The following is a 288,358-nucleotide window of genomic DNA, read 5'->3' on the forward strand; positions in this document are numbered from 1 at the left end:
ATTCTATGCAAAATTCTTATAATAGTGTTTTGTCCAGAATAGGTACTTTCTACGAGTAAGTCTCTCAAGCAGCATTATTTCTTAAGTACCCTAAGTCTACAGATACTGTATCTGGCTGGTCAGAGATTACAAAGGGAAACTGGGTAGACTAACCATAGCCAATTACACATCTTTGTAGTTAACGGTTGCTGGCTAGGGTGGTCAGAAAGGGAGAGGCCAGTGAAATCCCTGAAGGAGGACATTGTGTCAAGGAAGTGCTGTCAAAAGGCTAGGAGCTGAGGGAAAGGGAAGGATTCCGGTGAAGATAATGGGGTCTGTTCAGGATGCATATCCTGAATTCTGGCAGAGGCAGGAGGGAGAATAAAACACTACCATCCTGTGAGCTAGACTGGAGACGGATGGTATTGGAGAAGTCGCTAGAACATGTGGTTGGGGACTGTGGTCAGGGTGGTCAGGTGATACACGGAGAAGAGGCTTCCAGCAGGATCTCAGGAATAATCTGTGTCTTAAGTGGAATAGGAAGACGGGCTTTCTGCCAAGGCTGTGATGCACAGGAGACTGACAAACCTGTCCTTGGGAGAAAGGTGGATGAGTCGGAGGAGGAGCAGAGCAAGGACTTCTGGAAGCCTCTGCAGTAGGATAAGAGCAGTCGTGGGCAGACACTATGTCCCTGGCTGCAGCAAAGCCCACCACGCATTGCGACAAGGTGACATCACAGGAGGAGTCGTGTGTGTGTGTGTGTGTGTGCATGTGTGTGTGTGTGAGAGAGAGAGATGGATGTTCCTCTTAGACGTTCTGGGGGCAAAGCGGACATTGGGTTTTTCCACTGAAGGCCCAGTGCCCAGCCAGTAGGTTTGGACACAGCAGCCAAGATGGAGAAACATATAGATAAGGGAGAAAAGGCAATACAAAGCCAGATCGAATGTGGTCGGTGGTGCAAGGAGGGTGAGGCCAAACGGAGCAAGTCGGGACAAGGGGCAAGGGGAGGTGAGTGTGCGACCTGGATTTTGAAGGAAGGGGCAGGAAATGGGCAAAGAAAAGAACATCACTTTGCTTAATGTTCCAATTCTCTAAGCCAGAGGGTCTCAAATTTGAACATGCATTAGAATCACCAGGAGGACTCGTTAACCGCAGGTTTCTGAACTCCAGCCCCAGAATGTCTGATTCAGGAGATCTGAGGTGGGGCCCGAGAGTTTGCCCTTCTGGCACGTTCCTGGTGGCAAGGTCATGGCTGGGCTGGGACTACACTCTGAGGACCACTGATGTAAAACAATGGTGAGGAAATTTGAAATTTTATTTTGCAAACTTGGCACATTAGTTCCCAACAAAAAGACCAGAATTAGGCTTGGTCAGGGACGGGGAAAAATAAAAGGTCACAAACCAATACAATGTTGGGGGAGGAAGGAGCCAAGGAACCCAAACCCCAAACGAACTGGAGAAGCAGAGGGAGGAGGACCAGAAAGGTCTGCGTCTTGGTCAGCCCGGAAGACCAGGCAGATGCGGAGGGTCTCCCTGCACGTTGGGGATTGAAGGACACTCGAGGAAGGGCCCCGAAGCCAGGCAGCTCTTCCTTTGCCCTGTCAGGGGGGTCGGGGCTCCATCTGAAGCAACAACAGATCCTTGGGTGCTTCCTTCTGAACATGTAATGGATTCAACCAGAGCAGATCCGTCAGAGGCCCGCTCGTGTCCAACCGCAACTCGGCCGCGCACCTGCACGTTCCGATCCCCTCCGGCCCACACCCTCGCTGTCTGGGTCAGAGCTCCCCACTTCCGTGACAGCCCTGGGTGGGGGCTGACAGGGTTTCTACGTCTCGCCCTGCTCTCTGCACAACCCACTCATCCCCCTTCAATGACAGCATTTACACATAATAGATTCTTTTAAATAGTTAAAGGTCGTTAAACATTAATAGTTGTCGGATTAAGCATAGATACAGGGCACGCTTTCTTGTGAGACAACCCGGTTTTAAATTATTGATTTTATGGGCACATCCATGCTGTCCAGTTTCGTGTGTAGCAGCCTGGCCTTGGAAGTCACAGCTTGGCTTCCGGGCTCAGCTGTGACACTGGGAAGCTGGGGAGCCCTCACCTGTCTCAGGTTACAGGATCCCTGGCCGGTGAACCAGGGACGCCTGCTTGGCTTATCTCGTAGGATCACGTGAGTGGGTGAAAAGCGCTTTTAAAGTCTAGGGAATGCTGTGGATACAATGGGCTTCTTGAGGCGGGGCCTCTCTCCATTGTTCGCTGGGTGTGAATTCTTGGCTGGTTAGCTTCTTCCACCCAGCCCTGGAGGACAAACAGAAGATGGAGATACTCCCGCCCTGTCGTCCAGAAAGGGAATCAGCTCACCGTAAAGCCCTTCAGGAAGGCAGTTAGCCTATGTGTGAGCTGGGATCAGGCTGTAGATCACTGATATCGGATGATAAAATGAATGGACTCGTAGCACTTGCTACGAGGATCCTTTCAGAACGAGGCAAATTATTACCCCTCAAGAGGTTTAAATGCCATTCCGGGTAAACCGTGTCTCTCTTGCATTAGAAGTGTGCAGCTGATTTTTCAGACTAAAGGACAGGACCTTATATTCATCACTATTTAGTTTTATTAAGTCCTGTCCTTTGGGAAATCTACACAATGCAAGGACAACTAAATTTAATGGTGACAGTGTGGGGACAGGACAGGCTGAAGCAGGAGCTCTGAGGATGTCTCCAGAGCTCTGTCTTCAGGTGGTGACAGTACTGATGTTTTTGAATGGACGCTATTAGGGGTCCATAGTGTCCAACACCTTGTAGACACCCAGATGCACCACTTGGTAAGTAATCCTGTTTTCCAGTCCAGAGTCCCTCCTAAGGAAGGGAACGAGATCAGAGTTTCCGTGCAGATTCCATGACTGCCTCTTCCTTCCACTCGATGCCCACAGACCATGACTTCTACCATCTGAACTGACATCAAATCTGCCACCATCAAGTCTCCTGGCACGAGAGTCTCTCCTCTGAGGTCCTCAGAAGTCACGACATGGGCTGATGAGTGTTACCTGTGGGCCCTTTCACGCCACCCCCCACCCCCCCCCCTCCAGCAGGGAGGCTCAAGGCACTCGGGCCAGCTCGTCTTCCTTCAGACAGCTCTTCAGTCAGCTCTGACCACCCAGCGCACCATGTTCGGGCCGCCCGTTGCAGTCCAAGACCTTTTCTCTCCAGTGGGGAAAATTGCAGTGCATGAGAAAGAGGTTGGGAGTCCATCTGCTCAATGTCATTTCCAACGCATCATTTTTAGTTTCAGACATTCTTTGGAAATGATTCTGCACTGCCCCTCCCTGATACCTGTTTTATGCAAAAAATACAGAAATCATTCCGACTCTCAGGAACTGTGAGCCGGAGGAAGGCTGTCTTCAGCCCTCCTTCCATCACCTCCATCAGCTCCCACTCTGCCCCACTGGTACCACTCCTTCTGGTGTCACGTCTCTGCAGGTTTTTTCTCCCACGTTTGGGGATCCTGCCCGACACACTGCCCGATCCTGCCTGAAGCTGAGAGGCACGGTAGGAAGCAGCCATTCTCTTTGGCATTATAATGTCCAGGAGGTAAGCTGGCAGGAAGGTAACATCCACCAGGTGAAAGATGTGATCCTGTACCCACACCTCTCCAGACGTTAGGACCTGCTGAGGGTCTGGCACCTTCCCTCCCCTCCTCACCTCTCGCACTGTCGGGTCGCCCCTAGCAGTGAGGCTGGGTAAAGGGAATGAGGGACAGCTGATGCTGGCAGCCTCCTCCTAGAAGACACGGGGTCCCGGGAGCACCGGGATGGATGGAGGCTGTGGGAGGAACACAGGAATTAAAAATAACTCAGAGGCTATAGGAAAGGAGCTAAGAGAGAAAGAGGACTCCAGAACCAGACGTTTCTTCCACCCCCCGGCCATCAGGAGCACCTGAGAGTCTGGAGAAAAGACACTGAATTGATCAACAGTCTGGGCGGTCGGGTTGAACAGATTGGATAGTTCCCTCCACAGATTCCACGGTTCTGGGAGAGTGCGTGTTGTAACCGGAGCTGCAATGAGGAGTGGGTGTGCCTGACCGGTTCAGACTAGGGCTCCTTGGTGGTGGGAGCACCATCTCGATTCCAATCACCCACCCCACTCCTACGGTGAGGAGAATATTAGCCGGCAGCACACGGGGCCGCATTGTCTCTCCAACAGGTTGTCAGTTCATGATGGGGCCAGCTGATTAGTACGGCGCCGTCTCTGACACCTGACTGCGTTCCATTATATGAGTTTATAGATACGCGTGCACTTTCCGCAGTACGCATGGCGCTGTGATTGCTGCCAGGGCTATGGCACTGAACACGACGGTACCTGCCCTTGTAGGTCTCACACTTTAGTCGGGGAGTCAGACATTGAGCAATTGATCCCAGAAGTTATAAGAATCCTATGGACCATAAAAGAGGGGCCCTGGCACTTAATCTACACGTGGGAACTTACCCAAGCCTGGCAGGGCCAGGAAGATTTTCCTTTAGGAAGTGACCTCTCTTAAAAAAAAAAAAAATTTATTAATTTATTCTAGAAAGTAGGGGGAGGCGCAGAAGAAGATGGAGGGAGAGAATCCCAAGCAGACTTCCTACTGAGCTCAGAGCCTGACGCAGTCCTTGGTCCTAGGACCCTGAGATGGTGACCTGAGCTGAAATGGAGTCAGATGCTGAACTAACTGAGCCACGCAGACACCCCCGGGAAGTGATCTTTCATCTAAGCTCTGAAAATTACTGGGACTGAGTAAGCGCAAAGAGGAGAGAACATAGAGTATTCTAGAAAAATGAGCATGTAGATGCTGCCCTGAAGTAGAAACAGAAAACGTCGTTTCTGTGCTGGGAGTGTAGTGACTCAGTGGGGAGGCTGGAGAGTTGGGCAGGGGCCAGGTCATACAGGGCCTTGCAGACATTTCAATGCTTGTGAATTTTATTCTAAGAGAATAAATGTGAAGCCAATTAAAGACTTTAAATGGGGGAGAGAAATAATTGAATTTTCATTTTATTTTTATTATTAAAGATTTTATTCATTCATGAGAGAGACGGTAAGGGAGGGGCAGAGGGCGGGGGATAAGCAGATGCCCCACTGAGCGGGGGGCCTCATGCAGATCCTCCATCCTGCCACCCTAAGATCATGACCTGAGCCAAGAGTAGGATGCTCAGCCAACTAAGCAACCCAGGCGTTCCTAGATTTGCATTTTAAAAATGCAAGTGAAGAGTGTGGCAAATAGCCTGAAGGGGGTCAAGAGAGCATGAGGAGAGACCATCTGGTTCTGTTGTCACAGGAATGGGGGTCGCCGCAGTGTTGATACAGAGAAGAGGGTAGATTCAAAAGGCAGGTAGGAGTTAAGTATCCAGACACAGGGATTAACTGGAGTGGGTGTAAGATGTCCAGAATGGCATGAGGAGAGGCCCTCGCAAATGCTTCTGAACAAGAAGTCGGGGGAGGGGGGGTGTTTTGGAAATACTGCATTTGGGAGATTGCAAAAACCACATACTTCCTGTGACAATCTGAAGCTACTGTCAGGACCCAAGGTGAATGCCACCCAGAAATAGGCCCCTGCTTAGAGACCAGCCTATATGGTGATCCTGGAAGACCTGGGGTTCCTGAGATGTGTGTCTAAGAGCAAAAGAGGGATTTCTGGAAGGGTTGGGAAATGAGCAAAGCCCTGGCATGCTGCTTAAAACTCCATTTTGTAATGAGTCTTTGTTTTTGAGATAAAAATCATGATTTCAGAGTTTACAATATAGTGTTTTCCAGTATAGACACAAGACTGTGCCATCACCACTAATTCCAGAACATTCCATCATCCCTAAAAGAAACCCTGTACCCATTAAGCAGTCACTCCTTATTTCCTTTTCTCCCGTGTTTGTTTGCTTGCTTCAGAATTTTTGTTGAAAACTAGACGTTTTGAATGTTATAATGTCCTGGAAATCAGATTCCCTTCCCTCCTTGGGGTTTGTTTTTGATACTTGTGGTTGCTGTTTTTTTAGCCACTTTTCTGAACTGTGCTTAAAAATAGATATTCTCAGGGATCCCTGGGTGGCTCAGTGGTTTAGTACCTGCCTTTAGCCCGGGCGTGATCCTGGAGTCCTGGGATCGAGTCCCGCATCGGTCTCCATGCATGGAGCCTGCTTCTCCCTCTGCCTGTGTCTCTGCCTCTCTCTCTCTCTCTCTGTCTCTGATGAATAAATAAATAAAGTCTTTAAAAAAATAGATATTCTCTGTCGTGTGTGGCCACCGAAGGCTCTGTTTGACTAACAGGCCAGCTAGTAATTTGATCCAGATTTCCTGAAGTGCCTGGAACCAAATACAGAACACCGCCCATGTCGTTACTGACGAGGGTGTGTGTTGGCGCGTGCCTTCAGCACTCCGTCGAGCAGTCTGCAGCTCTGCCTTAGCCTTTACTTCCTGCTCACGCAGAGTCTGAAGGTCAGCCAGAGGTGAGAGCTCAGGTCTTCTCAGGTCTTCTCTGAGCATACACCATACATGGGCATGTGCATGGTCTTCTAGATTCCTGCGAATATGTGGGCGCTCTTCAAAGTCCTTGTTCCTAAGGTATCTCACTCCTATCCCTTCCTCTCAAGCTTTTCAGTATGTCTGTTGTGTGCCTCAAGTGTTTCTGACAAATGCCCCTCAGGTCGCCGCTGTTCCACTCTGGTTGAGGCAACACAAAAGAAGCCCCTTGTGCAGGTTCTTCAGGAAGGCACCAGACAAGTTGAATCGATCAGCCACAATTCTTTGAGAACAGGATCTGCTCTGTTTCCTCTGGCCCCAGGAACCCACATGGACCATGACGTGGGCTCCATCTTCAAGACTGTTGCTGGTCCAGGGAGGCGGGGATGGGGCCAGGAGAAGCTAAATGCCACAAAGCTTTCCTCCTGAGAATCGGTCTCCTTTTTCTTGATTAAACATTCATCTGGTTGCTGTGAATCTTGGACTAGCTTCCAGCGTTCCAATAAAATTGATTTTGACAGCTTTTGCCAGTTTTCTCACTGTTTTTGTAGAGGCATGGTCTCATGGAGTTCCTCCCCACCCCACCCCCACTTCACAAGCATCTTAACACTGTCTTTGCCTGAAAGGATCACAGGCTCTGCGTGTCTGCAGTTTGTGGGGGTTGATGAGAAACAGAGATTCAGGCTTGGGGTGTGACCAGGGCACCATGGTGGCAGAGCTCCTGGGTGAGGTGGTACATCTTCCTGGGTGAAGGAGGTGAAGATAGAGGTGACTTTGTGTACCTCCCTCTCTCCTCTCTCACGTTGTCTACCTTAGTAAATAATGACTGTGAAATACTATGTGGCTGCCTCTGGGCTAGGCACTATTCAGGGGACAAAAGAAAGAGCAACGTACATCTGCGCCCATGACAAATGTTTAATTCTGCTGATCAGGTGGCATTTAGTATCCTTAAGCAGTTCTGGAATTAACCCAGGGAAGTGGGGATAGGTTGCTGGAACCTATGATTAACATCAGGACTTGTAGGGATTTCTTCAGGATGTGCAAGGACTAGACTTGCACTGTGTATTATGGGAGATTCTAGCCACGTGTGGCTTTTAAAATTTAAACTTTGAATAGTGAAAATGAAATAAAATCTAAAACTTAGTTTTCCAGTCATTCTAGCCACATTTCAAGTGCTCAGTTACTACCTTCAATGCGCGGCTGCTGTATGGACAGCAGAGGGTCCCCTGGGCAGTGCCAGGCTGGGGTGTGCAAGACCGACCTACAATGCTCTTCACTGCTTTTGAGAGACTTAAAACTTCTCCAACCAAATCATAAACTGAAGAAGAAAGGGCTACTGGCATCAAATGCATGCTCACTGGGATCGAGGTTATGTCTTCACCCCTTAGTGACTTGGCCCCCACCAAGGTCTTCCTCAAGTTTTCACTGAGAGATGGAAGTGCCGCCTGGGAAAGGGTGCAGGTCAGGTGTGGAAGGGGAGGGATGACTCTGGGTCTTCCAGGAGGCCGTCCTCACATTTGTCCCCCTGCGTCTCATAAATTCACGGTCAAGCTGTGGAGAGAGGCTCATACATGGGGGTAAAATGAAGACAAGCCTTTTCACTCGCATCGTGGCAATACCCTGGGATACGAAACAGTGAGAACCTGCATCTTAGCAACCTCGAGTCTTCCAGTCAATTAAGATGGTGTGTCTCTCCGCTTATTTGGCAATATTCTGTAATTTTAGTGTAAAGGCACAGAAATCATTTGTTAGGCTTATTCCTGTTCTCTGTTTCTATGATATTGTACCTGGTAGGACTTAGCCATTTTTTCCTCCAGCTCTTTGTGGCTGCTGTCTGGAAATATAACTGAGTTTTCCTATGAATCTTGTCTTCTGCAAGCTTCAGAACTAACTCCTCCTGTTTCTCGCAGGTTTTACAGATGCTTTTGGATCCTCCATCTACACAATCGTACGTGTTGATCAAAAAATGCCTTTTGCTTCTGGTCGTGTCTCTGATACTAAAACAGGGAGTTACTGTTTCTATAAGATTATTCTTGGAAACGGAGAAGCTCTACCCTATTCTGCACCTCATTCTTTTTTTATTATTATTATTTAATAAACACATCTTGAAAATATTTCCATGATAGTCTATAGAACTTCCTCTATTTCCTTTTTAAAGTTTTGTGCTCTCCATTGGAAAGACGTATCACAGCTGATTTAGCTAATGCCTCCTGAGAGGTCGTGTTGTTTCCGACCTTTCACTACCACACGCTTGGCTGCAGCGAGCACCTCTGAGAACCACAGTCTCTCGTGCGCAGAAGATGGAGGTAAGTTCCTAGAAGTGGAATTACTGGGGCAAAGCGTATAGGCAGGTGTGATCTTGGCGGATATTGCCTTGTCTTCTTCCGCAGCTGGTACCACTTTGCTTCCTTGCAGCCCTGCCAGGGGGGCCCGTCAGACGCTTGGGCGATGTGAGAGGCGGTACCTCGGCATCGGCTGCTCCTAGTCCACAGCCCCGGGGCCAGGCTGGCCTCTTGGGGGCTCGGCTCCCGTCTGCCCACTGCCGCAGGGATGCCCTGCCTCCCACCGCTGGACTGCCTGAGGGGGTTCGCCGCCGCCTTGAGCTCTGGGACCTGCCGGGTCCTGGTTTACTTACCTCCCACTTCCCCAAACTTTTCGATCGGTTGCCAAGAAAGAGGTGGGGTGGGGTGGAGGAGAAAGATGCCTGCATTCATGAAGGGCTAAATAGAACCCACTTGAAATCTCCTCTGGGCCAGAAGAACAATGAACAGCCCTGTTATTGCCCAAAGGAGATCAGATGTAAGCGGTAAACTGAGGACCAAGGACCTGTCCCAAACAGAGGCCTATTACACTATCTCTGAGGGGCACCTGGGTGGCTCAGTGGCTGAGTGTCTGCCTTCAGCTCAGGGTGTGACTCCCGGGGTCCCAGGATCGAGTCCCGCATCGGTCTCCCTGCATGGAGCCTGCTTCACCCTCTGCCTGTGTCTCTGCCTCTCTCTGTGTATTTCTCAGGAATAAATAAATAAAATCTTAAAAAAGGAAAAAAAAACTCTCAGAAAAAAAAAAGAATTAGTGGCACCCCAATCAACCTCTCCCCCGGGGCATCGCGCATTTCCCCAACACTGGGAGCTCCCCAGCAGGACTTCCAGGGAAAGCCCTCAATTCCTGTCAACCTGCAGTTGTTTTCCACTCTGCTGCGTTTGCAGGAACAAAGTCCCTGAGAGAATTTCCTCACATCTCTGATTTCCCTGCTGCCTACTCACCCCCCTCCTGGAAAGCACCCATCTGGTGCCTGTGAGCCCCTTCCCACCCCCAGTTTCCCGCCCACTGTAGTTCCAGTGGCATTTACCATCCCTGCTGCTCCGACACAGCTGGGGCTCCCGGGGCTGACTCAGTGGGGGCTCTGGTGGGGTCTAGGGGTGTGATGAGGCCCAGAGGTGGGTCTGGTGGGGTTTGCAGGGCCCAGAGATAAGTCTGGTGGGGTCTGCAGGGCCCAGATATGGGTCTGGTGGGGTCTGCCGGGCCCAGAGGCGGGTCTGGTGGGGTCTGCAGGCCTAGAGGCAAGTCTGGTTGGGGTCTGCAGGCCCAATGTGGGCCCAGAGGTGGGTCTGGTGGGGTCCCTGGGACCCTGAGGCAGGTGTGGTGCTGCCCCACGCCCCACTCATGGGAATGCACAGCACTGGCCTCGGCTGCATTTAAGGCCCCTTTCATGGAGTGCTGGAGACCGGAGTTACCCCCGAACCTTGATCCCCACCGTGGCCCTCACGGAGCCTTCACCAGAGAAGGGCTGACACTCTGCTGCCAGTACAAGCACTGCTCCTTCCTACCTCCTTGCCTTTACTCCTGCTGCTCCTCCCACCCTCATCACCCCACCCCCCAACACACACAAGCCCCAACCTGGAGCATTCCTCTTCAGACGGGTCAATTCTGTGCTTCCTTGAAGCTCAAGATCTGCTTTACATCCTGAACGAAAGCCTCCCCTGAGCTCTAGTCCCAAGTCGTCATCCCCTCTTTCACCTTCCAATCGTTTTGGGGCCTCACTGGTCACCTGCCTCCTACTCCCTTGGGACCTCCTCATTCTGCAGCGAACAGTGTAGCTTCTCCCTTCTGGGAGTGAAAGCCATGAAAGGAACAGCACTGTATTGTTTTTACTCTTGTGGCCACACTATGCTCTGGGCCCGGGAAGGTCCCGTGAACATCATGTGAGCCCCGGAGCAACTAATTCCTGCTCCTCTTAAGACCTGATGGCTATCAGGGCCTGGGGGGCTCCTGAGCGGCTGCCTTCTGCTCAGGTCCCGGCCCTGGGGTCCTGGGACGAGGCCCCATGTCAGACTTCCTGCTCAGGGAGAGCCTGCTACTCCCACTCCCTCTGCAGCTCCCCTGCTTGTGCTATCTCTGCCAAATAAATAAATATAAAAATCTTAAAAAAAAAAACAAAAAAACTTGATGACTACTGCAGGGAACACATGTTAATTTTGACTCCGAGTGAGGCTTGTTCGGCGCCGTTCGCTCCCCGGTGGGCCCGGGCCTTCCCTGGCTCACTCAGGTCCAGCCAGCACTTGGCACCTGCCTCTGCTCTTTCATTAAATGCCCCCAGGCCGCGGCCGCTGCCCCCAGCAGCTGCACTGAGCTCCGTGGTCCAGGCCGGCTCGCTGCTTGTCCTCCGGGAGCTGCTGGGACCGGGCTGCCGTGGGGCGGGCTCCTCTCCAGCACTTGCCCGTCTGGGGCGACAGCTGCGGCTGTCACCACCCTTGAGCTCATGGTATCGCTATGACAGCATAGGATCTGAGCAGTGATTTCAACAAATATTTTGAGGGCCTTCCGCTTAACTGTGGCCAGAGATAGTCCCTCTGAGGGTTTCCACTTGCCACCTCCCTTTCCTTTGTACGAGACAACCACCTAGTCTTTCTTCAGGCCTACAGCAGGGATTTTGGGGGACCAAATAAGAGATTTCCATTCTAAGTGGTAATCTTGGGGCGCGCTGTTTGCTGAAATAAATTGGAAGCAGTTACTCAGGTTTTAGGCTCAGCTCTTTGCCTGAGGATTTTCTCAGTGGCTTGGCGTCAAGAAGAGTGAAATAGGACACAACATCCATTTTAGACTTTGCCTCCGGTATAGTGGTAATAATTAACAGTGACTTACATTTATATGGCTTCTCATTGTTTATGAAGTGTTTGCATATTAATACCTTCATTCGACCCTCATAACCACCCCGTGGGAAGGTCTGCCCTAGGAGGAAGCAAGGACTTCCATCCAGGCTTGGGCGCCAGGCTCCTTCCCCAAACCGTGTTCCCCGCGTGCCCCTCTAGGAGATTCAGATTTAAATATAGGATGGCTGACAGCCTAATAAGTGCGTTCCTTGTTTGTTCTTAACGAGAGCCAGACATTGCTCTAAAATGAAATCTCTCCAGAGAAAAAGAACTTTGGTCACTGGCCTTGAGTCTTGAGGGCATCATAAGGCCCCAGTAACCCAACCTGAGGCATTAGAGCCTGACCTGAGGGGGCAGCGGGGAGGTGGGCGGACAGGGGCCACACGCACCTCGCCAGGTGTGACGGAGGGCTGCCCCCTAGTTCTGTGCGCACAGTGGGAGACTAGGCTCCTCCATGGCCGGCTGTCATGATCCCTCCAGATGGGCACCAGGAAGAGCCACCTGGGTACCCCTTGCGGGAGGGGCTTGCCTCTCCTCCAGTCGATCTGATATCATATAATGTGCTCTGGGGACATGGGGATTGTCCATCTGCTGTGTATTGTTTTCTGTCCTCATAAAGGTTCTGACTTGCGTCTTGCCCTGAGGGGTATTTGCTGTCTCCTACCCGTGTCTCGTGGCCGCAGGGGCTCTGGGACGTGTTGGGAGGCCTTGGCCCTTCGCACTGGGCTACATTACTCAGATGCCTCTTCCTATCTTTGCAGATATGGGACCTGCGGCCCTAGAAGGGATAAAACAAAACAAAGGAGGATAACATACTTGTAAGTGAACATCAGGTTTGCTGGTGATGTTCCTGGCAGCCTGGTCAACGAAGATACCATGACGTGTTGTACAAACTGTGTTCTTGGAAATCAAAACACCTACGTGTTCATCTTCAGGAATGTCTCCTACTAGGGCCAGGCCCATAGTCACTACTCTATTTCTTTTTCTTCATAGCAAATTTCGCAGTTTTTTAAAAATAAAGTTTTCTGATTATAAAAATAATAAAAGTTTTGAAACATGGGGAAAATAGAAATTTAAGAAGTTTTCCCATAACTGGATATTTTAAAAAAGATTTTATTTATCTGGTTGAGAGAGAGAGTGAGAGACAGAGGAAGCACGCAAGCACGAGCAGGGAGAGGGGCAGAGGGAGGGCAAGAGGTAGGTCTCCGCAGAGCAGAGAGCCTGATGCAGGACTCAATCCCAGGGGTCACGACCTGAGCCGGAGGCAGACACTCAACCACTGAGCCACTCGGGTGTCCCTAACATTAAATATTTTCATGTATTCCTTTCCTGCCTTTTTCTTTGCATATAAATAACGTATATAACGAATTTATAGCCATATTTTCTATAGCTTGGGTTTTTAACCAATCCATTATGAATATTCCTCCATCCTATTAAAAAAATTCCTTCGAGACCTCCTATATATTGGCTGGAGGAATATTCCATCATGGAGACAGATCATAATTTATTTAACAGCTTCCTTATTGTTTGGTGTGTGCATTGTTGCCAACATTTCTCTACCACAGATGAAGCTACGGTTATTGCCCTTGGGCCTAAATCTTGGTCAAGAGTCTCTGGTCATTTCCTTTGGATAGATCTCAACAAGTGAAGAATGTAGGTCAAAGCTCAGCAACATTTGAAGGCTCTTGATACATGCAGAGGGAAAGTTCTTGAAAGTGTTGTCTGTATTCAATGCCCCATGTCCTCAGCCCACTGACAGCTGGCTTTGGCCCCATCAGTGAGCCTGGAATGGCCCTCACTGAGATCACCAATGGCCTCTTACTGAACAATTCCATTCATGTTTTCAGTGTCATCTTTTCTGACTCCTCTGCAGTATTTGCACTGTCAGCCACTCCCACCTCCTCAAAATTCTATTTCCTTGACTTCTGAATCTCTGTCTTTGGTTCTCCTGTTGCTTTGTTATCACCATCTTCCTGGGCTTGAGAATGATTGTGGCTCCAAGTAACAGAAAACCCTTTACTGACAGTGACTGATACAAATGATTTATTTTTCCTGCATGCTAGAAGATTCTGTATAGCTGCTAAAATTGGCTTATTAGCTCACTGATCTAGGGCCAGCATCCCCAAGATTCTCTCAGCCTTCTTCTCATGCTTGTTGCTTCAATATCACACTGGGATTGCTGTAGCACCAGCCATCACCTCTACATTCAAGGCAGGAAGAACAAGGCAACAACCTCCGTGTCCTTGCGATCTTTTATTGTTTCATTTTTTATTTTATTTTATTTTTTCCTTGCCATCTTTTTTTTTTTTTTTTAAATTTATTTATGATAGTCACAGAGAGAGAGAGAGAGAGGCAGAGACACAGGCAGGGGGAGAAGCAGGCTCCATGCACCGGGAGCCCGACGTGGGATTCGATCCCGGGTCTCCAGGATCGCGCCCTGGGCCAAAGGCAGGCGCCAAACCGCTGCGCCACCCAGGGATCCCGTCCTTGCCATCTTTTAATTCAGGAAGGGATCTCTCTTTTGCAGACTTCCTAACATGCTTCATTAGCCAGAACTGGGTTACATGTTGGTGTCTAAGTCAACCATGATACATCATCTGGAGGCCTGAGAAGGTGTTCACCTCCTGAGATCAAGGAATCTCAACCTGCGATTGGAACACATCAGTGTTGGTTTAGTAGGACAAAGGGGAAGGGCAAGATGTGGAGAAAGGCTTGGCAGGAGCGAGCAAGCAAGAGAGAGAGAGAGAGAGAGAGAGAGTTGCTGGAGTTGGTGGTTTCAGGTTGTGTCCTCAACCCTGTGCCCCCTGGACTTGCTTCCCTGGGAACCTTGAGCGCAGGCTCTCCTCCTAATCCCAATGTAGTGATGCCTTCACATCTTGGGTCTCCAGCCACAGCCAGCCTCCCCCGGACTTTCTCCTTAGACTCCTCAGGCAGCAGCTCCCCCACACACGCACTCAGAGCCCTCCCCCTGAAATCCACCTTCCCGTCCGTGATGGCCTCTCCCAAACTTGTCCCAATATTAAACAGGCCAAGGGCTTTCAATCATGTTTTCATATCAGAACTCTTCTGTCTTGAATGAACTTTACATAGAAAGATGTCCCATAAAACCACTTGCTTGCCTTGTGGTCCTGCTCTTCCTTCACTGAGGAGGTGGGTGTCAGGCCCGGCCCCTGAGGGAATGTTCAGGACCCTGAGAAGCAGAGCGTGTCTTGGTGCCACCCTGGGATTCCCAGAGCAGATCCCAAGATAAAAGCCCCCGTGTTACTATTTGTGAAGAAGTCCAGCACCCTCCACCCCCCAGAAGGGACTGCAGTCCTGCCAGGAAGCAGGTGCAAGAAGCAAAGAGGGAGAAAATAAGCACTTTCGAGATCTGGTGCGACTGATGGCCTGGTCTTGCTGGATCCTCTTGAGTGGCCACGTGAGCTTCTGCATTCTGGAGGAGGTGAACAACCCCACCCCACGTATTACTACGTCACCGGGGCCTTAACTCCCCTGTTCATTTAGGGCCCTCCTGGGTCTTGCAGCATCTCAGAGCTCAGAGGCAACGGGGAACGCCCACGGCAGGAAGCGAGAGGTGCAAAGCATGACCAGGTGAGGCACTACCCTAGGCCCTGCCTGCAGAGTCCCTGGGTAGAGCCAGACACCGGGAGGATTGAGGGGATCGAGCTCAGCTCACGGCTCCTCTATCTTACGGGACATCATCCCTCGGGCCTCTTGGCTGCTCCTCCCTCTTGACAACTTAAGAAAGCATAATCAGAACTCTGACCCTTCTCAACTGAATTTCCTGAGTGGCTTCAGCGCCAACTTCATCCATCATAGACTCTGTGCACATCTTAATCAGAATATTATTACGATGATTTTTTGTCAGCCAGGTTCCTTCATAGCTGGGGGCCGGGGCAGCCCTGTGAAAGCTACGTGGAAGTCTATTATTACCCACTGCATCTGCCAATAATAGGCAGGGGCTGTCCACAGGTTGGGCCAGAATTGGATCACGGCCATCCTGATTGAATAAAATACCAGTAATAACTGTAAACCAAGACAGATGCACCAGAACTTAGAAGAGCGCTTTATAGTTTCACATGGTTTTTAATATTCCAAAGCTCCTCACATCCCTTTCTGTTATCGACAGGGTATAAATCGGGAATAACTATAGTAATCATAAATAGATTTTCTTCTGGAAAACAAAACCCATAGTGGGAAACAGATAGGTGCAATTCATAAATCCACTATGGGTTTTTTTCCAAACCCACCAAGCAAGTCAATTCTCAGTGGACTCTGACTGGTTTCTCTACAATTTAATAACTCAGTTCCAACACTATCTAGAGATAGTATCAGGAGCCACAGGGTAAAGCCTTAGTCACACAACACTGTACCCCCATGCTCACTTCAGATTTCCACGCCACCCCCCCCCCCCCCCCCGCCCCGCCCCAGGTTCAATTAATTTGCTAGACTGGCTCACAGAATTCCAAGAAACATTTATTTATGTTTAGCAGTTTATTGCAAAAGATATAGCGCTGATTTGGGCCCAGGTCCTGATCTCAGGGTGGTGAGATCCAGCCCTGTGCCAGGCTCTGTGGGGAGTCCGCTTCTCTCCCTCTGCTCCTACCCCCTCCCAACTTACATGCACTCACGCTTTCTCTAAAATAAATAAATCAATCTTTAAAAAATATTAAAAATACTAGAAAGGTCACAGATGAACAGATGAAGCAATCCATAGAGCTAGGTCCAGAAGGTCCCAACGCAGGTGCTTCTGTCCCCCCAGGGAACTGGTGTTCTTCATCCCCCTGACAAATGGATGTGTTCTCTAACCTGGCACCTGATCTAATCCTGCTGTTCCAGCATATTTATAGAGTTTAATCTTTCCAGAGGTTGGCACATGGGGCTGAAAGTTCCAAACCTCTAACCTACTAGGGTTTTTCTAGTGGATGACCAGCTCCCATCCTGAGCTACAGGTGGGGCCCACCCTAAGTCATCTTATTAGGGCTTCCTTATGAATGACAAAAGACACTCCAATCACTCAGGAAATTGCAAGGGGTTGAGGAGTTCTGTGCCGGGAACTGAGGGGCAAAAAGCAGATGTATTTCTTATTATATCACAATATATAAGTCCTATTTGTAGTTCTTTTTTTTTTTTTTTAAGATTTTATTTATTTATTCCTGAGAGATGCAGAGAGAGAGGCAGAGACACAGGCAGAGGGAGAAGCAGGCTCGATTTGGAGACCCTGGGGCCATAACCTGAGCCAAAGGCAGATGCTCAACCGTCGAGCCACCCTGGTGCCCCCCCCCCCCATTTGTAGTCCTAGGGAGAAAGATGGTCATTTGTTACCTCATTTTAGATCCCATGGGATCCCTGGGTGGCGCAGCGGTTTGGCGCCTGCCTTTGGCCCAGGGCGTGATCCTGGTAGACCCGGGATCGAATCCCACGTCGGGCTCCCGGTGCATGGAGCCTGCTTCTCCCTCTGCCTATGTCTCTGCGCCTCTCTCTCTCTGTGACTATCATAAATAAATAAAAAAAAATTAAAAAAAAATTAGATCCCAGCCTTTCCTGAGAAGGTTACTCTGCTGTCTTAGTCAATTCCAGCTGCTTTAACAGAATAGCAGAGACTGAGTGGCTTATAAACCAGGAAACTTCTCTCAGTCCTGGAGCCTAGGAAGTCCAAGATCAAGGTGGTGGCAGATCTGTATCTGGTGAGGGCCTACCCGTACCTCCTGGTTCAAAGATGCCTGTCTTCCCACTGTGTCCTCATGTGGCAGAAGGGGTGAAGGGAGTTCTGTGCCATCTCTTTTATCAAGACAGTAAGTAATCCCATTCCTGAGGGCTCCACTGTCCTGATTTCCTTACCTCCCCAAGGCCCCATCTCCAAACACTAACACTTTGTAGGGATTAAGTTTCAACGACCAGTGGGGGGAATATACAATCTTCCATCTACGGAAACACTATTTCAAAAACATCATATCTAAACGCCCTAAGGCAGGTGGCAGGGCATTTCCTGCTCCATGCAGCCGCTCCCCACTCCTGTGTCCTCCAGGATCACTGTGCACAGCATCAGAACCTGTGACTTGGGCAGCCCCGGTGGCGCAGCAGTTTGGCGCCGCCTACAGCCTGGGGTGTGATCCTGGAGACCCGGATCGGGTCCCACATCGACCTCCCTGCGTGGAGCCTGCTTCTCCCTCTCCCTCTGCCTGTGTCTCTGCCTCTCTCTCTGTGTCAATAAATAAATGAAATCTTAAAAAAGGAAAAAAAAAAAAGAACCTGTGACTCAGTCACTGAGGTATAGTTTACAGGTATGTAGTCATGGTACATTTCCCTCTGGAAAACAGAAGTTGTAAAACAACCTGGAAACCTTGCCACCCTGTGGGTTCTGTGTGGTTATTTTCTACTTACCCCATCTAGGCCAGCTGTTTCTTTGGCAGTCTTCTGGTTGGGGTAAAAATAAGGAAAAAAACATTTCCTAACAACAGCATCCATAGGAGAAGAACCCATGTGATGCTGATGAGACGGAAGGGGCCAGGATAAAACATCCCAGTTCCTATTCATTCTACTGGCATTGTGTGGTAATGGACTCTGATATTAAAATGCATATTTCACACCCTCATCCCACAATTTGGAGGACAGCCATTCACTATGCATGAGCCATTCACTCATGCTCATCACACGGAGAAAATTACATTTTCCCAGTTGCCAAATGGAAGAGATAAATTATCTCACGTGGACATGCACATTGCTCCCAAGAGCAGTTTCACAGACCCAAGACACTGATCTAAAACACCCAGGAGGGAGACTGGGAGCTTTGGTGGTGCTGTTCTGAGTCAGTCTCTATTCAGACCTACCGGACTCTCAGCTCAGTGGGCGTGCTGTGGCAGGACATTTTTGTTTCTGGCTTTTTTTTTTTTTTGACAAAACGAGAATCCTTGGGGCCTCTTGTTCCCTCTTTCTAGAAAAGATGTTATAAAAATGAATAAATTAACAGAGTATTTCATATTTATGCATACCCACTGAATTGATAATACTTATTTGTAATGAAAATTAAAGAAGCAAATGTTAAAATGTTCTCTTTGGGAAACATACACAGGAAAGTCTTACCACAGATGCACACACATTTGCCTGTCACACGCTTTCTCCTTACCCTTACCTGTTCTTATAGGTTAATGAAGGTTCAGATAACCGCTGTCTTTAAGTCAGTATGTAACCTTAACCTATTACCTGCACACATACAGTAAGTAGCATTTCTATCTACATACTACTTAGAGCTGGCACTGTCACCCTTCACAGGCCATTATTGTTCCCCCCACCTGATGCATTTCCCTACATGATCCCACAATTTAAAATCTTTATGTTTTGCGCACGTTACAATCAGCACAGTTGCATGAATCACACATCAGTGTTTTGAACAGTTATTACACACCTGGAACGGCCCCACGCCCTGGAGGCAGAAATGGGGTGTGAAGCAGAAGCCACCGTAGGCTACAGCGGACTCTGTGAAGCCTGGAGGTAAGATTCTCGCTCAGAAGGCTTTGGGAGTTGGGAGGAGGGAGGGCCACAGGCAGCTAAAGCCGCTAGTGACCTCATTACACACTATCTGGATATTTTTCTCTGCCTGGGAAAGCGGCTCCTCAGCCATTCCACTGGGGCGAACCCATGAAGTGACGCACCTAATCCGCGGGACCACTTTGGGTTTGCTGGAAGGTGCCATCTGTGTAAACTCCAGTTACCGCCGGTGTTGCTGCGGGGCCGGCGGCTTCCAGCGGCAGGTGCCCCCTGCTACTCCCCCCTCCCCCTCCCCCCTCCCGCCCAGCGAGCGAGCCCGCACAGCCCAGGTGGCCGGCGCTGCACCCGAGCCCGCCCCTCCCCCCGCGCCCCTTCCGAGGCCCCGGGTCCCGCTCCCGCGGCCGGGCTGCGGCCCCAACCCCCCCGCCCCCCTCCCTGCGCCCTCACCGGCCAGGGGCTGACCCCGCTGGGAGGCCGGGCTTCAGCCGGGGTTAGGGAGACCCTGCTTCCCGCAGCCCCCTCCCTCCTGGCCGGAGCCCGACGGCTCCCCTCTCCCGGGCAAAGTGGGGGCCGCCTTCCAAGGTGACGGGGCCCCGACGACGCGCGCCCGGCCCGGGCAGGGAGGCCGCCCCCCGCCCCCCGCCCCCCACGGCGGCTCCCCTGCTTGCGGGCGCCGGGCCCTCGGGTGAGGCCGTCTCTGTAGGGGTCGCGGGCGGCGGGGAGGCGGGGGCGGGGTGCGCGGGGAGGCGGCAGGCCCCCCACGCTGGGCTCCCCACGCGCGGCTCCCCACGCTCGGCTCCCCGGCGGCCGCAGCAGGTGGGGGCCCGGGGGCGGGGCCGGCGCGGGGCGGAGCCGGCGGCGGCGGCGGCGGCGGCGGCTGCGGCGAGCGCGGGGCGGGGGCGGGGGCGGGAGCGGAGCCGGAGCCGGAGCCGGAGCCGGGGCGCGGGGCGGGGGGCGGGAGCCGCGAGCCGCGCAGTCCGGACGCCCGCGGGAGCTCGCCGCGCGCCGGGGCCGGGACCTGCCTGGCCGAGCGCGCCGGCGCCGCGACCTCAGACAAAGGCGCCGCCTGCGCCGGGGCCGCCGCGCTCTCGGGCTCCGCTCTGGGTAAGTGGCTCCCCCTCCGCTTCCTTTCTTCTCCCGGTGCCTGCGCCTCTCGGAGTTCGGGGGCCCCGGAGAAGCCGAGCGAAAAGCAGAAACGCTCCTTCCCCGCTGTCCCCGCGCCCCCGCCTCACCTGGGGGAAAACCCCGACCCGGGAAGCAAGCGGATTCCGAACCGCGAGTTTGCGCGCCGGTGCCTCCCGCGGGGCCGGCGTGGCCGCCTCCGGGACCCGGTCCCCCGCCCCCGCGCCCGGGCCGCCCCTGGATCTGCGGTCCCGACGGGAAGGTTGCGGTTGGGCATCCCCGAGGGGTGCAGAGGGCGGAGGATTTAGGGACCGGGCGCCGTTGAGGGGACCCCACCCCCGCGGGCGGTGTGGCGCGTTTGGGGGCGCCCAGGGGTGGTTCGCAGGCGAGTTCAAATTCGGAGCTCGGCGGTGGGGTCCGCCCCAGTCCGCAGCATCTTCCCCTCCGGCCTCCTTCGCGCTGCCTTCGAGGGTTAGTATGTCGCCCCCCCGCCCGCCCTCCCGCCCCACCGATCCAGGTGCCCATCTCCGTCCCTGCGACCCCAGGGCGGGGGCTCGGGGCGCCCGAGAGGGCGGGGAGGGAGGGAAGGAGCGAGCCCCGGCGCTGTCCCCGGCGCTGTCCCCGGCGCTGCAACCTGCAGCCTGCATCTGCCGGGAGGGCGGGCGGCCGCGGGCCGCGGATCGGGTCTAACCCCGCACCCCGGCCCGGGCCGGCCCCCCCAGCCTCCTCCCGGGCTGCGCGCGCCTTCGGAGAAGCAATCGGGTTCGCTTTTGTTCTGCCCACAACTCTCCAGAACCGGAGGAGCCAGCGTGGGCGGGCGCCCCGGCGGGGGGCGGGCATCGCGGGAGCTCCAGGTGCAGCCCCGAGGTGATATGGGGGGCGGCGCCCGGGGGGCAGCGGGTCGCGGTCGCTCGCCCACGCCCGGGGCGGACGGGGAGTCCGCGGCCCCCGGGGAAGCGCGCGGTGCGCGGCTGTCACGCGCCTCCCGGGCACCCTCGGAAGCGCTGCCTCGAGACGCGCATCTCGGTTCATGGATCTCTGCCTGGGATTTGACTAACGTCAGCCCTGCCCCGCTTCCTCGAGCGAGCGGTTCCTGCTGTTCCATTTAAGAGCCACTTACAGGGGACCTACTGTGTGCGCGGCAAAAATCAGGATCCTCTTAATCTAAACGGTACTTATTGAGCATCTACTAGGTACAAGGTAGACGTGTTACAGACTTTCCAACTTAGCAGGTATTAATGGAGGGCTTCCTGTGTTCTGGTTAGTTGTGCTCTGACCTTATTTTGACAAGTATTTACCGAGCACCTGCTATGTACAAAGGTTTTTTCGTTATTGCATATGTGTGTTCTGCAGGATGGTCCAGCCTACTTTTGGGGGCCACGTGGAAACGAGGAAGAGAGAATGTGTCTTTGGACCCTTGAGTCTTCACTTCCTTTAGTAACTTGCTTTTTAACCTTTCTGGACTGCTTGTCCATGTGGAGCTGGGCTTCTACAGCACAGCTTGGGGGGGGGGTTAGAGGGGAGCCGGGCAGAAGAATGAAAAAGCCTGTTCTGGGACCCCTTCCCAATTTACTTTCCTTACACTGAAAAAAAAAAAAATAGTAAGAAGGAGGCAGTTCCTTTGTGCAAAGTGCCACGCTAGTTACTGCAGTGAATGGAAGGTTAATAGGGCAAAGCCCTGACACTCAGAAAGATCGGAGAATCTGTGGTGTGGACAGAAAGACAGACAAAAGGACAATTGACTAAACCATGAAGGGGGTGTGGGGGGAGGCAGAAAGATAGGGCCAGCTTGGACCTTCCAGCCCCTGATTTCAAACTGGTGACGGCAGGTGGGGTGAGCATGTCTTTAAATCCCATCGTTTGGGTGACTTGGGGACTAAGTGGAAGAATGAAGTAGTCCTTTCTGCTAAGGGATTTGATGCCTCTTATTACTGTGATCATTTTAGGAGCCTGAGACATACTGGAATATCCAGATTGCCAAGCAAACTGTGGTTCATCAGTCTGTTGGCAAATATTTGAGTACTTACATTTAATATAGGCTGTTACCGGGGAGATATAATCTAAGATGTATTCTGTCCTAAAGGACCTAACAGTTCTTCAGATAAACACATAAAATGACAGTTTGTGCAGCAAACTTGAAAAGCCAGGAGCCAATTCCTCCTAGAATTTAATGTCAAAGAAAATTGTGAGGGAATTGTGGCCTTCCTCTTCTTAGTGAGAACCTACCATATGTCTAGTGTGTTCATCTTTTTACCGTGGCCTCCAGTGATTCATGGTAACTGCTTCATTCCAGCTTCATGGTACAGTGATCTTTTTCTTCCCAAATTATGTCCAGTTTCCCACTTAAGTTCTTTTTAAGCTACATTGTCTGATTTCTTTGGATATGAACTTGAAAGCCCCTCTCAAATCCTTTCTGGAATTAGGCCCATTATAAAAGATACAAAGGAAATATGGTAAGCTTTAGGTGCGTGGCTTGAAGGCTCTGTCCTTAAGGGAAGAGCAGAGGAAAACCTCACAGAGGCTGAAATCAGGAATGTACAGAATACCATAGACTGGCCTTGTGAGATGGAATAGGATCCTCAGGGGCAGAGAAAACTTCGACCAAAGCTTCCTCCCAAATTGAGAAAAATGGTGGTAAGCAAAGGTGTGAAGGAAAACAAACCAGGGATTTAATAGTTCTTCATCTAGCATAGTTCCCGTTCATTCAAAGTCCTGCTGCCTGAGCATTTTACTCTGCGTCCATGACCTGGTTTGGTGTCTGGGGTGGGGGCTTCACCCGGTGGGCCCCGTTTGGGGTTCACTGTGATCCCGGGGCTGGTGAGGACCTTTGTCTGCTGTCTGCTGCAGGGATAGCACTGCATCTCTGCCATTCTTTCCAGCATTCCTGGAGTTTTTTCACCTGAGCTGAACTTGATTGTAATCTTCTTCAAGGCCAAGAATGTGCCTTCTTTTTTCCCTCTCTGCATCCCTGCCTCCCTGCAGGCTCAGGCACCGTCTGTAGGTGACGTTTATGTCTGAACGCCGGATTGCCCATTTCTTCACCCTTTTCCCTCCCATCAGGGCCTGTTCTCTCTTTCTCAGCGTGAGCCACTTGGAACTGCTCAGAGCCTTTCACTGTATGAAAACTCAGGGGAAAAACAATCTGTCATCAGTCACTTTCTCTTGAGTCTGAATGTAGGTCACTGTTCCCTCTTCCAGGGGGTCTTTGCACTTTAAGCCTCATCATGGAATGAAAGGTTTTGTCCATCATGAGAGGAATTCAAGCACAGACAAGGGCGTGTTGGAGGTAATAGGGGAGGCAAAGTGCCCTTTCTGGTGCTCCTGAAACTATGCCACTACCTCTTCATGTAGCCACTCTTGGCAAGGGTCTTGTGATCCGTCAAAGTCTAGAGCCTTCCATGCTTTGACCTTCGTGTGGCAGCTAAAGTCAGGTAGCAGCTGTGCCTGAGCTGCCTGTCGACCTGGTCTTCACCTGCTCTCGTGTTTAAAGGTTAATCGTTTTCCAAACAGAACCCTTGCTTCCTTACCTGTCTGTACCTGCCCATCATCATAAGGCAGGGATTCTCAGCCTGAGCGCTATTGTTGTTGTGGCCTGAACAATATTTTGTTATGGGGAACCGTCCTGTGCATTGTAGAGCGTTTATCAGTCTGCCGGTTTCTGTCCCGTCAGTGCCGGTAACGTACTCCCGGCTCCCAAGTCCTGACAATCCGAAATGTCTCCGGTTGTAGCAAAACCACCCCTGCCTGAGAATCACGCTCTCTTAAGGGCTATTGGTGAATGTGTGCCATTCTGTATAACTTCCCACTTTTCTGGGGGAGGCCTTATTTAACGTAACTTGGTTCTTTTCAATAATGGCGACTTAGTAAATGTGAAATTAACTTTGTGGAACTTTCCATATGGATAATTTCATAAATCAGCAAGTGTCCTTTGTCATCCCACATAGCCTAATCTGCTCATGATGTTAAGTCAATCTTTTGAGTCCCCTCCTACCCCCCCAAAAAATTAAATCTCAAATTCTTCCCCTAGCGTGTGGCTGACTAATACACCGAAAGTGTGGGCCGCAGAACCACCGCTGCCCACAGGGTCATCCTGGCTGCTGCTTGGGCCATGGCGGGGGGACAGGAGTGTGGAGGGAAGTGGGGGAGAGGATCTAGTGCTGGTGGGACAAGATGCTTGTGTAAGAGGGATCCTCTTTCAGACAAGGACAGAATGACCAGATGAAGAAGTTGTAGGGCATTGGAAGGGTCCTGCAAGAGGGGTTTCAGTTTCCTTAGCTGCAAGTAAAGCCTCCTCCGGGAATGAACTGCGGAGTGACAGGAAACTGTGGCTGTAGGAATTGGAAAGTAGAGATTTACCTCTACCCATGACAGGCAGGGTTAAGAGAAGCTCCTCAAAGACCTGACTGACATAGAGAGCATGGACCGAAATAGAATATGGTTAAGTGCAGGGTGGCCTGTACTCCTCTTGCCATCTGTCCTCAGAAATAAACTGCCATAGCTTCAGCAAGTCCAGGTCTGCATCAGCACCAGCAGCATCTTGTAGGATGCAACTGGGGGCAAGGTTAGTTCAAGTTTAGCAGGAGGCTTCGTGAGTTCTCCCAGGCGATAGCAGTGAGGTTGGCCTGGTGCCCAAGTTATTGATTCAGAAAGTGAAGGAAGCTCTTTTTTGGCATATCGTAATGGTGTGTAGAAAGTTTACAGTAAGATTTCATTGATTCCAGCTTCCATTTTGGAATACCCAAGACTGGGACGAGACTTTTCCTTGCATTGCAACAGGCTGGGTAGGAAATACCTTTTGGGGATGGGGGTAGGCAAATAGTCGAAGCATTTGAAAACTGAAGATAATAAAACAAACCAAAAAAAAAAATCTCTGTATTTTAGACTTTTCATTCGTGCACGTATTTTTCCTTAATCTAAATCAATCTACCTTCAGTGAGGAAGAGAAAGTACTATGATTATTGCTTTGGTGTTTAAATGTGCCTGACTGTATGTGACACTGAACTGTCAATATGTCAATGTCTAGATTTAACAAAAATAAAGACTGTCTACTAAAAGATGTATTGTAGGAGGGATTTAAAAAAATACCTAGTTTTCCATTTGTGTGTTTTTTTTTTTTTTAATTTTTTTAAATTTTTATTTATTTATGATAGTCACCAAGAGAGAGGGAGAGAGGCAGAGACACAGGCAGAGGGAGAAGCAGGCTCCATGCACCGGGAGCCCGACGTGGGATTCGATCCCGGGTCTCCAGGATCGCGCCCTGGGCCAAAGGCAGGCGCCAAACCGCTGCGCCACCCAGGGATCCCCTCCATTTGTGTTTAAACAGATTTGAAAAAAAAAAAAAAAAAAACAGATTTGATTTTTATAGAGTTTTTCAAAAGTCAAGATCTGTTTGGAGATTTTAGATCAAATTTATATGCCAGCACAGAGATTAAACCTGCAAGGGATTTTTGGGATCATGAGCCCAGCTCTCCTTGGCCCATTGTATTAATGGAGAAACTGAGACTGAAAGAAGTTAGGTGGCTTGCGGAGATTACACAGAGGTTAGTGCCAGTGCTGGGCTCGGGGTCAGGAGTTTGTCCCATACCCTTTGACATTCACGGTCACTGGAACACTGTTCTGACTTCCTGGTTCCTAAGAGCATGTTGGGGGGTGGGGGTGGGGAATCCAGGCAAGAGAAGAGTTTCCAGGTCTTCTAATCCGGGTAGAAGTAATCATTAATTCACACTGATCACACCTGTGCCAAAGATGTATGCATATGAGTAGTACCAAACGGAACCAGGAAAAAATGGAAACAATTGGATTAGTGGAATAAGATTATTTCACAAAACTTCCTATGTGAGGAGTGGTGACTGCAGTAATAATACTGTACTGTATACTTGAAAGTCGTTGAGAGAGTAGGTCTTAAAAGTCTCATCACAAGAAAAAAATTCTAACTATGTGTGGTGATGGATGTTAACTAGACTTACTGTGGTGATCATTTCACAGTACATACAAATATTAAGCCATTACATTGTACCCCTGAACCTAATATAATGTTATATGTCAATTATATCTCCATAAAATTTTTTATTTTTAATTTTAAATTTTAAAGATTTTATTTATTTATTCATGAGAGACACACAGAGAGAGGCAGAGACATAGACAGAGGGAGAAGCAGGCTCCCTGTGGGGAGCCCATTGCCAGACTCAATCCCAGGACCCCAGGATCACGCCCTGAGCCCAAGGCAGACACTCAACTGCTGGGCCACCTGGATGCTCCAATTTCTATGTTTTTCCACGCTCTTGGTAAACATGACTTTTAGTGGCTACACAATTCACTCAATACTTTGGAAGCCTGTTAATTTATTGCAATATTTTATTATTAGCAAACATTGTTTGCTCCCAGTTTCTCACTGCTGTATGACTGCAGTGAGCAACTTTGTGTTCATACTTTTCCTATAATTTGTTGTTTTCTTGGCATATATTTCCAGTAGTGAAATTATTCAACCAGGAGTGGAAATGTACCATGCTAACTAGTTGCATTCTATAAATGGAAATGATTTTTTCATATCATTGATAGTACAGGGTATTTTAATTTATTTTTAAAGATTTATTTATTTTAGAGAGAGAGTGAGCATGCAAGAACAGAGAGGAGGGGCAGAGAGATTCCCAAGCCGAACCTGTGTTCAGCGTGGAACCCCACTCGGGGCTTGATCCCAAGACCATGATCCCCCTGAAACCAAGAATCAGATGCTTAACTGACTGTGCTACCCAGGTGCCCCTTGGGTAGCTTATTCCTAAAAAATTATTAATTTGATAAATGGGAAATATGCCACTATTGCTTTCATTTCCATTTTGGTTACCAGTACGGCTAAACATTTCTCTATAGGACTGTTACCCTGTTTGTATCTTTTGTTAATCATCTAGTTTTCTTTTTTTTTTTTTAATTTTTATTTATTTATGATAGTCACACAGAGAGAGAGAGAGAGGCAGAGACACAGGCAGAGGGAGAAGCAGGCTCCATGCACCGGGAGCCCGACGTGGGATTCGATCCCGGGTCTCCAGGATCACGCCCTGGGCCAAAGGCAGGCGCTAAACCGCTGCGCCACCCAGGGATCCCTCATCTAGTTTTCTATTTGTGGTTAGGGGTCTAAAAAATTGATCTAAGTGTATAAAACCAGTTTTTAAAGGAAAGGCAATGAACTTCCGATCGCCTGGATATTCTACGAAGAATCTCGTGCGATCCTACCATTCCACAGTTCTGACACATCAGGTGCCATGTTCAGAGTGTGGAGCTGCGCGTTCAGTTCCTGTAGCAAGGCTAGGTGGGTGGGAGCCCCAGCGCGTCGTATCGAGCAGCATGCGGGGAGCCCTTGCTTCGACTTCTCAAGTGTTACTCCTCAAGTCTTCCAACAGCTTGTGAGCTATTTTGTGGTGTCCACTCACCTACGAGGAGAGTGATACACAGAAAGGTAAAATCACCATATTCGCCTCTTCTTTCTTTTCTTTTTCTTTTTTTTTTTTTTTGGTATGTTAATATTCATTATGTATTTGTGCTTGAAAGTTTTTTTTAATGAATTTATTTTTTATTGGTGTTCAATTTACCAACATACAGAATAACACCCAGTGCTCATCCCGTCAAGTGCCCCCCCAGTGCCCGTCACCCAGTCACCCCCACCCCCCACCCTCCTCCCCTTCCACCACCCCTAGTTCGTTTCCCTGAGTTAGGAGTCTTCATGTTCTGTCTCTTCTTTCAGAAGAGTTCCGTCATCAGTTCCGGGCACAGGGCTGCTCTCTCCACACATTCAAGCAGTTCTTGGACACCAGCTGGCTGTCCTGCAGTTCAACTCGATTCTGCCTCCATGTCCTGGGACAGAGCATCAGATTCCACAGGTTAAGGGCTCAGTCTCACAAGACTCCCTCCCCCACACCCCCCCTAGCCAGTTGCAAGCCCCACTGGTTCTCTTTGCTTCTGACTGACTGGTTGTAAATCAGAGGTTCCCATTCCCCACTCCTTGGGTTCAGTAAATTTGCTGAAGTGGCTCAGAGCTCAGGAAACCTGTTGACTCATTAGATTACTGGTTTATTACAAAGGTGTATTAAAGAGTATGAATCAACAGCCAGATGAAGAGATACATAGGGTGAGGTTCCAAACAAACAAAGGAGTTTCTGTCCACATGGAGTTTGGGGCCAGGCGCCTGTGGTATGCGGAAGCATTCAGGTTTCCCAAACAGAGGCTCTCGGAACCCTTTTCCTTTTGGATTTTTATGGAGAGTGCATTACATAGGCATAAGTGATTAAATCATTGCCATGGGTGGCTGATGCAGCCTCTGGCCCCCTCTCCTACTCTTTAAGTCAGGGGATGGAACTGAAAGTTCCATCACTCTGTTCATGGTTAGTTCCCCTGGCAACCAACCCCATCCTTCGGTGCTTTCCAAGAGTCACCTGATTAACATAAACACAGTCACTGTAAGGAGTGGGGCTTTTTATGAATGGCAAGATACCCATCTTACCTTTTGGCTCTGAAGTGATTTCAGGAACAAAGGACAGAGACTACATATCATGCCAAAAGATGTTCCCATTGTTCTTCTTGCTCAGGAAATTTCCTAAGGTTTGGGGAGTTGTGAGCCAGGAACTAGGGACAGGGACAAAGACCAAATATACGTGAGAAATGGCTTTTGGTCATCTGATTGGCCAAATACTTATTTCTTATAAAATGCAACATTGCAACTTGTAACCAGGGTTATACCATCTCCGGGTCTTCACTAGGGTGACCTACTACTGTGGTGCAGTTGGTCGTTGAAAAAGCTGAGGGTTATTAGGGTTATTAGTGATGTCCTCTGAATTCTCTTGCCTATTTCTGGGAGAACTTTGGGTTGTAAGGTTGTTTTACTCTCTTAATTTTCCTTACTGTATCTTCTTTATCTCTTTCGCTCTTTTCTGTATTTTCGATCTTTTTTATATCTCCTGGCTACATTCCAATAGTTCTTCTGATCTGTCTTCTAAATCACACGGTGTCTCTTCAGCTGTATCTAATCTGAGATACATCCATCTGTTACATTCTTAATTTTAGTTACTGAATTTCAATTCTAAAGTTTCTTAGTTCTTTTTCAAATCTTTAATGTTACACTTATATAGTCCTGTTTCCTTGTTTTGAAATGTTTAAGCCAACTTTGTATCTCCATGAGCATAGTAAGTATAGTTGTTTCACATTCTGTGTTTCTTCTGTTTTTCTCATTATCATGCTGATTCCTATTTATATCTCCTTATGTGCCTGATTATCTTTGAATGTGTGCTAGATATTGTTTTGAAAAAATATTTGCATAAATGTCATCTCATCAATTTTAAGATGTACTCCCCCCCCCCCACACTTTAATGTCAAATTCAGATGTGGTTTATAGTTGATGGAGACTTAAATTTATAGTTCTACCTAAAATAGTAGGTACCTGACTTTTTTTTTTTTCTTCTTCACTGGTACCTAAAATAGTAGTGCAATCATATAATTAGTGATATTTAAGATTGATGAAATGCAGTAATCTGAGGCTTTGAGTGGTGCTGATAAAAATGATGGGAAAAAAATGACAGGAATTTCAGAGAAGATTTTAAATAGCTTCTTCGGGCTTCTTGGGGGACTAGCAATCCTGGGACAGTCTGGGGACTTGAAATTTTTTAGGCTACCCACATGATGTGGAGTCAGACCAGTTTATTTTTTGTTTTCTCTTACTCCTAGGGTCCCAAATGTAAACATGAAGTGGTTTACTGGGCTTTAGTCTAGGGATGTGCTGGCCCCCAGGCTCTAGAGGCTGCCGAAAGTGCTGCTCAGCCTCCTAACTTCCTCATTTGGATTCACAGTCCATCTGACTGGGTAAAAGTGGCCCCCGCTGCTTAGGTCCACGTCTCTGGACCTCTGTCTTCCAGATCTTAAGTCTGAAGTCCCTCCCAATCTTGTTAGTTCTTCTGTGCTTTTAGGACGAATTTCAACAAATATTTCATCTAGGTTTCTTTGTTGTGTTCTTTGGGAAGTTTGGTTCGTATTACCCAGTTCACCACTCTAGCGGAGACAAGTGAGTGTGGTCTACCCTAGAGACAGACAGGAGAGGAGCACAGAACACCTGCTGCCCTTTGCCTGCCCGTGCCCAGAGAACTTTCTCCACTACTCCCGATATATCATCCTGGTGACAGCTGGAAAGCCAAGGCTGGGACGAATACGTCCCTTCAAACTGGATCCAGCTAAATGTAGATATATTTCCCTACATAGAAAAGACTAATCCCTTAGGCTTTTCCTAATAAGGCAGGTGAGCTGGCTGGGTAAGCAGTTGCAGGAGTGGCACCTGGAGCCCTGTCAGTCATAAGTCTCCATCTGGTTTCTTCCTTCTTATCCATACTGGCCTGGCAGAGAGATGCAAATTTAGGACCAAGGGACGTGATAAGATGCTTTCTATGCCAGAAACTGTTAAGAAGGAAAACGAGTAGCCTGGATTTTAGCTGGGTAAGATTTCTTCCCTTTAACCTGGTCCCAGCATTTTTCCATGGAAAGCAGAATTTTTCACCCATGGCCAAGTCTAGTCCTTGTGGAGACTGAACTATTTGTGTCCAGGCTGAGGAGTCAGGGTGGCCTTTCCAGGGGACTCTTGTTGAATCTAATGTTTCCAAAGAAGCTTATGTAATCCTGTCTGGCTTTTAGAAGTCACATGCTTATCCGTGTGTTCTCAGGATCACTAGCCAAATGTATTTTCCCCCTACCTTGCTCCAGCTCTGTGCATAGAGGTTTTCCCCAATCTTCCTGAAGCCAGAGAATTTTACAATGAAAAAAATGCATTTGCTGAGTTTGAAAAGCTTGGGCTTAGAGGCACCAAATGGCGGGAAGCCCCTCTCCACCAGCTTCCTCCACTTACCTTATCAGAGCATCCATTGCCTTTTTTTTTTTTTTTTTTTTTTGAGGGAGGCTCTTATTTTTATTTTGGGGTACTTTGTCCCCAGGAACCTCAAGAGCTGTCCTCTCAGGAAGTGGCTATCAGCCCGGGAAAACACAATCTGCTCTCACTCTTCAGATGTGGAGCTGTTGGGTAAAACAAAGGCAGGTGTGGCCAGCAGGGATCTGCCCCTCTGGAAAGGACTTGATTTCTGGGAGACTATTCCCACCAACTTTTTGGAGACCATTTTATACCAGGGAGCTATTTTTGTATTCCATTATGACTTATCCAGCTTATTTTTATTTTTATCTTAAAATATTTCACACATAGGAAAGATTATATATAACATAGTCTACCCTTAGCTAGAAATAGAAATCCTTCAATTAGGCTTTAATAACTGTCCTTAAAGGAACAAAACTGTCACTCCACTCCCAGGTAGTTCTAGATTGTGACTGATGTCTTTGGAAGAAAGGATAAATGACTTAATTGTGAAGAAGCAAATTTTCTATTCTCCCAGAAAATGACCCTTCCATGATTATTTTTAGAGGCAGAATTACTAGAAAGCCCTACCAGTTATAAGAATTTATGAACCATGATGTCTGAAAACTCTTCAGCCTGAAATGAAGTAAATTAATTCCTGCAGCATGATTCACTTTAGGGACAAGTTCACATTTCTTTTATTTATCAGTAAGTAGGGCTCTTAAAGTCTTTTCTAAAGAGGTACAGTTATTTTGAGATCCATCAAGGCCATTTCTATATTTCTATTGTCAATTTATTATTTATTTGAATTTGAGTTTTTTCCAGTCATTTTGAGACCATTTTGTCTGTTAATAAGATATAATATGCTACGATTTCAGTAACATACGTGAGAACCACAGGGAGTTCAGACAAAGTTAGATGAGCAAATCTTTGTACTTGTCACAGAGACTAGGACTTTGCCTTCTCGTATGGTGGCAATGGCACTTTTTACCAGATACTCAGAACTTTTGAAGAGGACTCAGGACAGTAAAGTGTTTATGCCACTTTCAACAGGAAAAAAGGGACAAAGAGATTCAGAAATCTGAAATGATTATATTTGTAAGAGGAGAATCAGGAAGAGGATTGCAGTAACCACTTGAGGAGAGGAGGTGAGATATATATAATACGGTAACTACACTGGATTGCTTTGAGCTTTCCAGATTGGAGGAGAGAAAAGGAGCAATGTCTTGACCAATTATTATAGAGTTTTAATGCCTATTAAAGGGCACCAAAGAGGGCTTGAGCAACCCACCCATCTGCTGTGTAATAAAGCCAGTGACCTATGTCCCATCAAAATGACAGAACCTCGGGATGTGCAGAGTAAGGAGAGAGACCATTGGTTAACAGCATGGGTGAGAGTATGTCTGGTGAATAGTCCTGGGCATGTCACGGCCTAAATAACTATTCATTCTTTCTCTACTTTACCATATTCTTGAGCTGAATTGAGATTAAAGACAAATAAAAAGACTTGGTCCTTATTAATTTCGTTGGATGAAGGATGACAGGGAGTATGCGGTCCGATGTGAAAATGCTTTTGGTTTATTAAACTACTTTAGCTAAAAGCTTAAAGTCTTGTTTTTAAATTTTTGTGTATGCCTTCATTCTTCAAAAGTTATTCAGTGAATTTGTTAATCCACCCCCTTTTTTTTCGGTGAGCCGTCTTTGAAAGTGAACCTGAAATACATTTATGGAACAAGAGGAGGTAAAAAACCCCTTGACTTCTCTATTCAGCTTATTCAAAAGTAGATCCACAGAACCAAAGGTTTATTTATCTGTCCTTTCACAGCTGACTTTTCTCTTATTTAACCAACAAACAATACAGTGTTTTGCTCGACACTCCTGAATTCAGGAATTGGCTTTCATAGCGTATTAAATAACCTTCTTGTTCTGTTCTTCCCCCTTTCCTATTGCTAAGAAATAACGATAGCACCATTATTTAATTATCACCACTAAAAGCAATGTCAGATTTCAGTAATCTAAAACTGTATTGCCTTAAACTGAGATTATGTGAAATAAGATCTTTCCTCTCCAGTAATAGATACCTGGAAAAGAAGGTGTCTCGCTCTAGAGAGAGGGGGCAGGTATAGGAACATGTTCATGTACAGTTATGATTATGAGCTACTCGCAAGTTTTTTTCTGGAAGGACACAGAAGTCATTGTTACTAGTGGTAAGAAGCAAGAAGCAACTGGGGGTTGAGGGGGTGAGGGCAAGGACTTTTTATTTTTGTTTTATACCCTCTTGTACTATTTAATTTTAAAAATAAGCACAGATTTGGGTTTATTAAGTAAATAAGGGGAAAATGAAGAAGATGAGAGAAAGGAAAGAAGCCATCATAGGAGAGCCCATCAGCTCTGAGTATTATCTCGAGGTGCTTTCTCAGTGGGCCAGGTCAAGAGCAATAGGGACACACACTCCTCAGCTTTGCATAGCTTCTATGAGGCCGTATTAAATCAAGCCATCTCTGTAACCGGGGTGCCTTCCTTGAGCTCCAGTGGTCCGTCTGGTACATTGGGTCTCTATTATATGATTCCCACTTGACAGATGGGAAGCCTTGAGCTTGGGGAAGACGAGTGGCTCGTCTTAGGCAACACGGTCACTACCTGGGAAGTCCAAAAACTAGAAGTCACATTCCTTGTTCCTTTAACCCTAAGTTCCCTAGAAACTGTAGTAGAAAGAACTTTACTGTTGCTTCTGGACATTCTTTCCTAAATGCCCCAAGCTGCCTCCTTGTATGTTCCTGCCACAACATCTGTTTCCTTCTCTGAAATCATGGTTAGATGTGTGATTGTTTTCCTCATTAATATTATCAGCATACGCTGTCTCTCTGTTTTCTGTAGGCTTGTGACATCTGGGATGTTATGGTGTATTTATTAGTTACTTAATCTTTGTTTTATGGGATTGGTTACTCAAGGTACTTTCTCTCAAATAATTATCCATTTTTAGGGAAACAAAGTAATAAGCTTATTAGCCTTTTCCACCAGGCTAATGTCATTGTCCACAAGCAAATGAGAACCACATGATGTTTGAACTGGAAGAAAACCATCCCTGTGAGGATTTATTCTCTTGTTTTATACATGAAGAACTTGAAGATCAAATAACTTGTTCTGGGTCACACAGGGGCTTAGTGGTGATGTGGGACCCAGAGCCCACTTCTCTTAACTTGCAGCCCAGCTCTGTTCCTGATGCAACAGAAATTACAGAGAATATTTCTCTTGGTCATTAGGCATGTAGATGAATGGTCAGTGCTGGCAAAAAAGTAGGTCACGCTAAATTAAAATGGCAACTGTGCAGAGGTAATCTGGAAAAGAAGAGGAGGTGTTGAGCTTATTTTTCCAAGTTTTAATGAGTGATTTTGCAGGCTTAACATCTTTTAAAGTGCTCACTTGTCATATAAACATCAGCATTTCCACAAGAGGATTTGTATTAGGAATCCTTTAGATGATAGGTATCCCAACCACATTCTTTTTCCCACTTGTTGGATAAATCAAGGCACACAGCATCAAAATTGTGAAATAAGGGTTTTTAAAAAATACTTTTATTTATTAGTGTGAGCACAAGCCAGGGGAAGGGGCAGAGATAGAGGGAGAAACAGGGTCCCCACTGAGCAGGGAACTAACATAGGACTCCATCCCAGGACCCTGAGATTGCCACCTGAGCTGAAGGCAGACACTTAATCACCTGAGCCACCCAGGCGCTCCTGTAAAATGAGGAATCAAGAGTATTTTCTCTCTTACCTTTTGGCCATTTCTGGCCTGGTGAATGGGCCACCTATCTTCTTCCTCAGTAGGGAGCAGAGAGCCCTCCAATTCTTAAATTTAACCTGGGACACTGAGTGACCAAAAGCCATTCCCAATTTTCAAACATGGTGAGAAGGGAGCTGGAAAGATTTTTCTTTTGTCTGAAGGCACCCAAAGGAAAAACAGCTAGAGAAATTCCGGAGAGGGAGACAGTACCCAGAGTGTGAGGACTGTGGGAGCCCTGAGGGCAGGATTCACTGGTGAGAATGCCATTTTCATGAATCATGTGCCATTTGTGCCTCCCCTGTCAGGTTCATACAGCCCTGGAGGGCACTAACCGTATAGGCAGGGCTGTAAAGACTGTTGTGGGAATGGATGCCTCTGAACATTCCATTTTCATGTGTGTGTTATACATACATGCCCAGGCTCCAGCCTTCAGACCTGATTTCTGTGGTTTGGGTAGGACCCAGATGTCAACATTCAAAACTGTGGTTCCCCAGATTGGCTGCCCATTGGAATCACTCCTGGGGAGTTTTTAAAATGCTGATGCCGGGATCCCTGGATAGCTCAGCGGTTTAGCGCCTGCCTTCAGCCCAGGGCGCAATCCTGGAGTTCCAGGATCAAGTCCCACATCGGGCTCCCGGTATGGAGCCTGCTTCTCCCTCTGCCTGTGTCTCTGCGCCTCTCTCTCTCTCTCTCTCTCTCTCTCTCTTCTATGTCTATCATAAATAAATAAAATCTTTAAAAATAAATAAAAAAATAAAAAAATAAAAAATAAAATGCTGATGCCTGGGTCTGATTCCAGGGATTCTGGTTGAATTGGTCAGGGCTCTGGATTGGACATCAGAACTTTCTCACAGCTCCTTGTATGATTCTTACATGAGGCCAAGGTTGTAATCCACGGGTGAAGGAGACCTGGCTAACCCTGTGCATAGCAGGTGTCCAATAAAAGTAAAGTGTGAGATGAAGGCTAGATTGAAGGGTCTACAAGGGAAGTCAGTATCTGGGTCTTTGGGCCTTTCTGTAGGCTTGAATGTGTTCGTGATGATTGGAGGGGGAGTGGGCTGTAAAACCTCATGCGTTCAGCTCACAACCATAGCCTTTGTTGTGATGACCCATGGAACTTGTGGCTGAAACCAACCACCAGGGTCTTCTCATTGCTCTGTTGCGTTGTATCTGCGTGTTGCAGGAGTGGCAGGTCCTCCTGTCACCCTCCCACGGTGTCTAACCGCTGTCCTTTGGAGAAAAACAAGCAGAAACTGGCTTCTCTGAGAGCAAGGTGCTCCAGCCATGGAGTTAGCCTGAGATGAACTCTGGCCAGCGCAGCAGGCTTGTGCTCAGGGTTAGTGAGAGCTCCCTGAAGCCCAGAGCCAGTTGCCTGGTTTCCTTTGTTCCCTAGGTGATTCTTGTTTAGTCCGAGGGGGACAGGGCGGGGAGGTATTTCCGCATCTGGCCCCAGTAGTGCAGCTGCTTTTGGTGTGGAGAGGCTCCCATCCCAGAGGAGGGGAGCTGGCCGGGCAGAGGGCTCAGCGCAGCTGCTTGTTGGGCGGGATCTGAGCTGCTCCTACAGGGTCTCCGAAGGCTCTTGGGGTACTGGCTTTCCACTGTGCAGGCTCGTCGGAGTCCCTAGAGAAGTGTCAACCTGCAGACTCTCTGATTCACCAGGACTCGGGTGGGGCCTGAGAATTTGCATGTCTAACACTTTCTGAGGCAGCTCTGGGGACCGCCCTTTGATGGAAGGACCTGGAAGGGACCCATGCTGTTTAGGGAAAGGACATTACTGGGTTGCTGCACATCTACCTGATGGTCACAAGATCAGGAGTTACAGTGATGCCAGCCCGGGGCTCCCATGGCTTGCACATGGGCAGGGGGTGGCAGGGCTCCGAGGTGGCTCCAGGAGCAGGTGGTGATGGGGTGGAACCTTGAGGATGAGTCAGGGTGCGCCAGGTGAGGAGCATGGGGCCATGTTCCAGGAGCAGAGCAGGCAGCTGAGGGAGTGTGAGTGAGGCTGGGTGGGGGCACACATGGTGTGGGGGGACTGCTGGGGAGGGAGCTCTGCGTGAACAGGCAGGCGAGGGCCAGGATCTTGGTGCAGGTCCTCCACGGGGCGGAGTCGGGGCCTCCCTGGGGGGTTCCAGGTGGTGGGCCATGTGGTCAGATGTCCTACAAGCTGCTGTGCGGCCTGGAAGAGCATGTGGCTGCAGATGACACGGAGGCCGATGTGGGCGACCCCTGGGAGGTGACGCGGCCCCAGAGGCACAACCCGTATATCATCTTGTCCTTGCTTCGCGCTCTGCCTCTGCTGGCTATTCCGGGCTTCCGGACCATGGCTGCTAGGTGCCTTACCTGGCTTCTCCTGCGTGTGCTTTTATGTGGAACCAGGCCATTGTTCTCTGCTCCTCCTGCACAACTTGTTTCTCCAGGAAAAGGAAGTTAAAATAAATGTGGGGGCGGCCTTGGCGCAGGGGAGCCGCGCGGCCGCCCCTGCTGCGCCTGGTAGGGCCCTGCGCGGGCAGCATGTCTTCTGGGGAGCCCTGGGGTCTGCGTGGGAGCCGCGTTTCCCTTCCCTGTGCGGCCCCATGAGGACAGATTACAGACCCGCTCACGGGGGGGGGGGGGGGGGGGGGGGCTCTCCGCCCTCAGGGGCCACTTCCCCGGGGCGGTGTCCCATCTCTGCCCCAGGCCAGAGCCCTCTGCCCACGGTGGCCGAGTGGTGGCCGCAGCAGAGAAGAATCCATGCTGATGGATTCCACTCGTGCTCCTTGTCCCTTCGTGGTAATGAAAATTTGATTCATGGTTTCCTCTCTGGGGCTCTCATCACCCGTAGCTGATAGATCCCCAACACTTGGCTCGTGGGAAAGCGATACTGCCCATCTCACCACGACCCAGACACGCGCCTGGACATTTCTGCGGGCGGTCTCCTAGTTGTCTACTTTTTCTCAGCGGTGGGGTTTCATCATTGGCGGAATTCCAGGCCCCCCCAGAAGCCTTGAGAGGGCTGCTGTGGGGAAGGCAGGGGTCTGCCCACATGACCAGTATCAGCAAGCAGTCTGTGCTCTGACGTAATGTCTCAAGGTTTGTAGGTCACCCACGTCAAGGTGGCTCTTGCTGCTCAGACGGACGTGGTAGATAGGAGAACAGAGTGCAGGGTGGGGAGCCTGCCTCAGCTTGGGGGGCCGTAAGAGCAGAGAGTAGCAGGCCTGACCCGCTGTCCGTGTTTGCTGTCATGGCTGGTCAGGGCAAGAGAAATGCCAGACACATGGCCTAAATGCCTTGCTGATTGCTGCCCTAAACATTTTGCTAAGTGACATGCCCAAATGGGACTCTTTTGCTACAGACTCGCTGAAGATGTTTGGTCAAATGTCCAAGGGGACTTTCCTTGATCATTAGTTCGCTAACGCAAAGCTGCTTTTCTCCTGATCCCATCTGCTGTTTGTCCCTGAAGGAAGTTTGCCGTGCGTTAGGTACCATCTTGGAAGTCTGTTTTCAGGTCATTTGATGGGGGCTGTGCCTTTTCTTTCTCTTTTTGGTGACGTTTACTGTAAAAATTTCAATCTGAAGAAGTAGCTACGAAATGTCAGCTGGTAGGAAAACAGCACCATATTTTTAAAGCTCATTTAACATACACCACCTCGTTTGGTTACTACAAGTCTGTAGAGTAAATAGGCGAGGTGCTATTATTTTCTAAAAAGATTTGTTTGTTTATTTTAGCCAGAGATCGACAGAGAGAGAGAGAGAGAAAGAGAGAGAACATACAGGGGGGTGGGTCGAGGGAGAAAGAGAGAGAAAATCAAGCAGACCCCACGCTGAGCACAGAGCCTTACTTGGGGTTCGATCTCAGGACCGTGAGATCACAACCTGAGCTGAACCCGAGAGTCAGGTGCTTCACCAACTGTGCCACCCAGCACTCCAGGAGAGGTATTATCATCTCCCTGTCATAGGTGGGAAACAGGCAGCAGAGAATGAATACCTTGCCCAAAATTTGGATTAATTCAAAAGGTCACAGTGAGTGCTGGACCTCAGGCTTCTCAGGTCTCTATCATGAGCACCTTCCAGCTCCCATTAGGTGTAGCCCCTGCATGAGGCGTGACAGAGGACTTCCAGAGAGTGTTTATCAAGCCAAGTGGGAAGTTGGAGCACTTGAAAGGCCATGTAACTTCTCAAGACTGCTGCTGAAGAAAAGATTTTAGCTATTTGCTACATAGAAGGGTTTGGCATTCTCTGTCTAGAGAGCTGATGATGTCATTTATGTCAGTATTTCTGGGTGCTCTGTGTGGTAGAATGAAGAGACACTGCGATTTCATTTATTTACTGCTGTGTAACAAACCACCTGAAAACTTGACGTCTTAACTCGACAATGACTTACTATTTCTCATAATTGTGTAACTTGAGCAGTGCTTGGCTGGATGATTTTCCTGCTCCTTGTGGCATCAAATGGGACTGCTCATTTGGGTGCTCTCAGCTGCTGGCTATGTGGGGCTGGGCCAGGAGGCCCAAGAAGGCCTCCCTCACATGTCTCATGGCTCCATACTCCTCCATGAAATCTCTTTCTGTGTCTGGCATGGGCTTGCTCATAGCATGGTGGTTTCAGGGTAGCCAGACTTCCTCATAGGAGTAAACAGAAGTTGCCAGTTCTCTTATGACCCAGACTCAAAAGTCCTGGAATAAACACTATTTCTACCACTGTCTCTTGGTCAGGGAAGTCAAAAGGTCAGCCTAGACTCACAGGGAGGAGAATTAGAGACAACCTCTTGCTGGGTGAATGGCAAGCACATGCAGTGTTGGGAGAGGTTGTTGGTGGCCTAATTCAGGAGTCTCTCAACCACAGTGACATTCATATGTCCACTTGCTAAGAGAAACAAACATTTTTGCTACTATGTACTGTCGCTAAATACAACGAAGACTATCTGTTAAGGACACCACGCCTGCATGAAGTGTTCAGGAATACCAAGTTCAGCCCAACATGAAAATATGGTTAGTTCAGCCCGACATGAAAATATGGTTAAGGAGCAGCCCTAGAACATGAGTCCTCTGGCTGGTTGCCCATCCAGGCCCTCCACAGGGCTCCTCTCTGGGCCTGCCCATAGTTTCAGGAATCATGGCCTTGGTCCTAAAAATTACTTGATGCACCTAACCCAAACTCAATTCAGACAGACATTTATGGATAGAGTAAAAGTTTGGAGAAATGACCAAAAAGCTGGTAGAGAAATAAGAACCCTAAATGTCATAATAGTGGTGCATCCAGAGCCTTTTGGACCCAAGTGACCATTCAAATCATAATAACATGGTCAGTGCACTTCTCCAACTGCTCGTAGCTGGAAAATGGTCCTCTCTTTTTGTTCCAATCCATCCATCTGACCCCATTCTTACTTCCTGAGCAAGCTTTTCTTGGCTCCTAATTGCATTGAGAATATTGGGTGTAAGACCTCAAATTGCAGCTAACAGAGGATTCACAACTGGTGCTTCTATTGTTCTGTGTGGTTGTCCTCTCACCCGCAAATTTGCATTGCCAATATATTTGGAGAACTTTTTGTTATTTTTCAAGGAGTTTTCATATGGATTATTACATTTCATTTTCGTGGCAACTCTGTAAGATAACACTGAGTAAGGTTACTCTCTTGTAGAAGATAGGAAATTTGAAATCCCAGAACAGTGAGTTCAGGGCTCCATCAGCAGTCCTATGGGCCCTGCCTAGAACGCATCACACGAGGTAATGAAGAAACTTGCTCAATAGCAACTAATAGGCTTCACCACTATGCTAAAATTAGAGCTGAAAGGTAAACAGAAATAGTGTTGGAATGGAATAATAATGTCATACCATATGGGAAAATTCTAGTGTGGATTAGTTATTCTCTTGTCCTTGGAGTTCTTCACAGCTGTGCTATGAGCTATGTGGGGATGAGTGACAGTGCGGCTGGTGCACTTTGTTGTCCTTGCATAATTAATGTGTCTCCTTTACTCCCATAAGTGTTCAGGTTTGGGTGGTACGTTTGGTCCCCCAAAGCATGGAGCTCCACATATCATGGGCACTCAGGAAGGATCAGTTCCCTCCCATGACAAGCCAGTAACATCTGCACAGGAGTAACCATACAAGCAGTGTGTATTTTGTGCTTTTAATGAAGCTATTCTTCTTGACACTAGAGGTCAAAATCAGGGCTATTTCCTTGATTAAGTTTTTCCTTTTAAAAAGTGATAATGCAGGGATGCCTGGGCAGCTTAGTGGTTGAGCATCTGCCTTTGGCCCAGGGCATGATCCCAGGATCCTGGGATCAAGTCCTGCATCGGGCTCCCTGCAGGGAGCCTGCTTCTCCCTCTGCCTGTGTCTCTGCCTCTCTTTGTCTCTCTCATGAATAAATAAAATCTTTAAAAAAAAAAAGTGATAATGCTGAAACAGGTGAAGGAGATGAAGAATAAGTATACTTCTCATGATGAGCACTGAATGAGGTATAGAATTGTTGAATCACAGTATTGTATACCTGATACTGATAGAACACTGTATGTTAACTGTACTGTACTGGAATTAAAAAATAAATAAAACGGATAATGCTTATTCAAACTCTTACTGGTACCCTAAATGGCCTGACTTCTGCTGGCTTTGGATTGGTTGAACCACAGGGAAATGAATCTCTGGTTATTTGTGAATGAATCAGTAAAACCATCCTGATAATATTTTCCCCACTGTATTTCTAACTTAGTAAATTATTTGTCATGTAGGATTTGATCTTATAGAAAGCCTCTTCAGTGGGAGAGTCTGGAGAACTAGAGATACAGAGAAGATCCCACAACTAATGAATAATACTGCAAAAACTGGAACCTTTTGATTCTGTGTCCTTCCTTTAATCCTACCTGTTGTGGATGTTCCTGTATCTGGCCACAGTCATGTTGACTTAAGATATCTATCTATCTATCTATCTATCTATCTATCTATCTATCTATCTATCAGAGAGAGCTCATGCATCAGAGAGTACTAGCTGGGGGCAGAGGGTGAGGGAGAAGCAGAGTCCCTGCTGAGCAGGGAGCCCAACTCAGGACTGGATCCCAGGACCCTGAGATCATCCTGAGCCGAAGGCAGATGCTCAACCATGGAGCCACCCAGGCACCCCAAACACCTAATAAAATAGGATTTAGTGAAATTGTAGATGTATCACACTGACCTAGGTGATCATGCGGAATTTGATGACTCCAGAATATGCACTGCTGCTGGTTTATTCATCCAGTGTGGCCAAGGGCAGCCTCATTAAATGAGCCTTGTATTTGTTTAGGGCATTCATGGTTACAAAACATTTTATCTACAGTATCTCTTTGATGCATCATAAGAGGAAGCATAAGGCACAGATAAATGTTAAAGGTCTTGCTCTCACTTTTTCCCTAACCAAGGAGGAAAGAGGCTCAGAGAGATTGAGTTGCTCTAGAGGACATGTCTGGTAAATGGCAGCACATAGTTTGGATATTTCAGAAATATCAAATATTTCTGATACCTGGTTCTCCACTGGCCCCTGATTCCTCATTTCCAGGAGCTTCTCCGGTAGGTCATCAAACTTGGGAGAGATGGTTTGATTCTAAGGCCATAGGGCTCATAATGAGTACCTCATAAAACGCCAAGATTGATTATCCTCTGTGAAGAGGGACAAACATGGTCACTGTCTGCCAGAGTCATGAGAAATGCAACAGCCTCTTCCAGAGCAGGGACAGTTTTAATCTGACAAAATGGCCTGGGAAGCTAATTAAGCTGCTCGTTTTTAACTGGAGCCTGTGGACAGGGAGCAATGAGAGACAGGAAGGGGCTCAGGAATGAGAGTGTTTTCCAAGCTTGCCGCCACTGGCTTGTCAGGAGTGAGAAATCGGGCTGGGAAAATGCTAGAGGTCCACAAGAGTTGAAGATGAAGAAAGGCCCAGGAAAGAGTTCTAGGACATGCCAGATGACCCAACTGCTTGGCTCCTTATTTGGAGCAGGGAGTACTCGAGAGGCAACACGTTTTTGGCATATAAATCTCTGAAGACTGGGGCTGGAGATGAACAGTCCCCCATGTGGAGCTGAGGATAGTCAGACACCCACTCTCTGAGTCAGAAGACTGCCGTCGGCCTCACCATGGGCTTTGAGAGATCTCTACAGGTGAACCAAAGACGCAGGCCCTCAGAAATGCGGAAGCTACCAACTCACATTGTGAGCAAATTGATCCTCACTCCTCCTCTTCCATTCTGTTTTGTTTTCTATCATGTGCGTGTGTGACGTGACGGAGGGCACGGCATGATCTAGAATTCCTTCCAGAGGCTTTTGTTTCCAGGTAAGTCGGCTCTTCCTGATTGAATGAAGAGAGAATGTATTGATTGACAGAGGCAAGAGGAGAGCCATGCCTGTTGTTGTCTTCATGACTTTTGAAGGAATTGACTTAGAGTCATTGGATCTTCAAACTGGAAAAAAAAAAAAAAAAAGGGAATCCCAGAGACTGTGTAGTCCAACTTTTCATGTAATGCAGGTACCTTTTCTATAGCTACCAGAATAGATGGCAGTTCAGGTATTTTTGGAACACTTTGAGAAAGTTAGAATATACTGGCTGTTGAGATTGTTCCATCCATTCTCCATTTTTTTACCCACTAACCCTTACATAGTACCCACTCTGTACACCATGCTGGTGTGAGCCCTTTATGATTATTAGGCCATTGATCCAAGACAATTTTTATCCTTATGTTACAGATGAAGAAACTCAGACACAGGGAGGTTAAGTGACATGCCCAAGGCCACACAGCTAGTAAGTGACAGAGATGGGACTGGAACCCAGGCAGCCTGTCTCCTCAGTCTGTGCACTTAACCACCAGCTTTGCTGCCTCTTTAAGACATTTCTGGTCATTAAGTTTTTCTGAACCAAAGTTGGTCCCTTGGAGTTTCTACCCCAGGGTCTTTCAACATGATGATTCATCGAATTATTTTCAGACAAGCTGTCATTCCTTCTCATTATCTTTTCTTCTCCAGTTCTTCCAGCAGTTTCTCATGTGGCATGATTTCTGTGCTCCAGGTGCTTCCTCTGGTTGCATGCCAAATTTGGACAGCTTGGTAAAGAGCACCTGAGATTTAAGGTTGGACCTACCTGCACTGGGATCTCCGCCTCCCTGCTTACCAGCTATATATGCTTGAGCAGATACTTTATCGATCTTTCTGAGCAGAGGGTCCTCCGTTTGTGAAATGGGACTAATTCTAAACTCCCTGACTCACTGTTGTAACTATACAGCTGCAGTGACGACTATATTCATCCCCCCACACACACACAAATTAATCTGTAGGTTCATACAATCCCAATCAAAACTTTTGCAGGCTAATTTGAAGAAATTGATAAGCTAATTCAAAGTGTATATGAAAATGCAAAAGATCTAAAATGGTAAAACAATATTTAAAAAGGAGAACAAAGAGGATTCAACCTGATTACAAGACTTCCTGTAAAGCTAGAGTAGCATAGTAAGATACCAGTGTAGAGAAAGACAAATAGATCAATGAAATAGAATAGAGTCTACAAATAGACCCACACATCTATAATTAATTGATTTTTTGACAATGATAAGAAGTCAGTTCAATAAGAAGGACTGTTTAACAGATGGTGCTGGAAAAAACATCTACCTGTTAATAAGGTCATCTACCTGACTCCATTGGACATATCAGAACTAATGAGTTAGATGGTAGAATTAATGTGGAAGCTAAACAGAAAACTTGAAGAAGAAAATATGGGAGGAGCACCTGGGTGGCTCAGTTTTTGAGCATCCGATTCTTGATTTTGGCTTAGGTCATGATCTCAGGGTTGTGAGATTGAGCCCTGCGTCAGGCTCAGCACTGAGTATGGAGCCTGCTTGGAATTCTGTCTCTTTCTCTCCCTACCACCCACCTTAAAAAAATAAAGAAAGAAAAGATAGGAAAATATCTTTGTAATTGTGGATTAGTTGGAGATTAGAACCCCAAAACACTAATCATTTTTTTAAAAGATTTTTTATTTATTTATTCATAGAGACACAGAGAGAATGAGAGGCAGAGACACAGGCAGAGGTAGAGGCAGGCTCCATGCAGAGAGCCCGATGTGGGACTCGATCCAGGGTCTCCAGGATCACGCCCTGGGCTGCAGGCGGTGCTAAACCACTGAGCCACCGGGGCTGCCCCCAAAACATTAATCATAAGACAAAAACTATATTGGACTTTATCAAAGTGAGATATTTCTTTTCATGAAGAGATGTTACTAAGAATATGAATAGGGAATGTATAGATTGGAAGGTAGTTTTGCAACACATAGAAATAAGTAAGACTTAATATGTAATAGTTACTGAACTCCTATAAGTCAATAATAAAAGACCAATCACCCAATGGAAAACATGGGCAAAAGACTTGAACAGATATTTGACAAAAGAAGATATACACATGGCCAGTAAGGAGGTTACATCATTTGTTGTAAGGGAAATGGAAATTAAAACCACAATGAGATGGGACGCCTGGGTGGCTCAGGGGTTGAGTGTCTACCTTCGGCTCAGGACGTGACCCTGGGATCCTGGGATCGAGGCCCGCTTTGGGTTCCCCACAGGGAGCCTGTTTCTCTCTCTGCCTGTGTCTGCCCCTCTCTCTGTGTGTCTCATGGATAAATAAATAAAATCTTTAAAATAACAACAACATCAGAAAGAAAAGCCACAATGTGGTACTGTTCATAACTGCTAGAATGGCTAAATCAGAAAGACTGGCAATATCCAATGTTGGCAAGAATATGGAACAACTAGGATGTTTGAACAATGCTGGTGGGAGTGTAAGATGATAGAGCTATCTTGGAGAACTGGTTTGGCAGTTCCCATAAAGTTAGACCTGCATCTGCTGCATGGTCCACCTATTTTGCTCTTAGATCCTTATGTGAGAGAAATGGAAACAGGTGTCTGTAGAAACACCCATTAGAATGTTCCCAGCAGCTTTGTTCATGATAGTCTCAATCTGGAATCAACCCAAGAGCCATCAGCGGGGGATGGGCAATATGAACAATATACAGATACATGAGACAGAATCTCGAAAACATAATAGTGGGGGAAAAGCCAGCAAATAAGGCACTTCATAAATGATTCTATTTAAATGAAGTTCAAGAGCAGACAAAACTAAGGGTGAGAGAAATCATGACGGTCACCTCCGGGAAAGGGATGGGAATTGACTGGAAGGAGGCATGAAGAGACCTCCAGGGATAACAGGAACATTCCGTATTTTGATTGGGGTGATGGTGATATGTGCGGACGTGGTCACCAGAACTCATTACCTTAAATACTTAACATCTAGGTGAATTCCACCTCAATATTTAAAAATAATAGTGATATCTGAAATGGAATATGTTGTAATTTACTCTAAATACTGTGAAGTGTTTAGGCTCTTATTCCTATGATACAAACTTTCTAGTTCTACTAATGTGGCATGAAGTTGCATTGGCTTTTTTTTTTTTTTTAAGTGGGAATTTCCATTACGTTCTTGACATTTATGGAATTTGTGGCTAAAGAAAACTGCCAAGACTGTCTTCCTTTTAAGCATGAATTGCTACCAGCGGTGCTTCTTTCTGAAATATGTCCTTTGTCCAGGTGGATCTATAGGTAGCCCTGGAAGGAATGAATAGAACTTAGATAAACAAAGGTGATATTTCAGGAGAGTGGTGCTGCAAATAATAATAATAGCTTGTAACTGGATAGTACTTAATGCCAAGCACTCCTCTAGAGCTTTACACATGCTCACTGAGGTAATTCTCAGAGTAACTCCAGGGGGGATCTGTCATCACCCCCATTTTATACATGAACTGATCTGAGGCACAGCGAGGTCAGGTGACTTGTCCAAGGCTGTGTGGTCAGTAAGGGATGGAGCTGGAACTCAAATCCAGGGCTTATCGATGCCGAGATCTGTGCAGTTAGCTCCCGGGTACCCGGTGCCTCATCTCCGGTTTGCTGCTTCTGCGTGACGCTTTGACTCTAATTGGCTTGATCCGTCTCTGGTTAATCTGCTTAGAATAACTCACCCCAGGTAGCACCCCTGAGGAGGATCATACCAGAGCAGAAATTTCTTGCAGGACTCTCATGGGAGAACCTGATATGAAGGAGCAGCGGGGCCCGGTTAGGGAATGGCCCTCATGATCTCCAGGTCTCATTCTACCTCCAGCCTTCCCGGCCTCTTTCCACACACTACAGCTCAGAGTTCCTTCAGTAGCAGCCGTCATCCCTGAGGTGCTTGCTTCTGTCCCGTGTGTCCACCAGAATAGCCATCAGTGGCAGAAGGTCAGACTGGGGAGGCACCGCTTGGTGCCTAAAGGAAGAGAGATTTGACAGTTCTCATTTGCTGCAAATTCCGTAAATGGCGAAGAGTGTGATGCTGCTGAAAACATCATCAAAACAGAAATGTGGCCTCAGTCTCAAGCCACATTAATGGAAGTAGAAGGTTCAGACATGAGGAGCACTTATCACTGTTTAGAGTAAATCTCAGCATGCTCAATTTCAGATGTCATCATTATTTTAACATTTGGGTAGAATTTACACAGATCTGGAATGTTTAGGTCACTGGGTTTTGTTTTGTTTTGTTTTTAAGATTTATTTATTTATTCATTCAGAGAGAGCGAGAGAGAGGCAGAGACACAGGCAGAGGGAAAAGCAGTCTCTATGCTCCATGCAGGGAGCCCGATGTGGGACTCGATTCCAGGTCTCCAGGATCACACCCCAGGCTGCAGACGGCGCTAAACCGCTGCACCACCAGGGCTGCCCCAAGGTCACTGGGTTTTGATAGCTGTGTCCACCCATGTCACTTCAATCGAGACACTGAAGACTGTTTCCAATTACCCTGGAAAGTTTCCTCATGTCCTTTCGTAGCCAGTTTCCATTCGCCCTCACCAAGGGCATATTTTGATCCAGAAAGAAGACGTCTTCTGGACCAGATTGGGATTCTTCTTTACTTTTATCAGGCACTTTGTACACATCACAAACGCAGGGGAAGAGTCCTCTAGAAGTGGGTGGCGTAGGCTGGAGGTAACTCACCTCTGAGGCAGATCCAGTCTTACCAGGTGGAAACACTAAAAGCCTAATGGCTAACCCTGGATAATGCTCACCTGCACCGGAATCATGACTCTGTCCTGCTCAATCTTCTTTCTAGACCTGTGGTCCCAAGGAGTCTTGCTGGATCGAAGCATAGGTTTCTGGTTTCTCATCCACAGGGACCTGTCACGAGCATTTAATTAACTCAGAAGGTCCAGGTGGCGAGTTAGGATTCTTATTTAGAACTTTTGATGATCTACTTTTTAAATAGTCTATGTCAGATTGGCCTTAAAGTCAAACAAAAAGAAGACATGAGAACAAGTTGGATCGGGAGGCACCCTCAGGACATGGGGTGTGCTGCATATCGGGGAGGTGCCTGATCCAGATGCTCGTTCTCAGAAGGCATATCTGGGTTTCCCTGCAGCTCCGTCCAGGGGTCAGTATTGTATATACTCTTAACTTTGGCCTGCCAAGTCCTCATCTAAAAGTTGGGATTAATGCTGTGTCTCTATCTCAAGATTAGTGGTTAATGGGATAGGAAGTAGGGCTCTAAAACTAAAGTGACATTAGGGAGCTTTGCCTGGTGAAGCTGTGGCTTCAGCTCCTTGAAGAGGTGAGCTGGTGGGGGAGAAAACCCAGTAGTACAGTTTGGGACCAAAGAAAAGCTTTTCTAGTCCCTCTCTGCTTGAAAATTGACCTTTAGCCCTTCATCCTACAAGACCTCCTCCCTCATTCGTCACCTCCCACCCTCTCCCCCCTCCAGGCTGAAACCTCTGAGAAACGTTAGACTTTGAAACTTGATCCTCTAAACCGAGTCAGCTGACTTTAATATTAAACATCTCCTGCGCGCCAAGCACTGTGAAGGTTATAAAAGGAGCTCCTGCCCTCCAGGAATTCACAGCCCGATCACATCACTCATATCAGGAGAGTCCCAGACATGTTGGGCCCTGTTTCATTCACTAACCAGCACTTCCTACTAGTTCGTCTCTCTTTGCCCAAGTCTTTGCTTTTTCACACATCCAATAATTCCTGGGCTTCCTCTCCACAGGGAGCAGTGGCCTCATCAAGAACAAATCCTCTCATGAACTTCGAAGACAAGACCCCCCCCCCAAAAAAAAATCAGTAATTACTGTGTGTTTTGACAGAGTTATAAGTAGACTTGATATTACTGTGGTACCAGTTCATGCATTGCTTTTGTTTAAAACATTTCCATACACCTTCATCTTCGGAATTTATGCCTTAAGCTATTTTAATTTTTTTTTTTTAAACTAAACATGACACTTTCTTTTGAATTTCACCAGCTTCTCCATTAACATCCGCTTTCTGTTCCAGGATCCAGACCCTACTTAGTTGTCATGCCTCCCCAGTCTCTTCTGGTCTGTGACAGTTTTCAGCCTTTCCTTGTTTCTTGCCCATGACCTTGGCCGTTTCGAGGAGTGCTGCTGGCTCAGTACCATGTGGCCTGTCTGCCAGTTTGGGTTTGCCTGCTGTTTTTTCTCATGATCAGCCTGGGGTTGTGGGTTTTTGGAGAGAACCTCACAGCAGTGAAACCCCCCCCCCCCAAAACAGCGTCTCAGGGGACGTGTGACGTCTACAGACATCGCTGATGACGTTGACCTTGATCACTTGGTGGAAGAGGTGTTTCCCAGGCTTTTCCCCATAAAGGTGCCCTTTCTCCCATTCTGTTCTCTCTGCTTTGGAAGTGGGCCGCCAAGTCCAGGGCAGTGTCAGCTAAGCGTCAGCTCCCGAAGCAGCGTCTATGTATATAACTTGTTTGGGTGTTTTTAGCAGGATATTCAGCCTCTCTGCTACAGCACCAGTCAGCCTTGCGCTAAATTTCATCCGTGCTCTGTGCTTTGAGAACATTAGCTAATTAATCCTAATTAGACATTATAGCAGAATCTCACTAATTCTCACTTTACTGATCTGTAGATAGAAGCTTCTCTACAAACCCGTCAGTCTTCAGTTCCCCGCTAAGCGGAGATTCACATAGTCGACAGCGGCCGTGTCAGCAAGGCTGGGCTGTGTCTGAGCGTATTCCTAAGGAGCTTATCTACAGAGCCTCCGCGTGGGTGACTTTCTGCAAATATTTTACTTTGAGTTTTCTACTTTCCTGTGGAGCATTATCCTAAGTCATTTAAAAGAAAATGTTTGTGGAAGGCGCCTTGGATTTTAATCTATTTATTATATCACAACCTGTAACGGAACTCCTTTCTCGAAGGAGCGCAAAGCCAATCATGACACCTAATTAGGCGGTGTCTGCGTTCTCCTACAGCTCCAGTCCCCTATGACTTGGTCTCCAGTAGGACAGGTTTGGTTTAAGATGAATCCGCCTTGGGTCTCTGTCTGGTAGAAATGCATTGAAAAAAAAAAAAAAAAAGAAATGCATTGTATTTGGTACTTATCATACATTGCCTCATGCAGTATGATCATTCTCCACTTATGTGCATCTGTGCTTCGCCCCAACCGCGCAATGAGACCTCTTCAGAGAACAGCCCGTGACTTCCAGCTCGTCTGCTGTGGTGACCGGCATGTGGCATTTGTAGTACACATTGCGGGTTGTCTGTTCGACTTCCGTTTGCCTTTCTCCTCCTAGGCAAGAATCCCCGGTTATTTGAACGCCGTCTTCCTTCTCAACCACCTATCTCAGGAGAAACTGGCCCACCCTTGCTCCATTGGTGGGTCTGATTGCTTTGAGGGCATTCATTCCCCACGCTCTCAGGATTAATTTAGGAGGTGCATCCGGCCCCACATAAGCTGAGACAGCCTACGGGGGGCTTCTCATAAACGTTTCCTCCAATTTGAGGAAAACTACAAGAGGAAGTGAGGTGGTTCCCGTGCCTGGGACTTTGTCCTGTGTAACTATGACCACTGGAGCTCAGGAGCAGTCACCTCCGGGGAAGCATGACACCAGGACAGTGTCGGGGGACTGGTTGGGGCCGGGCCGTGCTGTGCTGCCAGTTTTGTGAAACAATAAGTGTACTTACTGCTGAAGCCACTTTGAGACAAGGGTCTTGTCACTTGCAGCCAAAGGCAGCCTGAATGATGCAGAATTGTCAATAAATATTTTTATTTGGTGGGTTTTAGTGCCAAAGGGAGTCTTTGGCCTCTTTGGAAGAAGAGATGAAAGTTGAACAAGAAGCACGAGGTCCCTTTAGGAAGGTAATTTCATACCAGTTAGAAAAATTTTTTAAATATGTGGTTTTTATTCTTATTCATTCCTTTTTCATAAACGTGTTCATTAAATCTTATGTACTGTTAATGGCTCAAAGCTATAAAGTAAAACAGTGCAGGAGGTTGGGCTGTTTTGGGATCTTTTTGTTTTTTTCTTTTGTTTGTTGCTGTTATTTTTACAGTAGATTCCACATCCAGCAGGGCTTGAACTCATGACTCTGAAATCAAGACCTGAGCTGAGATCAAGAGCTGAATGCCCTACCAACTGAGCCACCTTGGCGCCCTGGTCTGTTTTGTTCTAGAATGCCCGTGGCATGGGTTCTAGGTTCACAAAATGGTCTAGATTGTAGCCTCCCCTGAAACACATGCAGTTCTCTCTTCCACAGATCTCTTTCCGTCCTTGCACCCTTCCTCTGAGGCATCCCCTCTTTCCCTTTGTCCGGACCATCCTCTGTGGGCGGCTGTCTCCACATGCGGGGCTAGCCCACCCGGGTCTTGGTGGTAGGATGCCCCCCTCCCCAGCACCCGCCCTCCAGCTTCCCCCGACTGTTTCTCAGAGATCCTGTTTGCTGCTTTATGGCATCAACTCAGGATTGTCTTGTTTCTTATCAGGGCTCTGCATGCTGACGCTTCCCCAACTCCAAGCCCCAGAACCTTGTTTCTCACCTTTTCCAGTGATTTGCGGGGTCACCAGACACTGTCTACACTCTGCTCACCTTCCTTTGCCGTAGTTACTGCCCCCACAGGTGCTCGTTATGGAGGGTTATGGGGAAGATTCTCTCCACCCCCAGGGACACTTCAGTTTGTTTTCTCTCCATCCTAAACAAAATCTTAACCCAGTAAGTGCATTTCTTTTTTCTTTGCAGTCCACAGTCCCGTATCTTCCCAGCTTGGTGTGATCCAGCTTTATCCTCTTACTTTTTTACACTGCGTTTTTCAAATTATCATTTTCAGACTCTAGTTCCTTTAAAGTCCTCTGTAGGGATGCCTGGTTGGCTCGGTGGGTTGGGCTGTGCTTTCAGCTCGGGTCATGATCCCAGGTCCAGGGATGGAGCCCCCGCATCACACTCCCAACCTGTGCCCCTCACCCTGCTTGTCATACTCTCTCTTGCTCTCTCTCTCAAATAAATAAAATCTTTTTTAAAAAATTAAAGTGCTCTGTAGACAAAAGATGCCATAGACTAAGTCACTTGAGAAATGTTGCAGACCTTCCCGGACTTACCACGCATATCAGCACATTATAGGGTCCGGAATCCTATGCAAAGACACAGGACAACTGGGTCACTTATTTGGGTCTCAGCCTGCCCCACCACTGCTCCCCTGCTCCCCTTCCCCCCTGCCCCAGCCCCAGGCTCTGTTTAGTACCTTGCGGAACCCATGGAGTAGAATTTAGAATCTCCCAAGCTTGTTTGAGCTTTGCTACCTCTAAGCCTCCACTTTGGGGGGAGGTTCCTTACCTGGACACCCTCGCTGCCGGTTTTATAACAGAATGGCCAGCCATTCTGCCCCGCCCCCCCCCCCCCAGCCTAGAGCAGTGGAGCGTCCTTGTCATTGTTCACTTTAAAACATCTCCATATGAAAGTTGCAGCAAGAAGCGAGGACGCAATTTAACTTCATTCCACACCTCAGGGTAAGTGCTTAGCATTTGAAACCTAGCCTGATCAGGAATCAGCATTCCATAGGTAGCTACTCAGCTTCCAGGTACCCTTGAGAGCAACACCTGAGGCTTCATTAGCATAAGGTATGTAAGGAACCATTTGTCCCCTGTGTAATGAGGGGTGTCGAGGTCAGTGATCCTTGGGGAAGGTCATCCGGGCTGCGCCTCCTGCAGGATGAGGTTGATGAATCCCACAGGCCCAGGCAACGTTGGGCACCTGGGGTCCTGAAGGCTCCACCCCTTGGAGGCCTCCTGCTGTGGCATCCAGAAACAGGCCTGGTGCTTGTGCAGCCTTCCAAGAAGTGAGGTGCTGGCCGAGGGCCGAGGTGGGGACTTTCCTGAGCTGCAGGAGCCGCTCCCATGACTGTTTGCAGGCCTGCTAATGAATATTCAACAGTCGGCTGAATTTTATCTAAGACTTGCTTAAATCGAGTCGGCAAGGTGGTCACAGAGAAAGTTCCCCGAAAACAGACGCTTTGGTCTGTCAGCAGAGGGGTCAGTTCCCCGTGGGGGGGTGACAGCGGCCTTACCCCCCCAACCCCCAGCCTGTTCCCACTGATGCTCAGGCTGGTGCTGAGCAGGGCAGAGAGTGGTCAGCCGCCCCGGAGCTCTGCCAGCGCTGTGGGCTTCCCTGTCCCCCTCCCTGCCCCAGGGGCTCAAGTGGCTGCACGCCCACCCCCCCCCCCACCCCCGCCCCCAGCCATTGAGGCCCTCTGCCAAGGGACACCCACATCTCCTCCTCCCTTATGAGCAGCACACACAGGTGTTTCTGGAGTGTGCTGCCCTCCTCTTCTCCCGGCCCCACGTCCTTGGAGCTCTTGCAGGAGCCGTCCCTGTAGCAGCACATGCCACACTGTCCCCCTTCCAGAGCCCAGTCTTCCAGCCCCTGTGGTCAGTCTCCCCTTCTCTGTGCCTCAGAGTCTGCATCTGCAGGGTGGGTGTATAGTAATAGGGTCGCCCTTGTGGCCTGTTGTGGGGGAACCAGCTCATAGGGACAAAGCCCCCAGAACGCTGCCCAGCGGCTTGTGAGCCTCTACATGTGTCCATTTCCCCTCCCTCTGTCTCTGTCTCTGTCTCTGATTACCAAAGCTTTACCCTCACAGGCAGGCTCACTACAGCGTGAGGAATGAATGAACTCCTTCCTCCATCGAGGTTTTAGCAGGCTTCCGGGAAGCAGGACAGACGGCGGGTGGACCTGGTGCTAGCATTCACTTGCTTGCTCAGAAGAGTCCTGTTGGCCCTTACTTAGAGCTTACTTGCTTTTGGTTTACATGCTTTTTTCTTTTTTCAAGATTTTATTTGAGAAAGAGAACGAGTGGTGAGAGGGGCAGAGAGAGAGAGAGAGAGAGAAGCTGACTCCCTGCTGAACAGGAAGCCCAGGGTGGGGCTTGATCCCAGAACCTGGAGATCATGACATTTCAAAGGTAGACGCGTGACCGACTGAGGTTCCAGGCACCTCTCCATGGACTTCTAATAAGCACAACTTGCTTTCCTACTCACAGAAGATTAGAAACAGCGAATTAGGAGGAATTTGTGTCAGACAAGAAATGACTAGTGGCCAGTGAAGGAATAGTCACATAAATATGAAAATCAGACAAAAGCACTTCTGAATTCTGGGATCCTTTGGGTAGAAAAAAGGACAAAATAGCCCCATTCCTCGAGGCTTGTGAATACTGCCATTGTGCTGAAGCCCTGTAACCATGGCCCCCAACCGCTGAGAAGAGAGGAGGTGATCCTTAGCACACTTCGCTTAATGAGGCGGGAAAGTATGTGATAAGCTTTAGAACTTCCAACAAAGTGGGAAATGTCAAAGTTTTGATGCTGAAAATGGTTACTCTCAAAGGATGGATGCAGCACAACTGGGCCCAGGGGTCTGGATGGGTGGGCGTTCCTTCATGGGGCCGCAACAGACACTCCCCTGGGAGATGTGCAGTCGCAGCCCCACACCTGACGCTTGTTGGCCTTTCACAGACGCCCATGAGAAGGCCCGGGGATGGGGTCCAGACCGGAGGGAGGGACCCACGCCTGTAAATAGGACGGTTGTCTTCTGAGTCCTGTTTTCGCCATCTGCTTTTTGTCTTGCCGTATAAGGCCTTGCCTGGTTATGTTTTGCTGAGCTGGGAGCAGATACACTTTAGACACACGAGGGGAAGCCTGTGGAATATTTTGCTTCAGGCTGTGGATTGTCAGAAGACCCCTGGACCAAAGCTTGCTTGGTTTTTCATCTGAGGCCAGTCCTGAGGACGGGTGGCCTGAGCAGGGTCCTGGTTTGCCCTACCGGGGACCCGGCCATGACCCCGTGTGGGTTCTGACTTGCATCTTCCAAGGAGATACCTAAGGTGGTAAACAGGTCAGGGAGTTGAGGGTCTGTCATGAGTGATACGGCAAGAAACAGAGCCCTAGGTGCTGGCCCTGCTTGCCCGTCTGAGAGGAGGATGGCCATGGCAGCTGACATCATCACCGCCAGTGTCAGACTCTCCTCTCTGCCAGGCCCTGAGCACACATCACTGCTCCGGCTTGGAGGCCAGCAATCTGACCCAGCACATACCTTGTTTAATAAGAAGATCGAGGCTCAGAGAGGTTAGTGTCCATCCATGGGCACGTAGCTAACCTGAAAGGAGCTGACGTCGAACCCAGATCTGTCTTGTCCCCAGTGGTCATGCGCCAGGGACCATCTCCTTCCCTGCAGAGCAGCCTGGCCTTTGTGTGGAGGAAAAAGCCAAGAGAGGGCTCCCGGGAGAAGGCAGGTACTGCCCTGAGGCCGCCAGGTCAGAAGGCTTGGGGGGGGGGGGGCTGCCCTAGGTGCCAGAGCAGAATGCAGCCACAGCAGGAGCGCCCCCAGCATGAAGGGATGCTCTCTGCATCCGCGCTACCCTGGCCAACTGTGCGCACTCGGGGGTTTTCCAGGGTCACTTCTGACCAAGCAGTTTGCTGATCTTAGAGATTCAGTTCAGTGTGAAGGGTTTCTGTTTGGGGATATGTCTCTTGGGGCCACCCAGCTGATTCGTCCCAGGAGGAGGAGAGGGGAGAATGGGCTGCCTTCCCCAGGCCAGAATTCCGTAGCAGGTGCCACACTCCGGGGAGCCCCTGGCCTCTGTTCCCCCGCTTCTTCCCGGCTCCCGGGAGTGCAGCAGCCTTGAGCATTGCCCTTGCCTGTCCCAGCTCCTCCAGAGCTTGTCTGTTAGGTAAGCAGCCATTGCAGAAGGTCGGGGGGACGGGGGGGGTGGTGGTGAGGGGTTGGACTGAGATCTTGAAGGGTGAGGGTGCAGGCAGAGAGATGCGCTGAAGGCGTCTTGAGCCACTGATGGGAACCCTGGGCTGTGCCACGAGTGACGCTTGTGTTTCCCTTGGGATCCCAGAAAGGAGGAAGAAAGGGGAAGTAGCAGGTATTGTGGGATCACTGAGAGCACTGCTGAGAGCCGGTCCGTCCGGAAGGCAGGCACAGCCGGGACAGTGCCACCTGCCACTGCGGAGCCCTGGTCGTTTGCTCCATGTTTGAGGGACATTAGACAGGAAGACGCAAGGGAATCCCGGCCAGGAACGCTGTGGGTACTTTACAGGTTCGGTGAAAGGGGCCAGCCGTGTGAGGTCGAGGCGTCAAGCAGAGGGGTTAAAGTTTCATCTTTTCTACCCTAGGGATCCATTTAAGGTTCCCACGCAGGGATGTCGCCGGGGGGTGCTCAGGTGAGGTTAGCCCGGCCATGCCTCGTCCCGCCGAAATCCGTGTCCGCTCCCGGGGAAGGAGCTTTCCAGCAAGCTGCCCTGTCCGCAGCCTGGTACGAGCCGCGTGCGGTCTTTGGGCTTGTCCGTCATGGACTTCTAGTTTGGCACAGTGGGATTTGCATTTCCCACCTGCCTCAAGGTTGGGTGGCCGACTCCCTCAGACCACTGCAGGGGTCAGGAAGATTTCTTTCTTTCTGCCTTTTTTTTTTTTTTTATAAAGATTTTATTTATTCATGGAGACACAGAGAGGCAGAGACACAGGCAGAGGGAGAAGCAGGCTCCCTGCGGGGACCCCAGGATCACGCCCTGAGCCGAAGGCAGACACTCCCCCACTGAGCCACCTGGGGGGGTCCCAAGATTTTTCTTAAAGGACTACACAGTAGATAGTTTAAGCTTTTGGGCCCTGGGGCTCTGCTGTAACTTGGCTCCGCTGTCCTGGTTGGGAAGCGGTCCCAGACTATCTGTGAAGACTGGGAGCTGCCGTGTTCCAGTAACACTGCATTTAAGGAAATAAGCCCCGGCCCGTGGGCAGGAGCATGCGGCCACCTTGCCTCAGGCGTGCTGAGCAGAAGCGAGCCTCCCGGACGGACGCACCGGCTGGTGTGCAGTGGTCACGGAGCCACGTGTGGCTGCGGAGCCTGGCGCACCCGGGACCCTGAGCCTGAAAGAGAGGGCAGCTTGGCGGTGTGATGCCACTGAGATGTTGAGGTCTCTTCCTGGAGCGGACGCGTCTCTGCTGGAGAAGGCCGTGCTGCCTTGCAGGGGACCCCTCCGGGCCTTGTCCTCCTCCTCACAGCTAGCACGGAGCAGGTGGCCAAGAGGGACGGGAGGCCTGTACCGGCTTTGTTCCAGGGACTCCTTCCAACAGCAATGCCCCCTGTGCGGTGTGGCAATATCCACTGGCACAGAAATGGGAGGGGAAGTAGATGGAGGCGAAATACTGTGCCCACAGGTCTCACAAACCCTTACGTGTTGGAACTGGGACCTGAGCCGGTGTCTTCTAATTCTAAATCCCAGGTCCTTAACTCCTGTGTGTCCTGCCTTGGGTTCAGCTCTTGGGATTATTTTTTTCTTTTATCCCTTCATCTCTGATGGCTGCTCTTGGCTCGAGTGTTATTTAGACATGACTTGTGGAGGCCCTGTCAGCAGGGAGAAGAGCCCCAGCCTGAGCAGTGGGGCAGGTGGGGCAGAGAAGCCAGAGGGGTGAATCGGGTTGGCAGCACAGACACACACGGGCAGGTGACCGACCGCGCTGGAGACCGGCAGATCTCAGGAGTTGCTCTTGGTCACGTGTTCGTACGTTTCCATCTGTCACCTCCACGGCACGTTGCCTTTCTGTTCTCAATCATGTTCTTGCCTTTCTTTGAAGGGAAAAAATTAATCTATATCCTGGAAGTGTTTCAAGAAACTGTGTGACTCCCATTCCTGGCCTGGCGGAGGATGGAGCAAGCTAGAGCTGTCATCTTTGGTCTCTCCTACAGATAACTACCAGTCTCATGTTGCAATGACCTGACTCTGTTTGCTCAAGTAGTAAGCCCCAAATTGAGTTCTCATACCTTCTGAAGAGTGACCACTGAAGGGACGATTCACTGTGTTAATGCAATATTCCCTATGTAAAGTCTCACTTAATTAAATTTCCTTATTTAGTGTCATGGAAAATTTTCTGCCATTAAAACAATACCTTCCCCTAATGAAAAATGAGAATTACATAAACGATTATGATTCGCTTTTTACTTTGGCTGTTGGGAAACAGGATTTCTTTAATACTTAGAGAAAATACCCATTTTGACACAGGATCAGAGTAGATTATCTTTATCCATATCCTTCTCCCCCTTCACCTCTGGGTTCAGATCTCTGTTTCTGACCTTAAGTTTCCATCTTATAACATTCTATTATAGGTACTGAAAATCCTTCTTGGAAGTGGAGAAGATGTAAATCATAGTTAAACTTCCCATGGCCATGTTATAGCAAGTCCGTGAGTACTGCGGAGCTCCGACTGGGAGCCGCTGACTGTGTCGTCCTGGTTGGACCACATCCTTGTGTGTCATCTAGGAGTGTGGCGAGAGTTTGAGGTGTCTTGAGAGCACAGACTCACTTCCTTTGCCATGATGACAACCCAGGGCATCTTTGTTCTAAACTCATTACATGCCTGTCCCAGTGATCTAGATTTTTGGCCCACTAGACCAAAATTTTGATAAAATTAGTAACAGCAGAGATAACCTTTCATTAAGGACTTGGTTGCTGAACCTTGAGAGTTTCATGTGTTTGTCTTGATTCTTCCTCTGTGAGATCTGCCTCACGATAGGGACAGGCCACCAAGCTCAGGTGACGTGGCTTGCTGAGGACACACAGCCAGTAGGAGACAGAACTGAGATTTAAACACTGATCTTTGTGACTGAGGACTATACTCTTTCTGCCATGCTGCTGCTTGGTGATGATGATGGTGATTATGGAGCCAGGACTATTCCTTATACCAGTCCTGTTCTCAGTGCTTGACATGTGTTAACACCTCACAGCATCCGTATGATGGGTTCTGTTGCCATTTGTATTTTACTGATGGGAAAACTTGAAACACAGAGAAGTAACTTGCTGTAGGTTCTAGAGCTAGACCTTGCTGGATGCAAGATTGGAATCTGAGTAGTTTGGCTTTAAAACCCAGTTGATCGTTTTGCTGTACTGCCTTTGACCATTCCGGTCTGCAAATGTGGATAGAAAATTAGGATTTGGGATCAGGGAGCTTGGTTCCTGGTGCCAGCTGTGCCCCTGAGTACCCGAGAGGTGTTGGGCAGGTCACCTCCCTTCTGACCAGGACCCTGGTTAGGAAAGCAGAGCATACTAGTTCATGTTAATACAGTTGAATGGAGGAAATTGGTTAAATAGGTGTGAGAGGCCTGCAAAGGTGAAGGGAACTTGCACAAAACAGAAGAGGTAACTGCAGAGGCAGCCACTGCCCCACAGGGTTGAGGGAACAAGGAAATAAGCCTGGAGAAGGAGGCTTGCCAAGCCATGGCTCAGAGTGCAGAGGAGGGACTGTCGCTGGCCTGGTGTGGATATCGTGGGGCATTGGAGGGAGGCCTCTCAGAACGGAGGCTCTGACCTTGGAGAGGTGGGCCCTGCCCAGATGCCGCCGGTAGCTCTGGCAGGTGTGCAGAGCCAGTGTGGGGATCACAGTCAGGAACCCCCTCCTTCCACTTGCAGGCTCGGTCTAAAGCCCCCTGGTGGTGGAAACAGACAGGGCACCAATGTCAAAGGGCAATGTGACTTGCATTTTGCTAATTTCCAGCCCAGCATTGCTGAGCAAGGTACAAAGAGGTGGTTCAGAGCTGATAGACAAGGGCTTCGTAGTAGGTACACTTCATTTGTAAAGTGATGTGCAGGGAGTGAATGGCACCCCACTTACCTCTCTACTAGGCTTCTGTCATGGCAGAAAGATGCATCCTCTCCTGACCTCTCCCCTCTTAGCAGTGAACATCTTGAGACCTTACATGTCCTTTTTCCTTGTCTAGGCCAAGGACAGTGCTTGAAGGGCATTGGTTACACGTTTGAATTGTTTAACTATTGGATTTTGACACGTATGTAAGTCACCAAGTGTTCAGTGACCAGACGGTGCCCAGCCCTAGGCCAGGGACTCTGGGGAAGCAGGACACACACAAGGCGTGGCTTGGCTATGAGGGAACTTACAGTCTTGTAGGAGTGAGATAGACCTGATGAGCACACAGCAGCTTTTGGGCTAGGCTCAGGTGCCATTTGAAATCACAGAAGGGAGATAGGTCCACTTTGCTGGAAGTCATTTTCAAGAGGGCCTGGTTTCTCACCAGCCTCCCGTACTAACCTGGAGACACAATTTCTCCAAACACATGTGCTTTGGGAGGAGCCATGTAATCTGCCATCTTTGTCATCTGGCATCTGATGTCGTGCTTTCTCCCCTGCATCACGAGACCAGTAGTGTACAATTAACTGCTTTTTCAAATGAATATGGGATACAAGAGAACAGCCAGCACAGTTACCTGTTTGCAGCTGCAGAAAATCTGTAACACAGGAGTCCCATTGGGAGCAGCCCTGGACGTGTCCTCACATACCTCTAGCAAACGAGCCCGTGGTCTTTGTGCCGGAAGGCGTCACAGAGCTCCTTGTGCAGCCTTGGACCAGAGTATAACCTGGCGGATGTCACCCCAGAGACAGGTGCATGTCTCTCTGACAGCTGGGATGATGTTCCCTGGCTTTAAGGTAGACTTCAGGGAATCATTTAATGAAGCAGTACCTGATCTTCAAGGTCCACAGAGGAGGATAACGTGACCCAGAGGAAATGGTAGCATTCCTCCAGCGGCACCTGCCCACGTCAGCAAGTCCTGCGAACCCTGGGTTAAACAACTGAGGAGGACTCTCATGCTGATCCCTTCAAGATGATCACACTGCCAACACCACTTTCCCTGATAGGACTCCTAGTGAAGTAATGGCGCTGTGCTCTACACAGAGCCCCCAGACACAGTCCTCTCAGCCTCTTTTTAGTTTAGATTTTTTTTTTAAAGATTTTATCCACCCATTCATGAGAGACACAAGAGAGAGAGAGGCAGAGACACAGGCAGAGGGAGAAGTAGGCCCCCTTGGGGAGCCCGATGCAGGACTCGATCCCGGGACTCCAGGGTCACGGCCTTGGCCGGAGCCAGATGTTCAACCACTGAGACACCCGGGGGCCCTAATTTAGATTTTTAAAGATTTCAGTATGCTACATAGCGTACAGCTCACAGATCTTACATGAACAGCTTGATGTATATTTTATATATGCCTACACTTGTCTACAGACCAGGCTTTAGATTATTTCTAGCAAAAGTTTTCTTCATTTCACTCCCAGGCAGTTCTTCCACCCTCCCATTCTGACTAAGAATTAGTTTTGCCTGGTTTTGAACTTCCTATTAGATGGAATCACAGGAATAAAAAGAATTTTATTATGTCCAATTCCTTTGCTGAATATTGTACAATTCCATTTTTTACTAATGGGAAAATTAGAAATACCTTCAGAGAAGTGGCATGGCTTGAACAAGGGTTTCACCCCTGCAGTCCTATACTGTTTACCGTCATACAGCTCATCTATTATCAATCTGTCCATCCATCTGAATCATGTGGAGAGATGGCTCCATGTCAGGGGTGGTTCCAGGGGCTGGCCATGTAGGTATGAGTAAATCACCCTGGCCTCAAAGATATCCCAGTGTAATGGGAGAGAGATTATAGGGGGATAGTCAAGGTGTAGAGGGTGCAGGACTCTGTACAAGAAGCTGTGTTTGTATGTGGATTAATAGAGGATAAGGAGGAGGGAGGGGAGGAGGCTTTCACTGGAGGCCTCAGGGAGAAGATGATATTAGAATGAAATTTCATTCTTGGATGTGCGTCTTGTCTTTCCTTACCAACAGGGCTGCAAATGATAATAAAACAGGGTTGGGTTCATCTTCTGTGTATATCTTATAGGACCTTGCAGTTTGGATCTATCAGGAAATTCTGGAAACTGATGCTGAATTCATGACCAGAAATGTCTTCTCGAAGAGTATGTATAGTATACCCAGAACTTTGTAACTAGGCAGAGAGCAGAAAATGACTGGTTGCTACTTTGATTAGACACCTAGAAAGATCTAGGGCAAACAACAGCAGTTTTAGTACAATTCACGGTGTGGAACCTTCCAGCTAGGACAAATATATGGCCCGTATGAATTTCTGAAAATTGTGTCCATCACCTTTCTTCTCTAGGTAGATGGGAATTTTTTTAAAAAATATTTTATTTATGTATTTATTTGAGAAGGGGGGGAGAGAGAGAGAGACAGTGTGTGGGGGGGTCGGGACAGTAGAGGAGGGAGAGGGAGAGAATCTCAAGCAGACTCAGCACTGAGTATGGAGCCCAACACCAGGCTCAGTCTCAGGACTCTGAGATCATGAGCTGAGCCAAAACCAAGAGTGAGAGGCTTAACCAGCTGAGCCACCCAGGTGCCCCTACATGGAAATTTTCTCAGGATCTCACCATTCTGCTAGAACATACAGATATACACATTAGCAGGCATATCCTAAGGTGACCCCCCCAAGGAGGATAACCTCTTTGTCATCCCCTTCTCTTGAACGTGGCAGAATGTGTAACTTGGCTTCTAACCAATAGAATGTGGCAAAGTGATAGGATATCATTCCTTTAATTATGTTATATAAGTCTCTGCCTTGGCAGGTTGGACATACAGGGTCAGCTGTTGGCCTTGAAAAAGCTTATGGGCATATTGTAAAAGAGCCATGTGGCAAGAAACTCTGGGTGGCTTCTAGGATCTGAGTGGCTTCCAGCCAATAGCTGGTAAGAGGTTGGGCCCTAAGACCTTTAGCTGCAAGGAAATGAATTTTGCCAACAACCCAAATGAGCTTGGGTTCTTTCCCAGTCAAGCCTGCAGATGAGAATGCAGCCCATCTGACACTTTGATTACAAGCTTGAGGCTTTGAGCATAGGATCCAGCTAAACTGTGTCTGGATTCTTGACCCACAGAAACCGTGAGATAATAAATGCGTGTTATTTTAAGCTGCTAAGTTTGTGGGGATTGGTTACACGGCAGTAGATGACTAACACACACACTGTCTGCAAACATTGGTTGTGTCAGAATAGTCCCTTAGTGACTGACACACGGCTCTACAGACATTGGGTCTGCTGTACCACATACAGGATGTAGAGATAGCCGACAAATTCCTTCAGTGATTGCCACTCAGCATCTTATTTCTCACTCTTGTGGGCTCTGACTTATCTGAGAAATAAACAAAGGCACCACATTGTGTGGGACATAAGTTGAGTTGCTTGAAGAAAGACCCCTTTTCTAATATCCATCAGACCTCAGGCAAGGCTGCAAATGGATGACATACCGTATGTCTAAAGAATGAGAGTTATAACTCAGTGCTACATATACTATGTTCTGCTGCTTTGACAAATGTGCTTTTATAATAACAGAATATAGATAAAGCCATGGTCTTTATGTCATTGAAAGTTGGCAAAATATTCCTGATAATGGAATTTAATGATTACTTTGCATGCTCTGGTATTATGCTGATGGGAAATGTTTGGATGGGGTAATAAAGTAGACATTTAGGGGCGCCTGGGTGGTTCAGTCAATGAAGCATCTGCCTTCGGCTCAGGTCATGATCTCAGGGTCCTGAGATAGAGCCCCATGTCGGGCTCCCTGCTTAGTGGGGAACCTGTTTCTCCCTCTCCTCCCCTCTTGTGCTTTGTCTCACTATCTCTGTTACTATCTCTGTCTTTTTCTCTCAAATGAGTACAATTTTTTTATAAATTTTTTTTATTGGTGTTCAATTTGCCAACATACAGAATAACACCCAGTGCTCATCCCATCAAGTACCCCCCTCAGTGCCTGTCACCCAGTCACCCCCACCCCCCACCCACCTCCCCTTCCACAACCCCTAGTTCATTTCCCAGAGTTAGGAGTCTCTCATGTTCTGTCTCCCTTTCTGATATTTCCCACTCATTTTTTCTCCTTTCCCCTTATTCCCTTTCACTATCAAATGAATAAAATTAAAAAAATAGACATTTAATTCAATTCATAAGATACATTTACATTTTTTTATCTTCATTAAAAAAAAATCACTAATTATGTTGTTTACCATACCTGGTTTTCAATTGACAATAAGAATCTAATGGATTAGGGGCATCTGGGTGGCTCAGTCAGTTATGTGTCTGCCTTCAGCTCAGGTCAACCCTGGGACCAGGCTGGGGTTGGGCTCCACGCTCAGCAGGGAGTCTGCTTCTCCTTCTCCTTCTGTTTCCTTCCTCCCACTTGTGCTCTCTCTCTCTCTCTCTCTCTCTTGCAAATAAATAAATAATTTTTAAAAAAATCTAAAGTATTAAAAAATGTGTGTCAAATTTGTTATTTTTATAATAATAAATTTATTTTTTATTGGTGTTCAATTTGCCAACATACAGAATAACACCCATTGCTCATCCCGTCAAGTGCCCACCTCAGTGCCCGTCACCCATTCACCTCCACCCCCTGCCTCCTCCCCTTCCACCACTCCTAGTTCGTTTCCCAGAGTTAGGAGTCTTTATGTTCTGTCTCCCTTTCTGATATTTCCCATACATTTCTTCTCCCTTCCCTTATATTCCCTCTCACTATGATTTATATTCCCCAAATGAATGAGACCATATAATGTTTGTCCTTCTCCGATTGACTTACTTCACTCAGCATAATACCCTCCAGTTCCATCCACGTTGAAGCTCATGGTGGGTATTTGTCGTTTCTCATGGCTGAGTAATATTCCATTGTATACATAGACCACATCTTCTTTATCCATTCATCTTTCGATGGACACTGAGGCTCCTTCCACAGTTTGGCTATTGTGGACATTGTTGCTATAAACATCGAAATTTGGATGTATTTTCATCAAAATATAAGTTTAAAGTCATCAAAAATCATTTTAAATGAAAGTCTTCAAAAGATTACTAAAATATTAAAAAATCTGTTAAAAGGCAATACAAATTATAAATAATAAGTATTACATTTTAAATTAAAATAATTTAGGCTGAATTGTTATTTAATTCCTTGAACCTTAGTTCAATTATTAAATATTTTTTTTAATTTTTATTTATTTATGATAGTCACACAGAGAGAGAGAGAGACAGAGACATAGGCAGAGGGAGAAGCAGGCTCCATGCACCGGGAGCCAAACGTGGGATTTGATCCCCGGTCTCGAGGATCGCGCCCTGGGCCAAAGGCAGGCGCTAAACCGCTGCGCCACCCAGGGATCCCCAATTATTAAATATTTTAATAAAAATAGGCACACCTGGCTGGCTCAGTCAGTAGAGTATGTGACTCTTTTTTTTTAAAGTTTTATTTATTCATGAGAGACACACAGAGAGAGGCAGAGACACATCCAAAGGGAGAAGCAGGCTCCCCACGGGGAGCCCAATGTGGGACTCAATCCCAGGGCCCCGGGGTCACGCCCTGAGCCGAAGGCAGATGCTCAGCCCCTGAGCCCCCCGGGTGCCCCAGAGTATGTGACTCCTGATCTCAGGGTTGTTGTAGGTTTGAGCCTCATATTGGGTGTAGAGATTACTTAAAAACAAAATCTTAAAAAAAAACATAAAAGTCTTTTAAAAAACTAAAACTACTTGTAGTTGTAACTTTCAAAGTCTATCTGGTTGCTGGTGTAGAGACACAGGGTCACATCTCATATGCATTGACTTCAGACCTACATAGATGTGTGTGGATTTAAGAGTCACATAAATTGTCTAATACTGAGCACTACTGCTCCACTTTCGTATGCAACTCGCAAATACCACGCTTAACCCAGTGGTGCTGCTGGAACCAAGAATTGGAAGATGAAGAGGAACAAAAAAAAAAAAAGTAGATAATCTGTCCCGCTGGGAAGCTGTACTTGTTCATTATGCAGAAACCTGCTGCGCTGACGCTGAGAGGAGCATGTGATGAGCTGAGGCCCGAGTGCTGGCGCTGCTCAGGTTCCCCTTGTACCCTTGTTGCCTCTGTTCCTGACGTCGGTCGCGGCCAGGCCCCAGTCACTCAGGACACGTGGACACAGTGGCCTTTTGTTTTGAAGACAAAGGCAAGAGACGGGGAGAAATGTGTCCCTGGGGCTTGAGTGATGTTAGTCGTGCCGGAGGATGTTCTAGGTACTGGTTGCACAGTGTCAGTGGTCTTGAGTGACCGGTATGTGTGCGTGTGCATGTGTGTGTGCGCGTGTGTTGCGATACTGTGAGCTCTCTAAAGTGTGGGCCTGGTGCACACGGCCTTCTTGCATGAGTCCAGGGCTGAGTCTCCGTGCTCTCGTCACTGAAATGCCCAGCAGTCTATTTCTCTGCCCATGGGGCTGCGGCAGCTCCCGAGAGTCGGGGCCCAGGCTTTCTCCATCTGGCTGTGCCCCTTTCCCTCCGATAGTGCCCTCAGCTGAGTGGGTCAGGAGGGGTTACCACGTGTGCAACTCAGCCAGAAGGAAGGGAAAAGGATGAAAAGCAGGGCATTCCTCTCTTTTTAGGGATCCCTCCCTGGGTTTGCACACATTAGTTCTGCACGCCTCCCACTGTGCGCAGATGGCTGACAAACGAGGTCTTGCACTGGGTGTCTTGAGTCTTAAGTGAGTGAACGTATTTGAGAGGCCATATAGGTAAGGGTCTGGCATAAAGGGAGTGTTTAATTTTTTTTTAATTTTTATTTATTTATGATAGTCACAGAGAGAGAGAGAGAGAGGCGCAGAGACACAGGCAGAGGGAGAAGCAGGCTCCATGCACCGGGAGCCCGATGTGGGATTCGATCCTGGGTCTCCAGGATCGCGCCCTGGGCCAAAGGCAGGCGCCAAACCGCTGCGCCACCCAGGGATCCCAAAGGGAGTGTTTAATATGTGGGGATAATTGTCACCATCATTGTCATCCTCCTCTCTGAGGCTCAGCTTCGTGCTCTACGTGTCTCTGTGAGCTGGTGTGCAAAACGAAGGACGCTTTTATAAAGTGAATAACTACCCAGGGTTTTTTCTCTTTCCTCTTGGATTTTTGCAGATTTTCTCAAAATGAGGGCAGAGTTGGCCCATTCTGGCTAAAGTAGTTTCAACTAAGTAACATGTAGGGTTCTGTAAATTCAGAGGCAATACTGAGATAGCCCCCCCTTTTTTTTTTAACAGAGAAAACAATTTTGATCTTTTAAATCAAAGAGAAAAATGATTCCATTTTTTAAAAAGTGGTACATGGCAGGAACTAAAGTGTAGGGTTTAAAAAGCACTTTATTTTTTAACTTTTTCAATTTTCTCCATATTAATGTCCTTTTTCGAAGCTTTTATTTAAGTTTCAGTTAGTTAGCATACAGCATGACATTGGTTTTGGGTGTACAGTATAGAGATTCAGCACCTCCATAGGACACCTACAGGACATCGCAGGAGCCCTCTGCATCCCCATCCCCCCCCGCCCCCTCCCCTCCAGAGACCCTCAGTCTCTCCAGTGAAGTCTGTTTCTTGGTTTGTCTCCTTCTCCTTTTCCCCCCTTTGCTCACTTGTTTCGTTTTAAAAGCATTTTCAATAGTTCATGGTAAGCCCATGGGAAACCTCATGATAATTACTTTTTGTCAAACTTGACTTTGCAGGGATTAGACCCTCCTTAGAGTTGCGACCCCTTTTTATTCCATTTGGTTAAACCCCTGACAAACTCCAGTCTGTTGCTCTCACCAGGGGCCCCTTTTCCAGCTCTGTCACAGAGCTGAGGACGCTCTCACGCAGAACTGGATCCTGGAGCAGAGAAGGCCCAGAGGTCGGTGATTGCACCTGTCCTCGTGGATCAGTCCGATGTTACACCAGGAATCCAGTGGAGGAAATGTCATAGGCCTTCGGATCCACCTGCCCATCTTAGGATTTAAAATCCTCTCTAGAACATTCCTGTGAAATCATACTCAGACTTGTGACCACAGACGTTTACCTACCGCCCATCCATCTTGTGCTCCAGCTCCGTGACTACCCTTGTTTAGATGCTCCTGACATTGTAGCACCGAGTGCCAGAGCCCTCATACCACCTGTGACAGATTGTTGCCTCTCCTGGAACATGTCCCACAGCAGGGAGCTCACTGCTTTGTGAGGAGCCGGCCATTCCTTTGGACGAGAGCATGCACTTACTTGCAAACTTTCTTCTTTGAGCCTGAAACTAACTTTCTTTCTTTCTCTTTCTTTCTTTCTTTCTTTCTTTCTTTCTTTCTTTCTTTCTTTCTTTCTTTCTTTCTTTTTCTTTCTTTCTTCTTTTTCTCTCTTCTTTCTTTCTTTCTTTCTTTCTTTCTTTCTTCGTTTCTTTCTTTCCTTTCATTTTTATTTATTCCTGAGAGACATAGAGAGAGAGAGAGGCAGAGATACAGGCAGAGAGAAAAGCAGGCTCCATGGAGGGAACCTGATGTGGAACTCAATCCCAGGACCCTGGGGTCATGCCCTGAGCCAAAGGCAGATGCTCCACTGCTGAGCCACCCAGGAGTCCCCTGAAACTTTCTTTTTTTTGATCTGTAAGTAAGGTGTGTGCATGTGTGCTCCCTGCAGCCCTTTTTACCCCCTGCACCAAATCCACCTGTATCTCTAGCATTAACATGTTCAGCTCCCCTGACCCTTCGCGTGGTGACACCCCCGTTCTGCTGGTCATCATTGTCTGAGCTTCTTTGGCTTTAAAGAAGGTATACTTACCCAAGTGAGTAAACCAAACTAGTTACAGTACCCTGCACCTGCTCTCACTATACTCCCCCCACCCCCCTTTATCCCTCATTTCACTTTTAAAACTGAACAGGATACCCTGAAAAAGGGCTTGAGTGATGTGGGGGAAAATAAGAGGAGGAAGATACACAGGCTCTGAAGTCATATTTTTCTTCATATAGGTCTGTGGTAAGATGGCTTTTGCCATGGTGATTCCGATGTTAATCTGGGGTCCTCTAAGACCCTCAGGCCTTTTCCGGTGGCCATGCCTGTCCTTTGTATCTCATAATAAAACTGAGGGTAAAGGCTGTGTCTTTTATTTATTCCTGCTAATTTCCCTTGTCTTGGAGGACACTTGTGTTTTTGAATTATCTCTAAAATGTATCGCGGTGCTTTTAAAATCTCTATCTGTAGAGGTGTTAGAGACCACAAGTAACGAGGAACCATTTACAAGCCTGACAAGGAAACATTTGCTCGGCTTATGAGAGCGTCATCATCGTACTGGGGTGAGCCCATGTGGGACAGGTGCTTGAAGAGATAGATTAGGATTTAAAAAATCCCAAACCTGGAGAGAAAATACAAAGACTGTGACCTATAAAAATACTGTCGGAAAAAAAAAAAAAAAATACTGTCGGAAAGCCAGTGTGCAGGGGCGCCTGGCTCAGTGGTTCAGCATCTGACTCTCGGTGTCACCTCAGGTCATGATCTCGGGGTCATGAGCTCGAGCCCCGCTTCTGGCTCGGCACTGGTTATGCAGCCTGCTCGAGATTGTCTCTCTCCCTCCCCCTTTGTCCCCACGCCCCCAAAAAAGAGAAAGTCGGTGTGCTGGACACTTGCCGTCTCAGGCTCCGGGCGGGGTAACTGCCTCCCTACAGCATGTCTTTCTGCGCCCCAAGGAAGCTAAAGTCTGCACGTTACCACTGCAAGCAGGTGAATATAAGTGCAAAATGTCTTATTCTAATGAGGATGCCCCCCCCCCCCCCCCCGCAAAGAGAAAGAGGTATTTGAAGGATCTTTCGAGTCGACATAAAAACTCGACCTTCTGTGAACCTGGGTTAACATCCAGGCAGAGCATCCTGGCCTAAGGGGTACGAGCTCCTACATGCTGTACTGGGCAGTCTGCAAATAGGGTATTTGTTACTCCTTCATTAGAAGGAATGAAATGATCAGCCATGGGCTGTTTTTCTGTGAGTCATGATGTCTACTCAGCAGGTGAACGGGCTCATCAGGTCCCGGGCGTTCACATGACGCTGGACGTGGGCTCTGACTGCCCCAGGGAGGTGAGTACAGCTCGGGGGTCTCTGGTGGCTGCCCTCCTCTCCAGTCTTGCCAGTGGTTCTTTCTCCCTCGGTGCAACCAACACACTCGCCCTCAGGGAAATTTCTCGTTTGTAGCCATGGTGGCCTTTTCCCAGAGCCGGGAATGTGAGCTCCCTCTCTCCTCCCACAGTCCTTTCTCTCTGCCTGGCTGGAGGCTGGAGCCGTGGGGGCCTGACAGGAGAGGAGGCTGGGCCCTGCCGCCAGCTGCCGGCTGTGAAGCAGAGCTGGGTCCTGGCTCTCCCGGGGAATGCAGGCTGTGCGGCGGCGTTATTTGGCTTGGCAGACGTCACCATGCATCTCACTTTTGCTGAGGCCTGATCACTTGCTGAATATTTATTTGTCCTGAGGATTATTTAGTTATCCTCAGGAATCTGGGCTCTCTGGCCAGCTTTTCTCCTTTGTCCTGGGTTCCCGATGGGGAATGTGACTGACCCCTTCTCTTTTAGGACGGATCTCAGTGATCATCCAGTTGGAAGCATTACAAGCAGAAAGCAAAAGGGAACCCAGGAGGATGTGGGACTTTTGCTAAAAGACAGCCGCAGAGCTAAGACTAGAACTTGGATCTTCTGATTGCAAACCCAGAGTTCTTTCTAGAATCTCTCAGACTTCTGGGCGTATAATCCCCTGAGGAACTTACTTAATAAGATGCAGACTCTTAGGTCCCCTCTTTGGAAATTCTGGCGTGCAATCTGCCTGTGGAATGCGCCTCTTTACAATCCGAGGTGCCCTGCGTGCACTAAGATGAAACTGGCTTCTCAGCATTTACTTTGTTTGTTTGCACACGGGGCGGGAAGTGGGGCTACATAGTTCACTATGAAGATCACTCTGCACCCCTACTCATTTTTCGGAATCAGCACAAAGAACCAGAACGACACTAACATAACTTAAAGGAAGAAGAAAAATCCACCTGTAGGCCTCCCCGACCCCCCCCCCCCCCCCCCCCCCCCGCCCATCTACTTTCCTTCCCCCTTTGGAGACGTTATCTGTGTAGTTAGGTAACTATCGACTTAATCATTATGCCATCTTATTTTTACTTCTTTTGAGTCAAGTAGCCTTTTTGTTATGGGACTTGCTAGGAAACAGGGTCCTTGGAGGCTATTAAAGAGGAAGAGCAGTATTTAATTTTATTGACCGCTCGTTACATGACTGGAGCCTGTGTTCAGTGCTTTTGTATGTGTTCACTCACTTAAGCACATCACGGAGGCCCTATGATGACCATTTTCCAGATGGGCAAACCAAGCCTTGGAAGGACTAAGTAGCTCGCACCTAGTTTTCTGGGTAGTTGGCAATAAAGCTGAGATTCAGACCCTCTGACTTCTTCACTGTGGGGCCTTCCAAACCTGCAGGCAGAGAGAGAAGATGCCTGCCCCTGAGGACCTTTGGATCCCAGGGAGGGAAATGGACCTGGTCCTTGTGGCAGAGAGGTGCTGACAGGTCTGGGAGCAAGCGACTCTGTGAACTGAAAAGTCAGGAGAGCCTCAGTCCACCACAAAGTCATGGATTTTGGCCGACTCCCCACGCTGACCGTTTGCTTTAGCCGCTAAAGGTTTGAGGTTTGACTCTTGTCTCCATCCAGAGCTGGTGGTCAGCGCCACCAGGAGCCCACACAGTGGCAGAGAGGGATGGCGAGCTGGAGAATTGAGCTCTTGATAATTCAGGTACAGATGCCGCCAGGAGCAGAGTTTTCCCTGGAAGTGAAACCTGCATTGTCCCCGGTAGGCTGGCTCTTGCCAACACCTTTCTTAAGATTTCCCTGGAGTTTCTTCAGTTTCTTTCTTTGCCAAGTGTGCACGAGACTTTATGTCTGTGGTGTCCATGTGGCACAACGTTAGAGATGCCATCATTCGAAGAGCAACTCCTTCCCGCCCGGATGTCCACCGACACTTACTGCCCGTGTCCGGCTCTGAGTCCCCGCTGTGGGCCGTTGAGGGCCTCTGGGGAGACAGGATGTGCGCATAGTACCAGTTAACCCTGGAGTCCACGGTGGCCTCGGGGGACTTTAGTATATGCAGAGGCACGATGGTGGCCACAAACACAAGGAACAGCAGAAGTGGGCCAAAGAGCAGGAGGAGGGCCTTGCCTTCCAGCCAGGCGGGCTTGGGGGAGTCTTCTGGGGGGAGACCCGGTGTTTCATGGCAGCAAGGGTGCACCCGCAGGTCTGTCCCCTGCTGGCCCCACGGCTTTGGAGGGCGGGGAGCCCATGCCCATCTCCCGGGGGCTGCCCCGTGCCCTGCCCTTGTCCCAGGGAGGCAGGCTGTGGGAGAGGGCTCAGTGTGGAGGGCGTTTGCGAGGACCCCTGAGGACAAGCACCAGGCCGTCCTGCTGTCCTGCCCCTCTAGCCCAGGGCCTCCCACAGCTGGAGTGGCCCTGCAGAGCTGCGGGGTCGGAGGCCCTTCCGCGCTCCTGCCGTGTGTCCTCGGATGCGGTTTGCCTGGGGAGGGCCCTGGGGCTGTGTGGGTCCATGGCACCAGTGCTAGACACTTGGTGGGAACGGTCGCCCTAGGTGGCACTGGGCCTTGCCCTGCGGCTGTGACAGGCCCGGAGGTTTGGAAATGCAGCATCTGAGAAACAGTGATTTATTTCAGGCAAGGAAAGACTTTTATGGATGATCGAGTAGCAGCCACCACAAACTGCCAGATATATGGGTTTAGGGCTTTAGAACAAGAGCATGGGGCGCCCGGGGAGCTCAGCCGGTGAAGCGCTCGCCCCCAGCTCCGGTCATGATCCCAGCGTCCTGGGGTCGAGTCCAGTCCTGCGTCGGGCTCCCTGCTCAGTGGGGAACATGCTTCTCCCTCTTCCTCCCTCTGCTCATGATCTCTCTCTTTGTGTCTCAAAAAAATAAAATCTTTAAAAAAATATAACAATGAGAAACATCCCTTTTAATCTATGCGGTGTCCTTGCTGAGGGCCGGGTCTGGACTGCTCTTCTGGTGCGGCCCCCTGGGGAGCCTTGGCTGCCTTGGGGCCTGGAGGACGGTGTGTTCAGGACACGACACTGGAGAGCAGCCAGTGTGATGCGTGACGCATGTCGAGGCGGGTGGGCCAGCGAGCCCTGTCTTCCCCCTCGGCCTGTGGCACCGAATTCCAACCTGATTCAGCCTCGGGGACCCGGCGGGTGAGAAGTGTCTGGAAACAGCCCGGGCCACGTGCAAGGAGCTGCTGCTTGTAGGGAGCCGCCGCTCAGGCTGCCCGAGGCGCCGCCAGTGCCGTGCCTCCCTGTGCTGATGGGCACGAGGACAGGGCTGGCCCCGGGAGACACGTGCTGTGCCCAGGGCAGCTGGCCTGCGACCTCGGGAGCCCACCTCGGGCGCGGGAAGCCTGGCGGCCGACGGGGGCACAGTGCAGGTGTGGGCGTGGCAGGCGGCCAGCTGCGCCCAGAGGGTCACTCCTGCACCCCTCCTGCCCGCCGTCAGGGACGCCCCGTGTCAGCCCCAGGCCCGATGGCGGGTGTCAAGGCCTTGCTGGCGTCCACCAGCGTGTGCCGTTTCTCACATGCGGGCTGCCCCTGGCGCCCGGCGCCCCGACACGAGTAGTATGTTCTCGGGCCCTGTGGCCAAGGGGGCGGCCTCGCCTTCCCAGCCCCGCGCTCTGGCCCCCCAGCCCTGCCACACGGCTTCCATCTCCACTCCCTCTGCATTTCCTCAGCTGGGTCTTGCCTGGCCCTCCCCCGGGGGGTCATTCCAAAAGAAGGGGGTTGAGGAAATCATTTGAGGAGGGCAGGGCGGGGGCCTATGGCCCCGTAAAGCCACAGGCTCCCCCTCCCGCTTCCTGCCCCCAGCATCAGGCAGCCTGGGCCCTGGGCGAGGGCAAGGCCCTGGCTCCACGTGGAGCCCAGTCTTGAGGTCCTTCTGATTGACAGTCAGGCCCACACGCCCTGCCACTAGGTACCGCGTCCCTCAGCCGGCTGCTTGTGGCAGTCCTGGAACCTCCGTCCTCTGCACGTAGCACGTATGGTGTGACCCTGGGGAGGTGAGGTGAGCCCACGAGTAGCTGGACTCGAACCAGATCCTTGCCCTGTTCCGCCTGCCGAGGGCTGACAGACGGGCAGGGTTTCATGCAGCTGTGAGTTTGGGTGGTATTGATTGGCCACACCGGTGACCTGGGTGCCTCGGGTGCTCTCGGGAGACTAATGGGGGGACTAATTAGTCCCTGGGGGGACTAATGGAAGAATGTTCACGGGGGTAGCAATGGCAGGCTTTTCCATGAGGTGTGAGCCCGGGCCTGGAGCGCGTGTAGGATCAGCCTGCGGCCATGGGGGGCCTACAGGCTGGTCTCTCGGGCAGAGGAAGCAGTGAGGCATCCTTGGGGAATGGCCCCACCAGGCCACCCCTCCCACCATGCTGGCTGCTGACTCTCACCCTGGGTGGGGGCCAGGGGGCAGGGAGGACCGGTGCCCACTGTAGCTCTCCCCAGATGCCAAGGGGCAGCTAATTGGCAAGAAAAGGAGAAGCAAAAATAGTGAAAATCTGTGAATTAATAAAACAGCCTTGACGCAACCGCCAAAATGTGTGTACAAACCATGAAGTAATTAGAAGTGTGAAGAATTTGATCGTGTTAGCTGCTTCCAAATCCAGCATCTGATCACGTCAGGAGGCCAAGGGCTGGCGGGCCACGGGGAGTACGAATTCTTTCCATCCAGTTTGAGCTTGCCTCCCCCGGCTGGGATTTCTCGAAATCCTCTCGGCGCAGTTTCCTTTGGCTCTGCTGGAATCCAGGGTAGACCTTCCAAAGGCCCTTCAGCGCGTGGGACACCTGGGCCCAGGGGCCTCGTCTGCCTCAGAGCAGGACCAAAGGGTCTCACAAGGGCTTTCTGGGCCCGGGGCCTTATTTGATCTCACTGTCACCAAATAAACCTTTTTACAGATGTATTTATTTATTCTGCGAGAGGTGGGGAGGGAGGGGCAGAGGGAGAGGACCCCAGGCAGACTCCAGGCCCAATGTGGAGCCCAACACGGAGCCTGACCCCAGGACCCCGCGGCCCTGACTGGAGTGGGAATTAAGAGGCAGCCGCCCAACCGACGGAGCCATCTGGGCACCCCTCACGGTGACCAAATTATCTTTATGTCAGTGTTTTCCAGGGGAGGAAACCCAGGCCTGGAGAGTGAAGTGATATACACCCAACTCCACGAGCTACTCGGTGACAGAGCAGGGTCTCCTGCAGCCCCTCCGGCCCCTGCTTCTCCCACCCACGTCCTGCTGCCTCTCAGCCACGCTGCGTGTCCATGTGTCATCGTTGCCGGGCTAGCAGCCAACCGCTCTTCTATTTGCCTGTGCTATTAAATGTAGATGCATCGTTCCACCCATTTGTTGGATTAATAGACTAAGGGTTAGGCACACTTAGCCGTTTGTTGATTTTAATTTCACTTTATACCCAGATTAGATTGGGGAGCAGAAAAAGATCCATTTTCTTTGTCTTTTTTGGGAGACACTTGGCGAGAAGAGATTTCATAATTTATGAGGAGCATGTGCAGATAGAAGCAATGCCTGATTAGAGTTTCCTTGTTCCGCCTTGCTCTCTGACCTGTCGGGACTTTTTAAAGGTTAGGTGCTGGCATTCAGTGATTCAGGGGAGGGCATTGCTCGGGGCTGACATGCAGTGGCTCGGGGTTGGAGGGCCCGAGAGCAGAAATGGGAGCACAGTCCTGAGGGAGCCATGTAACGAGCTTGACGTGTGTCGTTCATTCCCCAGCCAGTGGCGAAAGCCCCCGGGAGGATGAGGTTTACGGGCTTTATGGCCAGACTGAGCAAACAACAGTGTGATTAAGTTACTCGCATTAGTGGGCTCTGTGGCTGGAATAGAACATGTGTGTTAATTTGGGATGGAAAGTTCTCAGCAGGGCGGTGGCTGCTTGCACAGACTTGTCTCTGGTCCTCAGGGCTGGCCCACCACAGAGCTCTCCGTGGGAGGGGAGCCTGCGGGGTCAGGAGCCGGAGCCCGGTGCCTGGTGAAGATTCGGGCCCCTTGTTGGAGAAGTATGAAGAGTCTCAGCACAGCAGAGTGTTGGCCCAAGTCCTGGGGCAGGACCGGGGGCGGCACGGGGCAGACACCCTTGTGCCTGATGGAAGCTGCTGGAGAAGGAAGGACTGAGCCTGGGGCTTCAAGGCGCTCCCCTGGAAGGTCAGAGGTGAGCATGATCCAACTTCTATTTCTGCGGTCCCTGGGACGCCCCAGCTCTACCCCAAGCTGCGGGGACTCAGCAGTGAGCATGCAGGAGCTGCTAGGCCCCTGCTTAAAGCTGAGGGCTCCGGAGTCAGACTGTCAGCTCAGAGACTCTGTTTGTTTTTTTAATTGAAGTGTAATTGACGTACAATATCCTCCGAGTCCCAGGCTTAAATCATAGAGATCTGATATACATCACAGAATGGTCCCCGTGGAAAGTCTAATTGCCATCTGTCACTGTACAAGGTCATTACAGTATTATCGGCTGTGTTCCCTGTGTGTACATTGCATCTTCTTTATTTATTTTTTACTGGAGGTTGGTACATCTGATCCCCTTCACCTGTTTCATCCCCAGAAGCCCTCCCCTTTCTAGTGACCAGGGGTTTGTTTCCTGTATCTATGAGCCTATTTCTGTTTTGCTTTGTTTGTTTTGTTGTTTAGCTTCCGTATGTAAGTGGAGTCATACAGTACGTGTCTCCCTCTGCCCAACTCGTTTCATTTGGCATAATTCCTTCTAGGTCCATCCATGTTGTCACGAATGGCAAGATTTCATTCTTTTTTATGGCTGAATAATATTCCATGGTGCACGTCTGTGTGTATCACATCTTCTTTATCCGTCTGTCGGACACTTAGGTTGCTTCTGTATCCTGGGTGTTATCAGTAATGCCACAGTGAACATAAGAGTGCATTCTCTTCCAGTTGGTGTGTTCATGTCCTCAGATAATACCCAGAAGTAGAAGCATTGGACTACCAGGTAGTTCTGTTTCGTTTTTGAGGAACCTCCCTACTGTTTTTGACAGTGGCTGCACCACTTACATTCCCACCAACAGTGGTACCAGGGGTTCCTTTTCTCCACACCTGTGCTTTTTTTTGTCTTTGTGGTGATAGCTGGTCTTACAGGTGTGAGGGAATGTCTCACTATGGTTTGGATTTACATTTCCCTCTTGAGTGACTCTGAGCATCTATCTCTTCATGTGCCTGTTGCCCATCTGTAGGTCTTCTTTGGAGAAAGATCTATTCCAGTCTTCTGCCCAGTTTTTAATTGGGGTATTTGGTTTTTTATGTTCAGTTGTGTAAGTTCTTTATGTATTTTGTATATTAACCCCTAGTTGGGTGTATGATTTGCGGATATCTCCTCCCATTAGGTAGGTTGCCTTTTGGTTTTGTTGATGGTTTCCCTTGTGCCATCTACAGATTCAATACAATTCCCATCAAAGTAACAATGACATTTTTCACAGAACTGGAACAAGGAATCCTAAAGTCTTTATGGAATCAGAAAAGACCCCCAGTAGCCAAAGCAATCTTGAGAAAGAAGAACAGAGCTGGAGGCATCACAGTCCTAGATATCCACATGATTTACTATAAAGCTATCATAATGAAAACTGTATGGTGTTGGCACAAAAATTGACCCATAGATCAATGGGACAGAATGGAGAGCCCAGAAATAAACCCACATCCGATGGTCAATTAAGCTACAACAAAGGAGGCAAGAATATGCAATGAGGAAAAGACAGTCTCTTCACAAATGGTGTTGGGGAAACTGAACCACCACATGCAAAAGAATGAGACTGGACCACTCTCTTACACCAAACAGAAAAACAGAAAAATAAACCCAAATGCATTAGATACCTGAAGCCCTGAGACCATGAAACTCCTAGAGGAAAACATATGCAGTAAGTTCTTTGACATTATTTCAAACAGTAGTTTTGGATCAGTCTCTTCAAGTGAGGACAACACAAGGGAAAATAAAGGAATGGGATCAAATGAAAAAGCTCCAAGAGCTCCCCCTAACTGTGTCTGTTTCCTGTCTGTACGTGAGCTGAATGATCAGAGTGCCCAGCTCTGGCCTAAGGACAAAGCCTTTTATCAGGCACGTGTAGGTGTCCAGGCATGTCAAGGGCTTTGACCAACATTTGCGAAGGAGACGGGTCAGCAGTGATGCACCATTGGAAGGTGAAGGGGTGCACAGGAGGGAGCCAGAGGTGGGGTTGGGGAAGACCTGCCCGGCCCCCAGCCCCCAGCTCTAGCCCCTGGCCCCCAGCTCTAGCCCCTGGCCCCCAGCTCCTGACCTCTACCTCCAGCTTTGGCCCCGGCCCCGAGCTCCAACCCCTGGCTTCCGGCTCCGGCCCCCGGCCCCTGACCCCCAACTCCTGGCCCCCAGCTTCAACCCCTGGCACCCGGCTCCCAGTTCCAGCCCCTGGCCCACAGCTCTGGTGCCTGGTTCCCAGCTCTGGGCCCCAGTCCCAGCTCTGGCCCCCCCCCATCCTCAGTGCCCCCCCCCCCCATGTCCTTTTTGTACAGATACTGGATCCCGAGACTTGGAGGCCTGGCACTCTGGAGCCCTTTGCTCCTCCTGCTCCCCCGGACCAGCCAGTCCTCTCCATCCTGGGGATTCTGAAGGGTGCTGGGCGGTGGGTGCCAACCTGATCTGGGCCCTCTCCTGGGCCACCCTCTGAGGTCCTGAAATTCTGCACCTCTCTGGTCCTGCACCTGGCCAGGTGCTCTGAGATTGCGGGTAATATCCACAGCCCTCCCCGCCTGGCCGCACCGCCCCTGGGCCGTGCCCCCTCCTGCCACTGCTTGAGCAGGGCCGGCTGCCCTCTCCCACTTCATTGGCCTCCGTGTCTGTTGCCCTGATAACTCATTTGTCTTCCCAGCTCTGATCCCATTCCGCAGACACAGACCGAGTGCCTCTCTTCACATCCCTTCTGCAACAAAGGACGACTCCTCATGATTCATGGGTCTGGGTTTGCAGCTGACCCACCCGCTAGTACTGATTCGTGACCCAGAGTCAGTGCTCGCCGTGCCCCCGCAGCTGTTTGTGGACCTGCTCAGAGCACCGAGGGGGCAGTCATCGGTACCCAATGCCGTGTGCCCACTGGGAGCCTGTAAGACCGCGCCCTGCCCCCGGTGCAGCTCTCGTGCTGTGAATAGTCTTTCCTTCTGTGGTTTACTTAATGCCGCTTTTATACGTTTCTGTACGTTTTCTTGACCTCCATAAGCTTGGAGCCGACATGCTGCCCTCAGTTCCAGCCCCTGGGGTCCCCGCACATGAGACGGTTGGGACGTGCCCAATGGAGACAGTCCGTGTGTTACACAAGCATCCTTCGGGCCTTGTAGTGCTGTTGACTGGGTTCAGCGTTCACAACTCAGCAATCCAGAAACAGGAAGGGGAGATTCACCCAAATGTGTGTGGGCTGCTCTGTGGTTTTGACCAGTGGCTCAGAGTCACGTGACCTTCCATTTCCCCTGGGGGCGATGGTCCAGTAACGGCTAATTCAGTGGTCATGGAGACTTTGTAGAATATGACTACATGAATACTAAGGATCAACTATACAAAAAAAGAAAAAAAAAGCATTCAGCATGAGTTAGTTTCTGCTAACTGCCAGGCATCATTCCAACCCCCTGGTACTCTGTGGCTTCCTACTGCAGCCAGGCTGATGCTTTCTCTGTCCCATGAGCCCATTTTGCATCAGTGTCTGCCTATTTTATTTGATAATGAACCAAACCTGCCTTCCGATGCCCTTTAATTATTATTTTGACTCTCCTGTAGCCCCTAGATGGGCAGGAAGTCGTCTCGGAGTGAGGAACCAGTGGCTGTCACGGTGTCCTTCCTGGGGAGGGAGGCTATGAAGAGACAGTGAAGCCAAAGAAATCATTGGAGTGGAATGTGCCTGCAGATGCATCCTAGACACAGTAGGAAACAGTACAGCAGAACTTTTATCAGCAGCCCGGGCTTCTGAGTGCCTTCCCCCCCCCCCCCCAGGGATGCTGTGAGACTCAGCAATGTCTGCAGAAGGACCCAGTGAACTTTGAAGGTGCTGTGTACGTGTTACATGTACAACACGGCTGTTGGCATCTGTGGGTGGCCTTGTGAGGAGGGGATGGTCAGAGGGCTGCCGGTCATCGCCAAGCCAGTGGGGCCTGCTGTGGCTTAGAGGGGCTTGCTTGTCACCTTTCCAACCAGGACCCACTGTGTCAAACCCGCCAAGTATTTCATGTTGCTGAGGGGAGAAAGGAAGGTTTCAGACAGCCCTCGAGTAGATGTCCTGGAGCCTCCTGGGACTGCATCTCCTCCTGGCACAGGCCATGTGCTTCCCCGCCAATTGCCATATGGCCAGAGTAGTGAGGGCTGGGGACCTCCCTGCCCAGGGACTGTAGGGAGTCCAGGGCCGCCTGGGCGGGCTGCAGAGCACGTGCGCCGGTGTTCTTCTGTTGTTCATTCAGGAGACGTACATTTTTCTTGCTGTTGTTTTATCTCCACCTAATCAGATCTGCAGAGCTTCTTCTGGTCTGTCAGCATCTACCATCCTGATACGTGCCTGTGGAACAAGTCACTTGGGTGTCCCCCATGCCTGTGGTGTTTCCTCAGCTGCTTCTCTGGAGTTCTTTCACATCCTGTCATAGTCGGTCTCTCGCCATGGATGTTTGTGAATAGCATTGAGCATCTTCTGGACTTTCATCATCACCTGAGCACAGGGACTGGGCTTGGTTTGGTGTCTCCTATGTACCGTGTGCCTCAGACCCTGCCCATGGTGTTCATTATTAGTATTATTCTTACCTATTGAACTGGTTAGCAGGTTATGATTCCACACCTGGGTCCCTGGGGCAGTAAGAGAGTGGATGTGTCTGTGTCACACTGTCACCTGTCCCAGGAGGTATTTCTGTGGCAGAGAGGAATCCATCAGCTCGGCTCTTCTCAGTGCTGAGGGAAGAGGCCATCGACACAGAGGGGTGGGAAGGCACAAGGAAGTCCTCCCCCTCTCAGGCACTGGGACTCTTGAGGGAACGGCGACATGCATGTGTCTAGATTGCTGCTTGGAAACGGGTGCCTGGGATGGAATGGCTGCGCTCAGGGCCTGAACCAAGCTCCTGAGGCACAGGGGCCTGAAGAGCACTGAGCACTGAGCAAGTAAGTACCTCGTGACTTAGATAGCATGACACATGTTGCCCAGAGAATGTTCCAGGGCCTCTCTGGGCACTTGGTAACACGTTGGCTTCAAGGGCTTGGTTCCTTTGTTTATTGTCTTACCATCCAAGATACTTGATGCAAGGCAGCCGGATGAGTCTTGCCAAAATTCCGTGATCCTGTCCCTCAGAAACCCCAAGAGGCTTCACACCGACTACCAAAGGCTAAAATCTAAAACCTTTGATCTTGCCCTGAAACCCTTGAGGCCAGGGACCGCATCTGGTAGCCCTCACGAGTCCCCTCGGGGTGGGTGATCTGCCGGCGATGATGGTGAGTGGATTTGATTGCATTGACGGTCACTTCTGGAGCCTCGGGGACGAGGATGGCCATCGGTCACCAGTGTCCGTCCCGAAGGAGCGCAGCCCACCCCGTGCACGGCGGGCTGCCCTGTGCTAAGGATGCTCGTGGGCACGGGGCAGGGCACAGAGCGCCAGGCTAACCACGCTCTTGGCATGGGGCAGGGGTGGGGGGGTGCCCTTCGAGGCTTTGTTTTTGTCAAATGCCTGCTGCTCCCTGACGGGCCGCCCTTTCTATCTCCAGATGCACTTCTCTCCCAGGGAGGCTCAGTGGGGCCCGCCTCCATCCGCAGCCTGCAGCAGTGAGCTGGAAGGTTCCGCGTGGAGCTGGCGCCGCTCCCGAGGAAGGCGTGGTGTGTGCACCTGGCACACTTGTTGCGGTGTTGTTTGCCTGGCACAACAGCTCTTTTCCAGCCTATCAGGTTTTTTTTCTTTCCAGGAAAACCGAGGAACCTGTGCTCTCAGACTGAGCTCAGGGGCAAGAGGAGTTCAATTCCAGGAGGAGAGGTCAGAGAGAGTTAAGACACAAGACCTCTCTTGCTTCCCGGAAGTGTCTTGCATTTATTCTGTCCCATGGTTATTAGCTTGTATCACATCTTGCTGTGTTGTTTTCGCTTCCTGTCTTGTATTAGAGCATCCGCTCGTCGGGAAGGGACCGTCGGTCATCCAGTTCTCATTCTCCCACAGGTGGGAGAGGCATTCCTCCGTGTTGTGGAAGAAACTATGGTCAGAGGCTCAGCGCTTAATAAGAGAGCTGCAGAACAGGCAGGAATCAGGACTTACTAAGGATGGATGTATTTTGATTCAGTATCTGGATAATAGTATTCCTGTTTTATCACCTGCTTTAGTTTTTCCTGTCCTAAATCCCAAAGTCCTAAAGTCACGAGTCTTGCTGCTTCCGCTTCCATTGTGATCAGACACAGGCCACCCTGGGTCTTGCACGCTCCAGGGTCTCAGCCCTGACTGCACCCTGGAATCACCAGGGGAGCCCTCCCATACCCTGACATCCGATCAACTGTGACTCCTGCAGATAGGATCCAGGCATCGTGGTCATTAGACTCCCAGGGGACTCCGGTGTGCGGCTGAGGCCGACCACCAGCCGTCTGAGGGCAGGGAGTCTGTTCTGTTAACTGTTTTATTGCTGGGCCCCCTGGAGTGCTTGGCATGGGGGGAGTACCCCACGCATGTCGGTGCCTCCCATCCGCGTCTCCTCGTAGATGCCACATAGCTTCAAACGGTGTGATTCTGAGATGGAGCCCGGAGCCCATCCCTCATCCAGGGACCCCTGTCTCAGGATCTCCACGCCTGCCCGGCTGGTAGCCCAAGCCAGAAACTAGGGTTTCATCTGTGGTCCCGCCTCCTTCCCGCCCCACACTTGCAGATCTTCACTGTGCTTGGTGACTCTGCATACTGAGTACCTCTCGTATCTGTGCACATCCTGATCCCACATACCGTCATCAGGGCCCCAGCTCCTTCCAGAGCTCCCCAGCCAGGCTGCCTATGAGCGGCCCCTCCCCACCAGTCCACTCATTCTCCACACAGTTGTCATCTTCATAAAATACAAATGCAATCTCATTGTCTCTTCATTAAAAGTCTTCTGTGACCTCCCACTGCTGTTAGGAGACCACACTCCCCGTCTGGTTGTCAGGCCCCGTGGTCTGGTCGCCGTGCCTGGACGCCTGGGTGCTTTTGCAGAACAGCTCCAGACCCCTTTGATCCTGGAGCTCCATGAGCAGGTGTCACTGCTGGCTTCTCTTGTCCCCTCTTCTGCTGGGTCGGGGCTGCCCCTCCTGCTGAGCCCCCGACAATTGTTCCTCATAGCATGGTCACACCGTCCCTCAGGGCGTGTCTGCTTGCCCTGTTTTCATCAAACTCCTAAAGATCTATTCATACCCACATCCACCGGTTGCTTTTCTGTGAGAATCCTTTGATGTTTCTTAATCTCTTTAATTTTTCAGGTCTTGACCTAAGGTGTATCCTCTGTTCTGCCCTTTGGCTTTCAAGGATTTTCAGGAGTTCTTTTTTGTTTTGAATCCTATGCCTTAGTGTCTTGTGTCACTTTGTTGCTTTCACAAAGTGTTTGTGTGCTCGCGGTGATGCTCGGGGGTGGCTGGACACAGTGCGTGAGTGTCTTGGGGTGCAGATGAGAATCTGAGGCCCAGAATCAGAGTCCCTGTGCCCACCGCGGCCTCCTGACTGCCTTTACTCCACTGCACACCCTGCTCTCACCGCAAAAGTCACCGGAAACTAAACCTCACAGCCAAACATTTGTTTCAATGAGCCTCCACCAAACCGTGGGCAGAACATTGAGTAAGACCACTGTGATCTGGTTTTGTGATCTTCTAGGACATTCCCCATGAGCGGCCTCACTTTCCTGATGATGTAAAATGAGAAGTTTGGATGAGATTATTAAGGATACTTCCGTAATAATTACGATGGTAATAAAAGTAATTGTAATAATGACAGTAGTAATAATAGTAGCTGACGTTTATTGGGCACTTGCCATGTGTCAATGCTAAGTATTTTACGTTGTCTGAGGAAAATGCAGTGTTTCTGTTTTATTGTCACTCAACACTTGCGATGCCACATGTGGCGGCAGTGGGGAGTTCTCTGACTGACTCTGTAACACTGGTGGGGCATCTTACAATTCAGTTCAATTCTGACACCATCCACCCAGAGGTAGGGTCAGGTTCTGCAGGTTGAGGGCCCAGTCACACAAGACCACCCCCACAGCAGACCCCCCACAAGTCCAGGTTGTCATCTGTGCTTCTGATCCACTGGCCGTCAATCAGAAGTTCCAAGTCTCACTGCTTGGCTTCCATTAATCCTCTAGAGCAGCTCACAGAACTCAGGAAACCAATTCTAGATTTCTGCTATTACAAAGTGTATCAAAGGGTATGAATGAACAGACCGATGAAAAGGTATGTAGGATGAAGTCTGGAAGCGTCCTGAACACAGGAACTCTGTTCCTGTGGAGGTTGCGGTGTGCCACCCTCCTGACACATGGACGTGCTCTTGTTCACCAACCTGGAGGCTCTTCAAATCCCATCCTTGTGGGATTTTTATAGAGCCTTCATCAGATAGCCATGATCCATCATTAACCCCACTTCTAGCTCCCCTGCCCTCTCTGGAGAATGGGGATGGAGGGTTGGGGCAGGGGCTAAACGTCCCATCCAAGCCTCTAATCATGGTTTGGCTTTGCTGGTGACCAGCTCCCATTCAGGAACCCACCAAAAGGTGTCTCTTTAGAACAAAAGATGCTCCTATTACTCTGGAGATTACAAGGGTTTTAAGAGTTCTACATCAGGAATTAAGATCAAAGACTAAATATTAGCAGGAAGTGGGTGCAGAGCCCAGTGTATATAACTCCTATTATGTCACATATGTCTATATCTCATTTTAAAGATTCTTTAATCCCCTCTACAAACATAAAGTAAGGATTTCTCAAGTTAAGCAACTCGCTCAAAGGGAGGAGAGTGGACGATGGGGTGACTGGGTGATGGATACTGAGCGGGGCACTTGACAGGATGAGCACTGGGTGTTAGACTATATGTTGGCAAATTGAATTTAAATAAAAAATTTAAAAAAAACACACACAAAAACCCCAAAACTCACTCAAAGCCACAGAGCCTGGAAATGATGGAGCTAGGGTTCAAACCCAAGAACACCGGCTCCAAAGTCCCTGCTTTTCACCAGCTAGAGGAGAAGACAGAGACCCGGCTTTGGAGTCCAGCAGATCTAGTCTGAGGACTGACTGTGTTGTTTACTGGCTGTGTGACCCCCCCAGCTACTTTCAGGCACCTGTTTTCCCGCCCGTTATGCTGAGTGAAGTCAGTTGGAGAAGGACAAACAGTGTATGGTCTCATTCATTTGGGGAATATAAATAATAGTGAAAGGGAATATAAGGGAAGGGAGAAAAATTTGTGGGAAATATCAGAAAGGGAGACAGAACATGAAGACTCCTAACTCTGGGAAACGAACTAGGGGTGGTGGAAGGGGAGGAGGTCGGGGGGTGGGGGTGACTGGGTGGTGGGCACTGAGGGGGGCACTTGACGGGATGAGCACTGGGTGTTATTCTGTATGTTGGCAAATTGAACACCAATAAAAAATAAATTTATTAAAAAAAAAAAAAAAGAATAGGAGTGATGACTGCACAAGGTCGTCAGTCTGCCTGGGCCGCCATAACGCAATACCAGTTACCACTTACTTTCTCAGCGTCTTGGAGGCTACACGTTCAAGGCCAAGATGTCAGCAGGGTTGTTTCTCCCAAAGCCTCTCCCCTGGGCTTCACACGGCCCCTTGCTCCATCCTCATGTGAGCTTTCCTGTGTGCTCACGCATGTCTGTGTCCCAACCTCCTGTTTTTATAAGGATGCAGATGATACTGGGTTAGGACCTGCCCAGGAGGACTTAATCACTTCTTTAAAGACCCTGTGTCCAAACACAGTCACATTCTGAGGTACTGGAGGGTTTAGGACCTGAACTTAACGAATGGAGAGGAACACAATTCAGCCATAACAAGAGAGTTTTGTGCATCTTCAAGGGCATCGTCTTGTGTGCAGAGCCTCACCTAGTGTAGGCACCCCATTAATTTGAGGTCCTTCCCCTCCCTGACAGTTCTGACTTCACATCCACCCCTTTATTCCTGGGTAATGACGAGATGCGATGCTGTTGGCAGCAGGCGAGTGAGCACTGGGTGGAATCTGTCTGTTTGGCAGCTATTTCTAGACTGGAAAAAAAAAAATCTCTCCCTCATTTTAGATCACTTGTGGCAGGGTTTATAGTCATTGAGTTAACACTGGAGGCCTTGAAGTATTGGAAAAATAAATTATGATAAATCACAATCCTTCAAGCTTGCACGACATATTTTATCCAAGGATGTTAGTGCCTTTCAAATGTGAGTTTATCCTCCTGCTCCAAGTAAGGCAGCAGCCTGTTCCCCTGGTGATGGGACGGCCGACGCACCAGCGCTCTTCATTCAGATGACAGCAGACACCCTGCTGCCGCGTCCCCAAGCGTCCTGTGTTTACTTCTGGCCTCCTGCCTCTTCCTGGGAGCCCAGCTTTCCAAAGTCACAGGGTAGAGGTGAGCTGCCTGCAGGAGCCCAGAGCGTGGAGACACCACCTTAGAGCCATTGAGTTTGTGCAGATCCTAGCATGGGGTGGCAAACATGAAAAGAAATGTTGGAGCCTTTTTAGGGACAGACGGAGTCCTGGGAAGACACACCAAGGACCCCCAGACTGTCACCAGGGTCATAGTAGCTGCTGCTGACAAGTGCCTGTCAGGTGCCCGGCACCACCTCCCACCTGCACACCAGCCCAGAGGCCTTCAGGGTCCCTGCCCTTCAGACCCGCAGCCTAGGCTCTGACGCTCAACAACCGGCCTGTAGCCACAGAGCCTGCAGCCCACCTGGCCGAGGACACCCCCTAGTGGCGCCGGGCAGGTAGGGGCGCCGCCTCCTAGGTCAGACCTGAGGTGACCTCGCCCCTTCAAACATCCAGAGGACGAGGGAAGCACAGCTCCACCCTGGGATGCCGGCAGCAGGCGCCCTGGAGACGGGGGAGTCCTTCTCCGGGGGCGGCCTGAGGCTGCAAAGGGAAGCAAGCTAGAAAGTGGACTGATACCTTGTTGTTCCCTTGAGTGGGCTCGCTTGCTGCGCTGTTAAGGGAGGCAGGGGGAGATGGGGAGAGAGTGTGATCTAGTGTCAGAGCACCCTCCCTTTATTACTTTTCTTTCTGGTTACAAAATTGTGGTCACAGAAAGCAGAGAAAATTATAAAGGATAAAAGTGTAATCTTTAAAAAAAAATTTTTTTTATTTACTCATGAGACACAGAGAGGCAGAGACACAGGCGGAGGGAGAAGCAGGCTCCATGTGGGGAGCCCGATGCAGGACTAGATCCTGGGACCCTGGGATTATGCCCTGAGCTGAAGGCAGACACCCCACTGCTGAGCCACCTGGGTGTCCCTATAATGTCTGTAATCTACCACGTGCAGATAACCATCAAAATGTTGAATCCCTACCCTTCCAGTATCTTTCCTGTACAATTTTAAGATAAAAAGGGATCATACCTGGCATCATTAGTAACCTTTCATCTCTTGCTGCTATGTCATGCGCCTTTTCCAGTATCTTTAAAGGTCCTCCTCGCCTTCTCCCCCACTGAGTGATGAACCATAATCTAATTAGGCTTTCCCCTTTGGGCATCAGGATGGCTGAGGGGTCCTTCCTTGGATTATCTCCCCTGTTAGGATATCCCATCAGGATCCTCCAACAGCAGAACGGGGTATCTAGTTCGGGGCATTGATGCTATTTACGTACCGCTCACTCTGTTAATTATTATTTCTAATAATAACCAACTCTATCGAATATCAGTCTTAGATACATCTGATGTCAACTAGCAGTGGTCTGAACAGTGTCACGTCAGCATTCATAGCACCTCCATCCTTTTGTCCTCCCAACAGAAGCAGTTCACATGTGTCAGAAGCCTTTTGTTCTGGAAATGAATATTAGAGAAAGATGATTCATCTTGGGAATGGTGGGTGCAGCCCAGTGTTAGTTATTTACACCCGCGTCCATACGTGATCTCTATGCAAGCACATGTGTCGGAGCAGAAGGGCCCCAAAGCACACCACACCAGGGATATAAAAATTCCTTTAGCAATAAGATGTTTTGAAGGAAATTGATAGAGAGCTACACACAATGGGGCCCCAAGGTGGATCAGTAGTTGAGCGCCTGCCTTCGGCTCAGGGTGTGACCCCGGGGCTTGGGATCGAGTCCTGCATCTGGCTCCCTGCATGGAGCCTGCTTCTCCCTCTGCCAATCTCTCTGGCTCTCTCTGTGTCTCTCATGAATAAATAAGTAAAATCTTAAAAAAAAAAAAAGCAAATGTCCTGTAGCAAACAAAAATTACTTGCAAATTCACAAAACAGTATGTTGGTTTTTTAACTTTGCTATTGCCTCAAATTATTATTTGTCAATTTCAGGAGAATGATAGGAGCTCCTACCTGAAAAAAACGTTGGTTGAGTGGGAAGTCCAGTGTGTGACACACAAAATCACACTCTGTTCCTCATCTTTTACTAGTCACGAGTTTACTGAAGACCCCAGAGGAGCCACTTTCCGTTAAAAAATCCCCTTAAAGCAATCTGTCTCTGAAACATGGGAACAGAAAAGTGGTGGGGACATTCTATCAGGAGAAATTGTTTGTAATCTCACTCTGTCATCACGATCATCTATGGAGTTTGGATAAGTCTCCCTACCTTATTTGGACCTTGATTCCCTCATCTGTAGAAAAAGAAGTTCATGTTGATTTGTAATTTTTAACTTGTGTTTGGAAGGTGTTTTGTTGTCCCATAGATACTTGATTTGAACTGAAAGTATATTTTTAACTTCTAAGAATTATAACCAACGCCCCCCCCACTCTCAAATGGGTTGTTTCTCAAATCTTAACATATTAAAACTCTCAATGTGTTCATCTTATTTTTAGCTTATCTCAAAGTTTATTCTGACATCTTTTTTTTTAACTTAAAAATAACCTGAGATTGTCAATGTGAACTTTTAAAAAAAAAGCTGTTAACACATTTGCCATAACTTAACCTCTGAGACTCGGATTTTCTCAGTAACCTACAATTAAGGGATGCCTGTGGGGCTCAGTGGTTGAGCATCTGCCTCCGGCTCAAGTCATGATCTCAGGGTCCCGGGATCGAGTCCCACATCGGCTCCCTGCTCAGGGGGGAGCCTGCTTCTCCCTCTCACTCTGCTCCCTACCCCTGCTCATGCTCTCTCTGTTGCTCTGCACTTTCTTTCAAATAAATAAATAAGATCTTTAAAAATAATAAGACAATTAAAATTTAGAAGTAAACTATTTCTAAACTATTAGAAACTCTTAACATAATCAAGTTCAGACAATCATGGATTGTCTCTTTATAATGCAATGGTTAGAATTTTACTAAAAATGAGTAAATTAAATAGCATAGTCCAGGGACTGTTGTGTCAATGTTCGATAATTACTAGCAGTTCTCTGTTGTGTGTATTGGTTTCCTGCAAGATTTGTTTTCAACACCTTCGGCAACACTACCTCTGAACCCTTCAGACTTAATATTCTGTATAATAACACTTTGACATGTAAAGCAAAATATATTTGAGACCCTCCAGACATAATAGTATATACTAATTACCACTAATGGCTTTAGTAAAAGGCAGATGATTAAAATAGTAAAATAAGTAAATGATAACCATTACAGAAGAAATGGAGGCAGTATCCTAATTAATGAATTTGCTAATTAACTTTTCCCACTGTTTGGCTGTCAGCTGAAACCCATTATTGTATATTTGGGAAGAAGACTAAAGGCTAGCCTATGCACCAGAAGATTTCTACCCCGGGGGACTTCGGGGAATAAGTTTCAGGTGATTGCTCAATCGATCATTCTAAATTAAATTACTAAGGATGACTCCAGACTTGGCTTAGAAAAACTTTGCTGGTATTTGCATTTCACCTTCCTTCCTTCCTTTGTTTTGTTTTATAAAAAAAAAAAACCACCCAACACGTTTAGTGAAGAAGAGCTTCAAGGAATTGCCGAAGCTCAAGTAGTCAGGGTTATCAGGAAGCTGTTTTCAGGAGCAAATTCACCCTATAACAATAAACATAGTGAAGCATTGCGTAGAATTCCTTCCTAGGCCTGATGTCCCTGGACGGAACAGGTGCCCCTCATTTGATTACCTTTTTTTTCTTTTTCGGGAGTCAGATGATGCTGGGTATGCGACCTAACATGGCATAGACTCCAGTGGCTTCTCCTTTACTAATACTCTTCCAGGGGTGGTTGGAAATCAGCCTCCGTCTCTCTTTTCCTTGGGGAAGGGGGTATCGGCTCATTCCCTTTTTTATTGATGAATAAAATTCCGTTGTGTAGATGGACCACAGTTGATTCATCAACTTACTGAAAGACATCTTGGTTGCTCCCCAGCTTTGGCAGCTACAAATAAGCTGCTATAAACATCCATGAACGGGTTTTCGTGTGGCTATAAGTCTTCAGCTCCACTTAGTAAACACCAGGAATCAACATTGCTGAATCACATGGTAAGAATATGTTTAGTTTGGTAAGAAACTACCAAACCATTTTCCCGTTTGTACCATTATGTATCACAGAAATAAATGTATGGGTTTTTTTTTAAAAGATTTTATTTATTTATTCATGAGAGACACAGAGAGAGGCAGAGACACAGGTGGCGGGAGAAGTAGGCTCCTCGCAGGAAGTCCGATGTGGGACTCGATCCCACCACCCCAGGGTCACGCCCCGAGCCGAAGGCAGACACTCAACCACTGAGCCACCCAGGAGCCCCCATAGTGGTTGTTTTAATTTGCATTTTTCTAATGACATATGATGTGGAACATCCTCGTGTATGCTTGTTTGCCATCTGCATGTCTTCTTTGGTGAGGTATCTGTTAATGTCTGGTCCATTTTTTAATCAGGTCATTTATCAATATAGCTTTTGCAAATATTTTCTCCCAGTCTGTGGCTTATCTCATTCTCTTGAGGCATCGAGATTTTAAAGTGGTTCCAATGTGCAACTGAGTTTGAGAATCAATGGGTTAAAATGTCAAGGGCACCTGAAGAGGGTGAGGATGACACTGCGGTGGGAGGTGAGGGAAAAGCCGAGTCACTGATCAGGGGCACACACTCTCCAAAGCTGGTTCCCAGGCTGCTGGCACAGAGGTTCCCTCTGTCCTTCCCAACAGCCAGACTTGAGACTGGGTCTGTCCCAGCATCTCTGGAGCATCTGGTGACCCTGGGGCTGCAAATAAGTACATGACTCCTTGGCCCTTCTCCTTTTTTAAAAGGATTATTTATTTATTTATTTGATAGAGAGCAAGCAGGGGGAGGAGCAGAGGCAGAGAGGGAGAAGCAGGCTCCCACCCCCGAGCAGGGAGCCTATTGAGGGACTTGATCCCAGGACCCTGAACTGAAAGCAGAGGCTCAACCACTAAGCCACCCAGGTGCCCCTTGGTCTTCCTCCTTTTAATCAATGTGAGCTATGGCTTCTTTAAAAAGTTCAAAAGAATGAGATGCAATCCAAACTAGAAGTCCTAACGACGAGGGTTAAGGAGGTGGAAGAACGAGTGAGTGACATAGAAGACAAGTTGATGACAAAGAGGGAAACTGAGGAAAAAAGAGACAATTAAAAGACCATGAAGATAGATTAAGGGAAATAAGCGACAGCCTGAGGAAGAAGAACCTATGTTTAATTGGGGTTCCTGAGGGCGCCAAAAGGGACAGAGGGCCAGAATATGTATTTGAGCAAATCATAGCTGAAAACTTTCCTAATCTGGGAAGGGAAACAGGCATTCAGATCCAGGAAATAGATCCCCCCCTAAAATCAATAAAAACCGTTCAACACTCGACATTTAATAGTTAAGCTTGCAAATTCCAAAGATAAAGAGAAAATCCTTAAAGCAGCAAGAGAAAAGAAATCCCTGACTGTCATGGGGAGGAGTATTAGGGTAACAGCAGACCTCTCCACAGAGACCTGGCAGGCCAGAAAGGGCTGGCAGGATATATTCAGGGTCCTAAATGAGAAGAACATGCAACCAAGAATACTTTATCCAGCAAGGCTCTCATTCAAAATGGAAGGAGAGATAAAGAGCTTCCAAGACAGGCAGGAACTGAAAGAATATGTGACCTCCAAACCAGCTCTGCAAGAAATTTTAAGGGGGACTCTTAAATTCCCCTTTAAGAAGAAGTACAGTGGAACAATCCACAAAAACAAGGACTGAATAGATATCATGATGACACTAAACTCATATCTCTCAATAGTAACTCTGAACGTGAACGGGCTTAATGACCCCATCAAAAGGCGCAGGGTGTCAGACTGGATAAAAAAGCAGGACCCATCTATTTGCTGTCTACAAGAGACTCATTTTAGACAGAAGGACACCTACAGCCTGAAAATAAAAGGTTGGAAAACCATTTACCATTCGAATGGTCCTCAAAAGAAAGTAGGGGTAGCCATCCTTATATCAGATAAACTAAAATTTACCCCGAAGACTGTAGTGAGAGATGAAGAGGGACACTATATCACTCTTAAAGGATCTATCCAACAAGGGGACTTAACAATCCTCAATATATATGCCCCGAGAGAGCTCCCAAATATATCCATCAATTAATAACGAAAGTGAAGAAATACTTAGATAATAATACACTTATACTTGGTGACTTCAATCTAGCTCTTTCTATACTCGATAGGTCTTCTAAGCCCAACATCTCCAAAGAAACGAGAGCTTTAAATGATACACTGGATTTATCCCTGGGACACAAGGCTGGTTCAACACTCGTAAAACAAACAATGTGATTGATCATATCAGCAAGAGAAAAACCAAGAACCATATGATCCTCTCATTAGATGCAGAGAAAGCATTTGACAAAATACAGCATCCATTCCTGATCAAAACTCTTCAGAGTGTAGGGATAGAGGGAACATTCCTCGACATCTGAAAAGCCATCTATGAAAAGCCCACAGCAAATATCATTCTCAATGGGGAAGCACTGGGAGCCTTTCCCCTAAGATCAGGAACAAGACAGGGATGTCCACTCTCACCACTGCTATTCAACATAGTACTGGAAGTCCTAGCCTCAGCAATCAGACAACAAAAAGACATTAAAGGCATTCGAATTGGCAAAGAAGAAGTCAAACTCTCCCTCTTCGCAGATGACATGATACTGTACATAGAAAACCCAAAAGACTCCACCCCAAGATTGCTAGAACTCATACAGCAATTCGGCAAAGTGGCAGGATACAAAATCAATGCCCAGAAATCAGTGGCATTTCTATACACTAACAATGAGACTGAAGAAAGAGAAATTAAGGAGTCAATCCCATTTACAATTGCACCCAAAAGCATAAGATACCTAGGAATAAACCTAACCAAAGAGGTAAAGGATCTATACCCTAAAAACTATAGAAGACTTCTGAAAGATATCGAGGAAGACACAAAGAGATGGAAAAATATTCCATGCTCATGGATTGGCAGAATTAATATTGTGAAAATGTCCATGTTACCCAGGGCAATGTACACGTTTAATGCAATCCCTATCAAAATACCATGGACTTTCTTCAGAGAGTTAGAACAAATTATTTTAAGATTTGTGTGGAATCAGAAAAGACCCCGAATAGCCAGGGGGATTTTAAAAAAGAAAACCATAGCTGGGGGCATCACAATGCCAGATTTCAGGTTGGACTACAAAGCTGTGGTCATCAAGACAGTGTTACTGGCACAAAAACAGACACATAGATCAGTGGAACAGAATAGAGAACCCAGAAGTGGACCCTGAACTTTATGGTCAACTAATATTCGATAAAGGAGGAAAGACTATCCATTGGAAGAAAGACAGTCTCTTCAATAGATGGTGCTGGGAAAATTGGACATCCACATGCAGAAGAATGAAACTAGTCCACTGTCTTGCACCAGACACAAAGATAAACTCAAAACGGATGAAAGATCTAAATGTGAGACAAGATTCCATCAAAATCCTAGAGGAGAACACAGGCAACACCCTTTTTGAACTCGGCCACAGTAACTTCTTGCAAGATACATCCACGAAGGCAAGAGAAACAAAAGCAAAAATGAACTATTGGGACTTCATCAAGATAAGAAGCTTTTGCACAGCAAAGGATACAGTCAACAAAACTCAAAGACAACCTACAGAATGGGAGAAGATATTTGCAAATGACGTATCAGATACAGGGCTAGTTTCCAAGATCTATAAAGAACTTCTTAAACTCAACACCAAAGAAACAAACAATCCAATCATGAAATGGGCAAAAGACATGAAGAGAAATCTCACAGAGGAAGACATAGACATGGCCAACATGCACATGAGAAAATGCTCTGCATCACTTGGCATCAGGGAAATACAAATCAAAACCACAACGAGATACCACCTCACACCAGTGAGAATGGGGAAAATTAACAAGGCAGGAAACCACAAATGTTGGAGAGGATGCGGAGAAAAGTGAACCCTCCTGCACTGTTGGTGGGAATGTGAACTGGTGCAGCCACTCTGGAAAACTGTGTGGAGGCTCCTCAAAGAGTTAAAAATAGACCTGCCCTATGACCCAGCAGTGCACTGTTGGGGATTTACCCCAAAGACTCAGATGCAATGAAACGCCGGGACACCTGCACCCCGATGTTTCTAGCAGCAATGTCCACAATAGCCAAACTGTGGAAGGAGCCTCGGTGTCCATCGAAAGATGATGGATAAAGAAGATGTGGTATATGTACACAATGGAATATTCCTCAGCCATTAGAAACGACAAATACCCACCATGTGCTTCGACGTGGATGGAACTGGAGGGTATTATGCTGAGTGAAGTAAGTCAATCGGAGAAGGACAAACAGTGTATGTTCTCATTCATTTGGGGAATATAAATAATAGTGAGAGGGAATATAAGGGAAGGGAGAAGAAATGTGTGGGAAATATCCGAAAGGGAGACAGAACATGAAGACTCCTAACTCTGGGAAACGAACGAGGGGTGGTGGAAGGGGAGGAGGGCGGGGGGTGGGGGTGAATGGGTGACGGGCACTGAGGGGGGCACTTGATGGGATGAGCACTGGGTGTTATTATGTATGTTGATAAATTGAACACCAATAAAAAATAAATTTATTAAATAAATAAATAAAATAATATAAAATAAAATTTTCATAGATGGGGATGCCTGGGTAGCTCAGCGGTTTAGTGCCCGTCTTCAGGCCAGGTTGTGTTCCTGGGGCCCCAGGATTGAGCCCTAGGATCGAGTCCCACATCCGACTCCCTGCATGGAGCCTGCTTCTCCCTCTGCCTGTGTCTCTGCCTCTCTCTCTCTCTGTCTCTCATGAATAAATAAGTCAATAAATCTTTTTAAAAAAAGTTCAAAAGAGACAATGAAAAGCTGTTCTCTTCTGTCTCATTCCTGATCCCAAACTTTCATACATTTCTCTTTTTAGTTGTCGTGTTGATTAGTTCTGTATTGCTAAATAATATACTTTACCCATGTTTTCGGTGGTTTGTTGTTGTTATTGTGGCTCACTTGGTTGTTTAGGAAAAAGTGAACAGGAGAGAGAGAAAGGAGTGATGTATACCGGGAAGGCAAATCTGCTTGCCTGCCCATTAAAACCATCTGATATCATGCTATATATTTATTTTTTTATGAACCCTTAATACCTTCCTTACTAGAAAGAAGCATCGGGTCAGCATCTGTATTTGATTTTGACAAGAATCATCATTTTTAAAGGAGCTCATATTCATTATCCTTTAGCTTCAAGTGCTTGTGTTCATCACCTGTCCTTTCTCATCCCTTTGACTTCAGCAGGATCTCTCAACTTAGGAGGAGAATATTTAGTTTCTTCTTCCTTCTCCGCATCCATGTCCCAACATCTTCCTACTGAATCTTTTCTTATGTATCCAAGTTGATGACCTCTGTTTTGTTTGCAGCATGTTTCCTTGTAGGTTGATTCTAAGAGTTAAAAACTAGTAAGTAGCATTTACATGATGAATTTGTAAGAACAAACAAACCGAAACCAAACCAAACCAGACCAAAACTCCTGTCCTGGCCAACTCGTGTCCTGTCCTTTATTCTCCACTGCAGCCCCGTCGGAACTTGGGCTCACAAGCGTAGGGCCAGCAGAGGAGGGTGGGAGGGCAGGGAGACAGGAACTAACTGCCCACTTTTCTCCACACCGACGGGCTCCTGTTTCTTACGCAAACCTCCTAGTAATTACACAGTTTGGGTTTCTCCCTCCTGGCTTGTCGACCAGCTGGGGCCTCGTCTGGGGTCTGGGGGCCTCCTCATCTGCCCCCTCCTGGTTCCCGCCGTCCGTGCCTTCTAGGCGGAGACCCCCTCGCTATCATCTCAGTGCCACCTCAGTGGGAGCGGCGGTGAACGCCGGCTCGGCCACACCTTGGGACACGTCTCTGCAGCCACCTCCGTGGGATGTGAGGCCTGGAAGCATTGGGACTTCTGCGCTGGGCTGGAGACTTTGCCTGAATAACTTGCCACTTGGGTGGGGGAAGAGCAAACTAGGATAGTGTGAAGCCACCTGCTTGGTTGGTTGCCTTGGTGGCCCTCCCTCGCAAGTTCCACCTGGGGAGGTTGAGGGAGAAGAGGGGAGCTGTGATGCTGGGGGAGTGATGGGGTCGGGCAGAAAGGTAGTCGCCAGGTTGGCAGCGCCCCGCAGCTCGGCTTAGCCGGACGGCCAGGAGCCAAGTCATGCCACCACTGCCGTCCACGGGGCCCCACACTTGCTCGGTCATGCGGGCAAAGGACTCGGGAGTTGTCTGGGCGGGGAGAGCAGACGCAGCGCTTTTGGGGGGGGTGCACTGCTGTAGTCCCCTTGTCCTTTACCCCTGCTCAGAGGGGCCCCGACCATCTCCTTTCTCTCAGCAGCCCAGGAAATGACCTCCATGATGTCATTTTTATTTTTTAATAATAAATTTATTTTTTATTGGTGTTCAATTTGCCAACATACAGAATAACACCCAGTGCTCATCCCAGCAAGTGCCCCCCTCAGTGCCCGTCACCCATTCACCCCCACCCCCACCCTCCTCCCCTTCCACCACCCCTCGTTCGTTTCCCAGAGTTAGGAGTCTTTATGTTCTGTCTCCTTTTCTGATATTTCCCACACATTTCTTCTCCCTTCCCTTATATTCCCTTTCACTATCATTTATATTCCCCAAATGAATGAGAACATATAATGTTTGTCCTTCTCCGACTGACTTACTTCACTCAGCATAATACCCTCCAGTTCCATCCACGTCGAAGCAAATGGTGGGTATTTGTCGTTTCTAATGGCTGAGGAATATTCCATTGTACACATAGACCACATCGTCTTTATCCATTCATCTTTTGATGGACACCGAGGCTCCTTCCACAGTTTGGCTATTGTGGACATTGCTGCTAGAAACATCGGGGTGCAGGTGTCCTGGCGTTTCATTGCATCTGAGTCTTTGGGCTAAATCCCCAGCAGTGCAATTGCTGGGTCGTAGGGCAGGTCTATTTTTAACTGTTTGAGGAACCTCCACACAGTTTTCCAGAGGGGCTGCACCAGTTCACATTCCCACCAAGAGTGCAGGAGGGTTCCCTTTTCTCCGCATCCTCTCCAACATTTGTGGTTTCCTGCCTTGTTAATTTGCCCCATTCTCACTGGTGTGAGGTGGTATCTCATTGTGGTTTTGATTTGTATTTCCCTGATGGCAAGTGATGCGGAGCATTTTCTCATGTGCATGTTGGCCATGTCTATGTCTTCCTCTGTGAGATTTCTGTTCATGTCTTTTGCCCATTTCATGATTGGATTGTTTGTTTCTTTGGTGTTGAGTTTAATAAGTTCTTTATAGATCTTGGAAACTAGCCCTTTATCTGATATGTCATTTGCAAATATCTTCTCCCATTCTGTAGGTTGTCTTTGAGTTTTGTTGACTGTATCCTTTGCTGTGCAAAAGCTTCTTATCTTGATGAAGTCCCAATAGTTCATTTTTGCTTTTGTTTCTCTTGCCTTCGTGGATGTATCTTGCAAGAAGTTACTGTGGCCAAGTTCAAAAAGGGTGTTGCCTGTGTTCTCCTCTAGGATTTTGATGGAATCTTGTCTCACATTTAGATCTTTCATCCGTTTTGAGTTTATCTTTGTGTCTGGTGCAAGACAGTGGACTAGTTTCATTCTTCTGCATGTGGATGTCCAATTTTCCCAGCACCATCTATTGAAGAGACTGTCTTTCTTCCAATGGATAGTCTTTCCTCCTTTATCGAATATTAGTTGCCCATAAAGTTCAGGGTCCACTTCTGGATTCTCTATTCTGTTCCACTGATCTATGTGTCTGTTTTTGTGCCAGTACCACACTGTCTTGATGACCACAGCTTTGTAGTCCAACCTGAAATCTGGCATTGTGATGCCCCCAGCTATGGTTTTCTTTTTTAAAATCCCCCTGGCTATTCGGGGTCTTTTCTGATTCCACACAAATCTTAAAATAATTTGTTCTAACTCTCTGAAGAAAGTCCATGGTATTTTGATAGGGATTGCATTAAACGTGTACATTGTCCTGGGTCATGATGTCATTTTTAAGGTGCCAGGAACAGTTCCCCCAAATAATCAGGGTGATGCCCGGCCTCTCCCAACCAGGGCCCCAGTTCAGATCCCATGGTTAGAGACAAGGCTTAAAACATGGACCTCCTGGGCAGCCCAGGTGGCTCAGCGGTTTAGTGCCGCCTTCAGCCCAGGACAGGATTCTGGAGACCCGGGATCAAGTCCCATGTCGGGCTCCCTGCATGGAGCCTGCTTCTCCCTCTGCCTGTGTCCCTGTGTCTCTGCCTCTCTCTCCCTCTGTGTCTCTCGTGAATAAATAAATAAAATCTAAAAAAAAAAAAAAAAAAAAAAAAACCACAGACCTCCTGGGCTGTACCAGTGGGTGAGCACCTGCCCTGGGCTCAGGGTGTGACCCTGGGGTCCTCGGACTGAGTCCTGCATTGGGCTCCCTGCTCGGTAGGAGGCCTGCTTCTCCCTCTCCCTGTGTTCTCTCTCTGTCTCTCTCTGTCTCTGTCTCTCTCTCTCAGATAAATAAGTAAAATCTTAAAAACCCTATAAAAACAAAAACCCAAAAGCCCCATAGAGCTCCTGAGAGAGGGAAGCTGGCCGGACCTACATCCTCATGTGGGGAAAAGTAGGAGTGTCTGAATAGTTGAGAGGACATTGCAGAGAAAGAAAAGGAGCAAAGAGTGAGTTCTGAGCTGCACAGATGGATGTTCTTCACCGTTTCCTGAGCCTGGCTATTCCCCCCTTGTCCCCTACCTGCACCCACCACTCCCACGTGGCCCTTTCTGAGGGCATGTTGCTCAGAGTTATGGGGGAGAATAAGGGACAGGGGTGGGTTGGCAGAGGAGAGCCATCTGGGGAAAGAGGAGGGAGGGCAGGCAGGGGGTGGCCAGGAGAGAGTGGGAGGCAGGACCGATGGAAGATGGGATAGGTCCCAAACCGGAAAGCCAGAAGGTGAGGGAGCTCTCTGTGGAACATTGACAGGTGAATGGGGCTCAGACAAGGGATGAATGCTGATCCTAGATGGCCCCAGAGGGGGGAGCGGTGTGGGGAGGGAGGAGGGACAGGCCTGAGGAATCCACACAGGATCCCACTCCATGTGAGTATTCAAGCTGCATCGAGACATTTGACACCCGTGGCGGCAGCCAGTCACCTTTTGTGGGTTTTCCTACAACAAACCCGTTAATCTGACTGCTGTCTCTGGTCCCAAAACGGAACAGAAGGAGGACCAAGGCAACCCCTCTTCCAGGAGCAAGGGCAAGCTAATGGCCGTAGAGTGGCTGCCAGGACAGCTCCAGGAGAGTGTCCTGGGGTTCATTGGCTCAGGCAGCCTGGCCTGGTGGTCAGAGCTCGGACCCGGAGCTCAGTGCCGGTCGCTCGTCCAGCCGGGCACGCTGGGCTCGCTCCCTTGCTGCCAGTGCATGTTCCCTCCTGGGCTGCAAGCTGTGCCACGTTGTCCCCAGGGATGCTCCCTGAAGGCAGGTGACACACAGCCCCTCAGGACCTGCCGTGGTTAGGTAGCGCCGGGATGGTTCAGTAGGGTTGTCACTCAGCATCGCTGTGATTCAGGGGAGGGCTGGCCTCTGTGATCATTCTCTGGGCAGTCTCTCCTGTCCCGCTTTCACCTTCTACATTGTCCTCATGACTGTGGCTTTGATTCTCTCAAACACCCTGTGGGATATACACGGTAGGCACCTGAGGCTCCGGTGCTACGTAAACATTGCTTCCCCAAAGGGGTTGTGTCCTGGTCACTCAGGCCCACGGCGTCCTGCACTTTCCCGTCATATGCTCGTCACAGTCATTATCACACACAGGCGCTGTTTGTGCCACCATCTGTGTCATATCCTTTCCACTGGCCCCGGAACTGTGCATTGCCGGGGCCCCTGGGTTTCCACTGCGTGGTGCACAGCCGGCTCGATAAATATTACATGGAAGTGTTAAATATTAAATGATACTACATGCAAACGCCTTGGACCGTGGAGAGTCGCTCTGCAGATGAGTTTTCGTCTTGATTTTATTGCCATCCATGGGCGAGCAGTGAAGGAGCTGTCTGTGGCAGCTGAGGCTTCCAGAAGAAGTGGGCAGAACTGCTTATGTGGAGGCATCTCCGCTGCAAGATCTTTTCAGTGAGGCCGTAGAGAATCAAAGAGGGAGCATAGCAAGTGAGCCAAGGAGGTGGCCCATGCCCAGACGTGGAACACACGCCCTGCTTAGCATCCCGAGCTTGTCAGCTATGACTGGAAAGCCGGGAAGAAAGCAACAGAGGTGAACGCCCAAGGGAATGGGGTGTGGTCCCTCCCGGGGCTTATTTTGCGGAAGCTAGGCTGTTCCCGCCCTGTGGACCGTGCCCTGGCCTCGCCAACGCCCGAGGGAGCATGCCCTTGCTGGGACCCTACCAGCAAGACCCTTCCCGTGCTTGCACTTTATCTCCGTTGTGCTGCACTCACGCCAACACTCCTGGGAAATCTGCTTCCTGGGTCTGCCCCTCCGCTCAGCTGCCCCCGGCCTCCCGCCCCTGCACCCCGGCCCTGTCCCGAGCACCCCCTGAGGCCTGTCAACCCAGCCTGGTCTGTAAAGCTTGCCTTGTGCCACGCCAACGCCCTGCTCGTGTCCCAGGAGCTGCGTGTTTGCACCAGTAGGTCACACTTCCAGGGGCATGTGCTTCTTTAAAGATCGCCTTTGCCCGGCGCCTCTCCCACCTTCCGCTGCCCAGTCCCTTGCCCCACCTCCCCTCCGTCCGGTCGCTGGCTCGTCAGCTGTTGACTCCGCACCTGCCGTTGGCCGGGAGCTGTATGGGCAGGTGGCCTGCGGGGCCTGTGCTGTTCTTGCCTCAGGGTTCCCAGTCCATGGGGAGGAAGGTGGACGCGTAGAGCCCCACGAGACACACGGCGGACCAACTGCAGTGTTCCCTGCGAGCATGGGGAAGGGTCACTCCAAGGGGGAGGGTGGCCTTGGGCGCATGCAGGGCTGTCCCAGGAGCACAGTGAGTTGGTGTCACCCGCAGGCAGGCCACCGGGCCAGGGCCGTGCTGACTCGGGGGCGCTCGCCCCAACCTGCAGCGTGCAGCTGGGCACAGCTCGTGGAGAGTGTTCGGCGGAAGTGGGAGGGCAGAGCAGGTCTGACCTGAGGCTGTGCACGGTGCTCGGGCTTCATCTCTGGGCAGTGGAGCGCTGCTAAGAAATATTTTAACCAGGAGACAAAAGTGATCAGATGTGTTTTGGAGATTTTGGAAGTAGGGGCACCTAGTGAATCAGTCGGTCCAGCGTCCAAGTCTTGATTTTGGCTCGGGTCATGATCTCGGGGTCGTGGGACTGAGCCCCATGTCCGGCTCCACAATCAGCAGGAGCCTGCTTGAGATTCTCCTCTCCCTCGGTTCCCCTCCCCCGCTTGCACGCACACTATCTTTCAGATAAATACATAAATCCTTAAAAAAAGGGGCAGCACAGGGTGGCAGGACGAGCACCTGGGAGCTGCGGGACTCCCATCGTTTGCCCACTCTACCTCCGCTCCTTGAGGGGGCCTGTGCCCCGCCTCAGGGAAGCGCCAGAGGAAGGTTCTCAGGCCCTGCCCGGGGCGGGGGCAGAGCTGGAGGTGGGAGGGCACCGGGTCTGCACACGGAGGCATGTCCAGAACCTACACGGAGGCAGTCGAGGTGAAGACAGCTGGGTAGGCCGTAAGATTTCTCAGGGCCTCACTTCCCCCCTCATCATTGCCGTCACCCGGTCATGGCCCTCACCGACTTCTGCCCCGCACGCAGCTCCTGGCAGGGCCTTGGCAGTGAGCGGAACGTGGCAGCGCGTGCACGGGCAGGGGGCACCCTGGGCGCAGGCACGGGGTGGACAGGTATCGGGAGCTCCCGGCCGGCACCTTCTCCGGCAGCGGGGGGTGGATCTTGGGTCCTGGGGGCCGGGTAAGGCTGGCGCTCGTCCCTTAGTGCAGTCGTGTCAGGGAGACACCAGCTCTTGGGTCCTGGGGGCCGGGTAAGGCTGGCGCTCGTCCCTTAGTGCAGTCGTGTCAGGGAGACACCAGCACGTGGATCCTCGAAGCCGAGGACCCTCATAGTGTTGTAGAAGTAAACAGAGGGCGGGGTGGGGGCAGGCCCTGGCTGGAGACCTCCTTCTCCGTGCCGGGTGGCCTGGGTGGCCCTGCTGACCGTGGACCCAAGCTCCTGCCTGAGCCCTTGGCTCCCCCTGCCACCCCCACGTCGTGTTTCTCCTGCGTCCTGAGGCCCGGCCCGGCCTTGCCTTGCCCCAAGGCGCTGCATCTCCTATACTTGGGATTCTAATTTGCAGTTTAGGCGGTTGAAATGAGTAAGAAGTGAGACCAGTTTACACTGCGGCTTGAAAAAAGAAAATGGTTTTGTCATTGGTAAAATTGAGCTTTGGTTTTTAAGAGCAACCTTTCTCCATCCGGAAGGTTCTCGTGGAAGCTGGTGGTCCTGTCCCGTCCCACCCCCAGTGGGCAGTCACCCCACTGAGCCCGGTGAGAGGACCAGGCCTGAGGGGGAGGAAGGCAGGAGCTATCGAGGGGCCTCCCGGAGCAGGGCTGGGAGGCCGGGTGCTCCTTAGGCCTGGTGGTGGCCGAGAGCCTCTGCGGGCAGCCCCCTGCCGGGACCCTCAGCTGCGCTCTCCTTCCCAGCACGGGGGAGCTCCTAACGAGGAGATGGAGCCTGGTTTGTGCTATTGCTTTTTGAACCCCAGTAAATCCTGAAGTCCGTTTGTAGGTGTGTGCAGGGCAAGGGAGAAGCAGAAGGCCTGAGGGCGTACCCGTCCAGCTCCAGCCTGCCACTGGCCCAGCGCCCGCCCCGGCCCGGGCTTCCAGCCCACTGCACGGGGCAGGTGAAATCCAGCTGGTGTCCCAAGGGCGGCCTGCACCTGGGGGCTGTGGGTCCTCGGCCACCGCCCAGGGTGATGTGTGTGCAGCCACCACGCGGTGCTGTGTTGGCCGCGCGGCCGCTGTTGTCAAGGTGCCGCATTTTCTGCACTAAGGACTTTATGGACGTGTGTCTAAGGCTCCCAGGCAGTGAGGACGGTCTGTGCGTGCTAAGCGCTCAGGGCAGCCGAGCAGCAAGGTAGGCAGGCAGGCGGTCGCCTCTGGGGTGGATGTGGTCCCTTTTTCTTCCCTTAGCTCCCCTCTCTCCTCATCCTCCTCCTCTCTCCCTCTCCCCCTTCCTGGTTCCCCTCTTCCACCCTGTGCTAACCTCATACTGCGGCCACCACTGGGCCCACGGGGTCCCCACATCCACACCTCACCCGAGGGGACCTCATACCTCGCCCGTGGGGACCCCACATCCACACCTCACCCGCAGGGACCTCACCCCGCCCCTCACCCACGGGGACCCCACACCTCACCCGAGGGGACCCGTGCCCGCACCTCGCCCACAGTGTCAGTTCCCTGAGAGCCTGAGCGTCTTGTTCTCCTGCTGCTGATGGAATTTCAAGAGCAAGGGCAGAGCAGAGGCTGGACGGGGTGCTCCTGGCCTTGGCGCTGGGGGAAGAGGTGACATCACAGCCCCAAGTCCTCGGCTGTGTCTCCCAACCCCCCGCAGCACCACCGTCAACTCCGTCTCAGAGATGAAGACAGACAGGTTCCCCACTGCTTCTCGCGTCCCCTAGTGTGTTCTGGAGAGGCTGTGAAAGGGAAGCGGGCTGAGCTGGTGGCATCACTGCGTCGCAGGACAGGAAGTGTGTGCACATCCCGGGGAGGCTGCCCGAGGGCCTGCTGCCCTGCCTGACACACAGGGTCACCACGCGTTGGCTCGGCTCCGTGGCTTCCTGCCGGCTGCGTGGGTGACCCGGGTGCTTGGCGGCGGCGGTGGCAGCTGCAGGACAGGCTGGGCCTGGGAGATGTGGCCTGAGGTGGCAGCAGGGGCGGTAGCGTCTGCGGCAAAGTGCCCGCACCCCTGCACGACCTCGGCTGGCTCCCCTCCTGGGGCACGGACTGGCACTGCGTTCTGAAACCCAGAAGGCAGGATCAGTGGTGGGGCATCTGCCCTCGGCCCAGGGTGTGACCCCGGGGTCCCGGGATCAAGTCCCGCATCGGGCTCCCCGTGGGGAGTCTGCTTCTCCCTCTGCCTGTGTCTCTCACGAGTAAATAAACACAACGTCTAAAAAAAAAAAAAAAAAAAAGCTGCAGGCGGGGGCAAGTTGTTTCTCCTGATTCCAGGAGCAGCCCCACTGCCGCAGAGTGGCACCGGCTGTGCTCATGGTCACAGGTAACCCAGCGCTCACGGCCTCAGGCCCAGCCCTTCCTCGTTGCTGAGGAGGTGCCTTCCAGTCACCCTGTGGTTTGGGGCCCCGTCCGGCATCCGGCTTGACCTCCACCTTTACGCCGACTCCTCCTGGGGGGATCCTTCTCTGTCCTGGGCTTCAGGGACAGTTTCAGTTTCCACTGGGTTGTTCTGTCGTGACCCGAGTCCGCGCCAGCACGGGTAACCCCCCGTCGCCTGCTGTTGACTCCCTGCGGCCCTCCCATCTGTCAGACGCGGGATGGGACTTTGGAGCTACGTGGCGAGAACGGAGAGAGGGCGTTCCTGCCGCCTGCGAGGCCCTATCAGGCTCTGCGTGCTGAGGGTCAGACCAGCGAGGACGCAGGACCCCGGGCCCAAGAACTGTCAACATCGAGGGCCGGGCTCCTGTCTTGCCACCTCGGAGGTGCCAAGGGCTTGATCCAGGGCCGTGCCCTCCAGCGCGGACCTACTGCAGTGGGCTTGTCCCAGCCGACCTCCGAGGGCCCTGCGCCTGAGCTTGCTGCTGTGGGCGCCTCAGAGGGCTCCTTGCAACAGCTTCCATGGGTGTCGCTCTGGGGCCATCTGGTGAGGTGCCCACTGGCGTCCCCAGCCAGGTCCCCCCAGTGGAAGCCACAACCGTTTTCTAACAATCTGACAGTGGACGTCTCATGTGTCTGCTGCCCCGTTTCTCAGAAGTGAGCAGGTAGGTGAGTCCAAGTGCAGCCCGAAGTGGCGGCGATGACCTGGGCCAGGGAGGTGGGGGTCACTGGGGTCAGGTCCCAAGTCCTGCACTCGTGTGGGAATCGTGAAGTCACCTCAAGGGCTCCTCAGTGTCTGTGATGTCATCGCCTGCTTCCTCTTCCAGAAGCACTGTGCGCTCCCCAAGGTCGGGGGCCCTGTGCTCTGCTCCTCTTCATCTCTCGCCCCGACGACAGGTACCTGCCAGGCACTGCCAGGCAGATAATTTCAGAGTCAAGTAAAAGTGAGAGAAAAAAGTAAACGTGCCAGACAACAGCCGAGCTTCGCAGCCTCACTTGGCGAGGAAGCTGCAGGCAGCCATGGCCAAGTCTGTGCAGCTACGGGGCATTGCAGGACCTCAGCTCCCACTCTCGTGCCGGCCTCGGTCCCCGTGTGCTCTCAACGTGGCTGCTGTAGCACCAACATCACTTGCTCCCACAACTGCTTTTCTTCTTGGGAAGTAGAACTTTTCCCGAGCACCCTTCCCCACAGCAGGCGTTCCCGTGAGACCCCCCATCCAGAACTGGATCCTAAAACTGCCCCAAAACTGGGTGCTGCCCAAGGGGTGCCGCTGACCACATTCTGACACAGGCCCTCAATGGACAGGGTGTGGGCTGTGCCGCGGCCTCTCCGGGTCTTGGAAACGTGTCCCAGGAGGCAGACATGCTGTTGGTACCTGGTGGGTAGAGGCTGGTGGCGGAGCCCTGGTGCTGAGCAGACCCCCGGACACAGCTACCACCCCTGCTGGGAACGGCTGCCTAGGCCCGGGGGTCTCAGCCGGCGTGAGCGTGTGCCTCCCCCACCACAGGTAGCTCTCAACGTCAAAGACATTTTGGTCGTGGCAACTGGGGCTGCTCAGGAGTTGGGGGAGACGAGGGGACCTGCTGCGGATCCCATGGCACAGGCTGTCTGCGGCCGAGGACCCCCTCCTGAGAGCCGCCCCGAGTCTCCCCTGGGCTGGCGGAGCTGCTCATGGCTGCCCCGCACCAGCTGTCTGGCCATTCGGGGGAGGTGGCAATGGTTCCCAGGCAGGTGGCCCCAGGACCTTAGGAGCCGGGCAGCTGTGAGAACGCTTGGTTCAGTCCCCGTCTTGGGCGGCTGGTCCCCGCAACCTGGGCTCTGGCTTCTGAGGGTCACGTAACAGGAGGTCAAGAACTGCTTGGAAGGCAGCATCACAGACGTGTAAATGTGCCGTCTCCTGGTCTTTGTTTTTTTTTCCCCCGACTCTTAATCTCGTTCTAATGTTCTGTTTCTCAGTTTCCATTTCCACAAAGTGGGCCATGAACATGCTCTCTGTGCGGGGCTGACCATAGCTGAAGAGGTGGCCGCCTCTTGCTGTCGTTGGAGAAGAGCCACAGAGTGTGCCTGTCACAGGTTGGCCCTTGCTTGCGCCCAGAGGCTGCACGGGGCTAGGTGCTTGCGCTGAGAATGCCTCACCTGGGCTCGGATCCGATGTTGGTGCTGAGAGGTGCGCCTCTGGAGCTGTCACCTCCTAATGCCTGATGTCCCTCCGGGAGCTCCCCGGGAGTCTGACTCAGGCCGCCATCCCTGGCGCGGCTCCTGGCCTGTGGTGACCCTTCAGTCCGAGTCTCCATCGTGTCGCCATCGCCTCCTGTCCAGGAAGCCTCTGTTCAGGGCGAGTGCGTGTGAACACCAGAGCCGACGTCAGCCTGGGAGCAGGCAGGCCTGGGGCAGGACCGTCGTGCAGAGCAACAGGAGGACTGAATCCAGGACGAGGAGACCGCGCAGGAGGAGTCAGGAAGTCTGAGTGATGGCTCACTGATGCCGCCTCAGAATAAGCTAGTCTGGAGAAGGGCTCAACTGGCCACAGCCCCTAACCAAACTCCATCTCCCTCCTATTTTTGTCAATTTTTCTTTTTAAATGCAGCGATGTCCTCGTTTGGGTGTCATCTCTGGCTGCTTTTGTGCTATGGTGGGGTTGAGTCGTGGCAACAGAGACAGTATGACCTGCAGAGCTTTAGGTGTTCACTCTCTGGCCCTTTATGGGAAAAATGTGCTGATCTCTCGTCTAGGGGATGTGATGCACATGGACTATAGTGATCAGGGTCACACAGTCTTGACTGTAATGGGAATGGTGCCACCTAGAATTTTGCAGTGTGCAGCCTCTTCAAGCCTAAACATCAGCCTGTCCTGGAAAGGATTTCCTGCAAGTTTTTGGGTGCTTAGGAGAGAAAAGGAGGCTCAGCCTGTGAAATACCAGCACCTCATCGGGGGCTGTCGTTTGTGCTGAAAGTCAACAGCAGCACGAGGTTCTGGAGGCTCTCAGCCTACAGAGTTGAGGCTAAATTTAGGTTTTCCAAAGCTGCTTTGTAAACCAGATCCCAAGGAACCCCAGCAAGGCACAGTGAGCACGGACCGTCTCATCTCTGGTTTGCCTCCACACGTTAGAAGGCTGGATGCGTGAGAGGATGATTAACTGGCTTCAACTGAAGTGTTGCAGGAGAGTCTGTGAAAAGTCATTGAGAAGGTAACACGCCAATGCTGGGGTCCCGGGGGAGATAATTGTACTCCTGCATCTTATTACGACATTGGCCACGAAGCCCTGGAGCCTTGGAGTTACATGAGTTCTTGCTCCAGTGCCCCTGAAACCACAGCCCTCCCTTCCTCCAAGGTGGATGCCACTTCCCAGTTTGAAATCTGTCCTGATTCAAAGCAGCTCGGAGCCGCCAAATTCAAATGGAGAGTGGCTGTGCTTTGCTCTGAGAAGTTGCCAGGCAGTGCTCTGCCCAAGTGGGTACCACCAGGTGCCGGGTCTGCCCCTCTCAGGGCTGCCGACCCCACGCCACCATGTGTCGTGCAAACAGCGCATCACAAGGCCAAGACATCTTAGGTATGCCAGGTATTGGGTGATCAGTCCACCTGTGGAGAAAGGCACAGGTTCATAGTGGAAATGACAGAGGCATTCTAGAAACTGGGAAAGTCAAGAGGGCTGAGGTGAGATGAGTGACTGTGAACTCGGGGCACAGAGAAGCCATCAGTCAAGGGCTTCCTGCTTGGTGCTGGAATTCCGAGAGGCGGCCCCTGAGCAGAAGGTCCTACCAAGAGGGTCGAGGTGCATTTGGGGCTCCTCGTGAGAGGAGCCCTCCGAGCAAATTGTATGGAGGCAGCAGACGCGGGAGGGGAGGCTGGCCGCATAGGATGTGTGGGCACGACCACCTCGCAGACGTAACGGATGCCCCTCAGGCTCCTCCCAGCTCAGTCACTGTCTAAGCGCCGCTTTGTGCCTGGGACTTGGCCAGAGTCTAGCGGAGACATGGACACGTGTGAGGGCTAAGTAGCAGCCCAGGTGAGCATACGGTGTCAGGACAGTGCGCATGGGCCCCGCAGGGCTTCAGAGCCGCGAGGATCCACGGGGGACACTCCAGGCACGGGTCCTCCGGAGTGGAAGGGAGATGCCATCTGGGTGCTGAGTGATGGACGAGTGGGCGGGAAGCAAGAGGACGTTTCAGGAAGGAGGAAGGTGGAACCAACTGGGAGGCAGGAGTCGAACGAGTGTACTTAGGGGTCAGGGTGGCTGGTACCTGCCCACAGAGCTGACGGCGCGTCAGGAGACCACTTGCCACCCGCACGCATGAGCACATGCACCAGGGAGACAGGCCCTCCCCCGTGTGAGAGGAAGAGGAAGGAGTTTTAAAAATAAATAAAGCACCTCTTAATTATTCACAGATTATCTGCATTGCAGCTGATCTGGAACAAATCCTGCTCTTGCTGCCGGTGATGTCACCTCGTCCCTGCTCAGGTGCTCAGCCCTGTCTGTTTACAACCCAGTGGGAGTGGGCAAAGGAGGAAGGCTTACGTGTCTCCTCTCATAAAGTGACATGATATAACTGCCTGTTTGCTGTGCCCTTGGGAGCTGGGCCGGGCATGTGGGTATTGAGAGAAAGAAGCTCCGGCGTGGTTTCCGTTGCTGTCGGGCAGTGGAGTCAGGTGGAATGGGGCACTGGGTGGTCCTTTGGTTCCCTGGCATTCGGTACCCAGGGGGTGGACCTCGCATGGGCTGCAGAGTGGGGCTCAGAGGGTGGTCCCAGCGCCGTCTCTAACTGGCGGGGAATCCTGAGTGAATGGTGCTCACTTCTCAATTCATCGAACGTTTGTCAATGCTGTCTGTGCCCGAAGCACCGACCTGGTGTCCCTCAGCACCTCCGTGCCCTCATCTGCAAAGTGAGGACTTAGGCCAGAATCCTTCTCTCTCAGCAGAAGTGCTGGCATTGTATTGGGTGTCCATGACTCACTGGTGGACCCCCTCAGCAGGATGATTGGCCGCTGAATGGCCAGGGGTGACTCTTAGTGGGATTAGCCAGGGAGGGCAGCCCCAGCCCCAGCCCCAGCCCCAGCCCCAGTGATGGGCCCCAGTCTGAACTTCTGTAAGACCAAGGCTGTTTTGCTGCTGGAACCAATAAAAACATGCAGAGTAGAACTGCTGAAGATCCTGACAAAGCATTAGAGTAGTAGGTACGTCTTACTCAAGTGCAAGGGAATTTTGACCAAAGTCATCACTGGCTAACATCTGTTGAGTAGTCTCTGTATTCCAGGCCCTTGTAAATGTGTCTCATCAGCAGCCTTCAGAGGGGTCTGATTAGGGACTATTTCTTTCTTTCTCTCTCTCTCTTTTTTTTTTCTCACCATTGTGTCTTGAATCTTTTTATTTTTTTTATTTTTTATTGGTGTTCAATTTGCCAACATATAGAATAACACCCGTGCTCATCCCATCAAGTGCCCGTCACCCAGTCAGCCCCACCCCGTGCCCACCTCCCTTTCTACCACCCCCTGTTCGTTTCCCAGAGTTAGGAGTCTTGATTAGGGACTATTTCAGATCATCTATTTCCCCTCAGTTGCTCACTGAATCTCAGACATGGAGTTGACTGTTGTTTCACCTCATCTATCAGGTGCAGAATTGTGCGAAGCTCAGATAGGAAAGCATCCCCACACGGCCCCTCAGGATGATGAGAACTAGGAAATAGCCCTGCTACATCACTCCTTGGGGCAGGGTACCCAGTGGTACAGGGCTGGTTCTCCGAGTGTCTGTGGACTTAACAAACTTATAGAACCCGGGGGGCTCAGTTGGTGAAGCATGTGTCTTCAGCTCGGGTTGTGATCCTGGGTCCTGGGCTTGAGCTCCCGTCTGCTTCTCCCTCTGCCCTGCCCCCTGCTCTTGCACACTTGCACACACTCGCTTTCTCAAATAAATGCATAAAATCTTTAAACAAATAAAACAATAAAATAAAAAAACGCCCCCACCTTTAAAGCTGTGGCCTTGCCTTTACCCGAGAGGCCTGAATTTACATTGTCTGTTCGGCAGGTTTCTTCTCCCTACTTGGGTCTTCTGCCTGTAATTTGCATCAGCAGCCGCCAGGGTGCAGTCAGGCTAGGATTCTAGTCCTTGCTGTGTCCAGCTCCCTGCACAGCTCACAGGCCAGTCCAGAGCACAGAGGCCTCTGTTCGGGGGGCAGTGAGAGCCGTCTTATTTAGTGTGTGTGCTCGTGCCACCTCCATGAAAAGCAAGAGATACACGTAATTAAATACCCACGTGCAGCAGATTCTCTCAAGGTATTCATTTTTTTTTCCTCTCAAGGTATTCAAACACATTTGCAAACGAGGGAAGAAAAGGGGTCCAAGGAGAGAAACAAAGTCATCGACCTTTTATTTTTGCCTACAACTAATTAACTTTGTACTGGCAACCCCCCCAGCTAGTCATGAGGTAGGTGTTTGGAGAGCATAACAAGTTGATTTCTTACAAGTCAGAGTGGATTGTTCCCACCCACCACGTGGGCGCGTCAACCTTTGGGGGGAGGCATTTGCATACTCGGCACCCCACTCACCACTTGACGATCCCATCAAATCAACCCATCTTCTGTCTCTTCCAGAGGAGCACTGCACACGCAGGGGTGGCCGAGCAGCAAAGCCTGGAATCCCCTGAGCAAGCAGTGTTTCAGCTGGTTGGACAGATCAGATGACACTCGGGCTGGTTCACAAAGGACACGCACGTGGGGAGGTGTTGGAAGCTGGAGTGGAAATTTACCCAGTGTTATTTCTCTGACAGGAAAGGAGACATGGTCTGAAGGATGCCGCGTTCCTGCAGCCTCTGCGAGCCCGGCAGCACCCAGTCCTGCTCAAGGCGGCCTGAAGGCGGGGGCAACGGAGGACGCTGCTCGAGCTGAAGCCCCCGGAGGATCCTGGCGTGGCCGTGGGGAGCCCCCCGGCTCTGAGGCCTCAGGCGCAGCTCGTTGCGAGGAGCTCCAGGCAGGTGGTGGGTTTCTCGGCTTTCTTGGCCCGTGCTTGGCAGCCTGGTTTGGGTCGCAGAAGCAAGGGGACCGGAGGAAGTAGATGGAAGCCCTCGGAAGCCTCCAGAAGCCATTGCTTGGGATCTCCTCCTCCTGCTCAGGACGGAGAGTGGCACCCGAGCTGCCAGAGGCTGTGTTGAGCTGAGTCTGGACCTTCATGAGCTCAGGAGTGCGGCCTGCCGAGACCCTGCATGGCCACCCGAAGGAGCAGCTGCCCACGCGGGACGCCGGCAGGACGGCGTCTGCATCTCTTACCTTGAGGTTCGTCGTGGTGGAAAACTTGACCTTCCTGTAGATCGTGAGACTGTTTTTTCTTTCCAAGATGCTGCATTGGAAAGAAACATGAGCCACCCTGGGCTTCGGGGGGGCGCAGCCCGCCCAGCGCAGGTGAGGGGGCTGGTCTGATCCTTCGCTCTCCGCAGCTCAGCAGGCATGGACGCATGCCGCTCTTGTCCCCGGGGAGCCAGCGGCTGTGACACCGTCATGAGAGAAAACAGCCCTCGGCTCCGGGACTTGACAGAATGAGGTGTGCTAGGGAGGCCGCGCCCTGGGACTTGGCTACTGCCGACCACCCCTTCCTCGCACGGGCAGCCCCTGACCACTGAGCGACCATGGCTGAGAAGGGGGACTGCATCGCCAGTGTCTACGGGTACGACCTTGGTGGCCGCTTTGTTGACTTCCAGCCCCTGGGCTTTGGCGTCAACGGGCTGGTGCTATCGGCCGTGGACAGCAGGGCCCGCCGGAAGGTGGCCGTGAAGAAGATCATCCTGAGTGATGCCCGCAGCATGAAGCACGCGCTCCGAGAGATCAAGATCATCCGGCGCCTGGACCACGACAACATCGTGAAGGTGTACGAGGTGCTGGGACCCCAGGGTGCGGACCTGCAGGGCGAGCTGTTCAAGCTCAGCGTGGCCTACATCGTCCAGGAGTACATGGAGACCGACCTGGCACGGCTGCTGGAGCAGGGCACGCTGACAGAGGAGCACGCCAAGCTGTTCATGTACCAGCTGCTCCGCGGCCTCAAGTACATCCACTCGGCCAATGTGTTGCACAGGGACCTGAAGCCCGCCAACATCTTCATCAGCACAGAGGACCTTGTGCTCAAGATTGGGGACTTCGGGTTGGCTCGCATCGTTGACCAGCATTATTCACACAAGGTATGTGTGGCCGGGATGGCTGGTGTGGGTGCTGCAGAAGCCCCAGGAGTGCTCACGGTCCTTCGGGAGCATCTTCCTGGCTGCACTGGAGTCGCGGGGCTGGAGTCCTGCCCTGGAGGAGGCCGCACGGTGCTACAAAGACCACTGGCCAGGCAGGGGTGGGGGTGGTAGCCTGGTTCTTAATCGTGCTGCACCCCACAGCCACCCGACTCAGACTTCCTAGCTGTATGAGATGGGGCTGGAGGAGGTGACCACCAGGATTTCTCCCAGCTCGGCACCCCGTGGCTTTAGAACCCTGCTTGGAGAACTTGCTCTGGCATCATCTTTGTCCGCTGTCCACCGGTAGCACCTCTCCTGCCTTCTCGGGGCTCCCGGCTGGCTCCCCACCGCACAAGCCCTGTGCTCCAGGTCAGCTCGCCGCCTCCCCCGCCCCGTGCCCCATTCTGCCTGTGTGTGGACAGAAGGTACTCATACTCAGCATGCACCATCCAGCTAGTGCCTTGGCCCCCAGGTCCCATGATGTCCCGGCCTCCTGGTGACAGAGGACACCCATCCTCAGCATGCACCGTCCAGCTAGTGGCTCGGACCCCAGGTCCCGTGATGCCCTGACCTCCTGGTGTCCTAGGAAGGCTACAGGTGTCTCAGGGTGTCCAACCACTGTCCCAGCCGCAGAGATCAAAGCTGTCCCCACTACACTGATGCTCGTGCTCAAGGCCCCAGGGCTCTTCTTCACTAACCCACTGCTCCCTGCAGGAGTTGGGAGTCCTTTGACATTCCCTTCCCCCCACTCCCGGTTCCTGCCACTTTAGGGGGAGCCTCTGAGCATCTGGCCTGAGCGCATGTCACCAGGCACCCCTCCACAGAGCTGGGGAGGGTGATTTCTAGCCTTCTGCCAAAACCTCTGAACCATGAATTTTTATTAGAATGAAAACATTCCCTAGAAAGTAGGTCAGCCAAGGGGCTGAGGTGGGTCATGAAAAGGGAGGGTAGCTCTGACCTTGAATGGGCTTCAGCTTTCTCTCTGGGGCCCCATTCCTCTGCTCTCCTTGCCCGTGGCCAGAAGGTCACAGGCTCATACAAAAGGCACTGACCTGTCTGGTGTGGCTATAGTGGGAGGACATCCGGGGGACAGGGATGTGGGGCTCCCTGGCTGGAACTGGGACTCCAGCCCAGATTTCAGACCCCAAATCAGCACAACCAGCTCTAGCTCCTTGGGGCCATAGCTAAGAGCTTGCCCCCTGTCCCCCCTCGTGCAGCCAGGCCGGCTGTCAAAACTGACAGTTGACTTTGTGGGCAAGAGTATCCATGGTGTTATAAACGACAGATACCCACCATTTGCTTCAACATGGATGGACCTGGAGAGTATTATGCTGAGTGAAATAAGTCAATTGGAGAAGGACAAACATTATATGGTCTCATTCATTTGGGGAATATAAAAAATAGCGAAAGGGAATAAAGGGGAAAGGGAAAAAAATGAGTGGGAAATATCAGAAAGGGAGACAGAACATGAGAGACTCCTAACTCTGGGAAACGAACTAGGGGTGGTGGAAGGGGAGGTGGGTGGGGGGTGCGGGTGACTGGGTGACGGGCACTGATGGGGGCACTTGGGATGAACACTGGGTGTTATTCTATATGTTGGCAAATTGAACACCAATAAAAAATAAATGAAAAAAAATAGAAAAATGTATCCATGGTGAAAAAAAAGTATCCAAAGTAGAAAAAAAAGTAATAATAATAGTTATTATTATTATTCCTTTTTTTTAATTATTATTATTCCTAATACCGTTTGCTGTTTGTACCTTCACTTTCTTCTGAGAAGCAATGACTCCAAACAACCAAACTGAAGGTTTGAACCCAAGTCACTTCTTATTTGGTAAAAGTAGCAGAGAACCCATGATACTTATTTCTGGGATGCACAAAACCACTTTCAGAACTGGAATAAACCAGTCCATTTGGGAGTAAAATTAGGACCTCCCTGGATGAAAGGGTTTGACTAAGTGACACATTCCCGGGAAGGTACCCTGAACAGCACATAGTAGCTCTTCCCTCAGGTTAGGAAAGGTGATTTGTTGGGGGGGGTGAAGACTGGCTGTGGAACAGTTCTGAGAACCCCGGTGTGGGGGGATGAGGAGGGAGGGTCCAGGCTCTCTCTGACAGTGCTGGCTGGGGACGTGGACCTCACCTGCCCTCTGGGAGCCTTGGTCTCCCCACCTTGGGCAGGGATGATAGCAGATGCTGTTTGCCCCACTCTGGCTTGTGGTTACACATTAAAATGGAGCGGGAATGCAGAGCCCCTTGGGAAGTAGGAGGGAGCCCATGGGTTTCTGTTAAGGAGTGTTTGCTGAGCACAGTGGGCCTGGGCTGTATGTGGCGCTGCTGCGGTTACTCAGGGCTGGGAAGACACCTCTCTGGTGGGGACTTTCATTTTCCTGATGCAGAAGGACTTAGATGTTCTGACTTACTCTTCTCAGAGTCTCTTCAATAAAATTAGCTGTGGGAAGTCAAAAAAAATGGCAGCCAGTGGGAGCCCAGGAGGCGTTCTTGTGGCCCCGCATCGGGCAGGTGGCCCCCGCACCCCTTCTCCCTCAGGTGTTGTCTCTTCTCTGAGTGATGACAAAACTGTGTATTTGGTGCATTTAAATCAGTTCTCCTTTCATCCTCATGATGCTGAGAGGCACTTGGGGCAAATGGTCCATTTTAAAATGGAGAGAACCGGCTACAGTGAGATGATCGGCGCCTGTGGCGGGAGGCACTCCAGAGCTGGGCCTTCTTGAGACTTAGCCATGTCCTCCAGGAGGACCTACTGGTGCCCAGCTGGGAATGGTCTTTTCTTCCTCTGAATTGCCCTGTCGGTTCTTTCCCAGCCCAGAACCTGGATCTTCTAGCATCAGCTATCCCCTGCCATGTCTCATGGGTATTTGTGTCTGCCTCTCCCACGCTCCCCTCGGCTGAGAACCCCTTGGTTCTTGAGGGCATGTTGTGTTCATCTAATTTTCCCCAGCGAGTCAGATCACTGTGCCTGAGATGTGGCCCAGTTGGCCTTGGTGACCATCTTGAACAGATGGGGGAGTGGTCATTTACCAGCACATCACAGATAGGAAGCTACTGGGGTTCACTGATTTCATGTGGTCAGACATGTGCATCTGCTGTCCCCTCTGTGTGTGGAGGATGATGTCTACATGGGAGCTGCTCTCAGTCTGACCCTTCTTGGGGCACCCGGGGGGGCTCAGGGTCCTGGGATCGAGCCCTACATCAGATAACTTGCTCCGTGGGGAGTCTGCTTCCCCCTCTGCCTCTGCCCCTGCTTGTGCTTTTTCTCTTTCTCCAAAAAAAAAGGAAAGAAAAAGAAAGAAAGAAAGAAAGAAAGAAAGAAAGAAAGAAAGAAAGAAAGAAAGAAAAAATGTTTAAGTCTGACCCTCCCTAAAGTTTTATGGATCCTGCACTCACCTGGAAGGAGACAGTGCTCACTGGCCCCTAGCCAGCACCTTTGTGTAGGTCATCAAAGGGCACTCCTTTTTCGAGGCTGATTCAGCCCAGTTCCAGGGACAGGCTTTGTGCTCTGATTGGTGGCTGGACGTGGCCCCTTGGCTGAGCACAACCCGCCCAGTGGGACGTAGCAGCCAGTCTCCTTCTCCTCACTGTGACTTCCTCCTGGGTGGACAGTGAGTCTCCTTCACTTCCACATCCCTCATCTCGCATGGGGCCTGCCATGGGGCAGTGTCCACTGAGTTTTTCTGGCGAAGGAGGTGCCAAAGGAAATGGCCTCCTCTTCTCCAGTGAGCAGCTGGCGGCTGGGGCGTCAGCACACAGCCAGAGAATATTCTAGGTCTCTCCTACCACCCCTCCCTGGGGGTCTTTGCCAGGTCCGGAGGGCAGCTGGAGCTCCCAGTTAGCCCACACTGTCAGGGAGGTGGCCGTGGGGGTACTCTGCGGGCTTCTCAGTGGCATGGGGAGCACTTGTCTCTGTGTCACTTACCTCACTGATGGCATGACGTCAGGCAGGCCTGGCTCCGTGCATCTCATTCCTGAATGAGATCTGTAAGAAGACCTCACCACCATCTTGTCCATCCCCTTCACTTCACAGATGACAAAACCCAGGCCTGAGAAGGGCAGGAGGCCCACTCAGGGTCTCAATAAGGTGGCCAACCCCGCAGCGGTTTAGCGCCTGCCTTTGGCCCAGGGCGCGATCCTGGAGACCCGGGATTGAATCCCACGTCGGGCTCCCGGTGCATGGAGCCTGCTTCTCCCTCCTCCTGTGTCTCTGCCTCTCTCTCTCTCTCTCTGTGTGTGACTATCATAAATAAATAAAAATTTAAAAATAAATAAATAAAGTGGCCAACCCACACGCTTCAACTCCCTGCCCACTGGTTCTTCTCACCTCTCTCATCAGTCGTCTTCTCTGTTGACAGGGTCACTGTTCTGCTCTGCTTATTTCCTAGGATTCTTGTTAGAGTCACATGAAAGGGGAAGATGTCAGGTGCTTCGAGATATACAAAGGGCTGAATCACTGAGAACCATCTGCCCCGTAGAGGCCATGATAATTCCACGTGGACATTCAGGTGTGGGTCCCCACCCAGCCCCCCACCCCCACCCCCCGCTGCTGGAACACAGACCCGGCTCCTGACATGCCACAGGGCGAGTCATGAGCCCTGCCTGAATGGGGCCTCCCAGCCTCTGCTCCTGTCATGAAGCCCTTTCTGCCTGCATCCTCAGCCAGCCCGCCTGCTAAGGAGTTCTTGTGTCAAGAGGGTGCCGAAGAGTTGGGGCACATTTTCCTTTGAATTTATCCCATTAGGAAGTGATGATTTCCAAAGAGGGGGGAATATGTTGTTTAAGACTTCGCTGAGTCTTGTGTGAATTCCGACTGGTGTCAGGAACTCCCGAGAGCCTGCGGCACGCTGCCCACCAGATTAGCTGTGTACACACACTTTCCTGCTGGAGGGGCCACCCCTGCGGAGGGGAGAAGCCACCTCGCATCCTCACTGGGGCTGCCAGGGCCCTGCCAGCAGACTTGCCTTTCCTCTGGGGGCAGCAGGCAGAAAGCAGCCAGGAGACAGAGCCAGAGTAAGAGGCCCCTCGGAATGTGGACGGCCAACGGTGGCGCTGGTGTTTGCTGGAATCACCGGAGAAGGTCCGAGTGTCGTGTTAGCCTGGCCCATCTTTGCGCCCTGACCCCATTCTCTTGAGAGCCCTCTGTCTGCAGACCTCCTTTCCTCTCAGATCACATTCACACTTTGCCTATGTCTGTAGCTCACTGAGGCGCCCTAGGGGTAAAGGGTACAGTGACTGATTCTCAGTGTGGGCGCCGGAGCAGAGCCTGCGCTTCACCCCGGGGGCCTGCCGGAGGTCCAAGTCCTGGTTCCATCTCAGGCCTGGGACCCAGAAGCGCAGGGTGGGGCCCAGCCAGCTGCGTCCTAACCAGCCCCCGGCTGCTTCTGATGGATTAACTTTCAAGAACCACTGATCTGAAGACGCAGAATAGCTTGTCTGTGGATGGAACGCAGATGCCTGGATGTGTTTGCTGGCGCTTGGCAACCGTGGTTCTCAAACTAGTGTCACCAAGGCTAACAAGGCCCAGATAACAGGGCGGTATTTGCAGCAGACACTTTTCAACTAAAGGAGATCGTTAATGGTGGGGATGGGGCAACAAGAACAGTGACGATTGTTGTTGGCAGGATGACTGTTAGGGTTCTCCATCACCTCACATTGGAAGTTGCCTGGCCTGCCCGCCATCACTCGGGTTTGCTAGAAAGCTGCACAAACCAGTGATCTACACCAAAAGGAGCACTGGTTCTGGGGCGCCTGGGACTCAGCCAGTAAAGCATCTGCCTTCAGCTCGGGTCAGGTCTCAGGGTCCTAAAATCGGGCTCCATGCTCGGTGGGGACTCTGCTTCTCCCTCTCCCTCTACCCTTCCCCTTAGCCCCATCCCACGTATGCTGTCTTTTAAAATCTTTAAGAAATAATAAAAAACAAAATGTCCAAGTGTTTTTTGTTTTGTTTTGTTTTGTTTTGTTTTTGAAGGAGCATTGGTTCTATTTAGGTGTGATTCTCACAATAGTGAGGTGATAATGAACACAGTTTGAGAAAACGCATACTTTTTGTTCTGGTATAAACTGCTCCACTCCGTGTTCTTTAACAGCAGGCATTGCCTTCACAGCTCAGTGAGGCTGTTTGATCGAGGGCTCGGCAGACGACCATAGTTCATTAAGCTTGTGGTTCAAGGCCCCGACGGAGGCAGGAAGGTGCCTGACGTTGAACATGCGCAGTCAGCTTCCAAAAGCTTTTTGCACGGTGCCTCAGTTGGCAGCGTTTATGCTGGTGTGTTGTGTTGATCCGCCTCACCCCTCCCCCCCCGTCCTGGCCCCTGCTTTCCTCTCGAGGCTTCTTGTCTGTCTAGGCCAACATAACCTCCCCCGTCTGCCTGGGCAGACATACAGAAAAGCTCCCCTAAAGCACAGATTCCCTTGAAACATCCTCAGAGGAGGAATGCTCATTTCTTGCATCTGAAATAGACTCTTTGCTGCTGATTGAGAGAGTGGCCATTTGGTGTCTTCTGAGCTCATATTTTGTTCGAATGATCCCCATATTGCACCTGGAGGGAATGAAGTACAGGTCCCTGTGTGCAGGGAGCGAGGAAGGGCTTGCCCAAGATCCCAGAATAGGGCCAGGGTCCTCAGTGCTGGCCCTGGCAGAGGCCCAGCCATACCCCAGGGCCAGCGTTTCATGGGAAAATGGGCTTGTGGAAAGACAACTTGCTGAAGGCCCAGCTAGAAGTTCTTAAGCTGCTAAGCGTGTTATTCCAAATCAGTGGAGCTGAAAAGATTTATTTAAAAGGCTATGAAATATCCCTTTTTAAAAGGGAAAAACATGACCTAGGGGATTAGAACAGAGGTTATAGTAGAGGGACAAGTGTCCCTGAACACTCAGGCCAATTTGGAAAGCTAATTTTGTTGGCCTTCGGTGTCTCCCTACCTGCTGCCCAATGCAGCCCCACGCCCCAGGAGTGGGGTCTTCACTGTGTCCCTGGGCCTCTGGGGTCCTCTTCTGTATACTCCTAGAACAGCATACCCAGACGCCTGAGACGCAACCGCCCTGAGACGCAACCCCACTTAGCTCCAGGGCGATATTAAAAATCTTTTAACAATGGGCAGGGCCCACACACCAGCAATGGGAAAGGAAGCCAGCCAGAGGCCTACAGCCGGCCGTGTCCTGGAGGTGCCCTGCTCACCAGGAATTGACCCTTTATTGCCAGATCATAGCGAGATCGAGGAGCATCCGGGAGTGAGGCCACGGTGATGAGAGAGGGAATCAAGGGCTTGGAGCAATGCCTATTTCCCAGGCAGTTTACAGCATTTCATTATTCTACTGCTGACTTCACTGCACCAGGGCATGCCAGCCGCACTTGGCCTTCCTCGTCCTATCAATGCTCACCCTTCTCACTGCTGTGGGTCTGCGTCTCCACTGGGTGTGAGCTGTTGATTAAAAGTGTAAAGGGAGGGATCCCTGGGTGGCGCAGCGGTTTGGCGCCTGCCTTTGGCCCAGGGCGCGATCCTGGAGACCCGGGATCGAATCCCACGTCGGGCTCCCAGTGCATGGAGCCTGCTTCTCCCTCTGCCTATGTCTCTGCCTCTCTCTCTCTCTCTGTGTGTGTGTGTGACTATCACTAAAATAGGAAGGAAAGGGGACACCTGGGTGGCTCAGTGGTTGAGCATCTGCCTTCGGCTCAGGGCATGACCCTGGGGTCCTGGGATCGAGTCCCACGTCGGGCTCCCGGTGCATGGAGCCTGCTTCTCCCTCTGCCTGTGTCTCTGCCTCTCTCTCTCTGTGTGACTATCATAAGTAAATTAAAAAAAAAAAAAGTGTAAAGGGATCAGGAGCTCCCTCCTTATTTTCAACACCAGCCTCCTGCTCACCTGGTGCTCACCAACAGGAAGCTGGCGTCCTGCCAGCCACACTGGAGAGGGGTGGAGTCCGTGCACTACAGGCTTTGCCGACAGTCTTGCTTTATCTACAAAGTGTTTTTATTTTGCTCTCCTGTTTGAAGTTTGTTTTCTCTGGACATGAATTTTTTTTTTTTTTTAGATTTTATTAATTTATTCCTCAGAGACAGAGAGAGAGAGGCAGAGACACAGGCAGAGGGAAAAGCAGGTCCCAACCTGCAGGCTCCCCACCTGCAGGCTCTCCTCCTGTGTGCAGGGATCGCAATGCTGGACTCAATCCCAGGACCCTGGGATCACGCCCTGAGCCGAAGGCAGACACTCAACCGCTGAGCCACATCCTGGACATGAAATTCTGAATCTGTGATATTTTTATCTTTCAGTACTTATAGATGCCATTGCCTTATATCCCGTCCCTCTTCTTTTTGGGTTTTTTGTTTGTTTGTTTGTTTTCCTATTCTTTTTGAAGAGCAGGTCTTCATTCACATCATTTTACCTGTCTGTAATGTGGGGTTTTTTCTTTCGTTATCAAGATTTTTTTTCTTGACCTTGGACAGATCAAGAAAAAAAGAAAAGCCCCCCTAAAGCACAGATTCCAGGAAACTAAAGAATTAGTTTCTCAACATCTTGGACTCTCAACATCTTGACTGTGATGTGCCCAGGGGTGGTTTTCTTGGTGCTTATTTTATTTGGGATTCTCTGCGCTTCTTGGATCTGTAGGTTTATTTGGGACATTTCAACACTTGTTTTGTTTTTTCTGCTTCATTTTTTCTCTCTTCTCTTCCCGGGTTCTGATTACATGTATGTTAATCAGCTTGGTACTGCCCCAAAAGATAGTACAGCGTTTTGGGGTTTTTTTGGGGTTTTTTTTTGTCCTTTTTAAAGAATGGATAAGTTCTGGTTGAGAATCCAACTCTTGGTTTCAGCTCAGGTCATGATCTCAGGGTCCTGGAATCGATCCTCATGTTGGGCTCCGTGCTCAGTGTAGAGTCTGCTTGTCCCCTTCCTCCCCTTGCTTGCTTGCTCATATGCTCATTCTCTCTCTCTCTCTCTCTCTCTCTCTCTCTCTCTCTCTCTCAAATAAATTAAATCTTAAAGAAAGAAAAAGAATGGATAAGTTTTGTGGTTCTGTCTTCAACTTCACTAATCCTTTCTTCTGCTATCTCTGATTTCTTATTAAGCTCATTTGGTGAATTTGTCATTTTAGATAACATGCTTTTCCATTCCAGAATTTCCATTTGGTTCCTTTTTCATAGTTTCCCTTTATGTGCTGAGATGTGCCATCTTCATCCATTGAGATCATTTTTTCCTTTAAATTCAAATTTAAAATAGCTGCTTTAAAGTCTTTGCCAGTTCAAAAACGGAAATCCCCAGATTGTTTAATATTGACTCCTTTTTTCTCCTGAATTTGGGTCACATTTTCTTTCTTCTCCACATTTCTGGTAATTTTTGCTTCTTTGTGGACATCGTAATTGATACTCTGAAAGGGAGCCTGAATTATATTGTCTTCCTTTAATGAATCTGGAACCCAGTTTTGGTTTTTGTTCTGGCAGGCAGTTCCCCTACAGATGGTTCTCCTAAATCTTGTTAAGGCTTATTCTTAGGCTCTGATAGGGCAGGATGAAAGTAACTCCTGCTCTAGAGCATGGGCCTTGCTCCCAGGGCCTGGCCTCTCTGTCGTCTCCCTGGAATACCTCGTGCAGCCCATCTAGCTACACCCGAACTCCTGTGGTTCCTGTGTCTCTACAACCTCTGATAGTCTTGTTCTGCTCTTGGTGTCAAAGTAGCTGCTCACTGCCGGCCCACATCAGAGTCTCACTCTGTGTGTGTACAACACAGCCCACAGCCAGAGATCTATGCGAGCCCCACCCCACAACCAACTTCTGGGCCCCCACCCTGCTGAAGCTCCTTCCTCTCCAGGGCCCTGCCCTGACAGCTCTAGATGCTTCAGCAGCCCCAAACTCCAGTTTCGACTTCCCCAGATCAGTAGGTCAGCCATGTTCTGCTTCCCCCCACCTCCTGCACTGTGGTTGGGAAGTCTACCCAGGGTGCCAGGGTGAATATGAAGTTCATCTTGTGTATTTCCTTCCCTCCTCTCAGGGATACCGCTCAGCCCATTGTCCAGTGCCTAGAAACATCTACTATGTATGTTTGTCCAGTTTTGTCATTGCTTATGATAGGAGGGCAAACCTAGGACCAGTCACTCCATCATGACCAGAAGCAACCAGCCCTCACATTTAATGATGTAGAGCTCCATGTACCTGACCACCCTTGAATGCTAGATTGTAAGCACCTTGCAGAAAGTGTTGGAGACCTACTTATCTCTGCATCCTAGTAGCGTGCTTAATGAATGTTAGTATTCATTGCATAATATCTATGAATTATAATATGCGTCAGCACGCTTATCAATACTATTCAGGGGGATCAAGTGGACAGCTTGGGGGCTAAGTATTGAACGATGCACTGCTCCTCCTTCCCTTTATAGCTGAGTAGATGTGCAGGAGGGGGCTCCCTTTCACATAGTATCTTCAGTCCTGATGGGGAGGATCCCAGCTGCTCCAGCCCCTGCTCTAGTCCTTCCACTGGGGTACTCCCAGGGTGTCAGTGCCACAGGAACATGATACTGTCTTACTCTATAGGCAGATATTCCTCTGTTTATACTGAAGAAGAGTGACTGGAAAATGGAATGAAATCCTTTTAGATTCTCACCTAACATGTAAGCTCTTTAACCAGCCGTGGTTGTGGTTGCCTTTTGAGGAGACAGTAGTATAGAAATAGGAGGCCTGGGGTGGGGTCATTGCTAGGGTTATCCTGACTTCTTGGAGACCTTGTGCATCAGTAGTATATTTCTTTGAGCCTCATCTCTAGCTTCACCACCCCACCTACCTGGTGCTGTAACTTCACCAACTTGTCACCATTCACTGGATAATCCCATAGTCGGTGACAGTTCTGGTCCCACATGCTGTTCCTCTGCTCCCACTTGAACTCCTACTATCCCTGCAGACTCAGCTCAAGAGCCCCACCTCTGCAGAACTTCTCCCTGCTTCCCGGGGACTTAATCACACCTTCCTCCCATTGTCCAAAGCAGTTATTCCCATACTGTGGTGATTATCCCTTCACATGCCTCTTCCCAGTAGACATCGGGGCCCTTAGGGAAGAGTGTGTATCTCATTCATTTCCGTATTCCTAGCGCCGGGTGCTGTATCTGCCCGGGAGTATGTCCACATTAACTGCTTATTGACTTATCAAGAAGCCAGGCCTCTTTCTTTCCACTGAATTGAGTTTGATCCACAAGAGCTTCTCAGAATAAAGCATGATTTCTCCTCCTCAGGGCAGCTTCCCAAACTTTTTTTTTTATTATTTTTTTTATTTTTTAGCTTCCCAAACTTGAACTCATCCATCATGCCCCTCTAAATCTCTGCAGCCTAGACACCCTTTGTTTTCATACAGTCACATCTGGGTACTGTTCTAGGTGCTTGACAGGTGTTAACCTAGTTAGTCCTTATAACACCCTAACAATAGTAATATAGTAATAATGGTGATGATGAGAGGTGCTACTATTGTCCCATTTTACAGATGAAGACACTGAGGCGCATAGAATGACTTGTCCAAGGTCACTAGCTAGTAGATGGTGGAGTCGGGTGTCCCAGCCTCGCAGTGGCTTCAGAGGCCACGCTGTAGTCACTGAGCTACACTGCCTCATCGGCTGTCCAGATGATAATGTTGCCAGAGCTCATGCTACCCTTGACTGTCTTTCCTTTGACCTCCTGCAACTTTTCATGAACTTTCTTAAAATGTATCTTTCAGAACTATGGATTGAACCAGCAGAGTCGGTGAGAGTGTGACATCTCTGCCCCATAAATAATTTACTATTTGTGCTACCGTGGCTTTTTTTTGGCAGCCTGTCAACTATTGTCTCATCCTGAGCTCGTTGCCAACCAAGTTCAGTTAAGTTCTGTATTATCTGTTTTACATTTATATGGTTGTTTTTCATCTTGTTGGCTTTAGGCAAATATTCCAACATGATGAGACCTTTTTGGATCTTTGTTTTCCAACATAATCTTATCCCTTACAGTGGCATAATTTATAAACTTCTCTGTTAGGACTTCACCTGTATCACTGATTTTAAAATGTGTAAAGAAGATTAGGTGAAAAGCTTAGACTCACTCCTGGCCGCTCAACACTTCTCTCCACGGTGACACGGACCCTAAGCTAGCATTCTTTGGATTTAGTTGTCCAACCAGTTGTGAGTTTACATAATTGTAGAGTTATCTGATCTGTGTTTCTTCACTGTCCACAAAGGTATCCTAACAGGTTTAGCTAAGTGCCTTGTTGAGATTCAGGGACATTGTCTACAGAATCCTCTCATTCCACCTCAGTACAATTTAAAACTCATCCTAAAGCTTAAAAAAGCCAAATTCAAACTACATGACCAGCTGCGACACTTTAATCCCTTGATACATAGAACTCAGATGTTGGCAAACACCACCACTTAGAGTGAAATCACACATGAGCATCTAAACTTAAAATCATATTGGAGGGCAGCCCCGGTGGCGCAGCGGTTTAGCGCCGCCTGCAGCCCGGGGCATGATCCTGGAGACCCTGGATCGAGTCCCACATCGGGCTCCCTGCATGGAGCCTGCTTCTCCCTCTGCCTGTGTCTCTGCCTCTCTCTCCCTCTGTGTCTCTCTCATGAGTGGATAAATAAAACCTTTAAAAAAAAATCATGTTGGAGATTAGGGCGTATTTAAGTAAACTGGCTTATCCACTGAATAGAATACGATACGACTATTTTCAATAGTGTTTTTTTGAAGAGTTTGCAATAGCATAGAAAATGTTTATGTAATAATGATTAGGTTTAAAAAGCAAGATACAGCATTGTATAGATGGTGATCATTCATAACAGTTTGAAATACAAAGGAAAGAATGACGCATTAGAATTGGCTAGAGGTTAAAAACTCCCAAATGTCAACAATGGTTAGACAAGATAATAAATAAAAAGAAGATTTTTTTCACTTCTATTTATTTTTCTGTAGTTCCCAAAAATGTGCAACAGGAACAGACATGGTTTTTACCACAGTAACCTTTTCAGGTGGGAGGTTACAAAAGTTTGTTGCAAGAGTCCATTTACCAAGAACTTATTTATTACGAAAGAGTGGTAAGTCCAAATGATCCATCTGTGAGAGACAAGGGTGAAGCACATGGGCATCTGGCCCAGAAGCAGGTGCACGCTGGCCCTATCCCGCATCCTATTGTGCAGTGCCTGACGTGTCACGTGTGTCTTACCTCCTCACCCAGATGGCAGCCCTGCCTCCGCTGCTGCCTCTGTGCAGACCATGGGACAGGCTCTTCTGGGGTGCCGTGCCCCTGGGAAGGAAGATCAGCCTCCTCACTGGTGCTGTGTGGCCCAGAACGAGTTGCTTCACCTGCCTTGGGCTGGCTCCGTCCTCAGAGTACTAGATCCTGCCTCTCACAAGTGCATGGCACTACATCAGGCATCTGGGAAACACTCGGTCAATATTAGCTCTTTTTCACAATGATTATTAATCACAGTTGGAGAAGGTGTCTGTGTTCTCCAACACCTAGAATTCTCCCAGTAATGATGAATGTTATTGAGGCAGCTGACCTGCTTTAGTTCCTCATCTAAGATACAAATTGAGGGAGTGAGGAAGAGTGGGAGCAAGTCAAAGAACCTTTATTGGAATGAATTGTCTGAATGGACAGATGAAGAAGTACTGCACTTGGAGGAGTGTGTTTGACCCACAAGGAGGCCAAACCACTAAATGTTGGCACTTTTGCAATCTAACCAAGAACCGATTCCAGTACTGAGGTTACACAGTATGGTTGATATTCAGAATATTTTAATGATTGGTAAGCCTGGGACAACCAATCAGAACAGACGTTGGTGTTGGCCCTTCAGAATGGATCCCAGCAGTGAGCGCCTGTCACCCCTACCCCTGCACCCTTTCCCTTGTGGAGACTGGAGAGGAGGGTCCGGCTTCCTCAGATGTCCTCCTTTAGATGTCCACCACCAGCTCCAATTCCAGGCACGTGGAGCAGCAGCCAGGAAGCATGTCCTGGCACAGCTGTTTTGGGAAGGGGCAAGCCGTTGTGCCACTGATGCTCATTCTTGCTTCCTTTTCCTCCTCCATGATGTCTTGTTTGCCTATGCTGTCCATCAGACACCTGACACGATCCCCGTGTTGTCTGAGGCAGCAGGAAAGGAGGAGCCTTTCCTTGTTCTGCCTGCTGCACCATGCTTGTCTCTCCTGTGTCCCCAGATGTCCTGGACAGCTGGCTTCCAGGGTGTGGGAGACCCTAGGGTATGGTCGTGAAGATGGTATTGCTCTACCTTCTATGCAGAATGACGACCATCTGCAGAAACCACGTGTCCTCCTGGCAGTGAGCTTAATTAGGCAGCTGTGAAAAGCAGGACTCATGTTCTTGGGGATGAATTTTTATCATTTCCCATTTTCCTAGTGGTCCCTATAGGCCTTTTGTCTTAGCTCTATTCTATGGTCACCAGCTGCCCTCAACCCTGACCCTGACCTATTTGCAAATGCTAATGAGAGAGCGTAAACAGCTGATGGCTCCTGTAGCGGGAGGATCAATATCATCATATCTACCCTGAAATTTTTCCTGGAATTCATAGTAATGCACTCTGGGAGTTCTTTCCCACCAGTGATAACTCTGGATCCTCATAAACCCTCTGAGGGCGGCAGGTCAGGTTAATTATTGTCCTTAGTTGATAACTGTGAGGACTAGGGAAACCCTGAGGCTCATCAAAGACCCTAATGAGAAGCAGAGCCTGGACCAGACTTGCCCCTGGGGACCTGGACAGCAACGGATGCAACTGGACTCGGCTCCAGAATTCAAGGTCTCACAGGTACTTTCTGTGATGAGAAGAGGGGAGACTCATGAAGTGGGGAGCACTTGCTTCTGCTTTCCCCATGAAGAAAGCCGGAGAACAGAGCAGCTTTGTGACCTTCCCTGGGGCCCACAGTAAGCAAAGGTGGTGAGGCCTGGACAGGAAATTGCAATCCTTGTGTCCTGGTTCCTTCCTTTTCTCTGTGGGCCCCACACATTCTCCCACTTCTCACAGTGCTCGCACCTTCCCATGTCCACCTGCCGTCCTCCCCAGCGCTCCTGCACAGCTTTTTCCTTCTATCTCTCCCCACTGGAAACTTACTGGGGCCAGGGCCTGCTTCACTGCCCCAGTGCACAGCTATTTGGGAGAAGGCTGCCAGCTAGGGTGCTCATTTCAGTAGAACAGTGGTTTCTTTTGGCCTTCAAACTAATTTTATGGAGACGTAATCAACATACTGTACAATTCACCCATTTAAAATGTACATTTCACTGGCTTTTAGTAAATTCAGAGTTGTGCATCTGTCTCCAGAATCAATTTTTATTTTATTTTTAAAGAATTAATTTATTTGAAAGAGAGAGCACGCATGAGTTGTGGGAGGAGTGGGAGGAGAAAGAGAACCTCAAGCAGGTTCCATGCTGAGCAGGAAGCCTGATGTGTAGGCTCAATCCCACAGTGCTGACTGAGATCATGACCTAAGCAGAAACCAAGAGTCGGACACTCAACCGACAGCCACCCAGGTGCCCCTACAATCAATTTTTTTATGTATATTTTTTTATTGGAGTTCAATTTGCCAGCATATAGTATGACACCCAGTGCTCATCCCATCAAGTACCCCCCTCAGTGCCCATCACCCAGTCACCCCATCCCCCCGCCCACCTCCCCTTCCACTACCCCTTGCTCGTTTCCCAGATTTAGGAGCCAGAATCCATTTTAAAACATCCTCATTCCCCCACACACACATAAAACCTCAACCCTTTGAGTTATCACTCTCTATGGTCTCCATCCTCCCCTTCTTCAATCCTGGGCAAGAAATCTACCGTCTTTCTTTATGGATTTGTGTATTCCTGGCATTTCATATAAATAGGATCGTATGGTATGTGGACCTCTGTGACTGGATTCTTTCTTTTCACTTTCACTACTATGTTTTCAAGCTTCATTCACGTGGTAGCGGGTCTCACTGATTCACTTCTGTTTATTGCCAAATGACATCCAAATATTTGGACACACCACATTTTCTGTATCTGTTCCTTGGTTGATGGACTTTGGGGTTGTTTCCACTTCTCAACTATAGTAAATGATGCTGCTGTGAACGTTCATGAACCAACTTTTGTGGGTCCATAGGTTTCCATTTTCATTTGTCTTCGATACAAACCTAGGAGTGAGATTATTGAGTCATGTGTTACTGTTTGAGGAACTACCAGAATGTTTTCCAACCTGGTGGCACCATTTTACATTCTCACCAGCAAGAAGGGTTCAGTTTCTCCAGATTGTTAGTAACACTTCTCAATTTCTGGTTTGTTTGTTTTTATTCTGGCCACCCTAGTGGGTATGAGGTGGTGTGGCATTGTGGTTTTGATTTCCATTTCCCTGGTGGCTAATGACATTGAGCATCTTTTCGTGTGCTTATTGGCCACTTATAGACCTTCTCTGGAGAACTGTTTGTTTAGATCGCTTGCCTGTTTTTAATTGGGTTTTTTATTATAGAATTGTAAAAGTTCTTTATATATTCTAGATATAAATCCCTTACAGATATATAATTTGCAGGAAAAAATTTCTGTTATACTGTGAGTTATCTTTTGCTTTTTTTTTTTCTTAGTGTTGTCCTTTGAAGCACATTTTTTTTTAATTTGGATGATACCCAGTTTATATTTTCTTTTGTTGTTTTTGCAATTGGGATCTAATCCAAGGTCATGAAGATTTACATCTATGATTTCTGAAAGTTTTATAGTTTCAGGTCTTATGTTTGAGGCTTTGATCCCTGTTGAATTCATTGTTGTAGATGGTATGGGAGAGAGGTCCAGCTTCATTCGTGTCTCTCCTTATGTCAGTACACTATCCTGATAATTAAATGTTTGTAGTTTTGTAGTTTTTAGAATCAGAAGGTGGGTCTTCCAACATTGTTCTTTTTCGTGATGGTTTTGGCTCTTTGCATCATGAAGCAGAATGAAGTGCTGATATGCATGCTACATCATGAATGAATCTTGAAATCATTTAGCTAAGTGACAGTAGCCAGTCACAAAAGGCCACCTGTTGTATGATTCCATGTCTGTGAGCTGTACAAAATAGACAAATTCATAGAGACAGAAGATAAATTAGTGGCACTGGGGGCTGAGAGTTGGGGAAAAATAGTGTGACTTCCAACGAGTATGAGGTTTTGTGTTGGGATGATGAAAATGTTCTGGAATTAGTAATGATGGTCCTGCAATGTTGCCACTATACTAGAAACCACTGGATGGTATGTTTTAAAATGGTGAATTTTGGGAATCCCTGAATGGCTCAAGGTTTAGCACCTACCTTCCACCCAGGGCATGATCCTGGAGTCCTGGGTTTGAGTTCCACATCGGGCTCTCTGCGTGGAGCCTGCTTCTCCTTCTGCCTGTGTCTCTGCCTCTCTCTCTCTCTCTCTCTCTCGAATAAATACATTTTAAAAATCTTTTTTAAAAATTATCCTTTAATAAAATAAAATAAAATAAAATAAAATAAAATGGTGAATTTTCTGATATAGGAAGTATATCTCAAAAATTTTTTTAAAGAACTAGTTAACCTAAATATCCCTATCTCTACTTTAAAAATGAATGTGGGGGGATCCCTGGGTGGCGCAGCGGTTTAGCGCCTGCCTTTGGCCCAGGGCGCGATCCTGGAGACCCGGGATCGAATCCCACGTCGGGCTCCCGGTGCATGGAGCCTGCTTCTCCCTCTGCCTATGTCTCTCTCTGCCTCTCTCTCTCTCTGTGTGTGTGACTATCATAAGTAAATAAAAATTTAAAAAAAAAATGAATGTGGGGATGCCTGGGTGGTGCAGCAGTTGAGCGTCTACCTTCTGCTCAGGGTGTGACCCCGGGGTCCTAGGATCGAGTCCCGCATTTGTCTCCCTGCATGGAGCCTGCTTCTCCCTCTGCCTGAGTCTCTGCCTCTCTGTCTCTGTCTCTCTGTCTCTGTCTCTCTGTCTCTCTCTCTCATGAACTAATAAACGATATATTTTAAAAATAAGAAATAGAAAATGAATGTGTAGTTAGAAACCCTTCCACAAAGAAAACTCCAGACCTAAATAGCTTCACAGGAGAATTCTACCAAATTTTTAAGGAACAAAGAGTACTAATTTTATAAATTATTTCAAAAAATTAGAAAGGAATACTTCCCAATTCATTCTAAGCATTAGAGTGATAGCAAAGCCTGACAAAAACATTACAAGGAAAGAAGACAAGAGATTAATGTTTCCCATTAAGATAGGTGCAAAATGTCTAAATGAAATTTTAGGACATTGAATTTAACAATATATATGAAGAAAAATGCATATTGACGAAATGTGTTTTATCTCAGGAATGCAAATTTGGCTTAATATCTGAAAATCAGTGTTATGACCATTTTGAAAAATGTTTTGGCAGTTTCTTTAAAAGTTAAATTTACATCTACCATATGATCCAGACATTCCACTTCTATTTACCCAAAAGAAATGAAAGTGTATGTCCATGCAAAGATTTGTATACAAATGTTCATAGTAGCTTTGTGTTTCATAGAGGAAAAACTGGAAGCTACCCAAATGTCTATCAGCATTCAGATGCACAAACTGTGGTATATCCATACAGTGGAATTATCACTTAGCAATAACAGGGAATGAACCATTTGCAACAATGTGGATGGATCTCAAAGTAATTATGCTGAATGAAAGAAGTCAGACCTAAATGAATGAGTGAATAATGAAATACTGTAAGATTCCATGTATATAGAATTCTAGAAAATGTCATCTACAGTAATAGTAAAAAGATTAATGGTTGCCTAGGGATGGAGAGAGGCAAAGAGGCATGGAAACTTCTAGGGGTGACACGAGTTGATTGCTTGGATTGTTGATGATTTCACAGGTGCATATGTATGTCAGAATGTATCAAAATTGCACACTTTAAGTGTGTGCAGTTGTGTGTCACTCAACAAAGCTGTTTTAAGGTAAAAATATTCTTCAATCAACAAGTATTTCAATGCCAACTACAATCTAGCTTCTGAGGACTGAAGCTCAATACTCCGGACGAGGTCCCTGACTTCATGGAGTTTGTATTTAGGTGAGAAGCTTCTGTAGACTAGATATCCTTAACAGTCCCAGAGTTTGCCACAAAACTCCTTCAGCCTCAGACAGAGAGTTCTCGTCCTCCCAGATGTGTGGGAAGGGGGGCAGCGCTGCTGGACGCGGGGCTGCGTGGAGATGGAGCAGCCACAGAACAAGGGCTGGGTCACTCCTCTACCTCTCTGGACATCCCCCTTCAGCCGCAGACTCACTATCCGTGTTCCCACCTGTCCAACAGGAAGTGGGTCAGGTGTGCTGCCCCTCTTAGCAGAGCAGAGCGCATGCAGCTGCTGAGCTGGACAGGTCCACACTTGCACACAGAGGGTGCCATGTAAACATGGGGAGCCAGGGGTGGATAAACTGTGGAGAGAGAGAAAGCCTTGGTCCAGTTGCTGGAGAGCTCTCTGGCCAATGTTTCCAGTCCTTAGGGAGCTTGACTCTGCTCTTGCCCCTTGTCTGCGCCAAATACTCCTGGAGGAACCCATCGTTTTTGCTTAAACTCTATTGAGTGGCTTCTGTTATTGCAACTAAGAAGAACTTTACTCCCTTCATTCAGCTGCGTGGCTGCCTGGAGCCATCTGAGAAAGTGTGACTTGTCCTTCTGCTCCCCTCTGGCTGGTGGGAAGAGTTGAGACCGAAGCTGCAGGTTCTCAGTAGTGAGACCAGTAAAGCCAGACAGCATGAAGCCATGGTCCACCTTGGACTCTGCCCCAAGTCTTCCCCACAGCACTCGGCGGGGATGGCCTGGAAGGGAGGGGTCCCGGACCGAGCGAGCGAGAGCCCCAGAAGGCCCCCGTCCCAGGCAGGCTCTTCTGCTTGCTGGCACATCAGTCCACCTGTCTCTGCTGTTTCAGACCATCGGGGTGACATCCTCAGCCAACAGTCTGATCTGGCTTCTCTCGACAGCCTTTTCTTTATCGATGGCAGAGAAGGACGGGGGTACCCGTACTTTCTAAGCCACCCCCACGCCTACGTGTTTTAGATCCAGGTATGAGCTGATAAGCAAATTATACTAATCACCCTCTGGATGAGCATCTCACTACCATCAACAGCTTGAGAAAGTGAGCTAACATAGCCTGACATGTTTCAGATGACCCGAACTCACACAGAGAACAGGGCATTTGGGACAAAAACTTAAAGAGCTTTAAACAGAGATTATAAACAAAGAAACAGAGATTCTGCATTGGGCTACTATTTAAAAAGTTCATTTTATCCCAATGAGAAGTTTTCTGTGATCAATGAGGTGAAGATAGTAGTTAAGGTAAAGTATAATAAAATAAAATCATTTTATTTTTGGAAAGAAGGTATACATATGTGTCAGGAGAGAGGGAAGGAAAAACAGGAGTGGGGCTAAGTTGTAATTCCCCTGTAGGACATGGGGTTGAGGGTATCCTGAGAATCAGAAATGATTTTCACTTTAAAGTTTACTTCTTTAATGATGGAGTCGTTTAAAAAATGAACCCGTGCCACTTTGCAGTTAAAAAATAAAATCTAGGGGCACCTGGGTAGCTCAGCTCAGTGCATGACCCCGGGGTCCTGGGATCGAGTCCCACATCGGGCTCCCTGCATGGAGACTGCTTCTCCCTCTGCCTGTGTCTCTGCCTCTCTCTGTGTCTCTCAGGAATAAACAAATAAAATCTTTAAGCTATATATATATATATATCTTTTTTTCTTCATAAAAATCTGTCCTGCAAGACAGCAGAATGAGAGCACCAGAGATGAGTCAGCCAGGAGGGCAGGGCAAGCCTGAGAAGGGCAGGGCACCAGGTTGGTAGGGAAGGAGCAGGGGTTTGACTTAATTCTATAACAGAATGATTCCTGATCAGCTGAAATTTGACATTTTTTTTACTCTGTGATGGGAAAAAATTAGGAAAGCCTGTGCCACTGGACTTAACAAATACCGGGACATACTGTGTGCCAAGCCTACCACGTGTGTGTGGGACTTCCCACACACTGTGCAGTGTCACTGACGTGCCCATGTGGCGGCCAAGCAGAGGCAGTGACCCAGAGCCAATCATCCTCAAGTCAGAGTCCAAAAAGAGAAGGCAGCCGGCCTGGAGAATTCTTCTGCAAAATAGGTTTCTATCTTCTCAGGTTTTACTTAAAGGGTTTCCAACAAGTTCTGGCCCAGTGCACCTCTGTGAAGGAAACAACTTCAGGGGTTTAAGGGAGCGGGCATGTCTGGAGCCGGGGCCGATGGCAGACAGCATTCTGGAGTTGGTCGAGTCTGTCCTCTCCTGGTCTCCCGTCTGCATCCCTCGGCCCTCAGTGGAGCTTCCATCCAGTCTGCTGCCCACCCCCGTCCCTCTTCCCGTGCTTCCTCATCCCCACAGGAGCGCTGCGAGGAGCTTCTTCCTTCTTCTCAAAATCCTCCATGGATCTTAAAAGGGAAGCCGTGGTCAGTCATTTACACGTCCATCCACACAGCCATCCAGCCCAGCGACATCTGTATTTGAAGTTTGACCCCTGGCTGTGAAACCAAAAGTTGAATCCCCGGGAAAGGGATTTTCAGGCATCAGCCAGCAGGTGGAGGCAGTATTTTTCAAGGAAGCTTCCTGCTGCTGCAGAAATCATACCACCTCCCTGTTCAGTGCCTGTAGCCCAGGTCTTGGGTACCGTCACCACCCAGTGCTGGCTGGCTTCCCCTGGACTCTCTGGAGAAGATTCACGTCATCCCCCGTGGACTACTGGGCACGTGTGAAGTCTTGTACAGGCCACCGCAGCTTCTGTGGGTGAGAATCTGGACCTTCAGGATTCAGCAGGGCCTTGAATTCACTGTATGTAATAATGCCCCAGAGAAAGGATTCTACAGAGTAGCAGTCAGGGTATGAGCCCTGATTCTATTCCTTAAAAATTGTGTGACCTTGAGCAAGTTATTTATCCTCTAAGGCCAATTTTCATACCTGTAAGAAGGAAATAACAGCACCCATTTCACAGGGTTGTGCTGAGGATTGGAGAGAGTGAAGAATGCCAGGTGGTTAGCGCAGTGCTTGGCAGGAAGGCAGTGCTCCGTGGACATGAGCCCATCTTACCGGGTGGAGCAGAGCCAGGGCGTGTGGGAAGAAGGGAAGCGAGGACCGAAACCCAGAAGCTGGGGTAGGACAGCTGCGCAGAGCCAAGCTGTTTCTATCAGCTTGAGCGGCGGTCTCTGCTGTCTGTGTGGCGAGCTCCGGTGGGGCTGGCTGGCGACTCCCACGTGCAGGATACGTTTTGCACTTGTGAGCAAGGGCCGCGGGCCCGTTGTCTACAGCCTCGTTCGCCTGGGCCACAGGCGAGCTGGAAGGTGGAGGGGCTCTCAGCTGCTGACCAGACGGTGCACAGCCCGCACCCATGGGCCTGTCTCCATCTCACCCGAGCCAGCAGCCGGCCCTCACTTTGCACCCGATTCCCAGAAACTGCATGATCTGGTCGTCGAATCCACGACGGCGTGGAGGCAGCAGACGAGGGACCAGACGGGCGCCTTAGAGCAGAGAGAAGTGACAGCTGGTGGTCTGACAAGTAAGGAGGCAGAAGAAAATCCAAGGATGGGCATCAGAAGTGACACCAGCAGGCTCTGGTGTGGGCTTTTGCCTCCCTTTGGTATCTGAGAGCCGCGGGAGGGCTCCAAACACGCTCTTCAGAGTCCCGGCCCTGCAGAGGGCTGTGAAATCACAGCCTATTTGAAGAAGCCAGTTGTGTGTATGATGTGAGTGGCGACAGGACCTCAGATGGGGCCTTCCATGTGCATGGGCTCCCATGCACTGGCTGCGCATCCCGTCGCCCGGTCACCGAGGGATTCCCATGGTCACCCTGCGGTAGAGGCGGGGCTGTGGTTTTGCCTCCTGTTTCACAGATGACGAAGCTACGACCGGTGGTGGCTGACTGCCTGCGCTTCTGTGGCTTCACTCTAGGACTTCCGACTTGGGGTCCAGTGCTCTTTCCCACGCAGATATTTCCAAACTTCCAGGGAGCCTGCGGGTTCCTCCCTGGGGGCTGCTGTGGGGGTACAGGGGGGCCCACGGGCGGGCCTGTGACTTCCCACCTCTGACCCAACAAGAAGTGCTACGTATTTAGCAGCAAGAGACTTTGGGTGGGAAAAAATCAAAAGGTCCTTCTGCTTAGAAGAAAAGATAAGAATGAGACAAAAAGAAAGCTTTGAAGCTCCTGGAAATGGTGCCCTGAATATTTGGGGACCGTTTGCATCCCAAAATGATTGAAATCAAAAGACTGTCACGGGACCATGTGCACTGGGTACACCTGCTCTTGGCACACTCAGCCAGCCTGCAGGCCATCCCCCAGGGGTGCCCCAGGCCTGTGGGACTCAGGTTCTCCGGGGATACCCCAGGGGGTCACTTCCCGGCCTCGTTTCTCCGCAGCCACCTCCCCATACAGGCAGGCTGCCCGGGGCCGTCAGTCAGTGCCTTTGGCATCCTCACCATCGGACAAAGCCCTGTCGTAAAGTCTTCCAGTGGGTTCCTGGCTGCAAGTATCCCCCCAGCTGTGAACATGTGATACTCACTGGATGAGCGACAGGTGTCCTCCTGCATGTCAACAGCGGCCCCCTGCACACCCCGAGTACAACCCCACACAATCTGTTCTTCAGGTGGGACTGTCAGGCCCGACAAAAGACATCCTGGAAGAGTCATTTGCATAGAGAGGGCTTCGGTGACCTGCGTAGGTGGCACTCAATCACCCAGGGAGACCTGACCTCCTTTCCCATCTCAGGCTGTGCTCCCTCTGCCTTCACTCTGCACCCACAGCAGCACCCTCACTGAGACATGGAAAGGATGTGAGAGGGCATCCAGGTGTTGGTCCTGAGCAGGCCACCACTGTCATCATCCCCAGATGCTGCATGGAAGAGCTGTGCAGGGTACTGGGGGAGGGCAGTTACACTTCTCCCTCAGCCGGGCACCTGAGGAGACTGATCCGAACTGAACATTTGTCACAAACAGCATGGATCCCTCTCCTGCATCAGAGGACGGAACTGGAAACATGGAACAGGGACTGAAGTGTCAGCCAAGCAGACAGGCGGCAGGCCATACCTGGTGTGAAGTGAGTGCAGACAGGCTTTTCGGTGAGAACTTTCTTTTCCCATGCCCCCTGCTCCGGCCCCAGTTTTCTTCTAAGTTAGAGGTTGTTTGGAAAGAGTATGTGGGCATGAGGTAGGCTCACTGGCTGTCAGGATCCAGGTGGGACAGGAGAGGAGGCACTGCAGCAGGGCCACAGCAAGCGCAAGGTGGCAGACAGCTCTCGGGGAGCAGGGCATGACCCCGGGGAGCAGGGAGCAGAGGCTGGGAGCGTGGGCAAGGGGCAGGTCAGAAGGAACCCGGGGAGCCCGGCTGAGGGCTTGGGCGCCGCCAGCCAAGGGACACCCCTGAGGCTGCCCTCACAGCAGAGCGGGGAGCACCCAGTGGCCTCTGTTGTGATGTGTCCCACCTTGATTTCGGCTCAGGTCATGCTCTCGAGGCCGTGAGATTGAGCCCCCATCGGGCCCCACACTGGGCACAGAGCCTGCTTAAGATTCTCTCTGCCTCCCCCTCCCCAACCCCCACTTTCTTTCTTAAAAATAAAAATAGACTGGGATCCCTGGGTGGCGCAGCGGTTTAGTGCCTGCCTTTGGCCCAGGGCGTGATCCTGGAGACCCGGGATTGAATCCCATGTCGGGGTCCCGGTGCATGGAGCCTGCTTCTCCCTCTGCCTATGTCTCTGCCTCTCTCTCTCTCTCTCTCTCTCTCTCTCTCTCTCTCTCTCACTGTGTGCCTATCATAAATAAAATAAAATAAAATAAAATAAAATAAAATAATAAAATAAAATAAAAAAATAAAATAATAAAAATAGACTGAGGGAGGAAGGGCAAAGGGCCCTGTTTGGAGCAGGTGCTCCATGTGTTTCTGTTCGGCCTTAGCAACACCCTTAGGAAGTGTCCCCTCTGCTGTGCAGATGTCGGCAAGGTTACGTCACCAGCACGGAAGCTCTGGTGCAGGACGTGAACCTGGATCCCACGCTCGTGTTCACGACTCAGGCCCACGGTGTGCGAGGTGGCTCTGTGTGGCAGGGGTGCGGGCCACAGGGAGACCCCGGAGCCCTTCAGCACGCTGTGCCCCAGTGCCCGAGCAGAGAAGAGACACCCAGGAGGATCTGGGGGGAATTTGATGTCTGCTATTTAAAAAAATGTGTCCAAGTCATTACTGTGGGGATAAACTTCACCCTTTGAAGGCGGCTGTAACATGCCCCACGTCCCGTGGCTCGCAGGACAGAGCCCTGCGCCTCTCACTTCTGGACGCTGAGTCTGAGACCAGGCTGTGGCCAAGCCAGGTCCCCCAGGCGCTGTGAGGGCAGCCCCCACTCCTGCTGCTCTGCTGGCAGCCTCTGGCATTCCTTGCCTGGTAGACGCTCCATCCGTGCCTTCATCTTCACCTGGCTTCCTCCCCGAGAGGGCGACTGCGTCCAAATCTCCGGTTTTGATAGGAACACCAGTCATCCTGGGTTCAGGTCCATCCTGTGACGTCATCTGAACTAATCACGTCTGCAGTGACTCTGTTTCCAAGCCACCCCTGACCTGGAGTTGGACACGTCAGGGTAAGGGCCTGTCTCCAGAGGACCGTCCTCACTTCAGTCATCAGCCACAAGCTCCGGTCTCCCAGGCCACCTGCATGTCAGACCAACCAGCTACCAATTCGGGGGCTCTGCTATCCCCTCATTGAAATGATTCCCAGAACTCAGAAGAAGCCCTGTACGTATGACGACAGTGTTATTATGAAGGATACAACTCACAAGCAGCAAAGGAAGAAATTTAGAAGGCAAAGCCCAGGGGGGCCCACATGTGAAGCTTTGTCACCCTCGCAGCACACAGGTGTGTGTCACCAACCAAGGGCGTCCCTCAGCCTCCAGTGTCCAGAGTTCTCACTGGACTTTCGCTACAGGGGCGTGGTTGAGTGAATCCTTGGCCATCTGAGCGAACTCAGTCTCCAGCCACGCGCCCCCTACACTCTAATCTGTCGCCCATCCCAGCCTCTAATCACATGGCCAGACCTATGCTGGGACTGTCTGCAGGCCCACCGTGTGTGACAAGGGCCCTCCTGACACTCAGAACATTCCAGAGGGCTTAGAGGCTCCCTCCCAGGACCTGGGGATACAGACCAGCCAGACTCTTTATTACAGAACAGCACCCAAAGTGACTCTCACAGAACACGGCCTGCGTGTCACACACACCCTTGTAAGCGCTTGCCCTGGAGTTCACTACCGCAGTGGGAATCAATGACCCACAGGCCACCCGGCAACAGGTGCTTGTACTACAGTTTTGAAGACCACACGCTCCCACAGTGCCTTGTTGTAAAGAGCGCAGCCCAGATCCTCACCGTGTAACCGTCTGCCACGGGTTGCAGGACCTGCCAGGTGGGCTGCTGGAAAATCCTGTAGAGGGTGGGCTTGATCTTTGAGGCCCACCCCCACCCCCTGGGCAACCCCCCCTCCTCAGAGCCCGGCCGCCTCTAGGTGTCCAGGGCCCCTGCACTGCCCTCCCTCCCTTCACTCCCCAAACACCTTCGCGACGCATGGCTGAGTGCAGGGAACAAAATCCCTGCCGACTCTTTGGGGGAGGCAAGGAATTTGCTCTTTTAGCTGCTCCTCTCAGAGTGAAACCAAGGGTTGTGGCCCTTGGTAGAGGGATGTAAGGCGGTCAGGTGGCAAGGGGAGGTCAGAGGCCCTTCCTGACGGCCAAAGATTGTACCGGCTTGTTTCGTAAGGAGGGAAAGAAACATCCTTGAGAACCACACCGGCTTCCCCTGTAGCCGTTCCCTCTTCACAGATGCTCCGGGGTGCCCGGCCCTCTAGACAACCTGCCTCAGGCCACGAGAGAAGACAGGCCCTGCCCTGATTTACCTCGAGGAAGGTTCCTAGACTATGTACCTGCTTTCCTAGCTCGAAAATCCTGACGGCATGCCTCCCTATCCTCCACGTCCTCTTTTCTGGCCCTTTGTCCCCTGGTGAGAGCCGCGTTCACCATGGAGCTCGTGAAGCCCAGCTCAGGACCTCTCACCGCGTGTCCACACATTTCCATGTTGTGTGATGTTTGCAAGCCGAGCTATTTGGCAGCGGTCGGTCAAAAAGTGGTCTGTTCCCGTGCTGAGCTGCCCTGTAGCATGTCTCTGCTCATGTTGGGTGGAGCTGGCATGGCTCAGCGTGCGGGAATCTGACCAGGAGGAGGCTGGCTACGGGCACACTTGGGTGAGCTTAGTGGGATGTATTTACATGGTTCGCAGTTACTTCTATCTGCCCTTCAGTGGTTGCGATCGTCTTACTGTGGGGATCGCTCCCAGGAACCCTTCTGTGGCCCCTGAATCAAGTCCTGGAGCGACATCACACCACAACACAGGGTCTACCTCCAGCTCATAATGTGTGGCCACACCCAGCCCAGCCCTGCGCACAGAGCCTGGCCAATGACTGCCACCAGTTCAAAGGGAGGGAGTTCGGTCACCGCTTGAGCAAACTGGAAACGCCCCCCCCCCCCCCCCATCTTAGAGCGTGTACACAAAGGAGGGCTTAGTAGCATTTTCCCCAAGCTTGACAGTGATCCTAAGAATTTATACGACTGTATCCAACTAGTTTTGGAAGTGAGAGAAATTTATAAAATACCAATCATCCTGCAGTAGCAACCCTAGTAAAGACTGATTTAGCCTCTCAGTTATTTTTCAAAGACTGAATCATCTTTGAATTCTGACTGTGAAAAATCATATTACAAAACGTCCGTAGAAGAGATGATCAGAGAAGAAGCAGTACATTCCCGTGTTTGCTACCTGCAGTTTGGCAAGCAGCTAATTAGTAAAAATGCTATTTTGGGGGGATCGTGTGTTTATAGTAGTTGCTAGCTTTTTATAATTTTTAATTTGCTGCCGTTCTCTGATTCAAAAATAAATGCTTTCACATTTAGTTTTGTGTTCATAATTTTGTACTTTTTAAGAGGCCCCCCAGGCTTTCCCTGGCCCCCTTTTTGCTTCATTCTTCACACAATAAGGGCCCATCCCCTCCCTCGCCCACTGCTCGGTATCCCGGGCTTAATGATGATCCTTGTAGTCAAACCAGAAGACTCACTACGCAGAATTGGCCTATCAGCTGCCTGAGTACCGTCCCCCGCTCAGAGTAGCTCACACACTGCCAGAACCACAGGAAAAACTGAAGAAGTGCCAGTCAACAAAGCCTCTGAATTCCCTGAAGCAGGTGATTCCAGCCGCCCCTCAACACGCCTGGGGCATTTCAGAAGGAGGATGCATCTGGGGACCTGCAGGGCTTTTGGAAGAGAAGTGTTTCTGCAGAGAGAGGATATGACTCAGGCAGCCCGGCCACAAAGCAGAGAAGACCCTTCTGAATGTCAGGGTCAGACAGGGTTACAGAGCCCAGAGTTCAGCCCTGACCTTGACGGACAACACTGGAGGGAACCTGGAGTTGGCGTCAGGGTCTTCTATTGCCTTCTTCTCTGTTCCCTCTGCCCTCTCCCATACCTGGTGGCCTGTACTTCGTCCTTGGTGGTTGCACCATCCCGGGCGGCCTGCACCCGGGCCTCTGAGGCCGAGCCTCAAGGGTGGGGAATTCAGAGTAGCCTACATTTCTGATTGCTTTGGCAACCTATGGTCCCCTGTGCCTCCAGCCTCCTGCACCTGCACCTGCAGATCCCTGGCACAGCAGTTGCAGTCAGGCCCAGCCCTCAGGGCCCCAGAGATGCATGAGAGGCACAGTGTGAGTGTCCATCTGCAACAGAGCATGTTCAGCAGGAGCCATGGTACCCTGAGTCCCTGCCAATGTGACACAAGACAAGGGCCAGCAGGTGGGTGCGTCCTCTCCCAGGGAAACATGTCAACAGGGACCTTGCCCAGTATTTCCCAAGACGTGTTGGGGGAAAGGTTGGTCCTGCTGATGTGGACAGGGAGGTATGCCGGGAGGTGCATCCCGAACCCCATCTAAGAGATGCTGAGGCTGTAACTAAATGTGCTGTTTGCTGCCTGCCTCCCCAAGGGGGTCTGTTCCCACACTGTTCGCTCCTCCTGTCAGCATCTTTGGGATGTGAGCCCATCTCTGGAAACACCGCCTTCACGAAAAGCAGTGACTGGCTCCCACCCCGCAGGTGAGATTTTCCCACCCCAGGCCAGGGAGGCTGCCAAGTTCAGAAGGAGCAGGGCTTTTTTGGCTCATTCTGACCCGCTCTGCAGGTAGCTACTTCCTTTCCTATGAACAGGCTGCACCCTGTCAGGGGCCTTCCCACAGCAGGAGCCCTGCCCTGACCAAGGCCAGCTTCCCGGGCTCCTGCCCTTCAGAGGCCCCTGACAGAGGGATTTCTTGCTTTTTTAAAAAAGATTTTTATGTATTTGTTTGACAGAGAGAGAGGGAGAGGAAGAGGGAGAGGGAGAAGGAGAGGGAGAACTAGCACAGCAGGGGCAGCAGCAGGCACAGGGAGAGGGAGAAGCAGAGCCCCCGCCGAGCAGGGAGCCCAACGTGGGTCTCGACCCCAAGGACCCCGGAACCTGAGCCCAAGGCAGATGCTTCGCCAACTGAGCCCCCAGGCACCCGAGAGAAGGGTTTCGAACCCCTGCAGGTGCACTGCCTGGGCTGGCGTCTGGCGCGTAGCCCCATAGCCATGCGTACGGTCAAACCACCCTGGGGCCATAAGATGTGCCGCGCGCCTCCAAGCTCCACCTGACCCTGTCCTCACTTCTCTTAGCCTCCATCCCAGCTTCTTTAACAAAGAAGGTTGTGTCTGTCCCAGAGCCTGCTGAGAACGGGGAGCCCAAGAAGGTTCATCCGAACGAGCTCTGCAAGCTACATGGACGGGGGGTGGAGGGTCGTCCTCTGCAAAGGGATGGTATACGGGCAGCTGTGGGGGAAGGGCAGAAAGGGGGCCAGAACTGTCAGCTGCAGGACTCGACGTTGGCACTGTGTCGTGAAAGAGCAGAGACAGTGCCCCCGCCCCTGGGAGACCATCACGATAATCAGATGGAGGAACCCAGAGGCCCGGGTGGCCCCTGCCGTGAGGTTGGCCCTGGCAAGTGCGTGTCAGGATTATACACTTGGCTCCGAATGCCCCGTGGGGGGCATCCTCTTTCCCTTTGAGGGGGAGGTGGAAGGGTTGCAGCGAGGTGACCTCCAGCCCCCTCACCCCCAGCAAGATTAGCAGCCCAGAGGGCAGCCCCCGGCGGCAGCACCAAGGTGGCATCATAGAAAGCCACTGCCACACCACAGGGCACCCTGGATCTCAGAGGGCTGGACTTCGACGGGGCTGCTACCCTTGCCCGGCGGTTTTACCATGGCCAACAAACTTCAGAATACTTTACTGACTGGCAGTCATGGCGTGGACGTCCGCTCTGGGCGTATCCGTCATTCCTCTAGCTCACGTTCATTCCATTCATCTGCCACATTTAAGAGAATGGGGTGGCTGGTCCCTGCCTTGGGTCCCTGCCTTGGGGCCTCCCCTACTACAGAGTTGTTGTGAATTTAGAGACAGGAGCATAGAGGCTTCCCAGCAAGCCGGGCAGGGAGGGTAGGGCTGCAATAAATTTCCCAGATGTAAAATGAAAACATAAACACGTCACAGGGCTGTCATGAGGTCAGCTGAGCTAATGCTCAAAAAAAAAAAAAAAAAAAAGATCCTTAGTCCTTCTCCACTCACAGACGTTCTTGGCCATTCATACCTGGATGCTAACGGCAGACCTAAGAGGAGGGTGTGTGAGGTGGGGGGAGGTTAGGACTGCTGCCCTCGTTTGGGGTGAGGTGGGGACAGAAAGGGAAGACTTGGGGCTCAGAGAGCATCATCTCTGCTGTTCCCCACAGGGTCACTAATGTCCCCTTATCACAGAGGCCTTCCCGGACCATCACCCAGTCCATCACTCTGTCCCCTTACCTGCTTCCTTTTTACTCCCTGCACCATTTTCATCAGAAACATTCACTTGTTCAGTTATCTTTCCGACTAACACGTATGTTCCAGGAGTGTACAGGGAGTTCGTTCTGTCCACTTGCTGGGACTGAGTCTCAGCACTGCCCATTTATAGCGAATCTGGCCTTGGTCATGTTATTCACTGCTCTAGGGACGCCCGAGTGGCTCTGTGGTTGAGCGTCTCCCTTTGCCCTAGGGCATGACCCCGGGGTCCTGGGATCGAGTCCCGCATCAGGCTCCCTGCATGGAGCCTGCTTCTCCCTCTGCCTGTGTCTCTGCCTCTCTCTCTGTGTCTCTCATGAATAAATAAATACTATCTTTAAAAAGAAATTGGGGGATCCCTGGGTGGCGCAGTGGTTTGGCGCCTGCCTTTGGCCCAGGGCGTGATCCTGGAGACCCGGGATCGAATCCCACGTCGGGCTCTCGGTGCATGGAGCCTGCTTCTCCCTCTGCCTATGTCTCTGCCTCTCTCTCTCTCTGTGACTATCATAAATAAATAAAAAAATTAAAAAAAAAAGAAATTGTTCACTGCTCTGTAGTTTTCTCATAGTCATTTTGATAATGAAATGCACTAATAATAAAGCCACACTTGGCATAGTGCCTCGGCATATCATGTAAGTTTTCAATAAATGGTAGCCATTGTTATTATTGATTGCTTTCCAGGAAATTTTTACTTCCCATGGGTCAGCCATCTGGAGAAGACCTCTGTGGCTATTCCAGGATCCATCTCATCCCAAGTGGAGCTAGAAATAGAAGCTATACTAATTGGGAGACCTCAAAAATATTGCCTACCTTTTTCTTTTTTAAAGATTCAAGAACGAACTAGGGGTGGTGGAAGGGGAGGAGGGCAGGGGTGGGGGGGAATGGGTGACGGGCACTGAGGGGGGCACTTGACGGGATGAGCACTGGGTGTTATTCTGTATGTTGGCAAATTGAACACCAATAAAAAATAAATTTATTATTACAAAAAAAAGAAACGATAAAAAAATAAAAAATAAAGATTCAAGAAAAAATCTATTCATGAGAGACACACAGTGGCAGGCGCTTTCTGGAAGGCCCTTAGTGCGTCTTCCTGAAAGGGGTCTTTGCTCTCAGGCCAGCGCATTAAAAGTGAATCACTTTGGCCCAGCAGGATGTGGTGGTGCAGCATTCTAGGACTCTAGTGCCCTACAGAGGGGTGCTGGGAGACCGGGAGCACAAGCAGATGGGGAAACTGAGGCTGAAGCAGCAAACAAGCCTTCCCTCCTGGTATATCTCCAAACAAGCAAAACACTTGGTCATGTCTTTAAGAACTGTAATAGAATTCAGAGTTCATGGTTTGGACCCTGTGTCGATAATGTCCAAAGCTTTTATCTGTGATGTGAGCTCTCGTTGAATTGGATGACAACCACGTTTCAAGAAAATGCCTTTTAAGAAGCAGCTCATCCCATTGCTCCCACTTTCCTGCTGTTTAAAGTGAGAGGAAGGGGGTGCCTGGGTGGCTCAGTCAGTTAAGCTTGGGCTCGGCTCAGGTCATAATCCTGGGGTTGTGGGATTGAGCCCCATGTCCGGCTCTCAAGTATCAGGGAATCCGCTTCCAATTCTCCCCCCCATCCCCATCCCCCTATGCACGATCTCTCTCTTTCTCTTTCTCTCTCTCTCTCATAAATAAATAAATAAATAAATAAATAAATAAATAAATAAAATCTTTTTAAAGATAAATAGAGAAAAAGAAAAGTTGGAGGAAATACACTGTGCTGAGTGAAATAAGCCAGTCACAAAAGGACATGATGACATGACTCCACTTGTTTGGGTGGTCAGACTCACAGAAAGAGAAAGCACGGGGGGTGGAGTTGCTAGGGGCTGGGGATTTGTTTGCTGGGTACAGACTCACTTCTGTGAAACAGTTGGTGGTGATGGTTGGGCAACGATGTGAATGTACTCAGTGCCACTAAATCGTACGCTTAAAAATGGTTAAGGTGGTGAATTTTATGTGAGGCATATTTTGCCACAATTGAAAGTAAATTATTTTTTAAAAAGCCATTCTAGGGACACCTGGGTGGCTCAGTGGTTGAGTGTCTGCCTTCGGCTCAGGGCGTGATCTTGGGGTCCTGCGATGGAGTCCCACATCGGGCTTCCCACAGGGAGCCTGCTTCTCCCTCTGCTTGTGTCTCGGCCTCTCTCTGGTGTGTCTCTCTATCTTTATGTAAAGAATAAATAAAATATTTTTTTAAAAATGCAGTTCCATCAGGGCACCTGCCTAGCCCAAATCGGTAGAGCATGTGACTTGATCTCAGGGTCGTGAGTTCAAACCCCACTTTGGGTATGGAGCCTACTTTAAAAAACGTAGGGGGGGGGAAAGGGGGTGATGATTCTATCATGATTTTTTTTTTTTTTTTTTTGTAATATCAAGAGAAGTAACCACATGGAGTCTGTAGGCCTATAGAACCTTGACTGGACTTTGGTTGATTTCCATGGAAACTTAGGAAGAGATTGTGAGCCTCACTGGCCGGGATCCCCCAGTGCACAGCGTGGGGACGGAGCAGCCCTGACGAAGTGGACAGCGGCTCAGCACTTCAGGCATCTTGAAGTTAATGACGACTCAGTGCAGCTGACTTGACTGAGTATTTCTTTCCCCATGTGTGTTTTAGCTGCATAAACAGCATGTCCCCAGTGCCTTACCAATGATTATGCTGTACGCTGGGCTTCTTAAGATCGTGTTTCTTTCTTCAGCTTGAGAGATTCCCTGCTGCATATTTTCACGGAAATGAGTTTAATAGAATGAGTTTGGAGTCAGCAATAAGAAAGGCGATTTGGCTGTGGTGTTATTTCTTTTTAAAAAGGCTTCTAGGGATCCCTGGGTGGCGCAGCGGTTTGGCGCCTGCCTTTGGCCCAGGGCGCGATCCTAGAGATCCGGGATCAAATCCCACGTCGGGCTCCCGGTGCATGGAGCCTGCTTCTCCCTCTGCCTGTGTCTCTGCCTCTCTCTCTCTCACTGTGTGCCTATCATGAATAAATAAAAATTAAAAAATAAAATAAAATAATAAAAAATAAAAAGGCTTCTAACATGCCTGATACGGATATCAGCACAAATAAGAATTATACCTTCAGGGCGCCGGGGGGGCTTAGTCAGTTAAGCTTTCGACTCAGGTCATGATCCTGGGGTCCTGGGATCGGGTCCCACATTGGGCTCCCTGCTCAGCAGGGAGTCTGCTCCCTCTCCCTCTGATGCCCCCCTGCTTGTGCTCTCTCTCACTCTCTTACTCTCAAATAAAATCTTTAAAAAATTATAGCTTCAGAGGGAAAACACTAGAGAGGAAGGCCCCATGTCTTTGCTTAGAGAGGCCTCTGGGAGTGTTGTTTTATCTAAATGATCTTTTGATGAGTGTCTATAACACAAAGAATTAACCCCTGCTGTGGGTCAGCCTGCTGCTCTGATGGAGAAATCCGCCCGGCCTGTGGGCAAGGCACATCATAAATCCGCAGGGCAGGGCATGATCTGAGAGATCAGCAAGGAGCCGGCTGCCCTCTGACCCCCAGCATCACCTGTCCGCCTGGTGACAGGGAGCCTGCATGGCATCAGTCCGGGTCCCTGAGTACTCGAGTGCCCACCAAAGTCTGAGAAGCAGTGCTTGGGACGTCCACCAGGAGGGTGGTGTTGGCACATCTCTCCACAAGCTTGTCCATGCTGTGCCTGGACGCCTCTGCCTGTTAGGAGCCCAGTCCCCCCTTTGACAGTCCTGATGGCTTTGGAGGCTTTTCTGATGGCAAAGGCAGCAGAGCTGCGTGTTCAGATGAAAGGGGCTGTACGCACAGGCTGGGGTGGAATGCCAGCTTGCCACTTAGCGCCTGTGTGACCATGGATAGATTGCTTACCCTCTCTGTGTCTCTGATCCCTCCCTGTAAAATGCCTACATCAAGGGGCACCCAGGTGACTCAGGGGTTTAGCGTCTGCCTTCAGCTCAGGGCGTGACTCCGGGGTCCTGGGATCAAATCCCACGTGGGGCTCCCTGCGAGGAGAGCCTGCTTCTTCCTCTGCCTGTGTCTCTGCCTCTCTGTGTCTCTCATGAATAAATAAATACAATCTTTTTTTAAAAATTGTTGTATTGAGAGGCCATGCCTCACAGGGCTGTTGTGGGGATGAAGTGAGTTAATCCATATGTAAAGCAGAGCAGTTTGAGGAGCACAGTAAATGTTAGCGGTTATTATCTTACTACATAGACTTCTGTCTCATGCTCTGGCTCACATCTGTCCCCAGAGCCTCAGAGAACAAGCCTAACCCCTCATGCATGTGACAGCCTTGCAAACATCTAAAGGCAGATCTCTGGGTGCCTGGGGGCCTCAGACAGTTGAGTGTCCAAATCTTACTTTCAATCAGGTCATGATCTCAAGGTCATGAGATCAAACCCCGCAGGCTCCATGCTGCCAACATGTGCCAGAGACTCCTGGTCTGGAAGGTGTATACCAGGTATACCTCCTGGTATGGAAGGTGAGGCTGTGAGAGCCCCCATCCTGGCCTGGAAGTGGGCAGCCCTAAGCAGCTATGAGGGGAGACACCAGCCTTCCCACCTTGTCATCCCCCCACCACACACTCAGCTACAATCGACTGGGCTTTTATTGTTCGGAGAATGTGTACTCACTTAATCCCCCCATCTCCCTGAGGGGCCAGGAGGGTGAAGTAGAAGGCCTGCTGCACCATGGCTTCTCCCCCAGCCTTCACGTCTCAGACACATGAGATCCAGCTAGGGGCAGAGGCAGAGCAAGCTGCACAGACCTGGAGCACCCCCGTGCTGGCTCTCTGAGCAGTGGGTGGTGCCCACCCTTCTGGAGTGGGTTTGAGCAAGGCTCTTCTGAATTCCACCCCTGTCCCTCTGCACAGCGGGTGCTCAGAGCATTAATTATGCCTTCCCTCTGCATCTGTTGGGGGCCCCTAATTACCCTCCTCAGAGGCCAGCTGCTCCTAGATTATTCCCCAAACACCTATGATGCTTTTAAAATCAAAGCCTCCCTTTGGTTGCACCATACCCTAAAAGGAAGCAAAAGGGCTGGTTGGAGCACTAGCTGGGTGAGGCCCGGAGGCCCCCTGACAGGGTCTAGACAGGAAATCTTGTCCAGTTGCCTCCCTGGAGCACCACAGAATCAGCTTCTTACCAGGGACACCAGGGACAGGGTGGGGAGGGAACCTCGGGAAAGGGCAGTTCCAGGCTTGCCTGTTCCGTGCTGAGAGGTGGCCATGGAGAATCGTGGTTGATTCTCACAGGACAGTGCTCCACAAGGGCACACGGGCTGGTGACTGAGGACAGGCTCCTCCACAACAAATGGAGCTGGAACTGTCCCGGCCCTGCAGGTCTGGCAGGAAAGCCTTGGAAAGATAGCTGTTGAGCCGATATGTTTACTGATAAGTGGGCCTCTCTGATAAAACTGAGTGCCCACGCCTGGGGATTCTTTAAAGAAAGAAAGATAGATAGATAGATAGATAGATAGATAGATAGATAGATTCTAGAAGAATTTGACTTTTGCCCCCATGCACTCCACTGAAACTTTTTTTAGATTTTATTTTATTTTTAATAAATTTATTTCTTATTGGTGTTCAATTTCTCAACATACAGAATGACACCCAGTGCTCATCCCATCAAGTGCCCACCTCAGTGCCCATCACCTATTCACCCCCACCCTCCACCCCCCACCTTCCACCACCCCTAGTTCATTTCCCAGAGTTAGGAGTCTCTCATGTTCTGTCTCCCTTTCTGTTATTTCCCACTCATTTTTTTCTCCTTTCCCCTTTATTCTCTTTCACTATTATTTATATTCCCCAAATGAATGAGACCATATAATGTTTGTCCTTCTCCGATTGACTTATTTCACTCAGCATAATACCCTCCAGGTCCATCCATGTCGAAGCAAATGGTGGGTATTTGTCGTTTCTAATGGCTGAGGAATATTCCATTGTATACATAGACCACAGCTTCTTTATCCATTCATCTTTCGATGGACACTGAGGCTCCTTCCACAGTTTGGCTATTGTGGACATTGCTGCTAGAAACATCGGGGAGCAGGTATCCCAGTATTTCACTGCATCTGTATCTTTGGGGTAAATCCCCAACAGTGCAATTGCTGGGTCGTAGGGCAGGTCTATGTTTAACTCTTTGAGGAACCTCCACACAGTTTCCCAGAGTGGCTGCACCAGTTCACATTCCCACCAACAGTGTATGAGGGTTCCCTTTTCTCCGCATCCTCTCCAACATTTGTTGTTTCCTGCCTTGTTAATTTTCCCCATTCTCACTGGTGTGAGGTGGGATCTCATTGTGGTTTTGATTTGTATTTCCCTGATGGCAAGTGATGCGGAGCATTTTCTCACGTGCATGTTGGCCATGTCTATGTCTTCCTCTGTGAGATTTCTCTTCATGTCTTTTGCCCATTTCATGATTGGATTGTTTGTTTCTTTGGTGTTGAGTTTAAGAAGTTCTTTATAGATCTTGGAAACTAGCCTTTTATCTGATACGTCATTTGCAAATATCTTCTCCCATTCTGTAGGTTGTCTTTTAGTTTTGTTGACTGTATCCTTTGCTGTGCAGAAGCTTCTTATCTTGATGAAGTCCCAATAGTTCATTTTTACTTTTGTTTCTTTTGCCTTCGTGGATGTATCTTGCAAGAAGTTACTGTGGCCAAGTTCAAAAACGGTGTTGCCTGTGTTCTCCTCTAGGATTTTGATGGAATCTTGTCTCACATTTAGATCTTTCATCCATTTTGAGTTTCTCTTTGTGTCTGGTGCAAGGGAGTGGTCTAGTTTCATTCTTCTGCATGTGGATGTCCAATTTTCCCAGCACCATTTATTGAAGAGACTGTCTTTCTTCCAGTGGATAGTCTTTCCTCCTTTATCGAATATTAGTTGACCATAAAGTTCAGGGTCCACTTCTGGGTTCTCTATTCTGTTCCATTGATCTATGTGTCTGTTTTTGTGCCAGTACCACACTGTCTTGATGACCACAGCTTCGTAGTACAACCTGAAATCTGGCATTGTGATGCCCCCAGCTATGGTTTTCATTTTAAAATTCCCCTGGCTATTCGGGGTCTTTTCTGATTCTACACAAATCTTAAAATAATTTGTTCTAACTCTCTGAAGAAAGTCCATGGTATTTTGATAGGGATTGCATTAAACGTGTAAATCGCCCTGGGTAACATTGACATTTTCACAATATTAATTCTGCCAATCCATGAGCATGGAATATTTTTCCATCTCTTTGTGTCTTCTTCAATTTCTTTCAGAAGTGTTCTATAGTTTTGAGGGTATAGATCCTTTACCTCTTTAGTTAGGTTTATTCCTAGGTATCTTATCCTTTGGGTGCAATTGTAAATGGGATTGACTCCTTAATTTTTCTTTCTTCAGTCTCATTGTTATGTATAGAAATGTCACTGACTTCTGGGCATTGATTTTGTATCCTCCAACGCTGCCAAATGGCTGTATGAGTTCTAGCAATCTTGGGATGGAGGCTTTTGGGTTTTCTATGTAGAGTATCATGTCATCGGTGAAGAAGGAGAGTTTGACTTCTTCTTTGCCTATTTGAATGCCTTTAATGTCCTTTTGTTGTCTGATTGCTGAGGCTAGGACTTCCAGTACTCTGTTGAATAGCAGTGGTGAGAGTGGACATCCCTGTCTTGTTCCTGATCTTAGGGGAAAGGCTCCCAGTGTTTCCCCATTGAGAATGATATTTGCTGTGGGCTTTTCATAGATGGCTTTTAAGATGTTGAGGAATGTTCCCTCTATCCCTACACTCTGAAGAGTTTTGATCAGGAATGGATGCTGTATTTTGTCAAATGCTTTCTCTGCATCTAATGAGAGGATCATATGGTTCTTGGTTTTTCTCTTGCTGATATGATGAATCACATTGATTGTTTTACAAGTGTTCAACCAGCCTTGTGTCCCGGGGATAAATCCTACTTGGTCATGGTGAATAATCTTCTTAATGTAATGTTGTATCCTATTGGCTAGTATTTTGTTGAGAATTTTTGCATCCATGTTCATCAGGGATATGGGTCTGTAATTCTCCTTTTTGGTGGGGTCTTTGTCTGGTTTTGGAATTAAGGTGATGCTGGCCTCATAGAACGAATTTGGAAGTACTCCATCTCTTTCTATCTTTCCAAACAGCTTTAGTAGAAGAGGTATGGTTTCTTCTTTAAACGTTTGATAGAATTCCCCTGGGAAGCCATCTGGCCCTGGACTTTTGTGTCTTGGGAGGTTTTTGATGACTGCTTCAATTTCCTCCCTGGTTATTGGCCTGTTCAGGTTTTCTATTTCTTCCTGATCCAGTTTTGGTAGTTTGTGGCTTTCCAGAAATGCATCCATTTCTTCTAGATTGCCTAATTTATTGGCATATAGCTGTTCGTAATATGTTTTTAAAATAGTTTGTATTTCCTTGGTGTTGGTAGTGATCTCTCCTTTCTCATTCATGATTTTATTAATTTGAGTCTTCTCTCTCTTCTTTTTAATAAGGCTGGCTAATGGTTTATCTATCTTATTAATTCTTTCAAAGAACCAACTCCTGAAAAAAAAAAAAAGAACCAACTCCTGGTTCTGTTGATCTGTTCCACAGTTCTTCTGGTCTCGATTTCGTTGAGTTCTGCTCGAATCTTTATTAACTCTCTTCTTCTGCTGGGTGTAGGATCAAATTGCTGGTTTTTCTCTAAGTCCTTTAGGTGTAAGGTTAGCTTTTGTATTTGAGTTCTTTCCAGTTTTTGGAGGGATGCTTGTATTGCGATGTATTTCCCCCTCAGGACTGCTTTTGCTGTATCCCAAAGATTTTGAACGGTTGTATCTTCATTCTCATTAGTTTCCATGAATCTTTTTAATTCTTCCTTAATTTCCTGGTTGACCGTTTCATCTTTTAGCAGGATGGTCCTTAACCTCCACGTGTTTGAGGTCCTTCCAAACTTCTTGTTGTGATTTAGTTCTAATTTCAAGGCATTATGGTCTGAGAATATGCAGGGGACCATCCCAATCTTTTGGTATCGGTTCAGACCCGATTTGTGACCCAGTATGTGGTCTATTCTGGAGAAAGTTCCATGTGCACTTGAGAAGAATGTGTATTCAGTCGAGTTTGGATGTAAAGCTCTGTAGATATCTGTGAAATCCATCTGGTCCAGTGTATCATTTAAAGCTCTTGTTTCTTTGGAGATGTTGTGCTTAGAAGACCTATCGAGTATAGAAAGAGCTAGATTGAAGTCACCAAGTATAAGTGTATTATTATCTAAGTATTTCTTCACTTTGGTTAATAATTGATTTATATATTTGGCAGCTCCCACATTCGGAGCATATATATTGAGGATTGTTAAGTCCTCTTATTGGATACATCCTTTAAGTATGATATAGTGTCCCTCTTCATCTCTCACTACAGTCTTCGGGGTAAATTTTAGTTTATCTGATATAAGGATGGCTAACCCTGCTTTCTTTTGAGGACCATTCGAATGGTAAATAGTTTTCCAACCTTTTATTTTCAGGCTGTAGGTGTCCTTCTGTCTAAAATGAGTCTCTTGTAGACAGCAAATAGATGGGTCCTGCTTTTTTATCCAGTCTGAAACCCTGTGCCTTTTGATGGGGTCATTAAGCCCGTTCACGTTCAGAGTTACTATTGAGAGATATGAGTTTAGTGTCATCATGATATCTATTCAGTCCTTGTTTTTGTGGATTGTTCCACTGAACTTCTTCTTAAAGGGGAATTTTAAGAGTCCCCCTTAAAATTTCTTGCAGAGCTTGTTTGGAGGTCACATATTCTTTCAGTTCCTGCCTGTCTTGGAAGCTCTTTATCTCTTTCCATTCTGAATGAGAGCCTTGATGGATAAAGTATTCTTGGTTGCATGTTCTTCTCATTTAGGACCCTGAATATATCCTGCCAGCCCTTTCTGGCCTGCCAGGTCGCTGTGGAGAGGTCCGCTGTTACCCTAATACTCCTCCCCATAAAAGTCAGGGATTTCTTGTCTCTTGCTGCTTTAAGGATCTTCTCTTTATCTTTGGAATTTGCAAATTTAACTATTAAATGTCGAGGTGTTGAACGGTTTTTATTGATTTTAGGGGAGGATCTCTCTATTTCCTGGATCTGAATGCCTGTTTCCCTTCCCAGATTAGGAAAGTTTTCAGCTATGATTTGTTCAAATACAGATTCTGGCCCTCTGGCCCTTTCGGCACCCTTGGGAACCCCAATTAAATGTAGATTTTTCTTCCTCAGGCTTTTGTTTATTTCCCTTAATCTATCCTCATGATCTTTTAATTGTTTTTCTCTTTTTTCCTCCGTTTCTCTCTTTGCCATCAACTTGTCTTCTATTTCACTCACTCGTTCTTCCACCTCGTTAACCCTCGTCGTTAGGACCTCTAGTTTGGATTGCATCTCATTTCATTGATTTTTAATTTCTGCCTGATTAGTTCTAAATTCTGCAGACATGAAGTCTCTTGAGTCCTTTATGCTTTTTTCTAGAACCACCAGTAGCTTTATAATAGTGCTTCTGAATTGGCTTTCTGACATTGGATTGTAATAAAATTTTGTAACTGTGGGAGAGAGGATTCTTTCTTTTGGGGTGAGGTTTTCCTTCTAGTATTTTTCTCGGTGCAGAGTGGCCAAAAACAAGTTGTATTGGGAAAAGGAGAAAGAGAGAGGAGAGAAAGAAGGAAAGAAAAGAGAAAAAGAAAAGAGACAAAAGGAAGAAAAAAGGGGAAGAAAAAGATAAAAAAAAAAGATAGGGAAAAAAGGGGGTGGGGGAAGCAAACAGGAAGCAAAAAGAAAAAAAAACACGGGGGAGTATCCTCTGATTCTGTATACTGTAAGTCCCTTGACTTCCCCTGGAACTTTCCAGTGCTGCTTGGTCAATAATTTGTTTTTCCCCGTCCATCTAGCTGGTCTTCTGGGGGAGGGGCCTGCTGTGCTGATTCTTAGGTGTTAGCACTTGGGGGAGCTGCTCTGCCCCCTGCCTGGTGCAGGGCTCAGTGGGGGCTGTTTACCCCGTGAGGCCCCAGGAGGAACAACCGCAGGGGCAGCGGCCAGCTCGGGACCCTGGAGTCAGCTCCCGCAGTAGCTCCAGAGCTCTCCGTCTGCAGGGCCTGGAGGCTCCGGGGCGGGCCGCTGATCTGCTCAGCTCGGGGCAGGAGCGTCCTTGCTGTCCTGGGCCCTCCCGGCTTCTGCCTGTCCCGGAGGGAGGCCGGATCCTGGGCTGTGTCCCCGGCGCCCTGTGCTCTCGAGCCTGCGCTGTTGGATTCAGCTCCAGGCCGCGCAGCCCCCTCCGCACGGAGCCTCTTCCTCTGCCCGAGCCCCTCTGAGCTGCTCCCGCCCCGCAGCCCCCTCCCCGGAGCCGCCCCCGAGCTCCCCCGAGCTGCTCCGGGTCCCGCCGTGCACGCTGCAGCCTTTAGGGAGCTCGGCGCCTCTCCCGGGGCGCAGGTGTCTGTTAGTGTCCCCGGGAGCCCGAGGGCATCCCCGCCCTCCTGGGTCCTGCTCCAACTCCCTGGGAGCGCCTTTCCACCCGGGAAGATTGGTGAAGCTCCTGCTTCTCCTAGAAGGTGTTCTCCTGTCCTGGGGGCGCGCCCAGGCCTTAGCCCGGCTCCTTGCGGGGCCCCTCCCCCTTGGATGCCTTTTGTTTCTTTATTTCTTTTTCCCCGTCTTCCTACTTTGATAGAAGCGCAAACTCTTCTCACTGTAGCATTCCAGCTGTTCTCTCTTTAAATCTCAGGCCGAATTCGTAGATTTTCAGGATGATTTGAAGGTTATTTAGGTAATTTGGTGGGGACAGGTGATTTGGAGACCCTACTCTTCCGCCATCTTGCCCTTCCCCCCAAAAAAAACCTAGATTTTAAAATGCAAAATTGACTTAAATATTTTCAGCATTCTTTAGACAAGTAGTTTAGCTTTCCAGCTTAAATAAGAAGAATTCTCAACTTAGTGGTAGGAAATATAGTCAAGGGATACAGACAGGTTATATACCTGGGAGTTGGAAGAGGAAAGGAAAAAGGGAGGTGTCCAAAAGGATCTTGATTTGCTAAAGAAGACTCTCAGGATCCACTGAAACTTTCTTGAACTCAGATCACCAGGATCATGCTGTAAGCCCCGGAGCATCTTCCGCTTGAATGCCTGGGGCTGAGGGCAGGACCCCTGCCACCACCCCCGTCCCACAGCTGTCCCCTCCCCACTTCCCCAGGCTCCTCTGGCTCTGGAGCCTGCCAGGGGACACTGCAGCTTCCCACGTTTTCCTCTGCCCAGTGGCTTCTGAAACACATCAGTGTGTCCTCTGTGTTCAAAAGGGCTTGAGGGGCAAGTGACCATAGGGAAGCGGCCGGTGCTGGTCTTTCACTCCAGAGTAAGGAAGAGCTACGGTGAACTTTCTCAGCCAACATTGTGACCTGGCCCAGGGCAGCCTCATCCATGCAAATATCTTTCTTTTACTTTCAAGTCAGGTGTTTGAGAAGGAGGGCCGCTGTGTCCCCACTTCAGTTCTAGATGCTGCAGGCAGGCAGGGGCTAATGACAGGAAGTGCCATCCAGTGACAGACAGCTCACTCCCATCAGAGCACCTCCCCTCCTCTCGCCTCCCTCTGCGTGACTCTGCTTGTGTCTTCCTCTGACAACCTCAGCCTCTGACCTGAAAATAAATCAGGGAGTCTATAGGAGTTCGTAGGGTTGGAGCATTGAGGCCAGGAATGCAAAGGCTGTGGTCACCTCCTCTTTCCCCCTTCCCTCCACCAGTGTGAGGCCCTACTCTGAAGAAACACGTACCACAGAGGAGAGGGAACTGCTTTCATACCACAGGGCTCTCAGAAGGTCTGAAACACTTAATAAATCCTTGCTGAACGAAGAAAGGGATTCTGGATCAATGCATCAAAAGCTCCTGGGTATTTGGGCTTCTTAACGTGTCATCTGCTTAAGCCTTGGTCTGTGTTTACTTCAGATGCCAGATGGGGAGTTACATCAGCTGGTGCAGGACCATATCTGGAATCTGACACTGGATGCCCTCCGTCTGAATTGTCCCCTCTTGACCCTCCAACCAGGTCCACCTTCTCAATCTAGAGAGACAGTTCCAAGTAACCCAAGTGGATACCCCCCAGGTTATACTGTTGGACTCACGCTCTTGATTATGTAGAGAACAGTCACCAGCTGGCCTGCCTGTATTTCCCATTCTCTGCTAAATGCTTCCATCACCACCAAAGCTTGTCGGGATTCCACCCCAGGCCATAGATCCCTGAGCAGGGGCTGAAATCAGCTAGGATGCCGATCGCCCCACAATCCAGGACAGGTGGAGCTCCCTGAGCCCTCTGGGCCAGCCAACGCTGCACCCACTGGGCTGCGCAGGGCTGTTGCGATACCCTTCACCCGCACCCCTTACCAAGCTGGCCTTGTCCATTTTTAGCAGGGGCTTGGCTTCTCTGGCAGTTGTCACATTAAATCGAGTCCTCAGCACCAAAGCAACTGGCTCGATTTCACATGTACAGCTGTTGCTGAGACTGACCCCTCGGTCAGTGAAAGCCCAGGTTCTCATCACTACTCTGTTGATGGTGGTAATGCACTTGAGTTTGGCTCCTCTGTATCCAGCCTCTGACTAGGTGAGGGCACATTTGTTGTGCATGGTTACATCCAGTTGGGGTGAGACAGTCTTCCTCCCAGAATGTTGGTATCTGGCCTCCCTACCACAGAGGAGAATCCCTGAGCCTCAGGGAAGGACGGGGAGCTATCTCTGGGTGGAGAGAAATAAGAAGTCACCTGGGAGAAAGGGTATCTGCACGTGGCTGACCACCGGAACCTGGGGTTTTGTCTTCCAGGGTTATCTGTCGGAAGGGCTGGTAACTAAGTGGTACCGCTCACCCCGCCTGCTCCTGTCCCCTAACAACTACACCAAAGCCATCGACATGTGGGCCGCCGGCTGCATCCTGGCCGAGATGCTCACGGGCAGAATGCTCTTTGCTGGTGAGTCCCTAACCGTGCCATCTTCCTTCTCCTCTGCCATCATTCTGTAAGAAGGGAGGGAGCTCACTGCAGCAACCAACCAATCGAACAAACCAAACCCATGCCAATCACCAAACATCCTATCCTTTCTCTTTAAAATGACCTTTATGGCTTTATGCACCTACTTGGAGGCACCTTAACCTCTTGAGGGCAGAACTTTCAGAATCAAGTAATGACATATTCAAACACCTGAGATGGACTGCTGGACCATCCATCCTCCATTCTCAGCCCCGTCGTCCTCTCTCCCTGCCACTGTGAGCAGTCAGTCTGGAGTGTTTGTCTGGAGAAGGGACCTGACAAGGGGCTCCCACGGTCCCCGAATCGACCCTCCATGAGTCCCCATGGGGGAGGCCTCCTCATGATGGGGCCTGAGCTGCAGGCATTCCTGGGGCAGAATCCCAGCATTCACATATGCTCAGTGCTACACCCGAAATCACGGGGGACACAGAAGAGCACCACTGAGGGCAGGCCGGAATCCCATAGGAATCCGTGGTAAGGGCAGGGCACCCTGAGCAGCCAGATGAATCTGGGGACTTCTCAAAGATACAAAGTCTTGGTTAAGGGTTTAAACTGGGAGAAATAAGTGGGAAGGCTACTCAAGCACAGAGGGAAGTGGAAGCAGTGGGAGAAAGAAGAGCCTGAAGGTGGGAGGACAGCAAGGAGAGGCCCAAGCACACCGCCGTGCTGCAGCACTGGTCCAGCCTCAGTGTTCGGGTGGCAAAGGGGAGTTGCCTTCCTGAGACTCATGGACTGAGCTACTTACAGACGAGCACCCAGCCCGATGCCTGGCATGCAGAAGGTGCTCAGTAAGTCATTACTTGGCGAAGGAATGAGGGAGCAGAGGACTGAATGAATGCCTGACTCCGTCCTGCCCCAAACTCTTCTCCCCCACACCTGGCACAGCCTGTCTTCCTCCCTCTGCCCGAAGGAGCACGAGATGCATTCCAAAGCCAGTTTGTTATTTCTGACTGTCCGCCTCCTCATTAGGGTCCTCCTGATTGGAAACAGCAGGTGAGGCTCAGCCCTGGCCTCAAAATCACTTCCTTTCCCGACCTACTAGAGGACACACAGGGACGAGTGTGGGAAGGCAGGCGGGGAAGCCTTGCGCCCAGGTGTCCCTGTCCCCGTGGTCTGGCTAACTCCATGTGTGTCAGACTCGAGCATCGCAGAGGCAGAGACATTCGACCCACCAAGCCCCAGAGTTGGCCAGCGCCCTGCCTACACTCGCACAGCAAGTCAGTGGCAGAGTGAAGAGCAGAACCCAGGTCCCCGGCCCGGGGCTCAGTGTGCCCACCCCTGCGCTGCCCCTCCCGGGCTGCCCGCCGCCCCAGCGCTTGGGCCACACACTTACCTGGCTGGTGTTTGGCTCCGCAGGGGCTCACGAGCTGGAGCAGATGCAGCTGATCCTAGAGACCATCCCTGTGATCCGGGAGGAGGACAAAGACGAGCTGCTCAGGGTGATGCCGTCCTTCATCAGCAGCACCTGGGAAGTGAAGCGGCCGCTGCGCAAGCTGCTCCCCGAAGTGAACAGTGAAGGTACCTCCACCTGACAGCCCGGCCAGCACCCAGGAGGCTGCGCTCTGGTCTCACCTGGGGCTCTGGGCGGGTGGTCCCCTTCCTGAAGGACGCAGATCAAACACATGAGGCCAGGGCCACTCCAGTGCGGCGGGATCTGCCTGGCTACGTCCAGACACAGTGTTCCTGGGCCCTGGGTTGAGCCTTCAGGCAGCCCTCAAGGCAGCCACTGGTGGCCCTCCATAGACTCCCCATCTTTGCTTCCTTTTCCTTGTTGTCTTTCCCTTGCCTTCCTCCCTCTCCTCCTTCATCTTTCTCTCCATGCTCCTCTTGATGATGTGGTTGCAGAGAACACGAGTTTTATGATCTTGAGACCCAGACTCAATTCCCTGGTCCATCGGGAGTAGCTGTTGGGCCTTGAGTAAGGTTTCTAACCTCTCATCTCAGTTCCCTTAACTGTAAAATGGGCACAGCAATCCACGTTACACGGGGTCAGCGTTACAGGTCAGTAAAGTAGAATGTGTAAACCCTGGGCTCCATCATCTTAGATGTTAACATTGGGGTGCCTGGGGGCTCAGTCTGTGAGGTGTTTGCCTTGGGCTCAGGTCATGATCTCAGGGTCCTGGATCGAGCCCAGAGCTCAGCAGGGAGCCTGCTTGCCCCACCCCTGCTCTTATTCTTTATGTCCCTCTCTCAAATAAATGAATAAAATCTTTTTGAAGAATGTCAACATTATCACTGTGCCTCATGCCTGCCAGAGGCTTCCTTAGGAGACCCCTACCTATATTAGGTAGGCTACAGTTTCAGCCAATTGTAATAGGGACCCAAATTCTCAATGGCTTAAATATGATTTATTTCTTATTTAAAAAAAAAAGTTTATTTCTCTCTTATATAATAATCACAAAGCAGACAATCCAGGGCCTGCCCTCTTAGGGTATCACCCCTTACTCCTGGAGGAAGGGGGAGAAGGAGGGCAGGTCCTTTTGTCCTTAAGGGCATGAAGCACAATTGTACACCTCACCTCCACTCAGGTTCTGTGGGCCAGAACTTGGTCCACCGCCCCAGTTCGCTGCAGTGGAAACTGTGAAGTGGGTGTTTACTCCATGCCACTTCGTGTCCACTGTTATGAATGGAACCATCAGGAAACCAAGAGAGACTAGGAGTGTCTTTAACAATGTCCTTGGCCATGATCCCCACTCAGTCATAACAGCCTCAGTTTTCTCTTCATTAAAGGAAAGGAGGGATCATTTCCTTCACCACAAACTAAGACTCAGCCCTACTACACTTGAGTCCTAGGGCCCTGTAGAAATCCCTCCACGAGATGAGAGGTGCATCTGCCTCTCAGAAATTCTGGATCAGAGATGTGTCACCCATGTCCCCTCCCCCAGGCAACAGCACACACATGCAGCAGCCCCTTGGTGACTCAAGGCTCAGAGTGCTAGGCTTTGTCTCAGCTCCTCACCGTTGTCCGCAGCATCCGCCAACATGTATGAAGCCACCACAGTGCTAGGGCTGGAAGTTAGAGACACGAGTGGTGCTCTCGCTGGGAAGACAGGGAACACCTGCCAGAGGTGGGAAAAAGTCTAAGGAACACGTCCTAAGGGGCCAGTGAGAGCTCTGGGTATTTGGGGAGAGGAAGGGAATCACGCACACTGAGAGGGACAGAGCAGCTGGCTGGGGGCATAGGGTGAGGGCCTGGGTCAGCCAGACCAGTCACAGACCTCGTGGCAGGAAGTGAGGCTGCAGAGGCGAGAAGGGCTGAGAGCCTATGAGTTTGGGCTCCACCCGATAGCTGGACAGGGGTTCACTAGCACCAGGCTTGCTCCGCCTCCCAATTGAGCCAAAACTCACCCCCAACCAAAATTCTCTCGCCTGCCTCTGGCCTTGGAAAGTTGGCCTTGACAAAAGGTCACCCCTGGCTTTAGGAAAATGAGGGGTCACCAGAATAAAGTACAGGTGGGGGAAAGGGCGCCAAGCCCCTATCAGGGGCACCAGCTGCTGGCCTGAGGCCCCTCCCTTGCTGTACCTTCAAGGCCGGGTGTGTCTCTGGCTGTAGCCCCCAGAGCTCGAAGGGCAGCCTGGATGACGCTGTGGTCCCCCAGCAGGAGGATGGCAGGAGAATGGAGATGGGCCCCGGGACCATCAGGTCCAAGTGTGAGTTCCAAACTCCATTTACTCTGAGAAGTAAATGTATCACAAGTGACAAATCGATGAGGAAAACTGGAAATGAGCAATAGGATTTCTCTGGGTGACGCAGGATTGGGGGCCCTAGGGCCCGGCCCCCTGCCTCCCAATCTCCAGAGATGCCTCTGAGAATCCTTCCAGAACCCCGAGGGCTCTGGGAAGTCCCGTTTGGAGTTCAGCGTGCCTTCAGAACACGTGGGGAGGCAGGGCCCAGAAAAGGGGAGGTGGGGGATGGCAGTGGCAGCTGGTCTCCACACTGAGGAAGAACAAAGCTCGTGCTGTGGTTCTCCCTGTGGAACCTTCAGGGGGACCCTGCTCGCAGCATGCACATTTTGGCAAGTCCGCACAGACCGGGGGAGCCTGGGCGCCCCAGGGCCCAGTATCTGCCAACCTCAACACACTGCTGTCCCCTGGTACCAATGTCCAGCTGAAGCCAGGGGGAGACCGCGAAGAGACTCCTGCAGGAGGTTTTTATGTGTCCGGCCTGGGGGTGCAGTGCACACATCATGCCCACCCCACCCACGGGCCCCAGTCACACAGCCTCACTGAACCACAGGGGAGGCTAGGAGGTGCAGGCCGGGGTGCCAGCGGAGGAGCTTGCACAGTCACAGGGAAGAGAGAACATGCTGCCTTGGGGGAACGCAGTGAGCGGAGCGAGGCTGGCGGGGAAGGTGGAGGGGCCAGCCCGGAGCCCAGCAGCACCAGAGCGGGGCCGCGCACCCGAGAGCCCAGCTCTCCCCAGCCCGGTGATCTGTGGGGCTCCTGCAGGTGTGCAGCCCTGGCCCAGAGGCAGCCTCTGAGCCCAGGGCTCTCGGCAGTGGTCCGAGTCACTGCCCCCTTCTTGATCTTTCGGTCTAGGCATATGGAGCCTTACCACGTCCTCCTGGGAGGCCAGTGACCTTCTGAATCCATCACTTACCTGAATCACTGATGGATTTTCCTGCAGAGAGACCCGGGGCCGGTGTCAGGGGCAGGGTCGTGGTGCTGGCTGAGGCTCCTGAGCTCTGTGGCATTCCTCCCTTGCCATGTGGCCGGTAACAGCATGAGCCAAGCCATGATTTAAATGGAGCCTCCAGCACTGAGAGGTAATATAAACCTCCAGTCCAGAGCTGCCCTGAGATGACCCAGGGCAGAGCCCATAAGCAGACAGCCGTCCCTGCCCCCGCCCCTGCTTGGGAGGAAGGACACCGTCCTGCATGCAGAGATGAGGTGTGGCCAGTGTGCACCCACATCACCTGACGTGCTGCCCAAATCTTGATATACTTTCATGCTGCTTGGCAACCAGCCACCAAACAAGGCTTCTCAGTGTCCCACAGTGTCCCACAATCCGCCACAAATGGGAGTGAGGATAGGGAACCTCGGTGTCCCCCGACCACATGAGTGGAGCCACCTGTGAGGTGTGTCCCATGCTCTCTCCTAGAGACATTTTCTGGGTCTCTGCTTATCCATTCAGGAAGACAAAAAAGCAGTATCTGCTCTGAATTCATCCCTGGATGGTGGTGAGGATCACCAGGGAGGAAGATGGCCAAAAACCTTTTTACAAACGGGAAAGTACAAAAAAATGTCACCATGCTGAGGACTCATTCTCTGCAAGGCAGGGCAATGAATGACCTTCATGTCTTGTTTTGCTCCCCGCAGCCATAGACTTTCTAGAGAAGATCCTGACCTTCAACCCCATGGATCGCCTAACAGCAGAGATGGGGCTGCAGCACCCCTACATGAGCCCATACTCGTGCCCTGAGGATGAGCCCACCTCGCAGCACCCCTTCCGCATTGAAGACGAGATCGATGACATCCTGCTGATGGCCGCCAACCAGAGCCAGCTCTCCAACTGGGACAGGTACAGTTCCAGGGGCCTCCAGCCCTGGAGTCTAGAATCCACATTCTCATCCTTCCATGTCTGTCTTGCCTTTGGTCCTCCCTGACCTTTCCCTCTGCCTCCCAAGCCCTAAAGCCTATCGGATGCTTTCCCTCATTAGTTTACTGCCTTTCTCTCCTGCCCCCAGGTACTCCTGGCAAATGAGCATGTGTGGGTCCGGGGCCTTCCTTTGTGTAACACAGACACCACTCCTCTTCTCCCTGCCTGAGTGTACTAGAGCCAGGGCTCAATACAATGTTCAGCAACACTTAAGGAGTTCCCATCACTGGAACTCACTTCTAGCAGACTGGGACTCTGCCCTAGAGAAGCAGACTGCGCCAGTGCACAGCAAGGAGACAATGCGACATTGATTAGTGCACAACACTTCTGCATGGTCCACATCGTTGGCACCTCCCAAGAGTGCCATTAAGGGGGTGCCATTATTATTACTGCCCAGTGACACACAACGAAGCCACAACGCAGAGAGGGGAGACACTGGTGTCTTGCCACACAGCTGATGCCTGCCTTGGGTGGGGCCTCCTTGATCTGTGTCTATGTCAGACACTGTGGAGCAGTCACAGGACCCTTGCCTGCCACACGGGGCTTGGCCTCCAATCCTTCCCAACACTGTGTGCCCGGAAGTCACTACTAGTGACTCAGGATTGGATAGAACACACATTTTTTAACAATCTCTGTAGGCATGTTGGTTTCTCAGGTCTCTTCCTGCTCTGACGTTGCAATCAGGCAACGAAACATTTGGGTGTCACCATCTGCTAATCCTGGGAGGGAGAGCCAAGAGCTGCTCAGTTTAGAAATAGAAGTCAGGGGCTTAACAGCCAGGACTTGGAGGGGCCCTATGTGGGAGCTCCACTGTTGTGAGAAGGTGACAGCTAGTTATGTAAGTGACAGATGAGCAAGTTCTCCTTTTCAGTCATTTGACAGATGATGGGTTTCAGATGAAGGAGGCACTGAGGGAGGGCCAGGGCAACGTTGCTATTTTTGGAGAGGTTTGTTGGTTTGTAGCTGTCGATTGTTTCATCAAGAGTTGCCAGCAGATAGAGATTAATGAAGACTCTTTCTTCTGCCACCCCCATGCTTTTCCCGCCTTAGACTGTGGTCCCTGCAGCCCGGCCTCCTCTACTCCATAGCATTTGAGGACACAGAGCACTGGCCCAGAGAGGCCCATGCCACGCTTCTCATGACTGTGATGCAGGGTTGGTGCCAAGAAAACTATCACAGGGGTTCTTTGGCCACTGCTGACCAACTCTGACCAATTCTCAACCTGACACAGCTCTGTTCCTGACTTTCCCATCACACCTGCATGCAGGAGATGGGCAGTCAATGGCAGGCTCCTCCCTACAGGCCCTCCTGCTTTGTGCAAATGGCTTAGCCTTTGAACAGCAGTGTCCTCATCTGTAAGGCAGCGTGATAGACTAACTCCACAGAGTCTCTATGAGGACCTCAGAGAACCAGCATTTGGCCCCTGGTGTGTAGCAGCCAAGGATTAAGGGTCTTCACAGGTTCTTCCTCCTAGAAGTTTCTGTGATCTCAAAGACCCTCATGGTATGAGGCAGTTTTCACCTCTGGGGGGTGATTCCTGCCCTCCTGATGTCACTTGGAGAGAGGGCGGGCAGTCTTGGCCCTTTGCTGTGCCTCACAAACCACATGGTGTAGACTGCTGCTGTGTGCCTGCCCTCTCACAGCCGAACCTGCCCGTCCTTGGTGTGTTAGTTTTCCTGTGTGAGCACTAGGCACCCTATACCATGAGCAGCTGGCTGCTGGCTTCCCCCTCCCCTTTGCTCCCTGCCTCCCTCCACATGGTTCTGCAGAGAACACCCTGCACCTGGAGGAGGGGGCCCAGCTCGAGCTGCAGCCTGCACACCTGGCCTGCCCTTCATTTGCTCTTGGGTAACTGACTGCTCTCTGTGGCTGCAGGGCAGCTGACAGGAGGCAGAGTTCCAAGGATCTTTGGCCTCTCCTGAGGGTGTCTGTAATCTTTCCGCAGACCCCACCTGCACTGCACTGATGCAGGGTGCTGGGGGCATCCCACCAGGTCCACTAGGGCAAGAGTTCTGAGCCCTGGCTCTATCTTTGCATCACCTGGGGTGTATTCAAACCACGCTGATAAAAAACCTCAGTCTAGACCTACAAATCCAAATTGAGGGTGTGGGAGGATTCTAGTCTGAGCCAGGGCTGAGAGGCACTTATTAGGGCCCTGCTGCTTAAAGTGTGGTCCCTGGACCAGCAGCATCAGCCTCACCTGGGACCTTGTTAGAACCACAGACTCTCAGGCCCCCTCTTGGAGTCCCTGGATCAAGAGCCTCAATTTAACAAGGGTGGTGGGCGATGTGTGTGCATGTCAGAGTTTGAGGAGCACTGCACAGGTGGATCCCCTTGAAAGGAGGTTCCATGAGGACAGGGGATTTATTGTTCTGTTCGCTGCTGTGTCTGGAGTGTCAGTGTCTGGCACACAGGACGGTGTTGAAGCAGTAGCTGTAGGGCGTTGAATGACTACAGCATAACTACAAGGGTTAAGCCAAAAAAAAATACCCCATTACCCAACCCCCTTGGGAAGCAGGGGTCCCAGGACCTGAGCACTGGGAAGGAATGGAAAGGCAGTCTGAGGGGGCAGGCAGGGACCAGGGGCGTGCCCGCCCGGGAGGCCAGCTCACCCGGGGGTCCAGTGAGGGGCTCCAATCACCCCTCTGCCCTAGGTACCCCGTGAGCCTGTCATCCGACCTGGAGTGGAGGCCGGACCGCGGCCAGGACGCCAGCGAGGTGCAGCGCGACCCCCGCGCGGGCTCGGGCTCGGCGGCGCTGGCGGAGGACGTGCAGGTGGACCCGCGCAAGGACTCGCAGGGCAGCTCGGAGCGCTTCCTGGAGCGCTCGCCCTCGTCCATGGAGCGCGCCTTCGAGGCCGACTGCGGGCGCTCCTGCGACTACAAGGTGGGCTCGCCCTCCTACCTGGACAAGCTGCTGTGGCGCGACAGCAAGCCACACCACTACTCGGAGCCCAAGCTCATCCTGGACCTGTCGCACTGGAAGCAGGCGGCCGGGCCGCCCCCCAGCGCCAGGGTGGCCGCGGACCCCGGGCCGCGCGAGGACGAGCCGGCCAGCCTCTTCCTGGAGATCGCGCAGTGGGTGCAGAGCACGCGGGGCGGCCCCGAGCCTGCCAGCCCGGCCCCCGGCAGCCCCGAGCGCCGCCCCGCCGCCTCCCCGCCCAGCCGCGCGGCCCCGGAGGACGGCGCCAGCCCCCAGTTCGACCTGGACGTGTTCATCTCCCGCGCCCTGAAGCTCTGCACCAAGCCGGAGGACCTGCCCGACAGCAAGCTGGGTGACCTGAACGGCGCGTGCATCCCCGAGCACCCCGGCGACCTGGTGCAGACCGAGGCCTTCTCCAAAGAAAGGTGGTGAGGGAGGGCGGGAGCTTGGCCGGGGAGGCCCCGGGGAGGCCCCGGGGAAAGCGGGGCCTGGCAGGAAGGGCCCCCACCCCCGGCACCTCCACCACCCCTTCCACCCCTCTCTGCTCGCTGCCTTGGGGTCAGCAGAACACAGGAAGGATCCGAGGAGGGAGAAGAAGTTCCATTTCTTCAACTGCCTTAATAATTAGCCTTTAACCTCTGGGAGCAGGTTTGGACAGGAGCCTAGTTTGGGGGTTGATCACTTTCCCAGAGAAGAGGGGGCCCTTGGGTTTTATAAGCGGCAGCCTGTCGCGAAGAACAGTGTCTTAGACAGCAGCCTGCCAGCCCTACCCCCTGGCCGGGTGCAGGTGGGTCTTGCTGACCCAGTGCCGAAACCATCTGGTCTGAACAGCCCCCCCCCCCCCAGCAGAAGGACAGTGAGGCCAAGACGAGCCAAGTAATGCACTTACCCTCAGGCGAACCCTGTAGCCCCAGCTCACAGGCCCGTGTCTGTCTGCTCTAAAATGTCTTCCTCTGCTGGGCTCACTGTGGCTTTCCAGTCCAAGAAAATTTGGTCCAAGATGTTTCTTCCCTGCCCATTACCATCTGAGCTGTTCCATCTTTTATTCAGAGCAAAGTTTCTTGTATTCCAAAATGGGATAGGAAGCCAGTTTTACCCTCGAGGCCAACCATCTATTTTCTGGTTCCTCAAGTGCTTAAATATTCCCCTCCCCAGCACCCTTGTATTTGCTTCACCCCCGTGTGGTCTGAAAACCCTGTTTCAGGTCAGACCGGTTTGGGGGGCTGTGGGTACAAGAACTCCTCTTCCGGACCTGTGCACACACCTCCCCCAGAACTCCCTATGCACTTTCCTGACACATGCACGGATGCAGGCTTTCAGCCCCAGTTCCCCCAGGGGATGCCCTACACAGCAGTGTTTGAGGACAGCAGTTCTAGTAATGCCTGCAGCCCCACACCCAGCCACACACACAGAGCCCACCCGCAGACGTGCAGAACTCCTCTCCCAGCCTACCTCGGGAACTAATATTCTAGGCGTGAATTACTCATTTGGAGTAAGCAGGGCCCTGAGGTGCCTGCCATGGAGCAAATGTGTTAGGAGAGAAAATTTCACACGGGACCATCATGCTTCGTTAACACTTACCTTGACTTTGATCATCTGCTTAGCCCTGGCAAAGAGCAGGCCCTGAAGAAATGCATTGAAAGCAAGTGGCCTTGCAGGCAAGTAACCCAGAAAGGTAGGAAGATGCGAAAGGCAGGGTCCTCACGGGTCAAAGACTTTACGGGTCAGGCAGCAGCATAGAGACCCCAAGACACCGTCAAAGCAGCCATGCCCCTCATGGCTCAGGCCAGGATGAGCTCGGAGCATGCACCCTGGGAGGTATACTCACGCCCAGAGCCTGGGAAGCTGGTGGATGGCCACAGCAGGCCCTCATGGGAGCATAGTCCACCTCTGGAAGGCTGTGCCAGTCCTGCCACTGGTAGTCTTCTCCCCCCTGCACCCCTAGGATACCTTTGGGAGGTCTAGCCAGTCCATAAGCAGAGGACTCCCAGCGTTGGCCTTGGGCTGTGCTCACCCACCCTCAATAGCACCTGAAACCTATCCGCTAACTAGGAGTTGTACATTGAAACCTGCAATACATTAGAAACTTATATTTAAAAACAGAATTAATCACACTGACCAATTTTTAAATGGAAAATATGTAAATATGAAGTGTTTGGATTTCTTTTTTTCTTTCTTTTTTTTTTTTTTTTTTAAGAAAAGGAAATATACACCACTCCTCACATGCCATTTGTCCTCAGAGGGCGGCTTTACTTTTTTTGGTAAAGGAATAAGCTGCTGACCTTAACCAGGAATTCATATATAACTGTTATTATAGAGGAATTGTTATAACTACTCACGTTTTAAGAAGATCTATTAAACTTGATCAGGACGGGCCAAATAAAGTTTTATTGGAACACAGATTCCTGTATTCATTTAATATCTCTCATTCATTGGGATCCCTGGGTGGCGCAGCGGTTTGGCGCCTGCCTTTGGCCCAGGGCGCGATCCTGGAGACCCGGGATCGAATCCCACATCGGGCTCCCGGTGCATGGAGCCTGCTTCTCCCTCTGCCTGTGTCTCTGCCTCTCTCTCTCTCTCTGTGACTATCATGAATAAATAAATAAAAAAAAATCTTAAAAAAAAAAAATCTCTCATTCATTTACACATCACCTGACCCTGTCTTGGGCAGCGGCTGGTTCGTTGGAGCCTGGTTGGCTTCTCCCTGCGTCCCTGAAGCCAGGGTTTTGAGGGGCTGGAGTTGGAAGGAAGGAGAGTGGAGAATCTATAGAGATTGGTAGTCAGGGAAGTGATTCCAGAACCACCTGGGTCAGTTCTGGTGTCTGTACTGTAGATTTCTTTTTTCCTTTTTTTAAAAAGATTTTATTTATTTATTCATGAGAGACAGAGAGAGGCAGAGACACAGGCAGAGGGAGAAGCAGGCTCCATGCAGGGAGCCCAGTGTGGGACTCGATCCTGGGACCCCAGGGTCCCTAGGTCCACTTCCTCATTAAAAATGAAAATCAACGACAAAACACCAGCCCTTGGAGTACTTGGCCAGGGCACGATCTCCCTTCTGTAAGGCGTATGTGCCTCTCTTACAGGAGAAACTCCCGTGTGCAGGTTTGTGCTGTGATGACTCTCTTCCCTGAGCAACCCCCTACTGCTGCCGTAGTGGCTAGACCAGGGTGCACACCTGACCCAAGCTGAGCCATCATATTCTCCCTCCTGGGAATTTAATTTAAGATGCAGAGATGCCTGTTGATCTTGCTGGTGCTTGAACTAAGGATGAGCCTACTTGGGAACTGTGAGGCGCCCAGTTCAATCCGTATTTCTAACTACAGAGAGAGGGGAGGAAAGCAGGAGATGGGACGTGCCCACGTGCTGGTGGGGTTTCTCCCTGTCCCCATCCCTCGTAGGTGCCTGCACCTGGTTCCATCGGATCCCCTGTGACCACATAACGCCCCTTTGTATCTCTCTTCCCCCGGTGGACCTGGTTACTTGCAACTGTGGGGATGTGAAGGGCTTTGGAAAGGACATAGACAAAACCCACACCTGGGCCAGAGTTGGGTAAACCCAAACTCGAGAGAGTGACGAATGCCAGGTAGGAGGGGAAGATGTTCAAGGGCCTGTGGGGGGTGGGGGTGGAGGGGGAGGCAATCTCTCCTCCGCTGACCCGGCTTGGGCAGGCTGAGGTCAGCTACAGCCAAGAGAGGTCCCTCTGGCTTAGCACACACACAAGGTCTGACACTCTTACTGGGAACAGAGACATTCAGAGACCAAGGACATCAAGGTGTTGGTGTCATTAAACTTACATCAAAACCTGCAGGCAGGAGAGTCTATCCAGCTGACAAATGTCCCCGACCACAGGAAGGAGAAGAGCCCAGCTGTTCTTTACCAAATGGCTTTCATTAAATTAATTACATTACCCCTACCTAGACAGCTCATTCTACACCCTCGAGTTTTAATAAAATCAGAAGTGTTGTAGCAGAAAGAGACCATCTAATGAATCCAATTCTTCACCGTGGCGAGAAGGTTGTAGGTTCAGAGAGACTAAGTGACAAGGGCAGGTCACATACAGGCTGTGGCTCCTAGTTCCTCCTTCTACAGCATGATGCCTTCTCTTGGGACCTGAGGCATTCACTAGAGTTAGCAATCCAAAGCCATTTCCCTCCCCAGAGGCTGCAAACATTGCTTTCCCAACCTTTCTAGAAATGACCCACAGCCATGTGACCCATTTCTGGCTGGTGAGAGATAAACGGATACTTCCTGGGAAGCTTCTCAATACTTAGGTTAAAGGGGAATCTTGAGAAGAAAACTTTTTACCTTCTGCTTCCTACTTTTGAATTAAGATGCAATGCTGGAATATAGCAGCCATCTTGAGCTCATGAGGCAACAAGCCAAAGGACAAAAAGTCAAACCGACTGTGCAGGTGAAGAAGAGGAATCAAACGAGCTCAAGTCCATGATGATGTCATTCAGCTGCAGAACCAGCCCTAGAACTGCCTACATTCAGACTTTTTTTAGATTTTATTTGTTTACTTGAGAGAGAGAGAGAGTTCTTGCTCGTGTGCTCATGAGCAGTGGAAGGAGAGGAGCAGAGAGAGAAGCAGAGCCCCGCTGAGCAATCCCAGGACCCTGAGATCATGGTCTGAGCCCAAGGCAGATGCTTGACCCACTGAGCCACCCAAGTGTCCCTACATTCAGAATTTTCATTCAGAAAAATATAGCCAGTTAGTGTTCAGTTACAATTCTCTTTTACCCGCCTCGGAGTGGATGGAGAATTACTTGAGGGATCCAGGTTCCTCCACTACGGTGCTCTGCTCTGCCTCAGGCCTGCGACAGCTGCAGTCTAGGCTCCCACGCTCGGCGCATCCTTGGTGAGGTGCTGTTGTCCTATTGTCTAACCCCTGCTGTTGGTAAGCGTTCGCACACGCCGGCGACCAAGTGGCTGACCCCAGGGGTATGTTTCTACATAGCCTTATGCCTTTTGTTGAGAGAACCTGGCATTTCCTAGAACAGATGAGCAGCAGAAGTTCCAACCCAGGGGTGCTGGGTGGCTTAGGTGGTCAAACATCCGACTCTTGGTTTCAGCTCTTGGACCGAGTCATGGTCTCAGGGTCCTAGAACCCAGCTCTGTGTTGGGCCCCCCATTCCCTGCTTGTCTCTCTCTCTTGCCCCATCCCCCGCCCTCTCTGCCCCTGTAAAATAAATTAATCTTTTCTAAAAAGGTGAGTTGTCCTGTTTTTAAAAAAAAAGTTCCCAACCACTGTGAGTGTCTGAGCTCTTCCGTAGACTCCACATACAGCCAGACGCCGGCTCTCATCCCGTCCTACCGCTTAGGGGAACCCTCTGGCTTTGTGTTTTGTGTCCTTAACCTACAGTCCTCCTGTCATCCCATCTCCTCAGCCTATTTTCTGAGATTGGTGCTAGATATTTAGCACACTCCCTCTTTTCCAGTCCTTCTCCCTGGCTTTCCTACCTGCTCCTATCTCCCACCTTCTGCATTTGCTGGAGATTAAGACATTTACCCAGAGAAACTCCCATCTGCAAGCCCCATTCCCTCGTGATTTCCAGTCATATTTCTCCTTCACAGCGGAGGGCAGGAGCAGCTCTGGTGAAAGAAGAGACCAGGAGGATGTGCTACAGGTGCAGCCCACGGAGCACCACCCTCCCTGTCCTGCACTCCCGCCCTCAGCCACACCCCCTTTAGGACACACATGGCTTAGGACTCAGAACTGTGGAAGATGCCTCCCTTTCTCTGCCATCATTTCAGTGAGGTCTTTCCTACCTGCTTCTCTTCCCATCCGCATGTACTTGCCCTCCCCTTTGAAATCCTGGTTGGTGACATTTCCAACCTGCACTGTCCAATCTAGTAACCGCTGACCACATGTGGCTGCAAAGTGCTTGAGATGTGGCTGGTTGGAATTGAGATGTGCTGTGTCAAATACACACCAGATGTCAAAGACTTAGGACCAAACAGGGAAAGCAATGGAAAACACCCTACTTACATTTGCTATATTGACTGCATATTTTTTATATTTAATGACTGCATATTAAAATCATATTTTATATCCTATATTAAATTGAATATGTTAGGATAACTTTACCTGATCCCTTTTACTTTTCTTTTCTTTTTTTTTAAGATTTTTTATTTATTTATTCAGAGAGAGAGGCAGAGACACAGGTAGAGGGAGAAGCAGGCTCCATGCAGGAAGCCCGACATGGGACTCGATCCTGGGTCTCCAGGATCACACCCCAGGCTGCAGGCAGCACTAAACCACTGCACCATCGGGGCTGCCTCTTACTTTTCTTTTAAAGATTTTATTTATTCATGAGAGACACAGAGAGAGGGGCAGAGACACAGGCAGAGGGAGAAGCAAGCTCCATGCAGGGAGCCCGACGTGGGACCCGATCCCAGGACCCTGGGGTCACGCCCTGAGCCGAAGCCAGATGCTCAGCCACTGAGCCTCTCAGGTGCCCCTCTTTTACTTTTTAAATGTAGCTAATACCAACTTTTAAATTTACATGGGTGCCCTGCATTCTACTTCTCCTGCCCCCCACCCCCATTCTGTCGGACAACACGGTTCTAAAATGCTATGGGTTGATGGTGGCCTTCGTCCTTTTACAATAATATTTCACTTCAGTGAGGTCTTCGTCTTCTCAACCTTAAGGACTGGCCCTCACAGTAGTACTCCAGGCCCCATGGAGTCTTTGTGGGGCAGGTCACTTTCAAAGCAAATCAAAGATGGTTTGCAAACCCACTTAAATTGCCCTAAATGAAAAAGTAGTGTTTATGGAACAGACACAATAGTGTCTCTCTCACATTCTGAAGGCAAGAAGCAGGAAGGACCCTCATGAAGGACTCAGCCTACACCCTTGGGGAATCAGGAGTCACGGTTCCTCTGTTCATCTCCTTTCACAAAGGGTTTCGTTATCTCATCTCTTGGCTCAAGCACTTCCGTTTCACTTGAAGCCGTGAACCTGAATATCCTTCTGCTTCATCTGACTTTAGCAAAATCAATCGCTAAAGTCACTAGAGCAGAATGGAGGATCAAGACGACCTGCTTTCCAGATTACAGGTAATTTATTTATCTCTAGTGATGCTAGACACTGCATTTTACTTTTGGGTCCTGTAGCTCCGAGCTGTGACTTAATTTTTTTTATAATAAATTTATTTTTTATTGGTGTTCAATTTACCAACATACATAATAACACCCAATGCTCATCCCGTCAAGTGCCCCCCTCAGTGCCCGTCACCCATTCACCCCCACCCCCCACCCTCCTCCCCTTCCACCACCCCTAGTTCGTTTCCCAGAGTTAGGAGTCTTCATGTTCTGTCTCCCTTTCTGATATTCCCCACCCATTTCTTCTCCCTTCCCTTATATTCCCTTTCACTATTATTTATATTCCCCAAATGAATGAGAACATACACTGTTTGTCCTTCTCCGACTGGCTTACTTCACTCAGCATAATACCCTCAGGCTCCCTGGGACACTAACAGACAGCTGTGACTTATTTATTAGATCTGACAATAAGTCTGCCTTGTGCATGCAGAAGAGACTTCAGTCCGAATCGGAAAGCGGGGTATGCTATGCCAGGGATGGCCAGTGATCTAATGAAGGGCAAGCCCTCTTACTCTCAGGGAGCTTAGCTTGCAGAATTAGATCAAAAGGGATGGAACCCCCTTACGATAACACATAGTTACGAAGACCTGCCTATGCGGAGGGTTGTACAAGCACAACTACATCCCTTAAAACCTAATGGGACCTGGTCAGATTAAAAAGTAGCCAGGGCGAGACCTGTCGTGAGAGTCGCCGATGTCCCTCAGGTGGGGTGAACAAAGCTCCATACTCCAGACACCCCCCACCCCAAGTCCATCCCAGAGCACCGACGTCTGTCCCACCACCACATTTCATTGTCACCTGCAACCACGTTACCTAGAAGGAACATGTTGCCCTAGCCAGACATCCTTCACCAGCTCACCTGGAGCAAGCCTGAAGGACGGAGCACAGGTCAGTGCAGGCTGTCTGGGATAGGCAGGAGAAGCGTGGCCTGCGACAGGGTAGCAGGATCCACTGCCCCAGGATGGCCCCAGGACATGGCCTCTGGGTGGAAGCAATTAGGAAGCAGCAAACACAGGGGAGCAATGCTCTCTACCTTTGCTTTCTGTCTTTTCTTTTTTTTTTTTTCTTTTTTTTTAAGATTTTACTTATTTATTCATGAGACACACAGAGAGGCAGAGACAAAGGCAGAAGGAGAGGGGAGCCCGATGCGGGACTCCATCCTGATCCTGGGACCCCGGGGTCACACCCTGAGTGAAGGCAGATGCTCACCTGCCGATCCCCCTTGGGGGGTGGGGGGTGTGGGGTGAGGGGTGGGGGGCCCCTCCTCCTTTCTGTGTAAAGGTCTGAAGGCAGGGTCTGCAGATTGAGGCTTCTCAGCCCAGAGAGGGTGCAGAGGAATCCGCTTCTGCACTGGGTCCTCCCCAGCTCTCACCTTTCCACACTTTGCTGCCTGGGAAGCCCCAGGGCCCTTCCTCCATCCTGCCATGTCTATACTGCCCTGCTGCCTCATGGGACAGGCTGGGGGCCCTGGGCCACCACTTTCAAGGGGCTCCTAAGGTTTTTCCTGGGCCCTGCACCTGTTGGTAACCTGTTGGTAACCTGCTCTCGCTTGTTAAGCTGTCTTTTCATTGGAGTCCTGACTGAAAACCTAAGTGGGTAGAGGTAACCTGCCCCCACCCCTGAGACAACCTCTCTTCCAAGACAGAAAACCAGATGGGAGAACCCTCCCCTGCTTGGCCCCGCTTGGGAAGGAAGGGGGTTCTGCAGGGAGAGGTGGGCAAGGGCCCCCCGGGGGGAGGCTTTCTTTTTTTCTGGACAGAGAATCTGAACTCCCTCGTGGGGGAGGCCGCCAGGTGCAGCGCGGCGGGAGCCCACGATGCGGGGGGGTAAAGGCGGGGCGGGAGGAGCCTTGGGCTGGGGAGCCCCAGGACCCAGCCGCCCGAGCTGGACCTTGGCTTCTCGCACCAGGAGCCTTCGGCAGCTCAGACGTCCTCGCGGTCGCCCGGCCACTCCTCTGAGGCCCCGCAGCGGGCCTCCCGGCAGGTGGAGCCTCGGTTGACCTCAGAGCCGCGTGGGCGCACGTGCCGCCCGCAGCCCTGCAGAGGGGCGCGCTCCTGCGGCTTCCTCGGCCCAGGCCGGCCCGCAGCAGCTCCTGAGGTCGCCAGGACGCAGCTGGGCACCAAAGAAGCCATCGCTGCCCCGGGACGCCACCGCCCCCCCCCCCCCGAAGGCCGCGGCTGCTCCGGGGCCACCACTCCAGGCTGTGGGCTGTGGGGCTGTGGCGGCCGCGCGCCCCTTGCCGGACTTCCAGGGCGCTCCTGGTTCCCCAGGACAGCCCTTCTACCTTTCCTGCCTCTTCTGTGTCTGGGCTCCCCCCGGGCGGAGGGAAGGAGGGGCGGGTCCGAGAGGCCGAGGGGCTAGAGGGCCCCCCAGCAGCCCTCGGGGAGCCCTCCCCGTCGATGCCTTAGGAGAGCGAGGCCGCAGCCTCCCGCCTCCCGCCCCGGGGTCGCTGCTGCCGGGCACCGGCTCCGGCCTCCAGGGGACACGACGCCGGCCGCAGCCGCCGCGGTTGGGAAGCCTCGGCATCGCCGCTGCGCAGGCCCGGTTTCCCTTTCTCAGTCCACACCCGTCTCTGAGGGCCGTGGAGAGCCCATCACTTAGGCCGGTCACCCACCCCGCCCAGCAGCCTGGGGGGACACAGGGCCGCGGGGACTCCAGGCGCGGGGACCCCAGGCGCGGACACCCCAGCTGCGGACACCCCAGGCACGGGGACCCCAGGCGCGGACACCCCAGGCGCGGACACCCCAGGCGCGGACACCCCAGGCGCGGACACCCCAGCCGCGGGGACCCCAGGAGCGGGGACCCCAGGCGCGGGGACCCCAGGCGCGGACACCCCAGGCGCGGGGACCCCAGCCGCGGACACCCCAGGCGCGGACACCCCAGGCGCGGACACCCCAGGCGCGGGGACCCCAGCCGCGGACACCCCAGCCGCGGGGACCCCAGGCGCGGGGACCCCAGGCGCGGGGACCCCAGCCGCGGACACCCCAGCCGCGGGGACCCCAGCCGCGGACACCCCAGCCGCGGACACCCCAGGCGCGGACACCCCAGGCGCAGGGACCCCAGCCGCGGACACCCCAGGCGCGGGGACCCCAGGCGCGGGGACCCCAGCCGCGGACACCCCAGGCGCGGGGACCCCAGCCGCGGGGACCCCAGCCGCGGGGACCCCGACCCTTACAGGCGGTGGAGGCCGAGGAGGCCCGCCTGGCGCTTGGCCGCTCCATCCTGCACGGTGGGCTCAGCCCCAGGCAGCTCTTGGCTGTGCCCCAGGAGGCCCCCCGGAGCGCCAGGGCTGCCCCGCCCGTCACCACAGGTCACCAGGAGGAAGGACCCGGAGGACCCCCACGGGATGCTTGAGAGCTCAGGCTCCCTTCCCCTTGTCCCTGCGAATGGCCCTGGGGCAACCCCACGACTGGTACCTTCAGTACCATCTGCTGCGGGCGGTGCCATTCTTGGACCGAAGGTCAGAGGGATGGCGACAGGGACTTCCAAAGAGCGCCAGCTTTTCCTGCTCCCCGAGGCCACCATCACGGAGCCAGCTCTTGACCTCCCCTGGGAAGCGCCACCCCTTCCTGTTAATGGTGTCGGTGTCACTGGAGCACTACAGGGGCTTCATGGAACCAAACAAGTGGCGAATTGAAAACAATCAGACTCGGATTCGGTGACAAACCCTTGCTTGTTAGAGACCTGGATTTTAATAGCTGTACTTCTACTTACTTCAGGGATGCTGTGAACAATAATGAGTGTGAGCAAGGGTTGTTGCCTGAAAGATTATAAAGCAGAGTTGATTTTTTTTTAACTATATATGGATTGACCTCTGCAAACCTCTTAAGATTTAGGCTAATTATATTAACTCTGGGGACTGAGATGACGAGCAGAAGAAAAATGTGTTCTTCCAAGTCAAAATCATCTGCAGGAGTCCCCAGACAGTGGGTTGGGTGCCTCCCACTGAAGACCAAGCACCCGACAACAGGGACTGGAGTCCCGGCCACTGTCACCCTCCTCATCACAACACACAACTGTTGGGAGGAAAGACTTTTCCTTTCCCCACTTAGGGTTCTGTTTCTGGGGTCTGTGAATTCAACTGACAAAAGACATATTAATGGGAGATTAAAGGTTTATTCCTATAGACACAGAAGCTGACAAAAGAAGGAGCTGGCTCATGAAATAGTTGAAGTTAGAAGATTATGTGCCGAATTTAGGAGGAGGGTGGGGAAGAGAAGGCTTTTAGGAAAAAATAAATGGGTTTTTAGGAGAACACTCAAGAGATAAAGTTTGTGATAGCATTTTTCTACACAATTATGAGTGAGATTTCTGTCTCCTTCAGGACCTTGAAACCACCCCGAAGAAGGGATTTGGGGGTGGATTTTATCTACATTCTCCCCTCTGGGAGTAGGTCTGGCCTGAGGAAGGAATTTATCACTCTCTTACTTCCCAGATTTTATTGCTTTTAGAGTCAGAAAGGGAAGCTCTGAGGTTTCTTTCTGCATCTTTTGATTCTAGATTGCCTTCAGCTTAAAATAATCTTTATTCCCCAAGTAGTATATTTTGTGGGAGGCATATTCCTCTCTCCTTCACCACTGAGAGGGGAAGGTTTCCTGTATGAAGCAGCCCCACAGAGCACTCAGTCACTCTAGATTTCCACCGGGAGCACTTTGCCCCCATGGAGCACTCACCTGCCCAGAGCACCCCTGACCTTCCTGCAACATTGCCTCCCACAGCTCTGCCCCCCCCCTTAGGTCCCTTCTGCTCAGTGAGCGATGAGAGAGGGGACAGTGGAAGACACATGACCACTGTTGAGGGAACCACAAGCCTCCATCTTTGCTGCTGTTTTGTTCCCAGTCAGTGAGGAGAGGGGGATGGTAGGAACTATGAAGGAAAGTTAAGCCATTTTAATTAGGGCTTTGAAATGCAAACGCTAACACACCAAGCAGAGAGGATCATGTTTAAAACAGAGAAGGTGTATTATTTTTAGATGTCTCAAGAAGCTAAGAGGTTGCTGGAAAACAGCCACTAAACCAGTGTTAGAAGGAAGGGGTGGGGGGGTGGAGGTTAGGGTAGGGCCAATTCTCAGGCCAGAGCCACACCCACAGGGGTGGCCTGGACCACGGAGAGAGGGGTATGAGAGCAGGAATGGGAAACCTGGCTGAGGCTGAGAAGGTGCTGGTCCACATTCGTGGAATCTGAGAACCCTGGTGAGGGAAGCAAGGGTTCTGGTTGAGATGTGGGACCAGATGAGGGGCCAGGGTGAAGCTCAACAGGCTGGTCAGGACCCCTTCCTGGTGAGGCGCACTGTAGGGAAGCAAAAATGTGGGGAAAAGGCTTGGGGAACCTGAATGTGTAGTAGCAAACAGACTTCCGGGCCAGGAGACAGGAGTTCTGGGTCCTTCTGCTGCCTACCTGCATCATGGACCTTGCTCTGTCTCCATGACATAATTGAGATGACCCCATGAGTTGATGGGATGAGAGATGCAACGTACTCTGAGGTCCTGTATGCATGTATCACTGTTTATTGGGAAGGATTACTTAGAAAGGAGGACTTCAGGTGGACACACACCTGGAGAGGTGACTCTGGCAACCACAAGAGGTTTCTTCTGAGCAAGTCTGTAAGGCAACAGGAACCCCAGACAAGACCAGACATGGTTAATGCAACAACACGACTGATCAAGTGCCCCCAGTGAACACAGCCGACCCACTCCTGCCTGAAAGACCTTGCAGCATGGCAAGGGGAGTCAAAGACTTACCCACATAGCCGTTCCTTATGCTCAGAGCATCACCCGCCTGACGCAGGTGAGTGGCCCACACCAGCTCTTCATTTGGGGATTCTGATGCCTTCCATCTGCCATGCTTGGGAAGCCATGCCCCCCAAATTAGGTCAAATGCCTGGTGATGGAATTACCAGGAAGTGCAAAGAATACTGATTTTGGGTGTAGGGAGAAGTGGGGGGGGGCAGCAGGCAGGGGAGGTGAAGAGTTGAGGAGAGAGCAGCCAGTAGCTGCTGCGAGAGGATAATGAGATCAGACTCGACCGAGCAAAGCCAAAGCATCTTGTCCATGTCTGCTGAGCACCTGCTCCAGTCTGGAAGGGGGCAGTGAACGGTCCCACAGGCCCGCATGTGTGGTCAAGCTGGCTTTGTCCCCTCCTTCTCACCTCCCCAAATGCTTCTATTCAGTAGAATTTGCAATTTGCCAGCCTGGTAGTTCAGTAGTTCAGATCCGTAGGATACCTTTCAAGGAAAGGACACCAGAATAGGGCCCCCAAACACCACACTCGTTCTTAAGGTGGAAAAGGAAGTCCTACCATTATTAGAGAGCCCTTCTCCCTTGGGGAGGAGGCTTTTTTTTTTTTTTCTTTTTAAGATTTTATTTGTTTACTCATAAGAGACAGAGAGAGAGAAAGGCAGAAAGAGAAGCAGGCTCCATGTGGGGAGCAGGATGTGGGACTCGATCCCAGGACCCCGGGATCAAGACCTGAGCTGAAGGCAGACGCCCAACAACTGAGCCCCCCAGGCATCCTGGGGAGGAGCTTTCAGATGCTTATCATTTGCCAAAAGGCCAATATTGTGCCCTTGGAAACCAAGGGATTTGGTGACTTCTCAGTGGTTTGCCCCTCACTCTTGTTGAGTTTCCCTTAAAGAACTGGAGTAGCCTACTGTCAGAGGGCTCTGGGGAAGGAGAGAGGATGCCCCCAAGAGAGCAAGGAGGGAAGCTGATCTTGAGGTGAAAGGAGGGGGGAGGGAGAGAGGCATTAAGGGATGACTGAAGGGGGAGACACAGAGAAGAGGAGCGAGGGAGGAAGAGAGGTGCTGGCGAGACTCCGTCTAACAGTGACATCATGGGATCCCTGGGTGGCGCAGCGGTTTGGCGCCTGCCTTTGGCCCGGGGCGTGATCCTGGAGACCCGGGATCGAATCCCACATCGGGCTCCCGGTGCATGGAGCCTGCTTCTCCCTCTGCCTGTGTCTCTGCCTCTCTGTCTCTCTCTGTGTGACTATCATGAATAAATAAAATCTTAAAAAAATTAAAAAATAAAATAAAAAAATAACAGTGACATCATGTTTTTCCACTTACCTCATCAGGCACAAGCTGCCCAGGGGCTTGTTTTCCTATGAATTAGACTGTTACTCAGTTTGGTTTTTGTGTATTTACCCCCATGAGTTATTTGTCCTAAGGAATGTCTATAGTGCACTCCCTGCCAGCTCCCCACCTCACAACCTGCCCCTCGGAGGCCAGGAGCCCACATAGGTCTATCTGGCCCGGTGCTCAACACCATGGAGTGGGAAGACGGGGAAGATACGGGCAAGATGAGGAGCAAGCCCTGAGCCCTTCATGCTGCTGGAACTGGGCCCAGGCGGGAGAAGTCTGCCCTGATCCTCTCGCTTCCAGCAGGCCGGGCTCTGCTCTTCCCTGCACAATTAGGCCCGAAATGGCCACCCTGCCTCCTAGACCCTGACTTGCAGACCCAGCACCTGGAGCCAGACCTCCATCAGAATCGGAGAAGAAATCAAATGAGCAGGAACTGATTGAGTTTAGGAGAGAGAGAGAGAGAGGCTGAGTTTATAAAGGTTGTGCTCTGTTGCAGCCATGGTTCGGATTTGATTCCTGGGCCTTGTTCTTTCAACAGACACGGGCACTAGGAAATGAGGACATGTGGAGGCTGAGAGATAATTGGCAATTCGGCAAGTGTCAGTCTGAAAGTTTTCCTGTCACTCAGAGCTCAGGTCATCCTCTGAGCCTCTGTTTCTTGACCTGCAAAACCGAGACAATTAAAAATTACTTCGGGGGCATCTGGGTGGCTCAGTCTGCTAAGCATCCGCCTTCGACTCGGGTCATGATCCTGGGGTCCTGGCACTGAGCCCCCAGTGGAGTCAGGCTCCCTGCTCTGGGGGGAGTCTGCATTTCCCTCTCCCTCTGCTCCTCCCCCTCCTCGTTCTCCTACTCTTGCTCCCTCACTCGAGCTCTCTCTCTCAAATAAATGCATGAATAAATGCATGAATGAATGAAAAATAAATAAGAAAAATAAATAAATACTTCAATTATTCCATCAATGAACATATATGGGGTGAGGATCTATTATATCCCAAGGACTGGGGCAAGGGCTGGAAAAACAGATAAATACCACAGCCCCTGAATGACCAAAAACACATGCACTCCCTCCCCATAAGAAGACTTCAGAGCTTGCAGAGAGCATCTGTTTATGACCTCAATCCACCCCAGAAGAAGGCAGGAAGTTTCCAGATGGGAACACCAAGGGAGGGGAGCTTCAATGCCCTGTCTGTGACCTCACACCTGGTCTATGGCTGGGCTGGGCTGTGGAATCGGGCCTTAGGGTCAGATGCCCAGAGCTTTAGGGGTAGCCTATGGGGAGGCGGGGGGTGGTGAGTACTATAGACTAGATATTTGTGCCCCCCTAAATTCATACACTGAAATCCTAACTCCCAAGGTGATGGTGTTGGGACATAAGGTCTTTGTAAAGTGATTAGGTCATGAAGCTGGAATCCTCAGGCATGGGATCAGTGCTCTTCTGGGGGGGTGCAGGGACTCCGTGCTCTTAGAGAGAGATCCCACAGAGCTCCCTCACACCTTCTGCCATGTGAGGACACAATGAGAAGACAGCTGTCTATAAGGAAGCAGGTTCTTACCAGACACTGAATCTTCTGGCCCCTGATCTTGGATCTTGGACTTTGTAGCCTCCAGAACTGTGAGAAATAAATATTTGTTGTTTATAAGCCACCTTATCTATGATTTCTATTAGAGCAGCCTGGACAGAAATTGGTCCAGGAAGTGTGGTGCTGCTACAGCTGATACCCGGAACTGTGGAAGCAGCTTTGGATCTGAGTGCTGGGTAGAAGCTGGAAAGGCTTTGAGTTCCTGCCAGGAAGAGCCTATGTTGTCGTGAAGGGCCTGTCAAGGGCTATCCTGGTGAGGGAGGGCCCAGAAGGAAAGAGGAGAGCTGACGAGATGCCTTTTTGGCTGATGTGCTTCTGCTTCGCCTCTCTTCCTCCTCAGACTTGCTTTTTTCTGCTTTCTCAGCTAGTTGGAACCTAAGGAGGCACCAGTTGCTAGTAAGGAGCAACAAGGAGAATGCAGAGCCCTTGGAGAAAGGGGTAATGGTGACCTGCCCCTGGAATCAAAGCCCTCGGGTAGGGGAGAGAGGTCCCATTACCTAAGAACTTTCCTGGTAATTCTCTTATGAATAGCCTTTCCCTAACAAAGTCTGGCTGAGCCGCAATGGTGCTTTCATGTTGTGAGCATTGGAGCAAATTCATTCATTCATTCATTCATTCATTCATGCATGCATGCATTAATTCATTCAACAACTATTTGTTGAGCACTTGCTATGTGCCAAGCACCATGGGGGATACAGTGATGAAGAAAGCAAACAAAGCTCTTGCTTGCAAGGGGCTCATGTGTAGTGCAGTACACCTCAACTTTTTCTACCTCGTGTATCCATAGGAAATGATAACATGTTTATTGCACATCGAGGTGAGTGATGAGGTTGCTCTGGCTACAGGTTCTCTGGCTGACCCAGAACCTCTCTCCACCCTCCCCAGGCTGTGAGGATTAATGTCACAGTAACCCATGTGCAGTAGCACACTGGCTAGGCCCTCCAGTTATAGGACTATAGCAAGTGGGGAGTTGAACTTTATGGAGGACCATGAATGTAGCCTCAGAAGAGTGCAATGCTGCCAATTCTTGACACTCCTCCAAGTGAAGAGGCAGGGTCTGCATCCTTCCCCTTGAATATAAGCAGGCTTGTGATCATTTTGACCAGAGCGGAAATTATGCTGTATGACTTCCAAGGCTGGGTCATTAAAGGCCAAGTTGTTTCCATCTCCTTCATTGGAACCTGAGCATTTGAAGAACTGAGCCTCCATGTGAGAAATTCCACCACCCAAGATGGTGTCCCAGAGAGACCACATGCACGTGCTCTGGTCCACAGCCCCTCCCGGGCTGTCCTTCAGACAGGCACCTGAAATGTGAGCAAAGAAGTGTGCCAGGGACTCCAGAGTCGAGCTGCTGGAGTATTCCCAGACCCCACGGAGCAGAGACAGTCCTGTCCCCTGTGCCCTATCTGTATTCTTGACCCACAGAATCAATGACATAATGACATGCTCATTGTTTTACAGCACTAGTTAGTTATCAGACAGTTGTTCTACAGTAATGCAACAAGCAAAACAAAGTCAGGGCCAGGGTCGAGGATGCTGGGCTGGCCCCAGGTGGCAAGAAAGACTCCCCAGCGTATGCCAGGAGAAAGTGGCTTGACCTCTGGTCATCCTAGCAGCAAGAGACCCATGGGAGACTTAGACACTTTGGTATTTTGAAAGTGAGGCTCCTGGGGGAGGAAGGACAGCGTAGAGGACCCTCAGACCTCTTGGGAGTGGCAAAGTGAGTGCTTCCTGAAGAGGTCAGCCTGTGGTGTTGCTCTATGGCCCACTCCTCCAACCTTTCATGAATTTGGCAAGCACCCAACTCCCAGTATTATGTCCTCTTGTCAGATAAGAGCCAGAGTGGCCTCTGACGCCTGCAAATGAGTTTAATTCTCTGAGCTAGCCAGGATCCTTCAGTAAATTCCCTTTGTTTTGCTGAAAATAGATTTTCCTTGTCTGCAGCCAGAGAACCCTAAATGATACAAAATTTAACTTGCAAATTAAATGGATATCTTGTATTTATCCCACTTTTAAACACTCATATTTTCCAATGAACAGGATAGGAGAAAAATGATTTCCATAGCATTGGAAGATATAGTTACGATTTTTTTTTAGTTTTTAAGAATAGCATTTTGTATAGAAAAGAATACTCAGGAGCTACTTTGGAATTTAAAGATTAACATTTAGGGACGCCTGGTGGCTCGGCAGTTGAGCGCCTGCCTTCAGCCCAGGGTGTGACCCCAGGGTCCTGGAATCAGGTTCCTCATTGGGCTCCCTGCTTGGAACCTACTTCTCCCTCTGTCTGTGTCTCTGCCTCTCTCTCTCTCTCTCTCTCTCTCTCTCTGCCTCTCATGAATAAATAAATAAAATCTTTTAAAAAATAAAAATTAATATTCAAATCATTCAAAGGCCTGGTTTCTCCTAAGTTTTTAAGTTCAATTTAGAGACAAGTTATATTTATAAATTTCACAAATATTCACAGTAATTTTTAAGGAGACTTTTATAACTTAATTAAATTCCTTTAAATATTTTAACTGTATTGATAAATCCAATACACTTAATCTTCTTTTTGAACTAATTCAATTGTCTGGCAAACCAAACAGTTTTTGCAAGTACTTAAACAATTCTTACAAATCTAATAAATTAAATTTATAAATATGATTAGTAAGTTCCTCTAAATGTTCCAGTGCTGTTTATAGAGTAAAATTCTCTTGCACTTTTCAACTTAAGATCTAAGTACCCAGGGATCCCTGGGTGGCGCAGCGGTTTGGCGCCTGCCTTTGGCCCAGGGCGCGATCCTGGAGACCCGGGATCGAATCCCACGTCAGGCTCCTGGTGCATGGAGCCTGCTTCTCCCTCTGCCTGTGTCTCTGCCTCTCTCTCTCTCTCTCTATGTGACTATCATAAATAAATAAAAATTTAAAAAAAAAAAAAAGATCTAAGTACCCTAATAAGGCTAATTCTACAAATATTTTTGGATAATTCTCATGTCCTAGTCACAACCTCTCAGCCTGTGCTCTAGCTACTGCTGTAGCCCACCAGCTCTGCTCAGGTGAGACCTGACAGTCCCCCTTCGCCTCCACCTCTCTTGCTTTTTACCCTTGTTTCAGACCCATAGCAAAGCACTCTGGGAACCACTCTGCATTCACACATGCACAGACCCTAGAGCACAAGAGATGGGACACCATGGAGAGGCTGTCCAGTGGGAGAAAGACACCAATGCCTCTTTCAATGCACTCCTCTAGCATTCCTTGGGCAGACAGTTCCATGGTGTTCCATGGAACATTCCAAAATGTTCCTCAAACGTGCCAGCAGGAAGGAGACTCAGTTACTTGCAGCAATGACCAGTTTGATTATGCATTCAGTTATATCATTTTCCTCCTATTCCCTGAGATTCCTTGTCAAAAGAAATTACTAGCCCCAAAGCCATCACGGTAGCTCTGCTTTCTAAGGAGGAATCCAGCCAAGACAAATATCCACCTGCACATGTTATTCCCAGATTTCACACAATAGTAATAGTTAGGTTTACTTCACAATCTCTGCTTTCAATTCTGCATCATCCCCAAGTTTAAAGGACGGACTAGAGCTGCCATAATGAAGTCTCACAAACTGGGTGACTTAAAACAATTGAAATTTATCCCCTTAGATTTCTGGAGGCTAGAAGTCTAGAATCAAGGTGTTGGCCAGGCCGTCATTCCTCTGAGAGTCTGGGTGGAACCCTTCCTTGCCTCTTCTTAGACTCTGGTGACAGCCAGCAATCCTAGGGCTCTTTGGTTTGCAGCTGCCTTTGTCTATCTTTGCCTCCACCTTCACATGGCCTTCTCCCTGCGTCTCCACATCATCTTTTTTCTGTGTGTATCTGTGTCCAAATTTCCCCTTTTTATAAGGTCACAACTTATATTGGATTAGGGCCCACCATAATGACCTCCTCTTCACGTGGACAAATCTGCAAAGACCCTTATCCCAAATAAGACCCCTTTCTGAGGTACTAGAAATTGGGCCTTGAATTGATCTTTATTTGGAGTTTGCAATTGAATCTATAATATCCACTAAGGGAAATTCTAATCAATTAGAAGATTTCCAAGTAAACTTTGAGGTTTTCTTTAAGCTAGCCATTTTGCAAGTTGATCAGAGATTGTGGCAGGATATAAGAACAGGAACTGCAGTTCTCCAGGACAAGAAGAAACAGAGCCGTCTTCTATAATCATGGTGCCAATGTGAGTCTGAGCCCATACATTTTGAATGGGATCATGAAACAGATTGTACACTACAATTTCTTTTATTCCACTTTGGCTTGAAAATGTGGGAAGAAGCAGAATCTCTAAGACCCAGTTAGCTGTTGCTAAAGAAGAATCCTGGGAAAATTGCAGATTGTTGATACAGGTACTCTGAAAGAACAAGTCTTGAGGTAACCATTAAATCTTATTAGGTAGGAGAAATAATAGTGAGTATTTACACACCTGTGAACAAATAATGTAATCTAATTGTCTCCATTTCCTGAGTCTTGTCATCAGAGTAAAATCCTGTCTAGTTTGCTAAAAAGTGCTATAATATTGAAAGTTTTATTCTTACAGTTCAAGGACTTGACTTACAATCTTTTTTGTTTGTTTGTTTGTTTTGTTTGTTTTTGTTTTTGTTTTTTTGACTTACAATCTTAAGACTAATGTGTTTGAGAGGATGTTTATTATAGAAAATGGTGTTTGTTCACTTGGAGTTTAAGCAACATTTGTCACAAGAAGTTGCTATTTCCCAACAATCTTGGTGACAAATCAATACACTGTGACATTACCTGTCTGGTGTAAATTAACTCAAAAGGATTGAACCAGTTTTCCTAACATTAGGAACATAGCTAATGGGATAATTTTGCTTGCAATATGCATTTATTTGTAAAGTGGTTCTAACATTAACATTTACCACAACTTGACAGGGTGATCTTACAAAGTTGCTTGAATTCATTCTTAAGTTGAATGACTGTGTACCTAACTCACAGCTAGGCTGGTAGCTGCTTGATGGGATTCAACTGACTATTTACTTGATTCTATTATGAATTCTTTTGGGCAGCCTGGGTGGCTCAGCAGTTTAGCGCCACCTTCAGCCCAGGGCCTGATCCTGGAGATCTGGGATCAAGTCCCACATCAGGCTCCCCGCATGGAGCCTGCTTCTCCCTCTGCCTGTGTCTCTGCCCCTCTCTCTGTGTGTCTCTCATGAATAAATAAATAAAATCTTTTAAAAAAATGAATTCTTTTCATAGTCTCCCTATAATCCATGGATCTATTTGAACCCATAAAAAATGACATTTGGTTGCATTCTGCACATATCTTTGACTTTTATCTAGCTTACCAGTCATAATCTCCAAGGTCATACAAATGACAGGAAGGAGGTTGACTTCTTTTTTTTTTTTAAGATTTTTAAAAGATTGGGATCCCTGGGTGGCGCAGCTGTTTGGCGCCTGCCTTTGGCTCAGGGCGCGATCCTGGAGACCCGGGATCAAATCCTGCATCGGGCTCTGGTGCATGGAGCCTGCTTCTCCCTCTGCCTATGTCTCTGCCTCTCTCTCTTTCTCTCTTTGTGACTATCATAAATAAATTTTTTAAAAAAAGATTTTTAAAAGATTTATTTATTTATTTTAGAGAGAGAGAGTGCAGAGGGGGCAGAGGGAGAGGCAGAAGGAGAGAAGCAGACTCCCCGTTGAGTGCAGAGCCCAATGTGGGGTTCTAACCCACGACCCTAAGATGACGACTTGAGCAGAAATCGAGTCAGATGCTTAACTGATTGAGCCATCCAGGCACCTGAGGTTGACTTGTTGAAGAAATATTATCAGATGAGCACCCACTTTCACTGTTGCCATAAGTAACTTCCAGTTGAAAAAATAAGTCATGAATCGAGAAGCATGATCCTTACAGTGAATAGTTAAAACCTCTTAAAGAAAATCAGGACAATTTTGGCAAACATTGTATATTTGGGTTTTATATATATTAAATTATATCAGAATAAATTACATGAAAAGCTTCAGAGTGCTCCCTGCTTCTACAGCACTTTGAAACAAAAGACTTTCTTCTCTGGTCTTTGGAAGCCATGAAGCAAAGAAGCTGTGTGTTAGATTCCTGCTCAGCAATGCAAAGAGTGCTATGTTAGCAGGAATTACTTTGACTGTCCCCCCAGCCCTCTGACCAGCAGAGAAAGCCCCAGCCTGTGTCTCATTCTTCAATAGTAAAACACCTCTTAGTTACTGACATGAATCTAAACTAGTCAAAAGGTCAAGCAGGGGTAATAGGGCACTTCAAAGACACTTGCAGCTATGCCACACAGAAATAGATGCCCGTGGCAGGAAAGGTGACAGCTGAATAGGTATATTTAAGATGGCTAGTTCACCTTGATTTCTTTGGAACTAGGCTCTGAACAAACAAATACGGGTGGAGAAAGCCCAGGGAGGTTGTGGGGAGCCCATGCTGGGAGCTAATGTCTCTCTTGAAGGTTTTGCTACTCATGATATAGTCATTTCCCTCACTTTTCCCCAACCTGCCTTCAGTGCATGGAGCCCATGGCTCCCCACTGCAAGGGCTGGACTGGGAGGTTCCTGTGGCTCTAGGCTTGGAGTGGGAACCACAACTTTGAGTTTGACACACACCACCTGGCAGTTTGGTTGATTCTGGAGGCTTCTCTGAACACTTGGGTTTCATCCTCCAAACAACTGGAGGCCCTCCTGGCCATTTACCTCCCAGGAGGGAAACCCATCTCTCAGGCTACCCAAGTTCCCCTACTCCCAAGCTTTCCTGCTCCTGGTGGCCATCCCGAACCCAACAGAACTGTCGTTATCCCTTCCCATCACATCCTCATTCTGCACCTTCCAGAACAACTAACAATTCCCTCTGGTCTTTCAGATCTACTACTGTGGACAGCTGGACATGGGTTCAAGGCTGACACATTATTCACTTTGAAGACTCATTCAAGTACTCGCCAGGCACCATGGGAGTTACAAATCATCATGCCTTTTAATGACGTATCAGATAAAGGACTAGTATCCAGGGATCCCTGGGTGGCGCAGCGGTTTAGCGCCTGCCTTTGGCCCAGGGCGCAATCCTGGAGACCCGGGATCGAATCTCACGTCGGGCTCCCGGTGCATGGAGCCTGCTTCTCCCTCTGCCTGTGTCTCTGCCTCTCTCTCTCTGTGTGTGTGACTATCATAAATAAATTTTTTAAAAAAAGGACTAGTATCCAATATCTATAAAGAAATTATTAAACTCAACAGCAAAGAAACAATCCAATCATGAAATGGGCAAAAGCCTGATTCCAGCAGCACAGGCCCCAGAGCCCAGGGCGCCGGGGGACACAGCCCAGGATCCTGTGCTCCCCCCAGGACAGGCGGAGGCCGGGAGGACACAGGACAGCGAGGATGCTCCTGCTGCTGGGGGCGGGGGGCGAGCTGTGCAGATCAGCGGCCCCCGCCCTGGAGCATCCAGGCCCCTGCAGACTGAGAGCTCCGGTAGTAACTGCAGGAGCTGAATCCAAGGCTGGAGAGCTGGCCACCACCACTGTTGTTGCTCCTCCTAGGGCCTCACAGGATAAATAACTCCCACTGAGCCGAGCACCAGGCAGGGGGCTGAGCAGCTCCCCCAGGTGCTCACACCTGGGAATCAGCACAGCAGGCCCCCTCACCCAGAAGACCAGGTAGACGGACAGTGGAAAAGCAAGTTATTGACCAAGCAGCACTGGAAAGTTCCAGGGGAAGTCAAGGGACTTACAATATACAGAATCAGAGGATACTCCCTTGTTTTTTGTTTTCTGCTTGCCCCCCCCTTTTTTTCTCTCTCTCTTTTTTTCTTTTTCTTTTCTTTTTTCTCTTCTCTCTTTTTCTTCATTTCCCAATACAGCTTGTTTTTGGCCACTCTGCACTGAGCAAAATGATTAGAAGGAAAAACTCACCTCAAAAGAAAGAATCACAAACAGTCCTCTCTCCCACAGAGTTACAAAATTTGGATTACAATTCAATGTCAGAAAGCCAATCCAGAAGCACAATTATAAAGCTACTGGTGGCTCTAGAAAAAAGCATAAAGGACTCAAGAGACTTCATGACTGCAGAATTTAGATCTAATCAGGCAGAAATTAAAAATCAATGAAATGAGATGCAATCCAAACTAGAGGTCCTAATGAGGACCTAACAAGGGTTAATGAGGTAGAAGAACGAGTGAGTGATATAGAAAACAAGTTGATGGCAAAGAGGGAAACGGAGGAAAAAAAGAGAAAAACAAAAGATCATGAAGATAGATTAAGGGAAATAAATGACAGCCTGAGGAAGAAAAATCTACATTTAATTGGGGTTCCCGAGGGCACCGAAAGAGACAGAGGTCCAGAATATATATTTGAACAAGTCATAGCTGAAAACTTTCCTAATCTGGGAAGAGAAACAGACATTCAGATCCAGGAAATAGAGAGATCCCCCCCTAAAATCAATAAAAACCGTTCAACACCTCGACATTTAATAGTGAAGCTTGCAAATTCCAAAGATAAAGAGAAGATCCTTAAAGCAGCAAGAGACAAGAAATCTCTAACTTTTATGGGGAGGAGTATTAGGGTACAGCAGACCTCTCCACAGAGACCTGGCAAGGCCAGAAAGGGCTGGCAGTATATTCAGGGTCCTAAATGACAAAAACATGCAGCCAAGAATACTTTATCTAGCAAGGCTCATTTCAGAATGGAAAGAGAGATAAAGAGCTTCCAAGATAGTCAGGAACTGAAAGAATATGTGACCTCCAAACCAGCTCTCCAAGAAATATTAAGGGGTACTCTGTAAAAGAAAGAAGAAGTTCAATGGAACAATCCACAAAAACAGGGACTGAAGGGATCTCTGGGTGGCGCAGCGGTTTAGCGCCTGCCTTTGGCCCAGGGCGCGATCCTGGAGACCCGGGATCGAATCCCACGTCAGGCTCCCGGTGCATGGAGCCTGCTTCTCCCTCTGCCTATGTCTCTGCCTCTCTGTCTCTTTCTCTCTGTGTGACTATCATAAATAAATAAAAATTAAAAAAAAAACAGGGACTGAATAGGTATCATGATGACACTAAATTCATATCTTTCAATAGTAACTCTGAACATGAACGGGCTTAATGACCCCATCAAAAGGCACAGGGTGTCAGACTGGATAAAAAAGCAGGACCCATCTATTTGCTGTCTACAAGAGACTCATTTTAGACAGAAGGACACCTACAGCCTGAAAATAAAAGGTTGGAGAACCATGTACCATGCAAATAGTCCTCAAAAGAAAGCTGGGGTAGCCATCCTTATATCAAATAAAGTAAAGTTTATCCCGAAGATTGTACTAAGAGATGAAGAGGGACATTATATCATACTTAAAGGATCTATCCAACAAGAGGATTTAACAAACATCAATATATATGCCCCAAATGTGGGAGCTGCCAAGTATATCACTCAATTAATAACCAAAGTTAAGACATACTTAGATAATAATACACTTATACTTGGTGACTTCAATCTAGCGCTTTCTACAATCGACAGATTTTCTCAGCACAACATCTCCAAAGAAACCAGAGCTTTAAATGATACATTGGACCAGGTGGATTTCACAGATATTTACAGAACTTTACATCCAAACGCAACTGAATACACATTCTTCTCAAGTGCACATGGAACTTTCTCCAGAATAGACCACATACTGGGTCATAAATCAGGTTTTAACCGATACCAAAAGATTGGGATCATCCCCTGCGTATTTTCACCATTAATGCTTTGAAATTAGAACTCAATCACAAGAAGTTTGGAAGGATTTCAAACACGTGGAGGTTAAGGACCATCTTGCTCAAAGATGAAAGGGTCAACCAGGAAATTAGAGAAGAATTAAAAAGATTCATGGAAACTAATGAGAATGAAGATACAACCATTCAAAATCTTTGGGATACAGCAAAAGCAGTCCTGAGGGGGGAAATACATCGCAATACAAGCATCCATCCAAAAACTGGAAAGAACTCAAATACAAAAGCTAACCTTGCACCTAAAGGAGCTAGAGAAAAAACAGCAAATAGATCCTACACCCAGCAGAAGAAAAGAGTTAATAAAGATTCGAGCAGAACTCAATGAAATAGAGGCCAGAAGGACTGTGGAACAGATCAACAAAACCAGAAGTTGGTTCTTTGAAAGAATTAATAAGATAGATAAACCATTAGCCAGCCTTATTAAAAAGAAGAAAGAAAAGACTCAAATTAATAAAATCCTGAATCAGAAAGGAGAGATCACTACCAACACCAAGGAAATACAAACAATTTTAAAAACATAATATGAGCAGCTATATGCCAATAAATTAGGCAATCTAGAAGAAATGGATGCATTTCTGGAAAACCACAAACTACTGAAACTGGAACTGGAAGAAATGGAAAACCTGAACAGGCCAATAACCAGGGAGGAAATTGAAGCAGTCATCAAAAACCTCCCAAGACACAAAAGTCCAGGGCCAGATGGCTTCACAGGGGAATTCTATCAAACGTTTAAAGAAGAAACCATACCTATTCTACTAAAGCTGTTTGGAAAGATAGAAAGAGATGGAGTATTTCCAAACTCATTCTATGAGGCCACCAACCATCACCTTAATTCCAAAACCAGACAAAGACTCCACCAAAAAAGAGAATTATAGACCAATATCCCTGATGAACATGGATGCAAAAATTCTCAACAAAATACTAGCCAATAGGATCCAACAATACATTAAGAAGATTATTCACCATGACAAGTGGGATTTATTCCCGGGACACAAGACTGGTTCAACACTTGTAAAACAATCAATGTGATTGATCATATCAGCAAGAGAAAAAACAAGAACCATATGATCTTCTCAGTAGATGCAGAGAAAGTATTTGACAAAGTACAGCATCCATTCCTGATCAAAACTCTTCAGAGTGTAGGGATAGAGGGAACATTCCTCGACATCTGAAAAGCCATCTACAAAAAGCCCACAGCAAATAGCATTCTCAGTGGTGAAACACTGGGAGCCTTTCCCCTAAAATTAGGAACAAGACAGGGATGTCCACTCTCACCACTGCTATTCAACATAGTACTGGAAATCCTAGCCTCAGCAATCAGACAACAAAAAGACATTAAAGGCATTCAAATTGGCAAAGAAGAAGTCAAACTCTCCCTCTTCGCAGATGACATGATACTTTACATAGAAAACCCAAAAGCCTCCACCCCAAGATTGCTAGAACTCATACAACAATTTGGCAGCGTGGCAGGATACAAAATCAGTGCCCAGAAGTCAGTGGCATTTCTATACACTAACAATGAGACTGAAGAAAGAGAAATGAAGGAGTCAATCCCATTTACAATTGCACCCAAAAGCATAAATACCTAGGAATAAACCTAACCAAAGAGGGAAAGGATCTATACCCTAAAAACTACAGAACACTTCTGAAAGAAATGAAGGAAGAGATGGAAAAATATTCCATGCTCATGGATTGGAAGAATTAATATTGAGAAAATGTCACTGCTACCCAGGGCAATGTACACGTTTAATGCAATCCCTATCAAAATACCATGGACTTTCTTCAGAGAGTTGGAACAAATTATTTTAAGATTTGTGTGGAATCAGAAAAGACCCCGAATAGCCAGGGGAATTTTAAAAAAGAAAACCATAGCTGGGGGCATCACAATGCCAGATTTCAGGTTGTACTACAAAGCTGTGGTCATCAAGACAGTGTGGTACTGGCACAAAAACAGACACACAGATCAATGGAACAGAACAGAGAACCCAGAAGTGGACCTTGAACTTTATGGTGAACTAATATTCGATAAAGGAGGAAAGACTATCCACTGGAAGAAATACAGTCTCTTCAATAAATGGTGCTGGGAAAATTGGACATCCACATGTGGAAGAATGAAACTGGACCATTCTCTTACACCAGACACAAAGATAAACTCAAAATGGATGAAAGATCTAAATGTGAGACAAGATTCCATCAAAATCCTAGAGGAGAACACAGGCAACACCCTTTTTGAACTCAGCCACAGTAACTTCTTGCAAGATACATCCATGAAGGCAAGAGAAACAAAAGCAAAAATGAACTATTAGGACTTCATCAAGATAAGAAGCTTCTGCACAGCAAGGGATACAGTCAACAAAACTCAAAGACAACCTAGAGAATGGGAGAAGATATTTGCAAATGACGTATCAGATAAAAGGCTAGTTTCCAAGATCTGTAAAGAACTTCTTAAACTCAACACCAAAGAAACAAACAATCCAATCATGAAATGGGCAAAAGCCATGAACAGAAATCTCACAGAGGAAGACATAGATATGGCCAACAAGCACATGAGAAAATGCTCTGCATCACTGGCCATCAGGGAAATACAAATCAAAACCACAATGAGATCCCACCTCACACCAGTGAGAATGGGGAAAATTAACAAGACAGGAAACCACAAATGTTGGAGAGGATGTGGAGAAAGGGGAACCCTCCTGCACTGTTGGTGGGAATGTGAACTGGTGCAGCCACTCTGGAAAACTGTGTGGAGGTTCCTCAAAGAGTTAAAAATAGACCTGCCCTACGACCCAGCACTGCTGGGGATTTACCCTAAAGATACAGATGCATTAAAACACCGGGACACCTGCACCCCGATGTTTCTAGCAGCAATGTCCACAATAGCCAAACTGTGGAAGGAGCCTCGGTGTCCATTGAAAGATGAATGGATAAAGAAGATGTGGTCTATGTATACAATGGAATATTCCTCAGCCATTAGAAATGACAAATACTCACCATTTGCCTCAACGTGGATGGAACTGGAGGAGGGTATTATGCTGAGTGAAATAAGCCAATCGGAGAAGGACAAACATTATATGGTCTCATTCATTTGGAGAATTTTACCAGTGTACTTTTTTTCATTGGATTCAGATTACTATCTAATGTCATTTGTTTTCAGCCTGAAAAACTTTTCTTGGCGTTTTTATAAAATGGTTCTGCTAGCAATAAATTCTATCAGCTTTTGTTTATTAGGGATTTTTTTTTTGCTTTAGTTCTGAAAAAATAGTTTTGCTGGATATTAGATTGTTGGTTAACTGTTATTTTCTTTCATCATATTGAATATGTTATTCCACTGCTTTCTTTATTGAGATTCTATTATTTGCTGAGGCATTGTTATCAAACATTTGTTAAAGTATGATTTTCTTTTGTTGTTTGAATATATTTAAAATAAGTGCTTTGGGGCGCACCCAGGTGGCTCAGTGGCTGAGCATCTATCTGCCTTTGGCTCAGGTCGTGATCCTGTGGTCCTGGGATTGAGTCCAGCATTGGGCTCCCCATAGGGAGCCTGCTTCTCCCTCCGCCTATATCTCTGCCTCTCTCTGTGTGTCTTTCATGAATCAATAAAAAAAAAATCTTTAAAAACAAAAACAAAAAAAATCATCATGCCTTCTTTACAGGAGTCTCACTGTGCTGCTTCTGTTCTATTACCTAGGTTACAGCATGCACATTCCTGGTGTGGCTTCAAGTGTCAGATGGGGGCGCTAGAAGGTGACATTCAGTTCACCCCTTGGTTTCAATTCTGCACAGCAAATGTGATGCCCCAAAGCATCTCGTTCTGCTCAAGTTTCTGAAATAGGAGGATGGGTTTTCATCCCCTTCACCTTGGAAAACACCTCAAAAGTCATATCCTTGTGTGTCTCCAGCCACACCCAGGCGTGGAGACAATGTGGAGGAACCCACACCCATCTTTTCTGAACTATCTGGGTCCCCGGGTCCCTTCCTGTGAACCATGCTCAGTGAATGGGAAGATAATCACAATAGCACCACTGCTAACCACTGAGCAACCATTAGGACAAGGAGCAGGAAGGCATGAGCACTAAGGAGGCCACGTGGCACCAGTGATTGATAGCCACTTGATAACACCTTCACAACCTTCTATAATAAAGACATCTATTAGTGGTATAAATACTAATGATTATAGTCAATATTTATGGTCTGTTGACTATGTCTAATACAGCCTTACTGCTTTCTTTGGGTTTAGCACTTAAACATCATCTATTCACTTCCTATTATAGTATATAAAAATTTGAAGGGCACCTGGATGGCTTAGTCGTTAAGCATCTGACTCTGGTTCAGGTCGTCATCTTAGGGTCCAGTGATCAAACCCCGCATCGGGCTTCATGCTTTTGGAGAATCTACTTGTCCCTTTCTCTTCACCCTCTGCCCCTACCCCTGCTCATACTCTCTCTTTCTCTCTCAAATAAATAAGTAAAGTCTTAAAAAAAAAAATGAGACCTTATACCACATCCCTTTCTGCTCCTCCCATCCCAATGAAATTATGATTTTAAATTAAGTCCTGTATTTAGACTTTATTACTCTGACAGTGTTTATTGCTGAGCTAAATGGTATTCTACAATAATACTTCCTTCTTATATTTTGTTTCTCTTGGGGTTAATAATTGTATCTTTTTAAAATTCAATCATTTTCTTAAACCTTTGGCTAAGTTTTCCCACACACTCCAACCGCTCTGTAAAACATCTCTCATCCAAAATTCCTATACCGTTAAACTGTTTTATCAGTTAATTTGTTGGTTCCATTTTCTCCTTGGGGTCTCTCCTAGAGCTCTCCACTTGCCTGCTTCACTCTGCACCAACATTCCTGACTCTCTAGGCCTGCCTACAGCTCTCATTCTCACACATCACCCTTCTCCTATCTCTGGAGTTGGATTCCCAGATCCAGCAGGGATGTGGGATTTATCAGTTTGAAACAACTATAATGAATGTGCCAAGGGCTCTAGTGGATGAAGTAGACAGCATGCAAGAACAGGTAGGCAATGTAAGCGGAGAGATGGAAATCCTAAGAAAGAATCCGAAAAGAAATACTAGAGGATAAAAAATACTGCAACAGAAATAAAGAATGCCTTTGATGGGCTTGTTAGTAGACTGGATACAACCTGGGAAAGAATCTCTCAGCTTGAGGACATTTCAACAGAAACTTCCAAAACTGAAAAGCAAAGAAAACAAAGACTGAAAAAAAAAAAGAAAAGAAAAGAAAAACAGAACAGAATATCCCAGAACCGTGGGACACCTACAGAAGGTGCAATATTTCACGGCCAGAGTAACTCAAAGAGGAAAGAGGAATTCCCAAAAGGAGAAAAATACTTGTTGAACAGTACTAATGACTTTTTGCAGGAGATAAAATTTTAAAAACAAACTGCATGCCACAAAATGTCTTTCTTGAATTTCATACTCAATTAATAGTGTCTGGGAACAGACCTCAACATTGGAAACAACTTTCTCTCAGAATTTTGAGGAGAAAGTTCTCATGTGTTCTGCACCTTCCAGCTGCAGGGAAGTCTCAGGCTAGATTGTGAGCTGACGCTCCGCAGCAGGCCTCTTGTAACTGGATTTTTTTCTCTATCTCTTTGCCTGGTAGTTTTTAGGATTTTCTTCTAACCCTCCTGTTATAGTATTTCACAGTGGCATGCCTTCTTATGGATTCCCCCCCCCCCCCCATTTTTCATCAGGCTCTTGCTGAGCACTTTTAATCTGACACATCCCTTCTGGTCAATATTGTCACACTATTGGGTAAGCCCCATCTTCCTGTTCTCTCCCATCTTTCTTTCTAAAGCAGCTATTAGATGTCAGCTTCCTAGAAAGATTGTTTATTTTATCTTTACATCCTCATTGTTCTTTTTGTCACTGGACTTTCTAGGACACTTTCCAACTTCATCATACCATCATTTGATATATTTTTTGTTTTATTTACAAGATCTTTTCCTTAACTGATTCTTCTTGTAATGTTGCCTTCTGTGCCATTCTGTATGCAGACTTTTCCTTAGCCTCTCTCTTTTGTTTCTGGCTCCTCGCCCTCCACTGTGTCTTGGCGTATCACCTCACAACAACTCCATTTTCCCATTGTGCTCCAGGGGATTTGGGTGCCTGGGTATTGGTTACGTTTCCCCCTCTCTTCTTTTCCCAATCAGGACAAAGTTCCAGCATCTTTTCTCATGTCTTTTATGCCCCATTATTCCAGGCTTTTAGGCTGTTCACATTCAAGAGAATTGGAGCCAGAACTCCACTCAGCCAAAATTCCTGATTACCTAATTGAGAACAGAAAGGGTAATCAGTCAATCAATATTAAAAAAAGAAAAAAAGAACAAAAAACAACTTTTTAAAATGTACATTCCTTTTCTTTCCTTGTGTGTCTTGAAAAAATTCAGTATTCCTCGGGTGTCTCCATGGCTCCATCAGAAGAGCATGTGACTTAATCTCGGGGTCATGACTTCAAGCCTCATGTTGAGTGTAGAGATTACTTAAGTAAAGAAAACTTTTAAAAAATCCAATTTTCCTAGCAGAAGATTAAATTGTTCAAGTATTTATTGAACATCAGGCCCTAGTTGGGTACAAAAGATACAGCAATAAAAACAGGTAACAAAATCTCTGCCCTCCATTCTAATGAGGGGAGATAGACAATAAACACTGTAATATGCAGAAGGTGGCAAATATTAGACAAAAATGAAGACAGTGAGTCTGGAAAGTGCTGGTAACCAGAGATGGGAGGTGTTATTTTATTTGAAATGGTCTTCCACCTCAGGTCATCTTGAGGAAGAGAAGACACAGTCCTGAGGGCAGATGGAGCACAGTATTCCAGGCCGATAGGACAACAAGTACAAAAGCCCTAAGGTGGCAGTGCACTAAGTACTCAAGGACATGCAGCGGTTCTATAAGCCCAGTGATGTGTTCCAGTTTCTGGACAGCCATGCCAAATTATCTGTTACTGAAAGGGACCAAGTTCTAGCTGTAATAGTCATGAACACTTTTAGCCTCTAAAAGATGATGCAGAAATGGGTAGGAAATATCAGAAAGGGAGACAGAACATGAAGACTCCTAACTCTGGGAAACGAACTAGGGGTGGTGGAAGGGGAGGATGGGTGACGGGCACTGAGGGGGGCACTTGACGGGATGAGCACTGGGTGTTATTCTGTATGTTGGCAAATTGGACACCAATAAAAAATAAATGTATTATTAAAAAAATAAATAACTAAAGGATGAGGCAAGATGATTCCTTGATTCCCATTAACTCACCTCTTAGTCCAAAGAGGTTATCTTAGACGAAGGGGGAGGATGGGGTAAAAGAAGAATTGGGGACAGTGAGGGTAGTGCCTTGACATGGCACTTATGAAGACTAGGTTGTAAAGAATTCAGAAGAACCACTGTGAAAACAAGGCTGTGAGACATTTGGAGATGAGTGGCACTTCAGATGTTCTCACATATCTGCAACAACCGAAGTGAGAGCTCCATCCCCTCAGCCAAGGGTCTAAGACTCCCACCAGCTTGTTCTCACTTAAAGTAGAGTCTGACTAGGGGTGCTTGGCTGGCTCAGCCCATTAAGCATCTGACTCTTGGTTTTGGCTCAGGTCATGATCTCAGGATCATGGGATGGAGCCCTGGGCTCTGTACTTAGCAGGCAGTCTGCTTGAAATTCTCTCCTTCTCCCTCTGCCCCTTCCCCAATTCATGCTCTCTCACTCTCTCTAAAATAAACAAACAAATCTTTAACAAAGAAAAGTAGAACCTATGTCTTTAGATAGAGCAAATTTCACCTTTACTATCTTCTCTGTAGTGGAGTTCTGACCAATCACTTGCCTGCTTCAGCTAACTTCCTTAGACTTACCTGTTGCCTATGAAACCACTCACATTGCCTTTCCAGGTTGCAGGTGTTCTGAAATCCTGGACTTTCCTCCCAGATCTGTGGTAGCAGCCAGACATCTCCTGACAATTAAGATGCTTTTTGCTGCAAATAAATAAAAATGCAAAGCACACTCTCTCAAAGTCTAGGTGCATTTATAGACTTCTGTAACTCGAACACCCCAAGGTAGAAGGGATTTCAGGCATGGTTTGATCAGAATTAGGCTCTAGTTATCTGTTTTTCTCTTAGCCATGTTCCTTTTGATGTGTCAATTTCATTGCAGACTGGCTTCTTTCTTGAAAATAAGATGGCAGCCACCCTTTTGGCCTTCATATCTGTTTACCACATTGTGGCAAGCAAAAAAGATCATGTAAGTCCAGAGCCTCCACAAAAATCCTGAGAAGCATTCTGATTAGAGCGACTTACCCAGTCAAAACCAATTTCTCTGGCCTGTGGGAAGGAACATTCAGAAAATCTCAGCCCAGAACCATCTGGATCTTCAGTGGAGATTGAGACTGTGGGGAGAGTGAAGGAGGATCTAGAAGCTAGAGAGAAAAGCAGAAAGTTTCCAGTATAAGTCACCCCTGGACAACCTTATCTCCAATTATGTCGTTCTTCTCATATGCACACTTTCTAATAAGCTCAGGTCATAAGCTGTATGCCCAGTCTCTCCCCAAAAGAATGAGCGAGTTGCTTCATCCACCTCCAAATCCAGGATCTCTGAGAGATAAACAATCCCCTGGGAGACCTTGGAGGAGCAGGTCAGTGACCAAAGGCTACAGAATAAGCAACCTACCCCAGCATGGCCAAAACCCAGTGACGAATGAGAACAGAATAACTGCCATACAAATTCCCATTTGGAAAAAGGAAGAAGGGTAAGCCACACATGGGGGCCATGGGATAGAGGTAGCAGGGACTGGTTCTGCCCTTGATTCTGCTTCCTGAAGATTTCTCTTGAAGTTTATCTTCTATGACCACTTCTCAGGTGGGCATTGAAAAGAAGTCCTTAAAAATTTTTTTTTTAAATAAAAAAGAAAGAAAGAAAAGAAGTCCTTTCTGAGGATTCTCAGGTTCAACAGCCTATTATCTGTGAGCAACTTCACAACTGACCTAGCAATTGTCTGCCAGCTTTGGGAGTATTTGGTAATAAAGCTTCCTTAAAATATAATAGGCCTCTGGCCTGTTTCTAGTCAATCTCTCATGCTTATAATTTGTTTTTGTTTTTGTTTTTTTTAATTTTTTTATTTATTTATGATAGTCACAGAGAGAGAGAGAGAGGCGCAGAGACACAGGCAGAGGGAGAAGCAGGCTCCATGCACCGGGAGCCCGATGTGGGACTCGATCCCGGGTCTCCAGGATCGCGCCCTGGGCCAAAGGCAAGCGCCAAACCGCTGCACCACCCAGGGATCCCCCTCATGCTTATAATTTGAAACCAGGGTTCTTGGCTAGTTTTACTACTATGATCTAGAATTGGCCTTGAGTTGGCCTGGAAGTTCTGTTCACCTCTTCAGCCCAGGTTTAAAGAAAACCCACCTTTCCAGAAACAAGTCTAACATTGCGTGTCAACTATACTTCAATGCAAACAAACAAATATATTGATAAAAATAAAAGCAGTCCATTTATGTAAGTCAAACCTGTTTGCTGGGGCAAACAGGCTAGGAAATTATAATTCTTCCCTTCAAATTGCATCTCAGCCTATATTTTCATGATAAAGGAGACTTTGCCCTTTGTTTGGTGGAGGCTCATTAACAGGAGTTGCCTATATGAAGTCTATGGAATTAGCATAAATAAGTCTCTATTTTAGAAAGAGGAATATAAAATCAGACGTATGGGTAAAATGGAATAAGCTTTTCATTAAAAGAGAAACTGTGAAACACATCATTTGAATTCGAAAGTACTTTGTTAGTTCATTTAATAAATCCCTTCTGGAAAAAGGAGTTAGAAGATAAAGAATATTTACGGCCCAGGGAGCCAGAAGAAAAAACAATTTGCTTGCTAATCAGATTGACACAAGGTCTCAAGAAAGACAATTGAATTATGCTCTGTTCAAATGACACACACTTCTTTTTGTGTTTTCCTGCAATTCAAAACTTTTTGTTCTGGCTAGCAAATTGTTTTATTCCAGGATCATCGTTTACCCATCTGAAACATAAGTCTAATATTTGCATCAATGTCAGGATTTGTAAAACACAATTTGGATAATTGTGGAGAATCAAAATACAGCTCACACAAGGCATAGTGTTAATGCTTTTTATAGCTGCACAACAATACACTACAAACTTAATAATTTAAAACATCATCCATTTATTACCTCCCAGTGTCTGTGGGTCAGGAGTCTAGACACAGCTTAGTGAGATCCTCTGCTTGGGTCACAAAGCTGTAATCAATGCTTTAGCTGGGTTGCATTCTCATAGAGGCTTATTGGGGGAAGAATTCGTGTCCATGCTTATTCTGCTGTTGAGCTATTTGACTGAGGTCCCGGATTCTTGCTCGCTGTCTGCTGGAGGCCACCCTCACATTCTAGAGGCCCTCTGCAATCCCATGTCTCTCCTACAAGGCCACATACTTCATCAAGCCAGCAACGAGTCTCTCTAACACCTTTGCCACATTCTGTTGGTTAAGAGCAGATCACATGTCCTACCCACACTCAAGGAAAGTACACATTAGATTGAAAGACTATGGAGCATTAGGAGTCAGGAAAACCAGGTGTTTTCCATACCAGCCATACCACTTTCTAGCTGTGTGTTCTTGAACAAGTAGTTGAATCTCTTCTAACCTCACTTTATTAATGGGCTAATTAATGGGCTAATTACATTCATACATGAATTAGGGTGTTCTCAACTGCAGGAAAGTAAAGACCAATTAAAAGTAATAAAAACAATTTATATTCTTACAATAAGAATTCTGGAGACGAGGCAGTTTCAGGATTAATCTTTCAGGGTTAACCTTTCAGCAACATCAGACAAACATTTTCTTCTGTTGAGAGTTTTTTATTTTATTTTATTTTATTTATTCATGAAAGACACACAGAGAGAGGCAGAGACATAGACAGAGGGAGAAGCAGGCTCCATGCAGGGAGTCCAATATGGAACTCGATCCCAGGACCCTGGGATCATGACCTGAGCCAAAGGCAGATGCTCAACCAGCCACGCAGGTGCCCTGAGATTTTGTTTTTAAGTTTTTAAGTAGTCTCCATGCCTGGTGTGGAACCCAATGCAGACCTTGAACTCACAACCTTGAGATCAAGACCTGAGCTGAGTCTGTCACTTAACCGACTGAGACACCCAGGTGCCCTGTTGTTGAGATTTTTAAATATTTTTAAATTAATGAACTATTTCTTAGAGCATTTTTAAGTTTACAGAAGAACTGAGGTTCCCACATACTCCCCTTTGTCCCCTTTGGTCTCTCCTATTATTGACATCTTACATTGATGTGGCACATTTGTTAAAGTTGATGAAAACCAATATTGATACATTATTATTAACTGAGACCCATAATGTACATTAGATTCATTCTTTGTTTTGTACAGCTCTCTGGGTTTGGACCAATGGGTGACATGTATCCACCATTACAGTATCATACAGAATTGCTCCACTGCCCTAAAAATCCCCCATGTTCTCCCATCCTCCCCTCAAGTTTCTGATCCAAAGTGGGATTTTTTAAGATTTATTTATTTATTTACTTATATATGATAGACATAGAGAGAGAGAGAGAAAGGCAGAGAAGAGGGAGAAGCAGGCTCCATGCCGGGACCCCAACGTGGGACCCGATCCCGGGTCTCCAGGATTGCGCCCTGGGCTAAAGGCAGGCGCTAAACCGCCGAGCCACCCAGGCATCCCCCAAAGTTTTGCCTTTTTCAGAACATCATATATTTGGAATCATGCAGTATGTGGCTTTTCAGACTGGCTGCTTTAATTTAGTAATATGCATTTAAGATTCCTCTCTTTCCGTGGCTTGATAGCTCATTTCTTTTTATTGCTGATTAACAGTCTGCTGTCTGAAGGCAACACAGTTTATTTATTTATTCTCCTGTTAAACGACATCTTGCCTCCTTCCAATTTTTGGCAATCATGAGTAAAACTTCTATAAACATATGTGTGCATGTTTTTGGGTGGACATAGTTTTCAACTTATTTGGATAAATACCTAAGAGTGTGATTACTGGGTCATATGATAGGACTATGTTTAGTTTTTTAAGAAACTGCCAAACTGTCTTCCAAAGGGGTTGTACCATTTCACGCCTTCCATCATCAATGATTGAAAGCTCCTGTTGCTCCACAGCCTCGTTGGCATTTGGTATTGTCAGTGTCTGGGATTTTCACCACTGTAATAGGTGTGTAGTGATGCCTCACTATTTTAATTTACAATTCTCTAATAACTATGAGGTGGTGGTTGGAGCCTAGGATTTCTGAAACTATGGCTATGGAGAGTGGAGTTATTGGTGAGGACAAGGTCAAGGGAATACCAGCAAAGGCAGGTGGCTGTGGTAGGGTGGGAGAAGATTGCCGCAGAAGAGGAGGCTTGAGAACAGAGAGATCAAGTGAGAAAGAGAATTGTCTACATCAACATTGACATTGCAGAATTTCAGGCTAAGATATGGAGGAGATCACATGGTGAATTAAACGAAGGTACCACAATAAAAAATAAATTTATTATTAAAAAAATAAAAAATAAAAGAAGGTACCAGGTTCCAAGGGGTTGGAGAATAGAAGAAAAGCACCTTATTCTCAAATAGTCCGGCAGGCTTAAAAACAAAGAGAATGGTATAGAATTAAGAGTCAACTGATTTTCAACAAAGACATCAAACCATTCAATGGGGGAAAGAATGGTCTCTTCAACAGATGGTGTTGTGACAACTTGATATCCACATACAAAAGAATAAATGTGGACCCTTGTCTCACACCATATACAAAAGTTAACTTAAAATGGATCAAAAGTACAAATAAACCAATTATGGTGCACCCATGCAGTGGAATACTATCCAGCCCTAAAAAGGAATGAAATCCTCATGCACACTTGTCAAGAGTTTAGCTAAACTATGCCATGGTATTGCAGCCTTGGCATACATTTTGTTTGGCCAGGCATCCTTTGGGGACTCAGACCGACATTAGCATCCTCATGCGAACTCACACAGGTGATGGAAGCCCACAGAGTCATAGGCAAATGTAAGTTCCTGATAGGACTTCCGCAACAGCCTTTGGGGTCAGCATTCTCTCCTGCCTCCCCGTGTCTGTATGCCTTATGTAGCCCTTAGATGAGATTCCCTTGGGGTTTATAAAAACCATGCTTTGGGAGTTTAAATTAAGCCATCAGCCCTAGCTCAGGAACCCCAAAGCACTTTACCCACAGACCCTACTGTTGCTCAGGTCATGTCCTTCTCTGCATTCTGCCTTGACCTCTTCACCCTGGGAGTATGCTGTGTACTTCGTTCAGGACCCAGGAAAAATAAATGGCTCTATTTCAGTTTCTCCCATGGTCAGTTGGACTAGAGCTCACCATTGGGTCCCTGTGCTCTACTTAACAAATGTTATTTCATAAATTCATAATGATGCTATGACATTGAGGAACCTCAGAAATACTACACTAAGCAAAAGAAGCCAGACACAAAAGACTATATATATATATATATATATATATATATATATATATATATATAATTCTATTTAAATAAAATGTCCAGAATAGGTGAATTTGTAGAGCACATGGATTAGAGAATGCTGGGGACGGTGGGGGGCAGGGGGTGGTGGTGCAGGGAAAGGGAGTGACTGCTTAAAGGATATACAGCTTTCTGTCCTAGGGATCAAAGTTCTGGAGCTAGATAGTGGTGATGATCACATAACCTGCTTATTGCTGCTGGACTGTACCCTAAAATGATCTCAATGGCGTCTCCTGTTACATGAGCATTACCACTAAAAACCCCACAAAGGGAAAGGGGCTTTGCAGAGGGAGGGGAATGAGCCAGCCTCAGAAAACGGGGAGAGGTGCTTTCCGTGGGAAAGCCCAGGCCCGGGGGGGGGGGGGTCCACAGGACAGGGGCACCGCAACAGCCCAGAGGTGCACCTGTGGCTCCCACGTAACAGGGCAGAGTGACCTGCAGACAGTTACCAGGTAAGATATCAAACAGTTTCAACAAATTCTTCTTGAAAGTCTGGAGATGTAAATGACATTTCCTGCTTGTGCTGTAGAGAGCAACACCCCCCCCCCCCATACCCCCATCCCACCCACTTCAGCAGAAGAACAGAACCTTGCCAGTGGCCTGAAGATCCTAAGCCATCCTTTGCCCTGACCAAAGACTGGCTGTTAGGGGGTCAAGAGCAGGACGTTGTCGCCCTCTTCTGGTCACTGAGCAGCTCTGGTTTGCGCCCTCTGCCCAAGGAGAACCTGCCATGGGTGGCTGGAGCCCAGGGGCCAGAGCAGCCTCCCCTTGCTGTGCTTGTTGAACTTGCAGGGGTCCCGAAGGTAGCACGCCCCTTGCTGGCCCTCGGGGGCCTGTGGCCTCCATCCTCCCCCGCAGCAGACCCCAGGGGCTCAGCCTGCCCCATGGGTCTCTGCAGACACCCCCATCCCGCTGCTCACTGCTTGAAAGACAAGTCCATGACCTTTTCCACATGCATTGCTGACCCCCACAGAGAACCTGGGGAAACTGCAAAGGTGCAGTGCTCCCAGTGTGTAGTGCCAGACTCCCTCTGCAAGCCCTAAACTGAGCTTCTATCCCAGCTTTCAGTTCTGAGGAGAGAACTCTCCAACACCCTGTCCTACAATCGTGCCAGGGCCAGATGGACTCCTTACCAGGGACGTTTCTCTCCTTAGGCCAGGGATAAAGATCAGACTGGGAAAAAGGTGTCCCTTTGTCTGTGGTGCTCTAATTTCATCCATGAAGACCTAAGGAGGTGCGATCCAGCTCACCAGGACATCCACCCTCCCTCCTGGATTGGAGCTGGCCTGGCCTTTGTGTAAATAATGAGGCCTGGGGAGCCTGGAGACATCTTTACTACTTTGCCCACCCAAAGATATTTCCCTGACCAGCCGACCACTTCACTTCAATGTGCCCATAAACCATCAGAAAGGTGCTCCATCTCACAACTGAGAGAAATGCAAAATAAAGCTACACAGAGATGTCATTTTTTTACTACGAGACTGGCAGAGATCTAAAAGTGTGATAATTCGCCATGCCAGTGAGCAAGTGGACACACACAGACACTTCCATGTCCATTGCACAAATTGGTACAGCCTCTACAAAGAGCCACTCAGTAATGCCTGCCAAAAATTTAAATGCACAGATGCTTTCACTCAACAATTCAACTTCCAAGTATTTATTCTATAGGTACACTTGCACCTGGATGAAATGCCAAGGATGTGTATTGCAACATAGCTTGTAATAACAGAAGAGGAGGGCAATCCCCAATATTCGTAATTAGGAGACTGGTTACATAAATCATAGTACAACCACCAAAGGAACCCCATGAATTTCTTTTGGTAATGAGGCTGTTTACTATGCTCTAATGGGAAAATATCTTCAAGGTTTATTGTTAGGTAAAAAAAAGGGGGGGATCCCTGGGTGGCTCAGTGGTTTAGTACCTGCCTCCGGCCCAGGGCGTGATCCTGGAGACCTGGGATCGAGTCCCACATGGGGCTCCCTGCATGGAGCCTGCTTCTCCCTCTGCCTGTGTCTCGCCTCTCTCTCCCTCTCTCTGTGTATCTCATGAATAAGTAAATAAAATCTTTAAAACAAAGGTATGTGTCATACAGTGGAGTGTTTCCATTTGAACGGAAGTATATAGAGATATAGAGATATATATTCATATGTGTTTATAAATGCAGAGAATATGCCTGGAAGGATACTCAATAAACTGGTGATATGATTTTTATGGGAAAGGGAACAAGGGTATAAGGAAAAAAAGGCACATTTTCCTCAACACTCCTTTTTCTAAATTGTGGTAAAATGCACTTAATAAAAAACTTGCCATTTTAAGCATAAAGTTCAGTGGCATTAAATACATTCACATTGTTGAGCAACATCACCACCACCCATCTCCAAGACTTTTCCATCTTCCCCAACTGAAGTTCTCTCCCCATTAAACCCTGGCTCCCCATGTCCCTCCCCCCCGCAGACCCTGTAGGCCTCATGACATCAACTACTCTGGGTACCTCCCATGAGTGGAATTAGGTAGTATTTGTCTGTTTTGTTTCTGGTTTATGTCACTTTGTGTAATGTCTTCATCTGTACATTTTTATATCTTTAAAAGCATCAGAAGAGCTTCTTAAAAATACTGATTCCCAGGTCTTCCTCCTAGAACGTCTCATTTCATAGGTCTGTGGTGCAGTGGGTCACCTGGGTTTTTAAGACACTCCAGGTGATTCTAATGTCTGGTCAGGGTGAGTATGCTCCAAACCACATCAGACTCACCTGAGATGCTCCCAGACTTTCACGTCCCATCTCTGACCTACTCATTCAGAGTTTTCAAGAATATGCTGTTTTGACCAACACTCTGAGTGACCCCAAGTGGCCATCGTGGCCCTGAGAAGCCTCTGGGAAGCACTGCAGCACCTCACACCCTTGCCGGGGATTCTGGGAACTCAGCATGCAGCCTGTCCCCAGCTGTAGGGACCACATGCATGGAGACTGTCCCCCCTGGGGACTACGGAAACAGAATGGGAAAAATGTGCTATTTAAAGAAGAAAGCTGATAGACTAGATTCTAAAATGATCCTATTTGGGGAGGGAAGTTATAGGAGCAACCATTCTGTTCCTTGTAACCTCCTCAGAGCGGGAGCCTGGGACAGATGTGAGCAGCCTGGGTGAGGACCTCTGCCTGCCCAAGGGCTGAGAGAGGCGTGGGAATAAATGCATTGCCCGGAACACCACCCATCCAACCTCTCCCCCCTCCTGTGCCCCTTCCAGGGACAGTCATTGCTCCAGGGGAAGCTGAGGGAAGAAAAGAGGGTGTTGTGGTCTCGTGCTCTGACTCCTCCACGAACAGGCACAGCCCCCTTGCCGACCTCCCCCACACTGGCCTTTTTTTTTTTTTTTTAAATAAAGATTTTACTTACTTATACCTGAGAGATACACACAGAGAGGCAGAGACAAAGGCAGAGGAAGAAGCAGGCTCCCTGCAGGACCCCAGGATCATGACCTGAGCTGAAGGCCGATGCTCAACCACTGAGCCACCTGGCTGTCCCATCCCCCATCCCCCACTGGCCATTTAACAGCTATTTACTTTCTAGTCCCAGCTCAACCCCTGGAGGCCAGGAGACCTGGACTGTCCCAAGTTAGCCCTGAAAGTCCTCTGACCTGGCAAACTGGGGTGATTGGTCACTCTGCCTGGAGGGGATACCACCAAGGTGGGGCACCTGTGACAGGTGAGAGAATAACGGGTGTGGGATCCAAGGGCATCCTGTATTATTAACACCTTCCCTGGTTTAAAATCAGCAAAATGAGCCATGCAGAGAAGTGAGGAGTGCTTCACACTCGCCTTCCTCCCCACTCAGCTGAGGCTACCTGCTGACACCTCTGTTTGCCATAATCCCCACAGAGCACCTCTCCTCCCAGGAACGTTCCACAGCAGCCATTATTATGCCACATAAGTGGAATCTGTCAGGCAGCACTTCCAAGCATAGGTCCCACGAAAAGATGAGCAGATCTTAGCAGAGAACACTTTCTTAAAGAGATCAAGAGAATGCAAAGGACCTGGTTGGTCTTTAAGGGCCCTGGATTCTTAAGACTGTAATGATCATCAGAGAAGGGATTTATCCCTAGAGCCCAAAGATTAGTTGTCAAATCTCAAGTGCCTGGAGGGAAAAAATTTTAAAAAGGAAAAAAAGAACTGTGGCTATATTGGGCTGTCTGTTGTGATGGTATGGAGATAGCTTAAAAACAGTTCTGCTGGGCAGCCCAGGTGGATTTAATGCTGCCTTTGGCCCAGGATGTGATCCTGAAGACCTGGGATCGAGTTCCGCGTTGGGCTCCCTGCATAGAGCCTACTTCTCCCTCTGCCTGTGTCTCTGCCTCTTTCTCTCAATCTCTCTCTTTCTCTGTCTTTCATGAATAAATTAATAAAATCTAAAAACCAAAAAACAGTTCTGCTGAATTTTCTAGCACTCTTTGAAATACAGTTCCTTGATAAATGGTATATACTTGGAAGTTTTATTGTCTGCAGTCACCCAAACATACTTTGTATACACACACACATATACACACATGCTCCACGAGTTCTTGGGATTAATGGCATTTGGCAGTGTTGAAGTGTCAAAGAACTCAAGCAAAGCAATATGCTTAAATCTGGTTAGAAACGACAGTCTGATGGCATGAGGGAGACGGGGACCAGGATCCTAATTGACCACACTGGCCTTTCTTGCAGATTCTGGGTCCAGGCTCATCCACTTCACACTGTTAGATAATTTTTGAAAGGGCAGGGAGGGCAGCATGAAGTGCCTGGAGTGCTTGAGGCAGCCTTCAAAACCTGTTGTAAGAGGTGATGGGCTAATTGCTAACAGCTAATAACTGAGCAGGAAAATATGAAGGCTCAGCTGAATAATTAATATTCCTGACAGAGTTTACCTTAGGTGAAAGGGCTGCATTTAAAAGAACAAAGAATGGTGTCTGGTGGGTCCCTGGGTGTGGCTATGTTCCTAACAAGGAGGGAGGAGTTCAGCTTAATCTGAAATTAAGAGGCCAGAAATAATCTCTGCCACCCCGCCACACACATTCAGCAGGGAAATCCCATTCTAGCCAACCCCTGCCTTGCATAGACTACATATGATGTCTTGGCCACCATGTTTCTCTACAAGACATCACATATCAATACAATGTACATATTCCACTTGGTGGGGCCAGGGAAGGGCCAGAAGGAGAGCGGCTGAGTGAGCCGGAAACGAGGCAAGGGGGTTGTCCATGGGGGGAGGGGCTTATTTTTAATGATTGTTTTATGCCCATTCATGAAAAAAAATCTGACTGTTGCTTTAATGAATTGAGAGATCTCCATTAAAGATCTCTTACTAAAGAACTCTGAGAGGGAAACAAGCCCCAAAGCTGAGCCCTCTGCCATGGGCTGCCTGGCACAGGCTCCAGCTCTAGAAACACTTAGAAGCAGAGAGGGTAAGATTTAGATGCCCCTTAGAGAGAACATAACCCATCTACCGAGTCTTCCTCATTCTACTCTGAGAAGTGCCTTCCCTGAAGCCTGGTGGGGACAGTCCTGAGTCAACACTGGGGAAACCAGAAGTGACCAGGCTTTGATTCTCAGGCAGACTTCATTTACTGACAAATAAGTTTATTTTTTATTTTTATTTTTTTTAATTTTTATTTTATGATAGTCACAGAGACAGAGAGAGAGAGGCAGAGACATAGGCAGAGGGAGAAGCAGGCTCCATGCACCGGGAGCCCGATGTGGGATTCGATCCCGGGTCTCCAGGATCGTGCCCTGGGCCAAAGGCAGGCGCCAAACCGCTGCGCCACTCAGGGATCCCCTGACAAATAAGTTTAAATCAGATTTAATAAAAAGTCGGGTGCAATCCAAGATGCTGGGCCTGCCTTGCCTTTTCTTGGGAAAGGTAAGAGCAAGGAGGTTAACCAAGAGTTATGTTGAAGTATAAACAGATCCTGGTAGGGCAAAGTTCTCTTAGGATTAAACAGATTTATCTGTGCATATTCCTTTATCTTCCTGATAAAATCCTTTCTTTGTTTACTGATAGTTACCGAGAAACAACACTTACAAATAAAATAGGTTAGCCATCTAAACAAGTAACCCCTGTTTAAAACAGGAAATGGGGAGATCCCAGGGTGGCTCAGCAGTTTAGTGCCTGCCTTTGGCCCGGGGTGTGATCCTAGGGACCGGAGATGGGAGTCCCATATCGGGCTCCCGGCATGGAGCCTGTTTCTTCCTCTGCCTGCGTCTCTACCTGCCTCTCTCTCTCTCTCTGTCTTTCATGAATGAATAAGTAAAAAAAAAAAATCTTTAAAAAAATAATAAAACAGGAAATGGTGTTTGCTCTCTTAAGTCATACAATTTTTGTTTATGGAATTGAATCTGCTCACTAAAATCATAAAATGAGCTCATTAGTTTTGAATTAATTTAATCCAGGACTCTGCACATTGTGTAGATTTTCTTGCTGCTCAGAAAAATCTCAGATCCTGGGTTTACTCTCCTCAGGCTTGTAAAGGGCTAGTAAAAAAATTGTCACTCTGGCAGTTTTAAATCCAAACAGATCAAAAATTTCACTTTTCCCTAAGAGAGTCATAAGTATTTGGAGTTAGATTTGATCCCATATTAGAATAGTCCAAAGAAAAAGGCCAATTTTTCCACAATTTTTGAATGTTACTCATCATATCTTATCAAAAAGGTTTAGATGTAACTAAACCATACTAAATAGGTACATGTCAAACTTGCACACTGATCCTACTTCACATTGTAACAGGGTTACATGTTACCTGGAGAAGCATCCTGATATAGAATAATATGTTATACCTAACTTTACTGTTTTTATAATTTTAAGATTTTTAGTATCAATTGTCTATTACTTTTAGGTTAGGGTCTGTGTTCATACTGTGGTAACACCATTTCCTTCTTCCCATCTGTTCGCTTGTGTAAACAGGCTCCATGAGCGAGTGTGCTCCCGCATACCTAAGCACACCTCAGTCGTGGGGTAGCGCTCTGCAGTCACACACACTGTCTTGTTTCATTTGACCATCGCAGTATCTTGTGTGGTATGTTCTTCTTCCCATTTTACTGATGAAAACCCTGGGATCCCTGGGTGGCACAGCGGTTTGGCTCCTGCCTTTGGCCCAGGGCGCGATCCTGGAGACCCGGGATCGAGTCCCACGTCGGGCTCCCCGTGCATGGAGCCTGCTTCTCCTTCTGCCTGTGTCTCTGCCTCTCTCTCTCTCTCTCTCTGTGTGACTATCATAATTTAAAAAAAAAAAAAGAAAGAAAGAAAGAAAACCCTGAGGCTCTGAGAAGGTTATGTGACTTGATGAAGATAACTGGCACAAAGCCAGGTCTTCTGACACCAGTTCATAACGTCCTTCCAGCACACGTGATGTCACATTTGGGACTGAGTTTCCCTCCTTCTCCAGGGAAGTTGTATCTGCCAACGCGGTCCACACGAGCATCTCTAAAAGCTTTGGATTTCCGATTGCATTTTTTGCCTGGCAAAGGCATATGCCTATAGCAGCGTGGCTTAGGAAATGACATTTTAACTCTTTGATCTACATTTCTTTTTTTTTTTTAATTTTTTAAATTTATTTATGATAGTCACACACAGAGAGGCAGAGACACAGGCAGAGGGAAGCAGGCTCCATGCACCGGGAGCCCAACGTGGGATTCGATCCCGGGTCTCCAGGATCGCGCCCCGGGCCAAAGGGCAGGCGCTAAACCGCTGTGCCACCCAGGGATCCCTGATCTACATTTCTGAAAAACATTTTCTTCTTGCGGGGAGACGTTTGGGCCGTTACCTGGTTAACATGTGCAAAGTGCTGCAGGAAATTCATTAGCTTGAAAGGAACATGAGTACAGTAATCATACTCAGAAACAGAAGGTAGGGTGTTAATTATTAACAAGAGGTCGCCCAAACAATACAACACAGAATTACTAACAGAGCCCCTGGGGCTGTTCAGATGGAATGAGCAGAGCCCATTTAAGCCAGCTCTGGAGCATAAAAAGCTACTGCTCCTGCTCTGAGCACTCAGCCAACCCTACAGGAGCCCACTGGGAAAGAACAATTTGCTATTCTCATTCAGTTATCATTCTCATTCTCCTTAAAATATACCAGGCCATTCTAAAGCCTACTACGAGGTGCCAGTATCATGCTTGGTCAGGGCACCAGTATTTGTGACTCCATAGATTCAATCATTCGTTTTTTTAAAATTTACTTTTTTAAAGATTTTATTTATTTATTTGAGAGACAGAGATAACGACAGAGAGCACAGGTGGCAAGGAGAGGGAGAAGCAGGCTCTCTGCCAATCAGGGAGCCCAACATGAGGTTCGATCCCAAGACCCCGGGATCATGATCCGAGCCGAAGGCAGATGTTTAACCAATTGAGCCACTCAGGTGCCCCAAATTTGATCATTCTTTATAGAACACCCATGGCGGGCAAGGCTCAAAGCTACGGTTCTGGAGACCTGGTGATGAACAAGAGGCAGAGCTGACCCTAGAACTATAATCATTCATTGGGAGGATCAAGATGACACTCAAATCCCACACTGAAAGCCATCATGGACTTCGCTGAAGACCTGGGCAGCATGAAGAAGAGAAGAAACAGGACCAGGATAGCTGATTGGGGATGAGGAGCAGAATTAACATTTCCTGAGTATCTTCTATGTGCCAAGCACTATGCAAAGTATTCGATGTTATATAATTGAATCTCTGTAGCACAGCAACTCTATGAGTGGGGTTATTATGTCCATTTTACTGATCAGCAGATTGAGGCTTGGTAGGCTGACTTACCCAAGGTTGTACTAGTAAGTGGCAAAGCCAGATTCACAATAACAAGGGCCTGTCAGCCCCATCCTCCCAATTGCTCTGCTCTACCTCTGAAAAAGAGGAGCATTTGGAATCACCCCAGACAATGATGGATAGAAACAAGCAAATGGAGGATGAAGCATTCCAGGTAATAGAAATTTAGGAAGAGCCAAGGGAAATCATAAGTTGGTGACCATTAGGAAGAATCTTATATGTCCAGCTTGGGAGTCTGCTTAACTTGATAATTTAAAGGGGTGTTTATAATATCAAACCATCTCTCTTCAATAAACTGGGATGCATTGAGTTTCTCTAAAATCCAAGGTTTTCTAAAAGCATTTAACATTTAAGTAAATACAGGAACAAAAGACTTATCTGCTATGGTCATATGGAAAGAATGTAAATTCTGTGACTTATATTCGCTGATAATCAACATAAGTCATTTTATTTGTCATCAATAGGCTAAAACAAGAATGTCACAAAAGGACAAAGGCACACACTCTACCGAGAGTGAGTAATAACTTTACTCACTCTGCTTTCCAAAGCATATCATTTCACATATCAATAAGTATTTTTATTTTATTTTATTATTTATTTATTTTTTAAAAGATTTTATATATTTATTCATGAGAGAGAGAGAGAGAGAGGCAGAGACAACAGGCAGAGGGAGAAGCAGGCTCCATGCAGGGAGTCCGACGTGGAACTTGATGCCGGGTCTCCAGGATCACACCCTGGGCTGAAGGTGGCGCTAAACCGCTGAGCCACCCAGGCTGCCCTCATTTTTATTTTAAAGAGCATTTTTGCATGTGTTCTATGATTACAAAAGTAATACATACTTATTGCAGAAAACTTGGAAAAGGCAGAAAACACAAATATGCATTTGCCTTATTTCTAGCACTATTTGCTGCTGGCTGTCCTACATAGCTGCTATTTCTCTGTAAAACACACTCATGCTTTTTGTAACTTGTGAAGCACTCCCTCAATTAGTTGCTCTAAGAACTGGAATTCCACTGGATTCTGTTGACAGTAAGTACCAGGACTGATTACCTCTTAGATTCTCAATTCCCTTCTTTGTCATTCTCTCCTTTCTCCTTGCCTTTAAGAAAGGCCCATCTTAGGGGCGCCTGGCTGGTTCAGCACTTGAGTGTCTGCCTTTGGCTCAGGGTGTGACCCCATGGTCCCGGGATCCAGTCCTGCATCAGGCTCCCCACAGGGAGCCTGCTTCTCCCTCTGCCTGTGTTTCTGCCTCTCTCTCTCTCTCTCTCTCATGAATGGATAGATAAATTAAAAAAAAAAAAAAGAAAGAAAGAAAGAAAGAAAGAAAGGAAGGAAGGAAGGAAGGAAGGAAGGAAGGAAGGAAGGAAGGAAGGAAGAAAGAAAGAAAGAAAGAAAGAAAGAAAGGCCCATCTTGGGTGACTGGGTGGCTCAGTCAGTGGGGCATCTGCCTTTGGCTCAGGTCATGATCTCAGGGTCTTGGGATGGAGCCCTGTGTTGGGTTCTCTGCTCAGTGTGGGGAAGCTGTTTCTCCCTCTCACTCTGCCCCTCCTCTCTGCTTGTGCTCCCTCTGTGAAATAAATAAACAAAATCTTAAAAAAAAAGCCATTTACAATTGCACCCAAAAGCATAAGATACCTAGGAATAAACCTAACCAAAGAGGGAAAGGATCTATACCCTAAAAACTACAGAACACTTCTGAAAGAAATGGAGGAAGACACAAAGAGATGGAAAAATATTCCATGCTCATGGATTGGAAGAATTAATATTGTGAAAATGTCAGTGTTACCCAGGGCAATGTACACGTTTAATGCAATCCCTATCAAAATACCATGGACTTTCTTCAGAGAGTTGGAACAAATTATTTTAAGATTTGTATGGAATCAGAAAAGACCCCGAATAGCCAGGGGAATTTTAAAAAAGAAAACCCCATCTGGGGGCTTCACAATGATGATTTCAGGTTGTACTACAAAGCTGTGGTCAACAAGACAGTGTGGTACTGGCACAAAAACAGACACATAGATCAATGGAACAGAATAGAGAACCCACAAGTGGACCCTGAACTTTATGGTCAACTAATATTCGATAAAGGAGGAAAGACTATCCATTGGAAGAAAGACAGTCTCTTCAATAAATGGTGCTGGGAAAATTGGACATCCACATGCAGAAGAATGAAACTAGACCACTCTCTTTCACCAGACACAAAGATAAACTCAAAATGGATGAAAGATCTAAATGGGAGACAAGATTCCATCAAAATCCTAGAGGAGAACACAGGCAGCACCCTTTTTGAACTTGGCCACAGTAACTTCTTGCAAGATACATCCACGAAGGCAAGAGAAACAAAAGCAAAAATGAACTATTGGGACTTCATCAAGATAAAAAGCTTCTGCACAGCAAAGGATACAGTCAACAAAACTCAAAGACAACCTACAGAATGGGAGAAGATATTTGCAAATGACGTATCAGATAAAGGGCTAGTTTCCAAGATCTATAAAGAACTTATTAAACTCAACAGCAAAGAAACAAACAATCCAATCGTGAAATGGGCAAAAGACATGAAGAGAAATCTCACAGAGGAAGACATAGACATGGCCAACACGCACATGAGAAAATTCTCCGCATCACTTGCATCAGGGAAATACAAATCAAAACCACAATGAGATCCCACCTCACACCAGTGAGAATGGGGAAAATTAACAAGGCAGGAAACCACAAATGTTGGAGAGGATGCGGAGAAAAGGGAACCCTCTTACACTGTTGGTGGGAATGTGAACTGGTGCAGCCACTCTGGGAAACTGTGTGGAGGTTCCTCAAAGAGTTAAAAATAGACCTGCCCTACGACCCAGCAATTGCACTGTTGGGGATTTACCCCAAAGATGCAGATGCAATGAAACGCCGGGACACCTGCACCCTGATGTTTCTAGCAGCAATGTCCACAATAGCCACACTGTGGAAGGAGTCTCAGTGTCCATCGAAAGATGAATGGATAAAGAAGATGTGGTTTATGTATACAATGGAATATTACTCAGCCATTAGAAATGACAAATACCCACCATTTGCTTCGACGTGGATGGAACTGGAGGGTATTATGCTGAGTGAAGTAAGTCAATCGGAGAAGGACAAACATTATATGTTCTCATTCATTTGGGGAATATAGAAAATAGTGAAAGGGAATAAAGGGGAAAGGAGAAATATGAGTGGGAAATATCAGAAAGGGAGACAGAACATGAGAGACTCCTAAGACTAGGAAACGAACTAGGGGTGGTGGAAGGGGAGGTGGGCAGGGGGTGGGGGTGAATGGGTGACAGGCACTGAGCGGGGCACTTGACGGGATGAGCACTGGGTGTTATTCTATATGTTGGCTAATTGAACACCAATAAAAAATAAATTTATTTTTAAAAAAAAGGCCCATCTTGTGGGCAACTGGAAAGCAGAGACCAAGATTTTTATGCAGATCTCTACCCTGAGCACTTAGCATAGTAGCACCTGAACATACCTTTTTCTTTCTTTAATTCACTCACCTGTTGCGTGTCTAGTGTTTAAAAGTAAGAAATGTCAAAGCAGTACCTAAAGATTAGTAAGTTAACAGGTGTCTTATGGAGAAAAGGATACTTTAAGTCCAGAAGCATAAAAGTCACCTGCAGATTGGTTATAAGGAGAGAAATGATGGCCCTCATTTGACAAAATGGGCTTCTCCCAAGGAGAAGTAGCTTCAGATGATTTCCTGACTTTTTTTCTCCCAATCCACATTTATTTACTAAACACCTACTGAGTACCTTTGAAGTCATGTGACAGATAAAAACTATACAAGATAGGATCCTTCCTTCAGCAGCTTCACTGGAACCAGAGTGGGGGAGGGAACAAAAGACATGTACGTAAAAACTTTCAAATGATATAAAACATGTTAAGTGGCATAAAGCTGTTAGAATGTTCTGGGAATTCAGAGATGCGAGCATTCATCAGTCTTGGAGTACAGATAAGATATACACAGGAGATGTGTGTGTGCCTGTAAGTGTGCATGGCTAGGCAGGGGAGGTAATTCGAAGCAGAAGGAACAGTCTGAGCAAAGGCAGAGGAGCATAAGAGACCAAGAAGTGTTGAAAGAAGAGAGTAGCCAAACTTGGCTAAAGCAAAGAGAGTAACAGAAGAAAAAGCTGGAAAGGAAGAGTGTCAGCCCATGGCTGAGAGCCCAGAGTAGCAGACTAGTTTGGACTCTGTTCTTGCTACAATTTGCAACTATGTAGTCATTCAGCAAATGTTTCTGGATCATCTGCTATGTGCTGGGTGCTATGATACACAAGGTGAGATACAAAAAGGAAAACAAGGCATTTTATGGTACAAAAGAAAGGAAAGGCATCCCTCACTCTCACCACAGAATGCTGTGATAACATACATTTCTAGAAATAGAGTTTAAACTCAAAGAGGACTTCGTGAGAGCAAAACAAACCTGGCCAAATGACAAAATTTATGATAAGGAATCTTTAGGTTACTTATTGCTGAGTGACAAACTATCCCAAAAAGGAGTGATTTAAAACCATAGTCATTTGATCAAATTGCTTACAATTTTACAATTTGGGATGGGCTTCACGGAGATAGCCGGTCTCTTTTCCACTTGGTATCAGCTGGGGTGGCTTGCACAGCTGGGGTCTGGCTGGAACGGCCAACTTGTGTCACAGGTCTGGACCTCAGACTTCACGGTGGATTGGGTTCCTCAGCTTTGTGGAAACATGGCATTCCATGCAGTGAGCTTGGTCTTCCCTCCCAAACGGTGATATCCTGGTTATCTGACTTACGTGGCAGCTGGCTTCACCTGGAGCATAAAAAAGGAAGCTGCCAGGGCTCTTAAAATTTAGCCTAAAATTGACATAGTGGTATTTTCAGCACATTCTAACAGATAAAGGGGATCACAAAGCCAGCCCAGATTCAAGTGGAGATGTCTATTTGGGGGCATGTGTGTCAGGGGAGGCATGATTCACTGGAGGCCACCAAAGTAACAGTCTACCACAAATCTTGAAGTCCATTCAACAGCATCTTTCACAATTCTAATCAACTAACGGTATAAGTACATAGATGTTTCTATTCTAGAGTACATACTCCGCCTGCCTCACTATACCTCCGCCTTTTTGAATGCTAGCAAAATGCAGTTTTTTCTCAGGCCACTCACTGATCACTGATCACTGCATCAGATTCTAAACGGACCTTGCAGCATAATTTCAAACAGGCAAACAACTGGGAAGGGAAAGAGGTCTCATCTCAGAACCGTCCCACCTGCTCCAGAGCCTGTGTCACTCCCAAGAGCCCCTAGATCATGTGCCCCAGCTTCAAAAAGAAGAAAGAAAACCCACTCATGCCTGGCTCCTGCTCCCCCTTCTGCCATCTGCCATATGGAGACACCTGAGTCCTCATCCATGTTGCACAGTCCTATCTCTGGAGCACTAGACCAGAAGACTGAGCTCCTGGTTTTCAGAACAACATTAAGATCTCTCTGCAGCATTTATGACCCTCCGTGTTTTCCATTTCCCAATCTGGACACAGTGGTCCAGTAGAGCTTGAACACCAAGTTTGGTGATAATATGAGAATATCTATAGGAGAAGCTTGGGAGGCAAACTGGTTGGAGAGAAGGGGGGAGGGTCAAAGAGATTTTTCTTGAAACTTTTTGCAAGAGCCATGTGATCCCTTGTGGAACTAGAATTGAGCTCCAAAAAATTGACATAATTAGCCAAGAGATGACAAGTAAAAATATATACTTAGGTCAAAAATTAAATTAATAAAAGTGTGTACTTACTACATATAAAAGCAAAACTTAACTGGGTTAAATAGAGCAGGAGCTGAGGGGGCTTTTAAATTTGTTTAGTTTTTGGGTTTGGGGGGTTTTTTACATTGTTAGCCATCAGTCAATTATTCCACATTGAGGCAGAATCACATGGTGATTGAATATAGGCTCCAGAAGGCAGATTGTCCAGTCTTGACTTCTGGCTCCAATCATTCACCAGATCATCGGGTAAGCTCCTTAATTTCCCTGTGCCTGAGTTTTCTCACCTGGAATATGAGGGTAATAATAGTACCTTTCTCATAGGGTTATTGTAAGTACTAAATAATACTTACAAAGCACTTCTTATAGGGTTGTTGTAAATATTAAATAATACTTAGGGTCCAATAAATATTCTCCACAAATGTTACTTCTTAATCCATATGTTACTATTAGCCTGAGATTTTTCAACACATGCTTTACAGACTTTTTTCTCTTTTAATATTTGTATTATGATCTTGGAGGCAATGACTGTTGAGGGTTACAAGAAGCTAAAGATACCCTCCAAAGCACCTTCTCAGTCCCTTGACCAAATTTATTTTATTTTATTTTTTTATAAATTTATTTTTTATTGGTGTTCAATTAGCCAACATATAGAATAACACCCAATGCTCATCCCATCAAGTGCCTCCCTCAGTGCCCGTCACCCAGTCACCTCCACCCCCTGCCCATCTCCCCTTCCACCACCCCTAGTTCGTTTCCTAGTCTTAGGAGTCTCTCATGTTCTGCCTCCCTTTCTGATATTTCCCACTCATTTTTTCTCCTTTCCCCTTTATTCCCTTTCACTATTTTCTATATTCCCCAAATGAATGAGAACATATAATGTTTGTCCTTCTCCAATTGACTTATTTCACTCAGCATAATACCCTCCAGTTCCATCCACGTTGAAGCAAATGGTGGGTATTTGTCATTTCTAATGGCTGAGGAATATTCCATTGTATACATAGACCACATCTTCTTTATCCATTCATCTTTCGATGGACACCGAGGCTCCTTCTACAGTTTGGCTATTGTGGACATTCCTTGGCCAACTTTAAATAGATCTCGGCAATAAAAGGTATTAATAGCAAATTGAAAGTATCAATAGCAGATTACAAAAAAACTTAAGGTAATATTTTCCTTAGCCTCAGAAATTAAAAATAAAATAAAAAATAAAAGATAGGTGACAGAGATGAACTTATGAAGGAAAAGGTTGAGAAATAAGCCCCGAATCTACTTTAAATGTTTTAAACAAAGCATGTAACTTCTGACAAATTTGTCTGGAGAGGAAATGAGATACATGAAAACAATTTAGAATTCACTGTGGATAGACTTATACAATTCCATGCAATTGCCATCAATTGTTCTCCCAGCATCCCGTTTTCTGTTACAATCATGAGAAGCAAGCAGAAGCATGCGAAGAGTTAAAAGAGGGGCAATATCAGCCCCCCAGCAAGGTGCTCTCACTAGAACAATTTCCCTGCTGCTCTGTGTTTACAGAATCTTATTTGCATAGAGGAACTGCTGGAGCTCTGGATGATAGTGGCTCTGAAAGACATCAGCAAAAGTGCACATGAGGGGAGGATTCAATAAACCTCCTTGACTACAATGAGTAGAGTGTGAGGACAATCGATCGTCAGATCCTCAGAGGTGGAGATCAGGGTCTGCGTAGATCTAATGATCTACACTGGATGTGCCAATAGATTTTGTGCATAATCCTCTGGACGTTTTGTCATTTACATTGCAAGATGGGTCAGTTACGATCGAAACATAATTGGCCTGAGTCATTTTATGGGGAGTAACTTGCTTGTGTGGCTGGCCACCTTCTGGGTTGACACCAGGAGGGCAGGGACCTCTGGGAGCATTCTCTCCTGCCCTCTTACTCACCAGCTGCCAGCAGAGTTTAGGGTTCCTTTATTCTTCTTCACTCTGAAATCTGTTTTCCTTTCTTCCTTTCAGATACAGAGAACAGGCTCGAAATGTTGTTTTGCAAGACTGAGAAAAATAATATTTCCATCCTACTGTCAAAGGCATTAGAGAGTTCTATAATCCAAGCAAGGGCACTGCATCCAGTATGTGGTCTGGGGGCCACTGAGGGTATGAAAGTAACTTCCAGAAAGCTTGAAGATGTCAACCTTAAAGGATGTTGCTTCTGAAATGACCACATCTCTAACTTGGGGCTGGTGGGGAGAGCATCACTTTAGAGTTTACCCAGTTATTGTCCCATCAAAGGGGTTCTGGATTCTTTAATTCCTAAATTCTCTTTCTCTCCCTGTCTCTCTCTGTTGTGTGCAATAACTTAAAGAAGACAAGTGGTTTGGTGAAACCTTTTTTTTCGCAGTGGTTTTGAAAAATATTCACCCACTCCAAAGCAGGCCTGACGTTGATCCAACCCCGTTAGGACATATTTCCTCTAAGAATAAGACAAAAGCTCTCTAGAGGATTGAAAAGCCAGGAGTGGGAAATCTACAGTGACAGAAGCTAATGGGCATGAATTAATGTTCTCGTTATGTGGGCTACTGTCCCACAGCTTAACCCCATGCTTCTCGGCCCCCACTCTCCAGTGGCAGGTGCTGGATGGGGCAGGTGGGGCAGGAGCAAATGGAAATTTGCATGCTTGCAGAGAGAGAAATGACACACTGGGCAGGCACCTCCAAGGATTCACGTGGCTACACTGCTGAATGTCCATAGCAGAGCCGGCAGCAATAGAGAGGGTTGAGCACTGCAACACAACAGGGCAGCACCACAGCTCGCTTTAGGAATGGCACTGAGCTCTCCCATACTGGGTGAGAGTCACAAACATACCTTGGCAACCTGGGGTTCTCTGTCCTGTAGATGTATCAGGAGGGAATCTTGAGTCTGCTTAACTGACTGGTGAAGAATTTCTTCCATTTCCACCTGGCAAAGGCCGCCAATTGCCCGAACAAGACAAAGGCTGAATATCTCAGGTGGTTATTCTCCTGTGGTTTCCCGGTGAACAAAAGGACAGAACCCAGGTCATTACCAAAAGGCCACTGCACCAGATGCATTACCGCCATCCATCGTTCTTTGTTACTTGGTAGGAGATGGGTCAGATCCAGTCTAAAGCTCTTAGCTGACCGAGGTGGGGGCCAGAGAGGAGGCAGGCTGGGTCTTCAATGAATGTCATCCCCAGCAGACAAGACAATCAGACTGGGGATCACTGTGTTAATAATCCCGGCTTCCCAGCTCTGTTGTTTATTATTCAGTGTTTTGGAGGTAGAACATATTTGTATGGTTCAAAATTCAAAATAACCAAATCATTTTATTAACAAAAGTAAATCTCCTTCTATCCCTTTCTGCCTGCCATTAAATTTCTCTCCCATGAATGAACAAAGTTATAAATTGTGTGTGCATCCCTCCAAAAAATTAAGAAGAAAAAGAATAAAATGTATATTACATAGTCCCTTCTCACATTTTCACTCAGTGGAAGCACACCATGCCCCTGTTACGTACCTCGATTATTCACCCAACCATCTATCTGAGAGCTTTTTTCATGTTGATACCTAAAGGAACTTGGGGTGGCTGCATTGTAATTCATTTGATCCATCTCCTGTTGATCATTCCCAGTGTTTCTGGAAGGACACCTCTCTACACCTGTGGTCTGAGTTTCTCCCTCCTGCAGCAGAAAAAACAATTGTGTTTCTTCCCTGACACCCTGCCAACCCTCCCTGCTTTTAGTACCATTGGCTGGTTTGTCCCTGATCGTGTGTCACTGGGTTCAGTCCTTTCTAGTTTTCCACTGTGAGTGGTCTATCTGAGTATCTCCCTTTCCTGATGAGGAGACCAAGGCTCAGGGCATTTCAGTGACTTGCTCAGAGTTACACTGTCAGGTGACAAGGAACCAGGGTAGTACCTAGTCTCCTGACCATTGGTGAAGGGATTTTATATCAATGTTTCTTGGTCCCATGAAAGCTCTAGGCAAACCAAAGAGAACCAAGCTGAGCTGGGCCTCTTCAGGGGTGAGGAGCAACTAGAATGGAGAGGGGGGGTCCCAGACACTCATCATTTGTGAAGTATTTGTTTTCTTTTTTTTAAAGATTTTACTCATTTGAGAGAGTGAGAGAGTGAGAGAGCGCTAGTGGGGAAGAAGCAGAAGGAGAGGGAGAAGCAGATTCCCAGCTGAGCAAACAGCCAGACACAGGGCCCAATCCCAGAACCTTGGGATCACAACTTGAGGCAACAGCAGATGCTTAACCAACTGAGCCATCCAGGCGCTCCTCGTGAAGTATTTATTTTTTTTTTTTTTTTTTTTTTTTTTTCGTGAAGTATTTAAAAATATTTTTTTAGCCCATAGGGCACTTTTACAAATTACTTTAGTGTTTCACTTTCTTTGCTGTTTACCTATGCGTGTCTGCATCTGTGCATGCACATGCATGCATGTGTTTATAATTCTTTTTTTTTTATAATTCTTTTTTTAAAGAGATTTTATTTATTTACCCATGAGAGAGACACACACACACACGCAGAGAGAGAGAGAGAGAGAGAGACATAGGCAGAGGGAGAAGCAGGCTCCCTGCAGGGAGCCTGATGTGGGACTCGATCCCAGAACCCCAGGATCATGCCTTGAGCTGAAGGCAGATGCTCAACAGCTGAGCCACCCAGACATCCCTGTATAATTCAATCCAATACTACCCTAATGCAATAAGACGTACAAGACCCTGGCCTGGTAGGGACCTGAAAATCATCCGAACCCATGCACAAGTGAGCAACAGCATAAGACAGGTGGTCAAAAGTGCAATAATAGAGATAACTGTCAGGAAACAACTCTTCATGAGTATTGCCAGGTTACTATACAACCAGGGCTTCCTGATCAAAAATTAGAGTCATCTGGGTATTAAAAAGTGATTACATGGCAAGCCAGTTCTGGAAACTAAGATGGCACCTGCAGAGAGATTTAGACATCTTGGAGATATCTGTTTCCATTCAGGGAGGTAGAGTAGAGACCTTCCTCTCCCCACTACCCGCAGAGATGACAGGTTTGCATTCCAGAGCAAAGTTCTTCCTGTCTCTCCAAGTGGGAAGAGAGGCAAATGGGCCAGAAGCTCCTATAGAAACACCAAATTCCATAATTTCTTCCTCTTGTGTGGTGCAGCTCCATCTGGGGAATTAGGTGTGAGGAACTCACAGAAGGTGCTTTGTGAGTAAATAAGAGGTCCATTTCCTGTTCCACATGTATCATCTCCCTGTTAGAGGGCATGTGTGCATGTGGCATATGTGTAACTGCAGCAGGATAGCTGGTTAGCTTGAAAGGAATGGATCCCAGAGTCCCCATAGTTTCAGAGTAAACAATGTATCAGTGCACTTCTGCTCAGCTTGCCATGTCACCTGGCAGTGAAGAGGGCAGGTCCTGTAGTCAGAAGACTTGGTTCATATCCATTTACTGGCTCTTTGATCTTGGACAAGTCACCTAACCTCTCTGTGCCTTGGTTTCCTCATTTATAAAGTGAAGATGAATAGTGCCCACCTCACAGGGTTATTGAGAAGATTCTATGAGATAATCTAGGAAAGCTGCCTAGCACCATACCTGGCACACAGTATTGGCTGCTAAATGCTAACTAGTGTTATCATCACATTCATAACAGAGCATTGAATATACATTGGCACTGTTATCATCATCTTCACCTTCATATCCATCACCAACTTCATCATTGGGGTACACATATTCACTTCTCTATAACAACAAAAAATCCTTCTTTATATGTCTTCCATAACCTCCAGTATAATACTTGCCTCTCAACAATCTCTTAGTAAATAAGTTAATAATACAGACCATGTTCTCTGAGCAACACACCACCCTAGGCTCACATTGCAAATCCCACTTCCACTTTAATAACCCAGATTCTTCTGAATTCTCTCACATCATCTAATAAAGTCCTAGTCTGAAGAGTGATGTCTACAAAGAAAGAGCCCAAACTTTTCCCCTGGATCTTGCCCAAGATGATGGTCAGAGTCTTGTGGATGACTTCAGCACTCACAGGGCCATATAGTCCATGTACCAGCAGGTCTAGGACTATTTTCTTATACTTTCACACCTGTGAACAAGGTTTGAAAAGTGTGAGTAATCCAGAAATTGCTCTCTGTGAGTTGAAAAGCAATCCTACTTCTAATCTTTCAATAACCTAGGACTTGGACTGAGAGTGTGGCTTTCCTCAGGAATTGCTGTAACAGCTGTCATTGAAATACAAGTATTTCCATTAACCTGACCCAAGAGCCAGCTCAGTCTTGAAAAAAAGAACAGAAAGAGCAATCTGGAGAACTTGGCCCAAGAGCACATGAGGCCGGGAAGGGCACATCAAGGAGTGTGGTGGGCTGGATGATCTAGGCATCTAGGACATAATGGTACTTTTATATGGGATGAGATGAAATGGTCACTGAAGTTGACAGATGCTAAAAGCAGAGGTGGGGAAAACATCTTTTACTAAATGGGTACAAACTATTAAAAAATAAATGAAATTCACTCCAGAGGGTGATGTCCAGGTGTGCATTAATTGCATCTGCAGCTCTGTTTCCCAACACTGATAGTATTGAGGTATGATGACCCTCAACCCCAAATGAGTCATGCCTTTTACAATATCCTTCCCTTGAATGTGGAAGGAACCAGTGACTTGCTTCTAGCCTACAGTATATGACAACTGTGATGAGACACCATTCCCATAGTTACATTACATTATATGAGTCCATCTTAGTAGGCACGAGTGGTAGAGGCTCTCCTGCTGGCCTTAAAGAAGTAAGCTCACATGCTATGAGAGGACAGCTTCAAGGAGCTGAGGTGGCCAGCCAGCAAGAAAGCAGGGACCTCAGTCTTACAACTGGAAGGGGCCGCATTCTTTCAATGGCCACATAAGCTTGGAAGAGGAGCCCAGGCTTCAGAAAGGAATGCAGTCTGACCCACACCTTGATTGTAGCCTTGTGAGATCCTGAGCAGAGGACCCAGCTAAGCCATACCTAAGCTTTTGACCTAAGGAAAATGCTAGAGGATGAGTGCTGGGTCTGTGGTGATCTTTCACACAGCGACAGATAACCAGTACATGAGGCACCATCTTTCAGCCCTGGGGATGCCAGGCCATGAGGGCAGGCCGAGTGACACCTTGCCCTCCTACTTTGTCAGGGGTCTCACAGACCATGTTGCTCAGGCCTCTCATTGCCATATGACACTTTTTATCATTGGGGTTCCGGACTCTTTCTGTCAGGATGAAAAACACATTCTTCAGAGATTCATGCTTCTGGAACTTGTTTCCAAGAGACCAGGGGAGTAAGTCAAGAAAGTCATACCCATTTTAACCCCAATCCCTCCCTCTAAAGAAAATCCTATGTTGCCTGCTCAACTTAGCCCTTCTTTCTCCACCTAAAGACACCTGATTTTTGCTGCAAATACATTAGTTTGATCCACATAATGAAGAAAACAGATGGAAGAGGAAAGAGGAAGAGAAAAATAATTCAGGGCTAGAGGAAGGTTGGTTGAGGTAGGTTGGGGGAAGTAGGGGACAGGTGTTCTAGGATCACCGAGGGTGTGCTAGAGCTCAGAAGAAAGGGGGCTTTAGACAGTTGCTGTGAGCTGAGAGCAGGGATCCTTCGCAGGACAAGAAATGCTATACTGCTTCCATCTCAAAGAAAAGCATTTCCCTAACCTTTCTTACTCCTCCAGCTCTTGCCCAATTTTCTGCTCTACTTTGTAGCTAAACACCTTGAAAGATGTGTCTATACTTGTTTCCTCCAGTTCCTCTCTCCATGATCTCTTGACCCTTCTGCAGTGAGGTTGATGCCTCCCTAATGTGGCTAATTCTCAGTACTCATCTTCCTCAGCTTCTCAACAGCAGTGGAGAAGCAGTCTGCTAGTTGACCCAACTAGCAAAGCAAATCTACAAACATTTCAGGGCATCTAAAGGATGTCCCACCCCAGAATGCATACGTCTGAGCCATTAAGATTAGGGAAAAAAATGCATATATAATACAAATTTGGGATGCTGTGTGGCTAATGCAGGAATCTACATCAAGGACTAAACTCTTCACTGCAGGGCAAGAGCTGAGTGACCTCCATGGTGAACCTCTGATACCAGGAAGGCTCCAGTGTTCTGTGCCTTAGAGGACACAGCAACATGTGCTGGTGTCAGAACCAAGAGGATGCAAGGTCCAGACAAGATCCAAGAAAAAGCCACCTCCCCACCATCCTGAGTAGTGCAGGGCTGCAGACTGGACCACAGTCCTATTAGGTATTTAGGTGATTACCGAGCCTCATCATTATTTCTCAGTATTCATTGCAGTTCATTCTATACTTTTATATAAAGTTTGCAGCAAGCTAAATTCTTCCCAGCTCATCTTGTTATCCTGGAAACATTCTGTCTGTGTTATAAGAAGTGTCAGGTTTTTTTCAGAAGGTGCCTCAGTGGAGCTGTGGAACGAATGCAGACCAGGCAAACACACGTTACAAGTGGCTGTTGGGGAGGGACCTCTGTTTCTAATATTTTGTGACAGATCTTGGAAAAGAAAGACATCATCGACATCCATTTCTTCTTAGGTTGGATGGTGGGGATCGCAGGGACCCGCCCAGAGTTCCTCTCTTTATTTGGTCCATGGAACTAAAAGAAAACAGAATTATCATATGAGCTGCAAACACTCTTCTAAGCCTTGTCATAGATGATCAGTGTCATACAAAGCACAGTACCAGGGTAGCAACATAGAGAAGCAACATCCTTGAGGCGTGTCCTTTTGGAAACTGTCCCCTTGGTGAGGAGATGGGATAGTCCCATCAAAAGGAAATGCAGCAGGTGCATCCAGATGGTTTGTCCTATGGTTCTCATCACATCCTAGAGCCTTCTTGTATCAGAATTACCAAAGAAAGAAAATAAAGAGTCTGGGCCCCATACACAGATTCTCATGAGTTAAAGTAAAGAGTAACATGAAACCTCACGGTTTTTAAAATTTCCCAAGAATGTAAATTGGTACTGCATTTTATAGGGAATCTTTATTTTATTTTTTTTTTTAGAGGGAATCTTTATATCATTTCTTACAATTTTGAAATGTGTGTATCTCTCAGCAATTCTTGCATCCCACAGATACATCATATACTCAAAGACATACATACAGGATATGTACTATCACTTTGTAATGAACAACATAATGTTCTTTAATAGTTGTAACTAGTGATTTAATATAAATAAGTTATATATATATAACAAGTATACAACTACAGATGATCACAATGCAGTCATTAAAAAGTATATTGGGCAAAAAGAAAAGCACAAAAGTATTTTAAAAAGAAAAAGGAAAATTTATATAGATAATATATGTTAATAAAAATAACTTTTTGGAAGAAAAAAAGAATATTGGGAAGATCTACAAATGCTAAAATGAACTCCAAAACATGCTGTTGAGTGAAAAGTGAAATTTAGTGTGCTACTGTTGGTATGTAAAAAGAACATTAGAAAGGGAAATATATATGTATACATATCCTTACATGTGCATAAAACAGGGAAGGCTACCCACAAGAAGTTGTGTTTTTTAAAAACTATTTATTTAATTATTCCTGAGAGACACAGAGAGAGACACAGAGACACAGGCAGAGGGAGAAGCAGGCTCCCGGTGGGGGAGCCCAATGAGGGACTTGATCCCAGGACCCCGGGATCACACCCTGAGCCTCAGACAGATGCGGAGCTGCTGAGCCACCCAGGTGCCCCCCACACAAGAAATTTTAACAAAAATTGACACCGAGGTCAAAATCTAGCAACCAGATTGAGAGGAACACTTACTTTTTCATACTTTTTTTATATGCCTAGTTTTGTTATTTTACCATGTGTATATATTATTTTAAATACATATTATCAATAAATACAGTTCACAAAGTATTTCTAATCCACAGCCTGAGTTGAGGTACACTAGTACAGACTAGTCTGAACTAGTATAAGTCTGAAGTAGTGGGGTGCCTGGGTGGCTCAGCAATTGGGCAGCTGCCTTTGGCTCAGGTCGTGATCCCAGAGTCCTGGGATTGAGTCCTGCATAAGGCTCTCTGTGAGGAACCTGCTTCTCCTTCTGCCTGTGTCTCTGCCTCTTTCTCTCTGTCTCTCTCTCTCTGTGTGTGTCTCTCAGGAATAAATAAATCTTAAAAAAAAAAAAAAAAAAAAAGTCTGAAGTAGTATAATAGAATTCATTGCCAGCTCCAAAGTCATGAAGACTTTTTATGTTTTCTTCCAACATTTTATATAGTTTTAGCTCTTATATTTACACTGTTGATCCAACTTGAGTCCTTTTTTTATGTGGTACATGGTAGGAGTCTAACTTCATCAGAACCACTAACTTTTGTTTTTGTTAAATTTTTTTTTGAGTTGGAGAAATGCTATGCAAGCAGCTGCAGAGGTTCTCCATGGCTAGCCACCATAAGGTCACCTGAAGAACTTTCCCTCTCCTAGTGCCCTGGCTGAGCCTGAGACCAAGTCTATTACCAACTCTGGAGGTGAGCCCAGGTATTCATAATTGTAAAGCTCACTCAGTAATTCCAACTAAAGTGAGTACTGACCAATCACCTTGGTTTGCCCCACAATACTGTGATTTATAATAAATATTCAATTGGCCTTTGTCCCCATTCCTGGCACAGAGCTCCTTAAACCTCTTAGAATTTTCAAAGTGATGATAATGATCAAGGCGTCTTTTGTCATGTTAATGAGGAGACTTCCAGAAAGCCCTTTCTCACCAAAGAATGAAGCTGATTGCCAGGGGAATAAACCTTGTGATTGGAGGGCTGGAAACTTCAGTCCCATCCCCTGCTCTTGGGAGGCCGGAGGGGCTGGAGATGGAGTTCCACAACAAATTGCCAATGATTGAATCAATTGTGCCTAGGTAAAATGAAGCCTCAACAAAACCCCAAAAGGATGGGGCTCAGAGGGCTTCTGGGTCATTGAACACGTGGAAAATTTGAGAAGCATGATGCACTCAGGGCATAGAAGCTCTATGCCCTCTCCCCATACCTCACCCTATGCATCCCCAATCTGGATTTTCCTGAGCTATATCCTTTTATAATAAACTGGTGACTCAGTAAACATTTGTCTGATTTCTATGAGTTGTTGTGGCAAATTCATCAAACCCTCGGAGGAGGATGTGGGGACATCCAATCCATAACTGATTGGTTACAAGCACAGGTGACAACCCAGATTTGCAACTTGCATCTGAAGTGAAGAGAGAGGGGATTGCCTTGTAGGACTCCGGCCTTCACCTGTGGATCTGACACTATCTCTAAGTAGATAGCGTCAGAACTGAATTGAATTATAGGACACCCAGTCAGTATCTGTTGAGAATTGCAGAATTGATTGGTTCTTTTTTTTTTTTTTTTAAATCTTTTTTTTTTTTTAATTTTTATTTATTTATGATAGTCACAGAGAGAGAGAGAGAGAGAGAGGCAGAGACACAGCAGAGGGAGAAGCAGGCTCCATGCACCGGGAGCCTGATGTGGGATTCGATCCCGGGTCTCCAGGATCACGCCCTGGGCCAAAGGCAGGCGCCAAACCGCTGCGCCACCCAGGGATCCCGAATTGATTGGTTCTGTGGGAAAAACATGCACAGCGGTTTCCTGAGACTTGGGATTTTGAGTGCTAAGACCAGGAAAGCCCCAGGCAAACCTGGACATGTTGGCCACCTTACTTATTTATTTGAGTTACAAATGTATTTAAACTCAGGTGGCTGACAAAACTCAGTCCTATTAAACAGCTGTGCTTTGGAACATTTGACTCTGACCTGGAGGTGTGTTGGGAGTTGGTTTCTCTCCACTGTCTTTGCCCCTCTGCCCCTGCTGGTTTCTGTAATGCTTTCTTGGTCAGAAGACACTGGATAGATTCATGAAAACACCTCCTCATCTCCAGCCCCTAATCTCTATTAATTCCTCATCTATGGCCAGCACACCTCCCCTCACTATTACAATGAGGATCTTAAATAAAAGTCAAGGAAAAAAAAATCACCCCTACCAATTAGCAGTATTTTCCATGTTTGAATAAAGGCATTCCCATAAGTTTTACATCAAGCCAACAGTTCTCACCCCTGAATCTATGCTAGAATCACCCGGAGGACTTAAAACACAGATCCCCAGCCCTGATCCCCAGAGTTTCTGAACCATCAACTCCCAGGACCCTGGTCGGGGTCACCTGTGACATCACGGACCCTCTCTGGTCACCAGTCGTGGTTGGCCATGACATCCCCTCCTCTCTGGGGACCCTGAGCAGGGTCGGCCACAACATCACCTCCTCTCTGGGGACCATGTGTGGGGTCAGCTGCGACATCATGTCCTCTCCCAGGGCCCCAGGTGGGGTTGGACAGGACATCCTGTCCCTTCCTGGGACCCAGGTCGGGGTCGGCCATGAAGTCCCCTCCTCTTTGGGGACCGCGATGCCGCATCCCCTCCCTGGTCCTTGGTCGAGGTTGAATGCACATAACTCGCCTCCCAGGACCCTGGTCGGGGTCAGCTGTGACGTCATGGACCCTCCTGGGTCCCCGGTTGCAGTCCCCTCCTCTCCGGGGACCCCGGTTAGGGATGGCCATGACATCCTGTCCCATCCTGGGTATGTATGTGGTTGGGGTCAGACATGACATCCCGTCCCCCCATGGAACCCTGGTCGGGGTTGGCCGTGACATCCCGACCTCTCCCAGGACCCAGGTCTGGGTCGACCACAACACCCCTTCCTCTGCGGGGATCCTGGGCATGGTCGTCCACGATGTCCTCTCTTCTCCACAGACCACGGACGGGTTCGGGTGCAAAGTCCCATCCCCTCCTGTGATACGGGGCTAGGTTGGCCACCACATCCGAACACTCATGGGACCCCGGTCCAGGTTGGCTGCAATGTTATGAACCATCCTGGGACACTGGTCAGGTTTGGTCCTGACCCCTCCTCTCCTGGGGGACCCCAGGCAGGGTCAGCCACGATGTTCCTGCCCCTCTTAGACCCTGCTCAGGGTCGGCCATGATGTCCTGTCCCCTCTAGGGACCCTGAGCTGGGTTGGCCACCATGTCCTGTCTCCTCCCGACCTTGGTTCGGCCATGATGCGCCGTCCCCTTCTGGGACCCAGGTCGGGATAGGCCACGACATCCTGTCCCCTCTCAGGACCCCTGCTGAGGTAGGCTGTAATGTCCAGTCCCCTCCCTGGACCCCAGGTGGTGTGCTCCGCAAAGTCGCTTCCTTCCCTAGGACCCCAGGCGGTGATGGCTGCAATGTCCTTACCACTCCTGGAACCCTGGTCGGGTTCGGCCCTGACGGCCTGCAGAGTGCAGTAGGCCGCATTAGATGTGAGCCACCACATTTGCATTTGATTTGGGTTCTAAAGCCGCTAGTACGAGGGTAGTGCAAAGCTGCTCCCCAGGAACGATGGGTGCTCACTGTTCAGCACATAGCATTTCTGTGTGCCCTCCACCCCTGAACAGCTAGCTTGTACCTCCCATGGGTGAGAGGCAAATGGCAAGCTGCAGGCCCGGAAGGCTTGCATCTCCAAATTCAATACAACACTTTACATGGAACATCCTCAGTTGAGTTGAGTACATGTCTTCACCTAGGGTGAAGCCAGCTTCTAATTCCCATATGAGCAAGGCTAAATGAAAGCTGGATTCAAGGGATACTTCTTTCTGAGAGTTAAGCACAGGGCCTGTCCTTCACGGTTCCAAACCTACTGTGGACTTAGCTTCTAACTCCCTTATGTTAGAGGCTTCTCAGAAGCTACCTGCAAGGAATGCTTATTTCTCAGAATTTTATAGGCCATATTTCCCGTGAACCACCACATTTGCTTTTGATTTGGGTTCTAAGGCCGCCAGGTGAGAGGGTAGTGCAAAGCTGCTCCCCAGGAACACTGGGTTCTCACCGTTCAGTACATAACATTTCCATGGGCCCTCCACCACTGGACAGTTAACTTGTACCTCCCGTGGGTGAGAGGCACGAGGCAAGCTGCAGGCCTAGAAGGCTTCTGTCTCCAATTTCAATACAGCACTTTCCATGGCACATCCTCACCTAGAGTGAAGTTGGCTTCTAACTGCCATATGAGCAAGGCTAGTTGAAAGCTGGATTCAAGGAATACTTCTTTCTGAGAGTTGAGCACAAGGTATTTCCCTTGCAGCTCCACACTGCCTGTGGACTTAGCTTCTAACTCCCCTACATTAGAGGTTTGTCAGAAGTTATGTGCAATGAACGCTTGTTTTTCAGAGTGTTGTAGGCTGCATTTCTTGCAAGCCACCGCATGTGCTTTTGATTTGGGTTCAAAGGCCAGTAGTTGAGAAGTACTGCAAAGCTGCTCCCCAGGAACACTGGGTAACTCACCATTCAGTACGTAGCATTTCCAAGGGACCTCCACCCTGGTACCGCTATCTTGTACCTCTCGAGAGTTAGAGGCAAGTGGCATCTGCAGGCCCAAAAGGCTTGTGTCTCAGAGTTCAATACATCGCTGTCCATGGCACCTCCTCACCTAGAGTGGAGCTATCTTATAACATTCATAGAAGTGAAAATAAATGACAGCTGGTTTCAAGCAGTGCTTCTTTCTGAGTATTGAGCACAAGGCCTGTCCCTCCTGGCTCCACATCTTCTGTAGACTTAGCTTCAAAATCCCTTATGTTAGAGGCTTATATGAAGTACCAGCAAGGAACGCTTGTTTCTCAGAATGCAGTAGGTTGCATTTCCCGTGAGCCATCACATGTCTTTTTGATTTGGGTCCTAAGGCCGGTAGTTCAGATGATAGTGCAAAGCTGCTCCCCAAGAATGCTGGGTGCTCACCATTCAGTACACAGAATTTCCGTTGGCCCTCCAACCACGTACAGCTAGCTTGTAACTCCCGTAACTACTTATTTCTGAGAGTTGAGCACAGTGCCCGTCCCTCACGGGTCCCCACTGCCTATAGTTTCTAACTCCTTTAAATTAGAGGCTTCTCTGATGTATCTGCAGGAAATGATTGTTTCTCAGAGTGCAGTATGCTGCATTCCCCCCCGCCCCCCCAGCTCCTGTACAGTAATTTGTACCTCCTGTGAGTGAGAGGCATGTGGCAATTTGCAAGCCCAGAATGATAGTGTTTCCGAGTTCAATATAGTGCTTTCCATGGCACCTCTTCACCTATAGTAGATCTAGCCTCTAACTCCCATAGGAGCGAGCCTAGTTGATAGCTGGTTTTCAAGCAGTGCTCTCTTCTGAGAGTTGATCAAAGGGAATGTCCCTTGCCGTTCCCCACTGCCTGTGGACTTAGCAGCTTCTTACTCCCTTATTTTAGAGGCTTGTAAGAAGCTACCTGCAGGGAACACTTGTTTCTCAAAGTGCAGTAGGCCACTTTTCCTGTGAGCCACCTCATGTTCTTTTGATTTTGGTTCTAAGGTCAGTAGTTGAGAGGGTAGTCCAAGCTGCTCCCCAGGAACGCTGGGTGCTCACCATTCAGTACATGGCATTTCCGTGGGCCCTCCAGACCTGTACAACTAGCTTATACCTCCTATTAGTGAGAGGCATGTGGCAATCTGCCAGCCTGGAGGAATAGTGTCTCTGGGTTCAATACATCACTTTCCATGGAACGTCCTCACCTAGAGTGGAGCTAGCTTCTGACTGCCATATGAGCGAGGCTAGTTGGAAGCTGGGTTCAGGGCATACTTCTTTCTGAGATTTGAGCACAGGGACCATCCCTCGTGGCTCCAAACTGCCTGTGGACTTACCCTTTAAATCCCTTATGTTAGATGCTTGTCAGAAGCTACCTGCAAGGAGCACTTGATTATTTCTCAGAGTGCAGTAGGCCACATTTCCCGTGAGCCACGACATGTGGTTTTCATTAAGGTTCTAAGGCCGGTAGGTGAGAGGATGGTGCAAAGCTGCTCCCCAAGAACGCTGGGTGCTTACTGTTCAGTACATAGCATTTCCGTGGGCCCTTCAAATCTGTACAGCTTGCTTGTACCTCCTGTGGGTGAGAGACAGGTGGCAAGCTGCAGGCCCAGAACAATAGGGTCTCTGAGGTCAGTAGCATTTTCTATGGCACCTCTTCACCTAGAATGGAGCTAGCTTCTAAGTCTGATAGGAGCAAAGCTAGTTGAAAGCTGGGTTCAAGGCATGCTTATTGCTGAGACTTGAGCACATGGTCTGTCCTTTGTGGCTCCACACTGCCTGTGGATGTAGGTTCTAACTCCCTTATGTTAGAGGCTTGTAAGAAGCTACCTAAAAGGAACACTTGTTTCTCAGAGTGCAGTAGGCTGCTTTTCTTGTGAGCCAACTCATGTGCTTTTGATATTGGTTCTAAGGTTAGTAGTTGAGAGGGTAGTGCAAAGCTGCTCCACAGGAACATTGGGTGCTCACCTTTTAGTACATAGCATTTCTGTGGGACCTCCAGAGCTGTACAGCTAGTTTGTACCTCCCGTGGGTGAGAGGCATGTGTCAACCTGCAGGTCTGGAATGATAGTGTCTCCGAGTTCAATACAGTGCTTTCCATGGCACCTGCTACCTACATAGATCTAGTTTATAACTCTCGTAAGAGCGAGGCTAGTGGATAGCTGGTTTTCAAGCAGTGCTTATTTCTGAGAGTTGAGCATAGGGCATGTCCCTTGCTGTTCCCCACTGCCTGCGGACTTAGCTTCTAACTCCCTTATGTTAGAGGCTTGCAGAAGTTATCTGCAAGGAACTTTATTTTCTCAGAGTAGGCCGCATTTCCCATGAGCCACTACATGTGCTTTTGACTAAGTTTCTAAGGCCGGTAGGTGAGAGGGTAGTACAAAGCTGCACCCCAGGAATGCTGGGTGCTCACCTTTCAGCACATAGCATTTCCATGAGCCCACCACTCCTATACACCTAGCATCCAACTGCCATATGTGAGGGCAAGTGGCAAGCTGCAGGCCTGGAAGGCTTGTATCTCTGAGTTCAATACAGCGCTTTCAATGGAACCTCTTCACCCAGATTGGAGCTAGCTTCTAATTCTTATAGGAGAGAGTGTAGTTCAAAGCTGATTTAAAGGCCTACATATGGGTATCCCCGGGTGGCTCAGAGGTTTAGCGCCTGCCTTTGGCCCAGGGCGCGATCCTGGAGTCCCGGGATCGAGTCCCACATTGGGCTCCGGCATGGAGCCTGCTTCTCCCTCCTCCTGTGTCTCTGCCTCTTTCTCTCTCTCTCTCTCTCTATGTCTATCATAAGTAAATAAATAAATCTTTAAAAAATAAAGGCCTACATATTTCTGAGAGTTGAGCACAGGTGGTGTCCCTTGGGGCTCCACACTGCCTATAGACTTAGCTTCTAACTTCTTTATGTTAAATGCTTGTCAGAAGCTGTGTGAGAGGCAAGTGGCAAGCTGCAGGCCAAGAAGGCTTCTGTCTCTGAATTCAATACAGTGCTTTCCATGAAATCTCCTTACCTAGATGGGAGACAGCTACTAATTCTTATAGGAGAGTCAAGTTGAAAGCCAGGTTCAAGGCATACTGATTTCTGAGAGCTGAGCACAGTTGCTGTACCTCACGGCTCTGAATTGCTGGTGGACTTAGCTTCTAACTTCTTTATGTTAAATGATTGTCAGAAGCTGTGTGAGAGGCAAGTGACAAGCTGGAGGCCCAGAAGACTTGCATCTCCGTATTCAATACAGCACTTTCCATGAAACCACCTCACCTAAAGTGGAGCTAGCTTCTATCTCCTATACGAGCTAGGCTAGTTGAAAGCTGGCTTCAAGGCATACTTGTTTTTGAGAGTTGATTATAGGGGTTGTCCCTGGCTGTTTCACATTGCTTGTGGACTTCGACTCTAACTCCCTTATTTTAGATCCATCTCAGAAGCTACATGAGAGGCAATTGGGAACTGCAGGCCTAGAAGGCTTGCGCCTCCAAGTTCAACACAGTGCTTTCCATGGAACCTCCTCACCTACATTGGAGCTAGCTTATAATTTTTATAGGAGAGAGGCTAGTTGAAAACTGGGTTCAAAGCACATTCTTTTTTTTTTTTTTAATTTTTTAAATTGGAGTTCAATTTGCCAACATATAACATAACACCCAGTGCTCACCCCTCAAATGCCCCCCTCAGTGCCCATCACCCAGTCACCCCCACCCCTCCTCCACCTCCCTTTCTACCACACCTTGTTCATTTCCCAGAGTTAGGAGTCTCTCATGTTCTGTCTCCCTTTCTGATATTACCCACTCATTTTTTCTCCTTTCTCCTTTATTCCCTTTCAATATTTTTTATATTCCCCAAATGAATGAGACCGTATAATGTTTGTCCTTCTCCGATTGACTTATTTCACTCAGCATGTTACCCACCAGTTCCATCCACGTGAAAGCAAATGGTAGGTATTTGTCATTGTCTAATGGCTGAGTAATATTCCATTGTATACATAAACCACATCTTCTTTATCCATTCATCTTCCGATGGACACGGAGGCTCCTTCCACAGTTTGGCTATTGTGGACATTGCTGCTAGAAACATCAGGGTGGAAAAGGAGGGGCAAGATGGTGGAAGAGCAGGGTCCCCAAATCACCTGTCCCCACCAATTACCTAGATAATCTTCAAATCATCCTGAAAATCTACAAATTCGGCCTGAGATTTAAAGAGAGAACAGCTGGAATGCTACAGTGAGAATAGTTCGGGCTTCTATCAAGGTAGGAAGACGGGAAAAAAGAAATAAAGAAACAAAAGGCCTCCAAGGGGGAGGAGCCCCACGAGGAGCCGGGCTAAGGCCGGGGCGAGTGTCCCCAGGACAGGAGAGCCCCGTCCCGGAGAAGCAGGAGCTGCACCAATCTTCCCAGGCGGAAAGGCCTCGCAGGGAGTTGGAGCAGGACCCAGGAGGGCGGGGATGCCCTCGGGCTCCCTGGGACAGTAACAGAGGAACTGCGCCCCAGGGAGAGTGCGCCGAGCACCCTAAGGGCTGCAGCGTGCACGGCTGGACCCGGAGCAGCTCGGAGGGGCTCGGTGGCGGCTCTGCAGAGGGGGCTGCGTGGCCGGAGCGCGAATCCAACAGCGCAGGCCCCGGAGCACAGGGCGCCGGGACACAGCCCAAGATCCGGCCTCCCCGCCGGGACCGGCAGAGGCCAGAAGGGCACAAGACAGCAAGCACGCTCCTGCCCCGAGCTGAGCAATTAGCGGCCCCGCCCCGGAGCCTCCAGGCCCTGCAGACGGAGAGCTCCGGAGCTACTGCGGGAGCTGACTCCAGGGCTGCAGAGCTGGCCCCGCCGCTGCGGTTGTTCCTCCTGGGGCCTCACGGGGTAAACACCCCCCACTGACCCCTGCACCAGGCAGGGGGCAGAGCAGCTCCCCCAAGTGTTAACACCTGAAAATCAGCACAACAGGCCCCTCCCCCAGAAGACCAGCTAGACGGACAAGTTCCAGGGGAAGTCAAGGGACTTAAAGTACACAGAATCAGAAGATACTCCCCCGTGGTTTTTGTGTTGTTGTTGTTGTTGATTTTTTTTTTTTTGCTTTTTTATTTGTTTCCTTCCCCACCATTTTTTTTTCCTTTCTTTTTCTTTATCTTTTTCTTCTGTCTTTTTTTCTTTTTTCCTACCTTTTTTTTTCTTTTTCTCTTTTCTTTCCTTCTTTCTCTCCTCTCTTTTTCTCCTTTTCCCAATACAACTTGCTTTTGGCCACTCTGCACTGAGAAAAATGACTAGAAGGAAAACCTCACCTCAAAAGAAAGAATCAGAAACAATCCTCTCTCCCACAGAGTTACAAAATCTGGATTACAATTCAATGTCAGAAAGCCAATTCAGAAGCACTATTATACAGCTACTGGTGGACCTAGAAAAAAAGCATAAAGGACTCAAGAGACTTCATGACTGCAGAATTTAGACCTAATCAGGCAGAAATTAAAAATCAATTGAATGAGAAGCAATCCAAACTAGAAGTCCTAACGACGAGGGTTAAGGAGGTGGAAGAACGAGTGAGTGACATAGAAGACAAGTTGATGGCAAAGAGGGAAAATGAGGAAAAAAGAGACAAACAATTAAAGGACCATGAAGATACATTAAGGGAAATAAACGACAGCCTGAGGAAGAAAAACTTACGTTTAATTGGGGTTCCCGAGGGTGCCGAAAGGGACAGAGGGCCAGAATATGTATTTGAACAAATCCTACCTGAAAAATTTCTTAATCTGGGAAGGGAAACAGGCATCAGATCCAGGAAATAGAGAGATCCCCCCCCCCAAAATCAATAAAAACCGTTCAACACCTCGACATTTAATAGTTAAGCTTGCAAATTCCAAAGATAAAGAGAAAATCCTTAAAGCAACAAGAGAAAAGAAATCCCTGACTTTTATGGGGAGGAATATTAGGGTAACAGCAGACCTCTCCACGGAGACCTGGCAGGCCAGAAAGGGCTGGCAGGATATATTCAGGGTCCTAAATGACAAGAACATGCAACCAAGAATACTTTATTCAGCAAGGCTCTCATTCAAAATGGAAAGAGAGATAAAGAGCTTCCAAGACAGGCAGGAACTGAAAGAATATGTGACCTCAAAAACAGCTCTGCAAGAAATTTTAAGGGGGACTCTCAAAATTCCCCTTTAAGAAGAAGTCCAATGGAACAATCCACAAAAATAGGGACTGAATAGGTATCATGATGACACTAAACTCATATCTTTCAATAGTAACTCTGAACGTGAACGGGCTTAATGACCCCATCAAAAGGCGCAGGGTTCCAGATTGGATAAAAAAGCAGGACCCATCTATTTGCTGTCTACAAGAGACTCATTTTAGACAGAAGGACACCTACAGCCTGAAAATAAAAGGTTGGAGAACCATTTACCATTCAAATGGTCCTCAAAGAAAGCAGGGGTAGCCATCCTTATATCAGATAAACTAAAATTCACCCCGAAGACTGTAGTGAGAGATGAAGAGGGACACCATATCATACTTAAAGGATCTATCCAACAAGAGGACTTAATCCTCAATATATATGCCCCGAATGTGGGTGCTGCCAAATATATCAATCAATTAATAACAAAAGCGAAGAAATACTTAGATAATAATACACTTATACTTGCTGACTTCAATCTAGTGCTTTCTATACTCTATAGGTCTTCTAAGCACAACATCTCCAAAGAAACGAGAGCTTTAAATGATACACTACACCAGATGGATTTCATAGATATTTACAGAACTTTACATCCAAACTCAACTGAATACACATTCTTCTCAAGTGCACATGGAACTTTCTCCAGAATTGACCACATACTGGGTCACAAATCGGGTCTGAACCTATACCAAAAGTTTGGGATCATCCCCTGCATATTCTCAGACCATAATGCATTGAAATTAGAACTAAATCACAACAAGAAGTTTGGAAGGACCTCAAACACGTGGAGGTTAAGGACCATCCTGCTAAAAGATGAAACGGTCAACCAGGAAATTAAGGAAGAATTAAAAAGATTCATGGAAACTAATGAGAATGAAGATACAACCGTTCAAAATCTTTGGGACACAGCAAAAGCAGTCCTAAGGGGGAAATACATCGCAATACAAGCATCCATTCAAAAACTGGAAAGAACTCAAATACAAAAGCGAACCTTCCACCAGAAGGAGCTAGAGAAAAAAAGCAAATAGATCCTACACCCAGAAGAAGAAGAGAGTTAATAAAGATTTGAGCAGAACTCAATGAAATCGAGACCAAGAACAGATGAACAAAACCAGGAGTTGGTTCTTTGAAAGAATTAATAAGATAGATAAACCATTAGCCAGCCTTATTAAAAAGAAGAGAGAGAAAACTCAAATTAATAAAATCATGAGTGAGAAAGGAGAGATCACTACCAACACCAAGGAAATACAAACGATTTTAAAAACATATTATGAACAGCTATACGCCAATAAATTAGGCAATCTAGAAGAAAAGGACGCATTTCTGGAAAGCCACAAACTACCAAAACTGGAACAGGAAGAAATAGTAAACCTGAACAGGCCAATGACCAGGGAGGAAATTGAAGCAGTCATCAAAAACCTCCCAAGACACAAAAGTCCAGGGCCAGATGGCTTCCCTGGGGAATTCTATCAAATGTTTCAAGAAGAAACCATACCTACTCTACTTAAGGTGTTGGAAAGATAGAAAGAGATGGAGTACTTCCAAATTCATTCTATGAGGCCAGCATCACCTTAATTCCAAAACCAGACAAAGACCCCACCAAAAAGAAGAATTACAGACCAATATCCCTGATGAACATGGATGCAAAAATTCTCAACAAGATATGAGCCAATAGGATCTAACAGTACATTAAGAAAATTATTCACCATGACCAAGTAGGATTTATCCCCGGGACACAAGGCTGGTACAACACTCGTAAAACAATCAATGTGATTCATCATATCAGCAAGGGAAAAACTAAGAACCATATGATCCTCTCATTAGATGCAGAGAAATAATTTGACCAAATACAGCATCCATTCCTGATCAAAACTCTTCAGAGTGTAGGGATAGAGGGAACATTCCTCAACATCTTGAAAGCCGTCTACAAAAAGCCCACAGCAAATATCATTCTCAATGGGGAAGCACTGGGAGCCTTTCCCCTAAGGTCAGGAACAAGACAGGGATGTCCACTCTCACCACTGCTATTCAACATAGTACTGGAAGTCCTAGCCTCAGCAATCAGACAACAAAAGGACATTAAAGGCATTCAAATAGGCAAGAAGAAGTCAAACTCTCCCTCTTCGCTGATGACATGATACTCTATATAGAAAACCCAAAAGCCTCCACCCCAAGATTGCTAGAACTCAAACAGCAATTTGGTAGCGTGGCAGGATACAAAATCAATGCTCAGAAATCAGTGGCATTTCTATACACTAACAATGAGATTGAAAAAAGAGAATTTAAGGAGTCAAACCCATTTACAAAGGAACCCCCTTTAAACATAGATTTTAACTTCTGAGGTTATCATTTATTTCCCTGAACCTTTCCTCATGGTCTTTTGTTTTTCTCTCTTTTCCTCTGCTTCCTTCCTTGGCATCAATCTGTCTTCTATGTCACTCACTCGTTCTTTACCTCATTAACCTCATCGTTAGGACCTCCAGTTTGGATTGCATCTCATTCAATTGATTTTTAAATTTGGCGTGATTAGATCTATATTCTGCAGTCATGAAGTCTCTTGAATCCTTCATGCTTTTTTCCAGAGTCACCAGTAGCTTTAGTTTTGTGCTTCTGCATTGACATTGTGAAATCGAATTGTAACCCAATTTCTGTAATTTTGTGGGAGAGGGGACTGTTTCTAATAGTTTCTTTGGGGAGTGTTCTTCCTGGAAGTCAATTTGCTCACTGCAGAGTGGTTAAAAACAAATCGTAATGCAAAAAGTAAGGAAAAGAAGAAAAAAGAAACATTTCAAAATTAAAAAAAAATAAATAACAAGGAGGGGTATCCTCTCATTCTATATACTGTAATCCCTCGACTTCCCCTGGAGCTTTCCAGGGTTGCTTGGTCAAGAACTCGCTCTTCCTGTTTCCTTCCAGGTGATCTTCTGGGGGAGGTGCCTTGTTTTCTGATTGTCAGGTGTGTGCCAGGGGGAGCTGCCCTGCCCCCTGCCAGGGGCACTGCTCCCTGGGAGCTGTTTATCCTGTGAGAACCATGCTCCCTGGTGGCCCCACTCCATCCCAGGCACACTGTGACCTAGGGAGGAACAACAACACTGGCGGCGGCCATCTCTTCAGCCCTAGAGTCAGCTCCTGCAGTAACTCCTGCAGACCCCAGTCCGTGTGAGCCTGGATGCTGTGGGTGTGGGGGGCACTGACCTGCACAGCTCGGGGGTGCCCGGCGGCAGGAGCGTCCTCACTGTCCTGTGTCCTTCCGGCCCACGCATGTCCCAAGGGGATAGCCAGATCCTAGCTGTGTCCCTTGGCACCCTGGGATCCGGGGCCTGCACCTTGGAATTGCTCTCTTGTGGCGGCCCATTCCCCTCCTAGCTGATCTGCTGCCATTGCCACCTCCTGAGCTGTTCCCGGGGCCCGCTGGGTGCCCACTCCAGCCCTTTTCAGAGCTCCATCCACGGTCTGTGGTACCCTCTCCCCATTTCCTATGTTAGTGACCCCAGGAACCTGGGGGGCTCCCCTGCCCCTCCTGGGATACTGCCCGAGTTTCCTGTGAGTGCCTTTCCATCTGGGAAGGTTGGTAAGTTCTTGATTCTCCTGGTCTGGGCTTTCCCGTACTGGAGTCTCTCCTGCCGAGTCTTACCCGGCTCCTCGTGGAGGCTCTCCCCCACTGGAGTCTACTTATTTATTTTTCCGTGTTCCTTCCTTGATAGAAACGCAAACACCTCACTGTAGCCTTCCAGCTGTTCTCTCTTTAAATATCCAGCCAAATTCATAGCTTTTCAGGATGATTTGAAAGTTATCTAGGTAAGTTGAGGAGGACAGTTGATTTTGGGATTCTACTCTTCCGCCATCTTGCCAACAGCCTTGTCGCTCATTATTTTGGTTTCCTGTTTTCCCATTCTATTTACACAAATATTTTATTTTAACTTATTTTTATTTTACTTTTTAAAAATCTGAATTCAATTTGCCACCATATAATAAACCAGTAGTATCAGATGTAATGATCAGTAATTTATCATTTGTGTGTAAAACCCAGTGCTCATCACACAATGTGCCCTTCTTTTTTTTTAAGATTTTATTTATTTATTCATAGAGACACAGACTGAGAGAGAGAGAGAGAGAGAGAGAGAGAGAGGCAGAGACACAGGCAGAGGAGAAGCAGGCTCCATCCAGGGAGTCCGATGTGGGACTTGATCCCGGGTCTCCAGGATCACACCCCAAGCTGCAGGCGGTGCTAAACCGCTGTGCCACAGGGGCTGCCCACAATGTGCCCTTCTTAATGCCCCCCTCTCACCTCTCCTCCAGCAACTCTCAGTTTATTTCACAGAGTTAAGTGTCTTTCATCATTTTTCTGTCTCTCTCTCATGACTTCCCATTCAGTTTTCCCTCCTTTCCCCTGTGGTTATATGCAATGTTTCTTATATTTCACATATGAATCAAGCCATATGATAATTGTCTTTCACTGACTGAGTTATTTCACTCACTGACTAATACCCTCCAGTTCCATCCAAGTCGATAGAAGTGGTAAAAATCATCCTTTCTAAAGCCTGAGTAATATACCATTGTATCTATAGACCATATCTTCTTTATCCATTTATCTGTCAATGGATATTGGAGCTCCTTCCACATTTTGACCATTGTGGATATTGCTGCTGTGAACATTGGGGTGCGGGTGCCCCTTCTTTTCACTACCTCTGTGTCTTGGTGGTAAATACCCAGTAGTGCAATTGCTGGTTCATAGGGTAGCTCTGCTTTTAAGTTCTTGAGGAACCTGCACACTTTTCCAGAGTGCCTGCACCACTTTGCATTCTCACCAAGAGTGCAAGAGGGTTTCCCTTTCTCCAAATCCTGGCCAACGTTTGCTATTTCCTGTCTTGTTCATTTTAGCCATTCTGACACATGTGAGGTGGTATCTCATTGTGGGTTTGTTTTGATTGGTATTTTGCAGATAATGAGTGAAATGGAGCATTTTTTTCATGTGTTTGTTGGGCACGTGTACGTCTTCTTTTGAGAAATGTCTGTTCATGTCTCTGCCCATTTCTTCACTTGATTACTTGTTTTCAGTGTTGAGTTCCATAAGTTCTTTATAGACCTTTGATACTAGCCTTTTATCTATTCTGTCATGTGCAAATGCCTTCTCCCATTTTGTAGGTTGTTTCTTAGTTTTATGGACTGTTACCTTTGCTTTTTATCTTGATGAAGTCCCAATACTTCAGTTTTGTTTTTGTTTCCCTGGCTTTTACAGACATGTCTTGTATAAGTTGCTATGGCCAAGGTCAAAGAGGTTGCTGCCTGTGGTTTCCTGTAGGATTGTGATAGATTGCACACCTTTAGGTCTTTCATCCATTTTGAGTTTATCTTTGTGTGTGGTGTAAGAGAAAGGTCCAGGTGCATTCTTCTGCATGTGGCTCTCCAATTTGTTGAAGAGACTGTTGTTTTTCCAGGGGATATTCTTTTCTGCTTTGTCGAAGATTACTTGACCATAGAGTTGAAGGTCCATTTCTGGGTTCTCTATTCCGTTCCTCGATCAATGTGTCTGTTTCAGTGCCAGTACAATAACATATTGATGATCGCAGCTTTGTCCATGTAATGCAGAAAAAGCCTTAGACAAAATACACCCTGAAGTCCAGACATACTGTGATATAACCAGCTTTTGATTTCTTTTTGAACATTCCTATAGCTAATATGGGTCTTCTCCGGTTCCATGCAAATCTTAGAAATATTAGTTTCTGCTCTGTGAAAAACCCCAATGGTATTTTGATAGGGACTACCTCGAAAGTGAACAGTGCCCTGGGTAGCATGGACATTTTCACAATATTGATTGTTCAAATGCATGAACATGGAATGTTAATGCATCTCTTTGCTCTTCCACAATTTCTTTCATAGGTGTTCTGTAGTTACAGATCATTTACCTCTTTCATTATGTTTATTCCTAGGTATTTTATGTTTTCTGGTGCAATTTTAAGTAGGATCAACCCTTAATTTCTCTTTCTTCTCTATCACGTTTAGTGTCTATAAATACAAATGATTTCTGGGCATTGATTTTATATCTTGAATGGCTTTTATTTCTTTTTGTTTTCTGATTGTTGAGGCTAGTAATTCTACTACTCTGTTGAAGAATGGTGGTGAGAGTGAGCATTCTTGTTGTGTTCCTCACCTTAGGGGAAAGGCTGTCAGATTTTTCCCAGTGAGAATGATATTCACCATGGGTTTCGTAGATGGCTTTTATGCTGTTAGGTCTACTCTCCCAATCCCTACACTGTGGAAAGCTTTTTTTTTTTTTTTGACAGTTTTTTTTATAATTATAAATTTACTTTTTATTGGTGTTCCATTTGCCAACATACAGAATAACACCCAGTGCTCATCCCGTCAAGTGTCCCCTCAGTGCCTGTCACCCATTCACCCCCATCCCCCACCCTCCTACACTTCCACCACCCCTAGTTCATTTCCCAGAGTTAGAAGTCTTCATGTTCTGCCTCCCTTTCTGATATTTCCCACACATTTCTTCTCCCTTCCCTTCTATTCTCTTTCACTATTATTTATATTCCCCAAATGAATGAGACCATATAATGTTTGTCCTTCTCCGATTGACTTACTTCACTCAGCATAATACCCTCCAGTTCCAACCACATCGAAGCAAATGGTGGGTATTTGTCGTTTCTAATGGCTTAATAATATTCCATTGTATACATAAACCACATCTTCTTTATCCATTCATCTTTCGAGGGACACCAAGGCTCCTTCCACAGTTTGGCTATTGTGGACATTGCTGCTATAAACACCGGGTGAAGGTGTTCAGGTGTTTCATTGCATCTGTATCTTTGGGGTAAATCCCCAACAGTGCAATTGCTGGGTCGTAGGGCAGGTCTATTTTTAACTCTTTGAGGAACCTCCACACAGTTTTCCAGCATGGCTGCACCATTTCACATTCCCACCAACAGTGCAAGAGGGTTCCCTTTTCTCCGCATCCTCCTATGGAGAGTTTTAATCAAGAAAAGGATGCTGCATTTTGTCTAAGATTTTTTTCTGCATCAATTGAGAAGATCATAAGAGTCATGCCCTTTCCTTTATTAACATGATCTATCACACTGATTGACTTACAAATGTTGAACCACCCTTGCAGTCAAGCATTCAATCCCACATGGTCATGGTGAATAATCCTTTTGATGTACTCTTGTATTCCCTTAGTTAGTATATTGGTGATAATTTGGGCATCCATTTTCATCAGGTATATTGGTCTGTAGTTCTCCTGTTTGGTTGAATCTTTGGTTTTGGGATCAAGGTAATGCTGACCTCAAAGAATGAGTTTGGAAGTTTTCCTTGCATTTCCTTGCTCTATTTGAAAGAGCTTCAACAGAATAAGTATTACTTCTTATTCAAATGTTTGGTTGAATTCTCTGGGAGACATTCATGCCTGGACTGTAGGTTTCTGGGAAGATATCGATGACTGCTTCAATTACTTTACTAGTTATGGATATGTTCAGGTTTTCAATTTCTTCCTGTTTTCATTGTCATAGTTTATAAGCCTCAAGAAAAGCATCCATTTTTTTCCAGATTGCCTAATTTGGGGGAATATAATTGCTCACAAAATTCTTTATAACTGTTTTCATTTATTTGGAGTTGGTTGTGATCATTCATCATTTTATTTGTTTGGATTCTTTATCTTTTCCTTAATAAGTCCTACGAGAGTTTTCTCAATCTCATGAATTCTTCCTAAGCAGAGGCCGGCTTGCCCTAGTGCTGAGATATGCTGTTAGTCTAGGGGTCCAATGGCACATGGTGAGCCTGCTATCCAGGGGCCTGTTTGGCCTAGCCATGTCTGGAATGTGTAACCCCAAGTCCAAATCACAAGGGGAGCCCACTTACCAAGGGCCTGAGTACAGCTGAGCTGTGATGTTGGTCTCCAGGTCCAAGGCACATGCTGATCCCACTGTGCAGGTGCCTCCTTTCCCAATGATGAGCTGGGATGCAGGGATCATGATTTAGAGACACTCAGCAAACCTAGTCTTCCCTTGGCCCCCTTGCCTTATACTGCACTCAGCTGGAGAGCTGGTGCTATGAGAGTTCGTTGTCCATCCAGTGTCTGGGTGACACACATGTCCAGGGGGTTGTGGGTTCAGACAGTTCCCAGTCTGAGGGCTCATGGTAGTTGCTCTGTTCTGCAGACTGAATTTCTCAGTGTCCTGCTGTGTTCGAGGGTTTGTGGTCTGTGGGCTCCTGGTCAGCCAGGGATCTGGAGGATCTGTTTGACCACTAGTGAGCTGGGGCAGGCAGCTCGTGGTCTGAGGGCCCATGATCCAATGTTCCCCACCATGTCCAGTGATGTGGTGACTCCTTTTCCCAGGATTTACTTGTTTCTTAAAATACTCTCTATACCAGATGCTTAAAGGCACTGCAGACATTGTACACATGGGGGTGGACTGAAGTTTTAGGGCCGTAATGTGCCTTGTGATGAGATGGGTTGGAGAGCTCCAGAGAAGCCATGAGTGCCCTGGGTTCCCTCAGGATGTGGACTGACATCTTTCCTCTGTTGAGCCCGATATTGACCACAGAGGTGTGGGAGAGGCTTTTTTCCTCTGCCTGAGTATCCATGGTATCGATTCCCAGTGTCCCACTCCCACAGGCCACATGGGAATGTGTCCATGAGGAGCCAGGCCAACCTCACAGTGGGAAATGGGACCAGGAGTTGCCTGTTGTGGGTTCATGGATACTCAGGAACACAGAGGACGATGAAGAGATGTGCAGGGGGAGCCCAAAGAGCTGGCAAGAGGCCTGGGTCAGAACTGGTGGACAGGGGGCTTGCCATGGGTAGGAGCAGAAAATAGGGCAGAGAACCTGAGGGAGAGCAGGGAGAACTGTAGCTGAAGTGCCATCTCTGTTGTCACGGGGGCCTGCGGGGTTACCATGCTCTTATATCAGCCCAGGTGCATCAGAGTGTCTTTCTGTGGTGTCACCACCATGCCCCGGCCAATCATACAGGCTCCCAGGTTGGCCTGTTTCAGGTGGCCAATCACCATGCAGCTCAGGTGGCCAATGTCAGATGACTTTCTCATTGACCCTCCTGATATCATTGCCTAGAAACCATGCTTAAATAGAAAAAAGGAAGAGGGGGCAAGATGGTGGAAGACTAGGATCCCCAAGTCACCTGTCCCCACCCAGTTACCTAGATAACTTTCAAATCATCTTGAAAACCTAGGAATTTGGCCTGAGATTTATAAAGAGAACAGCTGGAATGCTACAGTCAGAGAAGAGTCCACACTTCAATCAAGTACAACTTGATTTTGGCTACTCTGCACTGAGCAAAATGACTAGAAGGAAAACCTCTCCTCAAAAGAAAGAATCAGAAACAGTCCTCTCTCCCACAAAGTTACAAAATCTGGATTACAATTCAATATCAGAAAGCCAATTCAGATGCACAGTTATAAATCTACTGGTGACTCTCAAAAAAAGCATGAAGGATTCAAGAGACTTCATGACTACAGAATTTAGATCTAATGAGGGCGATATTAAAAATCAATTAAGTGAGATGCACTCCAAACTACAGGTCCTAACAATGAGGGTTAACAAGGTAGAAGACCAAGTGAGTGACTTATAAGACCTGTTGATGGCAAGGATGGAAACTGAGAAAAAAAAGAGAAAAACAACTAAAAGATCATGATGATAGCTTAATGGAAATAAATGACCGCCTCAGAAGGGAAAATCTATGTTTACCTAGGGTTCCCGAGGGTGCCAAAAGGGACAGAGCTCCAGAATATGTATTTGAACCAATCATAGCTGAAAACTTCCCTAATTTGGGGAGGGAAACAGGCACTCAGATCCAGGAAATAGAGATATCCGCCCCCCTAAAATCAATAAAAACGGCTCAACACCTCGACATTTAATAGTGAAAGTTGTAAATTCCACAGATAAAGAGAAGACCATTAAAGCAGCAAGAAACAAGAAATTGCTAAATTTTGTGGAGAGAAGATTAGCATGACAGCAGACTTCTCCACAGAGAACTGGCAGGGCAGAAAGGGCTGGCAGGATATATTCAGGGTCCTGGGGATCCTTGGGTGGCGCAGCGGTTTAGCGCCTGCCTTTGGCCCAGGGCGCGATCCTGGAGACCCAGGATCGAATCCCACGTCGGGCTCCCAGTGCATGGAGCCTGCTTCTCCCTCTGCCTGTGTCTCTGCCTCTGTGTGTGTGTGTGTGTGTGACTATCATAAATAAATAAAAAATTTTTTAAAAGATATATTCAGGGTCCTAAATGAGAAGAACATGCAGCCTAGAATACTGTATCCAGCAAGGCTCTCATTCAGAATAGGAGAGATAAAGAGCTTCCAAGATAGGCAGAAACTGAAAGAATATGTGACCATGGAGCCAGCTGTGCAAGAAATACTAAGGGGATTCTATAATAGAGGAAATCAAAGAGAAGAATCCACAAAAACAGAGACTGAATAGGTGTTTCTAAGCACAACATCTCCAAAGAAACAAGAGCTTTAAATGATACACTGGACCAGATGCATTTCACAGATATTTACAGAACTTTCCATCCAAACACCATTGAATCCACATTCTTTTCAAGTGCACATGGAACTTTCTCCAGATTAGACAACATACTTGGTCACAAATCAGGTATAAACCGACACCCAAAGATTGGGATCATCCCCGACATTTTTTCAAACCATAATGCTTTGAAATTAGAACTAAATCACCAGAAGAAGTTTGGAAGGATTTCAAACACGTGGAGGATAAAGACCATCCTGCGAAAAGTTGAAGGGAGAACCAGGAAATTAAGGAAGAATTTAGGGATCCCTGGGTGGCGCAGTGGTTTAGCGCCTGCTTTTGGCCCGGGGCGCGATCCTGGAGACCCGGGATCGAATCCCATATCGGGCTCCTGGTGCATGGAGCCTGCTTCTCCCTCTGCCTATGTCTCTGCGCCTCTCTCTCTCTCTCTCTCTGTGTGACTATCATAAATAAGTAAAAAATTAAAAAAAAAAAAAGGAAGAATTTAAAAATTCATGGAAACTAATGAGAATGAAGATACAACCATTCAAATTCTTTGGGATACAGCAAAAGTAGTCTTGAGGGGGAAATACATCACAATGTGAGCATGCATTCAAGCGAAAACTGGAAAGAACTCTCATACAAAAGCAAAGCTTGCACCTGATAGAGGTGGAGAAAAAAAAACACCAATTAGATCCTACACCCAGCAGCAGAAGAAAGTTAATAAAGATTCGGACAGAACTAAATGAAATAGAGACCAGAGGAAACGTGGAAGAGATGAACAATGCCAGGAGTTGGTTCTTTGAAAGAATTAATAAGGACACCGAGGCTCCTTCCACAGTTTGGCTTTTGTGGACATCGCATCTATAAACATCGGTGTGGAGGTCTCCCAGCATTACATTGCATCTGTATCTTTGGGGTCAATCCCCAGCAGTGCAGTTCCTGGGTCGGAGCGCATATCTATTTATCACTATTTGAGGATGCTCCACACAGTTCTCCAGAGTGGCTGCACCAATTCACATTCCCAACAACAGTGCAGGAGGGTTCCCCTTTCTCCACATCCTCTCCAACATTTGTGGTTTCCTGCTTTGTTAATTTTCCCCATTCTCACGGGTGTGAGACGGTTTCTCATTGTGGTTTTGATTTATATTTCCCTGAAGGCAAGTGATGCAGAGCATTTCCTCATGTGCTTGTTGGCCATGTCTATGTCTTCCTCTGTGAGATCTCTGTTCATGTCGTTTGCCCATTTCATGATTGGATTGTTTATTTCATCAGTGTTGAGTTTAATAAGTCTTTATAAAACTTGGAAACTAGCCCATTATCTGATGACAAATACCCACCATTTGCTTCGACGTGGAGGGAACTGGATGGAGGGTAGTATGCGGAGTGAAATAAGTCAATCGGAGAAGGACAAACATTATATGGTCTCATTTATTTGGGGAATATAAAAATAGTGAAAGGGAATAAAGGGGAAAGGAGAAAAAATGAGTGGGAAATATCAGAAAGGGAGACAGAACATAAGAGAAACCGAACTCTGGGAAACAAACTAGGGGTGATGGAAGGGGAGGTTGCCAGGGCGTGCAGGTGACTGGGTGATGGGCACTGAGGGGGGCACTTGATGGGATGAGCACTGGGTGTTATTTTATATGTTGGCAAATTGAACACCAATAAAATACTTTATTAAAGAAAACGTCAAAGGTAAAAAAATAGAAAGAATTAGTAAGATTGATAAATAATTCGCCAGCCTTATTAAAAAGAAGAGAGAAAGGACTCAATTTAATAAAATCATTAATGAGAAAAAACAGATCACCAGCAACATCAAAAATACAGACCGGGGATCCCTGGGTGGCGCAGCGGTTTGGCGCCTGCCTTTGGCCCAGGGCGCGATCCTGGAGACCCTGGATCGAATCCCACGTCGGGCTCCCAGTGCATGGAGCCTGCTTCTCCCTCTGCCTATGTCTCTGCCTCTCTCTCTCTCTGTGACTATCATAAATAATAAATAAAAAATTTAAAATAAAAATAAAATAAAAATACAGACGGTTAAAAACTTATTATGAGCAGCTATATGACAATAAATTAGGCAATCTAGAAGAAATGGACACATTTCTGGAAAACCACAAGCTACCAAAACTGGGACAAGAAGAAATAGAAAATCTGAACAGGCCGATAACCAGGGAGGAAATTTAAGCAGTTCTCAAAACCTCCGAAGGCACAAAAGTCTGGGCCAGTAGGCTTCCCAGGGGAATTCTATCAAACGTTTCAAGAAGAAACCATACATATTCTCCTAAAGCTGTTCCAAAAGATAAAGAGATGGAGCACTTCCAATTTGTTCTATGAGGCCAACATCACTTTAATTCCAAAACCAGACTGAGACCCCACCAAAAAGGAGAATTACAGACCAATATCCCTGATGAACACGGATGCAAAAATTCTCAACAAAACTCTAGCCAGGAGGATCCAACGGTGCATTAAGAAGATGATTCACCATAACCAAGTGGGATATCCCCGGGAAGCAAGGCTGGTTCAACACTCATAAAACACACAATGTGATTCATCATATCATCAAGATAAAAAATGAGAACCATAGGATCCTCTCAATAGATGCAGAGAAAGCATTTGACAAAATACACCATCCATTCCTGATCAAAACTCTTGAGAGTGTAGGGATAGAAGGAACATTCCTCAGCATCTCAAAAGCCATCTACGAAAAGCCCGCATTAAATATCATTCTCAATGGGGAAACACTGGGAGCCTTTCCCCTAAGATCAGGAGCAAGACAGGGATGACCACTCTCACCACTGCTATGTAACAGAGTACTAGAAGTCCTAGCCTCAGCAATCAGGCAACAAAAAGAAATACCTTTATTTCTTTTCATTCAAATAGGCAAAGAAGAAGTCAAACTCTCCCTCTTGGCAGATGACATCATACTGTACCTAGAAAACCCAAGAGACTCCACCCCATGATTGGAAGAACTCATACAGCCATTTGGCAGTGTGGCAGGATACAAACTCAAAGCCCAGAAGTCAGTGGCATTTCTATACACTAACAGTGAGAGTGAAGAAAGAGAAATTAAGGAGTCAATCCCATTTACAGTTGCACCCAAAGCATCAGATAGATAGGAATAAACCTAACCAAAGAGGTAAAGGATCTATACCCTAAAAACTACAGGACACTTCTGAAAGAATTTGAGGAAGACACCAAGAGATGGAAATACATTCCATGCTCATGGATTGGAAGAATTAATATTGTGAAAATGTCAATGCTATCCAGGGCAACTAACACATTTAATGCAGTCCCTATCAAAATACCATGGCCTTTCTTCGGAGAGTTGGCACAAATCATCTTACGATTTGTGTGGAATCAGAAAGGACCCCGAATAGCCAGGGGAATATTAACAAAGAAAACCAGAGCCAGGGGCATCACAATACCAGATGTCACATTGTACTACAAAGCTGTCGTCGTCAAGACAGTGTGGTCCCGGCACAAAAGGAGACCCATAGATCAATGGAGCGGAATAGAGAATGCAGAAATAGACCTTCAACTCTATGTTCAACTAATATTTGACAAAGCAGTAAAGACTATCCACTGGAAAAAGACCGTGTCTTCAAAAATATTGCTGGGAAAATTGGACATCCACATGCAGAAGAAGGAAACTAAACTATTGTCTTACACCATGCCCAAAGATAAACTCAAAATGGATGAAAGATCTAAATGTGAGACGAGAATCCATCACAATCCTAGAGTAGAACACCCTTTTTGAACTTTGCCACAGCAACTTCTTGCAAGATACATCTAGAAAGGCAAGGGTAACAAAAGCAAAAATGAACTATTGGGACTTCATCAAGATAAAAAGCTCCTGGACACCAAAAGAAACTATCAAAAAAACTAAAATACAACCTACAGAACGGGAGAAGATATTTGCAATTGACGTATGAGATAAAGTTTTAGTATTCAAGATCTCTACGGAACTTACTATACTCCACAGCAAAGAATCGAACAGACCAATCATGAAATGAGCAAAAGCCATGAACAGAATATTCACAGAGGAATACATAGACACGGCCACAAGCACATGAGAAAATGCTCTGCATCACTGTCCATCAAGGATATACACATCAAAAGCACAATGAGATGCCACCTCAGCCCAGTGAGAATGGTGAATATTAAGAAGGAAGGAAACAACAAATGTTGGACACGATGTGGAGAAAGGGGTAACCCTTGCACTGTTGGTGGGAATGTGAACTGGTGCAGCCACTCTGGAAAACTGTGTGGAGGTTTGTCAAAGGAAGGTAAAAATAGAACTGCCCTATGACGCATCAATTGCACTGCTGGGGGTTTACCCCAAACATACAGAAGCAGTGAAACACCGGAACACCTGCAACCCAATGTTTAGAGCAGCAATGTCCACAGTTGCCAAACTGTGGAAGGAGCCTCAGTGTCCATGGAAGGATGAATGGATAAAGAGGCTGTGGTCTATGTACACAATGGAATAGTACTCAGCCTTTAGAAACAACAAATACCCATCATTTGCTTCGCTGTGGATGGAACCGGAGGGTATTATGCTGAGTGAAATAAGTCAATCAGAGAAGGACAAACCTAATATGGTCTCATTCATTTGGGGAATATAAAAGATAGTGAAAGGGAAGAAAGGGGAAAGGAGAAAATGAGCGGGCAATATCAGAAAGGGAGACAGAACATGAGAGACTACTTACTCTGGGAAATGAATTAGGGGTGGTAGAAACGGAGGCGGGCGGGAAGTGGGGGGGAATGGGAGACAGGCTCTGAGGGCAGCACTTGCCGGATGAGCACTGGGGGTTACTCGATATGTGGGCAAATTGAACACCAATAAAAAATAAATTCAAAAAATGAAGCTGCAGCTGTAGTGCCAGCTAGGTGACAATTCCTTGCAGGCTAGGACAAGGTTCTCCAGACGGCTATATATGTTCCAAATCAGCTTCTAATATATGATGCTGTTTCTCCCATAGCTCCCATTCACAGGTGCAGGAATCAAGGATTGGAACAGGGAGGGGTACTGCTCACTATATCCCTTCAAGGTCTACTTGCAAAGTGTTTATTTTGTGTTCCCACGATTTTAATCTCCGCTAGCCTAGAGGTCTCATTTTCAAAGACAGGCACAAAAACAATCCTTCTGAACTGGAAATTGAAACTGGTGCCTGGACACTTTGAGCTCTTCATGCCTCTGAGTCAATAGCCAAGGAAGGAAGTTACCACCTGGCTGGGTGATTAATCTCAAATACCTCAGGGAAATTGGTTGTAATCCACAATGGAGGTTAGGAAGAGCATGTGTGAAAATCATAGGATCACTTAAGACATCTTTTATTATTAATTTCATATTTTCATTTCATTCCATGTATTTTTTAATTTACACTTTAATTTCCCTGTTCACCCATTCATTATGAGCAGGAGGATATTCTTTAACACCCATGTAATTCTGGGTTTTCCAAATTTTTTCTTGTGGTTGAACTTAAGTTTCATGGCATTGCGGTTGGAAACTATGCATGGTATAGTCTTCATCTTTTTGTACTTGTTAAGATCTGATTTGGGACCTGGTATGTGATCTATTCTGGAGAATGTTTCATATGCACACAAAAAGATTGCACTCAGGGTAATGGCAGGTTTCTGAGGGCTCAGCTCCTTCTCCATCTTGGCTGCTGGTAATCCTTCTTCATGGTGACCTGCTTGATGGCATTTTTTTTTTTTTAGTATTTGACATTGAGATATTTATTTTGTGAAACAATGCAAGCGATTGTAAATCCCCACATACTATTTAAGTGCAATAGGGTAGTCATGTGTAATCTCTTTACACAGTAGTGCATCTAGTCCTTTGCCTTTAGTAATTGCACAAAAATTATAGACCAGTGAACAAGACATGTGGACTGACGGGCAAATTGGCATACACATTGAGAAATTAGAAAACAGTACACCAACTGGAATGATCAAATAATTTAAGTCAAATGTTTTAATGGTGCAATTAAAGTAATCAAGGGTTCAAATATACTTTTTCAATATATTAGTTTCTTTAAAGTCATGGTGGCAAGCCTTGTGAAACAGGCAGATAGCATTCCCCTTTCAAGTTTAACACTGTTAGCAGTTCACAGTCAGACAACAGGGTGAGAGAATTAAATTAGAAAAACAAAACACCTGAAGATATACTACAAGAACAAATACCTGATAACACTGGTAGTGTGACCCATGATTGATGTGTTTTCAATTAAAACCCATATTGTCTCACTGTGTCCGCTCCGCAGGGCACACCAGGCCTTACCCCGTGTGCACCCACCATGCATACACCTGCAGAACGTGACCTTTGGTATAAATGTTAAACAAGTTTTAAAGAATCATATGTTTTAGGGCAAAGTTCTGTCAGCCACCATGAAATGTTCCAACTTGTTTTTGTCAAGTGAGCATAAAACTGGGTTTCTCCACTGATAGTCATTACAGAATCGGATTGCAAAGAGGAAGAATGTGGGGTCCACCCAGGAGACTGGGGGATCTGAGGATGCATAAACAGCTCAATCAGCCTGTTCATGGCAAACACACCAAACCAGGGCACACCTTCTATTCACCACAGGTAAATCATCCAGGTCGCTGTGGAAAGGTCTGCTGTTAACCTATAACTTCTCCTCATAAAGTTTAGGGATCCCTTGTATCTTGCTGCTTTGAGGATTTTCTCTTTATCTTTGGAATTTGGAAGTTTCACCATGAAACATCAGTGTGTTGAAAGGTTTTCGTTGATTATAGGGGGAAAACTCTATCTCAAGGATCTGCATGCCTGATTCCTTCCCCAAGTTAGGGAAGTTGTTCTCGGCTATGATTTGTTCAAATACACTTTCTGGTCCTCTGTTCCTTTCAGCACTCTCTGGAACCCCCTTTAAACGTAGATTTTTCCTTCTGAGGTTATCATTTATTTCCCTTAACCTTTCCTCATGATCTTTTGATTTTCTCTACTTCCTTTGCTTCCTTCCTTGCCATCAACCTGTCTTCTATGTCACTCACTCATTCTTCTACCTCATTAACCTCATCGTTAGGACCCCCAGTTTGGATTGCATCTCATTCAATTGATTTTTAATTTCAGCATGATTAGATCTATATTCTGCAGTCATGAAGTCTCTTGAGTCCTTTATGCTTTTTTTCTAGAGCCACCTGTAGCTTTATAATAGTGCTTCTGAATTGGCTTTCTGACATTGAATGTAATCCAAATTTTCTAACTCTGTGGGAGGGAGGACTGTTTCTGTTTCTGTCTTTTGAGGTGAGGTTTTCCTTCTAAGCATTTTGCTCCATGCAGAGTGGCCAAAAACAATTTGTATTGGTAAAAGGAGAAAAAGAGAGAAGAGAAAAAGGAAAGAAAAAGAAAAAAACAAAAACAAAAGAGAAAAAAAGAGGAAAAAGAAAGAAAAAGAGAAGAAAAGAAAAAAGATGAAAAAAGGGGGGTGGGGAGCAAACAGAAATAAAAAAACACACACCAAAAACAAACAAACAAACAAACAAAGGGGAGTATCCTCTGATTCTGTATACTGTAAATTCCTCGACTTCCCCTGGAACTTTCAAGTGCTGGTTGGTCAATAATTTGTTTCTCCCCTGACCATCTAGCTGGTCTTCTGGGGGGGGGGGGGGTCCTGTTGTGCTGATTATCAGGTGTTAGCATTGGGGGAGCTGCCCAGCCCCCTGCCTGGTTCAAGGCTCGGTGAAAGATGTTTAATCTGTTTATACGGTGAGGCCACTGTGAGGCTCATTGGGGGTCGTTTATCCTGTGAGGCCCCAGGAGAAACAACAGTGGTGGCGGCCAGCTCTGGAGCCCTGGAATCAGCTCCTGCAGTAACAACGGAGCTCTCAGTCTGCAGGGGCCTGGATGCTCTGGGGGCGGGGCCGCTGATCTGCTCAGCTCGGGGCAGGAGTGTCCTTGCTGTCCTGGGCCCTCCCGGCCTCTGCCTGTCCCGAGGGGAGGTGGATCCTGGGCTGTGTCCCGGCGCCCTGTGCTCCTGGGCCTGCGCTGTCGGATTGCGCTCCCGGCTGCGCAGCACCTTCTGCACAGAGCCTCTGCTAGAGCCGCTCCTGAGCTGCTCCATGGGCCGAGCAGGCCCCTCCGCGTGGAGCCTCTGCCGGAGCCGCCTCCCAGCTGCCCCAGGAGCCGTGCAGACCCTCCGTGCGGCGCTGCCGCCGAGCTGCCTCTGAGTTGTTCCCTCAGACGAGCAGCCCCGCCCCCCTCCACGGAGCCCCCGCGGATCCACCTGCGAGCTGCTCCAGAGTGCACCTTTGGGCGCTGCAGCCCTTTAGGGAGCTCGGTGGCTGGTGTGGTGCGCTCTCCCTGGGGCCGAAGTGCTCTGTTAGTGTCCCTGGGAGTCTGAGGGCATCCCCGCCCTCCTGGGATCCTGCTCTAACTCCCTGAGAGCACCTTCCTGTCTGGGAAGAATGGTGAAACTCCTGCTTCTCCAGGTCAGGCTCTCCTATCCTAGGGACACTTGCCGCGGCCTTAGCCTGGCTCCTCGCGGGCCCCTCCCCTTGGATGCCTTTGCTGAGGTCGTTAAGCGCATTCACGTTCAGAGCTACAATTTAAAGATATGTATTTAGTGTCATCATGATACCTATTCAGTCCCCGATTTTGTGGATTGTTGCCCTGGACTTCCTCTATTACAGAATCCCCATTAGTATTTCTTGCAGAGCTGGCTTCGTGGTCACATATTCTTTCGGTTTCTGCCTGTCTTGGAAGCTGTTTATCTCTCCTTCTGTTCTGAATGAGAGCATTGCTGGATACAGTATTCTTGGCTGCATGTTCTTCTCATTTAGGACCATAAATATATATCCTGCCAGCCCGTTCTGGCCTGCCAGGTCTCTCTGGAGAGGTCTGCTGTTATGCTAATACTTTTCCCCCATAAAATTTAGAGATTTCTGTTCTCTTGCTGCTTTACGGATCTTCTTTGTCTTTGGAATTTGCAAGTTTCCCTATTAAAGGTCGAGATGTTGAGTGGTTTTTATTGATTTTTGGGGTGTCTCTCTATTTCCGGATCTGAATGCCTGTTCCCCTCCACAAATGAGGGATGTTTTCAGCTATGATTTGTTCAAATACGTATTCTGGACCTCTGTCCCTTTGGACACCCTCTGGAACCCCCTTTAAACGTAGATTTTAACTTCTGAGGTTATCATTTATTTCCCTTAACCTTTCCTCATGGTCTTTTGCTTTTCTCTCTTTTCCTCTGCTTCCTTTCTTGCCATCAACCTGTCTTCTATGTCACTCACTCGTTCTTCTACCTCATTAACCTCATCGTTAGGAACTCCAGTTTGGATTGCATCTCATTCAATTGATTTTTAATTTTGGCCTGATTAGAACTATCTTCTGCAGTCATGAAATCTCTTGAATCCTTCATGCTTTTTCCAGAGCCACCCGTAGCTTTAGTTTTGTGCTTCTGCATTGGCATTCTGACATCGAATTCTAACCCAATTTCTGTAATTCTGTGGGAGAGAGGACTGTTTCTGATTGTTTCTTTGGGGTGAGTTCTTCCTTCAAGTCACTATGCTCAGTGCAGAGTGGCTAAAACAAGTTGTTCTGGAAAATGGAAGGAAAAAGAGAAAAAAAAACATTTCCAAATTAAAAAACAATAACAAGAAGGGGGGGATCCCTGGGTGGCGCAGTGGTTTGGCGCCTGCCTTTGGCCCAAGGGCGCGATCCTGGAGACCCGGGATCGAATCCCACATCGGGCTCCCGGTGCATAGAGCCTGCTTCTCCTTCTGCCTGTGTCTCTGCCTCTCTCTCTCTCTCTCTGTGACTATCATAAATAAATAAAAATTAAAAAAAAAATAACAAGGAGGGGTATCCTCTGATTCTATATACTGTAAGTCCCTTGACTTCCCCTGGAGCTTTCCAGCACTGCTTGGTCAAGAACTTGCTCTTCTAGTTTCCTTCCAGGTGATCTTCTATGGGAGGGGCCTTCTTTTCATATTGTCAGTTGTGTGCCCCGGGGGAGCTACCACCGGCAGCTCTTAACCCCTGGAGTCAGCTCACGCAGTAACTCCTGCAGATCCCAGTCCACCAGAGACTAAATCCTCCGGATGTGGGGGGCACTGACCTGCACAGTTCGGGGGTGCCTGGGGACAGGAGCATCCTTGCTGTCCTGTGTCCTCCCGGTGCCCGCATGTCCCAAGGGGATTGCCGGGTCCTGGGCTGTGCCCCTGGCACCCTAGGCTCTTGGGCCGGCACCACTGGAATCGCTCTCCCAGGGCCAAGCATCCCCCTCCTCGCCATGCAGCTGTCGGAGCTGCCACCTGAGCGACTCCCGGAGCCCACTGGACATGCGATCCAGCCCTTTTCAGAGCTTGGCCAATGGTGTGTGGCACGCTGTCCCCATTTACTCTGTTAGTGACCCCGGAAACCTGGGGCCTCCACTGCCCCTCGTGGGATCCTGCCCGAGTTCCCTGTGAGCGCCTTTCCATCAGGGAAGGTTAGTAAAGTTCCTGATTCTCCTGCTCTGTGCTTTCCTGTCCTGGAGTCTCTCCTGCCCGGCCTTAGCCCAGGTGCCCGTGTGGGCTCTCCCCTACTAGAGTGTATTTATTTATTTTTCTGTCGTCCTACCTTGATAGAAGGCAAACTCTTCCCACTGTAGCTTTCCATCTGTTCTCCCTTTAAATCTCAGGGCGAATTCGTAGGTTTTCAGGATGGTTTGAAAGTTATCTAGGTAGTTTGGTGGGGACAAGTGATTTCGGGTTCCTACTCTTCCACCATCTTGCTGACAGCCTTGTGTCTCATTATTTTGGTTTCCCATATTCCCATTCTATTTATACAAATATTTTATTTTATGTAATTTTTTTTACTTTTTAAAAAATTGTTTTTTTCTTTTTTTTAATAATAAATTTATTTTTTATTGGTGTTCAAATGGCCAAAATAAAGTATAACACCCAGTGCTCATCCCGTCAAGTGCCCCCCTCAGTGCCTACCACCCAGTCACCTCCACCCCCTGCCCACCTCCCCTTCCACCACCCCTAGTTCATTTCCCAGCATTAGGATTCTTCCATATTCTGTCTCCATTTCTTATATTTCCCACTTTTTTCCCCCTTTCCCCTTCATTCCCTTCCACTATTATTTATATTCCCCAAATGAATGAGATCATATGTTTGTCCTCCTCCGATTGACTTATTTCACTCAGCATAATACCCTCCATTTCATCCACATCTAAGCAAATGGTGGGTATTTGTCAATTCTTATGGCTGAGTATATTCCATTGTATACATAAACCACATCTTCTTTATCCATTCACCTTTCGATGGACACCAAGGGTCCTCCACAGTTTCGCTTTTCTGGACATTGCTGCTATCAACATCGGGGTGCAGGTGTCTTGGCATTTCATTGCATCTGTAACTTTGGGGTAAATCCCCAACAGTGCAATGGCTGGGTCGTAGGGCAGATCTATTTTGAACTCTTTGAGGAACCTTCACACAGTTTTCCAGAGTGGCTGCACCAGTTCACATTCCCACCAACAGTGCAGGAGGGTTCTCCTTCCTCCACATCCTCTCCAATATTTGTGTTTTCCTGCCTTGTTAATTTTCCCCATTCTCACTGGTGTGAGGTGGGATCTCATTGTGATTTTGATTTGTATTTCCCTGATGGCAATTGATGTGGAGCATTTTCTCATGTGCTTGTTGGCCATGTCTATGTCTTCTTCTGTGAGATTTCTGTTCATGTCTTATGCCCATTTCATGACTGGATTGTTTATTTCTTTGCTGTTGAGTTTAATAAGTTATTTATAGATCTTGGAAACTAGCCCTTTATCTACTGACAAAGACCCACCATTTGCTTCAACATGGATGGAACTGGAGGGTAGTATGCAGAGTGAAGTGTCAATGGGGAAGGACAAACTTTATATAGTCTAATTCATTTTTGGAATATAAGAATAGTGAAAGGAAATAAAGGGGAAAGTAGAAAAATGAGTGGGAAATATCAGAAAGGGAGACAGAATATGATAGACTCCTAACTCTGGGAATCGAACTAGGGGTGGTAGAAAGGGAGGTGGGCGGGGGTGGTGGGGACAGGGAGACGGGCACATAGGGGTGCACAGGATGGGATGAGCACTGGATGTTATTTTATATGTTGGCACATTGACACCAATAAAAAATACATTTAAAAAGAATTTTTAAAAAAAGAAGATGCACTTACAGTCCCCGCTGCCTGCCAATTTCTTGCAGGCTACGACAAGGTTCTCCAGAGGGCAATATATGTTTCAAATCTGCTTTTAATATATGATGCTGTTTCTCCCATAGTGCACATTCACAGGTGCAGATGTCAAGACCTGGAACTGGAAGTGGTACTACCCTTCATGATCTATCAGCAAAATGTTTACTTTCTGTTCCCACAACTTTATATTCTGCTGTCCTAGAGGTCTCAGTTACAAAGAGAGACACAGGGGATCCCTGGGTGGCTCAGCGGTTTGGCGCCTGCCTTTGGCCCAGGGCGCAATCCTGGAGTCCCGGGATTGAGTCCCATGTCAGGCTCCCGGCATGGAGCCTGCTTCTCCCTCCTCCTGTGTCTCTGCCTCTCTCTCTCTCTCTCTCTCTCTCCGTCTATCATAAATAAATAAATATTTTTAAAAAAGAGAGACACAAAAACAATCCCACTGATCTGGAAATTGAAACTGCTGCCTGGCCACTTTGAGCTCTCATGACTCTGAATCAATAGGCAAGGAAGGAAGTTACTATGCTGGCTGGGGGATTAATCCCAAATACCTGGGAAAAATTGGATGAACTCCACAGTGGAGGCTATGAAGAGCATGTGTGAAAATCAGGGGATCACTTAAGACATCTTTTAGAAATTTTTTTTTTTAAATTTTTTAAATTTTATTTATTTATGATAGTCACATAGAGAGAGAGAGAGAGGCAGAGACATAGGCAGAGGGAGAAGCAGGCTCCATGCACCGGGAGCCTGCCGTGGGATTCGATCCCGGGTCTCCAGGATCGCGCCCTGGGCCAAAGGCAGGCGCCAAACCGCTGCGCCACCCAGGGATCCCACTTAAGACATCTTTTAATATTACCTTCATGTTTTCATTTTCATTTCCTTCCATGTATTTTTAAGTTTATACTTTAATTTCTTCTTTAACCCAGGCATTAATAGCAGGAGGATATTCTTTAACACCCCTGCATTTGTGGTATTTCCAAATTTTTTCTTGTGGTTGACCTTAAAATTCATATCATTGTGGTTGGAAAATATGCATGGTATAATCTTCATCTTTCTGTACTTGGTAAGGGCTGATTTGTGATGGGTATGTGTTCTATTCTGGAGAATGTTCGATATGCACTCAGAAAGACTGTGTATCCTGCTCTTTTAGGAAGAAATGTTCTGAATATATTTGTTAAGTTCAAAAAAAAAAAGAAAAGAAAAGAAACCGCAAAAACCCTCCATTTACTTCAATGTGGATGGAACTGGAAGGTATTATGCTGAGGGAAATAAGTCAAACGAAGAAAGGCAATCATTATATGGTCTCATTCTTTTGGAGAATATAAAAAATAGTGAAAAGGAATAAAGGAAAAAGGAGAGAAAATGAGTGGAAATATCAATTGAGGATGACAGAATATGAGAGACGCCTAACTCTGGGAAAGGATCAAGGTGTAGTGGAATGGGGGGTACTTTGGGGGTTGCAGTGACTGGATGACAGGCACTGAGGGGGGCACTTGATGAGATGAGCTCTGGGTGATATGCTATATGTTTGCTATGTGTAGGGATTTACACATCAAAACCACAATGACATACCTCTTCACCCCAGTGAGAATGGTGAAAATTAACAAGACAGGAAACAAATGTTGCAGAGGATGTGGAGAAAGGGGAACCCTCTTGAACTGTTGGACGGAATGTGAACTGGTGCAGCCACTCTGGAAAACTGTGTGGAGGTTTGTCAAAGAATATTAAAAATGGAACTGCCCCGAGACCCACCAATTACACTGCTGGGGATTTTTAAATTTTCTATTGGTGTTCAATTTGCCAACATATAGAATAACACCCAGTTATCATCCCATCAAGTGCCCCACTCAGTGCCCATCACCCTGTCACCACCACCCCTCCCCCGCCCACCTCACCAACCCCCACCCCCAGTAGTTTCCCAGAGTTAGGAGTCACTAAAGTTCTGTATCCCTTTCTGATATTTCCCACTCATTTCTTCTGTTTTCCCCCCTTTATTCCCTTTCACTATTTTCTCTATTACCCAAATGAAGGAGACCATGTAATATCTGTCCTTCTCTGATTGCCTTAATCACTCGGCATAACACCCTCCAGTTCCACCCACATCAAAGGAAATGGAGGGCATTTGTCGTTTCTAATGGCTGAGTAGTATTCCATTGGATACATAAACCACATCTTCTTTATCCATTCATCTCTCGATGGATACCGAGACTCCTTCCACAGCTTAGCTATTGTGGACATTGCTACTATAAACATCGGGGTACAGGTGTCCTGGCATTTCATTGCATCTGTATCTTTGGAGTAAATCGCCAGCAGTGCAATTGCTGGGTCATAGGGCAGATCTCTTTTTAATTCTTTGAGGAACCTCCACATAGTTTTCCAGAGTGGTTGCACCAGTTCACATTCCCATGAACTGTGCAGGAGGGTTCCCCCTTCTCCACAAAATCTCCAACATTTGTGGTTTCCTGCCTTGTTAATTTTCCCCATTCTCACTTGTGGGAGGTGGTACCTCATTGTGATTTTGATTTGTATTTCCCTCATGGACAGTGATGCGGAGCATTTTCTCCTGTGCTTGTTGGCCATGTCTATGTCTTCCTCTGTGAGATTTCTGTTCATGTCCTTTGCCCATTTCCTGTTTGGATTGTTTGTTTCTTTACTGTTGAGTTTAATAAGTTCTTTATAAATCTTGGATACTAGCCCTTTATCTGATACGTCATTTGCAAATGTCTTCTCCCATCCTGTTGACTGTATCTTTTGTTGTGCAAAGCTTCTTATATTGACGAAGTCCCGATAGATCATTTTTGCTCTTGTTTCTCTTGGCTTCATGGATGTATCTTGCAAGAAGTTACTGTGGTCAAGTTCAAAAAGGGTGTTGCCTGAATTCTCCTGTAGAATATTGATGGACTCTTGTCTCACATTTAGATCTTTCATCCATTTTGAGTTGATCTTTGTGAATGGTGCAAGAGAGTGGTCCAGTTTCAATCTTCTGCATGTGAATGTCCAATTTTCCCAGCAACATTTATTGAAGAGACTGTTTTTTTCCAGTGGATAGTTTTTCCTCCTTTATCGAAAATTAGTTGACCGTAAAGTTGAGGGTCCACTTCTGGATTCTCTATTCTGTTCCATTGATCTATGTGTCTGTTTTTGTGCCAGGACCACTCTCTTGATGACCACAGCTTTCAAGTACAGCCTGAAATCTGGCATTGTGATGCCCCCAGCTATGGTTTTGTTTTTCAATATTAACCTGGCTATTCGGGGTCTTTGCTGTTTCCACACAAATATTAAAATAATTAGTTGCAACTCTCTGAAGCAAGTCCATGGAATTTTGATAGGGATCCAGTTTTTGGGTGACTCACATGCCCGCGGGCATGAGAGTTAAGAGGGTTACCAGTCTGAGGGATCCTGGTAGGTGCTCTGTTCTGGGGATTGAATTTCTCCATGTCCTGCTGTGTTTGAGTGTTTGTGGTGTATGGGCGCCTGGTCAGCCAGGGATCTTGAGCATCCATTTGTCCACTACTGAGCTGGGGCAGGCAGCTCATGGTCTGAGGGCCCGTGTTCCATAAACCCCACCATGTCCAGTGATGTGGTGATTCCTTCTCCAAGGACTTACTTGTTTCATACAATGCCTTCTCTGCCGGGTGCCTGAAGGCACTGCAGACACTGTACATATGGGGGTGGAGTGGAGGTTTAGGGCATTCATGTGCCCTGTGCTGAGCTGGGTTGGAGAGCTCCAGAGAAGCAGTGAGTGCCCTGGGTTCCCTCAGGATGAGGACTCACAGCTTTCCTGTGTTGAGCCCCAGGTTGACCCCAGAGGTGTCGGAGAGGCAGTTCCCCTCTGCCTGAGTATCCATGGTACTGATTCCCAGTGTCCCGCTCCCACAGTCCATATGAGAATATGTCCGTGAGCAGCCAGGCCAACCTCTCAGTGGGAAATGGGAGCAGGAGTCACCTGCTGTGGTTCCTGGACTCTCAGGACCACAGAGGGGGATGAATGGATGTGCAAACATGCAGGTGGAGCCCAAAGTCTTGGCGAGAGGACAGGGGCAGGAGGGTGGTCCGGGGGCTTGCCATGGGCATGGGCAGAAAACAGGGCAGACAACCTGAAAGAGAGGAGGGAGATCTGTGGCTGAAGTGCCATCTCTGTCATCACGAGGACCTGTGCAGTTGTCATGCTTTTATATCAGCCCAGGTGCATCAGAATGCCTTTCTGTGATGTCACCGCCATGCCCTGGCCAATCAAGCACACTCAGGTGGCCAATGACCATGCAGCTTAGAAGGCCAATGTCAGATGACTTTCTCATTGACCCTCCAGATGCCATTGCCTAGAAACAATTTTAAACGGAAAACAGAGTAGGAGGCTGCAAGATGGCAGAAGAGTAGGGTCCCCAAGTCACCTGTCCCCACCAAATTACCTAAATAACTTTCAAATCATCCTGAAAACCTACGAATTCCACCTGAGATTTAAAGAGAGAACAGCTGGAATGCTAATGTGAGAAGAGTTCACGCTTCTATCATGGTAGGAAGAGAGGGCAAGGGAAGAAATAAAGAAACAAAAGGCATCCAAGTGGGAGGGGCCCCACGAGGACCCGGGCTAAGACCATGGTGAGTGTCCCCAGGACAGTAAAGCCCTGTCCTGGAGAAGCAGGGGTTTCACCAATCTTTCCGAGAGTTGGAGCAGGATCCCAGGAGGGAGTAGGATGCCCTCAGCCTCCCTGGGACACTAACAGAGCCACAGAGCCCCAAGGAGAGTGCGCCACACACCGCGGCAGAGCTCCCTAAAGGGCTGCGGCATGCATCCGGTGGGACCCCGGAGCAGCTTGGAAACGGCTCTGGCAGAGGCCCCGTGCAGGGGGCTGTGCGGCCCTGGGAACTGCTCAGAATGCACTCGGGCAGAGTCTCCACATGGAGGGGGCTGGGTGGCCTGGAGCACAATTCCAACAGCTCAGGCCTGGGAGCACAGTGCGCCGGGGACACAGCCCAAGATCCAGCGCCTCCTCCGGGACAGGCAGAAGCCAGGAAGGCTCAGGACAGCAAGGACACTCTTGCAGCTGGGTGGCCCTGAGCTGTGCAGATCAGCGGCCCCTGCCCCCAGAGCATCCAGGCTTCTGCAGACTGAGAGCTCCATAGCTACTGCGGGAGCTTACTCCAGGGCTCCAGAGCTGGCCGCCTCTACTGTTGTTGTTCCTCCTGGGGCCTCACAGGATAAACAACTCCCCCTGAGCCCCACAGTGGCCTGGATGGATAAAGAGGTTAAACATCTTTCACTGAGCCCTGCACCAGGGAGGGGGATGATCAGCTCCCCCATGTGGTAAAACAAGAAATTCAGCACTACAGGCCTCTCCCACAGAAGACCAGCTAGACGGACAGGGGAAAAACAAATTATTGACCAAGAAACACTAGAAAGTTCCAGGGGAAGCCGAGGGATTTACAGCGTAGAAAATGAGAGTATGCTCTCCCTTGTTTTTTGTCTTTTGATTTCGATTTCCTTAACCTGCCTTTTTTTCTTTTATTCTATTCTTTCCTTTTTTCTTTTATTCTATTCTCTTTTTTCATTCTTTTCTGTTTTTCTTTTTATTCTTTATTCTTCTTTCTTTTTTTCTTCTTTCTCTTCTCTCTTTTTCTCATTTTGCCAATACAACTTGTTTTTGGCCAATTTGCACTGAGTACAATGACTAGAAGGAAAAAATCACCTCAAATAAGAATCAGAAACAGCTCTCTCTCCCACAGAGTTACAAAATTTGAATTACAATTCAATGTCAGAAAGCCAGTTCTGAAGCACAATTATAAAGCTACTGGTGGCTCTCGAAAAAACCGTGAATGATTCCAGAGACTTCATGACTGCAGAATTTAGATCTAATCAGGCCGAAATTAAAAATCAATTAAATGAGTGAGTGACATAGAAGACAAGTTGATGGCAAGGAGGGAAACTGAGGAAAAAAGAGAAAATGACTAAAATATAATGAGGATAGATTAAGGGAAAAATTAACAGCCTCAGAAAATAAATCTACATTTATCTGGTGTTACCAAGGGTACCAAAATGGACAGAGGTCTAGAATATGTATTTGAACAAATCATAGCTGAAGACTACCCTAAAATGGAGAGGGAAACAGGCATCAGATCCAGGAAATAGATAGTTCCCACCTCAATATCAATAAAAACTGCTCTACACCTGGACATTTTTTTTTTTATTCATGATAGGCACACAGTGAGAGAGAGAGAGGTAGAGACACAGGCAGAGGGAGAAGCAGGCTCCACGCACCGGGAGCCTGACGTGGGATTCGATCCCGGATCTCCAGGATCGCGCCCTGGGCCAAAGGCAGGCGCCAAACCGCTGCACCACCCAGGGATCCCTACACCTGGACATTTAAAAGGGAAACTTGCAAATTTGAAAGATAAAGGGAATTTCCTTAAAGTAGCAAGAGACAAGTAATCTCTAAATTTTATGGGGAGAAGTATTAGCATAACAGGAGAACCCTCCACAGAGCCTAGGAAGGCTAGAAAGGGCTGGCAGGATATATTCAGGGTCCTAAATGAGAAGAACATGCAGACAAGAATACTGTATCCAGCAAGGCTCTCATTCTGAATAGAAGGAGAGATAAAGAGCTTCCAAGATAGTCAGAAACTGAAAGTATATATGACCACGAAGCCAGCTGTGCAAGAAATACTAAGGGGGATTCTGTAATAGAGGAAGTTCAAGGGAACAATCCACAAAAACAGGGACTGAATAGGTATCATGATGACATGAAATACAGATCTTACAATGGTAGCTCTGGACGTGAATGGGCTTAATGACCCCATTAAAGGCACACCTGCGGTTTCAGACTGGATAAAAATGCAAAACCCATCTATTTGCTGTCTACAAGAGACTCATTTTAGACATAAGGACCCCTACAGCCTGAAAATAAAAGGTTGGAGAATAACGAGCCCTTCCAATGGTCCTCAAAAGAAAGTAGGGGTAGCCATCCTTAGATCAGATAAACTACATTTCTTCACAAAGACTGTAGTAAGTGATGAATAGGGACACTATATCATTCTTTTTTTAATTTTTTTTATGATAGTCACACAGAGAGAGAGAGGCAGAGACACAGGCAGAGGGAGAAGCAGGCTCCATGCACCGGGAACCCGACATGGGATTCGATCCCGGGTCTCCAGGATCACGTCCTGGGCCAAAGGGAGGTGCCTAACCACTGCACCACCCAGGGATCCCACACTATATCATTCTTAAAGGACCTATCGAACCAGAGGACCTAACAATCATCAATACTTATGTCCCGAAAGTGGAAGCTGCCAAGTATATCTATCAATTAATAACCAAGGTTAAAAGATACTTAGAAAATAATACACTTCTACGTGGTGACTTGAATGTAGCACTTCCAACAATTGAAAGGTTTTCTAAGCACAACATCTCCAAAGAAACAAGAGCTTTAAATGATACACTGGACCAGATGGATTTCGCAGATATTGACAGAACTTTCCGGGCAAACACAATTGAAAACACATTCTACTCAAGTGCACATGGAAGTTTCTCCGGATTAGAAAACATACTGGGAAAAAAAAAAAAAAAAAAAAAAAAAAAAAAAAAAAGAAAACATACTGGGTCACAAATCAGGTCTTAACCAATACCAAAAATTGGGATTGTCCACTGCATATTTTCAGACCATAATGCTTTGAAATTAGAACTAAATCACAAGAACAACTCTGGAAAGATTTCAAACACATGGAGCTTAAGGACCATTCTGCTAAAAGATGAAAGGATCAAGCAGGAAATTAGAGAAGAATTAAGAAGATTCATGGATGGGGCAGCCCCGGTGGCTCAGCGGTTTGGCGCTGCCTTCAGCCCAGGGCGTGATCCTGGAGACCTAGGATCGAATCCCACATCGGGATCCCTGCGTGGAGCCTGCTTCTCCCTCTGCCTGTGTCTCTGCCTCTCTCTCTCTGTCTCTCATGAATAAATAAATAAAATATTAAAAAAAAAGAAGAAGAAGATTCATGGAAACTAGTGAGAATGCAGATACAACCATTGGAAATCTTTGGGAAACAGCAAAAGAGTCCTGAGGGGAAATACATTGCAATACGAGCATCCATCCAAAAACTGGAAAGAACTCAAATACAAAAGCGAACCTTCCACCTAAAGGAGCTGGAGGAAAAAACAGCAAGTAGATCCTAAACACAGCAGAGGAAGAGAGTTAATAAAGATTTGGGAAAGCTCAATGAATTACAGACCAGAAGAAATGTAGAACAGATGAACAAAGCCAGGAGTTGGTTCTTTTTTTTTTTTTAAATATTTATTTATTTATGTATGATAGTCACAGAGAGAGAGAGAGAGGCAGAGACACAGGCAGAGGGAGAAGCAGGCTCCATGCACCGGGAGCCTGATATGGGATTCGATCCCGGGTCTCCAGGATCGCGTCCTGGGCCAAAGGCAGGCGCTAAACCGCTGCGCCACCCAGGGATCCCCCAGGAGTTGGTTCTTTGAAAGAATTAATAAGATAGATAAACCATTAGCCAGCCTTATTAAAAAGAAGAGAGAGAAAACTCAAATTAATAAAATCATGAATGAGAAAGGAGAGATCACTACCAACACCAGGGAAATACAAACGATTTTAAAAACATTATGAACAGCTATACACCAATAAATTAGGCAATCTAGAAGAAAAGGACGCATTTCTGGAAAACCACAAACTACCAAAACTGGAACAGGAAGAAATAGTAAACCTAAACAGGCCAATAACCAGGGAGTAAATTGAAGCAGTCATCAAAAACCTCCCAAGACACAAAAGTCCAGGGCCAGATGGCTTCCCTGGGGAATTCTATCAAACGTTTCAAGAAGAAACCATACCCATTCTACTAAAGCTGTTTGGAAAGATAGAAAGAGATGGAGTACTTCCAAATTCATTCTATGAGGCCAGCATCACCTTAATTCCAAAACCAGACAAAGACCCCACCAAAAAGGAGAATTATAGACCAATATCCCTGATGAACATGGATGCAAAAATTCTCAACAAGATATGAGCCAACAGGATCCAACAGTCCATTAAGAAAACTATTCACCATGCCCACGTAGGATTTATTCCCAGGACACAAGGCTGGTTCAACACTCCTAAAGCAATCAATGTGATTCATCATATCAGCAAGGGAAAAACTAAGAACCATATGACCCTCTCATTAGATGCAGAGAAAGCATTTGACAAAATACAGCATCCATTCCTGATCAAAACTCTTCAGAGTGTAGGGATAGAGGGAACATTCCTCAACATCTTAAAAGGCATCTACGAAAAACCCACAGCAAATATCATTCTCAATGGGGAAGCACTGGGAGCCTTTCCCCTAAGATCAGGAACAAGACAGGGATGTCCACTCTCACCACTGCTATTCAACATAGTACTGGAAGTCCTAGCCTCAGCAATCAGACAACAAAAAGACATTAAAAGCATTCGAATTGGCAAAGAAGAATTCAAACTCCCTCTTCGCCGATGACATGATACTCTACATAGAAAATCCAAAGACTCCACCTCAAGATTGCTAGAACTCATACAACAATTTGGCAGTATGGCAGGATACAAAATCAATGCCCAGAAATCAATGGCATTTCTATACACTAACAGTGAGAGTGAAGAAAGAGAAATTAAGGAGTCAATCCCATTTACAATTGCACCCAAAAGCATAAGATACCTAGGAATAAACCTAACCAAAGAGGTAAAGGATCTATACCCTAAAAACTACAGAACACTTCTGAAAGAAATTGAGGAAGACAGAAAGAGATGGAAAAATATTCCATGCTCATGGACTGGCAGAATTAATATTGTGAACATGTCAATGTTACCCAGGGCAATATACACGTTTAATGCAATCCCTATCAAAATACCATGGACTTTCTTCAGAGAGTTAGAACAAATTATTTTAAGATTTGTGTGGAATCATGGGAACCCTGGGTGGCGCAGCAGTTTGGCGCCTCCCTTTGGCCCCGGGCGCGATCCTGGAGACCCGAGATCGAATCCCACGTTGGGCTCCCAGTGCATGGAGCCTGCTTCTCCCTCTGCCTGTGTCTCTGCCTCTCTGTCTCTCTCTGTGTGACTATCATGAATAAATAAATAAAATCTAAAAAAAAAAAAAAAGATTTGTGTGGAATCAGAAAAGACCCCGAATAGCCAGGGGAATTTTAAAAAAGAAAACCATAGCTGGGGGCATCACAATGCCAGATTTCAGGTTGTACTACGAAGCTGTGGTCATCAAGACAGTGTGGTACTGGCACAAAAACAGACACATAGATCAATGGAACAGAATAGAGAACCTAGAAGTGGACCCTGAACTTTATGGTCAGCTAATATTCGATAGGGGAGGAAAGACTATCCATTGGAAGAAAGACAGTCTCTTCAATAAATGGTGCTGGGAAAATTGTCCATCCACCTGCAGAAAAATGAAACTAGACCACTCTCTTTCACCAGACACAAAGATAAACTCAAAATGGATGAAAGATCTAAATGGGAGACAAGATTCCATCAAAATCCTAGAGAAGAACACAGGCAACACCCTTTTTGAACTCGGCCACAGTAACTTCTTGCAAGATACATCCACGAAGGCAAAAGAAACAAAAGCAAAAATGAACTATTGGGACTTCATCAAGATAAGAAGCTTTTGCACAGCAAAGGATACAGTCAACAAAACTCAAAGACAACCTACAGGATGGGAGAAGATATTTGCAAATGACATATCAGATAAAGGGCTAGTTTCCAAGATCTATAAAGAACTTATTAAACTCAACAGCAAAGAAACAAACAATCCAATCATGAAATGAGCAAAAGACATGAAGAGAAATCTCACAGAGGAAGACATAGACATGGACAACAAGCACATGAGAAAATGCTCCACATCACTGTCCATGAAAAATACAAATCAAAACCACAATGAGATCCCACCTCACACCAGTGAGAGTTGGGAAAATTAACAAGACAGAAAACCACATATGTTGGAAAGGATGCAATAAACTGTTGGTGGGAATCTGAACTGGTGCAGCCACTCTGGAAAACTGTGTGGAGGTTCCTCAAAGAGTTAAAAATAGACCTGCCCTACGACCCAGCAATTGCACTGCTGGGGATTTACCCCAAAGATACAGATGCAATGAAACGCCGGGACACCTGCACCCCGATGTTTATAGCAGCAATGTCCACAATAGCCAAACTGTGGAAGGAGCCTCGGTATCCATCGAAAGATGAATGGATAGAGAAGATGTGGTTTATGTATACAATGGAATATTAGTCAGCCAGTAGAAATGACAAATACCCACCATTTGCTTCAACGTGGATGGAACTGGAGGGTAATATGCTGAGTGAAGTGAGTCAACCAATTTCTTGTCTGTTGCTTCTTTAAGGATCTTCTCTTTATCTTTGGAATTTGCAAGCTTAACTATTCAATGTCAAGGGGTTGAACGGTTTTATTGATTTTAGGGGGGGAATCTCTCTATTTCCTGGATCTGAATGCCTGTTTCCCTTCCCAGATTAGGAAAGTTTTCAGCTATGATTTGTTCAAATACTATTCTGGAACTCTGTCCCCTTCGTCGCCTTGGGGAACCCCAATTGAACATAGGTTTTTCTTCCTCAGGCTGTCATTTATTTCTCTCTCTTTTTTTTTTATTTATGACAGATACAGAGAGAGAGAGAGAAAGGCAGAGACACAGGCAGAGGGAGAAGCAGGCTCCATGCACCGGGAGCCCGATGTGGGATTCAATCCCGGGTCTCCAGGATCACGCCCTGGGCCAAAGGCAGGCGCCAAACCGCTGCGCCACCCAGGGATCCCTATTTCTCTTAATCTACCCTCATGGTCTTTTAATTGTTTGTCTCTTTTTTCCTCAGTTTCCCTCTTTGCCATCAACTTGTCTTCTATGTCACTCACTCGTTCTTCCACCTCGTTAACCCTCGTCGTTAGGACTTCTATTTTGGATGGCTTCTCATTCAATAGATATTTACTTTCTGCCTGATTAGATCTAAATTCTGCAGTCATAATGTCTGTTGAGTCCTTTATGCTTTTTTCTAGAGCCACCAGTAGCTTTATAATAGTGCTTCTGAAAAAAAAATAATAGTGCTTCTGAATTGGCTTTCTGACATTGAATTGTAATCCAAATTTTGTAACTCTGTGGGAGAGAGGACTGTTTCTGATTCTTTCTTTTGAGGTGAGGTTTTCTTTCTTGGCATTTTGCTCAGTGCAGAGTGGCCAAAAACAAGTTGTATTGGGAAAAGGAGAAAAAGAGAAGAGAGAAAGAAGGAAAAAAAGAGAAAAAGAAAAACGGAAGAAAAAAGAAAAAAAAGAGAAAGAAAAAAAGGGTGAGACAAGCAAACAAACAAACAAAAAACCCCACGGGGGAATATCTTCTGATTCTGTATACTTTAAGTCCCTTGACTTCCCCTAGAACTTGTCCATCTAGTTGGTCTTCACAGAAGAAGGGTGGGGCCTGTTGTGCTGATTTTCAGATGTTAGCACTTGGGGGAGCTGCTCAGCCCCCTGCCTGGTGCAGGGCTCAGTGGGTTTGTTTACCTTGTGAGGCCCCAGGAGGAACAACCACAGTGGCGGCGGCCAGCTCTGGAGCCCTGGATTGAGCTCCCGCAGTAACTAGGGAGCTTTCCATCTGCCAGGAGGGGCAGTGGAGCCTCCAGGTTCCCGGGGTCACGAACATAGGAAATGGGGAGAGCGTGCCACAGACCAAGGATGGAGCTCTGAAAATGGCTGGAGCGCCCGCCCAGCAGGCCTGGGCGCAGCACGGAGGCGGCTAGGGCGTAGGCTCCGAGGGGAGGAGACTGCTCAGCCACGGGAACACCTCCGAGGCATCTTAGGTGGCGGCGCTGCACGGAGGGTCTTCTCGGCCCCAGGAGCTCCTCAGAAGCGGCTCTGGCAGAGGCTCCGCAGGGAGGAGGCTGCACGGCCTCTGGAGCAGATCGGGAGCGGTTGTCATGCTTTTACATCAGCCCAGGTGCATCAGAGTGCTCCTCTGTGATGTCACCGCCATGCCCCGGCCAATCACGCACGCTCTAGTGGTGGCCTGGTTCAGGTGGCCAATCACCATTCAGCTCAGGTTGCCAATGTCAGATGGCTTTCTCATTGACCCTCCTGATACCGTTGCCTAGAAACAATTTTAAACGGAAAACAGAGTAGGAGGGGGGAAGATGGCGGAAGAGTAGGGTCCCCAAGTCATCTGTCCCCCAAAACACTACCTAAGTAACTTTCAAATCATCCTGAAAACCTGCGAATTCGGCCTGAGATTTAAAGAGAGAACAGCTAGAATGCTACAGTGAGAAGAGTTCACGCTTCTATTACGGTAAGAAGACTGGGCTGGGGAAGAAATAAACAAAAGGCATCCAAGTGGGAGGGGCCGGAGGACCCGGGCTAAGGCCACAGTGAGTGTCCCCAGGACAGGAAAGCCCCGTCCTGGAGAAGCAGGGATTTCACCAATCTTCCTGGGAGTTGGAGCAGGATCCCAGGAGGGGCGGGGATGCCCTCAGCCTCCCTGGGACACTAACAGAGCACCAGCGCCCCAGGGAGAGTGCACCACACACAGCGGCCGAGCTCCCTAAAGGGCTGCGGGGTGCATATGTCAGGGCTCTGGAGAAGGTTAGAGGCAGCTCAGGCAGCGGCTCCGCTGGGAGGGAGCTGAGCGCCCGGGCACAGCTCGGAAGCGGCTCAGGCAGAGGCTCCACGCAGGGGGCTGTGTGGCCCTGGGACCTGCTCAGAATGTGCTCGGCAGAGGCTCCACATGGAGGGGGCTGGGCGGCCTGGAGTACGATTCCAACAGCTCAGTGCGAGGGGGACACAGCCCAAGAAACGGCGCCTCCCCCGGGACAGGCAGAAGCCAGGAAGGCTCAGGACAGCAAGGACACTCTTGCAGCTGGGTGGCCTCGAGCTGGGCAGATCAGTGGCCCCTGCCCCCAGAGCATCCGGGCTTCTGCAGACTGCAAGCTCCATAGCTACTGCGGGAGCTTACTCCAGGGCTCCAGAGCTGGCCGCCTCTACTGTTGTTGTTCCTCCTGGGGCCTCACAGGATAAACAACCCCCACTGAGCCCCACAGTGGCCTCGAGGGATAAAGAGGTTAAACATCTTTCACTGAGCCCTGCACCAGGGAGGGGGATGAGCAGCTCCCCCAAGCGCTAAAACCGGAAAATCAGCACTACAGGCCTCTCCCACAGAAGACCAGATAGACGGACAGAGGAAAAACAAATTATTGACCAAGAAGCACTGGAAAGTTCCAGGGGAAGCCGAGGGATTTACAGTGTAGAAAATGAGAGGATACTCCCCCTTGTTTTTTGTCTTTTGATTTCGGTTTTCTTACCCCCCTCCCTTTTTTATTTTATTCTATTCTCTTTTTTCCTTCTTTCCTTCTTACTCTTTTTTCTTCTTTCTTTTTTTTTTCTTTCTCTTCTCTCTTTTTCTCATTTTCCCAATACAACTTGGTTTTGGCCAATTTGCACTGAGTACAATGACTAGAAGGAAAAAATCACCTCAAATAAGAATCAGAAACAGCTCTCTCTCCCACAGAGTTACAAAATTTGAATTACAATTCAATGTCAGAAAGCCAGTTCTGAAGCACAATTATAAAGCTACTGGTGGCTCTCGAAAAAACCGTGAATGATTCCAGAGACTTCATGACTGCAGAATTTAGATCTAATCACGCCGAAATTAAAAATCAATTAAACGAGTGAGTGACATAGAAGACAAGTTGATGGCAAGGAGGGGAACTGAGGAAAAAAAGAAAAAACGACTAAAAGATCATCAGGATAGTTTAAGGGAAAAAATAGTAGCCTCAGAATGAAAAATCTACTTTTAACTGGTGTTACCGAGTGTACCAAAATGGACAGAGGCCTAGAATATGTATTTGAACAAATCATAGCTGAAAACTTCCCTAAATTAGGGAGGGAAACAGGCATTCAGATCTAGTAAATAGATAGTTCCCACCCCAATATCAATAAAAACTGCTCTACACCTGGGCATTTAATAGGGAAACTTGCAAATTCAAAAGATAAAGAGAATTTCCTTAAAGCAGCAAGAGACAAGTAATCTCTAAATTTTATGGGTAGAAGTATTAGCATAACAGGAGAACCCTCCACAGAGACCTGGAAGGCCAGAAAGGGCTGGCAGGATATATTCAGGGTCCTAAATGAGAAGAACCTGCAGCCAAGAATACTGTATCCAGCAAGGCTCTCATTTAGAATAGGAGAGATAAAGAGCTTCCAAGATAGGCAGAAACTGAAAGAATATATGACCACAAAGCCAGGTGTGCAAGAAATACTAAGGGGGATTCTGTAATAGAGGAAGTTCAAGGGAACAATCCACAAAAACAGGGACTGAATAGGTATCCTGACAGTAAATGTATATCTTTCAATAGTAACTCTGAGTATTAAAGTATCTTGCTCTTAGACTACATTAATATTTGAATGAGAAAAATACACAAATCAATTTTATTCCAAATTAATATTCCTTAAGTTAAACCATATCCATACTCAACAAATTTATAATAACAGATTTTTAAAACATGCTACTATAATGTGCTAATGTAACCATTTCTTATGGGCTATTGAATGATAAATACATTCAAAAAAGAGAGCAAGGACACTTTAAAAGATGAAAGACTGCAAATTTCTGTTTGAAAATGTTAAGCATATTACTTTAAGATATGCTCGTCTTCTAAAACATGTAAAAGAGTTCAACTGTATAAATCACTTAATATGCTATGCAAGGTAATCAAAAGAAGCCCCAGACTAATACAAGAAAGTTATTAATATATATTTATAAGTATTATGTTTCCATTTATTATTTATTAGGTAATATAATAAGTTATGTTTCTATGATGCTGTATTTGTTTTAAAGTGGATATCTTTCAACTCTCAGATAACAAGAAAAACAAGGAGAAAAACATAGTGTTTTTTTACAATCATAAATCTAGTCAGAGATATTCTACTTGTAAATCTTTCTTTCTTATTTGTATTTCTATAGCCTATGGCTAAATGGATTTTTCACTTTTGGTTTAGACAATGTGGAAATAGGTCAGGTAACAGAACTTTCCCTTGTTAGATCTCCCATGTACGTCTGTACATAGGCTCAGAGTCAGATCATACACATACTTTCTGGAATAGAAAAATATGGATCCACTGAAGGATTCATAACTATTAGACCTGGAATTCACCCAGAACATCTGTGCCCTCCTGGGAAAGTGTCCTTAACATAGTTCTGGTCCTAGTGCTTTCTTGCAAGCTGCAATTAGGAGGGCTGTCTTACTTCTACTAAAAATGCACACTCCAAAACTTAGCCTGTGGCAGCCTAAGGGATGATAACAGAGGATGAGAAGCAGACAGTGTACCTTGCTTGGAAGTGTGGCTTCTGCTTATTTGCTGACCCCAAGTCCTGGAACTTGCCAGTACCAGTCTTTAAATTCTGTTATTTTGGGGCACCTGGGTGGCTCAGTGTTTGAGCATATATCTGCCTTTGGCTCAGGTCATGATCCCAGGGTCCAGGGATGGAGTCCCACATCAAGCTCCCCGCAGGGAGCCTATTCCTCCCTTTGCCCATGTCTCTGCCTCTCTCTGTGTATGTTTCTTATGAATAAATAAATAAAAACCTTTTAAAAATGCCTCCATTTGAAGTACCAAGCTCTTCTACAAAACAGTATATGAAAACTGGGAATTGCAGAAAGTATGTTTCTGACACTTGCATGAAAGAAACTTACAGAAATATCCTTGAGGGAGAAAAAATTATCAGGGATATTAAATAATGAATAAACAAAAATGGGGATGAAACCTTGTATTCATGGCTCTACGTGAAGATAAAACTGAAATGCATCTATATATTAATATAAAGCAATAACATAAAAAATAAACTGTTTAATATGATGGATGATGTTGCTTTGCTAAAAGTCAACTACAGGTATTAGGTATACAGTAGAAGATGTAGCTCCTGACACTATCCTCTAAGATTAGTTTAGACATTGAACTGTACAGAAATTGGGGTGAGGGAGGTAATGTATGAGACCCTTACAGTTGATTTCTGTTTGCTCTGGAGGCTGAGGGAATGGAAAGAAATTAACGTAAATGACAATTTCAGAGGAGATTCTGGGTTCCTGGCTGCATGTAAGGTATGTAAAAAGGAGGAATCTCAACTACTCTTAAATTTTGAGAGACTTTTTTTTTTTTAAGATTTTATTTATTCATGAGAGACACAAAGAGAGAGAGGCAGAGACACAGGCAGAGGGAGAAGCAGGCTCCCTGCAGGGAACCTGATGTGGGACTTGATCCCGGGACCCCGGGATCACGACCTGAGCCAAAGGCAGATGCTCAACCACTGAGCCATCCAGGCCCCCCGAGAGACTTTTTTAATACATTTAAATCCTGGGCAAAAGGAGTGCTTTTGTTGTAGAGTTACCAACAATACGAAGATCAGAGTGAGTCATGGCATAGGCTGAATGTTAGTTGATCCATTTAGGGCAAACTTTTCCCAACTGTGTTTTATAAAAGGCCAAAGCACAAAACAAAACAAGTGTTCTATTGGTTCATCCTGGTGTAAAATTGACTATCAAATTATTTATCAACATTTATCTGATTTAGTGAATGAGCCTATTCAAGAAAGTCTAGTATTGGAAAAGAAAGTATTTTTGTAGAAAGGCCATTCACTGACCTTTACCATTTTGGAGAAGTTTCCATTGACCTACTTAAACTATTTGGGGGCAGCAAGTTGACCATCAACAGAATTTCTTACCATGAAATTAAACATATTATCCCCCAAAATGTGATTTGTGTGGTGAAGTTTAAAATCTGGGATTTTGGGATCCCTGGGTGGCGCAGCGGTTTGGCGCCTGCCTTTGGCCCAGGGCCCGATCCTGGAGACCCGGGATCGAATCCCACGTCGGGCTCCCGGTGCATGGAGCCTGCTTCTCCTTCTGCCTATGTCTCTGCCTCTCTCTCTGTGTGACTATCATAAATAAATAAAAATTAAAAAAAAAAAAATAAAATAAAAAAAAATAAAATCTGGGATTTTGGGATCCCTGGGTGGCGCAGCGGTTTGGCGCCTGCCTTTGGCCCGGGGCGCGATCCTGGAGACCCGGGATCGAATCCCATGTCGGGCTCCTGGTGCATGGAGCCTGCTTCTCCCTCTGCCTGTGTCTCTGCCTCTCTCTCTCTGTGTGACTATCATAAATAAATAAAAATTTATTAAAAAAATAAATAAATAAAATAAATAAATAAATAAATAAAATCTGGGATTTTATTTATGCTCCAGGATTTCACCCAGTTGCTCCAACAAAAAGCTTTCACTCAGACTACCTCTAGTGTTTTGGGAAGGCTGATAACTTCTAATACATGGGGTGACTCAAAGGATATGTCCCTTTACTGTTCTCTGCTTTAATTGAAGAAGGAACCTACCAAACATTTAAACTGCCAAGAGTTTCCTAGGAGACCACCTTTCCTTCTGATATTGCGTCTAAATTGTCTGATTTGCATACAGCTTCCAAAGTAATAAACAATTTTCTGGATTTAAAAAAGATATTCTTTCCTTCGGCTAATAAAACGAAATACTTTGCTATTTATGTTTTTCCATTTTATGCCATCAAAAGCAAAGCAACACACTGGCAAGCATATCTACAGTTATTTATAGATCATATAGAAATAATATTAGGAATTCATGTTTCTGAAATGGAAATAAATACCCTATATACTTAATGGAAATGTGATTACCCAGTAAAAGTTATAATACATCGAAAATTGATTTTGTACTCTTGAATACCATTGGGCAACTATATTAAACACTAATCTCAAGATATATTGTATGAAATGAAGTGAATTGGCTTTGAGTGTAGTTGCCCTTCAAAACCTCTGTGTTAGCTTGTGGAAAGTCCTGGAGACATAGTGTCTGTGGTCAGATGTTTCCAGAGAAACCTTTTAACCTTTCTTAGTATTTATACACAGATTTCTCTTTTCCTCCATTTGACTATGTAGGTGTTCAGAGAATGCACCTTGGGATCCAGACTGCCTGGGCCCAAGTCCTGGCTCTACCTCTCGTGGCCTTAGGCAAGGTGGTTAACTACCCCATGTGCCAATAACAACATGTGTAAAAATGGAGATAATTATAGTACCTATGAGGAGGTTGCTGTGGGAATTAAACTGATGCATGTCATGCTTAGAAAACAAATAGTGAGCTCTCATCACTCATAGTTATCAATTATTCTTAAACATACTTTAACCAGAGACCTAATATCTCCTTCCTTTTGTACCTTCAACCTCTATACTGGCTCCTTCCCAGCAACATTTATATATGAACAAATCTCCCTATTTAGAAGATAAAAAATTCTCCCCTGACCCTTTACCTCTCTTTGCCTACAGACCAGTCCTTTCCCTCTGCTTTTACATTTTTTAAAGATTTATTTATTTGAGAGAGAGAGAAAGACATGTGGATGGGGTGGGGGAGGGAAGAAGGGGCAGAGGACAGGGGAGTGGGACAGACTTCCACTCAGCAGAGAGTCCTATGTGATGCTCCACATGGGGCTCAATCTCCCCACCCTCCCCTCCCAGGAGATCATGACTTGAGCCGAAACCAGGAGCCAGAGGCTTAGTGTACAGAGCCACCCAGGTGCCCCCACAGCCACTTTTCAGACAAGTCACATATGCCACCATCATCATTTTCCCAAGTTGCAACCCTCAGTATATTTCAGTTTCACATCTCAGATCCTTGCCTACGCTTCCTCTTCCTGAATATCTTGGAATACAATGGTCATTGATTCTGTTCTTAATTTGCTTTCATTTCAAGCTGAATTTAATGATACTGAACACATCCTCCTTCTCTCTCTTCTGTTGTCTGCCAAACCACATTCTCTGGACCACCTGCTTATCTGACCATTTATCCCTGCATCTCTTGCAGACTTCCTCTTATCACTTGCTTTGGGAGGTCCTCAAGGCTCTGAGTCTACAGTCACTCCTCAGCCAACTGCATCTGCTTCTCTCTTTCTCCTTGCACAACCATCTAATCACCACACACCGTCTGCTGGATCTCTTATGTGTCTCTCAGATGTATTATGCTAGTCCATCTCCACCATCAATCCTGGCCCAGCCCAGCATCCATCTCTCACTTTTTTTAAAGATTTATTTATTTGTTTGTTTATTCATTCATTCATTCATTCATTCATTCATTCATGAGAGACATACAGAGAGAGGCAGAGACACAGGCAGAGGGTGAACAGGCTCCCTGCAGCGAACCCGATGTGGGACTTGATCCAGGGACCCCGGGATCACAACCTGAGCCAAAGGCAGATGCTCAACCACTGAGCCACCCAGGTACCCCTCACTTTTTTGTATAATAGCCCCATAGCTGGCTTTTTCTATTTCTCATCTTGTCCTCTCTCAGTTTCCTTTCAAAAATGCAAAGAGGATCAGTCCTTTGTCTGTTTGAACTCTCTAAGTAACTTGTCAACACCCTTAGGAAATGGTTCTCCTACTCTAATGTGCCAGGAAGGCTTCAGGACCTGCCTTTTGCCTACCTTTCTAGCTCAGCTCTCACTCACCCTTCTATACTACTCTCTCTTAATCTACACTCCATGGGCTTTGAGTTACTCAGTGTCTGATACTCACTCTTGTCAGAACCTTTAGCATCCTGGACCCTCTTTGTAGAGTTTTGCCACCATGTTCTTCAGTCTAGGTAGCAGTCTGTTATTTCTCCTCCAATAGCATCTTTCTCTGACATAAAATTTTGTTTTAAGATCTGTATCTTTGCTCCATGAGAAGAATTATCTATGTCTCCTTTGACTTTTAACACACAATACACATTTAAGTATTTGTTGAACAGGTGAGTGAATAAACCCTCCTCAATTTTCCTTATGCTCATTTTTAATCCTTTGGTTCAAATGCTTTGCTCCGTATGATGGCAAATTTTATGTCTTAACTGGACGGAGCCAAGGATGCCTGAATATTTCACCAAATATTCTGAATATTTCAGTGAAGATATTTCTGGCTGACTTTAATATATATATATATATATATATATTTATATAGTATATTTAGTATATAAACATACATATTTAAAGATTTTATTTTATTCATGAAAGACTCACAGAGAGACAAAGACATAGGCAGAGGAGAAGCTCCCCCCTGCAGGGAGCCTGATACAGAACTCGATTCCATGATCCCGGGATCATGATCTGAGCAGATGCTCAGCGACTGAGCCACCCAAGTGCCCCGAGTTTAATATTTAAATCAATAGATGAGGTAAAACAGATTGTCCTTCCTAATGTGGGTGGGCCTTATCCAATCGCTGAAGTCCTGAATAGAACAAAAAGACTGACCATCTCTGAATAAAAGGAAATTCTTCCTGCCTTATTGCCTTCTAGCTGGGACATTGGTATTTTCTTGCCTTCAGACTTTAATTGAAGCATCAGCTCTTCCTGTCTTGAGACTGACAGTCTTGAATTGAAGGTGCACTATTGTTTCTCATGGCTTTTAGGTCTTTGGGCTCAGACTAGAACTTGCACCATTGGCCCTCCTGGATCTCCAGCTTGTAGACTCACCCCACAGGTCTAAGGACTTGTCAGCTTCCATAATTGTGTGAGCTAATTCCTTATAATAAGCCTCTCTCTTTGTATATCTCTATCTATCTCTGTATCTATCTATCACAATATCTGTCTACCTATACATATATATATCTCCTATTGGTTCTGTTTCTCTGAAGAATCCTAATACAATCTGTCAATAATATTTGGAGTTGGAAATATACCAAGAAGTGATCAGATACATAGATAATAAACATAAATGTTTACCACCTGTCACTAGCAGCAATTTTCTAAATATAACTAATTTTGAATTTTGTTTTTCTTTTTTATTCAAAAATTGCCAAAATCCAGAAGGTCATCAGCAAAAACACCAACAAAAATCAAGACAAACATCAGTAAGCTGCAAACTGAGCAAGACAGTCTTTAGGGAAGTGTCCTGTAGTAATACTTATACCACCAACTAGTTCATGTGTACGTCAGTTTTTTAAAATTCATATTTCCAAAATAACATTTCAAAGTGTACTTAGGTTCTATTAATAGCTTACAAATTTTAATCTATAATGTAGCTAAAATCTCTTATAGAGTTCTGCACCAGACAAAAGAAGTTGCTGAACAGATGAGGGAAGGAGAGGAGAGATTAGGCAAATTCCACCTTTATTTTAGGCACATGGTGAGTCTCGTGTATGTTCCATAAATTAATGTCCTGTGTGGCCATGTGGCCATGTGGCACATTCCTAATTCCTGCTTCCACTATTGAATTGTCTGACATGAAAGCTCAGATCAGTTCATCATCAACAACAAAATTTGAGTACCTGCTCTGTGCTAGGGTATTTCCTAACTGTGAAGAAAACATAAAGAATGACAAATGCTCATTCTCAAAATGAGAGTAGGAAAATCAGAGGAACAAAGGAAATGAAGAGTGAATTCAATGGTAGATTCTCTGCTCTTCACTCAATTTGCCTTCATTTCTCTATCATTCACCTTCAAGCCAATTCATGGAGTATGAGAATAGCACAGATCCATGACAATTATTTTTATATGAATGTGCATATACACAAAGAGATCACGGGCTTAACAGCAGTTTACAAGAGACTTGGAGCATTTGGAGAAATAAAAATTCAATTGAAACAATTGAAGTGGGGGGGAACCTGGGGTGCACAGTCAGTTGAACATCAGTCAGACTCTTGGTTTCAGTTCAGGTGGTGATCTCAGAATCTTGAGATCACAAGCCTGGCTCCATGCTCAGTGCAGAGTCTGCTGAGGACTCTCTCTTCCTCTCCCTCTGCCTCTCCCCTACCCCTAACCTTGCTCCCTCTCTCAAATAAATAAATCTCCTTTAAAAAATGACAAGAAACAATCCAGTGGTCAGAGCTGCTAAAAAAGCTAATAGTGCTTAATGTTGTTCCCATTTGCAGAAATAAAGTGCCCTGATTGAAGTAGATAATAATTTTCTAATTATACACTTTATTATCTATTGCTGAAAGATCTTGGATATTTCACCTGGAGTAAAACAATTAAGACACACTTGGAAACTTTCTTCAAACCTTTGGTCCTCTTTTGATGAGTGAAAACTTGGAAAATGTGTGAAAATTACAGATATCCTTTACTGTTAAGAACTTTCTAGCAACTAAAACAATAGAACAAAGAAATGGCTTGGCCTGCGAGAGCTGAGTAAGTATCATAGTCTCATTGGATGTGATCAAGAAGAGAGTGGACGACACCTGTAAAAGATGATCTAGAAAGAATTAATCTACTGTCTGGAAGTTAAATTAGATGACCTTTAGTTCTCTCCTCAAATTCTGAAGCTCCAAGGTTTTATTTATTTTTATTTCACTAATATTTTAATTTTTTTTAAGTAATCTCTACACCCAATGTGGGGCTCGAACTTACAACCCCAGATCAAGAGTCACATGCTCTACCAACTAAGCCAGCCAGGTGTCCCTGAAATACCATAATTTTAGATTTTAGTAAGTTGTGGACTGCTGGGATCCCTGGGTGGCGCAGCGGTTTGGCGCCTGCCTTTGGCCCAGGGCGCGATCCTGGAGACCCGGGATCGAATCCCACGTCGGGCTCCCGGTGCATGGAGCCTGCTTCTCCCTCTGCCTGTGTCTCTGCCTCTCTCTCTCTGTCTCTCTGTCTCTCGTGAATAAATAAATAAAAATATATTAAAAAAAAAAAAAAGTTGTGGACTGCTTACTTGTACATTTGTAAACACTTCAAAAGCACATTATTAAAACTTTTATAGTATGTCCAATCACATCATTACACATGCAAAAAAAAAAAACCCTCAGAAAATTTGCTGAATAAATATCAACATAATAAAGTACACATTTTGATACCTCACCAAACTAAGGGTGTACAGTATTTCATGAACTCAACATATTCTTTTAATTCAAATTTTACATGATATAAAGACGTAGGAAAACATTCATAATCTGAATTATTTTACATAGAAATATGTAAATCCATGGGCTCTCTAAAGCTACTGAATACTATCCTTTTCATTATATCTCCTATTAATGCCTTTATTATTCTTTTGTTTCTGCTTTGTTTGTTGAAAATATCCTCATTACAAGTAAGAACAATGATAAATTTTGTTAAATATTTGCTTTTGAGTACTTTGGTTTTTTTGTTTGTTTTTTTAAATATTTATTTATTTATTTATTTATTTATTTATTTATTTATTTATGATAGTCACAGAGAGAGAGAGGCAGAGACACAGGCAGAGGGAGAAGCAGGCTCCATGCACCGGGAGCCCGATGTGGGATTCGATCCCGGGTCTCCAGGATCGCGCCCTGGGCCAAAGGCAGGCGCCAAACCGCTGCGCCACCCAGGGATCCCTACTTTTGAGTACTTTGGATCTGAGTACTTGCTCTGATGTACTCCAGGGAATTTTCTTATTTATTTTATCTTCCTGTCCATTCATTGTTTCTAATAAAAGGTTAAAACTAAAATAGTTCTCCTTCAGAAATGTACAAGAGCATATTTAATTTCGCTTTAGTATCTAAAAGTTAGTGGGTAATCAAAATGAGATGATGTAAACTTTCTGTATATTCTTCTCAATACCAATTTTTCTCCAGTAACAACTACCTTTCAAATATTTAAAGTTCTGAATCTGAGATCCTGTGAAACAAGTCTTATTTTCATCATGGATCTTAATAATACATTAATAAAGCATCTCAGATATAACCTAAATGTCTGTTGGAATCCCATCAAAAGTGGAGCTAGCTTTCCCTTTAATATATAATTCTCTTTTTCCAATTGGCATCTTTCATCCTTCCTGGCTAGCTACTTGCTTCTGTGACACCTGTGGCCTCTCAGTTCCTTTCTTAATGCAGCTGTTTAGGTCTGCCAGAGGAAACTATCAGGAAAGTCACCCAGTTGACATTCTGTAGGTAGCCCTGAGAAGCAACCAAAGGCTTTTCCTGGGTCCAGCCACATTGAGACTCCAGCAACCCAAGCAGGGTCCCTACCATTTAACCTTCAACTCCTCTATTTACAGCCAATGTTTCTTTTTTCCTCTTTCTCTTGAAGTAATGTCAATTACTCTCAAAGTTCTCAAAGCCTTGCTGCTTAGACTCAGTGAATAAAGGCATAGTTTGGAAAGATGTAAGACCATACATATCATGATAAAAGAATGAAACACCGATTTTTTTAATGACAAGAAAAGTGTGTCTTATAAAACATTTCATTGCAATACACAAGCAATGTATTAAGCAATACATTAGCAATGTGCAATACACAAGATATGTTAGCTCCTGAAAGCCTTG

General features: G+C 47.8%; 1 protein-coding gene, 4 long non-coding RNA genes and 1 pseudogene across 11 annotated transcripts; 2 read left to right on the top strand and 4 right to left on the bottom strand.

Annotated features, from left to right (window-relative positions):
• Positions 1-16,925: 16,925 nt before the first annotated feature.
• LOC111096923 lies at positions 16,926-19,374 on the bottom strand. The gene is made up of 4 exons (XR_005361749.1): positions 19,267-19,374; positions 19,020-19,099; positions 18,445-18,548; positions 16,926-17,106 (listed from the first exon to the last, which is right to left on the bottom strand). It is a non-coding gene; the product is annotated as an uncharacterized LOC111096923 (long non-coding RNA).
• A 724-nt stretch (positions 19,375-20,098) lies between these two features.
• On the top strand, positions 20,099-168,710 carry MAPK4 (mitogen-activated protein kinase 4). 5 transcript variants are annotated; one of them, XM_038544007.1, is made up of 7 exons: positions 20,119-20,206; positions 110,972-111,097; positions 111,440-112,837; positions 157,586-157,730; positions 159,144-159,305; positions 163,107-163,308; positions 166,041-168,710. In XM_038544007.1, exons 3-7 carry the CDS (start codon positions 112,292-112,294, stop codon positions 166,738-166,740), a joined length of 1,755 nt encoding a protein of 584 aa, XP_038399935.1. In that variant the 5' UTR covers positions 20,119-20,206; positions 110,972-111,097; positions 111,440-112,291; the 3' UTR covers positions 166,741-168,710. The 5 variants fall into 5 exon arrangements, with proteins under 5 accessions (XP_038399934.1, XP_038399935.1, XP_038399937.1 ...); XM_038544006.1 differs by lacking the exon at positions 110,972-111,097 and having other exon boundaries at positions 20,099-20,206; XM_038544009.1 differs by lacking the exons at positions 20,119-20,206; positions 110,972-111,097 and adding an exon at positions 20,559-20,695.
• Positions 114,537-117,413, bottom strand: LOC111096845. The gene is made up of 4 exons (XR_005362745.1): positions 117,216-117,413; positions 116,814-117,128; positions 116,285-116,488; positions 114,537-115,328 (listed from the first exon to the last, which is right to left on the bottom strand). It is a non-coding gene; the product is annotated as an uncharacterized LOC111096845 (long non-coding RNA).
• Positions 135,431-140,250, bottom strand: LOC119872631. 3 transcript variants are annotated; one of them, XR_005362742.1, is made up of 3 exons: positions 139,807-140,250; positions 137,860-138,629; positions 135,431-136,940 (listed from the first exon to the last, which is right to left on the bottom strand). It is a non-coding gene; the product is annotated as an uncharacterized LOC119872631 (long non-coding RNA). The 3 variants fall into 3 exon arrangements; XR_005362743.1 differs by lacking the exon at positions 139,807-140,250 and having other exon boundaries at positions 135,431-136,012; positions 136,418-136,940; positions 137,860-139,361; XR_005362744.1 differs by lacking the exon at positions 139,807-140,250 and having other exon boundaries at positions 135,431-136,015; positions 136,418-136,940; positions 137,860-139,361.
• On the top strand, positions 137,728-144,631 carry LOC119872632. Its single transcript, XR_005362746.1, has 3 exons — positions 137,728-139,293; positions 141,542-142,015; positions 144,482-144,631. It is a non-coding gene; the product is annotated as an uncharacterized LOC119872632 (long non-coding RNA).
• A 52,732-nt stretch (positions 168,711-221,442) lies between the features above and the next one.
• On the bottom strand, positions 221,443-228,658 carry LOC100688129 (annotated as a pseudogene).
• Between the last annotated feature and the right edge of the window lie 59,700 nt (positions 228,659-288,358).

This window comes from Canis lupus, chromosome 7 (assembly GCF_011100685.1).
Source record: "Canis lupus familiaris isolate Mischka breed German Shepherd chromosome 7, alternate assembly UU_Cfam_GSD_1.0, whole genome shotgun sequence".
Classification (NCBI taxonomy): Eukaryota; Metazoa; Chordata; class Mammalia; order Carnivora; family Canidae; genus Canis; species Canis lupus.

Excerpts from the sequence above, each read along its gene's own strand:
- MAPK4 (XM_038544006.1), top strand. The coding sequence starts at position 112,292 with ATGGCTGAGAAGGGGGACTGCATCGCCAGTGTCTACGGGTACGACCTT. Across the intron at positions 112,838-157,585 it reads ACCAGCATTATTCACACAAG|GGTTATCTGTCGGAAGGGCT; the intron begins GTATGTGTGGCC and ends TTTGTCTTCCAG. Across the intron at positions 159,306-163,106 it reads CCCCGAAGTGAACAGTGAAG|CCATAGACTTTCTAGAGAAG; the intron begins GTACCTCCACCT and ends TGCTCCCCGCAG.